This window comes from Uranotaenia lowii, chromosome 2, assembly GCF_029784155.1.
Source record: "Uranotaenia lowii strain MFRU-FL chromosome 2, ASM2978415v1, whole genome shotgun sequence".
Taxonomy (NCBI): Eukaryota; Metazoa; Arthropoda; class Insecta; order Diptera; family Culicidae; genus Uranotaenia; species Uranotaenia lowii.
Genome location: NC_073692.1, coordinates 229168396 through 229439438, shown reverse-complemented (window position 1 = coordinate 229439438; position 271043 = coordinate 229168396). Strand labels below are relative to the sequence as shown.

The 271043-nt window shown below is 36.3% G+C and overlaps 3 protein-coding genes across 4 annotated transcripts; 1 reads left to right on the top strand and 2 right to left on the bottom strand.

Moving 5' to 3' along the window:
* Positions 1-40515: 40515 nt before the first annotated feature.
* On the bottom strand, positions 40516-41388 carry LOC129742791 (uncharacterized). The gene is made up of 2 exons (XM_055734732.1): positions 41315-41388; positions 40516-41248 (listed from the first exon to the last, which is right to left on the bottom strand). Exons 1-2 carry the CDS (start codon positions 41319-41321, stop codon positions 40578-40580), a joined length of 678 nt encoding a protein of 225 aa, XP_055590707.1. The 5' UTR covers positions 41322-41388; the 3' UTR covers positions 40516-40577.
* A 28519-nt stretch (positions 41389-69907) lies between these two features.
* On the top strand, positions 69908-71441 carry LOC129748857 (uncharacterized). 2 transcript variants are annotated; one of them, XM_055743624.1, is made up of 4 exons: positions 69908-70329; positions 70387-70700; positions 70759-70877; positions 70945-71441. In XM_055743624.1, the coding sequence occupies exons 1-4, from the start codon at positions 70327-70329 to the stop codon at positions 71379-71381; spliced, it is 873 nt and encodes a 290-aa protein (XP_055599599.1). In that variant the 5' UTR covers positions 69908-70326; the 3' UTR covers positions 71382-71441. The 2 variants fall into 2 exon arrangements, with proteins under 2 accessions (XP_055599599.1, XP_055599598.1); XM_055743623.1 differs by having other exon boundaries at positions 69923-70329; positions 70939-71441.
* A 36917-nt stretch (positions 71442-108358) lies between these two features.
* Positions 108359-269076, bottom strand: LOC129749135 (gremlin-1-like). The gene is made up of 2 exons (XM_055744023.1): positions 267874-269076; positions 108359-109579 (listed from the first exon to the last, which is right to left on the bottom strand). Exon 2 carries the CDS (start codon positions 109577-109579, stop codon positions 108611-108613), a length of 969 nt encoding a protein of 322 aa, XP_055599998.1. The 5' UTR covers positions 267874-269076; the 3' UTR covers positions 108359-108610.
* Positions 269077-271043: the final 1967 nt, after the last annotated feature.

Sequence of the window (271043 nt, the reverse complement as noted above, 5' to 3'; positions counted from 1 at the left end):
ACTTTTTGTCAACATTAAGCACTAAAAGTTGAGCGGATGCCGCCATCTTGGATTTCAAGATGGCGTCTGATAACGAAATTCAACTTCTACTCGTTTAGCCCTTTCACCCGATACCCAATTTATTGGGGTTTCATGCGATTTCAAGTCATTTACACCATTTTAAAGTTCAGCGGAAGCCGCCATCTTGGATTTCAAGATGGCGTCAGACAACGAAATTTGACTTCAACTCATGATTTATTCCACGGGTTATTCAAAACCAATCCCTTTTCATTCAAAAGTCTGTCCTCATTTACTGTACTAATGATTAACAACTCAGAAATGAGGAACTCAACCTTAGCGTGTAATTGGTTGGCTTGCGAGAGAAACGTCAAATCGTAGCTTTTTTTAGGGTCATCATTAAACCATAATAAAACTATGAATTGACTCACGCCATGTTGGTTGCAAAATCGAAGGGCACAAAATGACGCCATGTTGATGGATTCACAATGCAAGCATTGGAAAATATTTTTTCAGGCCTTTTTCCATCAATTCCATCATGATTGACCATCAGATTTGACGAGGCGCATTTATTTTAAGATACTATTCCATATACATTTTACCTAAAATCTTGACTGGCAGTAGAAAAAAAGCTCAATATATGGTTAAAACATTGGTTTTTTTTAGCTATTAATTTTACCAGATCATATCTGAATAATGCAATCATCATTCATAAACCATTATGGTTGCTGGAAAAAATAAAACAAAAAAAACTCCGAGAACTGACAGAACCGAAAAAAAACAAAAATTTCTAACATGTTTAATAATAGCTTTTTAAAAGCTTTGGTGACCAACATTGATGACCAACAATTATATGTCTTGATGACGTTTCTAGGGTAGGGCCAAATAGCCTGAATTTGGCTTTATAAGAATCCAGGTGATGTTATAGAATGCGCTTTAGCTTTTTATGAAGATTAATGCGATAGTCCAAACGAAATTTAGCAGACCATAATAAAGCTAAAATTGTTACTTGGGCAGCCAAGGTTATTCTCGCTTCAGTTGCATAATTCGAGGCGTCTTCAGCACCTATATTTCGCCTTTAGTTATGTATGCAATCTAAGCAGAACTGCATTTTGTTTTCACCAATTTGGTGGTGTCCTGAAAAATCCTGATTTTTTCTTCGCGGTGTCCTGATTTTTGACAAAACGACCTGGCACCTCTGGGTGTAAGAAACAATGGCCCTTATTCTGCGCCGCGTGTGACGTGATGATAGTCGAGTCACCCAAGTCACTCTATTACAGTAGTCGGTTTAGGTGAGGATTGTCACTTCGGATGAACTTTGTGAGTTCTTACCTTATTCTCGTAGTTACCGTGGGTGAGAATCGTCGCATTCGGGTGACAATTGTCGAGATAAAAATTTAAAGGAAAATTTATGCAAAACGGAATAATTAGGCTCTAAACGTTTAATTACACTAAAGTATGATAGTTTAAGAATCAATCAAACAAAAATCACTTCATTTTTTTTTATTTTTTCAATCATTTGTGCAGCAAAAAAAAGTTTACTAGGTAGACGTTGGAAATAAATTCAAACATATAAAATTGAAAATGGTTATAGTTTCATTTTATACAACTTCATTTACATGCAACGAGATTTAAAAAAAAACACATTTTTTGCACTTCACTTCATCTTATCTAATTCCCGTCGCGGGGGGATTTTTCACTTTCACCCGGTAATGTTGTTTTCGAACAAGTTAATGTTACAGCTTTGAAGTCCTGTACTGAACCATTGTTTATCGACGTCGAGGTGTCGTATCCCATGTGTTGATCTGTATGCAAAGGACCAGTTTATTGGGGCAGCAGCCGTCGATTTCCGCTATTTTGTTGGATGTTTTTTTCCAAGCCGCTCCAGGAACCAAACATATAAGACCAAATTCTGTCCGATTCGCTTTATTCGCAGCTCAAAAAGTTATTCCAGCTGCTTGCTTAAACCTTGCAATCCGTTAGTGACCGTTTGCGTACCGAAATTTGTACATTTAGATTTTAAATTTAATATTAACATTTGGAATCGCGAACGAAATAAAAACAAACCGAGCAAACTTGACACATGAGTTCATTCGGTCGCTCACCTAGAATGAACCTTTGTCACTTTACCCGGATCGACTCCGGGAATAAGGTGACAAATCTCACAGTGACTCCAATATTTAATTCAGAAGATGCGCGACATTATGATGTGAAACTTTGCAGAAGAAAGTGTACAGCTATGATTTGTCGTGACTTTTTCACTCAGAAAAACATGAATAACTTTTTAACGACAAGTAATGGCAATACACTTTATTTTGCAAAGTTGCACATCATAACATTGCGCATCTTTTGAATTCAATGTTGATTGAAAATGTTAATCCAAAGTACACTTTTTTGTGGATTGTAATTTTTTTTTCACAAAAATTCATAGTATTGCGTAATTTAAAAAATCATACATACAAGTTGAGAGTACAAAACAGTCCTAATAAATTTTTAGTTTAAAACTTACATTATAAATAAAATTTAAAAAATATAAGGGACACATGTTTGATACTTTCTCAAGATATGAAAATGTTAATGGGACAAAATGGCGAAAAAATTGCCTTTTTCCAAATTGAACCAGTGCGACCTCTAAACATCATTTTTCTGAGTCGCCGCCATATAAAATATTGTTTCTTTCATCCTAAGCTATCATTTGAAGCTTGAGCTCCCAAAATCCCAAACATAGTACAATTTTGGCCCTCCATCAACAGGGAATCCGAACTGGGCCCTTTTGATTGAAACGCTGCTGCTGTTAAGTTCTCTCAAATTGTCAACTACATTATTGATCGCCATGTGCCGAAAAGCTCTGCATTCTCAAATCAAGCATCGCTCATCATGTCTACGTTTCCTTCTATATGTAAAAATCCTACATGTTACAGGTCTAAATTGAAGACGACAGGAGGAATGTCAACAACTATCGCAGCATTTCTGCCTTATGCGCAATTGTCAAACTATTTGAGCTAGTTGTTATAGACCCTATCTTCTCGTACTGCAAACCCTATTTCTCTTATGATCAACATAGTTTTATGCATAAGCGTTGTAGGATCACAAACCTGCTGCTGTTTACGTCTAAAGTGCAAGACAGTTATGCTTCAGGATTCCAAACAGATGCCATCTAAACCGACCTGTCAGCCGCTTCCGACTAAATGAGCCATGAAATAGCTATCGCCAAATTCGATCGCATTTGTTTTTGTGGGTGTCTACTGGAATGGTTTCGCAGCTACCTAGTAGGTCGGAAACTTATTATAAGAACGCCAGAATCCTTCACAGCAAAAAAAAATGTAACGATGGCCGATGTAATTTCTGTGACCGACAAGATTTTCGCTAAAATATTACATCAAAATGATGTACACAACGCGAACAAGTCATGTAGTGTAATATCTCAACCTTCTATGTAATACTGCATCAAGTAGTCAATGTTATTTTTAATTGACGTTTGAAATTTTATCAATATCAAAAACTGAGAAACGGATTACGGGGCTCAGGAGGATTTGTTCTGCTGGTAAGTACTATCAAATTTCATTAAAATTCTTAGCAAAACCACTGATTCTCATATTTTTATCGTTTTTAGGCTATTTGCCCAAACCACCAATCCCAAACAAATTCGAGGCTTTTAAACATCCGGATATGAAGATAAGTATTTTGTGTTGTTCATCCTCTCAGTAATTTTTCAATTAATTTCTAACAGAGATTATCAGTTCTAGCTTGCAAACACGAGAGCTTGGTCATCTAAAGGACGCGGATTGGAATTTTCTGATGTGTGAAACGCTGACCAAGAATACAATTGAATGTCTATTCGTTGTTCCATCATCGTTCAAGAGGCCGAATCTCAAGTTATGTTTTGAAAAGGAAGTAGATTATGTCAGAAGTTTTCAGAACTGAGGAAGTTGCAAAGCAGACGAAAAGAATTCGTGTTCTGGACGTGTCCTCCCTTTCAAAAGGTTAATCGATCGCTCCAAAAAAACATTTTTCCAGACAGCCCAAGAAGAACACTCCTATTTTTAGATTTAGATAATGTTGTCCAGATAATGTAAGTGATAGTTTTACTTTTATTGTTAGGCTCGAGGCTTCTCAAGAGACAAATAATGTATACAAAAATTAAACTTTAACACCAAGCTCATCTGATTAATGACAAATATTCAATTAAAAAATTATTGATGAGTGTAAGTACCTAATTCTGATTTACTTTTCAAATCCCTGAACTCCTAGAAACAAACCAAAGTCTGAACTCTGAGACTAATATTTGAATATTGACAAATTATCCTGAATCAATAAAAATTTATCCAAAAAAAAACTTATGCTAAATCTAAACGACTCGTATCGAAAGCCTTCTATTTTTTGTATGCTCGAATCCGTCTACTACGTTACAATCATTTCGTGTAATTTTGTACATTCTATGTGTGCAAAAGCTTGAACATCAAAATGATGTAATATTAGATACCATTTGAGACTCAAGTTATGTGCACGTTTTCGATGTAATATCACAATACTTTTTTTGCTGTGTTCTTCAACCAGTTTTTTGCCACCTCTGGCGTTCCTCGACGGAGCCATTTAGGACCAATACTATTCTTGATTTATTTCAACGACGTGCTGTTGCTCCTCGATGGACCAAAATTAGCTTACGAAGACGACCTGAAATTATTTAATCCTATTACCGGCCCCTATGATACCAAGTTTCTGTAGGACAAGTTCAACCTCTTTGCCTCCTGGTGCGATGTCAATTGTCTGCCTTTGAATCGTAGTAAATGCGCAGCAAATTCTTTTTTCCATAAGCGGCTTCCATTAAAACTACCAACGTGCTGAACAAAAATTAGATGTGATAATAATGCTTCTAAATAAATTCCTGTGGAGCACCCGAAACATGTTCACATTTTAAGTTTAAGTGGTTCTGTACAGTAACATAGAAACCACCACCATAGGAAACGAAATAATCGAGAGCATTTCAATACTTATCTATTAGACAGCATAATGCATGACTAGGAAACAATCATCCTCTGAGTTTCCTCTCTCTTATCAGTTTATATCGTTGTATTTGTGAAGCCCACTCGAAGGCTCATGCGCGGCAGCAGGCGCCAGGAAATCGTCGAAATTCCATCACCCACCCCAGCTCGGAAAACTTCCATCGACCACGCTCACAAAAAGGGTGGCAAAATCTCAGCCCGACTACAGCTGGCAACACAAGTATCAAGTATTTTCCCAACAATTTCCTGCTCACTCTCCAAAAATATTTCCCCGAGCAGTCAGCATCAGTTATGTACTGCAGCATTTTTCAGAGAATTCCTTCTCCTCGTCGAGCCAATCGTTGGCAGGCGAAGGTGGAGCCAGGCCGTAACCAGGGTACGATATGTACGAGCTATTTTGCCCCACATTGCCCGCTGCTGCCTGCTACCTGTGCTCACGTTGGCAAAACAGGTGGCCTTCTGTGGGGTTTTCACTTTGTATCCGTTTGCCATGGCTGCCGTCGTTTTCTTCATCGCTGACAGAACGTGCCTCGTTCTAGGCAGCGTGGAGAGGACATTTTGCTTCTATTCTATCTGGTGCGCTGCTGATGAATATTCTCTACTTCACAAAGCAATTGGAAAGGGATTTTAAAGTAGAATAAGTTATGTATAAAGGAATTTGGCCCGGATGGGGATGGGAGAGTAAATTAACTGAGGCGGATGAAATTCATATGCTTTGTGAGTATGCTTTAAATTTCAAACAGTTTTGCTAGGCGATCGTCAATGACGGAGAACATATATGCACTTTTATTAGTTTTAAATAAAAGAGTGTTTTTTTGTTGGAAAAATAAATCAAGAAGAAATATTTCGTTTGATAAAATATTGGTATCAGTAGACTAGCTTTTTCAAAGTTTTCCAGACATTTTCGGGGATGTAAATAGATTTTCCTCATACTTTAAACAGTGCGTAGAAGGTGAATAATTTGTAAGAACCAAGAAATGAGGATAGATAACACTGTTTTGCATTGCTTTACAATTACTTTCAAAATACAGGGCTCTTAACATTTTGACAACCCAAAGTGTTAGACCGTGTTTTTGCAAAATCGGAAGAGGTCTGTAATTCTGCTGAGCTTTGTTCTTTCAGTACTCGATAAGATAAAAATATTTGAAAATTTTCGTGTTTCTGTGCAATACAATCCGGTTGCGGATACGGGTGTGGAATTTACACACCGATAAGGAATTAACAAACTTTATCTAATTAGGTATATCAGTGGTATTCGGTAAGCGATCGGATAAAGCATCACATATTACATACCTAAATCAGAATCGGTGTTTTTTGTAAATTCTGTTGGTAATCCACCACCACTTTTATTACAGTTATATTCTTACAGACTGAAAAATAATGTTTTTTTAATAAAACTTTAAAAACGTAAAATCTATTAGAACAAAATAATAAAAACATAGAAAACACTCTCTTTTTCCTTTATAAATTAAAAAAGTGATTACAAAGGAGCGTATTTAAGTATTAACTTTCATTCCAAACATCAAACAGAACAGGAGCCTCCCAAAAAGAAATGTAATAATATTTGAACTTATATCAAACTTCAAAATAAAGTTTTAAAAAACTGAAAATAAAGGAAAAAGTAATCTGAAATAGAACATTCACATAATTAAAAATTATTGATGGGTTATTCCATACCAAATGAGCACGACCCTTTCCGGTTTGGCCCAAAACCAGTAGCACGACTTGTTGTAATGTAAATAAGAAAAATCTAAAATTCTGGGTGAATTGGACAACCTTATCCGAAAGGGAGCCCCACTATCCTTAAAAATGTCGTAAAATTGTTGTTTTAAATTGCACTGGAATTCATTCTCTTTTTGATAATGTCATTTCAGCAAGTGGTAACATTTTAAAAATGATCTGATGTTTCAATGGAGCGCGCTGAAATGAAATTGCATTCTTGAAATCTTGGATTGACGAGTTATCCATACTTTACGAAGATGTTATTCACTACACATCTGGTTGAAAATAATCTAATAACAAACGAAGAAAAAAACACAGAAACACAGATAGAATAAAGAAGGAAGTTTAAAAAAAACGATTTTGATTTGTTTTTTTCTCTTTTGGTCGTTGGACGAATATCTAAAAAATATAAAACATAAACTGTACTTGAATTGATGTCATGAACAATTAAGAAGATACGATAAACCGATTCTAGAGGGATGAATGCACTTCTCATCTTAGGAGTTGAATATCTACAGAACGGTGCAAATTTTGTTTGAGTGAGTGAGTGATTCTTACTTAAAATTTTGCGCTAAATAAATATTGCGACAATACGCAATTAAAATCGGAAAATTTGGTGGCATTTTGAGATAATTGCTATCAAAGTTTTAAAATTGGAAAAAAATATTAGGTCTGAATTGTACACAACATTTACCAATATCATTCCATTGACAAGAATTTAATTCTCAAAACGAGGGTCCTACCTCATCTGTAGCAGTAGCTTTCCTAAGATATTTTCAAAAGAAAAGTGCTGTTTTTGGAAAAATGCAGCATTAAAAAATAGGGGGGCTTCCTTTCGAAGGGGGGTGTTCCGATTCACCCAAAACTCTAGGTTTTTCTTAACTACATTACAATCAGTCATCCTACAGATCAAACCGGTGAGAGTCGTTGCATTTTCATGCTCCCTTGATATGGAATGACCAACATTTGACACATATCACATATCATTTGGCTTCAGACGCCTAATATGGAAATATGAAGAAAAAGGAGATTGAAATATTCAACTTTGGAAACGTCTTTCGGTGCGAAATCAGTGTCGAGGGCTCAGGGTTGTAGTGGGTGATTCCCAGACAATAATGATGCGGACACTATTTCCCAAATTTCGGGGAAGTTCTTTGGGTCACTTTTCTTAGTCCAATGATGACACAATTCGTATAAAATCGTACATTTTATTTTTGCACAATTACACTACACACATTATTTAAACTTTAAACGACTTTTAAGGACTATAGGGCAGAATGGGGATACTTCCCAGCTAACAATTATCATCGTTATAGAAATGATAATCCAAACGACTATTAAGACCTTTTCAATAACCATCGTAAACATTTTCTATCATTCATTTACGACAAGCTTTGACCAAAAAAAGTTGAATCGGATAGCAGTTTAGTCAACTCGTAAGTACAGTACCGTTCATAATTGTATAGAAATTGGAAGCACGCGCACTGTCACTTCGACTTTGAACTTCCATAACTTTTTACACTGATGATATTTTTTGATCAAATTTTCTGCGTTAGATAGATCATCTATCAAACTATTATATCACAAAATTTGAGCTTTCTGGAGTTTGTGTGGCCTGAGATACAATAATTCTACGAAAATCGGACTTTTTGGACTTTTCTCATTCATTCTGCAGTATCTCAGGAACTACACTACATTTTTTGTTGAAATTTTGCAGAGTGGTTGTTGAAATATAAAGTAAGCATGTCTGAAGTTTTTGGAAAGTTTTATTGATGAGATCAAAAGTTACGGGAGGTACAATTTTTCAGGCATGAACCTAAAAATGCAATTTCTATAGAATTTTGGACGATTCATGAGAACATAATCGTTTCCATCCACAAATCAGTCAAAAAATGTCTGGCAAAAGCAATGATGAAATGAAAAAATGAAATGAAAGATCTATTTGTGTTTTGAAATCAGAATCTCGCAATATTGTTTTGATTTTTTGGTTGAAATAGGTTTACTGGTTGTTAAACATAAAATAGGAGTTTCCTATGAAAACAATCGTCCAAAATTCTATAGAAATCGTACTTTTAGGTTCATGCCTTAAAAATTGTACCTCCCGTAACTTTTAATCCCATCGATAAAACTTTTCAAAAACTTCAGACACGATAGCTTTACATTTCAACAATCACTCTGCAAAATTTCAATAAAAAATGTAGCGTAGTTTCTGAGATATTACAGTTTGAATGAGAAAAGTCCAAACAGTCCGATTTTCGTAGAATGACTGTATCTCAGGCCACACAAACTCCAGAAAGCTCAAATTTTGTGATATAATAGTGTGATAGATGATCTATCTAACGCAGAAAATTTGATCAAAAAATATCATCAGAGTAAAAAGTTATGGAAGTTCAAAGTCGAAGTGACAGTGCGCGTGCTTCTAATTTCTATACAATTATGAACGGTACTGTATGTCTCCAAAAAGATGAAAATATATGCTTATTTGATATTAACGATTTGAGCTATCTAAAAGTGAACTGTTTTACGATAAATGGGATTATCAACGGATGAGTTGGCATCGTGGTAAGATGTCGGACAGCGAACTCGGAGGACTGTAGTTCAACTCTCGGTCGGGGAAGTTTTTTTTATTTTACTCAAATTCCTTAGAATCGTTTATTTTGCTTTTTGTGGGGAAACCGAATCGTTGGAATCTTGTCATTGTAGATTTTTTTTTCTTGTAGGGGAGAGCCCACTGGGGCCCGTTAGTTGATCTATTGTGGTAATTACCCCGCGTTACTGTATGCTATCAGGCTCACCTGCACTATGGGTTGAAGTGACAGTTGATTGCTGACTAAGCATTTTATCCCAATCGGGTATGATATCAAAGATGTATGATATAACCTTCTTAGGGCTGATATGCAACCATATGTCTTGTGCGCTTATTAACTTTGCCCCAAGAGCACGCTCTCTCCTATTTAGGAGGGCGCAGCAGTTGCATAGAAGATGCTCTGCAGTTTCTTTTTCGAACCCGCAGAACCGACAGTCGTCGTTTTGAATAATGTTCATCCGTTTGAGATGTTGTTTTGTTGGACAATGTCCGGTCAAGAGACCTGTGTAAGTACTTAACTCGTGCTTATTTAAGTTCAACATGTTTTTGGAGAGTCGTGCGCTTGGTTCTATGAATCTTTTCGCCTGAGCTGCTCCCTCTGCTGATCTCCAGTTGGAGCCAAAAGTGGTGCTTTCCCAGTTCTTGAGTTCCATATTTAAGGCACTCCTCGATACTCCGCAGAAGGGTTCTGGTCCAATTAACAGGCCCTGAGATCCTTCCCTAGCTAGCTGGTCTGCTTCTTCGTTCCCTAGGATTCCGCAGTGGCCTGGAACCCAGAATAAAAATACTCTGTTCCGTATGGCCAGGTTTCTTAGTGCAACAATACACTCCCATACTAGCTTGGAGTAACATGTGAACGTACTAAGTGCCCGGAGAGCGGCCTGGCTGTCAGAAAATATATAGATACTTGTGTACCTGTATCCTCTTTTCAAACAGGCTAAAGTGCATTCTAGAATTGCTTGAACTTCTGCTTGGAATACTGTTGGCCAGTTTCCCATAGGAATTGAGATCCTGAGTCTAGGTCCGAACACCCCTGCCCCAGTTCTATTATCCATTTTTGACCCATCAGTAAAGAATTTAATCGATCCGGGAGGAACCTCAGGACCACCTGACTCCCACACGTCCCTATCGTTGATAGTTACATTGTATGGTATGTCTAGATTGAAAACGGGCTCCATCCAGTCATCATTCTTTACAATAAGTGTGTTTATTTTAAATTTATTTAGGATTTTTAGATGTCCTGTAAGATCCCCCTCTTAGAGAGTTTTGATTTTTGAGAGTCTCAAGGCACTACGTTCTGCCTCTTACTCAATAAATTGATGTAGTGGCAGAATATTTAGTAGTGCATTCAGAGCCTCGCTTGATGTGCTTCGCATAGCGCCAGTTATAGATAGCATTGCTATTCTTTGAAGCTTCGCTAGTTTCTAGTCATTGTAGATATATCGCCTCCACTTTTGCAGCTATATGCTATTTCGGTAAGTTAAATACAATATTTTCATCTGGTATATTTGTTTGAACAATTCTGTTGCTCCTTCGATATACCTTATTAAATGTTTGCTGGGTTGATCCTTTTTTCATAATATCTTTATGGAAAAATTTTGCAACTCGCTGTCTTTTGCATTTTCTGACAGCGTGTAGTTTCAAGTTCATATGCTCCAACAGTTTGAACATGACCCCGTAGATGAACTAGAAGCATTTTCGTGAGACGAAAGAAATTGTGATATTTCTTAAGTTAAAGGAGACTCTTTAATTCAGGATATCCTGATCCAACGAAAAAAAATTGATAAAAATAACAAAAACTTAAATGATGTTTGATGGTTATCAAACTTGAGTTACTTTGAGATAAAGCATTAATTTGAATGTGAAGGCAAGTCGATTGTTTATAATTTTAATAAGGGAGAATGAGGATACTTGATCCCTGGCAATATCTCCAAACTGGAATGTCGTACAAAGATCAAATGTTCTAGAAAATGTGCCAAATGGAACAAAACCGCAATGGTTGAAGCTCAAAAATTTTTAACAAAATAAGTTTTTGGGCACAAATAACACACGACGTAGCACAGGACACGACACTTAACGTTTTTACTAACGGAAAAAGGTAAATTTAATTCCTTTTCCGTTAGTAAAAACGTTAAGTGTCGTGTCCTGTAATACGTCGTGTGTTATTTGTGTAGCATTAGTTTTTACGTTTAGCACAACCAGTAAAATGAGTGGAAGTTTTTGGGTTATTGAACTTTGTTTGAAAAATTTCACAAAATGTGACTTGGAGATCTTTTTTCATCATTTTAAAATGTGTCTAACATAGAAATATTATAACAAAAATATTTATTCCAATACATCAATCTGTCAAATGTAAAATGAATTTCAAAATACAATATTTTCAAAGCGATGGACTCCCAACTTTTTTCAGAAAAAGTTTTCTAAAATGTTGATTTTGGGTACAAATGATCCCGGTATATTCTTCTTCTCAAGGGATCGTGGTAATTTTCTGATTACGAGATTACTAATATTTATCCAACAGCTAATATTCATCCATCAATTATCTGAAGAAAAGGGCTAAAATAATAGATTTTCTCTTGTTTATAAAAAAATTGCGCCCGTAAGTATGCAATGTCATAATGGTTGAGAACAAGCTATAGAATTTTTTTTCTGACAATTAGGCCGGAACAAATTTCAAATCCTTCTTTTGTCACTCGGAGTTGGAACACCGCGAGGGGGGGGGACAATAAAAAATAATGCGAAAAACAAATAAAATAGAATAAATTGTAGGGGAGCTTGTATGCAAAAAAAATTGCATACTATATCGTTGCACAAAACTTGTAAATCAAGTAATTTTCACCAAATAATTCAATGAAATCAAGAAAACAAAAGGTGGAATAGTATCCATTTTCTTAAATTTGTTATCTGGTCTTTTAATCTTTCAGATATTGGAATTTTTAATCGAAATTTACATAAATTACTTCAAACTTTATTTATTTCCCCCTACGTGTTTTTTTTAAATTTCGAAGGGGGGGGGGGGGGGGGGGTGACAAAAGAAGAAATTGATATTTGTTCCAGCCTTATAGATTTGTGAAATGAGAACAAACATGACCAAAATAGTCAATTAACATTCTATCTTGGGGTTTTGTTTGATTTTTTCCATGGATTAGGGCTTCCTGAATAAAGGATCAAGTCTTCCCTTACTTCAAAAATATTGCAATTTTTTTACTCCCACGAAAATGCTTCTAGTTCATCTACGGGTTCAAGTATCGTTCTAATTTTTGGAGCATAGAAACTTGAAGTTACACGCTGTCAGAAAATGTAAAAGTGTACGAGTTTCTAAATGTTTCCAAAAAGATATGGTGAAAATAAGAAAAAGGGATCAAGTATCCTCACTCTCCCCTATGGTTTGGCAATGTATTGTAGTTAGTAGGTCCAATTAGCTTAATTTAGCTTAGCTTAGCTTGATTAACTACTCACATCCACCTGTATAATTGAACCCGAAATGCTGGATTTCCCACGTTGGGCGCCAAAATGTAACAGATTTGTCTTGCCCACAATGTCAGTAACTTGAATTAGGGCGTCACTTCCTGAAAGGAAGGTTACTGACACAAGTTTTAGAATGCCGGCCGAGACTCTTTAACAAGGCGGGTTGGGTTTTATGGCCCACATTAGACCAAACCCAAACAGGGAAAACTACAGTTAGAACAACCCTGGCACGATTTCCCAGGTAAAATAATTGTAGGAAGACTAACGATCTAGAGTCCCAATTTCTAATAAGAAAGTTACACTCAAAGTAGACTTGCATTCAAGTAGATTGCATACCTAACAGGCGCATTACGAATAGAACAGAAACCAACATAAGTTTTTATGGTAAGGTTCTCTCTATTATTGTTATCTTAGTGTTTCCTATCAGCTCCTATCTGGTTCCCTTTTCGATTCTAGCTAAATTTTACAAAGGATTACTTATTCCTATCAGCCGTCGTTCAGCAACAGGAGATTTGTTTTCATACATACCATAGTCGTTCGGAGGTTGGCGGCACGACTAAGAAGATGTCGATACGTACTGCGTGTGAGGCTTTACAACACCGGGGGCTCTCAAACCACAACCGTGTGTGTCACTGCTGGAAGTTACCTTTCGTTGCAGCTCGATGGCATAGGTGGGTAGTCGTTTTGGATGATGATGTAAACGACCAACTGATGCAACCGACGAAAACAGCCTGTGCAGGAAGGATTCTCAAGACCCGGGGATTTCTCATATCACAACCGAGACCTTCGATGAGCATTGGTATTGGCCGTGTCGGTAGCCCAGCCTCGTACCCACGTTGACGCGGGATTCCTGTCAACGGTTCGCATACACAATAGGGTAACGGACTAATTTTGGACCAGAGGACCAATTTTGGACCAACTTGTCTAGCTCTTTTATAAAATAAATGATCATTAAATTTTTTAGCACATATTGTTGAAGCACTTAATGTCGAGCACTTAATGTAATGCCCTTATTTTTTTCATTATTAGTTGCTTTATAAGAGAGCTAGACAAGGTGGTTCAAAATTGGTCCTCTGGTCCAAAATAAGTCCGTTACCCTATGTGTTAGAAAGGTGAAACAATTTAGATGTTCCTTGTATCTTACCGTTTACTACAACAACACTCGCTATTCTTAAGCGTGGATATTACGGTTCGTATGTATGAATGGCTAGTTTACCTGTATCACTGATAAGAATTAGGTTACACGTGGTTCTCAACCAAACACTCCGGTTTTCACTTACATTATTTGAAATCCGCGGGTTCAAAATACTTGGATTTTAGTTTTTTATAATTTTCATCGCGAAAAATTTCGTTGTCAAAAAACTACGTCCACTTTCGACGAGCACCGCCTACTCTTCCTGTATTGTATTAAGTAGGTCCAATTAAGGATATTTTACATTGACCTAGAGCTGTTGTTGAAAAACTACGTTGAAAGTGACTTGATTGATGAGTATTTTGCAATCGGTCTCCGATGGTGAAGCCGATATTTCGATTCGTTGCTGAATGCAAATTATCAAAAAACATTTTATTTTTTTATAACTAGCTGATCCCGTACGAACTTCGTTTCGTTACATGACTATCCGAAACTGTTTACCCACAATTCTCAATCAACAACTGTGCACAAATTTTCCTCATCGATTCTATGCATTAACTTTTAACTCAAAATTTGACGACACGGATCGATTCGCCACGCCATTCGAAACAACCCGTGGGCTAATTTTAATATCCATTTAATTTCCCGTCTCTTAAAATCCTGATGTGGAATTTTCAATCCCAATCGGATGCATAATAACGTCAATATCTGAAACCATAAACAGTTATTATAGACGACCCCTTTTGCAAATCCTTTATACCAAATTTGATACCTGAAATCGATTGCCCGTCCCTTAAACTTCTCGGGTGGCATTTTTTATCTAAGTTTAGTAAATAATATTGTCAAAATCGCAAAAATAGCGATTAGGTGATATGAACGACCCCTTCGACCGACTCGTTATACCAAATTTGATACCTGAATAAGGCTGCCCGTCTTTTAAAACCCACATGCGTGAATTTTCATTGAAATCCAATGAACAATAATGTCAGTATCACAAAACCACGTGAACATGTAATATGGACGTTCCCTTTAGCCGACCCCTGCCCCAAAGTTGTATAATTGGTGAAATCAATTGTCCGTTTCTAAAAATTCCAGTGTGCCGATTTTTCATCTTAATCCTGTGTATGATAACCTCAATATCGCAAAAAATAAAACAATGAATAGGTAAGTTGTGGAATAAATGGTCGATACGGTTCATTTTGAAACTCTGTAGAAATTGATGACCAAAAGTTAAAAATTCAACAAAATTACAAAAAAAAATGTTTTGTTTTTCCCCTAAAAATTTCATAAAAACCCTACAAATAATTATTTAGGTTTTTTCCAATTTTGTACGCTATTTTCTCATGGAAAAATCGGAAATTGAACATATGTGTGTATGTATGACTCGATCCTAAGTGGTACGAGCCATCCATTCGATAGAACTATTACAGCTTTTGTTTTACTTATTAGTTTTGAGGCTTTTGGATTATCCTAGATGGCTTTCCGCCACCTGCTTTTCATTTGAATAGAAGTCAAGAAGCTTCAGATGTAGCCCTTAACAATTGCAAAGTGTACCCGATCAGGAGAGCATAGCAAAATATGAACTTAATCATATCTCAATCAGATATTTATATCTTTTTCAGTTAGAATATTGTTCTCATAATTTTCGACTCTTAGTTTCTTGAATCTTTGTTATATCTTATTTTTATAGGCATTCTTGAATAGGATTGAACTCATTTTCAACGATAAAGAATTTGTTTCAAATTGTTATAATATATTATAACCGTATCTTATTTTGATATGCATATAACTTTCCTTGAAACACGGACATCGAAGTCAACGGCCCGAACCGTACTTTAATGAGTTTCGCTCAGCAGATTCGTAAAATTGAATTAAATTTTTGGGATACCAAAAATGGAGCATGATTTTAGCAAATAGTGTGGGTTACTGACATTCCACTAGAAATTTTTATCGAAGCATTCATATCTTGATAAGTTATAATTTTGATAGGATTTTTTCTGCCGAATATCAAACAATGCTATCTGAACCAGATATAATCTTGATAGGAGCATATCAAAAACTGATATAATATAGATATGATCGTATAGATTTTTTATATAATTTGAGATATTTAAACATCCTACGAGTGCTGAATTATAACTCATTTAGATAGAAAAAAAATAGTATCAAAATATCTCATCTTGATATAATTTTGTTTTTCCCTCCTGATCGGGTTGAGCTCATATTCAATGATCAAGATTTTTTTCGGATTGTCCTAAAATAAAATGATTATATCTTATTTTGATATACGTACAACTTTTTCTGAAACACGGACATCGAAGTCAACGGCTCAAACCTTACATTAACGAGTTTCGCTCAATAGATTCATAAAATTGATTCAAATTTTTGGGAAACCAAAAATGGGGCATGGTTTTATCAAATAATGTGGTTTTTTGACCTTCCACTAGAAAATTTTCTTAAAGCACTCATATCTTGATAAGTTATAATTTTGATATAATTTGTTCTGTCCAATATCAAACTATGCTATCTGAACGGGATATAATCTTGATAGGAGCATATCAAAAACTGATATAATTTAGCTATGATCGTATAGATTTTTTGATATAATTTGAGATATTTTAACATCCTACGAGTACTGAATTATAACTCATTAAGATAGAAAAAAATAAGTATCAAAATATCTCATTTTGATATAATTCTGTTTTTCCCTCCTGTATGTACCCGACAGGATTCTTAGTAAAAAAAAGGGAGAATTGGGAGCAAAAATTAACAACTATTATTAAACGTTTCTCAATCAGCTCAACCAGACCACCATTTTAATTAACGGCGTTGTGAAAAGAAGTGTCAGTTTAGTTCTATTGGCTCTACATAGTTCATTGGTGTCTAGCGTGTGGTATGGTGTCATTCCCACGTCCTTTTGAACGCTCATTTTCAACACCAATATTCATAAGTTCAACACAATATTTATGTATAAGTGAATAAATTACTTGTTGCGAAAGAAAAAACTTTTCGAATAATTCAAATTAGTACGAGTTTTCATCAAATCGTCACAGTAGAATTAGGGAATAAGGTCACCCCATTTTATGAAAAATCGTACCATTTACCTCTCAGACTTAATTTTCCACTTCATCATTGATATCCATCACATTGCCCGGTACTGCTCGAGAAAACTTGGCCACGCGTCTCGACGCCGTCAAGTGTTTACCAATTGCCACTCCACCGTGATGTAACTTTGCTGAATCTTCAATAAACGACTTCTTCTATCTAGCTTTTCCATCCACCCACAATTTCACATCCCAGATATGAACCGGAGCTAGGCATCGCCACCCACTACACCACCCACTTACATTTGGTACACCGGATTCCAATGGCGTACGTTCTGAGTCACTCAATGCCGCGTCGCCGCCGATGCCGTCACTTCCGTTTTACACTCTTACATTTATGAGGTTTGTTGCCCGGCAGCACCAGCAGCAGCAACAGTAGAATATCGTCGTCATCCTCGTTTCCCGGGGCAATTCCGATTCCAAGAAAATCGTCCTGTGTGGGTAGGTGTCCTTGACTTGTTGGACGAATTTGGCCAAACGTTTGTAGGCCTCGCTAGATAGCGCATTTGAACGTGTACGCTCAATATATCAGCAGTGGCTTGATTGTTATTTGTTATTAAACAAATTATTTGAATCTGACGAAAACGGACACAAATAACTAAAATGACAAAAATTGCAAAAATGACTAAAATAACAAACATGACAGAAATGACAAAAATGACAAAAATGACAAAAATGACAAAAATGAAAAAAATGACAAAAATGACAAAAATAACAAAAATGACAAAAATGACGAAAATAACAAAAATTACAAAAATTACAAAAATTACAAAAATTACAAAAATTACAAAAATTACAAAATTTACAAAAATTACAAAAATTACAAAAATTACAAAAATTCAATATTACAAAAATTACAAAAATTACAAAAATTACAAAAATTATAAAAATTACAAAAATTACAAAAATTACAAAAATTACAAAAATTACAAAAATTACAAAAATTACAAAAATTACAAAAATTACAAAAATTACAAAAATTGCAAAAAATACAAAAATTTCAAAAATTACAAAAATTACAAAAAATAAAAAAAATTACACATGTAACAAAAATTACAAAAATTACAAAAATTACAAAAATTACAAAAATTACAAAAATTACAAAAATTACAAAAATTACAAAAATTACAAAAATGTCAAAAATTACAAAAATTACAAAAATTACAAAAATTACATGTTTCGGCTGTGTGGACTGTATTTTGGGCTTAGATAAAATTCCAAACTTTCGGATTCGTAGAATGAATAAGAACACAAACTTTACTTAAACAATTCTGTATATTGCTCTTTACACGTCTTAAAGCGATAACATATACGCGCGGAATCTTAAATGCAACTCACTCGCCACGCTGTGCGAGGCTGTATTTATACGCGCATCGAACCTTCTGGAATATTCCAGGAACACGCAAGCTTATAATTAAACGGATGGTTCTGGAACCTTCTAACATTGTGAATTTTGTTGGAACCAAACAGAACTTCCAGAACATTCGAAAGCATCTAAGGATTACATATACTAGAACTTCTAGAATATTCTAGAAGTAGATAAATCTTCAAGCTTATGACAATTGGCTTGAACATTACAAAAATTACAAAAATTACAAAAATTACAAATATTAAAAAAATTACAAAAATTGCAAAAGTTACAAAAATTACAAAAATTACAAAAATTACAAAAATTACAAAAATTACAAAAATTACAAAAATTACAAATATTACAAAAATTACAAAAATTACAAATATTACAAAAATTACAGAGTGAACAGACACAACATAGGTTTCCCTTTAGTTCAGATGATATGACGATATGACTCAGGATTAAAAAAATAAACCAAAAAAACTATTATAAAACAAATTAACAGCATCTCTCAGAAGCATTCCACCACCGCCAGTTTGAAAAGTTAAGATATAGAAACCAATTACTTTCTTCACTAAAAATCTGATGTAGCAATTGAAAGCCAGGAGAAGTTTTTCTCTGGTGGTCTCAAAAGTTTTCCGTTTGCTTTGTTTCCAAACCTTAAATTTAATACGATAAAAACCTTTTTTTTTAATCGTCAAATGAAGTCTCACTGTTAAGATTATGAAGTTCAGTTTTCTTTTTCTAGTTAATTGTTTAGAAAATAAATTTAATATCGTTCTGATGAAATATGAACATTAAGATTTTAGTTTTGCTTTTTGCACTAAAATCTCTGTAAAATACTTCTTGCTGATTTTTTTCGATTACTAAATGCCATCATTTCATGTTTTTTTTTTCGAATCCATGAAAGCATTTCTCAAGTGTTCATAAATTCATGTTCATAGTTCTAACTTTGGACATGATTTCGGAATACACTGGCTCAAAATTTTCAAGTTTATTAAAAAAAAACTTTTGTAAACCGGGAGCTGAATACTGGATCTTATTTTTTAAAGATGGTGGCAAATGTTAGAGAATCATGAGAATCAATGAAGCAAAGAACATAAGCCGTATATATCATTGATTTTTCGGATGACATACAAGGGCTCGCCGACGGGAATTGAACACGCAATTTCCGCGGAAACTCTGTAGCTTGCTTTTAAGTTTAAGGAATCGATTCTTTTAAAATGAGATATAGTAAAGCCAGGTTAAATGTTAAGATATATTTTTGTACCGGAAGATCCGAGTTAGCGATCAAAACTTTTATTGGACCCCAAAACATTTATACATCATCGAATGGATAAATACTTGACGGTTCCAAAAATCCGCGAAACACTGGAATACAACAAAATTGTAAGAGTTATAAGTATTTGAAAAATAAAATAGTTTTTTCTTGACTTTTTTCATTTGGAACGAATTTCTGATAACCTGGTAGTATATATCGATATTTTTTTTTAAATACTGAGAAACTAGAATGAATTACCTTAACAACCTGAGCGAAAAATGAGAATTCATTCCCCAAATTATAACATATTGGTTTTAAGAAATTAAATGGATTAAATTCCAATAATATTGAATAAAGGAATTTGTGATTAGAAGTTTTAGAAACTTTTATAGAAGAAATAACAAAGATCCAAGATACATTTGAGACTCAGAGGACTTTATTTTTAAGATTATATTAAGATTAATTAGTATCCAGAAACAACAAATAAAGAATAAGGATTTTAAATTGATTGGAGAATTTATACTAAAATTTTCATGAACGAAATATATAATATAGGAAACCCTTTTTTTATTTTTACCAGCCGAATTGGAATTCATAATAGAGCTTTTAAAAAGATTTTTTTGTGAAATTTTTTTTAAAACCACATGATCAGATCACATCTCGCGATAAATCATGCAATTCTGTCAAAGTTTTACTATTTTGTTCAATCCTCAAAAAGATCATTTATGAATTAAAATTTGTTGCTTGATTTTTTCTAAGGATGGGAAAATATGTATCTATTTTAAATTAAAACAGTTTTATGCATGTAACAAACAAATGAACCTTTATGTCTTTTAACGGATGTTTTAAAGAAACTAGCCTGATATGTAAAATTTAAAATTACAATAGTGACAAAACCCCATTTTGGTTTATTTTTTATTAATGAACCTCTATGCATTTTTATAAAATCGTTTAGTTCTTCTTTTTTATATTTCAACAAAACACATCGAAATTCTATTTTATATCTGAGAATAAGCATTAGAAAAAAATTGCACTAAAGGTAAAATTGGTAGATTTCATCTGGGTTTATGATATAGCTCAGTTGGCAAGTCGGTTGCCTCTGAGCCGATGTCCGCTAGTTCGAGCCCAAGAGCAAACATCGAACACAGTTGTACCGAATAAGTTTGTCAATAACTGTTCTTCAACTGCAACGTTGATATAAAGTCGCGAATGCCATAAAAATGGTAAAACGACTATAACCGAAAAAAAGTAGATTTCATCAGGTCACAATCGCAATACGCCAAAATTTCAACTTTCTAAGCTACACTCGTTTTGAAAATTTATTGATTTAGAAAAAAGAAAATTGCTTCCGATTGCCAACAAAACATCCAAAATTTGTGATGATGGGAAAAAGGATAATAAAACTTTTTTTTAAATCACGGTGGTATGTGTCTTAGCGATTACCATTATTTGTAGTAAAGATAAAATGAAGTGCGGCTCTTTCAAAATTGTAAATTTCCATAATTTCTAATTTTTGGCTCTTTTATCTCAAAAGGTTGCCGATCGCTGGTATAGGATATTAGAACCAACATGAAGTTTGTTGGTGATATCATTAAGCCAATCCGTCATACTGAGTAAAGTTTTTACAGCATCGAAAAATGTTAAATTTTTTTTTTTTGCTCAAGGACCCTCCGCTCACCCCCTCCACCAAACAGCTCAATTGAGCTGCCTGGTGTGGGCTCCTTGGGGCAATAGACGAACTGGCAGCATATAATAATGATAATAGCAATAATAATTCAAGTTGTTAATTCAAATTCAAATAAATACTATTAATAACTAACTAAATGCCTATTGCCCATATAAAAAAGAAATTAAATAAAAAAAGAAAGTGAGCAAAAATATATACAAAAAGTGCTTCCCAGTGGATTCGACATCCTTTGAAGGGAAACATGATTTAATTGAATAGAAATTATGAACTAAATATTATTGAAACTAAGCTAAATTTAATCTAATTATATCTATGAGAAAAAAATAAGTAAATGTATTTGCAAGAGTTTATAAAATGTTGATATTTAAATACTAAATTATTCTAAATTTTGCTTTGTGGTGGAATTAAGTGTATATATATATTCGTTTACTTTGCTTTTCAGGTAATTTTTCGTTTTTGTTTTAAATGATGCTCTATTTTGGATTTCTTTTAAATTTGTTGGAAGTTTATTGAATTAATGAGAGCCGCAAACGGAAAATCTAGTTTTTCCTAGGTTTGTTAATGCTCGATTGAACTGCAGATTATTCCGATTTCGGGTATAATGTAAATGGTTTGGAATAACAACGGTAAGATTATGGTGAGATGAAGAGTTAAACAAAATATTATGTACAAAAATAACTGTTTGTAATTCACAAAGTGCTCTGAGTGGTAAAATACCATGATCATCCCGGGAATATAATGATGATGTGGGAGACAATATTGGTAGAGAGAAAACAATTTTGACACATCTATTTTGAAGCGATTGTAGTTTTTTTATTCTTGATTGACAAGCTCGTCCCCAGACAATTATCATGTATTGCAACAATGAATGCACGCATGCGTAATAAAATTGTAGCATACTCCTTCTCGTTACAAAATGCCTAACTCTTTTCATTACTTCACAAAATGTGGAAACTTTCCGTTCGAGATTGTTGATGTGATCACTCCAGGTGAGCTTTGAATCTATATAAGGTTAAACCTAAATATTTGAAACGTTCAACTTTTTCTATATCATGGTTATTAGACATTAAGCTCCTATGCTGTGGTATCTTTTTCTTGCTAGAATGAAAAATCATAAGTTTGGTTTTGTTTGGATTAAGCGAAAGGAGGTTCGACTGGTAATAGTTGTTAAGTAATATTAGATCGTTTTCCATCGAATTAATAATTGCATTAACATCAGCAAATGGGTAAAAAAGAGCAGTATCATCTGCGAATAACCTTGTGATTCCTTTCAACCGTATGTGTTCTATATCGTTAATGTAAATAAGGAACAACCCGTGGAAATGTTACGAAGCGAGCTCTGTTCACCATCAATGGATCGATGGAAAAAGTTAATTTTCCGCGTGGAGTCGCCATCAGCGCTCAGAGCTGTCAAACCTCGTGATCAAAGAAGCAGAGAAAACACAGAAAAATCAACAAAACATGGCACTGTGTTGTACTCATAGAACTCACGTGGACAAAAATCGGAAACAAGTTTCAATTAAATTTTTATTAGGAAGAAGGCACTTTGTTTCAAAAAAGCTCGTATTTTAGAACTCTTCCATTCTTAAGATATTTTAAAATGCGGAACAATTTCAAAGATATATATGTTTGATTAAAAAGTAACATGGCAAACTTAAGATCACTGATTACAAATCAACTTCTACGTACAATGCATTGATGTAAACGTGAGCCGCCGGTCGTGGCCTAGAGGATAGCGTTCCAGTCTTCTAAGCCAGAGTCCATGAGATCGAATCCCGATCACGGCACATATAGTACTCTTTCTGTGGTCTGGTGGTTTTAGCATTTGTAGGATGCTAGCCATAATATCCTTGAAAGATGTACGCCTTAGGGTTAAGTGAAAAATTAGATCTCTTCAAAGAAACATGAAGTTTCACTGAGATCCTATATGTGTGTGTTCGTTTTTTTTTTTTTTTTTTTAAATCTCCATGAAAATACAGTGTTGAGAAGCTTCAGAATCACTAATAAGAATATAAAGTTTGAGAAAATGAAGGAAATCAGAAAAAATGAAATAATTAAAGTTTTCAGACGAGATCATTTAGGTCCGGTTGTTTTTTTTTTCATGTTTTACGTGGATATTTAACAAGTTCTGAAAAGTTCAGTTCCGATCTCAAGATTTGAAGCTTTTTTAGAATTTCACCAGTCTCAGTTTTTTGGACCTATCCTCTATGAAAAGTAATTATGAAACGAACAGATCAGTTTTCCAGATTTCCAGGTCACCCGTCTTTGACTTTTAAACTAGGTATCCTAACGGGCTACCTATATTGTTCGAACTTTTCAAACGTGTTTTTTTTACAATTTAGAGCTGGCTAGAAGTGTTTAAAATATAAAAGGGCAGCCACTGAAAGGATAGGGGCCTGAGTTCCTCTCAAATACATGTATAATTTTTTCCCATTTTTCATTCAAAAAATTATTTAAATTTTATTATTTTATTTCCAAAATGTGATCGTGAAATATAACCTTTTGATCTTCCGATCGTAACCAAAAGAAATGACAGTCAAATTGTTGAAAACATTTCAATGCATGTTTGTATTTCGAAATTTTTCGGTGAACTTTAATATAATTCAAGCAAAAGCTACTCTTCGAGTAGCTCAAAACGTATATACAACTAGTAAATTTTGTTTGATTATCATTAAAACTCACCAGACGTCGTCGATAATTTCGAAGTACAAACAAAAGCGTTGATAAAACCAAAACTCCAATTAATATAAGTTTGTCCGCTTGCATGTATGACAATCTCTCATAGTGCGTTACCGTAGTTGCCATAGTTACCCCAAGAATTGTTTTATTTTCATAATAAACAAGAATGAGCGCCAAGGATAGGCATGAAGTAAACATGTAAAGTTAGGCTGGCAGATTTTATGAGGTTATAATTCCTATTGAAAAGAATTTATTTTTCAACAAAGTAAAAATAGATCAAGCGATTCTTTGTGCGTGCTTGTCTTAATGAATCAAGTGCGAGTGGTGCGAAAAACAATGGTATTTTATGTTAAGCTTTCCATAGCTTTTCAGCACGTTTTCGAACCTGGCAATTTTTTTTTTCAAAAACGGGTGAAATACCGTGCATTCCATTTGAAATTTTCAAATACAAATCCGGGTATTATCCGGTAGAGTCAGAGCAAAATTTTTCCATTATTCTAACAAAATCAGGAAAAGATAGAAGAAACTTGTACCTTTATTTTTTCGTCGAAGCACATCAAATGTGTTCAATGCTTGAAAAAAATTCTTATTAATTTTGATGAAAATAATTATGAAATATCCGATTTCGGATCAGAAATTAAAACAAATCATTACAAATTTTGATTTTTTTTGGTAAATTCAACAAATTATGTGAAGAAACATAGGTACAAAAATCGGACCATTGTAAGAAAATCGGAAATCCGGGCTGATTCGGACTCGCCTCGACATTTTACTTGAATATTAAGGCACGCCCGGATAAAACCGGGAAATCTAGAATGCTGTACATTCTAAAAACCGTCGATGTTAGAAAATTTTGAAATTGATTAAGAAATATATTTTATTGATTGATAAACACACGAAAAAATAGATTAATTAAATACTTATCATTGTTTTGAAGGGAAAGGTAAAAATGGACATTTCTTTTAAAAAACATTTCAATAGATTAATCTAGCTTAATTTCATATTAGCTGAATGTCAGTTGGAACATCTGAGAAGTTTTTAATGTTATTAAAAATAATTTTTTTCATTCCATTGAAGTAATTCAAAGGTTTTTGACAGTTTTCAACAGTTGAAGAATGAATATGTTATGGCCAGTCATTTGATCAATTTACTAGCATTCAATTTACAGTTGAATTGATCTAAAATCTAAATGATTTCATGTCACCCTAACCTAATTTGCTTCAGTACCGCCATCTGATAAAAATAAAAAGGTTTTTAATAAATACGACAGATGACAGATTTGTATCTCTCAAGCGGAAAACAACGCAGGAGGTGCTTAAAGAAATCCATTGATACAAACTGTTTTCTGCCAGAAAGATAGCTTTTTATTACTTGGTTTGCAATGCCTCTAGTACCATAATTTATCAAGGAGTATGTCATGATTTAACGTATCAAAAGCTTTTGCTAAATCAATAAACAGTCCTCCAACCATCTTTTTTGGTCGATATTCTCAACAATGTTGTCAATAATTTCGATAATTGCCGTACCCGTACCACAGCCCGGTCGAAAACCATATTGGTTTGGATAAAGTATTTTATGACGATCGAAAAAGCCTTGGATTCTTGTGACTAACATCTTTTCTTTGAGTTTGTTAAATACTGATAATGTGGATATCGGGCGATTTGTAATCTATTGCTCGATTTTTAAAATTTCCTGTGAAAATCAAAAACATACAAAAAAAACTAGCTCAAGATGCGAGAAACTACACACTACCAAAAAAATCTGTAAAATTACATCACATATGATGTAAATAATAAGAAGCATCATATATGACGGAATATTCAGTGCTAGTTGGAAATTACACGCCAGTAAAATTTTGCAACGTGTAAAATAAAAAATAATGTAAAATTTAGCAACGTGTAAAATAAAAATGATGTAAATTATAAAATCACTGAGTGTTGGAAGAAAAACTTTCCAATTGGAATTTGTTTTGTTTTATTTATTGTTAATATGATTCAATGCTGGAATTTTCACGTCTCTTAATAAAAATAAAACTCACCTATAATTAATATGATTCACTTCATTATGCGGCAAATTTTTTTAACACACATTATATTTTATTTTTAAATTTTTGGCTATTTTTCGGTCTTGGATTTCAATCAAACAACTTTTATTTGTGAAATGCCATTTGCATTTCACAAATAAAAGTTGTTTGATTGAAATCCAAGACCGAAAAATAGCCAAAAATTTAAAAATAAACATCAAAAACGGTCGATAACATAAACCTAACATTATATTTTATTTCTTTTATTTTTTACGCGAAGTACCGGATCCAATGTTGAACACCGTGGATCCGCTTCCAGAACCGCATCCCTGCTTTTCGGATATCTCCGGGAACCATCAACACCGATTAACTTACTCGCGCGCGGGGACAATACTTTGGCGCACGACTTGACTAACAGTTTTTGTCACATTTGTCTGGTCTTGTTCTTCACAGTTTATAATTTTACATGACATTATCACGTTCAGTGTATTGTAATATTTCATGTCGTGTAATTTTGAGAAATTTCCAATTCAGTGTTGTTGAGAATTTCGTGTGACCAAAAAAAAATTGCAAAATTACATCACATATGATGTAACGAAAAAGAAGCATCACATATGATGGAATTTTCAGTGCGAGTTGAACTACACGTCTGCAATCTTCAACAGACGTGCTAAATTTGAAAGACATGTAAAATATTAAGACGTGTAATATTTAATTCGCACTGAAAATTCCGTCGTATGTGATGCTTCTTTTTATTTGCATTTGCATGTAAATTTACATCAAATAATCGCGTTCCGTGTCAAGTAATAATTGTGTCATTAGAATTCAGTGCTGTTAAGAGGAGGAGTACACGGTAAATTTAGATTATTCAGAGACTGATTAATTTCGGTTCAGCGGTCGCACCATGTATGAAGATGAAAACAACTGAGTTGAAATCCATCAAAATTCTGAGTTGTTTTCATCTATTGACTTTCAAAGCCTGGAACTTAGCGAAGACGCATACGTTTTCGAACAAAGTAGATGAAAACAACTCAGAGTGTTCCAAAAACAATTGTTGATTGTTTGGATGCGATGGCCGGAAACAGTTGACGAAATAATCAAGGTGAGTTTTAATTACATTTTCTATTAGAAATTAAGTGGTGTCGAAAGGAAATAAAAAATTGAACAATTTTATCTTTTCTTCCAGCAATCTCTACGGAAGCCATCATTCACAACTGTAAGTATAATTTTCTCATAATTTTGAAGTGTAAATCATTTTCACCTATGGTGTTTTTTTTCTTGTCTTTTCAGATCAGCTCAAATTAGACAGAGTGTGCTGGTGGGTGAGCGTGCCCGAAGCTCCACCGGCTGGATGCGGTCAAATGACTCGGTGGCACTAACTTGTGGTAAAAATTAAACCAACCGTATAAAAATGCACGCATCCATCTTCTAAATACACCGTACAATCGTCTTTTTCTTTTTGCAATCAGAAATTCCATTCAAAACCGCTTTGAAATTTCATAAATTTTTGATTTTTTTTCATTCAGTCGATCCATGAACAAGCCTAAACCCCCCTGAACAAAAACAACTCAGAATTCGCGAAAACCCCTACAATTCATTTCTGAGTTTTACCGCTCTAATCAAAATTTGAGTTTTCCCAGTTTTGGCGCATTTTGAATTATTTTCCTTCAAATCTGAGTCAAGGAGAATTAGAGTGTAGGCGATGCCTTTTGCCAACCGCACGCATTTTTCTCTTCGTCCGCGAAAATTTCATAAAATCCTGAATTTAACATCGGAAAATGGAAATTAAATCGTTTGAAAGTGTATCAAAGTGAAGGCTGGGATAATGTGTAAAAGTTTTAATCGGAGAAATCCAGGGTGGAGTTTTGCATCAAGTTCCCGTCGCGCTTGGTTCATTTTTCCTTTTGCTCCCGCAACGCTGCGTATAAATTTCGAGTTGGAGATTTGAAATTGGAAGAAAATAAATTATATCTATCGGTGATATCAGTTTTTGTGACTATTTTTAAATTAAAAACTTAGGATCGTGAACAAATAGTGGCAAAAATAAATAAGTTAATAGGTTCAAGAGCTTCAAAGAAGTGAATTCCAGTGATGCAGTTCAAATTTCTGGTGCTGCGGAACCAAAAAGCGCTGGTGTTGAATGAATATATGTGATTTGATAGAAGAAAAAAAAGCGCAAATTTTACTTTTTGAGATTCAACACAGCAGGGGAAAAACGGCGGAAGAATATTGCATTCAGTGAAACAAAACCTCAGAGAGACCATAAATATTCCAAGCAGTTTCGAGCTTGAAAATTCAAAAATACCCAGCCTGCTGTGGTTTTACGTGTTGGTCGACAGCATAAAGAATTTGCGGAGGATGGATCGGTGCTGATTCTTAACTATCTACATTGATACATCAAAAAAGATAAGTACAATTTTCATGAAATTCTTCAGTGCAGAAATTTTAGAATTTTAGCTTTTGATATTTTGTGTTGAAATTTTGTAGGTAATCGACATTAAAAACCAAAATCGATATTTTGATATTAAACTCATTCATTTAAAGATAATTGTCAGAGTAGGCGTTATGAATTATTATCGACATATCGCTCGCACGTGTGCGGTCGTATAACAAGTGACAAGAAGTATTAATATCAAAAAGTCTGGTGTGTATGACACATGATAGAAGTACAGCGTTGCCATAAGTTGGCACTTTATAATTTTATTTTTTGTGAGAGATACGGTGTTATCTTACTTTGAGTAAAACTAGAAGCAATAAGAAATGTTTTAAGCACAGAATTAAAGTTTTCCTATTCTTTGTTGCAAAGACAACTTTTCAACTGTCTCTCCACAATTTCTGTTGTCTCTATGAATTTTTCGCCAATAACAACAACATATGTCAAAAACAATGCCGTTTGATTGATATTTTAAATAATTCTCTCAACATTGTAAAGCTATAATATATTATTAAAATTTCAAATTATTACGTTCCGCACAAAATCTGAAAATACAATTTAAAAAAAATCAAGAAACTTATGAAGCGTATCTAGCACAACAACATAGAGGTAGGAGGATATGTAGGGATAAATTTCATTTGCAAACTTGAAAATAATGTTTGTCCGGAAAATCAAAACACTGTACTTTGATCTTATATAGAAGCGAGCCCCGATTTTTTTTTTTTATTAAATATATTCAATGAGGTTTATGAGATTGGATTGAATTTTTACAGATTTCAACTTTTTACATACCTTCTGCATACACTCTTATCTTTCCATCCACACAAGCAAAATGGAATCAAAATCTATTAAAATATTACCACATAAATAATTTTCAAAATATATACTTGATGTTTCAAAACGCTCTATTATTATTAAAGGCTCATTTACTTTACACATAATTTATTATGAAATTTTCAAACTCAGTGAAAAACCGACAATACAATACAAATACAATACAAATCTTAAAATATTATTAGAGTAAACTTAAGAAGTCTCGGATATGTTTATAGCACAAATAGCAAAGTATGATTTAAAAGAGGGTTTTTTTTTATTTGGAATTAAGGGTGAGATAAATATTTCATTCGCAAACATAAACATGATGTCCACCTGAAGAATAATACAAATTTAATGCTATCACCAAATTTCCAAAGTCGATACTTAATCAATCCAAATTGTAATAAAGTATTGATAGAATTTTTTGAACTGTACAACGTATTCATTATTTTAAATTAAATCCTCATACATCAATCTAATCACATGAAACAATTAGGATATTCAGTTATATGAGGCCGAGTTTAGCTAGGGACAATAAAAAAATTATTAAACTAATAATGTATAATGTTAGGATTGCATATGATAAGTGGTTCTGAAATCACTCCGAAAAACCAATCCAAACATAATTAATACAAAAACAGGAGAATAACGACCCTTTAAACATACCGTACAGTTCACAACCTATTTAAATATCATTATATATTTCTTACGGCCTCTAGGCTTAATCAGGAGTTTCAATAGGAAACTTAGGCTGGTTAGGATATTAGGAGCTCAGGTTTCAAGTGGTTTTATCGCCTACCAAGGTGATTTCCCATACCATATTACCTTTTCCCCAAAACATTCAGCGTGGAGATTTGTGGAGGGATGGCGTACAGCCGGTCTCCGATAAACATATCTCCACATATGCTGCACTTCCCTTCCTCCTATCGACTACATGGACTTGGCCGGCGTCGTTATTGGTTCATTTAAAAGTAGGAGATCCTCAAAATTGTACAGTGAGATTGCGTTGCTTGTTCCCAGCACCTTTCATTTGGTTCATTGTGCAATGTTGATTATCTCGAACCAATCACGGAGTGCAACCATTATGCCATTGGCCTGCGGGGGCCGCAGGTGGACCGTAGTTGATAGCAAGCTCAAGCTCAAGCTCATTAGAATTCAGTGCTGTTAAGGATTCAACCATTTTTATTTTGTAAATTTACATAAATAAATCGCGTTCCATTTCATGTAATAATAAAGGTTTTCAATTTCAGTGTCATTAAGGATTCAGATTTTTTTTTCTGTGTATGTCATCATCATTTTGTTATAATTCAATGATACATCTATACTGCCTTTACTCGCATAAGGGGATTTTTTTTATTATCTGACGATTTGCGCCGGGGGTCTTCAGATTTCCCCAAAATTGAAAATTGGGTTCATTTTTGCGACTTAAAAACACATGAATTTTTTCAGATTTCTAACATTTTTATTTTTTGTGTTAGCTTCGGTTTAATTTTTTTGTAAATAAAAAATAACCATTTTTCAAAGTTACATAACTCTGTTATTTTTCAACGGAAATTATAAAATAGCACATCAAAATGCATTGAAATTTTATCAGCTTTTCAAATAAAATAATTGAAAAAAATTAAAAAATGACCTTCAACATGAAAAGTTGTAAATAAACTTTAAATGGCGTCTAAAAGTACCGTCTGCACCACCGAATATTTTGCAAAAAATACCATTGTATAGCTCGATTCATGATGCAACTTTCATTTGAAGACACCAAAGTGGGCCATTAACACCTTGAAGAGTTGTGAAAGAAATAATGACAATAAATCTCTTTTTTTGCATCGAAAACAAACAATGGTCGAACAACTGCACTCACATATGGAGGTAGCGCGCACTTCTTAAAACATGGAAACAAAAGAATTTATCAATTACTCGCATAACAGTCCCATATGAATTTTCGTCATTTTAGGTCAACATAAGGCTTCAAAATAAAACACTTTAAAAAGAGGTTTTGTTCTAGGAATTTCGAAAAAAAATATCAATTCGTGGCTGTCCTATATGAAATATACTTGAATAACAGTCCCATATGTGAAATACCACGAATTTGGTTACTTTTCAATGCTTCTTTCGGCGAAATAGTCTTTGGTTCATTGCTTTGAATCATTTAAACATTTTTTTAACTCACTTGATGTCGAATGATGCATAGTAGTTTTCGAAGGCAGGTCTGTTTTTCTTAGTAATGACTTCCTGAGCGAAAAACTATCGGATGCAATCAAAAATCGTAAAAAGATTCAACTTACAATGTGGAACTCACGATATTTTTCCAAGAGTATGTTTTTTTTCTGACAATTGCATTTAGAAGTTCAAACATGAACAAATTTAAGTCCTAGAAAGTAGCTTGGTGAAAAAAATATATTCTGTATGGGACCGTTATGCGAGTAGACTTGAAAAAGGTTTCAAATATGGTCGATTAATAGTCCCATAATGAATAAAAAATGGTGCTCTCGACCTTACCAATAAGCCAATTTCGAAAATTTCAGGTCTAACGATTTATTATGACAACCTAGAAACGATTTTCGTTTATGCTGAAAGTGGTGGTCACAATTTAAAAATATATTCCACAACAGAAAAATCTGATTTTCTCGCTTGCTTGTTTTTACATATGGGACTGTTATGAAAGTAGGGGCGGTAGAGTGTTGCAGCTAAACTGACTTCATGTCATATCCAAAAATCTAATAATGTATTCGTTTATATCCAATTTTGCACATGATCACAACAAGTTATGCACATTTTATTGTCATTTTTAGAAGTTTATGCGCTAAGTTTTGCATCCGTAATTCCTCAGATTTGATTTAAAATGGTCGGTGGAACACTGAAGATTCGTGTGTGAGCGATCGAGGTAGCAAAACACTGACGACGAATTATGTTCGTTCTAGTATGGTAAACCTCAAAACTGGGCGAATGTAGAAAATGAATACGGTAAAAGTACCATATTTTCATCATTTTACAACCTCGGCTGGCCATACTGAGCTCTTCGATTATTTCTACAACATTTGTGCCACTTTTTCATACTTTTTTGATCAATGGAAAAGGATTTTGGTGTCCAGTGCTTAGCTCCCGATATAAAAACTATGTAAAGTCCGTCTATGTTTCATTTTTTAATCACATTTTTGTGATCCCAAGCACCTTATAACCTTCTACTATTGGCATTGATTATGCTTCACAATGATCTTTGATCGAAAAGTTAATAAGTTATATAGTATATGACCAGATTGCAAAAGCAGCATTCCCATTATTAGTTATATCACATTAACAATACGATACTAAGAATTTTGGTTAAAATTTAAAGTCAGTTTTGCTGTAAACACTCTACAAAGCATGAAAAAATAGTGTTTTTTACCTGCTATAGTAAGTTCTTTTGTTTCCATTGTTCGATGCACACGGAAAAAAATCTGCACGAATATAGTGGCGCTATCTGGTCTTGGGGAAGCGAAGCAGTCCAGTGAATTTCCATCGTTTTTCCACTGGGGCATGCTGTCAGACCAGGGGGGTGACAGCCCTATCCTTTGTCATTGATTTTGACAACCATCAAAATTACGGGCTCACGATTTTGTGGGCCCATAACAAACGTGACATTTTGCTGTCAAGGAACCAGACTAGATGTCAAATCCTAGAGAATTATGAATGATTGCATACTAACACAATAATCATTCTAGTTCCTCATTGGTTGAAATTTTGACTTTTTCAACTCTGTACTGTTTTGAGAGGAAAACACCATAAACGTTTCTCCCGATGAATAGAAAAAAAGAAAAAGATTCTTGTTCGCAAGAAGAACCATATTGTCACCCCCCTGTGTCAGACCAAAGGCGTTAGCAGCAGTGGGCTGCGAGGAAAACGAAAAAAATTAATTTCCGCTCTTTTCATCAGGCCCACTATAAAAGGCCCTGTAGGAAAACGCGTGGCCTCTTTTTCCGAAAGTGGCGGCCGTGCAGTAAACATTGAACCAAAACAATCCAGCAGAGCAGTGATCGTCGACAAATTTAATTAAAAAGTTTTGTAATGTAGTAGCTTTGAAATTAGTAATAATTAAGAAAAGTAGAAATTAAATTAAATGTAGTGCTGTAAATAAATGTAATTAAAGAAAAATAGTGCAAAATATACTTACCGGTGCTGAAAGGGGAAAAAGAATACTTACCTGTGTACTTACCTGCAAGAACCTGAAAAGAAATTAACCGAGGAGGAAAACCATCAACAGCGAAATTAAAGGTACTTCCGTTCATCCATGTTGTTAGAAGTGCACGCTACCTCCATATGTGAGTGCAGTTGTTCGACCATTGTTTGTTTCCGATGCAAAAAAAGAGATTTGTTGTCATTATTTCTTTCATAACTCTTCAAGGAGTTGATGGCCCACTTTGGTGTCTTCAAATGAAAGTTGCATCATGAATCGAGCTATAATGGTATTTTTTGCAAAATATTCGGTGGTGCAGACGGTACTTTTAGACGCCATTTAAAGTTTATTTACAACTTTTCATATTGAAGGTCATTATTTAATTTTTTTCAACTATTTTATTTGAAAAGCTAATAAAATTTCAATGCATTTTGATGTGCTATTTTATAATTTCCGTTGAAAAATAACAGAGTTATGTAACTTTGAAAAATGGTTATTTTTTATTTACAAAAAAATTAAACCGAAGCTAACTCAAAAAATAAAAATGTTAGAAATCTGAAAAAATACATGTGTTTTTAAGTCGCAAAAATGAACCAAATTTTCAGGAGCTCGACTGGCACCCCTGACTCAAGCTGAAAGTGTTTTTTAAGTATCAGTTTTTATTAAGCCGATTTTCAGGTGTTAAATATGTGCTGCTGATAAATAATTTCATTTGGAGCGTTGCTGAAGTGTTTGTGCTACTGACGGTTATGGAGGTATAGGTAAAATTGTCGCAGATAACAGGTAATTTAAGAATTCTTATTTTTCGATTTTGCAATGGTTGTGTGATGACGCGTCAGTGCTTGGTGGTTCTAAAAAATTCCGCTAGTGACATACAGATGTCACTAGTAGAGTTTAAAAAGGGTTCGCGTACCTTGTGCTACCGACATCTGGTGAGTAATTTTTTTTTGTGCTAGCGCTATCTAGGGAATGATTTTTTAAAATGTCTGTTAGATATGTGATAGAAATGATAAAACTATTTGTTTTTCAAGATAAAGAGATTGAAACACATTTGTCATAAAACGCAAACAAAATTCGAAAATCCTTTATCCTGAATCAAGTTAACATAATTCTGCGCGCGCGTGTGTGTGTGTGTTAGCGTGGTGAAAATTGACGTGATTAGGTTCGTTCGGTCGTCGGTGTTAATAAACAAAGTGTATTAATGCTGCTGGAGCAAGAGAGCAACAATGGTGATTTCCTCCTCCGTTCAGTTGCTTGCGAAAAGTGTACATCAGGCAAGCGAGGCGCGATCGGATGCGTTTTTTCTTTCCTTTCTTTTCCTCTTTCTCTCCCCGTTTGCATAATGCGTTAGAACGTTTTTGCTCGTTAGGTCGTTCTTGCTCTTCTCGTTTTAAACGCGTGAAAAACTTCGGTGAGTTGCACCGGCGAAAAATACATTATACGTGTATGACAATGCCACGTTAGGACGTTTTGCTCTGCTCATATTAAGCGCGCGATAAAATTGTGCATTGTAAGTGTATGGCAATGCCACGTTAGGACGTTTTGCTCTCCTCGTCATAAACGCGCGGTAAAATTCGGTGAGTTGCACCGGTGCTAAGTACATTGTATGTGTATGACAATGCCACGTTAGGACGTATTTGCTCTAAATAAAAACGCGATGAACTCGATAGTGTGCGACGCGACGAACATTAAATATTTAACTTTGCTTTGATCACATCCCTTCCCAAAGGGAATCCAGATCTAATTTACCTTCCCGACTGACAAACCACCCTTCCTGTGACGACCGTGGAGATTTAGAGGTGTATTCGGTCTCTAGTAGCAACGGAAGTCGAACTAACAATCCTTCCCTTTCCCCGATGAACCGTAAGGACGTGGCCGGCGCCGTTATTGACCATATAAGATAAGGAACCTTCGAAACGTGTACACAGAAAATGGTAAGCTAATCCCAAGCCCCATTTATTTGGATCTATGTACAATTTTGATGGTTCTTGTCAATCACGGAGATGCAACTACTGAAATGTACGGTTTATCTAAGCTCAAGCTCAAGCTCAAGCAAAAATGAACCAAATTTTCAATTTTGGGGGAAATCTGAAGACCCCCGGCGCAAATTGTCAGATAATAAAAAAAATCCCCAATAACAGTCCCATATGAATATTTTCGTTTTTCATCTAACCTGACAGTTCGCCATTTTAAACATTGGACTTCAATATATATATATATATATATATATATATATATATATATATATATATATATATATATATATATATATATATATATATATATATATATATATATATATATATATATATATATATATATATATATATATATATATATATATATATATATATATATATATATATATATATATATATATTTTTTTTTTTAATATGTACGTCAATTTGTTTTTTAGTGCTTACACCCATAGAAGAGGTTGCAAAAATCCAATGCCTATTTAGCACATCTCTGTGCCGATAATGCGCTGAAATGTGCACTGTGCCGAAGATGATATGTTTGAAAAACCGTAACTGGCATAAGGACTCGGCTCCCAACTAAAATGATGCATGACCACTACATTCAAGCAAAACAAGAAACACATTTTATAGGATTTCGTTCCTATTGGATAATTCATCCCAGAAACAAGAAAATAAAAATATAAACCACAGAGCCCGTAGGGAGAATCGAACTCAAATCACTAACCATATGGCCTTGCCAGACCGACATCTTAACCAGTGTACTATTTGAGCTTCATGCAGGAAGAGGGATATTTGTCATAGGCATTCTGCCACCGATCAATCACAAAAGAAACACACGACAGTGGCTTCCCGGCGTTTGGTCTCCTTTCAAGGTATTCATTTGTCTTGCGTTGGAAACGGGAAAGGGAACGGGAGTGGAGGAAACGGGAAACCCATTGAATGAGAACTGTGCTTTGCTTACTGCCTGCTATTACATACACACGCTACATATACACAGCTGCTAAAGCCGGGCAGCTTGGCCGGTGCTTGTTTGCCGGTGAATTGAAGGAATATATTCTCGTTGCTTTTGCTACATACACACGCACAGCTTAGCCGTGGTTGTTTGCCGGCGAATTGAATTGAAGGAATGTTTTTTTCTTGTTGCTTTTACTGCATACACACGCACAGCTCGGCCGTGGTTGTTTGCCGGTGGATTGAAGGGATTGAATTAGAAGGATGTTTTTGTTGTTGCTTTTGCTACATTCACACGCACAGTGCTCGGTTCGCTGGCTGCCTGGTGTTGGCCGGTATTTATTTCCATCCTTCTTCGTCTTGTGATGCGATAGGGAGGGACGTGAAAGCGTTTTTATTTTGTTTCTTTCAGACATACGCAATTCGGTTAACTTGGGAGATTAATGCCGGTGGGAGCAAATCGAATCAGCACCGATCGCGTTATCTTCCTGTACCAATGATGCTATGTAATTGACTACACGCCATTGGCACAGAGGCTGAATTTTGGGTGTATAAAATTATGTACAAGAGATCAAATTTCAATTCTTAAGTTAAATTCTAATTCATTCACATTAACTACTCTGTTTGAACAACTTTCAATGTAATTGATGTAACTAGCAAGCAAGCGTAGAATGATTGTGCGAGTACTCCTATTCGTACCCTCCAGCGAAGGCCTTAACAAATCATCACTTGATAAGCACCGACCTCCAGCAGAGATGATAACTTGTTGTAGGCATCGAAAACTATCTTGAGCTCGTGCGCATGCAAAAAATTTGTGTTCCAACGTCTCTACCGAACCACAGTGCAGGCAAAGATCGTCGTCGGCGCGTCGCATTGTGTGTAATAATTGCTGATGGGCTAATTTGCCATTTACCCACACGTAAAGAAGGCTCCGTTGGTGGGGCAACAGCAAACGAGAAAAAATATTCTTCCAAATTCGTCTCCAGTTTTCACTTGGGTGATCTCGCTCGACTCTCGGCTGCTCCGTTTGCGAAATGAAAAAAACTCTGTACGTTTGCGGCAGTCATTAATTGTCTCAGCTGATCGGGAAGACTGGGGTAACTGGTGAGAATTTGTTTCAAGCAAGGAAGTGTTGTGGGGCTATTCGTTGATTGGCGATGAATGATGAAATCTTTATAAAAAGCAGTGTTCGGCATCGCTAACTGAAAAATTAGCGCCGCTAATTAGATCGCTAACGCATTCAAAGTTAGCTATCGCTAATTAAATTCGCTAAATGTTCCGAAAAAGTTATCGCTTTAAGCTCAAAGCGCTAATCGCTAACTGTTGACCAACATAAAGGCCGGAACAAATATCAGATTCTTCTTTTGTCACACCATTCCCTCCTTCGATTTTCCAACCCCCAAGGAGGAATGAATAAAGTTTCAAGTAAGTATTTTATTTAAAATTAGATAAATTGATCGAATTCTCAAACAATTAATTATATGAGCAAAACAAAAACTGTCAAAGATGGGAATTTTAACAAATCTCTGTGGTCTATTATTTAAAAAAATGAAATTTCGAACAATTACAAGAGCAATAGAACAGAATGTAGAAGATGGGAGCTGTATCTCATTTTTTATTTAAATTTTGGTTTAAAATTTACTCGATTCATCAGTTTTGTGCAAAGTAGATAGTATGCAATTTCGTTGTAAACAATCTTTTGTGCAATTCATTCCATTTTGTTGTTTTTGCATTATTTTAAACTATCATCATTGAAAATCTTTAAACTGTTCTCCCTTTTTCAAACTTGCAGGAGCATTGTCAAACGTAAACATTTAAACAATTTTTATTTGAACTTAAAACGAAGGCTACAATGGTGATTTTATATTATTTGTGATGAACTGATCTGTAAAATCTCTAAAAAAACTGTTAAGTAAATATCTCAACCATTTGAAAATAAATACTGATAAAGTTTGTTAAAAATAGTTTTATATTGTTGAACACTTTTTACTGTTATCTTCTTCTGAAAATGATGCGAAAAAAAAGTGTTAAAAGAGAGAAAAATACACTAAATACATCTTTTCTATCACTCGAATATGCATTCCTCCAACTAATCCAATTAAGCAATCAGAACGATGCCCAATGTCACCATAACTTGATTAAAGACAAAAAGTCTATTCTGTCACTTATAATTCTAGAGATTGATAAAAATATATGGGTGTTAGCGGTCCTGGATTAGCGGAACTAAAAAATAGCGGAACTTTTTAATTCGCTAGATCAATAAAAATTTATCGGCAAAATTAAACCGCTAACGAAAAGTTAGCGGACTAACTAGCGAAAAGCGGATTAGCGCTTTTGTGCCGAACACTGATAAAAAGGCATCGATTCAATTTCACTCAGATGACGGTTGATGAGTAGTGCTTTACATTTCATTGCAGGGATTTGTAATTTTAATCCACCGTGCTCAACGTTGCGGGCGAGTTGTTGAATTGGAACTCGGGCGCAGTAGCCGCGCCATAGGAATGTTCCAATTGTTGATGTTATTACCTATGCATGCAGAAAAAACCCAATATATGAGCGCTAATAATCATAGCAGCTTTGCCTACTAGCGACACGTCGCATACGTCGCGACGTTGAGAATCATAACGACGTATAGCGAGTTTCCTAGGAAACTTGAAGCATGCGATTGATGGCCTAAGGAAAATCAACAGAAAATAACGTAAACAATGTATGTGTACTGTATGGAAATCGCCTACTGGACTGCGAAAAGAATAACAAACCTTCGAATGACAGAAATTTCGCTAGTAAAAAGCGTCGCTAGTAAAACTGTCGCTATTCGGTTTGGTGCTTTACACATAATATTTTGGCTATATGTACGCTGTACGGCATAATTGTAGAGGATACGTACCATAGTTTGGAGGTGATGAAAGTGTTTAATAACGTAACCTTCTGATGGACAGTGAGCGTGCGAAGATTGTGAAGCCAGATCTGCCGACTAAAGTTTACAATTAGTTTTTCCCAATTTAACCTTATCATTTCTCGAATGCAGTTAGTAAATATCAAGCCCAGAATTTTGATTTCTTTTGCCGTTTTAAGCCATGATGCTGTTAAAGGGCTCCCAGTTATAAAACAATAAAAAACAAGATTTTGTTCTAGAAATTTGGAAACCAACTCGTTCTGTCCCATTTGATATATGTCCGCATAACAGCCCCATATGTGAAATACCACGAATGTAGTAACCTTACTTTGTTTCTTTCGGTGGAATATTTTTTTTATTTGTCACTTTAAGTAATTTAAAAAATATTCAACTCACTTGATGTCGAATTATGCACACTAGTTTTTGAAGGCAGACTAAAATAAAGAAAGGAATGTCTTGCTGTGAGGAAAACTATCAGAAACTACTTAAAATCATAAAAGGATTTAACTTACAATGTGGAATTAACGATATTTACCCACAAGTATGTTTCTATTTTTTAAAACTGCATTTAGAAGTTCATAAATAATCAAATGTAAGTCTTAGAAAGTAGCTTGGTGAGCAAAACATATTTTGTATGGGACTGTTATGCGAGTAGATTTGAAAATGGTCTCGAGTATGCTCGCATAACAGTCCCATAATACACGAAAAATGATGCTCCAGACCCTAACCAATTGCCCAATTTCGGAAATTTCAGGTCCTACAACCTTGACACATTCCATTAAACGATTTTTGTTTATACAGAAAGTTGTGGCCACAATTTAAAAATATATTCCAAAACAGAAAAAAGCTGGAATTCCCGCTTGCTTGTTTTGGCATATGGGACTATTATGAAAGTAGGGGCAGTACCTATAACATTATATTAACAAAGAAATTGAATAAGTACTGTGGTATACATATGCAGATGCTGTTGCATGATGCCCCGTTTGACAGTACGCTGGGAATTTCAACTAAATATTATGTATGATAGAGACATGTTTCGAGGGGCGCTTGTTTGTTATTTTTGAAGTTTGTGTTTATCTTTAAAAAAAACGAGATCATGAACTTTAAGATGATTATTTTTATTTGGTTGATCATTCTATATTGAGTGCAATGCCCTACATTTTCTGGTTTGAAACTGATAGCCACGTATTTTCTCTGCTTATGCTTTTCCTTATTTATAGTGCCAGTGCTTTATGCCCTCGACGTGCTCTATTGATAGCGATCTAAATAAAACTCTCATTAAACTATAAACTAATATTTATGGCTACCGAAAGTGGAACAAACTTCCTCTCACTCTATGCTGCCATCGATTTGAGCTGCTGGGCCAGCTGCCAAAGTTGGAACAAACCCACAGTATTATTTTCCCGTTGCGATTCCTCAATCCGACGTTTGGCTTCCGCCTGGAACTTTTCGATTTCGAACAAAATTTTGGCCAGATCCCGTTGAATCGTTTGATAGAGGGCTTGTAGTGGAGTGCAGATTTTTGGGGCTTCCGTTGTGATATCGTTGGAAGTTGAAGAAGTTCGCTGAATTGATTTCAAAGTAGCGCTTATAATTTTCGAAGAACTGGTGACAACCTGGATGGCTGGGCTTTTTGTTGTCGTAGTACTGGGACGAGCTGTGTAGGTGATTGGAGGTGGCGTAGGGTTACCAGTTTCATCTTCTAACTTTTCTGTCACATCCTCGGTTATTGTTGACGTTTCACTTAACTCAACCGTTATTGGTACATTTGTAGTTTGATCAGCTTCCGTAACACTTTGTTCAGTTGTCTGTAGTTGTGCTTCACTTTTGGTCCAATCGCTTATCAAAATTTCATCCAAAATATCGTCGCCCTCATCGTATTCCCCAATAACAGCATCACCCTCACCAGGAGGTCCTAAGACTATCTCTTCAATGACCTGCTCATCCTCGGAACGCACCACTTGAATTATCCCCAACAGAAGTAAAACACCGGTCAGTATAAAACCTAGGAAGTGGTGAAAGAAAAGAATCATCTTGATGCGAATGTCAATGTTTCATTTTATCACGTAACCTTTCATGGTGCAACGAGTTGTTCCTGCGTTTACTTTGTACTTAAAACACCGCACCGCAAGTTGAATAACTAAAGTTGTTACTAATCCGTAATAGACTAAACCGAGCGCGCAAACTAGAACACGTTTTTATAGCGCGCCAACGCGAAGGGACAGTTTGATGAATCTGTCTGAAGAAAGTCAGCGTTCTGCTCATCCCTGATGGACGTGTCCATTGAGCCGGAAGATGTTGCATTCTGCAGCTGTTGTTTCTGACAGCCAGACGAAGACACCGAATTTTGCTTCCCAGAAGCTGTTTTTGTTAGTACAACAGTTGTTATGAAAACATTCTACAATAACATTGATAGCTGGACATACTACCCAATTTTGTTTCTAGTTTGATTTACTGTTAAGTTCTCTGTGGGAGTAAGGAAATCAAGCTTTAGATATGAAAAGTATCTTCAACATTGTTTGCTACTTAGGAATACTCTACTTTAAATAAAAAAAAAACATTTAGTTCAACATCTCTTCCAGTTTAAGGGGCCTACAGTGTGCAATTGATTGTAATAAGAATCTTAAACTTCACTGAAATGTACATTTTCAAGGAAAACTTTAAACTAATTTTAAAATTTGCAAATTTGAGTAGGGAAAAGGCGAAATATTCACCATTTTTTCGAACTTCGATGGTCTATTTCATATAAAAATTACTCAATAAACCAACTTTTTTGTACCAATCTTGAACAGCAAAAATCTTTCTAGAATAACAAGTTTTAAATATGGAAAATTTTCAGCACATTCTTTAAATTATCAACGAAAAAAGCAAATTTCCTAATAAATTACAAGATTTTTCGAAATTGTAACGACACAGTCTGTACCAATAAATGGTATCCACGATCAGAGGTGCCAGGTGTCCTGATTTATCAAGATTTGTCCTGATTTTCGAGAGTCCGTCCTGATTTTTTTTAAAACTTTCGAGTTGTCCTGATTTTTGAAAATTTGTCCCAAAAATGTCCTGATTTGTCCTGACTTTCATAAAAACTTCTTAAATATGAGCGAATTTGTAGTAGTTCAACTATGAGAAAATCGAATAAATAGGTTAAAATAGTTGAACCCATTTGACAGATGGTTATCTTCGGTTCAGATGATATTTAAATTGTGTTTTTCGATATGAACTACCGGCCAGCTAACAAGCTGCGTACTTTTGTTGCATAAATCAAGGCGCTTAGATCACCTGTATTGCACCTTTATTTTTGCAATCTAAGCAGAAATCCTTATTGTTTTCATGAATCAAGAGGTGTCCTGAAAAATCCTGATTTTAAACTTCGCGTTGTCCTGATTATTGACGAAACCACCTGGCACCCCTGTCCACGATGAAGTTGCCACACTATGGAATTGCTTTAACTTTTTAACCGTTGAGTATAATTTAATGAAAATTTGGGTAAATTTAGTTCATAGTGCATTGTTTACATCCTGCAAGTTTTGAAGTCCTGTTATCAAAACTCGCGGAAATGGAGTCGAAAGAACAGCTCGTGCGTGATAAAATCTTGCGCATTCAACATGAGAACAAGGATCTCTCGCATCGTTCCATCGCTAAAACGTTGGGAATCGCGAGTTCGACGGTGTCGCGAGTGATAAAGCGGTTCGAGGAACGATTTACCACCGATCGGAAGCCCAGAAGTGAAGGAAAAAGTATTCCGTACAACACCAAAAATCACAACCGCGTAGTTAGGGCCTTCAACCGAAACCCGAACGTCTCCGTTCGGGTTGTGGACGAAAGTTGAATGCTGCATCATGGAAGACGAAACATATGTGAAGGCCGACTTCAAACAGATACCCGGAAACCTGTTTTTTAAGGCCAAGGATAAGTTCAGCGTTCCGGAGCATGTCCGCACTGAGAAGATGTCCAAATTTACAAATAAATTCCTGGTTTGTCAAGCCGTCTGCACATGCGGGAAGCTGAATGCACCTTTCGTGACCCAGGACACGATGAACGGACAGGTGAAAGAGTGCCTCCAGAAGCGGCTGCTTCCTCCTCCTGAAGGCCTACAACGTCCCAATAATGTTCGGCCCGGATTTGGCCTCACGCTACTGCTACAAGGACGTGATGAAGTGGTATGCGGACAATAAGGTCAATTTTGTGCCGAAAATGTTCAACCCTCCCAACACTCCGGACCTCCGCCCCATCGAGAAGTACTGGACTCTGTTGTGGTATGAGCCTACTTGGTTGAATGATTCAACTGAATCAAAGCAATCGAAAGATTCCTTTTAATTCAACCACGGTAAATGAAAAGTTCATATACCAGTATTTCGATAGCAACTTACTACCTTCTTCAGTGAACGTTTTCGATTGATGAATGTGTATCGTTTCCCTCCCTTATATTGTCCGGGTTAGGTAAGCTACTACTAGGTAGCAGAAACCTCCGAATGCTCGGCAGTTGTGCCGTTGTCTGTCTTTTGGGTCTACCTACCCTATTCTGGGTGTTTTCTGGTAGTGATAAATTATTTTCTACCCGCTTTTGGGCATTGTCAGGTAAATTATTGTATTTCTTTTTACCTAAGAATTTGAACAACCAAGTGTGTCCCGGTCCGGTGTCTCCGTTTAAGAGATGAACTGATTTTTCATTGAAGATTTCAATGCTTTCAGCAACATCCAATTTAAGCGAATTACTATTCAAAGACCGGATCAGCGAGACATTTCCTCGATCAATAGAGTGACCAGATTCGCATATGTGTAAAGCTACTGCAGATCTAGGATTCTGTGAAGGAAGAATTTTCTTCTTTGAGTCAGATCTAGCGATAGCCATGTGTTCCTCGAATCTATCAATCAACTTCCTTTTGGTTTGTCCAATGTACACCTTATCACAGTCGGAACAACTGATTTTGTACACACCAGATCTATGAAGGAGCTCCACTGGATCTTTTGTCGATCCTAAGATGGATTTCAGTTGATTTTTAGAGCTAGTGAACACTAGTTCAATATCGAACTTTGTCAACTTGTGTCGCAATTCGACTGCGTTGACACTGTTGAACTCCATGGACCTTCGTTGAAACTCCTTCTGAATAGGAGTTAAAGTAGTGAAAGATTTCCGTTGAAGCAATCTTTCTTTCTTCCTTATAATGGCTTGAATGGATCTACTTTGGTATCCATTTTTATTAGCCGTTTGGAAAATATATTGGAGTTCCTTTTCTCTTCCTTCAGTTGATAGGGGAATGGAGTTCATCCGATGGATCATATGGAGGAACGCCGCCATCTTATGCTGGAACGAGTGGTTCGAGGTGCTCGGTATTACCCTCATGGTGTTTGTCGGCTTTCTGTAGATTTCGAATTGGAATAGGCCATCATCTCTCCTTACCAGAACATCCAGGATGTTCCAGGAATGAAAAATCAGTTCATCTCTTAAACGGAGACACCGGACCGGGACACACTTGGTTGTTCAAATTCTTAGGTAAAAAGAAATACAATAATTTACCTGACAATGCCCAAAAGCGGGTAGAAAATAATTTATCACTACCAGAAAACACCCAGAATAGGGTAGGTAGACCCAAAAGACAGACAACGGCACAACTGCCGAGCATTCGGAGGTTTCTGCTACCTAGTAGTAGCTTACCTAACCCGGACAATATAAGGGAGGGAAACGATACACATTCATCAATCGAAAACGTTCACTGAAGAAGGTAGTAAGTTGCTATCGAAATACTGGTATATGAACTTTTCATTTACCGTGGTTGAATTAAAAGGAATCTTTCGATTGCTTTGATTCAAGTACTGGACGATTATGAAGCAGCACCTTCTTAAACAACCTAAGGCTGGGGTGAGCAACCCGCGGCCGCATGTGACCCGCGAGACCCTTTTGTGCGACCCGCGAAGCTTTTTTCTGTTTTTTTTTGCCTTAACTTTTTTTTTACAATGGATTGTTGGGAAAATTTATATGACTTGATCAAATATGCACTTATCTGCATTTGCCTCACAATCAGTCAGATTGTTAACTTTTTTCTGGCATTTCAAGCATTGATTATGTTCTGTTCAAAGCATAAATGTAATATTGTTCATTGGAATAACGTTATATTAAAATTTTTTTTTATTCAGCATACATTATTCCTTACTATTTACCACTTTGAAAAGCAAAATCCATCAAAGTAAATCGGAAAAACAGACAAAAATCGGAAGCTGCACATGATCAAAGGAATTGCGAAGTCTGTTACAGAAGTCATTATTTTCGTTTCAAGCTAAAATAGAGTAGTATGATAAAAAAAAATGCTCAGCGGATATTTGATCCAATTCGTCTTAAAGGCTTGTTCTGTTAGCATTCAAATACTAACAAAAAAATTAAAGGGTGATACGGTCAAAATTTGGTCAAGGGAAAACGCGTGTAAATCGGTGAAATCGTTATTTAAAAAATCAAATTAAATTTCTTTTTCAAGTTTAATTAGTATAAACTTCAGGAAAAATATTCAGTTAGGCTTCCGCTTTTCCAAATCCGAATTGCCGGGCCTTACGCTTAATCCCTGCCATCAGATTTTGTACAGCCACCTTGTCCGCCTTCTTCGCCGCAGAAAGCCAGTTTGCCTTGAACTGCTGCTCGTCCTTAGCCGTTTTTTTTTTGGTCTTCTTTAGGTTCCGCTTGACAATAGCCCAGTATTTCTCAATTGGGTGGAGCTCTGGCGGGTTCTTGTCCTTGGGAACCACCTTCACGTTGTTGGCGGCGTACCACTCAATGGCCTTTTTACCGTTATGGCAAGATGCCAAATCCGGCCAAAACAGTACGGAACAACCGTGTTTCTTCAGAAAAGGCAGCAGACGTTTATTCAAACACTCTTTTACGCAAATTTCTTGACTGACAGTCCCGGAAGCTATGAAAATGCTGCTTTTCAAGCCACAGGTACAGATGGCTTGCCAAACCAGATATTTCTTCGCGAACTTTGACAGTTTCATGTGCTTGAAAATATCTGCTACCTTTCCCCTTCATTTTGCCGTATAAAACTCCTGTCCCGGAAGCTGCTTGTAGTTGGCTTTGACGTAGGTTTCGTCGTCCATTACCATCGCGGTTTGGAGTCACTACCTTCTTGTAAGTCGATAGTCCGGCTCGTTTTTTGGCTCGATGCACGGTTGTAGACGATACACCCAGCTTATTTGCGGCATCTCGGAGAGAGAGGATAGGGTTTCGCTTGAAACTACCGGCAACTCTCTTTGTCGTCTCAGCGGCTTCCGGTTTTCGTTTTCCCCTCGATCCAGACTTCCCGGCTGTCGACGAACGTTCCCCAAACACTTTAATTACATTTGTAACGGTTGATTTGGCAACTTTTAGCGATTTTGCCAGCTTTGCGTGCGAGTAGCTCGGATTTTCGCGATGCGGGAGCAAAATTTTGATACGCTGCTCTTCTTCCTTAGATGGCATTTTGACAACTGGAGAGTGAATTCCAAAATCAAAATAAGAGCAACATTCTACACTCACACACCTTCAAAATGAGGGGTGTTCAGGTTTTTTAAATGCAAAATTGAAAGAAATACGTCAAGTTGATATTGACCAAATTTTGACCGTATCACCCTTTAAACCAAATCCTTGTGAAATATTTTTTTATACCTATCTGAATATTGACGAAAATTACGAAAGTTCAATAATAAAGCCTGGGTGAACGATTTTAGATTTTTTATCAACATGAATCAGCCGGCATCAAAGCTATCGACAAAATGTATAAGTTCTTGATGAAAACAAAAGATATATGAAATTATGTGATTTGATCCAAAAGGTCTTTGTGATTATATGTGATGCTTTTTTTCAGTAATTTGAAAGAAAATTTATAACAAACATCGATAAATTCAGTTATTTCACTTATAATTAACTCAATCCACATTATCAAAGTAGTAATAAATTTTTCGAAATCCTATCCAATTGATATCTTAGTAAGATTAAAAATTAAAAAAACCTGGATAAAAATTCCAGAATCAAGAATTTAGTTTTGAAGATAGTTGCTTAAAATATGTGAAATTGAACATTTTTCTGTGATTTCGACAATTTTTTTCAACATATCAATGGCATGATCCGATATAGAAGTTCAATTTAAAAACGGGGTTATTTATCGGTTTTAGAGAAAATATCTAGGCTTTGAAGGCAAGTTTTAATTGTGGAACTAAATCACAGAAAGTCAATTAGCGATTCAACTTCCAACGCTATAAAGACGGTGATTTCTTCATATATTAAATTTTTCATACGATAAGTTATCACTGTGGTAAGCTCCAGAATTTTTTTAAATGGAAGTGATGACAAATAGTACTATCGCTTTTAACTAGAATGTTGTAAGAACGAACGTTCGCCAAGAAGTATTATTAAAACCTTTTGAGAATTTTTTTTTAGATTCAGTGACACCTTTTAAATATGGGGTGAAAGTCGTGTTGAATTTCTGTTTTTAAACACGTGAATTCGTTCTATCTTTCCTATTTCAGATCAATTGGTCCTAAAATTTGTATTTCTAAAATATGACGTGAACGTATTTTAGGTGCGGCCCGCCAACAAAATTTCAAAATTGGCTTGTTGGTTCAAAAGGTTGTCCACCCCTGACCTAAGGTAGTGAAGACAATCGAGGAACTGAAGAAAGTAAGGGTTTACATGCAAAAAACGATTGATTCACTGGTTGTGCGTAATCTTATGGACTGGATTAAGGGCAAGGTGTGGGCATTTGCGAATGGACTGTAAATAAAATACGAGTAAAATGGTAAAATTAAGTTAAATATTTTTTTTCAATCCCTGTAAAATTTGATGGCGATCGGATGAAAACTCGAATTTAGCAATTTCATCGTGGACACCCTGGGCTGCCTTTGGCACTACCTTCTTTGAATATTCTTTGGTTGTTTTTTTTTACTTTTTTCACTTATTTTCTACAAAAAAAACTGTTATTATTATCATTCACATAATGCTATCAATTTTTGATAATTTTTAGTCATTTTTTATTTTTTCTCATCATGTTTTTGATGCATTTAGCACTTTTCTTATTTTGTTCATAATGCTTGTATTTTTGTCATATTCGCTTTATTTATCAATCTCCATAATTTTTTTATTTTTAGTCTTTTGTTTGAAATTTTTATCTTTTTTGTCATTTAAGAGTACTTTATTTTTGTTTTTGTTGTTGTTTTCTTTCAAAATTATAAACGTAAAAACGAATTCATGGAGTTAATAATTATAAATTATATTGGTCCTGTTATAGCAAAATTATAAGTAACTGATCCCATACGAACTCCGTTTCGCTTTCAACTTGGAATATATCATGAACAGTTTGTATGAAAGTCAATTGCCAAGCATTTTCCAGATTCATTGTTCAGTAATAATTGCAAAAATATTGGACGCGCACTTCGTCTGTCGTCTGCTACTAAATATGAAGTCAGGAATCAAAAACCACGTGTATAAATTTCGACTAAATCACTGCATAACAACGCAATTATTACCAAAAACTAAACCCCTTTCGGGGGCTCTTATATAAACTTTGATATCTGAAATCGATTGCCCTTCCCTCAAAACTCCCGTGTGCAAATTTTCAAAGCAATCCATTGTATAATAACGTCAATATTGCTAAAAATAGTGAAAAATTAATTAACATGGACAACCCCTTTCGTCGACCCCTGGCAAAATATTTGACATCTGAGATCGATTGTCCGTCCCTGAAAACTACTGTTTGGAAATTTTCATCCCAATCCGATGTATAATTATCTCGATATTTCAAAAATATTGAAAGGTTTATATGGACGACCCCCTTTGCCGGCCCCTTAAACTGAATTGAATACCTGAAATCCATTGCTCATCTCTCAAAACCCTCGAGTACCAATTTTCATCTGAATCCGATGTATAATAACGACAATATTGCATCAACAGTGAATAGTTAAAATGGACGACTCCTTTGGCCGACCCCTGATTTTAGTTTGGATAAGTGAAATCAGAAAATTTAATATGGACGACCCCTTTTGCCGGCCCTAAATTGGTTACCTCAAATCGATTGCACGTCACCAGGGCCGGATTAAGCATTCGGGGGGCCCGGGGCAATTTTTCTCGGGGGGCCCTATAATTCAATTGTTTTTTTCAAATGCTACCCAGAAAATACAAAACCTTTTAAACGTGTAAAAAACTGGAGATAAGTCAGTATACTATTTTCAAATAGCCATGTTGTCTGCGTAGAAAATAGTTTCTGGTATCTTCAAATAAAAATTGGTTATCAATCACGTGCAAACATTGCGGAAGAGTTTAGAAATTTCTTAGAAATGAAAACTCTGATTTAAGCTGTAAAATGCAAAATTTAATTCTCAGTTTTTAAAACCCTTATTACCAACTAAAATTATGAGTTTAAAAAAAATGACCGGATAGATATTTAAAATTTTAATTGATTTTCATATCATCATTGATCGTTGTGCTTATTCGAGAAATATTAACCTAGTGAAAATTATCATAAAGATTTGAAACATAGAAAACAAAATTTAAAAAAATAAACAAAATACTTAAATCAACTTCCCATATAGAGTGTCTGTCCCGGGATTTCCCGGGCGGGAATTCCCGGGAATTATAAAAATTCGGGAATTCCCGTTTCCCGGGAATCATATTTTCATTCCCGGGAATTCTCGACATGTATGAAATTATTTCTCTGGAAAAGCCTGAAAGACTCCGGAGTCATTCTTTTTGTTCTTTTTGAACAAAACTCATTGAGAATATTTCTATTCCTGTGGCAGTAGACATTTTGCTTTTTAAAAAGATTATATGTATTTCCACGTCGTATTCATTGAATGAAAACTAACAACAGATCGAAAAATATATGAAAAATTGCGTAGCAGGTAGACAGCTTGTGTTTTCTCGAAAGTAACATTCATGCACTTGTTTCCCTTTGGCTTTGAAAGCCAGATGAATTTCAAAACCTCAAAATTAAGAATGCAGCGTTTTTTTCATATGAACAGCAAATATGTAAAATGTTCAGAAAATCGGAAAATGGATGGAATGATCAAACAAATAAAAACATTTTTTATCAACCAATAATTGCGTGGATGAATTTTTCATTTGACTCATTCAGATTATTTTATAGTTTGTTAGAATGTTTTTAATTTTTCCTTGTTGAAAACAGTTATTTGATAAAAAAAATAAGTAAAAAATCATTATAAAGTGTACATTTTGAACAAATTATGAGCTTGTATGCACGAAAGGTTCGATAAGCTATGTATATTTGACTCGAAGTGCATATATTTTACATGTTTTTGAATATTTCCCGGGATCCCGGGAATTCCCGGGAAACAGGCCACCAGATTTCCCGATTCCCGGGAACGATAAAATGGCCGGGAAATGGACACTCTATTCCCATAGAGATACAAATATAAAAGTTTAAGAATTCAAAACTTTAAATCATGTTATATCCATAACCAAATTTCAGTGTCTCAAATCTAAATCATAATTTCAAACCAAGTTTTGAGGAACAAAATATGAATCAAATTTAAAAAGAGAGATACAAAGTTGCAATCAGAGCAAAAGCAGAAACTGCCCAAATGAGAATTTCAATCGAAAACGCTCACTGAAGAGTTACTGAGTTACTATCGAAATACCGGTATATGAACTTTTCATTTACCGTGGTTGAATTAAAAGGAATCTTTCGATTGCTTTGATTCAGTTGGATCATTCAACCAAGTAGGCTCACAACACAACAGAGAGAATTTCAATTTTATGTCTTTGAAACACAAAAAAAAATCTTTTCATGAGATGGTTTTGAATATGGTTCTCATCAGATAAATTTTTTTTATCAAATTGTTATTCAAAATGTGACCAAAGTTTAATCGATGCCCTCATAGCCAAAGGGGTATAAGTGCAAAAATGATCGGTTGGAAAAAAAATTGAGAATAAAGATTAAATGTTTTAAACACAGAATCAGTAATCATTGATAAAAATCAGATAAGGAATCCAAATGAGTTTAGTACCTTAAACAAAGATCCTGAATTTTCAAAATTCAGAAAAATTATGAAACTGAACTTCAGTGACTGAAGAAACAACACAAGACTTGAAAATCCCAATGAATTTTAGATCATAGAAATATTCATATTAAGAAAATCAATCAGTGATACTAAATAGCAACTCATTTATCAGATCGTTTTTATGATAAGTTGTGAATGATCATTTGGAAAATGCTATGCTGAATTCAGGATATTGACTTCAGTAGATGATAAAATTTTGTTTAAATCAGTTGAAAATGTTCTGCTATTTAGTGCAGTAAACCATAACTTGGAAACTTAACGTATTAACAAACATTAATGTTGTGCAAAAAGGTTGGAATGTAATGAAAATGAGGATATGTTTTTTCTTTATTTTAACCTGTTCTGTACAGAATATCGTTACTGATAAGTAATATAACTGATAAGTAATAAAAAATGAAAATTTGATGTGTTTTGCCTCATATTCTTCTTAATTTTTTTTCGAATTCGGTTTTGTCCAGAAGATTTTGATATTCTCACCTCGCAATGTGGGAGAGCTCCTTCACTGCTTACTCTAGGGGCCCCCTTAACTTTTTTAACACAAAAACTAATCTAGATATTATTTCGCGGGGGCCCTTAAGTTTTTATATTTCAAGTTTTTATTTCGATTTTCTAGTTTTGTTTTCTTTTCATGGATTTGTAGTAGTATGATTAAAGTAATATTAAAACTTTTTTCTCCTTCAGGGCAATTGCCCCTTTGCCCCCCCCCCCCCCCCCCCCCCCTTTAATCCGGCCTTGCACGTCACTCAAAACTATCTTGTACCAATTTTCATCTGAATACGATGTATTATAACGTCAATATCGCAAAAACAGCGAACAGTTAATATGGACGACCCCTTTGGCTGTTCTCTTACACAAAATTTAACACCTGAAATCGATAGCTCGTCTTTCAACACACTCATGTCCAAAATTTCAACACAATCCGACGAAAAATAACGTCAATATCGTGAAAACAATATTTGTCTTGTATGGACGACCCCCTTGAGAAGGGGTCATCCAAAAATCTGAAAACATTTTTCATCCTTCCTGGTCCTAATGAGTATCCATGCCAAATTTCAGCTCTCTAGCTCTTAAGACGGCTGAGTCTATAGAGGACAAACAAACAAACAAACATACAGAAATTGCTTTTATATATATATAGATGTCGCTTCAAAAAACCGATCGATTTTGACACATGTGTTAAAATCGGATGTTGGCAAAATCGAATGTTGCCAAAACGGGGTCTGTACTACAAAAAAGCAGATCTTTGGCTTCGTAAAACTAAACAGTTTGAGCCGTATCACATAAACGAAATAATATATAAAAAAACTCGTCAGCTTTGTTCGACATTGTAGAACAAGCAACAACGATAATAGGTACCTAAACGTAAAAAAATGAAACGCGCTCACCCAGTGTTGGTCTCAAGTAACGATAGTAAACAAAGAGACGAAATGTCACGATTGGAATTTTTGATTTTCTGTCAGTTTCATTCCAATCGAGCAAAACCAAATAGTCTTTTAAGGCATCCCTACAGCATGGTTGTAAGCTTATTATTTCAAAAGGGATCAGACTGTGCCTCTTTGTATGTAGTCTCTTTAGTTACAAGTACAAAAAGCCACCTAAACATTTTTCATCCAAAGATGTCCGTAAACTTCTCAATGTGAGAGACACTTTTCCACAAAAATCGATAACGCAAAATCACAAATCTTCTCTAAAGCAGTACTGTACTGCAACAACAAAAATCGAAACACTTTTATTTCCCTATGATTTAAACTATTTTAAAAACTTTCATTTTAAGAAAATTCTCGTGGATGGAAGAAAAAAACGCGAGCGGTTCGCAAAAGTCACCACTCCTCCTTTCTATCGGTTTTCTCCTCTTAAAAAAAGTGCTAGACTTAAAGTAGGTAATTGATTTTAAAGAAGATAAAACGAGTTATGTTGTTCAAAACTTAAAAGTATGCTTTCAAATAAAGCATTTTAAAAAACTTGCTTGCTTGAAACCATCCAATATAAACGCAATTTTATACGTTTTAAAACTTTTTCAGCGTTTTGCTCTAACTCAACTTTAGCTGCTGTACACAATCAAATGGGTTTGGACGGGAAAACATTTTTTTTTTCGTATGATATGGATAACACAATTGAGATCATTTATGGGTTTTATATATCATCTTATATGATATTTGAATATAAAAAAATCTATTCTGAGCTGCAAGGTTTCGTTGGGGTTTGGAAACCCCAAAAATCGATTTCTCCACGGTTGTTTATCTAAATATAAACTTAAAAACAAACCCTGTAAGGCTGAAAAAAACCCATTTCAAGCCGATGACTTACCAGTCAGTCAGCAGACACAAAACCTCCCACGCTTATGTACACATTTCGCTAACTGGAAGGTTTCCGTTCTTGCCGTCGGGAAATGTGGATACAGTATTGCATTTGCCCCCCCTTATCAAACTCACCCCCATTCAGTTGAAACCCGGTTTCGGTGGGGCAACAGTAGCTAGAACTCGTTTCTTTCTGAACCCGATGGGTGGCATTCGTTAGAAGGCGGAGTCTCAGCTTATGTAAACATTTTCCACCCACCACCCACCAAACCACCCACAATCACCCTCTGTAGCCAACCATATCACGAACGTCTCAGTTTTGGTTAGGTAAATATTGCATCACATTATGGGGCTACCGTTTTGCCCTTTCTCGCTCTCTGCCCTCGACTCGACCTGCACCACTCCGAGTCATTTTCATCCAACATCATCATTAGTTCCGTTAATTATTATTTATTTACTGATAAACTTTTCCCCGACATTGATAATTCGGCATCTGAAAGAATTCAATGATGCGTGAACCCGATCGATCGATAATTTCAATCGAAATGCGAATGAATCAATGCATTTTCGTTGATCATGTATTATATTACACTTACACAGTTTAGTCACAGATGAACAGATGCACAAGCTCGAACAAAAAATCTTCAGAAACTTGTGTAAAATTTCCAGTGCTCTATTTTAAAGAAGCCGTTAAAAAATGACGAAAAACAGTGCCATCTATTGCTAGATTTCTAACTTTTGAACGGCGCAATAGATGGCACTGTTTCTAGATAGCTCTTTTAAATGTAACAATTTTTCGAAAGGACGCAATGGTATTTGAATTCAAAAATGAATAAATTTAAATACAATAAGACGAATTATTCTATACAATTAGATTAACCACGAACAATTTTAAGCTGGGGAAAATAGCATTAGATATCATATTTTTTTCACTACAGAGACTGCCGAAATAACAAACAGATGTACAAGCTTGAATTATTATATTCCAGAAACCAGTACAAATTTTCGAATGCTATCATTTAAACAAGCCGATTAAACTTTTGAAGTACCTCATTCTTGGAAGAGCACAATCGTATATGATCTCAAAAATTGATAAATTAACATCGTAGTAATGGAACGGCTTCAATATATTCACAGCAAGGTAAATTTGCCTGTTTCATTTTATCTTCATTCTTTTTACTAAAAAAGACTAACTAAGAACTTCGGACAAGCCAGACGAACCAGTTATTTTATCCAGTTGAGTTTAAAAATAAAAATCTCATGAAACAATACCGATTCTAGGCTATTCTGAGCGAGCATTTTATCGTATCATATCTGTTTCTATTTAGTGCTTCATGATAGTTTGAAACAATTAGAAAAACAGCTTAAAGCTAAAAAAAATTCCATTACGCAAATCATAAATGTGTTGCGAATCTTCAAAACTCGTCAAATAGTAATTCGACATATTCATAACTGACTAATAGTTTGTTATTTTGTTTTGTTTACATTTCATTTTCTTCTTGACAGTTCTCTCTGGTGTCCTTGGAGACATCTGGTGGATCAACCAAAACACATAAAATTGATTGAAAACGGTCGTTGGAACTTTACACACGTTTCAAGGCTTAGCTTGTACATCAGTTCATCAGTGCTTTAGTAAAACTCCTCGATTTCACTCTATTACAAATTATGATAAACCGTCAACTGGGGCAACATGCATCACTTTCAAGTTGAAAATTTCAACTTCAATGGCTTCTTAAAACTTAATTTCCACAGAAAGTTTTAAGGTTGATGGGACATCTTATTGACGCAGTCAAAAAATAATTGGTTTCACCAGTTATTTTTAATTTTACAAAAACTTGCGACTTTCACCCTACTAAGAAAAAGGGGTAAGATGCAACAAATTTGGTTTATAATGAAAAATCAAATGAAAACATTTGAAAATTTATAGATTAGATATAATTGTGATGCCATAACGGATAAAGCACCAATTACAGTAATTTTTGGTTTTGTTTGAATTAAATTTTACATTTCTTCTGTCAAAAATGTATTTATAGAAAAAGCTTAAGGGTGTTGCATGCATTTAGGGGTAAAAACTACAACAAAAAATTCTACTAACTGAAATCTTAAAAATTTTTTTTTGGATAGGTGAAACTCGGAAGTTAACAAACACGTGATGCAGAACAACGATATTCCAGCATATGGAAACGAAATTTGAGTGAAACTCTGATTTACATTTTGATGCATTTTAGCCCAGACTGGTAACTGAATGAAATCACTTGTTGGGCGATAATGAACCTCATTTTCAAACCGATCCCATTTTTTAGCACATTAATCGAATTTAATGAAACTCGGCCAGTAACTAGATTATGGGTGGCCAAACCATGGCCCGCAACTGACTTTTTGTGGTCCACGTCTGACTTTTTGTGGCCCACGAAGCTTTACCCGAAATTACAATATTCTCAGAATTGTTTTTTTTTTCAACCATTCGGAAAAAATGTATCTAAAGCTACGTCAACAGTATTGGAAAAAAGGTATATCAAATCTCCTTGCTGTCACATAACGTTATTTAAAAAACTTTCCATCACATATTTTGCAATATTATCTAATTGCTTTTTGCTAACTTCATACCTACCATTTATTGGTATTAAAAGTGATTTCTACCATTGTGGAAGCGTTAAGAGTTCCAAGCGGATTTTTTCTTTTTAAGGAGTTTGGAAATCCTCAGAATGGTAATGAGATCATATCAAACTATTGACTAAATATAGATTTTTTAAATTATCGAACCAAATTCACAACATAATTGAAATTATATTTTTTACAGAAACTTAAACTAGTCGTAACTTCAATTCTGTGCCTGAATTCTGATAAAATTTGACAAATTTTTTTTTTAAAGAATCTCTGTCTGGAAATGTATTAAATTCATATATTTTGTTCAACTTTAATAGACAGGAATATAGTTATTAAAACTTTTAAAAAATAAAAAAAAATCCAGATTTCAACTAGAACCAATTAAGTACGGTAAATTTCTTCAGAAGGACAAATTATTAATGAATATATTTTTCCAAAGTAATTTGTTTAATTTAAAAAAAAAAGTCCAATAAATTAATCATTAAACTCGTTGCAAATTCCCATCCCCAATTTTCTTAGGTTTTTTTTTTCGTAAATTCTTTATTTGAAACGGGTTATACCTTCAGGCTTTAAGCAGACAAACTCATTTTTTTGTAACAGCTGTGTGCTTGTATCACACTAGATAGGGGGATATAAAAATAATAAGAATTATAGACGAAAATCAACAGTTTTAAGGAAAATGTCTATTCCACGACTGCAATCATTCACGTGTCAATCACCATTCCAACAGGAGATAACTTTTAATAACATAAGGACCCCTTAAAGCTCTCAATCAAATTTTTGTTTGGCACGCAATTAAACGTAAATCATGTACATGATTTGTTTAAAAATGCTCTGAATTTTTTTTCATGACCACTTGAAATGTGTTTTTTTTTTGTTTTCAACTTGTTTATGGGTAATAACTAAGAAATCTTAGTAAGGTTTGAAATAGAATATCTTTCTTGTAACTATTTTGTTTCTGTTCTTTATCTTCAGTTTTTGCTAGTATGAGTAGAAGTTAAGTTTTTTGTTAAAAATTGGGATAGTTTGATGGTAAAAAATCTGAATCTAAATAAAAGTAGCTATTAAACTTAAGTTTAGTTATTAGTGTTTTGAATATTTTTTAGTCAAGCCAAGTTTGTTAATCGCCTTTGGAAAGGCAGCCAAAAACGCTCAAAAGAGACAACATATTTTAGAAATTTTATTTTTGTACAAAATTGAATATTTTTCAAGGAGTCCAAATTTGGTCAAGGGTTTAAATAAAATTTAGTGCAAAAACAAATCAATAATTATCGCTTGATGTTAAATATTTTTGGACTTTCATTACATCTCTGCTCATTTTCGAATGAAAATGTTGTTTTCCCATACATTATTACAGCCTGTTATGCTAAATCTGGACTAAATGAATCGCTTTCCAAAATTTAAGCTATAAACAAATAAATGCAAATATTGGCTGAAAAAACAAGGGATTAGGGGAGGTTCAAAAAATATCTCCATACAAACTTCTTATATTCATTTTGCGTTTGAAATAAAATATTTCATTTGTTTTTGTGAACTTAATTAACTGTTGAACATACAGAATCTGGATCCGAATCAAACAACAAAAATTTCTTATTGAGATGAATGTATTTATACTTTAGGTATTCCAGGCGTATATTTTTTTTTTAATTTTTTTAAAATAAGTCCTAAAAATCTTACTTTTTGCTTTGATTGTTTATCAAAGATTTTTTTATATTGGCCTGCTAGCATTTTTTTTCTTTTTTTTTAAATTAGGCCCACCTGTTGAAAATCTTTGCCACCCATAATCTATATCAAACATTTTTACATCTTTTGAACAAATTTCAAGTATTTTCAATGGAAATTGTCAAAAATACAGCGAATTTTGTGAAAAAAAACTCGAATTTCCCTTTTTCACGAGAATAGCTAAATTTTCATTCAAGTCATAATATAGACGTCATATTCTTGGAGTAGTTGAATATTTGAACTAGATTTTTAAAGAATGTAATGGAAACAATATCAACCCAGGGATGGCAGCTGGTCAAAGTTGGTACCGTAATCCGGGATAGTATTGATCTTTTTTTTCAATATTTTTCGATTATTTTTTCTTTAAAGGGGAATGGGGCATGTTTCATATTTTTAAAATCAGTACTGGACTCCTATGAACGTAAACCATGGTTGCAGAAATTTATTAGACCACTTTATGCTTTGGGGTTACATTGATCAGTCTCTATTTTGACGGTTTTGTAGTGAATACAGATAGAGATTGATGAAAGTGAGTAAATCGATACAAAAGAACACGTACTACTCTAACATGAATAGAAACATTTGAACGTGTGGAATCTTGATGCTGTCAGTCTGAAAAAAATGGAAAGAAAGCGTATGATGAAAGGTTGCAGAAAAGAGAGAGCGGATAGGGAATTCTGTTAACGAATTTTGGAGAGCAAGGTCGCGTCTTTTAATTTGTGGAAATTTCATCGTAGGAAATTTCATAAAGTGTCCGAAAAAGTACGACAGGTTTCAACAAGGTTTTTATTATCATAAAGGTACAAAACACCTTCATAATATTTACAAATTCTAGTTTATCAATTTAACCTCGCTTTGTGACGTTTTCTTTTAAAAACATTAATATTCGAAAAAAGAACTAAAATGGTGCATACTTTTAGGGGCAAAAATTAAAATAATTGCTAAATAGTTGGAGTTACAGAATACAAATGAAATTTAACCTTCACACCGAATATTTTAATTTTCATTTTTTTTCCTCCGAAGTTAACCATTTGATAGGGTCCCTACTCTTTTGTCCAATGCGGGCTTTCTCTTGGAAAATGTCCTTATCTATTATAAATAAAAAAAAATTATCACTACATGACCATAAAAATAGCACTTTAACTATGCATATACAAAGGAAAAAAGTAGTTCTTTCTCATTCAACAACCCGTTTGCTTCTAAATGCTTTTTGTTTTCATCAGGCGAGCTGTTTGTTTGGGAGCTTTGGAAAAAATGCCAAGCGAAATGTTTGATGATGATGTGTTTCGATAGAAAAAAAACATTTTTTCTTGATTTTTATGAACAAAAAGTTTGCCTAGAAATTTGCTGAATTCTAGGATTTTGTTTTTCAATGTTATGCTCGGATTTGGCAAGGTTGTAAGTTTTAAGTTGAAAATTGATCGGATACTCATAGCCAGCACACTTGTTAAAACATATCTTTTAGGTTAGAATTATTCGAATTATTGTGGTTCCAAATTTGATTATTAGAAATAAACATTTAAGCCTGTGATCAATTTGGGGATTCTGTATCCAATTTATTGTACTTGATTTTCAGTTTGTATCATCTTTGGGACGAAATACTCGGTTTTGCATTTCAAACTAAAGTAAGGTGCATTTTCCACATTCAAAACTTATCATTTCGGAGTATAAATAGAAAATATTGAAAATTACAAACCATTTTGAAGATTGGTATATGAAATTTTTACTCTACACTCTTATGAAGGATTGAAACTTAAGAAAGTTTCCTTACTGGTGATCCTTTTAATTACGAATAAATAATTAAAAAAAAATATATGAAAAACTACAAATTCAGGATTCAAATACAGATCTTTGGTTGAGAATTTCAATACAAATTTTGCTTTTTGGTTCATAATTAATTGGAATTTTTAGTCAAAAATCGTTTCAACATTTGTAATCCAGATTTTGGATCCCGGTCCAAAATACAGAATTTAGATCCGGAGATTAAATTTAAAATTTTGATTCAAAATGTGTTACTCGAAGTAAAGTACTAAAATCAAGATTAGAATTATAATGTAAGAATTTCTTTAAGGATTTAAATTGCAGGAGATCGCAATTTCAAAATTTTCGTGTTTCAAAATTAATTTTTTTTAAAGAGTCAACGCAAACTTGGTGAGAATCACAAATATAAAATAAATTCTGGCTTCAGTTTTTTTCTTTAAAAAATCAAGATTTTTTTTATAATTTATTCAGAGGAATTTAATGTTAAAATAAATTATTAATGATAATTTTTCATCGATGAAAAAAATTGCAATTACTTCCTATTCAGCTGAAAATTCAGTTGAAAATATATTTTATTTCTTTGGTCTTTCACATTTTTGAACCTGTAATATGGTTCTTCAAAATCCTAGTTTAAAACTTATTGAGTTTGAGGATAAAAATAAATTTTATTTGGACCGCAAACTTAATCTCTTTTTTTTTATCCACCAACGTCTAGGTAAAAGGTTATGCTTTTGTTTAAAAAAGTGCCTTTTTTTGCTACATAATTGAAGTACATGCAAAAAATTATTCTTTTAAATTAATCCACACAAAATCTTTATTCATTAATTAAAAAAATTGGCATGCTCTAGGACTTATTCTCGAAAGCTATGATTTAAAATCTAATTCAATATTTAATATCTAATATTGTAAAATAACTTAGATATGAATAATTAGATACAACTAACATATTTTTTACTATTCGTTGTGTATGTATTGTTCAACCAAAAATGTTATGAGAAAAATTTTGTCTTCAAATCCTCCCTTTAAGACTCATACTCCACTCTCCAATAATGTCGAATGAATAATCAAACACATATTTTGCCTGGAATCGGGATCCCTTAGATATATTAGAGGCAACCAATTTTCTGAGCTAACACTAAAGTAACATAGAAATGAATATTTTTATTGAGAGTTTGTATTGTGTTTTGTCCAGTACTGTAAGAGATGATTTTTTAATTATGATTTCATAATCAGAACTCAGTATTCAAATTTCAGAATCCAATATTTGTACTCGCAATTCATAATACTTAATTCTAGATTCAAAGTTAAGCATTTGGAATTCGTAATTAGGCATTCAAAATTCAGAATTCACTCACTTTTCGAATTCTGGATACAGCTCATAGTTTTCAGTCAATATTTTTACAAACTGGTATAGTCTCTTATATTTCTTTACTATGTCATTAAGATTATTCCAGCTAAAAACAGCTTTCGTTCTTTAATGGCAATCGCAAATCATGCAACGCACTGTTTTCATTTTTCAGGCACAGCTTTACCATAAAAAAGCTACTTCATGAGCGTTACATTCCTCCATGCGTTACATGCTTTTACTCTTGATGCATTATCTACGATGCGCTTTATCCTGGACACACACTGCGGACTCAAGTCAACTGTGGTAATTATAGCCATTTCTCAAGGTGTCTTGGATTATTTATAGCGTTAAATTTTGTTCACGGAATTTCTTTCAGAATCAAAGAACGTTTGGATAAATAAAGCCTAGTCCACACAAGGCAACTTGGACTGCGATTTCGGTTGCTGAGACTTGTTTATGTTCACATTTGATGAGATTGCCGTCTCAAGTCTCCCAACAAGTATGGGAGACCTTCAGCAACTAAGATGAAAACTTAAACAAGTCTCAGCAACCGAAATCGCACTTCAAGTTGCCGAGTGGGGACTAGGCTTAATTAACAAAAACGATAATATTTGAATCTATTTCGGACAATTATCGATACCAATAATTGAAAAAGTACAAGTACAGATATGTAAGTGATACTTAAGTGATTATATCTACCAATTTCGAAGTTCTGAGTTATGTTTACGAAACGTGCTTTTGTAATTTCAATAATCAGATAACACTTCACATATGAAAAATTTCTAACAAAAAGCGATACATAGGAGAATAAGACTCATTTTGATGAAATGTTATACATAAACAACTAATTTTAACATTTTACATTCAGATTGACAACTTTCTTCTCATTTAAGAAATAAAAATGTTTTTACAATATATTTTAACGGTTTTTATCACTCGGCATAAAACTATGAGTTCAATTCATTAGCTAATTCAAAGGCATTTGCAAAGAAAATAAATATTTTGCTTCGGTAATATGTTCAGTTAATCACACTTAATTATCTCCAGATAAAAGTGGAAAATAAACAATAAACTTTTACAAACACATCAAAGTCGTATTTTTTTCGCAGCACTTTATACATTTCGAAACTTTTTATCACTCTCTTTGCCAATGTTAAGTTTTCAATGTCCATGCGACATCGTCGACGCTGCACTTGAAATACTTGAAAGTCACACTTTTCGAGGTCAAGATTGAAAGAAATCTCTGGTATGCCACCATTACAAGTTTGTTCTGGATAGTTTTCAAGGACTTTTTAAGTTTACCATTTCTTCCGTTCAATTGGTAGTGAAACCGATACCAATGCGCGAACAATCGGACAAAGGAGAAATCCCTTCTTGGCCAAACAGTTATGAGAAAGTGTTGCAGTGAATGATGATCCTTTTGGTTCCGGGCCAAGTTCAATAAGTTTCCATTACAATGATTCGGACAGATGTTGGTAATAAAGCTTACGGAAATTCGATGTCTTATTAAGGAGGTGAAATAATATGGTTCCAATTTTTGTATGCTGTTGAATGCTTCCAATTTCAGAATTTAATCACTTTGCTATTAAGAAATCAATTAAGATTTCAACATTAGAATATACAAATTCGTAAGGAATAACTCAAAGAAAATATCAAACACTGTAAAATGTTTTTTTTAAGCGATTTTAGCTCCACAGGAAGCATTCGTCCCTATTCTGTAAAATGATGTATTTAGAAACTGCATTTGAGACTATTTTTTAAAACCCTAAGTTCTATTTGAACAAGCGACTAAGCATGTGTTTGATTTATAGATTGGAACCCCCACAAAAAAAGATATCGTTACGTAAAAACAATGCATTTATTTAAAAGCTCATTCCTTTTTTTAACATAGAAATTAGAACAATTCAATAAATGCCAAAAATAACAGAATTAATATTTTTCTCGAAAATGCTGTTATTTTTGTTTTGATTTTTTGTTTTCATCGACTTTTTCGACGAGAATTAAAACGAAATTACTTGCCAGTTGTGCAAAGCGTTTCGAGCTGGTTTTGGCGTTTCGCTCCACCTCGGTGGACCTTAAAAATTTCATTGTTAAATTTTCCATTTCACAAGAACTAATTACCTTCTTTATCTAGCGATTATCGTACTGTCATTCACTGTTAGTTGTTTGTTTCAATGTTATGTTTACATTGACCTGTCAGTGTATTGATTTTTGGGGAAATGCAGTTGTTTGCTAATTTGAAATTAATTGAAACTTTCTGTTCGTTAACAACGTCGTTGTCACCCTTAATTTGAATGGGAAATATTTCTCCACAGATTTCGGTGTTGTACTTCAAGAGTTTTCCTTAAATTTAGTGTTCTTTTAATCAAATACATGACCATTCCGATACCACTGATCACACTGCCGATACTATGCTGTGCAAGTCCGGTTCCTCCTATTTTTTTTTTGTTTAACATCGTTTTTTTTACCTGTTCCAATCTTTTTTTTGTAAAAATTGACTCGTTTCTCCAAGGTAGAATTTTTTAAAATCCTCCTCATTTTATACTATAAACCACATTTGCTGCTTCATCTTTTGGTATTTTGTTATTAGTTTTTATGAAAGTTGTGTTCTTAACTTTGTTAAACAGAAGATTGAAAGGCTACATTAATATCGTCTTGTCTAAAATACCTCACCTCGACCTGCACAATATGGAATTATAATCAAATTTTTGGGCTGCTTATTTTTAGTTTCACTAAGACTGTTGTGCATTTTGTGGGTTTGTTTGGGTGGGTTCACCCCTTTGCCTCCAAGTTACTTATTCCCTTTTACCACCAACCAAAACGTGGTTTCTATAAAGAATTGTTTTTTTTTATTGGGCCAAAACATTTATTTAAAAAATCAATTGAACTTTAATTTGAAAGGCATATAATGTTGGGAAAATCACTATCATGAGTGAATTATCTGTTTACATTTAGACACAACTTTTGTGGACAAATACCACCACAATTTTGTTATTAATTTTGATTTGTTATTCTGTTCGAACCTTCAATGGATAGATCACAAATTCCTGATTTCTGACCATTAATACAGTGAGCAAAACAAGAATAGTACCACTATATGTTTAGCTAGTTAAAATATGAGTGGTTAAAAATCCAAAAAAAATTCTTCTACAACTTGTTTTAAATTGTTTTACAGATAAATCAAGCTAAAGTTTACTTTTTTTGGACGAAGCAATTGGCGTTGAGGACCTAAAATATGAAAAATAGCGTGAAATAAGAATAGTACTATTTATGTTTTTCTATAAAAATCTAGATCATTTCTCATTATTGGTGTGAAATGCAAAACCAAATAAACAGAGATTTCGAAGCAGCTTTTCATTTCTAATTTCCTAGGAATCCTAATCAGCTATTTTTCTGACCATAAATAGGCTATTAAGCATTGAATTGACTAACGCCATGTTGGTTGCAAAATCGAAGGGCACAAAATAACGCTATGTTGATGGATTCACAATGCAGGCATTGGATTTTCAGGCCTTATTTCCATGAATTCCATCATGATTGACCATCAGATTTGACGAGGCGCATTTATTTTAAGATACTATTTCATACACATTTTACCTAAAATCTTGATTGACAGTACAAATGATGTCCATAATATGGTTAAAACATTGGTGTTTTGGCTATTAATTTTACCAGATCATAACTCAATAATGCAATTATCATTAATCAACCATTATGGTTGCTGGAAAAAATGAAAAAAAAATTCCGAGAACTCACAGAATCGAAAAAAACTGCTGACATGTTTAATAATAGCTTTATAAAAGCTTTGGTGACCAACAGTGATATGTCATGAAGACGTTTTTAGGGTTGTGGCCCACGTTACCCCACTCTCCCCTACTTATTATGATTTATTTTGAAAAACTAGATTCGCTAATCGCTTGAAATTTATTTCATTTGTCAAATATATACATAAATCATTTTCTCACCTTATTTTGTACGATCTTGAATTATTTGTTTACTCGTATCAGCTATTTTACACATTTTACAGCTATGATTTTATGAAGGCAAATTATTGATTCGAATTACTAACAGCAACCAGAAATGAACCAACTTGCGGCTCAAAACCCCACAAAGAGACAAAACAAAATACCAAAAGTAAAATCCTTAATGGACTGTAAGGCAAACCACTCACGGCCACTCAATAAGCGGTTTTATCACCATTTCCTTACTAATTTTGAACCCGTTATTTCACAAGGAATTATTGAAAGTTTTCAACTCTTAACTGTTGAAATTAAAAGAAAAGATAACTGAGTGTTTTGGATATAAGTTTATCTTGCAAGTTTATATTCTCCATACATTTAGTTTGTGGGTATGGTCATAGGGTTGTTCAATGCGAAGGGTCCTAAGCCACGATCCGAGCCTTCTCGAATGACGTCGCAAACGCAGAGGTGGCTTAAAATAGCATTGTCCGGTGCTAGAGAATATTAAACATTTATTACTTACTTACCTACTTACTTACTTACTACTTGCTATTAATTAAATCTTCATTTCATCTAGAAAGGAAATCATAGTTCAAATGGAGAATCAACAAAACATCTTATGAATTATCTGAATTTGTCGAACGAAGCAAATTCCTGTGTTTCACTTATTGTTATCTTTTAATAGGCGATGGAAGCGAAAAGTTATTTTTTCTCTCCTAAAGAAAACCCGTAAGATCTGTCAAAAGTTGGGTGAAATTTTAGCTGCATCCCACTTGCACTAGTGGAAAACCATCACCCAAATTCGGCACCGCTTCTGTGCAGACCTGTCCGGACTGAAGCCCGGAAGTAGCACTGGTGGCCCACCGAATCACTTACAGCCGCGGGAATCGCACGCACTACTCGGCTGGCTCGCTTGCTTGCCGACTGACTGGCTGACTCGCGTGCACGCTCGTGTCGAATGACGAAATGTCAGTTTTATCCATTCACACATCCCCCTCCTATCCCAAACAAAATATGATTGAAAATATTAAAAAAAATACTATCTCATACATTTTAAGTGGTTTTTCCCAAATTTTATTCAAGACCGCAAACTCAAGGAATTGACAGAGTGTATGTAAGCAAGGTATTTGAATGTTGAGCTGCATTAAGAGTGATTATGCACAATAGGTTATCTCATCTCAACACTCTAGCAATTTCTTTAGAAAACTCTCTCAAACATTAAAAAGATTCACATTCAAAAATCTTTATGAGAGGTAAAAAAAAACCAACGAAAGACCTGACATCATTTGTTGCTCCATTGACAGATTTTTTAATGCTATTTAGGTTGCAATACGATAGTTTAAGGTAATTTCTTACTCACTTTGCAAGATAATCATCGGAAAATCTTACATTCGATGCAAGGTGCAATTTCTAACATCAATTGGTTCGTTCTCAAGACGTGTTCATCGAGGAATTCAAATATCAGTAAAGGAACTGTTTAATACATTTCCTGCAAGCTGTCCAGTGTATCCCCTCTACTGAGTTCAACCAAACAGTTAGCTTGATTCCTTTTTTTTTTCAAGAGACCTTCTATCCTCGTCTTTCAATTTCAAGCTGGCCAATAAATATGTTCTCACTTTTTTGTGTTCAATTGTATTGCAAATCTTTTTCATATCTCAAGCTTAAAGTCGTGACCTTGTGACGTATTTACTCGATCCGTTATCTCGACTCGCTAAGTATTGTATACTCCTATCTACTTTATCACCGATTTGTTCATTCAAATCAAATGAAATTTTAAAGAAATATTTTAGTATAAATCCCTATATACTATCGAGACGTTTTAAAATTCGTTCTTATCTCAAGCTGTCCTTCCAACTCACTTAGTTTCCAATGAGATGCAATACTTAAATTGTCATTTCAACATGCCTTTCAATTTCAAGCTGTCCTCTCAACATGCTTGAATTGGTTTATATCAATACGTTTAGGCTGCCCTCTCCACTCGCCTTTTAATTTCTACCTTTACTTGCAACACTCTCAAAATTTCTGACAATACTTAAAGACTGTCTTCTCAATTCGCGTTTCAAATCCCAAGCTGTTCTCTCCATCTCAATCGATTTTTTCAGGCTGTCCTCTCAACGCACCTTTCAATTTTAAGCTGTCATCTCAACTCGCTTAAATTTTTTATCGATTGTTCAGGCTGTCCTCTCAACTCGCCATTCAACTCAGCTCTTTGAAATTTCAATCAATTTATACAGGCTGTCCTCTCAACTCGCTTGAAACTAACGTCAATATGTTCAGGCTGTCCTCCCAACACACCTTCCAATTTCAAGCTGTCCTCTCAACTCGCTTGAAATTGTGAACATAATAAGCTGCCCTTCCGTATCGCTTTACATAACAGATTTATTATTTTTGCAAGCTCTTTTCTCAACGGACTTGAAAATTAATCTGAATTGTGATTTTCTTCCAGTCAAGTTCCGGCATTATTCCCGAATGGCACGTTGCCTTTCTTCCACTTTGACCGAAATAGCTTCCGAAATATGTAGCTTCCGAAAATCTTCCAACAGTGTTGCTTTTTCTTAAACAAGTTTTGAAATGTTAAGTAATGTAACTACTCATTTTTCCCGTTTTTTTGCAATGGGTAAATAATTAACTGTTTGGATTTCAACCCCGTTTGATGAAAATTAATTTAACGTGAATCGCATTTGTTGTTCTTTTTCGGTTCGCTTTTTTTTCTAATTTCTCGTTTTTTCTGTTTCGTTGTTGAAAAATTACCTGCCACGGTCGCCAAATGTGCAGACCTGTCCGGAGCTCTGAAGCCCGGAAGTAGCACTGGTGGCCCACCGAATCACTTACAGCCGCGGGAATCGCACGCACTACTCGGCTGGCTCGCTTGCCTGCCGACTGACTGGCTGACTCGCGTGCACGCTCGTGTCGAATGACGAAGTGTCGGTTTTATCCATTCACACAGCTTCCATTGCCTATTTAACGTCACTTGATTGCTTGATTTAAAAATTTGTCATTTCATTTGATATTTAAGAGACGTACACATATGACGGAGATAGAACATCAGTGAAATCGTAGAGCGAAATAAGAGATTGTTCTTACCGGGTTCGCCGACTGGTTCCAAATCACTCGTAAATCCGTTTAAATGACCAAGTTGATCACACGAACAAAATCCCTCCAAAACAGTTAACGTTTGGCATGCAATTATGGTGGGCTTAAGTCCTGGTCAATATTCGTCTATAGATTCATGCATGCAGGCTTGTGAGGTTTTTATAAACTTTCCGAATTCACACACGACGTATTTGCCGAACTTATTCCTGATCTTTATTTATTCTAAATGCAATTACACAAATTCTCTCAAACTGATTAACAACTGATATTTTATTCCAATTTCTCAGACGATTTTATTCTGTCGCGATAGACGATGGTTGATAGTTCGGAGGGCACTGAACTGCCGGTTTTATTTATGCCTTTTCTACTACTCTTCGTTATCTCGTTAACTTGAGCGCACTATTGTCTACTATATACTACTTCAACCTACACTACTAGAGGAGACGGTATGCTCAAAAATCTAAACTATTTTGTATAACAGTCTGAGACGTGAGATAAACGATAACAGAGATTGACGAAATTTTTGTGTACAAACTCTAGTGCGAGAATAAAATCGCAATATTATTTTTAAATACTATTTTATTATTCATTCTTAACCTTCCAAAGCCGTTCGCAAAATATCCGTTTCGGGTAAATTTGAGTTGTAGTTTGATTTCGTTCTCCTGGCTGCAAATGTTTACCGATTTTGATGATATTATATTCATTGTGTAGATAATTTATTCTTATTACTCAACGTTTCAAAACAATATATATTATATTATATAATATGTATTACCAGGTTATCAGAATCTGGTTCAGAAAGTAAATAGTCTGAAAAATCAATTTTTATTTTAAAATACTCATAACTTCTGACAGCGTTTCTGTATTTAGGGGAGATGAGGGCATAACGAGCACCCAGGGCATAATGAGCACTACTCTTTTCTACGAAAGAACGTATTTTCTTAAATAAATTTTCATGAGGATTTGTTTCGTACTTCCTATAGTATTAATTTTTCACAAAAAAAAGGAATCTCCTTATCATCTTTACAGAGATATTTAAAAAAAACTAGCTTGGTTCTCAACTTAAGAAAATATTATAATTTTTGAGCACCACGAAATAAGCTCTTATGATCTTAAAATAACCTTGATCTATAATGTACGCACTGCAACATGATGTACACATTGTTTCTCAATTTTTACCTTCATAAATTTTTTGATTTTTCACTTTTATCAATTTTAAAACACGTTTTTACTTAAATTTGTTGACTAGGGGCATATAGAGCACCATATAATCGAGGCATAATGAGCATTTTCTGCCATAGAATCTAGCAGCGAATTAAAATTGATTTATAGCGCCACACCTTGACTAGTTTTCATCCGACGATTTAGCCTATTAGTAAGGTGTCGGAGAGGTAATTAAAAGACTAGCGTTAGATTTCTGTTCGAGGTGATTTTTTTCCATTTACAATTCATGATCGATTTTTTTATTGTTACATTATACGGCTAGTAGCATCATCCTCCGAACAAAGCACTTAATGTATGAGCGTGCGTGAATTGTTTGTATTCTACAAACAGACCTAGATTATTTTGTTATTGCTTTGTTTGATGAATCTACGTCTCACCTGACTTAATTGAGTATAATTCGCTGCTAGATTCACCGGCAGAAAACTCTCATCGTGTCCTGATTAATGGTGCTTCTACTGCCCCAGTAGGGGTTCTCATTATGCCCCTACAGCTTTTGGCAAAAAGTTTTAAAATGCATTTTTTAACGTTTTCATCTAGTTTTTCAAATTTCAGCCCGTTAGGAAATAGGCTTTTCAAGTGTCTGAACACGAAACAATAATTTAACCTCCATATTATAGCTATTTTCTATGGTTAAATAAGCGTTTTCCCTAAGGTGGCCATTATGCCAAAAAATTGTATATCTAAGAATTTGGCCTACTAATACCAAATCTAAAAACCTCTGACTAGATATAGTGAAATTAGGCTCACTTACCCTACTACGGTCGTTTAAAAGAAATTTGTCAAAGCTCGCCGCATATCGAAAAATTGCATCATTTACTATAATGCACATGATTTGAAACATAAACATACTTAACTCAAAAGTATGGATGCTTGTTGCTGATCTTGACCTTGGACACAGTGAAAATTTTTCACAAAGTTTTTCGTTTGAGTGAAGTGCTCTGAAAAGATGTTTCGATAAATCCTAGCAGCTCATTCTCTGTTTGTCAATAATTTTCGTACCCATCAAATCTCGACATCCAAATTTTAGCCAAATTAAATGGTAGTCAAATATTCAATTTTTTATTGCACTCAATTAATTCAAATCTTTGAACTTCAGGACAACATCAGCGTGACGGATCTAAGGCATCGGTACTTCGGTCCAACGTTGGACGAAAGCATTCTGTATGGAGTCGAATGTTTGAGGGGTCTTTTCCGGTCATCAAATCAACAATCTAATAATAAGCTGAGTGATTTGCATCTGTACAAATCAACTTTGGATACTAGCATCGGTAGTGATCGCCGGTTGACTGAAAATTCCCTCATATCCGGCTCACGGAACAGTTCTAGACGAGGTTCAAGAGACTCTTCGAGACTTGTCTCTTCATCGGTTGACTCTAATCTAGTTCCGGAAAAGATGAACGGTAAGAAACGGTGAGTGCTGGTATTTTTTGATAGACTTTAATTTGATGAATTGAAACCTAACTTTTAGTGTCATAACTTCGACTCCACGACAAGAATACTGGAGAAAGCTGTCACAAAGTAGCAAAGCTCTAGTACCTGATCCCAAACCATCACAATCACCAAAATTATCCTCCGGGAGTATAAAAAGTATTAAAATCCATAATTTTGAAATCCATATGATGATTTCAAGTAAAAATTTTTCTCCAAGTTTTAGGACAAATGAAAAAAGAGCAATCGACTACCAGGAATGTAACGAACAACTCCAAAAACAAAAATTCTCTAGACATTAAAATCCCCCAAAAATTTCCCCCATCTCCACCGGAAGTTAAAATACCGAACCGCTCTAAAACATCACCGGAACCAATTGCTCTATCGGCCAATAAAAATCGTCCCAAGCTTTTGGACACACGGTGGGCCATCGTGCGGGTGCAGGAGTTTGCCGATTCGGCGAAAACCTACGAAATAATCAAGCCCTCGGACACGTTGCTGCCCAAGTCGCTGCTGGAGCTGAAAAAACCCTGCGGAATGCCTCCAGACTGCGCACCGGAAGTGATTTTCGCAACCCTTCCGGATGCCTCGGTGGCTGTTTATCATGGAGACATTTCTGAGAAGCGGAAATCTTTCAATATCACCAAACAGTCACAAAACTGAATCATTTTCCAAATTTAGAATAAGGTTAAAAATAGAAATGGTATTCTGAACGCCTTCGAAATTACAACGCAAAACCTTATGAATTCTCAGTTTGCTAATATTTTCTCAAAATCCCAACACTTAAGTTTGTAGAAATATCATCACATGGGAAACCAACAACATACTCCATGATTGATTGGCATTGCTCAGTCTGGAGCCACTGGAGACGGTCGATGACTAACTAATCTCCCTCCGGAGGCGCTAGACGCAATTCATCAAATTTTCTGCCTCATGGATCTTCCCATACGTTGTCTTGTCGTCTCCGGGAGTTTTTACGCTATAGGTAGTAGTTCTATAGCGTTTTTCTTATTGTTGTGATTATTTTTAGTAGTTTTATTACTATCATATTTGGAAACGATTCTGGCGGCTTACAGTCAGTCCCACGGCTTGTCGTATTGAGTAGAGTATTGTTTTTTATCGCACTGGAAAAATGAGAAAAAAACTCACTCAAGTTCAGGAAAAACAACGTTGATTAACATGCCGACAATAAATCAAAAGTGTCAGCAATCAGGATCGAGACTAGGAGCAAAAAGGACTTGTTTTTGTGAGTTCTGGCTCGATTGATGAGTGTCAAATGTATGGACACACGATATATTCCTTAACTTATAATTTATGTTTATGAACCGGACTTCTAAAATATTTTGAATGATTCATATACTAGTATTTTTTAAAATTTTTCAAGAATATAGAAGTCGCTTTGATTATGAGGATTATGTATCAGGATTCAGGATTAGGTTTTCGAAGTAGGCATATCGGTTTTAGAGGAAAAACCAATTTTGTTGTCATTTCTCGCTACAGTGCTTAGCTTGTTGGAGTACCTGTACCCGTGGTTCAAAAAGCCGGCTTAGACCCAAATTCCGACCAAACCAATCGCATCCATCATCATATCAGTTACAACTCAACTTTTTTAGAACCGATCAAAGGATTCATCCAAAAGTGATGAGATTTGGATACAAATTGACGCAGTTCTAAACCGTTTGACAGTTAATTGAACACGAGTGGGTTTGCCAGTTTTTTCACTGGAGTGGATCTACACTCGTTGATTCAATTCTATTAAAAATTAGACCCAAGAATAGACCACGAATACAGGTGCTCTTAGTTTATTCATGCTACTAGCAAGTGTATCCGTCTGTTCTATGCTTAGGTCTTATTTAAACAAGAACTGGACCAACGAAATAAGATCCAATCCGGTGAAAAATTGGCAACCCCACTCGTGTTCAATTAAACGGTTTAAAACTGCGTCAAATTTGGCTCAAATCTCAACAGTTTGCACCAATTCTTATACCAGTTCTAAAAAGAGTGGAGTTGAAACTTTTATTATGTACCACCACCGCCGTGCTTTGGTCAGATTATGGGTCTTAGCTTTCTAGATTGCCCGGTTTTATTCGGACTTGCCCAGATATACAATTTATGCTGATTTGTTTTTCCAAGACACACACTGGTTACCATGGCTAGATGCATGAATCTTGTTGCCTGAATTCTAAAGATGGCATAGTCAACATCGAAGGTTCATCTAGAAGAATGATTGTTCGTGCAAAGCCTTCTTCAATATCTTGAGGTTACGTTATCTTTGCTCATGGTTACTTGGGAAGAGCCTTACCCACAGTCCTCTTTATATTCTAGACTAAGCTTTCTAAGACTAAGTCGGGCAAATCGGGGCATTTTAACCCAAAAACCTAGCAACATTCTCAATTTTAAACTAAAAAACCGACCAATATTCGTGCAAATCCGACCAAAATCTAAGTATTGATAGGATTTTTTATTGAAAGGAAAAAAAAGGTGAAAAATAAACACATGATTTTTTTTTTGTTTACTAAGACACAACAGCCGCGTTAAAATCTGATCTTATTATTATCAATTACAAAAAAAAATATTTATACGAATTTATTCCGATAAAACAAGTAAAAAAAAAATTGTTGTTTGATGCTAAATTAATAAATTTTGTGAATCACACCGGAGATCACCGTACCAGACGCAATCACAGATCGACCACGCTTTGATTGACAGCCAGCACTTCGTGGACATCATCAACGTCAGATTTTTTCGAGACGTCAACATCGAGTCAGACCACTATCTGGTGATGTTGAAAATGCACCTTAAACTCTCTGTCGTGAACAACATACGCAACAAATGCCCGCCTCGGTTAAATACGGCCTGAGGTCGCAGCAGACTACGCGCAATCGCTCGAAGCAGCGCTGCCGGTAGAGGGCGAGCTTGACGAACCCCTCTACCTCGAAATGTGGAAAATTATCGACAACGGAAGAAGCAGCGAATATTCCAGGAAAAAGCGCCTGCTGTAGGAGGAGGAGCTCGAGGAGCTGGAGCAGCTGTATCGTTCCCCGGAAACACGAAAGTTCTATCAGAAGCTCAACGCATCCCGCAAAGGCTTCGTGCCGCAATCCGAAATGTGTCGGGATAAGGACGGAGGCATCCTAACCAGAAGACCAAGACGGTGGGGGAAGCTTCATTGCCGGCGTAGCCAACGATGTAGAGGAGCCACTCCCAACGATAAGTGAAGTTAAGGAAGTCATTCGCCAGCTAAATAGCAACAAATCGTCTGGGAAGGGTGGCATCACATCTGAACTCATCAAAATGGTCCCAGACAAGTTGGCCGATTGCCTACACCGATTGATGGTCCAGATCTGGGACACAGAACAGCTACCGGAGGAGTGGAAGGAGGAGGTAATATACCCCATCTACGAGAAGGGTGACAAATTGGACTGTGAGAACTAACGAGCGATCACTATCCTCTGTGCCGTCTACAAAGTATTGTCCCAACCGGAGTAGGTGGAGTGTTACTTGCTGTGAAATCTGAACTTCCATCTATGCTAATCGAAGACAACTCCTGTGAAGATTTGGAACTTTTATGGGCCCGCATCGATCTCAGTGACCGGAAACTTTACTTGTGCGTAGTGTACGTGCCTTCCGATCGTTCCGGAGACCAGGTGTTAGCTGAATCTTTCTCGCGCTGCCTCACCAAAGTTAGGTCTATGTGCTCTCCTGAAGATGACATACTCGTTATTGGTGATTTCAACTTGCCCGGTCTGAAATTCTGTTCTTCGCGTAGTGGCTTTCTGTTTCCGGATCCCATACGTTCTTCGTTTTCGGCACCCTCCAACATCTTCTTATATAGCTTAAGCACTGGCTTAAGTACAGCGACTCTGCGTCAAATCAACAATATCGAAAATGAAAGCGATCGCCATGTGCCAAAACGTAGCGTCGATGGTGATCTACTAACTTCCTGGGTTACTAGAGAACTGCGGTGACAGAAAACTGCTAAAAAGTGCGCTCTCCGAAACTACAATAAGCACAAGTGCCTCAACACGAAAAGGGAATACCGCAAACTGAACTCTGCTTATAAGAAAGCCAGCAAACGTTGCTACCTACCTAACATATCTGAACCGGTTACAGCGAAATTTCAAGAGCAGACCGAAGTCTTTCTGGAAGTATGTCAAAAACCAGCGAAAAGAATTCGGACTTCCGTCCCAAATGTGCCTGGACGGCGATATTGCTAGCACTGACCCTGGAATCTGTAATCTGTTCGCTGAGAAATTTTCGAGCATTTTTACAAGCGGATCCATCTCTGCAGAACAACTGACCAGGGCTGTAAGTATTGTCTCACCTGTAGGCTCTTCTCTAAATGGTATTCTCGTCGACGAAGCAGCAATCTTAAAAGCAACCGCTAAACTCAAAAACTCTACCTCTAAGGGCCCGGATGGAATACCAGCTAGTTTTTTGAAACGGGAGATAAGAATGATATTAACAATTACCGTGGTATCTCAGCTCTGTGTGCTATTGCAAAACTGTTTGAGCTGGTTGTGTTGGATCCCATTTTTATCATTCTGCAAACACCACTTTTCAAACGATCAGCACGGTTTCATGCCTAAACGATCAACTACCTCAAATTTACTGACGTTCACATCTTTTGTACAAGAAAGCTTGTACGTCTCGGTGGTCGAGTGGTTAGCGTGGTAAGACGGTATTTGCTGGTCCGCTGATGGCATGGGTTCGATTCCCATCTCGATACTGGGTGTTAAATGTTAATCTTAAGTTGTCCACGTCATTTATTCAGTCTGTAAAGCCTAAATCGGCTAAGACGATGTATGTCTTTTAAATTAAAGAAAACTATGCCAGGAAGACCCAAACCGATGCTATTTATACAGATCTGTCTGCCTCATTTGATAAAGTAAACCACGAGATTGCTCTCGCAAAGCTAGGTCGCTTGGGCTTCTGTGGATCTTTAATGGAGTGGTTACGGAGTTACTTAACGGGACGAAAGTTGTCCGTTCATGCTGAAATTCCTTCTCGAGACAGTTTCTTGGCTCTTCCGGAGTGCCGTAAGGAAGCCATTCAGGACCCACAATTTTTGTCATATATTTTAGTGATGTTCTGTCGCTTCTCGATGGCCCAAAACTCGCTTATGCCGATGATTTGAAACTTTATCACACCATCAATGGTAAAGACGACATCGATTTCCTGCAACGGTAGTTCAACATGGTGCGACAACAACTGCCTGCCGCTAAATCGCAGTCGCTCGATCATATCTTTTTCTCGCAAGCGACACCCTCTTTATGCTGAGTACATTCTTGGGGATGAAATAATCTCCCGGGTTGACCAAATCAATGATCTGGGTATTATTCTCGATCAACGGCTTGAGTTTAAGACTCACACGAACTACGTTGTAGACAAAGCCTCCAGAAATCTTGGTTTCTTGTTTCGCGTGGCTAAAGAATTTAAAGATGTCTACTGCTTCAAAACCTTTTATTGCAGCATAGTCCGTTCCTTTCTTGAGTATGCTTCCGCTGTCTGGTGCCCTTTCTACCAGAATGGAGTTGAACGAATCGAGGCTATCCAGCGGCGCTTCATGCGATATGCCCTTCGACGCCTGAACTGGCAAGATTATTTTCGTTTGCCCAGTTATGAGAATCGTTGCCGCCTGATAGACTTAGACACGCTTCAAGTCCGAAGAAACGCTACACGTGTTTTGGTCGTCGCGGATCTCCTTACATCGAGGATTGACTGTCCTTCGCTGCTCGAAGCTATTCATCTCAACGTGCGACCGCGAGTATTGAGAAACCAGAATCTGCAACTCTATGTTCCCGTTCGGCTGAATAACTATGGGGCTAACAGCGCTCTTATAGGCATCCCGAAAACCTTCAACCGTTTTTCGGAGTACTTTGACTTTGGCGTTCCCAGAAATGTTTTTCATAGAAAAATATTGGACAAGTCAAGAAAAACGTAGATTTATGTCAATTTTTATATATATATATATATATATATATATATATATATATATATATATATATATATATATATATATATATATATATATATATATATATATATATATATATATATATATATATATATATATATATATATATATATATACATATATATATATATATATATATATATATATATATATATATATATATATATATATATATATATATATATATATATATATATATATATATATATATATATATATATATATATATATATATATATATATATATATATATATATATATATATATATATATATATATATATATATATATATATATATATATATATATATATATATATAAATATATATATATATATATATATATATATATATATATATATATATATATATATATATATATATATATATATATATATATATATATATATATATATGTAACCTATAATTAAGTTAGCTGAAGCTGACCAGACTGATCAAAGCGACGATGGATGGAACGCAGTGCTGTGTGGGAATTTCGGGTGAATTGTCGAGTTTATTCGAATCACGTAGGAGTTCTGCGGGCCTTGCGAGCCTGTGACTACTAAAAAACATAAGCAACGAATAACGAACAACAAATTTCGGATGGAAATCGGCAAAGACCCACGCGACGAAAAGGGACTAGCGATTGGAAACTTGGAACATGGAACTGCCGATCTCTAAATTTTGTGGGCAGTACCCACGTGCTCTCCAACGAATTGAAGAGCCGCAAATTCGACATCGTAGCGCTGCAGGAGGTATGCTGGAAGGGCTCCACGGTACGAACGTATCCAGATGGTCGTGCCATCTACCAGAGCTGCGGCAACACACACGAGCTTGGAACAGCTTTTATAGTGATGGGAAAGATGCAAAAGCGCGTGATCGGGTGGTGGCCGATCAACTCACGAATGTGCCGGTTGAGAATCAAGGGCCGGTTCTTCAACATCAGCATCATCAACGTGCACAGCCCTCACCTCGGAAGTACCGGTGACGACAAAGACGAATTCTACGCGCAGCTGGAGCGTGAATACGACCGTTGCCCAAAACATGATATCAAGATCGTCATCGGGGATTTCAATGCTCAGCTCGGCCAGGAGGAGGAATTTAAACCGACAATTGGAAGGTTCAGCGCGCACCAGCTGACCAACGAAAACGGCCTCAGACTCATTGATTTCGCCGCCTCCAAACGAATGGCCGTACGTAGTACCTTTTTTCAGCACCGCCTCCTACACAAGTACACCTGGAGATCACCGTACCAAACTCAATCACAGATCGACCACGTTTTGATCGACAGCCGGCACTTTTCGGACATCATCGACGTCAGATCCTGTCGGGGCGCCAACATCGAGTCGGACCATTATCTGGTGATGGTGAAGATGCGCCCAAAACTCTCCGTAGTGAACAACAAGCGAAACCGGCGCCCGCCTCGGTTAAACATCGCGCGACTGAAGCAACCTGAGGTCGCGGCAGACTACGCGCAATCGGTCGAAGCAGCGCTGCCGGCAGAGGGCGAGCTTGACGAAGCCCCTCTCGAGGACTGTTGGGATACCATCAAAACAGCCATCAACAGTGCTGCGGAGAACGTCATCGGTTATGTGGAGCGATCTCGACGGAACGACTGGTTCGACGAGGAGTGTAGGAGGGTGATGGACGAAGAGAATGCCGCGCGGGCGGCAGTAGTGCAAAGAGGCACCCGTCGAAATGTGGAAAATCACCGACAGCGGAAGAGGCAGCGAGTCCGACTTTTCCAGGAGAAAAAGCGCCGCCTGGAGGAGGAGGAGCTCGAGGAGCTGGAGCAGCTGCATCGTTCCCAAGAAACACGAAAGTTCTATCAGAAACTCAACGCATCCCGCAAAGGCTTCGTGCCGCAAGCCGAAATGTGCCGGGATAAGGACGGGGGTATCCTGACGGACAATCGTGAGGTGATCAAAAGGTGGAAGCAGCACTTCGATGAACACCTGAACGGCGCACATGCAGGAGATCAAGACGGTGGGGGAAGGTACATCGCCGGCGTAGCCAACGACGAAGAGGAGCCACTCCCAACGATGAGTGAAGTTAAGGAAGCCATTCGCCAGCTGAATAGAAACAAGTCGGCTGGGAAGGATGGCATCGCAGCTGAACTCATCAAAATGGGCCCGGACAGGTTGGCCGACTGCCTACACCGGTTGATAGTCCGGATCTGGGACATAGAACAGCTACCGGAGGAGTGGAAGGAGGGGGTAATATGCCCCATATACAAGAAGGGCGACAAATTGGACTGTGAGAACTACCGAGCGATCACTGTCCTCAATGCCGCCTACAAAGTGTTGTCCCGAATCCTACTCCGCCGCCTCACGCCACAAGCAAACAGATTCGTGGGAAGTCATCAGGCCGGCTTCATGGAGGGACGGTCTACGACGGACCAGATATTCACATTACGGCAAATCCTCCAAAAATGCCGTGAACACCAAGTCCCTACGCATCATCTATTCATCGACTTCAAAGCCGCATACGACACGATCGACCGTAACGAGCCATGGAAAATCATGGACGAGAACGGCTTTTCCGGGAAGCTAATCAGACTGATCAAGGCGACGATGGATGGAACGCAGTGCTGTGTGCGGATTTCGGGTGAATTGTCGAGTTCATTCGAATCGCGCAGGGGGCTTCGACAAGGTGATGGTCTATCCTGCATGATGTTCAACGTGGCGCTAGAAGGTGTTATTCGACGAGCGGTGGGCGAAATGCGGGGCACGATTTTCAACAGATCCAGTCAACTTATCTGCTTTGCCGATGACATTGATATAGTCGGCAGATCATCTGCGGCGGTGGAGGAGATCTACCGCAAACTGAAACGCGAAGCAGGAAGGATTGGGTTGATGATTAATACGTCCAAGACGAAGTACATGCTGGCCTGCGGATCCGAGACCGACCGAACCCGCTTGTCCAGTAATAACAAGGTCATGATCGACGGCGACGAGCTGGAGATAGTCGAAGACTTTGTCTATCTCGGCTCACTGGTGACCGCAGACAATGACACCAGCCGTGAGATCCGGAGGCGAATTATCAGCGGAAGTCGTGCCTACTATGGACTCCACAAGCAACTGCGGTCGAGAAGACTTTGCCCTCGTACGAAGTGTAACCTGTATATGACGCTTATTAGACCGGTTGTTCTCTACGGGCACGAGACATGGATATTGCTCGAGGAGGACCTGCGTACACTCGGAGTATTCGAGCGACGAGTGTTAAGAACCATCTTTGGCGGCGTACAGGAGAACGGAGTGTGGAGGCGAAGGATGAACCACGAGCTCGCGCGACTCTACGGCGAACCCAGTATCCAGAAGGTGGTGAAAGCTGGCCGGATACGCTGGGCTGGACATGTTGCGAGAATGCCGGACGACTGTCCTGCAAAACAGGTGTTCGCTACGAATCCGGTAGGAACAAGACGAGCGGGGGCGCAACGAGCGAGGTGGTTAGACCAAGTGGAGCGTGATCTGGCGAACGTGGGGTGCCCGAGAAATTGGAGAACGGTTGCTATGAACCGAGTGAATTTTAGGAATTATGTTCGTCAAGTTATGTCGTGAGACGGAATACTATGTAAATAAAATAATAAGGAGTTCTTCGACAAGGCGATGGTCTTTCCTGTTCTGTTCTACGTGTTCTACGTGGCTCTAAGAGTGTTATTTGACGAGCGGTGAATTGCGGGGCACGATTTTTAACAGATCCAATCAACTTTTCTGACGACATTGATATAGTCGGCAGATCAACTGCAGCGGTGGAGGAGATCTACTGCAAACTGAAACGCGAAGCAGGAAGGATTAGGTTAATGATTAATACGTCCAAGACGAAGTATATACTGGCCTGCGGATCCGAGAATGACCGAGCACGCTTGTCCAGTAATAACCAACCAGAGATGTTAAAATCGCGAGTCTTCATACTCGCACTTTGCCCTTCTTTGCAGAACGATTTTATTTCGTTAACCTCAAACTGCAATGATGCTCAGAGATGCCAATGTGCCTGATTTTTCAGGCGTTGCCTGATTTTTTGAGGCTATGCCTGACAACCTGATAAGCCATTAAATTTCCCTGATTTTTCAAAGTATGCCTGATTTTGCCTGATTTTTGCGAATGTCAAGAAAAATGGGTAGTAAGGAACTGGAGTAGGTACCACAGCTGAAGTGATAAGTGAAAATGTGGCTGAATGAAAGCAATCGAAAGATTCTCGTTCATTCTTATTTAAAAAAAGAGATTTAATAAATGAAATCTTTCGATTGCTTGATGCAGTAGAATTCAACCAAGTACTCTCACAACACATATTCGAGTGAAAATGTGGAGCGATGACCAAAAAAAAAAAAAAAGGTCATCACTTTGAGCGAAATTTCCGTTACTTTAACGAGCTTTAACATTGCCTGATTTTGCCTGATTTTTATTTCGCCAGTTCCCTGATCTTTGAAAAAAAATGTTGGCAACCCTGATGATGCTATCTAAAGTTCAACTCGGAAAACATCAGGAAGTAACTTCGGGTAAACTCGGCAGGAGTAAACAGCAATCGGGGCAAACATCAGCGAAGCGAACGTACAGTTCTGCGAATTCAAAATTCAAATCGTTTTCGTTCGGCAGCCGAACACATCAATCGGACAACGCATGGGGGCGTGGCTAAAAGTGATAGATACAAGGGAACGGGAAACGAGCGAGAGAAGGGTGCGAGGAATGTTAACTCGGTCCGTCGGGCAACGATCGCTCGTGTGCATTCGTGTACGGTAAACATCGTTCTGTTGTTTCGTTGGTGTGATTTTATTCCTGCGAGGTATGGAAAACATCAATGCAGAACTGTTCTCTTCGTTTTGTGTGCAATTACGTAATGATTGAAACGAAGATAAAATCAATCTGCACACAACAAGTTAAACTCGGAAAAAATCAGCCGAATGATTCTTTCCGAAGCGATGTTTTTGTTTTTTGTTTTTTTTTGTTTTTCTGGGATTTTAACACTCTCGTGTTATTCATCCCCTCTCCTCCGTGTCAACTTTCCGAAGCGAGTTTACACACCGCTGGTAATAACTGAGGTCGCGATCGAAGTCGACGAGTCGAAAACTTTGTCTATCTCGGCTCACTGGTGACCGCAGACAATGACACCAGCCGTGAGATCCGGCGGCGAATGATCAGCGAAAGTCGTGCCTAATATGGACTCCATAAGCAACTGCGGGCGAAAAGACTTAGCCCTCGCACAAAGTGTAACCTGTACACAACGCTCATTAAACCGGTTGTCCTCTACGGGCACGAGACATGGATATTGCTTAAGGAGGACCTGCGAACACTCGGAGTATTCGAGCGACAAGTGTTAAGAACCAATTTTGGCAGCGTGCAGGAGAACCCAGTATTCAGAAGGTGGTGAAAGCTGGCCGAATACGCTGGGCGGGACATGTTGCGAGAATGCCGGACGACTGTCCTGCAGAACAGGTATTCGCTACGAATCCGGTAGGAACAAGACGAGCGGCGGCGCAACGAGCGAGGTGGTTAGACCAAATGGAGCTCAATCTGGCGTATGTGGGATGCCCGAGAAGTTGGGAAACGGGTGCCATGGACCGCGTGTATTGGAGGAATATTGTTCAACAGGTTATGTCGGGAGACGGAACGCCATTTGAATAAAATAAAAGAGGTTCAATTTATTGACATTTTCGTTTCGTGGTTTTCTAAATTTTGGAAACTCGAGATCTTCGTTGAAACTTCCAAACTCGTCTGATTATGCGTTTTGAAAATTTTATCTACATTCGGATTTAATGTTTCAAATTATTTTTTGTCATAGTAGAATAACTGTTTGACAAATTTTGCTGCTTCCTATATTTGATGTAAAATTTAAATATCGAATCACAATTCTAAAACAACATATGACATAAAAACGTTTTTAATCTGTTTATGAATATGGAATTGAAAAAAATATATATATTTTAAATTAAAAATTAAGTCATTCATTATTTGGCTCTGAGTGTAACTTTGTTTCTCAAGTTTGTATATGAATTCAATTTATAATTTGTTTTTCAAATATTGATTTAAAGATATTAGTTTAGTTTGTGACACTATACTTGAAAATTTCACTCGTGTATTTTGTTCGCAAATCTTCAGAAAAATAGTTGTTCTAGACCCCCCGATTAATTTTTTCCTGAGTATTGGGGAGTCTTCTTTATGATGTGACAAATTTTCAAAGATACCGTTTTTTTTTACATTTTTAAAATTCAAAAACAGACACCGTGAAGAGGAAATTATACGCGAAACGTACATTCACCAAAAATTACTTACCTTACATTGTGCCATCATCTGTTCAACCAAGCATAGGAAAATATCATGAGGAAAAAAAGGGTTTCGGATATGAGTAATAGAAGGAAAAATACCATTCCATTACTTTTTGCATCTGCTTTTTGTCAAGAGAGGCTTTTTTATTGGTTTTAATAAGACTTTTGCACTTCTTATTACTTCTGGCTTAACAATTCTTCTTTATGACTCTTGCGGTTTTGTTTTTTTTTTCATTGTTTGCATTTTATCAATACTTCATGTGGTACGCTCAATCATTTGAGTATTAAACTGGCCGAAATATCTTGAAAAGGGATCCAGATAAATTCTCTTCCAGAAAAATTAATCAACTTAATTAATAACACCTCCGTTTCTATTAGTTTCGGAATAACGTTTAACTACGAAGAGTAATTGATTATCATACACAGTAGCATTCATAATGACTTGTGGGGTGGAGGGGATTGTATACAAATGGTGGACAGGTTTTTGTAACATTTCACTGGTTTATTATTTGCCTATAGCTTGGAAAAGATATCATACTACACATTCTACTAAATACAATATACTGATTCAGGTGGTTTTCGAGGACAAGAAAAATGCCGGTGCTTGTGTACAAACATTATATAAAAAATAATGATTATTATAGTAGGTAATAATAATACAGAGCGCATTCGAATTGTTACATTCAACGAGCATCGCTTACGAACTAAAGTTTAATAGGAACATTTGTTTTAGAGCTTATCGGTGTTGTGTTGGTTTTTTTGTTCGATTTTTAGTTTGTTCTCAATAAATAACTGATTGGTTTAAGCTTGTTCGTTAGAAAAAAAAATTTTAAAAAGGAAGAATCAGTTCCTATTCTTCTATTAGTCAAATAGATCGATCGCTTACAAAATTAATATTAAAGCCATGGTTTGATTTTCTAATAATTGTTACAAATGCAGAAACCACCTAATGAATGTGTTAATCTCAGAATTTGTTATCTTTTATCATCATGTTGCTTACGTTCTAATATTATTTCGTTCGATGGTTTTTTTTGTTTGTTTGTTTTGTCCTGATTCATATGATTGTGTTTCTAGTAACCATATTATTGTTTTATTTTATAAATAGCTCTATACAAAAATAATTCCCATAGTATGCTCTCATATTATTTGGATCTACAAAATATCTATCTACTTTATGGGAGTTTCTATCCACAATGTTTACTACTATCAACAGCTTTTAGCAATTTTTTGCTATTAACGTTACTCTGACTTCAGGTGAATATATATCTTTAATTTAAAAATATGTTTGTCGCTATGTTCAGTGGGTACAATCAACAATATCGAGGGGCATTTCGAGAGGCTTAAATTGAAGCGATATTTGTCTACGCAACTAAAGAAGAATGAATGTTTACTTATTACAATAAGCTCAATTAAAGTCAAAGCTGCCAAGTGTTGAGAGATGAAATTGGATTTGGAATTCAAACAGTGCTTATAGATTTTGTTTTATCTTATTTATTTAGTGCTTATGGATTGAAACTTTAACCACTTCGCTTTATATTTCGATAAAAAAGAATAAACAAGTGGTAGGTTGTTCAGTTGAAATGTTTACTCAAGGTTGAGTTTGAAAGATTTGATCTGGTTGTTTTAAATTCTTATTTCTAAGATAGTCATATTTTCATTAGTTCTGCATTTTCAAATTAAAAACTTTCGAAGTGAGACAAAACTTGATAGTAAAAATGTCATATTTAATTAAAAAAAACAGAAATCTCTCATCAGCAAAACAAAGATTCCGAACCAAAACAAACCTGCCCCATTCTGGTCCTACCGGGGGAAACACTCCGATGATTCGAGAGGCAGATGATTCATCCGAAAACAAAATTGCCGATCTCATGAAATTTCAACTCGGAAGCCGCCAAATTGGTAATCACATAGAGGGAGAGGGGAGAATCATGGAGCTCCACACCTCTATCGTACTACTATAACGAAAAAAAAAATGGCAACATCGAGGACACACCTTCGATATCACCACCCCACCCCATAGGTGATCGTCTTCGGCTGGCTGTCAATGGATGATGATCCAATGCCTGGGCCTGTGAGTGAGCTCTCGACTAGTTAGATTGATAAATACCCCTCTCCGACTGTTGCTTCAGAAGAGACACACGCGTGCGATCACCAGGCCAGCATCCGCCACCAGTATACAAGGCGCCCATAACTCAGACTTTATCGGATGAGTGCCATCGAATGTCACATTGAAGATCGGCAACATTTGTTTGCATTCGCATCATTCGGTGACGGATAATCCGCAATAATCGTATTTAGATCAACGTTTTGCGGTTGATTGTTTTGCGTATGAGCGGCCGTTCAAAAGCGCTCGATTTCGTCTTATTATCATGCAAACAGGTGCGCTAATCTGGACCGAACAATCTGCACAGATCGCGAATCGAATGATGGATCCGCGTGAGTCTGCTGGATGAGTCACCCCGATCATCATCCGAGGCATCCCTCGGCAATCGATCGATTGGCTCGGCGGTGGTGCTGATTGCCGATTACCGTTTTCACACCGTCGTCGTCGATCGTCGAGCGTCGTCAACAGTTTTGTCGAGTGATGAGATAATAACCGTCTCTCCAACTCGGCTCATTAACGTCAACCGATCGTGTATGTGCCAAAAGTAACACCAAATCTGAATAAATTATCCCTATCGGATGTCCCCGACTGAAGCGGGATGGACGTTGAGCTTTGGACGCTGGACGGAGGGAACATGCCTGATGAACTTTCGGCGCAGGAAGATTCGATTGCAAAGTTTGTCAACAAAAACAAATTTTATCGATCACAGGCAGACACATTCGCGAGGCCAGGCCTCCCAGGGGGAATATGATGCCATCTAGGATGATGAGTTGCGCCTTCTGGTACGTGGGCAGGAGGTTTCCCCGATTGGCAGTGGTTGTTATTCTTTAAAAACCATACAAGATTTTGTTGAAACCATATCTAGGTCCAGAAAGTTTGATTTTTGAAACGTATGTATCGTTGATTTTATGTTATTTTCTGTTAAGCAGAATGAAAGGTTTGTTAAAAAACACTAGCTTTTTTAACATGTCCGAAGCTCTTCAAAGACGAACACCACACCAAAGGTCCGACGACCGCTGCTTTGAACTATCACCCGTATCTAAGAAAACAAACCAGCCTTTCAGAACAAAAAATCCATGTCGTTATTGCAGAACTGACTAACCTTACAAATTTCGCAGGTATTTCGGAAAAAAATTGTCTAAATACAGGTGAGGAGTAAATCAACCTCAATCCCCAGATCTAGGGTCCCATCGATTTTCCAATCGTTTCAATCAACTGGCATCGATTCTTCTTGAGACATTATCCTGCAAATCGAATTACGTGACTCGCTCAAATCCCCTTTTGACTGCAGTTAACACAACAATCAATAAGACAAGAATGCCACAAGGACTGTAAAGTGTCATTAATTTTTTTTTAATCAACAACAATCAATACATTTTAATCCACATGAGCATAGATTGGTTGCCGGAGTTCGTCCAAACCTTCCCTTCGTCGCTTCTGAAGCGCTTATCGGGATCAGAACAACGTGGTTAAATTAGGCGAGTCACGTCACTCGACTCCCCACGGATAAGGAAGAGACAAGGTAGCTTGTCGGGAGACCAAAGAGAACTGGCCTTTACGTTTCAAGTCCGACCATCTTATGTTATCCAACGATTGGTAATAATCCACGTGGACGGTAAAAGTTAACGCGAGTACCACCCCAAAAAGTGTTCCACCACCCGAAAAATTCAGGATCCCTGGTCTTCTAGCTCGTTTACAAACATAAGATTATTTGCTCAGCTTTTCTGTGATTTGTTGGTAAATAAACTCCATGAGTTCCGCAGTTGCATATAGCCTAAATAGAAAAAATGGCTGAATCGAGAATTTGATATTCGGTAACACCTCCAATATACACACACCTAGGAGAACCCTACTCGAGGCAAACATACTAAAATACACGAATGCCAATCACAGTTGGCGAGCATTTTTACCGCCAATCGCTTTTACAATCTTTGAAGAAAAAAGAAAAAGTTTACATCACTTTTAAAAAGATTGCATAAGAGTATAAAGAGTGCATTCGAAAAAATGCAACACTTTTTTTGTGAATAACTTGTAAATGCATGGATGGAAATTAATGAAATTTTCAATGGAGCAACGTTGCAGTAATTTAATGTATACGTGTAGAAAGTTCGGTAACAATCTGTCAAGTGGTTTTTAGGAGATTTTTTGGGCAGGATTGAAAAAATCCAGGAAAGCCACAGTAGCAGACCCCAAAACAGCTGAAAATCAACTATTAAACCAAAATTCACATAGACAATCGTTCAAGTAGTCCTAGAGGATCCAATAGTGAGCTAAAATTTGAATAAAAGTGAAGATTATTGATTCCATTAAGTTAAGAAAGGTAAGAGGTTTTTTCAAGCTCAGCCCGAAAATATCAATAGAGAAAGTAATAAAAAAGATAAATTTTCCTGACTGGTTTGTCTAGTTAACTAATAAACAAACCTGACTTCATTTCTACAAGGTAGAAAAGCTGCCTACCGGTCAAATAAACAAAATACGGTGGTCAAATCGTGCGCAAAATATTTGGACTGCTAGTGAGTAAATATTAAAGAAAATAGTAAAGGACAGCAAAACGAACTCTTTAGCGGTCACCTGGCAGGTTTCCAGCCAGATATTTTTTGTTGGCAAATTTTTCGTTGACCAGTCTCACCTGTATTCTGCGGAGATAAACAAGGAAAAATATTTGAAAAATTGGATGTCTAGTACTTGAAGAGGCTAACGATGTGGAAACTGCAAATCATTAAGTGTTTCATAACGATTTACACGATGAACGGATAAATATACAATGAAAAATTTGGAGTTTCAATAATGTATGGAAATTTGAATGGAAGAAAAAAATTTTAAACTTGTAATAATTTTTTTCTTTTATTATTGGTTTTGCCTATTCTTATGCTTCAATTTTCGCTAACATGGGAAGAAACTTAGTGTTGAATCCATTGACAAGTATTTAAAAATTAAGGGCTTTGCTTCCTAGAGCTTTCAATACATCATGAAATGGTGTTGCCAAGGTTATAAGGTTAATCCGGACAGATACAAACGTGTGTATTTTAAAACTATTCATTTGATCAAAAAACTTTCTATGGAGGAAATTAATGTTAATATGATATTTAATGTAAAAATATTAAAAAAATAATTTACCGTTGATTTTTAGAAATACTCTTACTTTAACATAAAATCTCATGTTTATCTTTGCACACTTTTTTCAGTCATGTATTGATCTATTATTTTTACCACAGATGCAAAACCTCGCAACTCGAAGACTTTGACCTCTTAAATTCGGTTTTAACATACATTTCTTTGTCCATCAGAGCACATCTGTCACATTTCGTAAAAATCGGTTGCACAGATTGCGATCCATGAAACTGCTCGTTTTTAGTTATTTTCTGTGTGTCTACATACTATACACGCAACACTTTTTGCCTGCCAGAAACGGATTTACTGCATAGTTGGTTTTGTGTCGTTTAGAGTCGACTTGAATGCTGATTTGAGAAGCAAAGCTCTGGCCACCGAGACCTGGCCTGTTGGAATTCGTTTAAGAGAATTTACCGGTAATGTATCTAGTGAGGTTTTTTAAGCTCCGAAGCACCCGCCGTTGCCGTTGAACACTACAGCTCAAACAACTCCATACATTACTCCGATCCAATAACACCTGATCCCATTGAATGCTCGATCCAAAATGCCGTTTCTCCGAATCCGAATAGTATTGGGTTAACTAATCCAGTTTCTTGTCGGGCTTTTTCTTTGTACTACCAGAACACTGGTGGTATGCGCACCAAGACAACCGCTTTTTGTAATCACTCTCTGCAAGCGACTATGACTGCATTCTAATTACAGAAACCTGGTTGAACGATCGAATCTGTAGCAGTGAACTGTCGTCAAATTACACGATTTATCGTTGTGACCGAAGTTCTGACACAAGTACAGTTTAACGTCGAGGGGGTGTCTTGATAGCCGTTAAGAATGAACTAAGTGCGACACCGTCATCGTTTTGGGTCATTATAATCTGCCACATCTTCACTGGACGCATGACCATGAAACAGATAGTTTCCTACCGACAAACCCCTCATCAGAAACAGAACTCAATCTTGCCGAAAGGTTATTTTCCGCCGGCTTGTACCAGGTCCTTAGCATACCGAACAACAGTTTACGCTTTTTAGACCTTGCGTTTTCAAATAATTCCTGTAACCTGGCCTTTTTCGAGCGAGCTGTCCCGATTCTGCCTACGGACCGTCATCATAAGGCATACATTAAATGCCTCGATATCAACCAACAGGATAGTCTTCATGATGAACCCGTTGGTGAACTTGATTTTGATTTTGGTAGATACGATTATAATTCAGTTGATGCTGCATTAGATTCGACAGATTGGGAATCCCTGCAGGCTGCTTAAAACGTGGAATCCGCTCTTGATTCCTTTTATGAGGAACTATATTCCGTTTTAAAATAAAAGATACCTTTAAAGCGTACACATCGTTCCAAAACAACAAAAAACGCATGGCGGAACTCCGATTTGAGGCGACTACGAAACCAGCTACGTAAAGTTCGCGAGATCCATCTTCATTTTATGAGCATTTTAAAACCAAAAAACGAAACGCCCCCGTACCCGTAGAGGTTAGCTCCAATGGTGTCACTGCCTCCAATCAGGCTGAGTCGGTAAATTTGTTCGCGGATTTTTTTCAAAATGTTTATTGTTCTGCTGGTATTGATACAGACTGCAATGTAAATTTGCCTTCACCGTGCTTCTCCGAACAGGATATTTATGAAAAGTTGTCCACAGTTGATGCTTCCAAGGGTTCTGGTCCAGATAGAATACCTCCCGCTCTTCTGAAACATTGTGCTGCATCTTTATCCGCTCCGATCTGCAGCATCCTTAACCGATCGGCATGGTTGGTCCGCACTTCTCAAATCCGACAGTGCGCTGTGTAATTTGCACCGTTATCTTCTACGATTTGCAGAGCACCACACTTCATTCCGAAATGCTCTACACTCGTTTCCGAGTACAGCCGAGGCCAAGTGCCGAGCAAAACCAGTGCCCCAATAGCAACACTACTGTGTGAGCAGGAGAAATCCCGAAACACATAACTGAAGTGCATTTTTTACCTTCTCTTCCTACCACAGTAGGCAAACAAACAGCACGAACCGATATGTTTATTCTTCTTCCTTTTCTTGTTGGGAAAGAACCAAGCCTACTGAGTTGCTTTAGCACTGCTTCCCTAAACTAAATGTGATGATTTTTTTTCTCTTGCTCTCACCCTGGCGAAGCGTTCTCTGCTCTTTGATTGGGTATACGCCCGGCGTCTTAACAGAGCAGGGTAAGTGTTTCAGAACGAAAAGTTCACTGAGTTGCATTTTTCAAGCCGCTCGGGGAGAAATGGACAACCATACCGATCGGTAACTGAGAGATTGTTTCCCAGTGCATGGAAAGTTGCGGCTCTCCAATACACAAATCAGGCAATACAGCGTGGAAAACTACCGGCCAATATCGATTTTAAATGCAATATCGAAGATTCTGATGCACGAGCGAGTGTATGTCGCTGTTAAACCTCTGATCTCGGAATATCAACATGGATTCGTCAAGAAAAGGTCAACAGTTACTAATTTGATGTGCTACGTAAGTTTGCTGAATAAAAGTATGGAGAAAGGTTGCCAGGTGGATTCAGTTTATATTGACTTTGCCAAAGCTTTCGACCGCGTACCGCACAAAATACTGGTTGCAAAGTTAAATCGACAAGGATTCCCGGTTTGGAAACTCGAGTGAATTGCCTCATAAATACGAAACATACGCTCACGAATGTTTGCCACACCGTCTGAAGTTCCTCAAGGGAACCATCTCGGACCCTTACTGTTTATAATTTTCGTGAATGATCTGTGCTCAACACTTCAGTCCGATACACTCCTCTACACCGATAAACTGAAGATTTTTCAAAAGATCCTGTCTGGCCCTTCAAGCTGACATCGTTAGACTAGATGAGTGGTAAAAAGTGTTAGATTATAAACTTTCTCGTGCAAGAAGAACGATCCATTTTGACTAGCAACTAACCGGAGTTAGGCTGGAGAATGTAAAGTCAATTCTCGACCTAGGAGTGAAGATCGATAACAGGCTCACATTTGCAGAACATGTCGCGCTTACTTCGGCAAAAGGATTTGCTGCTTTCGGATTCCTGCGTCGGAACACCAAGGATTTTGATTACGTTTATGCATTGAAAGCCGTATTCTGTGCCTCAGTACGTAGCATACTGGAGTACTGTACGGTACTAAACCAAAGGGGAAAATAAATAAATAAAAGCAATATTTAAGAGTTCTGCATTAAGTTATCCTCAATAACCATGAACTTTGTGAGCATCCTAGAGTGGCTTCTTATACTTCTTAACTATTTGGGCCAGAAGAAATCAGAAAAAATCAACATTTCATGAGTTTTCAAACCGATAATGAAGAATTTCCAAGGCGATTGTGCATAATTATTTTTTTCATGTCAAGTCATTTCATGTCATGCATATCTGAGCTGACGTAGCTATCACCGAAATAAAGTGCCCGGATACTGAATGATCATAGCTTTATAAATCAACAAATTCAATGACTTTGAAGAGCAGTTTTTTTGCGATTTTTTTAATTTCTTTGGTGATATTTAGTGAAAAATTTTGTTTCCCGTACAAATGTTCATTCCAAATTTAAATTCGGGAGTTGTAAAATTGTAAATTTCGCTGCCTCAAAGCAACCTTTGCTTTTGAGTTGAACGAGGTAAGGGTCATCAACTGATACTCACGCAAAAACAACCACTGCGCTGGTTTGACCTGATATACTGTAGCTGACTTTTCTGGATGTAGCTCTCATAGTTATCTATTATGCTGAAAATATCATAAGGGAAGACCAAATTATAGCCCAACTAACACTATTGCTAGCGTTCTGCGTTTTTATAGCCACTAACTACCACTTCAGCATACCTTCGCTTGCTATCTCGATGGCAGAGCTGCTGACGATCACTATATACACTGAGTTTTAGGGAAACTGAATTATTTAAGCTTCCGTTTCTTCCTAGCATGCCCTTGTGGTTTCAAGAACATCTTTTTATACACTTATCAGAACATGTATAGCTTTATTTCTCGCATCTAGCTTGTTCTGGTGTTATGTTCGGTGCGAGTGACTTGGGGAAGAATTCAAAATTGGATTTTAAGTTCATTTGAACTTTTCAACCTAAATTTTTTACATATACATGTAGAAAAAATATTCTCAAGGTCATTGGGCTTTGATCTCAAAGCGCTGAAAGCCTACGCAAGTCCCTTCAACGTGGATGCTGTTGAAAGTTCCGCTTTCGCTTCATCATCTCGATCAACTTGTGTTGTCGTATGGAGGTATTCGTCCGTGAACATAGACATGTATTATAAAACCTTCCTTCTTTAGGTGTTTACCAATAGTTTTTATGAAAAGACTCCGTTTCCATTTTTGAGGCTGCCTTTAAATAACAGTTAGGGTTACAGTATACAGTATAGTCTGAGAACCACTGATCCAAAACATTCACATGAGTCATCCAACACCTCTGAGTTCAGCGCCACCCGCAGCCTTCCGACCTTCCTCGGTTAAGAGAAAAAAATCCATGGGGGTCAACTTTTGGCCAGGACAGGTTATGGACCCAATTTCCATAATCGCGAGAGACAGACAACAAAAAATCAAAAAGATATAAAAATTATCAATAAAAATCATCGGTCTCTTTCGCGCGCGCTATCTTCCCTGCTCTTACGTCTCGGTGGAAGCAAACCTTCAACTTCCCGAAGCACTCAGGGAAACTTTCTGGTTTTGATTGTTCTATTCAATTCATTTTCAGGAAAATCGAGATTTGTCGTGAACGTTCTAGTTCTGTTAAAGACCAATCATCAATAAAATCAGTATATTTTGATAATTTCCCTGTTTAATTTTCAATTATTATTATTCAATTAAACGTAAATTTAAAATAATTTTTCAATGTGTCTACAAATCAAATCGTTTGGAATGAAAAAAAAAAATACAAGCAGACAAAAGATCGACGAATGATCACACGGCGAATTGTAGTGAGTGAATTAATTTTTGACCACACGAGACATTTTGGGAACATATGTTTATTTTTTTTTTGTCTCGTTTGAGATTTTGCTCCCCGCTCTTCCACATCACGCTGGATGTGGATGTGGAGGAACGTTTTTAGCAATTTGCGCTGGCGACTATATGACTACATTTTCCCGCATATAGAGGTGCGCAACTTTGGGGCCGAAAAGTTTTAGTAGAATCATTTGGTCAGCGAATTTTTTGGATCTATTGGGACGAAGTCCGAGAAACCCAGCGGAGAGGCAACGATGAGTCAACAAGCTTTGATGAAAAAGCGTGTCATCAGCCCCTTCTGCTGAACGTGCTGCAAGAGCCTCTTACCTCTTACAAGAAATATATGAATGTGATTGTCGTCTCTTGAAACTTCGAAATTTATGATGCAAAAAATAAACAAATTTTCGTCGGTATGATTGAATGATCGGCTTGATCGGGGCCGTCAAACTTCAGGTAATATTCAGGTAATTCTTTACTGTTATTTATTATGAAAATTTGATAACGTCATGGGAAGTGCGCGGCTTTTTGTTATTCGAGAATGATTGAATAGTGGCGCTGAGATCAGAGGACTCAAAACTGGCGTTCTTTGCAACATTGTCTGCTCAACCCGAGATTGAGTTAACTTATAGGTGGCTGCTAGAAATATGATTTTTTTTCTTCGAATCTGATATTTTAATCTGATATCTGAATTTAACATTTCATCTGTCATCTGGAACTTATATCAGTATCTGTTATCAGGATTGGATTTTTAAGTCTGGATAATTTACAGAAATTCAAAAATTTTGATTTTTTTTTTTTCAAACGAAGGCAATAGCCCAAATTGAGAATAACGCTAACAATACAGACACAGTGCAAACTTTAGCTTAACTTTCATCAACTTTTATTTTTATAAACCACTGTACTACACTGTCTTTCTATTTTTCTTATTTTTATTTGCTGTCTCTCTAAGCAACATCCGATTCAGAAGAGGCGTTAAATATGGATGCCGCCAAATTGTCACTCCCAACGCAGTCATTCGTAGTTACTTATATACGACGTACTAATGCTTCATGTACGAATGTAGGTACCAACTTACAGTTAGCACGTGATCACGTCACACCAATTGGCTCGCCCGAACCCTGTCAGGATCGGTTGAATTCTCGGCGCCTTTTCGAAATTCATGGAGCAAGTTTTTTGATTACGTTTCAAATTAATTAATAAAAGAAGTAAGAATAAAAAAAGTAAATAAAAATGAAGGGGAGAGTGATGAGACTTGATCCCTGGGGTGATTTGATTCCCCAGCCATATCTCGTAAGTGAAAAATCCTACAAAAATATTAAACGTTTTACATAAGTTCCAATTGAAGCCAGGCTACCTTGCTGTTACCTGAGGTAATCTAAGAAATGTGTATTTTGAGTTTTTTAACTTCGTTTTCTTCTTCTTTTACCAACATAGCCAAAACTTGTAAGCATCCTGGAAAATAAAAAACTTGCACCTTACATTTTTCTTTTCAACATAATATCTGTTACATAATACAATGCATTGCAGATATAACTACGGCCTGGCCAACCATGTGGTAAATACCACAAAAGATACTAGAACAAAGGAAGGAATAAAGCGTGGAGTTCCCTGTCAAACGCTTCATATTTATATGCATATGTACAGGATTTTGGAATTGGAACAAAAACTTATGACATATTGAATAATGTATTGTTTAAACAGTAAAATATGGTTGGATCTCACCAATAAATCATCATTGCCATCGACCGCAAACCTTTTCCTGCAGTCCGAATCCGTGAGCTAGGATTGACAGGGCAAAAGCTGGGGCTAATTTGATACTGAAACCAGTTGCAAACCAATTTTCTGAAACCCATTTGTTTTTCTTGCCTCACATTTTCCAGTATATGAGTTTTCGTGGTAATTTTTCAATTTTTCAAAGCATTTCCTACGATTGTATTCACCTTCGGGTTTATTATCACTTTAAATTTAATTTAAATTACACTTTTTCACTTAAACAACAAACAATTTTGTTTCACGGAGCGCAAATATTTGACGTCCTTTCAAGTCAACGCCTACTCGAACTCCGAACTTAAACTGAAGCAAACCCATGTAACTTATCGAAAATTCTTTCTATACGCTCAGTGCTGCTCCCTTCTGAGAAGGGGTATCATAACAGGCGACTAAAATAGCTTGTACACCCTTCATGGGGGTCAATGGTTTGAGTATTCAACAACTTCAACGTCAAATAACATACAAAATTATCAAAGCAACCGTTGTTCGTATTCGCACTGTTGGTATCAATTTCAACATACTTGTTTTTATGAACAAAAAGATTCCCAATTGAGCATTCAATAGATGATTTTCTTCTCGAACAGAGTAAAATTAGAAAAGCAGAGTTTCGGTTTAATTCAAATTCAAATAAATTTTTATCCGAATGGCAATGTATGGTTAATAATTCGTCCAAAAGGTCAACCAAACTATATTTTTACCATTTAAAGCATTGTAGATGGCTCTGAAGTACTCACTTCCAACAGATAAACTTTTAAAGCGGATTTGTTTTTCCAAGACACACATTGGTTACCATGGCTAGATGCATGAATCTTGTTGTCCGAACTCTTAAGGTGGCGTTGCGAACATCAAAAGTCCGTATAGAAGAATTAATGTTCGCGGCAAAGCCCACTTCTTTATCTTGAAGTGACGGTATCTTTGACTGAAGTATAATTTTTTATTAAAAATGTGAAATTATATCAATGACATTTATTCCAGTAAGACAAAATAATATGAGGTTTATAATTCCATTACTTGCTTGCTTGCTTGCAATGGTCAACCCTAATTTTTAACAAGTTTTCCAAAAAATTACCGTTAGATTCTTTTGATCTCTGCAGTTCAAAAATAATTTAACTCTAAATGGCTCGTAAACATTGTTGAGCATCATGCATCAAGCATCATACTTTTATTTATTCAAAACCTTATAATCATCAATAAAAACCCGGTAAAAAGGCTTAAAACGATGATTTTGTCTTGAAAAAATTTGAAATTTATCTTTTGTAGTATATTAAATCTAACATTCAAAATTATTGATTGTCTCGAGTAATAATGACATAAAACATTCACGTCTCAGTAGAACCAAATCATCCAGAAACCAGACGTTCTCACATTTCTGAAAACGTCGCCTTGTAGAATTTTTAGCTGAGTGGAAATCACAACACATTGCTGAACAGCACAAGTGTTAATTTCCACTCCAAACTAAATTTATTGCATACGTCTTATTCTCACAGAACAAAGAACGACGACCCCCGTCGTCGTCACCTAAAAGAATTTCCAAATTGCAAAGAGCGACGACTCATGTCGTCGTCAACTAAATCATTAAACTCGAGGTAATCTGATCCTTGCCTAGCCAGCTTACACGATTCCATCGTTGCCTCACAGGGCGCTAACCGCCAGCCAATATGGCTTGCACATGCATCAATATGCTCGATAGTTGTCAAGCGCATCGATTGGACAGGCGCGTCTCTCTCTCTTTCTTAGTTATGCCGCGTCGTTTTCTCTCACCAGAAATCGACTGCTGATTGGTTAATTGCAAAAGTTTGGCAACTCCAAGCGCCTCCTAGTTGAGTAGACTAAGAACGATGTTGTGTAGAGTTAAGGTGCCGTCGATTCTAAATTTATCAATAAACGACATTCTAGTAACAACACTCAATCGTAACACAAGTGTTCTTCACTCATCGTATCACCATACTTGTACTCAACCAGCAGCACATTTTATTACACTTTCATGCTATAAGCCATAGAGTTGTGAGCTCGCTTTAATTTTTTTTTTTAAACTTTTAAATTGAGACATGAAACGCATTATGCCCTTAAATAGTCAATTGACCTTTGAACTACCTATCTTTTAATTTCCTCCTCCTTAAATTTCTGCTACTTTTCTGTTCGATACTCATCTTATAGAAGAAACTGAGGGTTATTTAGTAGATACAGCTGTTTCGAAACAAACAAAACTTGATTATTTTTGAGCCAGTTAAAAGCGGAATGGAATTTCTGCTAAATCTGACAATAAAGAATTAAAACCATCATGATGTTTAACATAAAGTTGAATCGGTACTTAGATCGTTGGTTGCGAAGGGTATACGCAAGATGACTCTTTTTAGGCTTTTTTCTTAATAAAAGCGAAAACCAAAGTTTTCGTTTCGAAAATTGTTGTTTATTTTCCATAGGAGCAGAATCTTGGCAAATTATTATATTTTTTACAGAACAACCAGCAAATACACACTCTAATATGATAGGGACCTTGAAATTGTGTTTCGTTTTTGACAGGGTTTGCATATTTTTCCGCTACTCACACACAGTAGTTCTTCGGAAAATCAACTGTTTTGTCAGCTATCATTTTGATAATTATGGATTTTGAAGGAGAAAATTTTTTTTTCCCTATTCTCAATTTCTTCCGCGTAAATTTTAATTTTTTCATATAACTAGGTCGGATAGTACTTTTCACAGACAGTTTTGCTGTCAAAATTTTGAATGTCTGATAACTAGTAAAGTGTCCTATCTTTAAAAGAACTAAGCTTTACGCTAGCATAGAAAGGCGGAGATTTTTGTTTCTGCACAAATTCTCAGAAGATATTCGAAAATAACTTGTATTCAACAAGTGAAATAAACCATCGGGTACTTCTGTCCGAAACGCCCTTGCGAGGTAAAACGCCTACAAATATATTTTAATAGACTTTGAAGAATTGCGGAGTTTTAGTGAATTCTTCTTACACAAAACTGTTTCTCAAATCAATACCTTGTAATGTAAGTTAAAATAATAACCAGATATTCAATCAAACGCGAAAAACAATTAATTTAATTTTAAGTTGTAAAAAGTAAGCAAATGGATGCCAAGGTGATTGTTCAAAACATTCTCACCATTGATATTATTGATTGTTTAAAGAATATATTCAAATAATCAATTGTAGAAAATTTTCAGAAAAATGTTGCACTAAGTTACACTGAAAATTAATTCAACTTAAATATCCGATCAAACATGGAGAAAAAAGAAGATTTGTGTTTCAGTTATATCAGCTAGTTATATCAATCCTCAAAATGTATTTTATTTTAAGGTATTCAAATATAAATGTAATAGATTGAACAACAAACATAGCCTTACGTTAGGCAGTCAACTATCAATATAATAGATCCAACTATAATGGTATAATTGATTCAACTAAAGATATAATAGATCCAAATACAACTGTATAGTTGTATTTAAGCATTCAACTATAAATATAATAGATTCAACTACAAACTGCTGATTGACCTTACGCAACCAACTATCAATATGATAAATTCAATTTCAAAAGTGTAATTGATTCAACTATAGATATGATAGGATCAAATAAAATTATATAATTGATTTTAGACATTCAACTACAAATATAATAGATTCAACTGCAGACTGTTGATTGATCTTACGTTACTAACTATCGATATAACAGATTCAACTGTAAAATTATCATTGATTCAACTAGCTATGATAGGTCCAAAAACAATTGTATAATTGGTTTAAAGCTTTAAACTACAAATATAATAGAGAAAACTTTTGATTTTATCATATACATCTCTGTCTCTGTCTTTGTTAAAAAAAATATATAGAGGGTATTTGAAGCGTTTTACTGTAAACATATTTGGTTAAACTGACATCAATGTTTAGATTTTTCTCTTGTCGCCATTTTAGTGTTCATTCGCGAGACGTAACAATTTTTTTTTTTTTGGACTATTTAATAGTTTTTTGCCTAACGAGAAATAACTCTTGTAGATTCGCCATACGGGTGATAATATATAAGATTAAAATTTATTTTCAAAATCATCCAAATTGACGTAATTTCTGGCAGCATACGGGAACCAGACGGAAGAAATACTGAAGCGGCGAGAGGTTCACGACCGATTTCACCGGAACAAAATACAAATTATCGTGGCTACCATCACGTTCGGTATGGACATTGATAAGCCGGACGTGCGGCTGATCATCCACTATGGTTGCTTCAAGGATCTGAAAAGCGGACCGAGAATGCCAACCTTCTTGTTGTGTTGTGTTATGGAGGTTTAATTTTGTTTGAACATGAAAATGGAAAATCAATTTAAAAAAATACAATGCTCCTATTCTTCTGATAGCTTTCATTTCGGAACCTAAATTAAAGGTTCTGAGCCATCTGAAAAAGTAAAAACCTGTAAAACTTCCGAAACTACATTTTTTACAATTGTTTACATGTATTTTAAAAAAATAACTTTGAGTTCTATAATACACAATAATTGAATCAACTAAAAATATAATTGAATCAACTATTTTTGTATAATTTAATTCACCTTATATATCAAACATACAATCATAGATCTCTCATATTTATGGGAGAATGAAGAAATTCAATCACACATTGGTAGTTGAATCTATGATATTTATAGTTGAGTGCGCAAAATCAATCATATCGATATAGTTGAATCTATTAAATGTATTGTTGAATACACAAAAACAATCCGATTATCTATCCGATATATAGTTGAATGATTGATATTTATAGTTGGTCGAGAATCAATCAGAAATATGATTGAATATAAGTGGATTATTGTTAAAAAAATTACACTTCTTTCTTCGTGAAATGCCCTCGTGGATGAAAAAGTTTTTTCATAGTTTAGGCTTTAAGAAAGACCATTTTCTAAAGAAATCGGTCGAAGGGGACCAAAGTTACTCATGAAAAACTGGATTTTCATTTTCCTCCAGAACCAAATGTCTCAAAATCCCATACAAACTTCAGGCTCGTTGAGCGACCCCTTCTCGTGATCCGATCTGGTCCAAATTTGGCATGAGATCTTGTACTAGGCCTAAGATCAATGTAAGCCTGCAGCGCATAACTTTTTCAAATCGGGTCATTTGGGCCTCTCTAGTGTACAGTCCTTACTAATATTCGTAGACTTGCTTATTCAAAATCACCTTCGTTTGTTCCGTCTGAAATATTTTTTTAATCATCATTAAAATAATCATGGATTACCGTGATCTTTCTATGTGATTACCAATTCCACGATGATGTTGGTGTTCCTCGAAGAAGCCTTCTAACAGGTCCCATTTTATCCAATGTATACGCCTCAGATTCTCCTTCCATACAAGGACGTCATGTTATGTCTATAATCTTCACCTTTTTATCCCGACTCGGGACTGCTTTACCGGCTAGCTCCCATAAGGGTATCTTCTTTTCTAATAAAGTTTCTCGAATGCGTAGCCGTAGCGACGTCTGATCCCTAGAAAAATGAAATATGTGACCACATCGCTAAGTCTGGATCAAATAATCCTCGGAAAAACCATCGGGTTTTGTATACATCAAATATCAAATCAAAGAATTACTACTTGAAAAGACCTGAGTGACTCAAAGAAGCTTTCCAGTGTTATTAGTTCAAATCGAAGGCATCATACTACCAACTTAGTGGTTATTTAGTTGTTTTGTAAGTGATTGTGTTAAAATTACATGTGCATGTTACACTATCATTCATTACATTAGCGTGCGGTAGCGATCTCAAACATGGTCCTTCGAACAGGATTTGAACCGTTGATCGTCGAACCTACATTTCAATCCTAGCATCGCTCTAAAAATATGGGCTTACTATTCTGTTTCTTGCGGGCTCTGACCAAATTTCCTAAGGTTCAAATTATTTAAACGTAATAGATTAAATAACTTATCGATATTATTAAAGGCCCACAGCTGGTAGATAAAGGGCCTCCAGTCAACGAACTCTTGATCGGTACACCCGAAAGCAGTTTCAGTACTCATCAGGTATAGGCATATCAAGTGGAAGCACTCTTTAGCAAAGAAAGGCTACAAATAACGACACGAATCTGGAACCCAACTACCGTGTGTAACTAACTGGCAACGCGATACATTAAGAGAGTTGCACGATTCAAATGAAACAAAAACTGCGTGGGGCTCATCTTTCCGTTCATCTGAATCCGTTCGCTGCTGGCTGGTTTCGCCGCAAAATTGGGACGTGTGGGTCCAAAAGCTGTGGGTTCACCTCAGCACCTCAAGCACACGCACGGACGACGCCGTCAGTTTGTTAAAGTCCCAATAGGAAGCACAAATTAACATTAATTTACACTTCGGTACTACACAAACTGTACCGCGAAGAAGGGGGAACTCTGTATAAATGTACAAGGTACATACAATCATCATCATCATCACATCGTCGTTGTCGTCGTCACCTTACAACAGCCAGTCGGCATCAAGTGTCTTTAGACCAGATTCACCAGATTTGTTTCTGAAAACGGCGATAGAGGAAATGAGCACCGATTGTCGCGCGTCACGTGTGGGCAGGTCACGGTAATAAAAAAAAACGGGCGGTGGGTCAATCGAGAAAATAATTAGACAAAAATGCAGAGGAAGATTGTGCAAAATTGTGTCACATTTGGCAGATCTCAGTGTCTGGGTCTTAATTCTGATTTTGAATTGTGATTATGAATTCAGATTGGGATTTCTGATTCTGAGATCTGATTCTGAGATCTGATTTTGAATAAATAAAAGAAGATTAGCGGTTGGTTGGTTTTTTTTTAACAGAAGCTAGGACCTACATGCGAGTGAGTACAGTTTTAGGCAGAATCTCAATAAATCGCTCAGGAAACATCAGAACAGCTCCATACAAAGTTTTTACCAAAACTGTTTACCATTTTTCTGCAATTTGGTAGATATTTCATTAGATTTTTGGTAAACCTTTACTTTAATTCAATTTTTTACAGCATTCAACACGTATAACTACCATCTGAAAGTGATTTTAGCAAAATTATGGATCAAAAACACAATTCGCAAAAAAACGTTTTACAGTTTTGGCTCCATCTGCAAAACTACTTGACTGATTTTCATCACAAATACCAGTTTGAAATCGTCTTAATACAAAGCTTCTTTGTTTTTATCATGTTTGCATGCATCGTAAAATTCAAAATAAATTCGAAATGGTCCGATAATGATGATTGTTTTTAATAAAAATTCGATTTGCTGTAAAAATTACTTCTAGAGCTCTCTGCAGCTCGATTTGCATTCTTTGGTCAGTTGTAGGGTGGTCCAAATTTTTTAGATAGAGTTGGGCCTAATGCACGATTATACGAATATGGTGTTCAACCGAAATTAAATAAAAGTGACAAAAAATCATACATAGTTTAAAGTTTATTGTCTCAAGGTTTGAAAAGAATCAACTAGGTAATTTTTTACAGCGATTTAACTGTGATGCAATTTGATGACACCCTATAGTGAAGAAAGTAGATATTCCAGGAGATCAATGTCTTTTCTTTCGAAACTTGTTGACTTTAATTTAGGGTTGCCATCCATCCCGCACATGTCCCGCTATTTTTAAATGTCCCGCAGTCCCGCGTTTTTTTTCTCAAAATGTCCCGTTTTTTTCTAAGAAAATTATTTCAAAATTTCACTGATTTAATTGGTACAAATTAAAATCAGCTTCAATTTACACTGCCGGCCAAAAGTTTGGGATCACCCGCTAAAAAACATGCAAATTTTGATCGTTCATATCTCAGCCGTCTTAGGACATATTGCAAATCTTCTGATCTCATTTGAAAGATAATTAGCAATAGCTATTTCGGAGGCATTTTGCCCATAAATAACGTTCTAGTTTTGCACCTAAAACTTAACCTAAAGTTAGAACATTTTCAAAAAATCGCACTCAATATTCAAAGCCAATCATCTCGCGATAGGATGAACCAAATTTCAAAATTTGAGTTGCATTAGAATCCTTATTCTGTGCTTCTCAAAACACAATCAAAAAATTGTATGCAAAAATTTAAGAATGTACTTTTAATTCATGAAATAGACACTTAAGTTATCGTCCAAAAGTTTGGGATCACCCCTCAGCATGGTGTATCGGCCAAAAACATACAAATTTATCTCATTCATATCTTTCTCATCTAACATCGTATTGCAGATCTGAAGGGTGCATTTGAAAGCTTATGAATTGTTGTTTTTTCATAAATTCATACAAAAATTATATTTTAAAGTGATAACCATAAAAAATTTACCTGAAATTGATTGTTTTGTGAAAATTCACACTTATGATTGTGAATTTTTTATTGTTATGGATTTAAAATATAATTTTTTAATGAATTTATGAAAAAACAACAATTCCTAAGCTTTCAAATGCACTCTTCAGATCTGCAATACGATGTTAGATGAGAAAGATATGAATGAGATAAATTTGCATGTTTTTAAAAGAATGATCCCAAACTTTTGGTCGATACACCATACTAGGGGTGATCCCAAACTTTTGGACGATAACTTAGGTGTCTATTTTATTAATTTTTAGTACATTCTTAAATTTTGACACAAAATTATTTGATTGTGTTTAGAGAAGTAAACAATAAGAATTCTAATGCAACTCAAATTTTGAAATTTGGTTCACCCTTTCGCGAGATGATTGGCTTCGAATATTGAGTGCGATTTTTTGAAAATGTTCTAACTCAAGGTTAACTTTTAGGTGCAAAACTAAAGCATTATTTATGGGCAAAATACTTCCGAAATAGCTATTGCTCATTATCTTTCAAATGAGATCAGAAGATTTGCAATATGTCCTAAGACGGCTGAGATATGAACGATCAAAATTTGCATGTTTTTTAGCGGGTGATCCCAAACTTTTGGCCGGCAGTGTAAATTCAATACCAATTTAAAATCGTTGAAATACGTTGTTTTATGGCAATTTTCTCAAAATCATTTACATTTTTTCCAACGTTTATCTAACACGAGATTAGACTCTGTGTTAATCTTTGCATTTCATTTAGATCCTGGTTCAGTTAAACACTCTTTGAGCTCTTGAACAGATGCAAATTACCTTCGCTTGAAGAAATTATTCTTTAAATTGCTTCCAGATCATAAAAGTTCCATATTTTACGCCGGAATCCTAAAAGTTTCACATGATGACCGTCATCATTTTTATCCAACCACTTAATCAACCAATAAATTTTTGTCAAAATTAGAACTTAAAGGAAAGATCGATTGATTGTTTCGAGCATTAAAGCTGAATCTAATATTTAAAAAAAAATTGTTGTAATTAATTAGCAAGTTTTTGGAAACAAATATGTTTTTCAGATGTCATTCGTCCAAATTTCAATAAAAATCAAACCTGAAGTATTGTACTCAAGCCTTGAAATATTGTATTTCTCGTAACTTTTAATCGAGCCGATACAACTTTTCAAAAACTTTACAAATTTTGTTTTAATTTTTCAAAAATCATCACACAAAATTTTAATATTATGCTAGAAATGTTTCCTGAGATATTGTGGGTTGATTGGTAAAAGTCGGACACAAAGATTATAAGAGCTTCGAATTTCTTGTGATATTATCATATGATCGTTAATAGAAAAATTAAACTTAAAATATCATATTTGTATTTGGCTATTATGATAACAGTTTTTTCAAAGTCAAAGTCTCGTTTTTTTTTTTGAATGTATCTGACAAGCCTACTTTAATTCCTTTTTTCTGCGTGTATTTTCTAAAAGATTTTCCACAATTTGTCCACACATTTGTCCTCAAAGCCCCGATTTTTGTTCCTACAAACGATGAAATAACGAATTTTAGTTTGAAATTGCGTACAAGATCATTGCAGAGCCAGATTTTTAAGCGAATTTAGTATAAATTACTTTGATATAGATAACACTGGGATAGGAGTTCTTAATCTGATTTATGAAAGTTTTATGATTCTGATATTTAATGTGGATTTCTAATTTTCAAGTGAACTTACTCCATTTATCGATGTTTGTCATGATTTTTCTATGAAAGTATTGAAAATAGCTACAAATCACAGAATTCCAGCCCAGAATTTTTGACAGCATCTTTTAAGCAGGCCATGTCGATAAGAAGTCTTAAGTTAATTAAAATTTGCTCATTTCCGTCAACATTCAAGAACAAAAATATTTCACATACGTCTTTCGTTTTTACCGAATTTAATCAAATAATTTAATTGTAAAAAAAAAATCGCTGAGCAGATTGATCATAAACTGTAAAGGGTGATACGGTCAAAATTTGGTCAATATCAACTTGACGTATTTCTTTCAATTTTGCATTTGAAAAACCTGAACATCCCACATTTTGAAGGTGTGTATGTCTGTGTGTGTGTAGAATGTTGCTCCTATTTTGATTTTGGAATTCACTCTTCAGTTGTCAAAATGCCGTCCAAGGAAGAAGAGCAGCGTATCAAAATTTTACTCGCGCATCGCGAAAATTCGAGCTACTCGCACGCAAAGCTGGGAAAATCGCAAAAAGTTGCCAAATCAACCGTTACAAATGTAATCAAAGCGTTTGGGGAACGTTTGTCGACATCCAGGAAGTCTGGATCGGGGGGAAATCGAAAACCGGAAGCCGCTGAGACGACAAAGAAGTAGTTTCAAGCGAAACCCTAACCTCTCTCTCCGAGATGCCGCAAATAAGCTGGATGTATCGTCTACAACCGTGCATCGAGCCAAAAAACGAGCTGGACTATCGACTTACAAGAAGGTAGTAACTCCAAATCGCGATGATAAACAAAATACGACGGCCAAAGCGCGATCCCGGAGGCTGTAAACGACGATGCTGACGAAGTTTAACTGCGTGGTAATGGACGACGAAACCTACGTCAAAGCCGACTACAAGCAGCTTCCGGGACAGGAGTTTTATACGGCAAAAGGAAGGGGAAAGGTAGCAGATATTGTCAAGCACATGAAACTGTCATAGTTCGCGAAGAAATATCTGGTTTGGCAAGCCATCTGTACCTGTGGCTTGAAAAGCAGCATTTTCATAGCTTCCGGGACTGTCAACCATGAAATTTTCGCGAAAGAGTGTTTGAATAAACGTCTGCTGCCTTTCCTGAAGAAACACAGTTGTTTCGTACTGTTTTGGCCGGATTTGACATCTTGCCATTTCGGTAAAAAGGCCATGGAGTGGTACGCCGCCAACAACGTGCAGGTGGTTCCCAAGGACAAGAACCCTCCCAACACGGCAGAGCTCCGCCCAATTAAGAAATACTGGGTTATTGTCAAGCGGAAAATAAAGAAGACCAAAAAAACTGCTAAGGACGAGCAGCAGTTCAAGGCAAACTGGCTTTCTGCGGCGAAGAAGGTGGACAAGGTGGCTGTACAAAATCTGATGGCAGGGGTTAAGCGTAAGGCCCGGCAATTCGGATTTGGAAAAGCGGAAGCCTAACTGAATATTTTTCCTGAATTTTATACTAATTAAACTTGAAAGAGAAATTTAATTTGATTTTTTAAATAAACGATTTCACCGATTTACACGCGTTTTACCTTAACCAAATTTTGACCGTATCACCCTTTATCTTTGCTAGAACGATAAACTAATGTCTTCTCGCCAATGGGCTACGAAACACTTTAGAAATACAAGTTATCATCAGCTGTGGTCATCTTTAGCCTACCGATTTTCCGAATCAGTTTTATGGATTTGAGTCGATTACTGGTCTTTTTTGAACTTCTCAAATCCTGGGGTCTAAAAGCTTCGTTTGGTTCAAAACTCATCTATAATTTTTTGCAGAATTTATAAGTAACGTTTACATGAGTAAATTTGAACTTTTTCCCATACAAACCTAAAAGTTCAAATTTACTCATGTAAATGTTTCTAAAAAATTCTGCAAAAAAACATGGATGGGTTTTGAACCAAAACGAAGCTATTTGAACCCCAAGGTTTGAGAAATTTAAAAATGACCCCAAATCGGCTCAATCTGCTCCTAAGCTTGGAAATTTCGAATATCTCTTAATATAAGTATCTACTTTCCATTGAAAAAATAGAAAATAAAATATTGGTGACAATCATTTTTCCGGTTTTTGACCACCTGATCTCCCATGGTGGATCGGTAGCTAAAAAAAAATCTCTTGAGAATGTTTGGTATCTACAGAAAGATTATGCACTGCATTCTTTATTTAAGCGAGCTTATTTTACACGGTTTTATTTTAAACGATTTTCTCGAAATAAAACGATTTTCGAACAAGTCAAAAACATGTTCTAGACATTCCCGCTTTGTGCCAAACTATTCTTGGGTGCTAAATTGATTCGAACGATGCTTCCGAATGGGCCGGAATGGCCACTTAGAGACTCTGCGGAAGTTCCGGAACAACCGTGGTTGAAACCTAAAACAGATCAATCCAAAACAAGTCCTTGAGCTTCCCGATTTCACTTAAATCATCTCAGAATGGTCTACTTGGTTGGAAATGATCGATAAACAGTCCAAGTTGGCCACTTTACTCGAAATTAGCGATGAATTTTGCCCGGTTGTTTACTTTTTGAAACGATTTCTTTTTTTATTGCACGAACACAAATGTCGTTTAGAAATGGAATCCTTTTCTCACGAAATCCTCACGTTAAAATAAGCTGGAAATCAGCATCCATATCGTGGATCAAAGTAAGCGTTGGAGGTCGACGCACGTCGAAGTTTTTCTCTCTTTGTTGAATATTTAAAAACAATTCAAACAACTTAAGCACAAAACAGTGAAAATATGGAATGAAATCCAATCCAGCTGACCTGGAAAAGAAGCTTGAATTTTGATAGACTTTCAAGTCTTGAACGGAAATTTATCCACCAATTCACGGAATCGAAAGTATGGTGAGGCATATATAGTGAGATCCAACCTATTAAACTTTTTTTTTAACATTGAGTAAGACTAGTATGATTTCTATTAATCTGAATCATTTGTACAAATAATCCACATGCACCGTTTTGCAGGGAACTTCAAGCTTTATTCTTCCTCTTTTTCCAGTATCTTTTGAGGTATTTACCATATGGTTTGCCTGATCGTAGTAAAATCTGTAATTGATTTTAAAATTTTACAGAAATATGAGTTAATAAGAAAAATTCAAGATGCGAATCATTCTCTTTCCAAGATTCTTACAAGTTTTGGATATGATGGCAATATAAAAGAAAAAATAGTATAAGGCCATGATTGTCAGATGTCTTTCTGTAAGCTTAAGTTATTATTAAAATAGTTTAAAATTGATTTACCGCATTTTTAGGTTTGACTTCGTTGATTCAATTTTAAAATTGAACAAACTGAAAAAAAATCTTTTTACAACTTTGAGTTTTTATATAAGTTTTCGTAAATACTTGACGGATAATTAATCTCTCAACACTTTGCACTTTTTAGAGACATACACTGTACAGAAAAAAAGGTAACCTATCAAATGTACAACTAAAAATTCACATACAACTATGTTAAACTTACCGCAAAATGGCTAATCAACAGAAAAAAATAATTAAAAATAAAACATTGGTAAAGCCTATCCTCTTTATCCCGATTATCTGTGCACTGCACATCCCTGAGGGAAAGAAGATCTCACCCTTTTTCTTACTCTTTGCATCCACCCACGAACGGTTTGAAAAGTTTGCAAAACTGTAGGTCGGTTGGTAAAAATTAAAAAAAAAACTCTTACTAATTCGCACTCATCAACAACTCACGTACCCGCGCGCGATCAGCTCACCCAGAGTTAACAAACACTACGTTGACTGACTGACTGACTTTTTGTGTCTGACTTAGTTCAGCGGCTCGGCGATACATTTGCACTGCTTGATGCGCTGGATGCGTTTCCGCCTGAGCTGGGGCACCAGGGAGGGACACCGGAGCGTCACCGTGATCCAGGTGAACTTTTTCGGTTTGCAGAAGGCACAGGACCGGAACGCCGGCCCGGTCAGATCCTCGTCCTCGAAGTCCAGATCGACCTCTCGCGGGGGCAGGGCAGCACCGGCGGCGTTGCTATGGTGGTTGCCATGGTGACCATGGCGATTGCCGCCACGTCCCCGCCCTCCTTCCTGCCCGTGATGCCGCCTACGCTTCGGTGACTTTGGAATGTAGAACGAATTACACTGCCCGTAGCAAAAGCGATTGATGATCGTCCGACTGAGGCAGCCCTCCTCGCGAATTCGCTGCACCAGAGGTTCCGTCTTGCACCAGTCCTTCTTAAGGTATTCTTTCCGCGTCACGACCAGTGCGTTTTTGCTGGACTTTAGCAGCTTGTCGCCCCGGAATGCCTGCAGGTCCGCCAAAATATCCGCATTGGGGGCGGATCCGGCCGATTGGTACTGAAAGCCCGTTTCATTGTAGGCCCCTGACGCTGAAGCCGCCGAACCCGATGGGATCATTCCGATGCCGGACTGACGGCGGCCGTTGAAGTCAAAATCGATCGCCACTTCGGGCGTTTGGGCGTACAGTTGATCGTCGTCTGCTCCATCTCCACCATCAACTCCGCCTCCACCCCCGCCCCCCGCATCGTCCAGCAGATCGTTCTGCACTAGATAGCGCTTTTCGTCTCGTGCCGTCGACGACGAAGACGACGACCCAGACGCGTTCATCCGCCTCTCCGCCAGCACTCGCTCCACGTGGCGGGTGTTGATAAAGTCCAGAATCGAATCCGACAGCTGTATCCGGTGGCCGTCGGATGGCGAGCAATTGTGTATCAGCAGCAGCGAGAGCAGCAGCACCAGCAGCTTCATTGTCAGATTCATCTGCAAAAACAGAGGTAAAAGGAGAAAAAAAGTACCCGGTAAGTGATTGCATTCCCTTTGGCGTAACGCAAATAAATGATCGCTTGTAAAATTATGTACCCGGTACGGAAAGATTTGTGCGTGAGCGGATTGCACTCTTCCCAAACAACATTGTACATCCGTCCCAGACAAGTTAGACACTTTGAAACTCAACAGTTGCATTGCGTGGAGTGCTTCCAATAATGTATACAATCACCCAGCTGATGTCATGTTTGGACGGGTGAGAAACCAAAGACCAATCGACGGTTCCAATTTAAACCCCCTTGCTAATTTATCGAAATCCGACCTGGCAAAACTAACGGTAAACGACCCGGCTAAGCGCCACCATAATTGGTTCCGCCCTAAAATCACACCCTTACCATATACAATTTTGCTCATACAATAATCACCACCGATCAACGCAAACACAAATCTTCGGTCCCCTCCTCCCAGACCCAGTTCCAGACACCCAGCCGGGGCGGCCTGCCTTTGCCTTTGTGATCTTCAATTAACGTGTCGTTCATATTAGGCATAAAATCATTAAATCCTACCGAATACGACGACACCACGCCTGATCACGAAACCTACCGCCAGGCAGCCCAAAACAAACGCGACTAAAGCGCAGACCGATTAAAAGTCGTTTAGGTAACAAAAAAACGAAAACGAAATCAAGAATCTTACCGCAAAAGCTCCGAAGGTGCCAACCACCACACCGCAGCATAGTGAGCGAATATGAGGGAAATTGAATGAAAATCATCCATCTTTACTCAGCTTTTTCAAGTGAAACTTTAAAAAGTAAAAATGGGTCAATGACTAGCTGACGACCCATTTTTTCTTTGTGCACTATGTTGACCAAAAAGTACTCATCAAACACCGTCATCCTTTTAATCCTAATGCGCCCTTGATTGTCAATATGACACTATTGGAAATTTTGCGGCTTGTAATTTATTCGGGTTCATCAAATTTTAAAAAAAAATCTTCGGAGAACCTCAATGAATACATGGAGTTTTTAATTTTGCATCATTACTGTTTTATGGACGCATCCTGAAGGCCGAGGAAATAAAACCCCTAATCAGACCTTGAGTGTCAATTTGACACTACTCGCTTAAAATCGCAATATCTCTCTTGTTTCTCAACCTCAATTTTATAGTTTCGGAAATCTTGTTATTTAACTCAACTAAGTTCTTCATACATTATTCAGCTACACCATTTCAGTTTTTCGTTATTCAAAGTCTAAGAAAAAAAATCAAAAAAAAGCATGCTTCGGTACAAAGACTGTAGATCAACTTCAAAATGCTTTTAAAAAATTTCACTAAGTGTACAAGAAAGCTGAAATTAGAAACTATACGTTGAACATAAAGATATATATTTTTTGAAATTTTTTAAGATCATGACCACAAAAATGTAAAAAAAGTGGTGTAAAAACCGCACTTTTCAATCCATGAACCGTCAAAATTGATAAAGTCATACCAGTTAAATTTTGTAAAAATGATTGAAAAGTAGACGTAATTAGGCACAATTTTGCTTCCTTGGATTTTCAAAACACGAAACACAGGATTTTTGACGAATTTTCAAAAGTAGCTATTTTTTCCTGGATTTTAAGAGTCTACGGTTTATTCATCTCCTGTGTGGATATTTTTCAAACTTGTTGTCAATTTGCAATATCTCAGATTTTCTTGCACTTGAATTCAACTTTGCACTGAATTTGAAGCAAAATTTCACAATAAATTTAAATTCATCGGAAAGGTAATTTCATACAGAGTGAAGTAATTAAATTTTTAAAAAAAAATTCGAAGCGTTTTTTCTTAGACTTTGAAAAGCGGAAAACTGAAGTGTTATAGGCTATAACTTATAGCTGAATATTGTCTGAGGAATATATTTATTTTCTTCTTCATAGTTACATTACGAAGTTTCCAAAACTTTCCAAAATTTGAAAAAATAGGTTCAGAAACAAGAGTTAGTTGCCCTACTTTGAACCCTTTAAGCTGTGCTTTTTAATTTTTTTTTCTAATAAGTAAACGGACGGTTTATATTTTCCAGAAAATTTATTTACAGTTCATAATCTTATCTGCAAGTTTCAATGAGAATTTTCACTGCTATTGTTATTGTTATTTCATTTCGCCGTTATTGAATGATTTGCAAATATATGGATGATCAAAATTTCCAACATTGAACCTGCTGTTCCTATTTTAGTACTTTACTGGTTCCTTCCATTGGACCTAAAACTAAAATTCCTATAAAAAATATGATTTTTCGAAAATAAGTAAACAAATACATTATAAAAAATGTAATCTTCAATTAAATGTTATCACTACAAAGTGTTACAGCTCTTTAACGATTAAAAATAATTAAATTTCTGTTATGAATATGTCAAACACTTTCACTCCCGTCAGCTCATTAGCATAAACAATATTTAGATGAAACTTTTTTGTGTTTACCTTCATGTCGCTGATTTGCGTAAAACTATGAAAAAATGTTACAAACGTTCAAAATTGGTTCTAAATTAGCCCGGAACAAATTTCAATTCCTTCTTTTGTCACTTGGAGTTGGATCATCGCTAGGAGGGAGATTAAAAAAAAGCAAAAAAAAATGGAATAAATTGCATGATAGCATGCATGCAATAAAATTGCATACTATATCATTGCACAAACCCCATAATTCAAGTAGACTAAGCTCTTTTTTACGTGGTTTGATTTTGCTCAGTTTTTCTAACACGGCTTCTTTTTACGCGGTTTTTTGCCACGGATATTATTCTTCCACACGGCTTTCGCGAATCAACACATTTTTTGAGCGAAAATATTCCAAGTCCTATGTGTTAACGACGGAATTCATACCGCGTAAAAAAAAACCTTAGATTAATTTTTTATAGAAAAATTCAATAAAATCAAGCGTACAAAAGGTGATAAAACTCTCAACTTCCAAAATTTGATTTTTCCTCTTGTAATCTTTCGGATATTTGATACATTTTCCGAAATTTCCCTTAAATACTTCAAATTTTATTTATTTCCCCTTTCGGGTTTTTTGGAAACTTCGAAGGGGAGGTGACAAAAGAAGAAATTGATATTTTTCCGGCCTTATTCCCCAGTTAAAAATTCGCACTTTTGTTGATTTGTTGATATTACACAATGTTTTGGTGTAGCCAGGTCTAAAAATGGTATAAAGTCAAAAGTCTCTTATTTTTAAACCTTTTACTAATTTTGTGGGCTTTCCATTGCTTCTCTTATATTTTAGGAAAAATAGGTAGAATGGTTCCTTTTCTTCACAGCCTAAGTATTTTCCCTTAAAACTTTGGCTTGGAAAGTAAAAAATGTGATTTTTCCTAATTCACTCTAATTTCTCAAAACGCGCACCACAAATTGAGCTGTCTAATTAACCACTAATGAGAACAAGTTCACTCGTGTCGGGAAAAAGTGGTAGAAATTTTGACACTTGTAGCGAATTTTGAAAATGCTAAGAGCAAGTTCTCTGGTGTTGGGAAAAAGTGGTAGACATTTTGACACTTATGGCACATTTTGAAAATTTAACCATGCAAAAACATTTTCAAGATCTGTGGCCTTTTAGTTTTTTTACAACACGTGTTGTATTTTCGCATGCTGTGATGCAAAAATAGCAATATTTCTATCGCATACGACTGGAATAGGAACAGTGTTGTAAAAAAATACAACGCCCCAAGATCTTGAAAACATTTGGGCATGGTAAAATTTTCAAAATGTCAAAATTTCTATCACTTTTCCCAACACCAGTGAACATGCTAAAAAAATTCAAGATCTGCAGCCGTCAATTTTTTTTTACAACACTTGTTCTGTTTTCGCATGCTGTGATGCAAAAATAGTTGGATTTCTATCACATGCTGCTGAAATAGGAACAATGTTGTAAACAAAAATTTTACGGCCAAAGATCTTGGAAATATTCTCGCATGGTAAAATTTTCAAAATGTGCTACAAGTGTCAAAATTTCTATCACTGAGGAGACACATTTATAAAAACGTGGAAAATTTTATCAGAAAGACTTTTTATGGCAAAAAGCGGTATGGTAGGATTCAGAAAGAATAAGAGTTAATTCTATGCATAGGAGTATCATAATAACATGCAAGCAAAATGAATTATTTACAATTTCCGGCATTGTAAGACTAAAGTAGGTTCTAGTCCCAAAGTAGGAGCACATCCCTCCAGGGACGGGCATAAACTTCAATGAGGGTTAAAGTTGTGACTTGAATTTACTAGCTATTCGTATCCTTTCTTTACAGCCTTCAAATTTTTTGTACACTTTTAAAAGTGGAATCTTGTTATTCCGATTCGTTGTATCTTAAATTTTCAGTATCTTTTTATAACTTTTTCCTTATTTTGACTGGCACTTACATCATAGAGAATTGTTCTGTGCTTTCATAATAACATTTTGAGAATTAGTAAAATTAGTAAATTAAATAAATACATTGTTAACAATGTATTCACCAAAAATAAAAAATAAACAAAATATATCCAATAATTTCGATTTTTAAAATTATTGAATAATATAAATTACAATAAATTATTATGAACGAAATTAAGTTCGATTTGTAGAAATCCGATCTTCAGGAGGATCGAAACAGCTTTTAGATCAATTTTTTTGACGTGAATTTAATCATTCGCGCTGTTGTAACTCAGCAGGATCTCTAACTATTTCTATAAAATTTAGTGGTTCAAAATAGTCTCACCATTTTTAAAAGAAGATCTTTATTGTTTGTCTGCTAGAAAATTAAAAAGTTTCCTCGTAAAATTAGACGTTTCTTTGTCGTGTATTCACTTATTTGTGACTGTTTTGAACGCTTTTTAAAACAACTTCATTCAATATAAATTCTTTTATTTCTACAGAATTAAGCTGTATTTGTTGGCTTAAAAACGTATAATTCAAATTGCAATATAATAAAAAAAATTCAAATATTATTTAATAATTAATTTGTAAGAGTTGCCAAAATTTACACTTTTTCCATCAAAACATTAATATTCAAAACTATATAAGATTTTTCCTGTTGGTCTTTTTTTAATTTCAATTATCGAAATTATTGACGAATTGACGATTTTTAATTCAAGATCGGATTAAAATCACTTGTGAGCGGTACAAGCGTAATGTGCCCATAACTATTCGAATTTTTAAAAGTAGCTCTCATTTAAAAAGATTGTTCTTGATTTTGAAATTCCACTTAAAAACGATATAATTATATACAAGAATTTTCACCACAAATTTCTTCAATTCTATTAAGTGTAGTAAAGTACACCGGGTCAGCTATTATAATACATCACGATTCAAAAGGTAGCCGGGGAATTGAAAACCTATTTGATTCACTTGTGTTCGATGTTTACACTCGAGCTTGAACTGATGGAAATCGGTTTGAGAAATAATGTTTTGTCCTAAAGTTTCCATAATTTTAAATATAAGTTAAAAACTGGAATTTGCTATAAACTTAATTTTATCAATGACTTATTAAGAGCAATGTACATTGTACATTTCTTCTTGCAAAATAAATAATTTGAAGAATAATTTTGTATTACATGTTGATTTTCCCGTTATCTTCAAAAGTTTTCGCTTCACTATGACCCTAAATGCGCACATTCAAATTATCATTTAAATATACTTAAACACTGAGTTTAAGAAAAAAAATACTAAAATTTTAGTTATCTTTTAAAAATAAGGTACAACGAATCAAAGTGAAAATTGAATATCTGTTTTGAAGTAAGAAATAAATTTGTACGGAGATTTTGCAAACAACTTGGAAGGTTAAATATCTGTTATGTAATACATTATTTTTAAAATTGAAAATCCTCAAAGATAGCATATTATTGAAATTTTTACAGTTACACAAAAGCATCATCTGTATTCGTCAAGGTGCACAGAAGATTCAAAAAAGTGTCTTATGCCGTGCCCTTGAGGCCAAAGTGAAAGCTTATTCTGAGAAAACAAGCTTTTAAATTGTTGTGGTTGGCCACCTTCCATTTATTTTTCGAAAATTTTTATTTTTCCTTCGAAAGCAAAAGCAAGTGAATAATATTCCAAAAATTAAATTCAAACACCAAATACAATAACTGTATGAAAAATCCATTGCTATGCCATTTAGAACACTAAAGGGCGAACATGAAACTATTGCGACACATACAACAGGGCATAACTTTTTTTACCATTGGGTAAAAAACAACCAAATTTTGCACACTTTCTTTTTGATGTGTATTGTTTACATGCTGTCAAACTCGAAGCCGTGTTTTTCGATAATAACGTAAATGGAGGTGAACCAACGCGAGTCGAGGGAACAATTTCTTTCCAAACACGTGGAATTTCCTGACCTGTCGCACCTGTTGGGAAAAATGTTGAACATTCACGATTCAACCGTTTCCAGAGTGTTGAAGCGGTTCCAGAAGCTGTTGACAATGGACCACAGCAAAGGAGCTGGAAGAAAACCGGGACTGGAGAACAAAAAGACGGAGGGAGAGGTGAAGCGGATGATTAAAGCAAATCTCATCGTCTCAAGACTTTGGCTAAAGAGATCGGCATGTTGCAGAGATACGGCCAGAATGCAAAGAAGAGAGCTGCACTACGTACATATAAGGTACAGAACTTCCCAAACCGCGATGAGCCGCAACAAACGACGGCTAAAAATCGGGCATGGAAGCTTAACGAGAAGATGCTGACAAAATATGGCTGCTGTGTGATGGACGACGAAACGTATATAAAAGCCGATTTTAAGCAAATTCCGAGGTTAAAGTTTTTCATCGGCAAGAGCAAGTTCGATGTGGACGACAAATTTAAGAAGAAGAAAATGTCGAAGTTTTCCTCCAAATATCTCGTTTGGCAGGCCATCTGCTCGTGCGGACTGAGGAGTGAGCCTTTCGTGACAGAGGGCACAATAGAATGGCGAAATCTACAAATCTGAGTGCCTCGAGAAGCGTTTTTCCGTTCTTGCAGCAGCACGACGAAGCTCAGCTATTTTTGCCAGATTTGGCATCGTGCCACTATTCTAAAAGTGTGCTGGAGTGGTATGAGGCCAATTCTGTCCATTTTGTTCCAAAAGACATGAACCCGCCAAGCTGTCCGGAGCTGCGCCTGGTGGAGCAGTACTGGGCAATAATGAAGCGGAAACTTCGGAAGAGCAAGAAGACAGTCGAAGACGAGAAAGACATGTTATGAAAATGAAAAAAACTGAGAAAATGGTACTGGACAACACTTTGATGGAGGGCATCAAGTAAAAATGCGTTCAATTTTACACTCAAGGCTCCATAGATTAAATTTTCTTTTGATTTTTAAAGAAAATATATGTACAAAAGTCCCCTAAAATGTTGGTTTGATTTTAAACATTGTAAGAAAATTGGCATGCTATTTTCGGTGTTGCAATAATTTCGTGTTCGTCCTTTATTGCTAAAATGAGACTCTCGCTAGTTTCTCAACAACATTTCTTAGAACAATTTGTAATGAGATTTGAACCAGTAACAGATGCGCCAAGTAACAAGTTTCAATACAAAGGGAAAAATAGTCAGAAGAAATGAATTTAGGACATTTTACAAACTCACTGGTATCCGTGTCCGAAAAATAAGTAAGACGCTACCTGATATATTTTGGAATTATTTGTAAAATATACTCAAAATAAATCTAATGAGTTGAGTGTTCTGCTCATAAGGAATGAAAGAAGCAAAAACCTGGCCGGGTTTATTTATTAGGCAGAAATGTTTAAAAATATTCATTCAATCTTCATATTCCATGTACTTTCTATAAAAAAGTTATAATCAATGATTGAAACTTAAACTTTATCCGAAGTGACTTCTGCTATCTGACTTTCATCGTGACTACCAAAAATTGTACCATTGTGATTTTGGGTCCAGCGCGCCATCATCTTCGTCGTCGCCCATCATCGGGGGCAATTATTGTGCGCGGATCAGGCAGGGCCTCCGAAAGCTGGATGACGCCCTGGATGGCGCCCACTGACTCTGACCGACTGCCAACTGCCGACTGATCGACGGCGGCGGCGCGGCCACTTGGCGTATGGCTGGCGCGTCTCATACGTATGTAAGTCCGTCGTACGAATGTCTCAATAATTTACCTTTATGGGTCTTCGCTGACTGTATCTGCGGTTCGGCATCTTCCGTTTATGTTGTCTCCCTTATTGTTGTATTTATTATACAGGACCTTTAACTAAAAAGAATTGTTTCAAAACTTACTATGGAAAGTATCTCTTATTCCTCGATTCACCCAAACTTATCGAGAAAGTGAAAAGTTTTCTAGGTTTTCAAAATTAAAACTGAGAAGAAGCACAAAAATTTACCACTAATAAAACAATATCACGATCGAAAGATCTTTATAGACTGGCGCCTGTTTTGTTGTCGGAAATTTGAGTCTTCTTTAGACGAGTGCGGCGCCCAAGAGGCAGGACAAAAAAAAATCGAAACACTACCACAGACCCCATAAAAAGACCCGCACAAATGGTGATTTGCGGTTTCGCATACCAAAATCCAAAACAAAAACGCGCCTCTGGAACGCGCGTACGGCCGCTTAATTTCCTTGAAGAATCTCATCCCAACGTAAACCAAACCCGAGACGCTTATCGCTTTCCCCAAACTTGGTCGTCGCGAAATGAGCCTCGCGATTCGCGCAACATTAAGCGCAACCTTAATCCGGGTGTCATTTTACACCACAATCGAACGATCAAGAGACAACCAGATGAGTGAGTGTGGTGTGCGCATTAATTAGTTGTCACAATTTTGGGTGATCAGCTCGCGATCCGGAATTTGGATAAATGACTTTGCGTGGGCGGCGTTATCAAGTGTCAGGCATGTTCAGAGATATATTTTTTTAAGATTACCGGAGTCAGGGAGACGGAATCTTTAAATAAAAATGGCAAAAACAGACAAAAACTAACTGACTGGCTGACTGATTTATTATATCTCCCTTAAAAGTACTCATACATCGCTGTTAAAAGTGACCGTAGTACAAGGGGCACATTAATTTAAAAAAAATAGAAACAAGAAAGGTTCATAAGGGCTACATACAGATAAACTTCTGGATGATGAAATTTTGATAAATGTATTTCTGATATATTCAGTTCTAGTTGTTAAAAGAATTTGATTGAACTATTTTATCGATAAGATAAATATAGAATTAGACATTCATTTTTACGTTTGAAAGTTTGAAATCAGGAGTCAATTCCTCGTCCTGTAAAATTCTCGTGTTCGAATTTTTGCCTCTATATGATGCCTTATAACGTACCTAATAATCAAAACATTGGAAAATTATTATGAACGACCCCTTGTCAAAATTTGACAGCTGAAATCAAATACCTGGGCTGTAAAACTCCCATGTGCCAATTTTTATTGCAATCCTATGCATAATCAACACAATATTGCAAAATTAGTGAACTGATAATATGGGCGACCCCTTTTTCCGACCTCTAATCCAAAATTTGAAACCTGAAATCAAACACCCGGCTTTCAAAACTGCTATGTGGAAATTTTCATCTCAATCCAATTTATAATAACATCAATATCGCAAAAACAGTAAATGGACGACCTCTTTGTCTGACCTCTGACCAGAAATTCGATACCTGGAATCGATTTTCATTACAATCCGAATTATAACAGTGTCAATATCGCTAAAATAATATTTGTCTTGTATAGACGACCTCCTTCAAAAGGAGACATCCAAAAATCTGAAAAGATTGTTCATCATGCCTGATCCTAATAAAAATTCCTGCCAAACGTTTTGTAATTAGGAAAGAAATGTAAACTAAAAGAGAGGAGTAGGCGAGAGTTTGTTGGTATCGCACGTGTTTTTTTTTCGCTCCGTCGCGATAAAAATTAAATTTTGAAGTTCAAGTAGTTTCTTATTGTAAAAATGCGATTTTTTTTCTTCAAATAGTGGATAATGCATAGTGATCAGTGTAGGATACGGGTGAGACAAGAAAAAGAGAGAAAACCAACAGTTCATGATATCTCAAATATGCATCACTGACTGACGGACAAAGAATATGAGATAATTGCAAAAACGGACTAGGTACTTTGATTGTAGGCGGAACGCGTGGACATATTGCCTATAAAAAGAACAGCACTCGTGCTTTATGGCCATTCTATATTCGGATTTCGTAGTGAGAAGATCACGGAGCAGAGGAAAAGCAGCAACTTGAAGACGGCTAGGGAACGAGGACCAGCCCTAAGTTTACGACAATCAGTTATTGCATGTTTCATTGATTGTGCCCGACTCGATTCTCCGTTGACTTCGTCTACCTCCAGCAGATTGAATGATTGCTACAAGAGAAAACACACTTGCTTCTTCAACAATTGGTGAGTTCGTTTCATTATCCTTCTCATTTATTTATTCTGAAACTAATGTGGCAATCCGGGAGTTTCTAACTGAGAATTTTCAGGATAGGAGCTTACAAGATTTGAAAATTCCGAAATACCGTTTAACACTAGAAAGACCGCACCAGTCAAAATGACTGGTTGGACACTTTGTTTGTTGAATATCACGACGCAAAAAATACGACTTTTCATGAATTTTGAATCTCTACAAAACTGTGTATTTTTTATTTCACTAGCTCTTTTAATAAGCGAGAAAAATTTCGCCATGGACACTCGGACCGTGACCAGTCAAAATGACTGATAAAATTCACAACCTTATAACTCAAACAAGATAATTTTTTTTCGCTTGCTTTTGGTTTCAGTTGCAATCTACATTCAAGACAATTAATGAGCCTTAGTTGATTTATGGTGGGCAGGAGTGTGTCATTCGTAATGAAATCATTGATTTTCGATGCGAAGTCATGAAAATTTGTAGAAAAAGTTCTCGGATTGACCGCTGTGTGGCGCTTTAAACACTTGACTCCCAATTTTTTTAATCCGTTTTGTTGCTCAACTATAATCAAACTTTCTGTCAAAATTTGGCGAAATTTCGTCAAGATTTGTAAAAGTTATGTTTGTTTTAATACATGTCCATTCGAGAAATCGAGTAGTTTTAGGTGATAAATATGTTTTATACTATAAAAGAATGTGTAAAATAATTATGAATTGTGTACTCATTTATTCAAATTTTAAGACATCAGCTATGAAACTGAATAATTTAAATGATATTTCAACATGGGTGCACGGAATATTTTTATATGTTGGTTTTCCATCATGGGTGCACGGATACACCGCAGTTACTGCCCAAGTATGTATTCACATGCATTCTTAGATTAGGCCGGAACAAAAGTCAAATCCTTCTTTTGTCACTCGGAGTTGGAACATCGCGAGGGGGGGGGACAATAAAAAATAATGCGAAAAACAAATAAATTGGAATAAATTGCACGGAAGCTTGTATGCAAAAAAATGCATATTATATCGTTGCACAAAACTTGTAAATCAAGTAATTTTTTACCGAATAATTCAATCAAATCAAGAAAACAAAAGGGGAAAAACATTCATCTTCTTAAATTTGTTTTTTGGTCTTTTAATCTTTCAGATATTGGAATTCTTGATCGAAATTTACATAAATTACTTCAAACTTTATTTATTTCCCCCTTCGGGTTTTATGAAATTTCGAAGGGGGGGAGGTGGGTTGCCAAAAGAAGAAATTGATATTTGTTCCAGCCTTATTAGGTTCGACAAACATCCAATGGAAATTCACTTACAGGTATTCCGGCACCCGTGTATATACCTGACCAGCTGGCAACTGATTGAACATTCTTATTGAACATTCTTATTATAAGAGGAAACACATCTTACCTGTCGGCAACTTATGGGGTTTGAACCCAAGTGTTTTCTTGCCGATACCGGAAATCGAACCCAGTACGCCTGGCATACCTAGACCAGACTCGCGCCAGCCTATCTGATAGACCACATCGGCGCTAAGATATTTCAACATGGGTGTACGGATTAGCTGTAAATTCGCCGTTGTAAATTATATATAAAGAAATAGTTTTCAACTTGCTTCAGAGCACAAAATATATTTGAGATCTAACTCAGGTAGGTATTTGAAATGCAATATTAATCAATCGAAAAACTTTTAAGGAAAAACAAATTAAGGTGTACATTTGACAATGTTGATTCATTATTTTTATTTTCACTGTTTTCCGTCGCACGACATAACTTGATGCATATAATTCCTAAAATTCACTCGGTCCATGGTAACCGTTCTCCAATTTTTTGGATGTTGATCAGATCTTATCAGATAAATATACGATTGCAAAACCTGTTTTTTAATAATAAATAAATAAATTTATTATTTCTAGATATAATTAAAATATTTTTTCCAGGAATGAGAAAAACGTAACTTAAAATAACAAATGTTATTTAAATCATTATGTCTCAACATGAAAGACATGGTCTCGACTTTGGTATAGTTAAGATTTGTAAAAATGCTTTTTAAAAATTTGCAAAAAGTCAAATATTTGATAAAAACGCAGTGAATCCGTGCACCCATAGTGAAAACCCATGTATTTAACACAATTTTTCATTTGAATCTATAAAAGCCTTTATTCTTTACCTTTAGCATGCAAAAAAATTGATTTTGCGGTGATTGGCGGTGAATCCGTGCACCCATGGTGAATTGCTCTACTTATAGAAATACTATATATAGAAACTTATAAAAATATTATGATACAAAAAATTTTCCCTTCGCCAGTCATTTTGACTGGTCGCGGTCCGAATAGGTATATTCAATTTGCCGATAAGTAAGAAGAAGTAACACTGCGTGTCTTGTATAATTTTTGTCATTTTTAATGATCTATTTTTTAATGATATTGAATATCTAAAATCTTAATTATTCGTCTGTTGTTTCCGTGTTTTGCGTCTTCGTGTAAATTTGGTTTAAGTTTGTTCCGGAGACGGGACGAAGTGTGCTTATTTCGTTCTACAATTTTTGTGAAAAGCAGCAAATTTGTTTGTTTATTCATTCGCCTATCTTCGGATACTGATCGACAGAAGTGACATCTGGTGAATATAAAAACAACTGTATCGTCGCTTTCAAGTTCTCAGTGGATTTGTACCTTTTTGCAACTGAAGTGACATCTGGCGGAAATATTGGTAACTGTTGCTTTGATTTTGTATGGCGTGTTGCATACCCATCGGGCGATTAAATATGGCAAAGTCATGTGCTAGCTGTACCAATACGATCAATGGGATCGAGTATATGAGTTGTCGCGGCATTTGTGGGAGAGATTTTCATTTGACTTGTGTTGGCGTTACTAATGCTGCTGCTCGTGTTCTGAAAACTCTGCTAAAAAACGCTTTCTGGATGTGTGATGATTGTGCTGCCCTTTATGAGAATGCTCAATTTCGCAATCTTGCCTTTGGGCCACCACCTGAACAAACAGGAATAACTCAGCTGACAGAAGCTATTTCTGATCTTCGATCGGAAATTAAACAGCTCTGTTCAAATCCACCAGCTACGCCCATTCCAATTTTAACACCTGCCCGATCTGATTTTCGCCGACCACTAAAACGTTTACGAGCTCCCGACCCTGTCATAAGCGAGCCATGTAGGGTGGGTGCGAAACAATCGTCAACGGATGTTGTTTCGGTTCCTTTGTGTGGTAGCGAAAATGACAAACTATTCTGGTTGTACATTTCTCGTATTAAACCAGACGTAACTGAAAATAGCGTTCTGGCGATGGTGCAAGCGAATCTGGAAACTGATGCCGCTCAAGTCGTGAAGCTCGTGCCAAGGGGCACTGATGTCAGCACCATGCGTTTCGTCTCCTTCAAAGTGGGTATCGACCCTGAACTTAAGGAAAAGGCCCTGAATCCCGACACCTGGCCAAGTGGTTTAAGTTTCCGAGAGTTTATAAGTTACGATCGAAATACTCAGTTTCGTCGTTTCTAACGAGGAAGACATGCGGCTTGGATCTCCGGGACGCAACGAGCTTAGCACAATGGAGGCCCCCGAGCCCTTCGTCACAGTCGCGCAGATTCCAGCCAGCGTCAACAGTCGTCCCGGCCCTGTGTTCGAAAAAGGCAACGGGGCTCTCCAGCCTGTGCAGCCAGGCAAGTATTCTAGCTCAACTTTTGATTCGTCCAGTGACTGCCCTTCGCATTACAGATTTATTTCTTCCGATTGTTGGCTGAGAAGAAAATTTGACGATCGATTAATTACTGATTTCGACGAGTGCACGACTGAAAGACCAACAGCATTTCAACTTCTACTGGATGGAATCCCGGAACGCACCGAAATAAGCACAATGGAGGCCCCCGAGCCCTTCGTCACAGTCGCGCAGCTTCCAGCCAGCGTCAACAGTCGTTCCGGCCCTGTGTGCGAAGAAGGCAACGGGGCTCTCCAGCCTGTGCAGCCAGGCAAGTATTGTTATTCATCACCCGATTCGTCCAGTGACTGCCCTTCAACTTGCAGATCTCTTCATCACCATTGTCTCAATGCATATGATGTTCGTTCAACCGAGGTACCTGATCATTTGTCAATTGGATTTCCGGAACGCATCAATCTTAGCACAATGGAGGCCCCCGAGCCCTTCGTCACAGTCGCGCAGATTCCAGCCAGCGTCAACAGTCGTTCCGGCCCTGTGTGCGAAGGAGGCAACGGGGCTCTCCAGCCTGTGCAGTCAGGCAAGTACCCAGTTTTAATTTCCGATGCATTGAGTGATTGCCCCTCGCCTTCCAGAATCCGCCTCACCGGTCAACACATTTTCGATGCCACAAACCCTGCTGACGGTTTACGCATGTATTATCAGAACGTTCGTGGCCTGAAATCAAAAATCATCGAGTGCTTCGTCTCCACATCAGAGTTCTGCTACGACATCTATGCTTTCACCGAAACATGGCTCGATTCATCAGTACCATCTAGTCAACTATTTTGCTCGGACTACACCGTGTTTCGTTGCGATAGAAACAGATCTAATAGCAGTCGCAGTCGGGGTGGGGGAGTACTAATAGCTGTATCATGTAAGTTAAACTCATCCATCGTAAGTCAGGATAGCTCAGTGATAGGTATGCATGTTGAGGCGTTATCGGAAGCTAGGTTGCAACATCCTTCAAGTGGTATCATTTTTCTTGGTGATTTTAACCAACCGCAATTAACGTGGGTTCGTACTCATAGCAACAATCTGGTTGTTGATTCTGCCACAGTACTGAGTATGGCTAGCGCCTCATTTTTGGATGGGACTGTTTTGAATGGAATGCATCAACGAAATGGCATAAGAAACCTTCAAAATAGAACGCTGGATTTGGTATTTACGGACGACTCAATCTTGATCAGCACCATTTTCGAAGCCAGTGACACCGTTGTACCAATAGATGTTTACCATCCTCCGCTTGAGTTTGAGATTTCATTCCCAAGACCGGTTGCTTTTGTGGAAGCTTTCGACACATCTGCTCGCGACTTCCATCGTGCTGATTTTGATGTGATGAATCAAGTTTTAGCTGAAATTGACTGGACGATTCTCCAAAGATGCACCAGTGTAGATGTAATTGTAAACACATTCAGCGCAATTATGGATGACGTTTTTGATAAGTCTGTGCCTATGGCTCGTCCTCCTCTTCGACCTCCTTGGACTAATGCTCGTCTGAAACGGCTAAAACAGCTTCGTTCATTGCTGCGAAAATTTACTAACTCCAGGTGTCCTTTAACTAAACTGCAACTCAACAACGCTACCAGGCAATACCGGGTCTACAATCGACTATGCTACCGTCGCTATGTGGATCGTACTCAGAGTGAGCTTCGCCGCAATCCAAAGAAGTTTTGGAAATTCGTTAATACCAAACGGAAGGAATCTGGTCTGCCTGCGCAGCTGCATTTAGATGATAGAACTGCCGTATCACCTACTGAAAAATGTAATCTGTTTGCGGAGCACTTCTCCAGTGTATTCTCAAAACAATCGCCAACCGCAGATCAAATTAACGCAGCAATCAGACGATTGCCCATGGATGTGCTAAACCTTGACGTGTTTGTTATAAGCGAGGAAATGGTTTCAGAGTCTATTAGGAATCTTAAGTACTCTACTTCAGCTGGACAGGATGGAATACCAGCTTGCGTGTTAAAAAAGTGCCTCCCTCGACTGGTGAAGCCTCTAACCTATATTTTCAATCAGTCCATTGGATTGCAGCAATTTCCTGCCATGTGGAAAAAATCTTTTATGAGCCCAATCTTCAAAAAAGGTGATAAGCAAGAGGTGCGTAACTACCGAGGTGTCACATCGCTAGCTGCCTGCTCGAAGGTCTTAGAGAGAATTGTCAACGATGTCATGTTTTCAGCTTGTCGTAATTGGATCTCAGACAATCAGCACGGATTTTTTCCGAAACGCTCGGTAACATCAAACTTAGCAGTGTTCACATCATTTTGTATATCCAACATGGATGGTGGCAAGCAAGTTGACGCTATCTACACGGACATTACTGCTGCATTCGATTCAGTTAATCACGTAATTCTGCTTCAAAAGTTGCAACGTTTGGGATTCTCCGAAAGACTATGTGCATGGATCAGAAGCTACCTTACTAATCGTCGTCTAGCCGTTAAAATTGGATCATCAGAATCTGTAGATTTCATCCCAACTTCAGGGGTACCACAAGGTAGTAACTTGGGCCCGCTATTGTTCACACTATTCTGCAACGACATAAATTTGCTGCTTGTTGGATGCGGAGTACTCCTGTACGCAGACGATTTGCAAATTTTTCTGGTCATAAACAGTTTATCCGATTGTCATATATTACAGAAATTTATCGATACCGTAGTAAATTGGTGCGCTGGAAACCTACTAGTTTTGAGCATTTCTAAGTGCTGTATCATAACATTCGGACGGAAGAAAAATCCTTTCATGTACGACTATAACATACAAGGCGAAGTTTTAGAACGTGTAAATCAAATAAAGGACCTGGGCATTGTTTTGGATAGTCACCTGACTTTTAAGCGTCATTACTGTGTCACACTTGAAAAGGCCAACCGAATGCTGGGATTTATCATACGTTTGAGTAAAGAATTTACAGATCCTATCTGCTTACGAGCTCTGTATTGCTGTCTGGTGCGTTCAATTTTAGAATCTGCAAACCTGGTGTGGTGGCCTTATGAAGCTGTATGGGTAGCGCGTTTTGAAGCGATTCAACGTAAATTCGTCCGTTATGCTCTTCGTGAGCTGCCTTGGGAGAACCCTCTAAACCTGCCGCCGTATGCACAACGTTGTGCTCTGCTTGGGCTTCAGACGCTGTCAAATCGTCATACCATCGGTCAATCACTGTTCATGGCAAAGATTCTTCGCAATGAAATCGACTGTTCCTGGATATTATCTCGTTGCAATATATATGCACCAGAAAGAGCTCTCCGACATCGTGACTGGCTTTCACTGGAAACAAGAAGTACGCGCTATGGACACAACGACCCCTTACGTTCCGCAAAAATAAGCTTCTTACGCTACTACGCTCTGTTTGATTTTAATGTCTCAACTGCAACCTTTAAACGTCTGATTGAATGTAACCTTTGTGATCAAATGAGAAACAATCAATAGTAACTAAATGTACGATTTCTGTAAACTTAGTATTAAGATAATCATTAAGACAACTATGTCAGATGATTTAATTTTTATAAACAATAAACAATAAACAATAAACAATAATGTTAAAAATTTATGAAGACTCTCTTCATTGAAGACACGTGAGGTGATCCCCCAAAATCTGCGGGGAGTACAAATAAGGGGATTCTATCAATTATATTGTGCCTTAGAACCCCGACAGTTTGTTTACGTGCTCGATTTATAAATCATTTTCCAGGTTTGAAATTACCGATATTTACCAAAATTTGCTATGCTAGAGCTCAATTGGCGGTAAGTTATTGAATTATATAAATTTATTCGTAATGATGTATATCATAGACACATTGGAATTAGTCAGATACTGTGTCAGTCATGGATGTGCACTTTCACAATTATTCTGCAAAATCTTTTGAAAGAGTTAATTTCAAAGATTTTGTGGTGGTGAAGCTTGCTTCATTTAGAATTGGAGCCAACTTTTGTTCATATTGTGGCGCTCTTGGTGAACGGATTTGGAAGTTCTTGGTCTCATGTGACGTTGAGTACTAAAATGTGTGGCGCGTTATCACACGATAAGCAAACATCGGCGACGATTTGGATGCTTCAAGCCAATCGCCGGAGTGGAACTGTCGACCGGAAACTTCGTGGTAAGATTTTCAAGACGATTAAGAGCAATTCTAATCTGTCGGACCGTGATTTGGACAGAAAATTCGGTGCTGTCCATAGTAACGTAAGAAAAATTTTACTCCGGGAAGGAATCAAGTCGCATCGAGCAAGCAAACAATCAAATCGGAAAAATAGTGTGAAAACAGAATAGTGAAATTTATTATTTGCAGCTGTGTCAAAAAAACGAAAGTTTTCGTTACAAATAAGACAATGACTTTGGAACTTCATCAAAAAGAGTGTCTCCAGAAATGATTTTTCCCGTTCATTCGATTCCATGATCACCCCGTGATGTTTTGGCCCGATTTAGAAATCTATTATTACAGCAAAGATCTTCAAGAATGATATGCAGAGAAAAGGGTCTAGTTCGTCCCGAAAAACTTTAACCCACCCAGCTGTCCCCTGTACAGTTCTAATGAAAAATACTGGGCAATCATGAAGAGAAGACTGAAGTCAAAGGGAAAGGTTGCCAAAGATCCTGTATCCTACGAGAAACTTGTACTCTGAAGCCGACAACTTCATATTCCCAATCCAGGCTCTTAGAGAGCTTCAATCTATCTCAATAATCCACTCCCATCTAAATGATCAGCATGTACACCACAACATGGTAAATATATGAGCAACCCGACCACGTGTACGAGCTCAGAAATTCAGCCACCCTCTCCTTAACCAGGCCATACAGTGAAATGTCAAGGAAAGCATTTCCATACTATAGCAAGAATCTGTATAACGCAATACCAAGGATCCTCAGAGGAGAAAGAAATCCGCAAAAAATTAAAAAGATGCTAAATATGTACATCCGACATAAAATCGATTCTTACTTTCATTAAATCCTGATGTTAGAACATTCGATAGTTTACAACTGTGAGCTATAAACGTCAAGAGCTTCCTTAATAGAGATTCATTCATCTCGCTGGAAGCAAAATCAATTTTTACCTCCCTACATCCGAAAGTGGCACTCATCTGTTTAATAGATGTCTTGTCTTATTTATCTCATTTCCGCCAAATACCGCCGCCTCCAACCACCGCCTCCGACCACCGCCTCCAACAACCGTCACCACCGAATAAAATTTCAGCAATAACAAGTGATTTGAAAAATTCATGTATTCAAGTGAAAATATGAAAATATAGAGTGATAAGAAGGTTTTGCGCCCACTGGAGAAGGAACATGAAAAATAATTCACTCCCGCGGGCTTTTCCCTGCTCATGTATAAAAAAAGCCGTATTACAGGAAAAATTCGAGGATTCCTTCGGAACCGTGACGAATATTTTATCCGTATTTTTTCTTTACAGTATGGAGAAAAACCTACATTTGTATAAAAAAAGATCTTGAATTCTATATCAAATAACTGAAATATATGGCAATTGTTCTTGTTCCAATTCTATCTGAAGCTAGACTCAGTATTTTTTTCTCTGTGCCTTCAATATTTATTTTCAAGAGCGAGTAAAGACGCTACATCCAAGGTCGATGACCAGAGATGATACTGCACAATGATCTGAAACATGTAGTTTGATTAAACGTTCAGTAAAGTTATTAAAGAATTATAATTTACCAATTGATTCAATTTATACTGCATTAATGTTTTGGATTTCTTCTTCTTCTTCTTCTTCTTCTTCTTCTTCTTACATCAACATGGCCAAAAAATGTAGGCATCCTGGAAAATGGAAGACTTACATCTTTCATTTTTCTTTTCAGCGTATTATCTGTTACATATTACCATGCATTGCAGATTCTACTACGGCCAGGCCAACCATGTGATGAAAACCGCGAAAGATACAGGAACAAGGGAGGAATGAAGCGTGGAGATCCCTACCAAACGCTCCATATGATATTTCGCTAAAATTTAACACTATTGATTGATTGGGAAAAATCTGGGACGAATTAGGGTTAAAGGAGTAATTTTAAAAAGAAATGATCTCACCAAACTCCAAAGGTTCCTGCTGGTGCATCTCCCTATTTTTTCTGGTTCCGGTCATCTTCAAATTGGTTGCATTCACATGTTCTCAACATCACTGTTCCCTCAGTTTCAACAGCCTAACATCAACCACCAATTGATTGGTGGTCTGTCAAGTACTCAAAAAATCAAATACGAGCCGAAAATAAATGTTGTTCAGACCTCCAGTTTGTTTTTTCCGTTCTTCTACTCGGAGAAAACAACATGAGCATTTGACGAGAACAAAAATTTTGACGGAAATACACTCATCGATTGATGCACAATCACAAGATCATCAATATCCCTTCAACCGAAACTTAACTTATTTGATTTCAAGTATGAAAATCACGACGACCGGAAATAGAATTCATTTTTCTATAACCAACAATTGATATTTTCTTCACGCACGATTTGCCAAGCACAACAGAACACCAAATTTAGAAATGCAAAGCACCTATTTCAATTATTTGGATGCATTTAAATCACTTGTAATATGTATCTCTCTAAACAGAAATCCTAAAACACCTTAAAATTCACCAAAATTTATATTCGCGAAAATACAAACGAGAAAACGCGACGTTGGAAAAAACACTACCGTTCTCGAGCACGGCTTGCTGCGATCAACCAAAAAAAAAACGGAATTAAGAATCATAATCCCAGAATTAGAGAAGAAAATCGGACCACAAAATCTAAATCTGAATCAGAATTCAGAATCAGAATTCACAATCAGAATTCAAAATCAGAATTTAAACCCTAACACTGAGATCAACTTATTGTGACAAAATTCTGCACAATCGCCCTCCGCATTTTTTTCTGCATTATTGTTTTGGATTTCTGTGAAGAAAAACCTCATTTCCACCCATAGAAGGACGAAAGGCGCCCGCACAATAGCACGTCGGACGTCGCGTCGCGTCAGCTGTCAACGCTGTCGTTGAGTACTAAAACGCTGACGCGACGCACTGGAATTTATTTGCAGCACAATACAGCGTCCACTGACAAGGCTTTTTAGAATTTTTGAGACCAAACTTAAGGGCGCCAAACATCACAAAACACAGAAAAAATGACGATGATTTTATTTTTGAGTATATTTGTGTCGAATTTTAACAAAAAAGCTTAGAAAAGCAATATTCAAACGGTGCTGATGCACTGAAATTTTGATTTATTTCAAAACCAAAACGTCGACGCTGGAGAACGCTGCTGTTTAGAACAAGTTTAGCGTTTTAGTACAATGCTGTCACTGACGCGACGCACCATTGTGGTGGCTCAAACGGAAAATGGTATCCCCAAAGTGAAATGTCAACGCGACGCTGACGCGACGTGACGTCCAACGGGCTATGGTACGGGCGCCTGAACTCTCAAGGGTCTACATCAAGGAGCACAGTAAATTTTATCAAATGTGTTTCCAACGTGAATATTTCAAACACCTGGTTGAAAAAAAATGGAATATTATCCTGTTTTCTGTTGACCGAAGTAACAAATTTGAAGATTTTTTTTCCTGGAATCAATGGAGTGTTTGAGTTGATTATCTGTCAGTACAATAATCAGGTTAAAAAGGTTAAAAAAAAATAGATTTTTTTATTGATATTTTCAAGTATGGTATTCGATTTATAAAAATTCACTTCTGAAATGTCTGCTCTTATGTGAGAACTGTTTGTACATTTTGCATAAATTTTTATAAAAAGTTCAATGTTTTTCCGTTGGCGTGTCTAACAAGTACATTCTCAATACAAAATTATGCCCAATAATTTTTAAAAATAACACGAGGAGCTAATTCCCCTTTAATTATATGCCTGTTCTCAAAAGCTTCCCAAATGCTCCCAAACTCTACTATGGAGAATTTTGTGTTGCTACTGTTTGGTTATTATCTCCCATTGTGACCAATTATACGGGGAAATGAGTAAATTTTAGTTAAAATGAGAGATACCAATGATCAAAGAGAGAGAAAATGTGCGAATCTCGGCAAATTGTGAAGCTGTTGTGGAATAATGATCATTACCATCAGCGTTACCACATATACAGATTTTTTAGTAATCATACAGGTTTTTTGGAAATTTTCAAACACAGAATCTGAATATACAGATTACAGATAATTTTAAATTTATACAGATTTCATACAAATTTTCAAAAAATCTGAGATTTTCCAAGATATTACTTAAGGTATAAATAGATTACTTCTTCATAAAGAATCTAAAGTAAAATATAATTGACAGTTGAATAGTATAATATACTGAGTCGATTTGGGGTCATTTTTTAATTTCTCGAACCCGGGTCTAAAAAGCTTCGTATTGGTTTAAAACTCACCCATGAATTTTTGCAGAATTTTTGAGTAATACTGAAAAATCAACATCATTTTTGATTCTTCTATGGAACCAAGCCTGCTATTGGTTTTTGTGAAAATTTATAAATTCTAAAAAGTAAATTTTCCGCTAAACAACTTTGTCAAAGACCGTAACTTCGTATCTTATAAGGCAAAAAAGTTATTAGCTGTTTAACACGGGTGTGTCTTTTTGCATTGATAAACCATAAATTCAATTGACAACACTGCGGGCCTCGCAAATGTTTCATGCAAAGCAGTCATTCAATACATCGCTATTTATAGTTTTTCAATGTCAAAAGACATATCTTTATTAAACAACTAATAATTTTTTGATCCAATAAGAAACGAAGTTACGGTCTTCGACAGAGTTGTTTAGAGAAAATTTCCTTTGAAAAATTTATAAATTGGCACAAAAAGAAATTGCAGGCTCGGTTCCACAGAAGAATAAAAAATGATGTTCATTTTTTAGTATAAAATACCCAATTTTCCGATACAAATATAGAAATTCAAATTTACTCATGTAAACGTTACCTTAAAATTCTGCGCTAAATCATGAATGAGTTTTGAACCAAAACGAAGCTTTTCAGACTCCATGGTTTGAGAAATTCAAAAATTACCACAAATCGACTCAGTCTAATAGTATAAAGAGTTTTACATAGGTTTGGAAGCTATCCAAAAGAGTATTTTTATATTTATGTTTATCTCAATCGTTATTTTTTATTTAAAACACCACAATTTGCTTACAAAACTTAAAGGAGTTCAAATTGTTGCTCAAGTGGCCTCTGGATTTTAGCGTGAAAAATTTATACGATGAAAACATTTAACTCAAAAGCACTTGAAATTTGAATCACAGGACAAATCTATTCCAACCGCGAGAAATAAAAATCATTACCATGAGGAAGTGTATCTATCTACCTTGCCACTTTCCGTGGGGAAAATATTCCAGGAATGCCATTTCTGGCCCATTTCAAAATACCACCGCAAACACACTTTCCATATGGGATTTAACGCACAAATTGTTACTTACATACATCTATGGGGTGGGTGGGTGTTGCTGACGAATTCAAATACCGAACGCGATGTCTGGTATGTTTGTTGTCATTTCAACTGTCAAGATCGAGTCGGTATGGAACCGCGCCGTCTTTTGTCTAACCTTCCATCACTCACCCGATCGTCAACGTTGAAACGTCCAGACCAGACATCTTTCGGGCTAAACGAAAGTGTTACCTCTAAAACAAGTTTTCAACGGGACGTGTGTTTCGTATTTTACAACAAATCCTTTCAAGTAACATTTCGATTAACAATTTTACCATTACATGACTATAAGAATTTTTGGAATTCCTGCTATTTTTATGGTACTTTTTTGTATTTTTCTGCCCACTTCAAGTAAAGGTCTAGTTTTCGTTTTACCTTTTCGAAATGGCTATATACGCGCAAACAATTGTCGCGTAAATTGTGATTCCGGAGAGATAAACGACAAATTTACATACAGACTCAGCAGAACCATTCGAAGATCATTCCTTGCACTAACCACAGTCAGTAGAATTGCGAGGCTCTCCAGCAGACAATTTGCGTTTGTTTGCCATTGTTTCGGGGAGAGGTGCGGAGATGTAATTAAAATTCCACGGGAGATTATAATTGCGATAAGTTGTGTTAATTTGAAGTTTGCGGGAGATGCTATTTCGGAAAGGACGGGAGGAGAAATCGAAGGGCTTGAGGAAAGCCGTGGATATCTACTATTGTCTGTCTCACGAAACGATCTGGACCTAACCCTGCGCGGAGTCCTTCCGTGAGCGCAAACGACTGGTATTCTACATAAACACACACATGACACGAGATTATGTGAGAGTTTCGAGGTTTTATTACGAAGCCGGACCTTAATGGGTTGCTCAACGATCCCGGAGCAATTGTCAATATCGATTAGGATGTAGGTAGGTGAACATGTAGGTGACAAAGCTAATCAACCACATCGGATGATTGTATTGATGCCACTCAATCGATGGCGTCTCATGAATGCGACAAAATCAACCAACCTGTCTGGAAGCTTGCATTCGATCAGCTGTTAGAAAGACTGTTATGTTTCGATCTGGGAAAAAGTTCACTTGGGATCACATGGTCATAAATTAAATATTTCTTATACTTTTCTCGATAAACACCATCTAAAGTCTAATGAAAATTTAAAAAATTCATCGAAGATGTAGCATGTAAAAGTACCTTAACCACATTTTTCCTTTTTATATTTTAAACGCAATCTAATGCTTATAACCATACGTCCCTTACTGTATGCAACAATGTCATGGAAAATGCCACATTCCAAGAACATTACTTGGTGATTTGTGTTAATTTGATCACAGTTTAACTGCATGAATCCTGCCTAACATTAGGTACAAGAAACCCATTATTTATTGAAGTAAAACCGCACAGGAAAAAATTAGAAAACGTTAGGATACTCCATGAGATGACACTTCTTCTTCCATGGCGACCATAAAAAAAAACAAAAATTTCAAGGCGGATAGATATCATTTACTGAAACACTATACCACAAAGATGGATGTGATCCGTTTAGTTCTAGTTCTGACTTAAACTGAAATTGTAATAAGAAGAACATTTATGAACGAACCTAGTAACAACACAATTCCAACCCAACTGTAGGTCTCAAACTGGTCCCGAACTTTCTTAAGCGGCCTGGCTTCTTACTCTCATTTAAAAACTTATTAAGAATGTAACGACCAAAAGTGCTTAACCCTAAACGCTCTTGAGTGTCAATATGACACTATTGGAAGTTTGGCGGCTTCTAACAAATCGCAATGATAAACAAAATACGACGGCCAAAGCGCGATCCCGGAGGCTGTACACGACGATGCTGACGAAGTTTGACTGCGTGGTAATGGACGACGAAACCTACGGCAAAGCCGACTACAAGCAGCTTCCGGGACAGGAGTTTTATACGGCAAAAGGAAGGGGAAAGGTAGCAGATATTTTCAAGCACATGAAACTGTCAAATTTCGCGAAGAAATATCTGGTTTGGCAAGCCATCTGTACCTGTGGCTTGAAAAGCAGCATTTTCATAACTTCCGGGACTGTCAACCGAGAAATTTACGTGAAAGAGTGTTTAAATAAACCAGAAGTCGTATTTTATTTTACAGATTATATCGTATAGAATGTTATTTAAACTCATTTTCGTATATCTGCACCTACAATGTGCGGCCCATGCATATTCTTTATCGTATTTAGATGCATTGCATGATTTCATTACGACAAGAATAGATACTCGTATTTATGTACAGTAGTTTCTCGATTTTATCACTGTTCGATTTTATCAACACTCGCCAAATTCACGCACGATTTTATCACGGTTAGTGTTTCGATTTTATCACGCTTTTTAAGAAATCATTCAGAAACCATTTCCAGGACCTTAATTTTCGTTCAAAAGCGTAAAGCGTCTTTGTTCATGAATTTTTTTTATGGTTTATGTTGGTATATTATAGGTATTCAATGACATGAAAATGCCATCGAACTGCTTACTTTAGCTTAAGCTTGCCAGACAGAGTTCAAAATTTTCACAGTCAAAGCTCAATCTTCACTCAACTGACAGCATCCTCTCTGTCAAAGTCAAAGCTTTGAAAAAGCTTTCATATTTGTATCTTTCAAAGTAAAGGAGCTTTCTACCGTGTTCATTTCCTGTCAAAATACTTTCAAATTCATTTGAAAGCCGGCCCAGTCATATTCAATTGAAAATGATTGATGTTTTTGTTCATGAATATTTTTGTAGGTCCTTGATGAAAATTTTCGCTTCCTGGATATTTTTTTTTCTTTCATATTCAGAATGAATAGACACTACGAGATGTTTTATATGATAGCTGTAATCGAAATCGCGTAGTCCGTCGCCTACTGAAGACATAGTTTGAAGATAATTATTTTTCAAAACTAAAAACAACAAAAAAAAAATTTTAAAGTTTTTTTGTTTATATTTTGAATTTCTATGAAATATAACTCGAATTGGAAAGATAAACGTATGTGTATACCAAAACAATCCCTTATTCCGAGATAATCACTGAAAGCAAAACACATCAAAACAATCATGTGTGCAATCAAATTTGCATACACCGCATCATGTCCTTTACACCGCCGCACGCAGTAGTGTTTGTTGTTGTTGCTATATTAAAGCGTTCCTTGGCGCTCTTTCATTCCTTCATGACTGAAAAAGTCTGCCTTTCAAATGAATATGAATATGAATCCGGGTTTGTCCGGATATTTGATGCAAAATTTCGATAAAGCCTGGTCCGGCCCGGTTGCCTGGATATCGAGAAAAAAGTCCGGATTTTGCCCGGATTTTTTCACAATTTTCACAAAGAAACCAAAAAACAATCAAAGTTTTTGAGTAAGTTTCAGCAAAATCGATTAACGGTATGGAAATTTTCAACGGTTGTTTCAAATAATTTCGCTGATTTACTTTTATAAACCTTTAAATATTTAAGTGTTTCAAAAAGTTTTTGGAAGTCTGCAATTACATTAATAAAATATTAATTTAAATTTTTTCCATTTTTTATTTTGCTTTTATGTATAATTACACCTAAATTTTGCCCGGTTTTTGCCCGGTTTTTGGATTTGAAAAAATTGAAATCCATGCCCGGATTTTGCCAGGTTTTTTTGAAAAAATGCCCGGAATTGCTAGGCCCGGATGGGAGTGGAAAAAATTCTGGCAACCTTACTTTAGCTTTATAATGTTAAAAATCGCAATCTGGATTTTAAAACACTTGAAATAATCGATATAAGTATTTTAACGTCACGCTAATGCTAGTGTTGTTATTTGTGCTGGTTAGCCGCTCAAAAAAGTAAACTTTTTTGGTTATGCGAATCAATAAAAGATGTGGGTTAATTTAAACGTTTTTGAATAGAGATAAGTGTTTCTGATTTCTTTGTTTAATTTGTTTATTTGAAAGGGTGGCGTGCGCAATCCTGATTTGACAGCCTTTAGTATTGTCTGGATGGAAAATTTTGGGAAATCAAATTGAAATTCAGCTAGCTTTGGCTTAAAATATGTAGATACCTTGAAAGAACTAAGATTTCTACATATGCAAAATAAAGGATTTTCTGCCCTAAAGCAAATTTCGAGAAACACACTGTAAAAGTCTGAGTTGTGCAAATTTCAAAATATTTTTCGAAAATGTAAACTTTTAAGTTAATCAAGTGTGAATTTAGGAATTTAGGTGCGAAGATTAAAATATTGAAATTTAAAATTTGCAGAAGAAAATTTCTTGATGCAGTTTTCTTTGAACTCTTTTTCAAAAATCGACATAAGAGATAACGACTGTTAAACTTCCACAAAAAAAAACAAATAATTCACTTTATTTAGATATAGACTATCAAATTGATATCCTACATGGTTTTATTTCAAGAAAAAATCTTAAAATTGCTATAGAGAAGAATAATTTGAACTAAAATCAATGCTATGTGTTTAGTTATCTTCGATAATTACATCTTATAATCAAAATTTATTGATACAAAACGTTTCCACTAATGAAAACATAACATTATAAATCATTGATTAAAAACAGTAAAAATACTGTTTTCCAATTTTATTTTTAGTTTCGCCAGATTCACGGTTTCTCCATATTCACGGTTAATTTTTTTTTGATCGTGATAAAATCGAAAAACTACTGTACATATGAACTCGACCTTTGTGTATGACAATCCGCCAAAAATTCTCTGAAACGACCGATTTACCCCAGACAACCAGAAGACGTATTTTATTTTACAGATTATATCGTATGCAATGTAATTTAAACTCATTTTCGTAGATCTGCACCTACAATGTGCGGCCCATGCATATTCTTTATCGATTTTGAATACATTGCATGATTTTATTTCGACAATACAATTCAAATCAAGAAATTGTGTGCTAATGTACCTATATGGACTCCAAAATAATACGTTTCTACTGGTTTTGCTGCATTATATACGATATGTTTACACGTATATTTGTGTTGCAAATTCGAAATACCCACCAAATGGTTGTCTGGGACGACGATCAGCCATGATTGACAGATTTTGTCGTGTTATGCATAAAATTATTTGAAATTAAGATTTTTTTTAACATAATATACGATTTATATTATCATAACAACCAGGTGTTAGATCTTAGCAGACAGAAAATAAGCTCGCAACTTTGCTTGCCACTTGGAGCTATATGCTATAAAATCGTATATAACTGCATTGATTTGAAATAATGTGCATGCAATCGTATACCTATGCCAAATAATTCGCATGTCTGATTTTCGTAAAACGTAGTACAAATATGTCGATATATTTTAGTTTTTCCAACCCTGCATTAAGAGAGGTTTATATTTCATTTCTTTAACCTAAGGATCATTCTTTACTCAATAAATTAATCCTGAATGGTTGTTACTCTTAGATCTTACTGATTTTTCTTACTCATTTCTTACTAATTTATTACTATTTTTTATGAAGCTACCAAAATAATAATTTAAAAAAAAACTCAATCCCATTTCAGTTTTCTCAAGTTTTTTAAGTTTCTCTAAGCTTTGCCTTTTGTGAACTGCTTGTCAAACAGCTGCTATTAGTATGGATTTTGAGATTTATATGTTTTGAAACATTCTGCGCAACGAGTTAATTAAAATAATGATTGGCTTTTGATTTATGCCAATTAAAGTATAAACCCCGTCTAAAAGCGGGATTGGGTGTAAGAGGTTCAAATTGATGAAAACATGTTTTTTTTTGGTTCTTTGAACTTGCAAACTAGTTTTAAAAAGTTTATTCATAAATGTGAACATATTTGTAGAGGTGAAATCCATCACAGCTATGCAGAAAACCTTTTGAAAATTTACTCCAATGCCTTTGTCCATTTGAAACGGGCTTGATTCGGGCTGTGAAAAATCAAAACCTCATTTTCAATTGAGTATCCCTTATCAGCTTATTTAATTGGTATGTTAGATATGATTAGAATCATAGGAAGAAGCTTTGACTATATTTTCTAAAAAAAATCATGAAACTTGGTTTATGAGTAAAATATTGCAAAATAGGATGCAAGGTGGTCCAAAATATGTACCCGGTCAAAAATAAGTCCGTTACCCGTAAAGTACCTGTTTTGGACCGCATTGGGAAGTGGCGATTATATTCCTTGAAATAAAAAAGTATATGTTCAAATTTTCTACTGCTTTATCCATTCATTACGAAGATCAAGGCCTTTCCTATCGAAACATATCGTCGTTTTTGCTAAAGGGTGATACGGTCAAAATTCAACTTGACCTTGATGATGATTGGAATGATAGGAAGGAGCTTTAACTAGGTTTAAAAAATAAAATGATTAGCTTGATTTATGAGTGAAAATTTGGAAAAAGTTTCAAGGTGGTCCAAAATATGCACCCGGTAAAAATAAGTCCGTTACCCTATCAAAAGCCCCTTTCCTGACTGGAAGGTATAATTAGAGGCCCTTCCACCCAAAATGAATTTTTAAAGTCTTGATTTTTTTTTTATTAATGCCTTTGAACATATTTTTTTTTTTTTCAATAATTTTCTATTCGTTTACTTTTTCAAATCTTCTTACGCAAAATAGGATGTTTTTTCGACAAAGGGCCAAAATGTTATATGTTGAGAATACCATCAATATTTTTTTTTAATATTCAGGGTAGGAATTGTAAAGGCGTCTATCCGAAAATCACTCAATCCGATTGGCATCCTAAAACCAAACATCTCAATCAAATCGAATGGAAAATCGTTCCACCAGCAGCCGAAAACATGTGATCAATCAATCAATCAATCGATCGAATGGAGGGAAAATACCTGGCGCCGATTTGCACCGCTTACGCACTAAATTAGTCAGCTGCTAGCGCTGACAGACAAATATTTGCACAATGCCGGCAGCGAGCTATTTTTGTGTGGAGGATCGAATTTTTGGAATATTTTTATCGGAAGATTCTGACCGCTCCGTTTGTTGTTCCCTTGCGCTGAGGATCGGTTCTGATCGGTAGGTCGACGGCCATTTACACCTGGAGAAAACGTATGAGCATATAGGTCGCTGATTTATTGCCGCTGGTGGTTGATGTGTTTGACTGACAGGTACTTATGGAGAATATTTCGAGATGTGCTCTCCTGCCATTCATTATCTCTGCGGCTTATGACGTCGATCGAGAGGGGCAACCCACGCAAGTCGAGTTGAAACTGCACCATTCGAATGCGAAATTCTATACGCCTCTGAAAAGGTGCCCCAGCACGGATTGTGCCCGTTGCTAGAAAAGGCGTTTCGTCCAATTATGAAAGGCGACAAATTGGTTTCTCGACGAGCCTTCAGCCAGCGGAAACCGATCCACGGGAGATCGTCGTCCGAGAGACCGCAACACGGCTACAAAGTAAATATTGCCACAAATGGGTTGAGGGCGCCACCAAAACGCCACATGATCGCTTTCAGCTCCATGCATCAACATCATCGGACAAACTGTCGCAAGCTGCCTCCCCAAACTGTTACTGCGGGTCGTTATCTTCTCGTCACCTCGTCTCCCGACTTACTGAGCACTGTACTCGAAAAAATATCAACACTGTCTGGTGGATAAGTCTTGAGTGCATTGATGGAAATATATGCAATTTTCATTAGAATCACTAAGCAATACAATGTTTTAATGTGCAAAATTTGAAGGCATTCTGTCAAATGTTTTTGAGAACTCTTTCAATAAAAAAGTGTATTCCGAAGCAGTCTCAACACAGAAAAAAATGTTGACTATTACGTGTCACTGAAAACTGCAACCTTTGAAATAAATTACAGGACATTTGCGTAATTTTACAGGAAAAATTTTTAGCTGTGAATAAGCAGGAAAACGCAACTGAATTTTTTAAAATATGAAGAAAAACGAAATGATATACGTATGTAAAGTTAAATTTCATCTAGGGAAAAAAATAATTTGTGAATATTAAGTTCAAAAGTTTGTTCTTCACAGCTTAGTCTACCATTTGAAGGGTAAGCCCCCAGATTCCCAGACATTATGCAATTTTGGAACACCCTAGTATACATGTGTATACATAAGGAGGTCAAGGACAAGCTTTTAAAGGCTATAGCTTTTTTACAGAGGCAAACCACGGTATAAAGGACAAGGTAGGCTACTCCCAGGAGTGAACAACTCATTCGAATGTTAACATGTGACGTCATTAATATCTTAGAACAGCGTGTAATGCAAAACCTTGCGCGCGTAAGATTGTACTGCATAAACCTAGGCTCACTAGATGGATAGTAATGACGTCATTATCGGGAGTATATCACCTTGTGTTATTGTACCCTCTAAGGCGAATGTCAATCGCCCGAAACGGATCGATGGCTTCATTTAAACGTAATGAGTAATGAGCTCATCACACCGAGAAGCTCTAAGAGTGTAAAGAGGAAAAGAGGGTCGCCAGGAGATCCAAGACCTGGCACCCTAAACAAGAGGGCCCGAGACCCGATGGTTCGACAGGACCCTAGCCAGTTATAAGGCAACGACGACAAGCCCTCTGAGGGAATGCTCTCCGAATGGTAGACAGTGACGCATAAACACCGTAAGGAGAGAGTTACGGAAACAAACCCCACACCCAAGAAGCAGTGAAACTGCGTAAGGGATAAAGTGAACTCTGTTGTGGTATGAGCCTACTTGGTTGAATGATTCGACTGAATCAAAGCAATCGAAAGATTCCTTTTAATTCAACCACGGTAAATGAAAAGTTCATATACCAGTATTTCGATAGCAACTTACTACCTTCTTCAGTGAACGTTTTCATATTCGATAATCGAAAACGTTCACTGAAGAAGGTAGTAAGTTGCTATCGAAATACTGGTATATGAACTTTTCATTTACCGTGGTTGAATTAAAAGGAATCTTTCGATTGCTTTGATTCAGATAAAGTGAAGCTATCGTAGTTAATTCACCAGAGGGTACGTACACTGAGGTGCTTCGTCAGATGCGGACCAACGACAAGCTTGCTGAACTAGGCAAAAACGTGAGGAGAATCTGTCGTACTCGTTCCGGTGAGATGATCCTCGAGTTGAAACGAAGTTCAGCAACAAAGAGTGCATCCTTCAAGGTGCTAGCGGAGGAAGTTCTAGGCGAGAAGGCGGAGTTGCGTGCGCTATGTCACGAAGTAACCATCCGTATCGAAAACCTCGACGAAATTACGAAAGAAGATGAAGTCAGGACAGCGCTAGCTGACCAGTGTAAGATCGACAAAGATCAGATCTCGATCCGATTGAGACAGGGTCCTCCCCCGCCCCGACTGCAGGTGGCTAAAGGTGGGATTGTCAGTTTGTCAGATAAACATCTCCCAGCAGGCCAGCAACCAAAGGTATGCTTCCAATGCATGGAGTACAGCCACAAGTCGTTTGACTCCAAGGGAGTCAACAGACGAGGATTACACTGAGGGTGCGGAGCATCCGATCACATATCGGCTAGCTGCAGTAAGCCGGCGAAGCGTCTTGTTTGCACTGGTGACCATGTAACTGGCAACCCTAGGTGCCCTGCCTACCAAAAGGCGCTAGCAGAGATACCAAGGGCTTGGAAGTAATCCAAATCAACTTCAACCACTGTCACGAAGCACAACAGCTTCTGCGACAGATGGCGGTAGAAGAGAAGCTAGTAGTAGTTAGTAGCAGACCCCTATTATAGAGCCCTGAATGGCACAAATTGGGTGACCGGTAGTGCCATCAAGCCGCAATAGGGGTGACAGGAAAATTTCCCATACAAGAAGTGGTCACATCGAATGAGTTCGTGATAGCCAAAATCAAGTTGAGGTCTCGAATCTTTAGGAGGAGAGGTTTGTGTGGTCAACCCCGAGTCTTTACGATAAGAGGTCGGGCCTCGAGTCGTAAGAAGAGAGATCAGGCCTTTAATCAACAAAAGGAGGGGTATAAGTGGTCACTTCGAGTCATTACGAGGAGAGGTCAACCTCGAGTCGATGCGAGGAAGGGTCGGATCTCGAGTCGTTAAAGGAGAGATCAGGCCTCGAGTCGCGAAGAGAAGAGGCTTTTGTGAGAATCTCGAGTCATGGCCAGGAGATGTCGGTTCTCAATTCGTCAGAGGAGAGTTCAGACGTCGAGTCATAAGGATGAGAGGTTTTGCTGAAAGTGGTCTCGTTGATGAATATTGCTTGGAGCGCACTTGCGCGAATAGACCTCCCACTATTAATGCATTGTGTGGTGCACAGATGGGAACTAGGTCTGCGGCCCCAGGTGGAGTTTAGGGAGTAAGAGGTATACACGGAATATATCATGAGTCTTTCCATTGTGTTCTGGGCTGGTAGTTCCACCTCCTCGTGGTCCAGGGCGGAAACGTGTCTGCAAGTCCGGCGTATTGCAGATGTACGGCCAGGAGATCTATCACTAAACCCACTAGGGTCTGCCAAACCCGCGCGGAAGAAGTGGTGCACCCGGGTACTTAGGTACCAGTACTTGGGTGTGAGGGTGAGGGTCCAACACGCGTTCGGAGGGTCATGGCCCTGAAATGCGGACGTGACCGGAGGGAGATGCGCAAAGTGGTGGCCAATGGTGGACAAGTAATTGGAGGGTGAGCGTGAACTACACTTATATCAATCACTTTGCGATCTGCTATCGTGTGAGTAAGGGTGCACGCACAGTCAGGTAGAGGAGAGATAATGGTAGATGAAAGACGCTGGAGGACAAAACAATTCGATCGGAACGTTATTGTCGAGGTGTTGAAGTGGGAGCAAAACCTGCCCAGCTCGTCGGCGGAAAACCTGAGGAAAGTACTAGGCGAAACATGCAGTAAGCACGAACTCAAACGGAGAGAGACGAGCGCAGACCGCTTTTCAAAAATGCGAAAAGAAACCTCTGCAAGGCAATTAACGAAAGTAAGAAGGCATGTTTAGGGAAGCTTTGTCTTGATGCCAATAATCGACAATGGGGTGATGCCAACAGGATAGTTATGGCAAAAAAAAACAAAAGCAATAGCGCACCACCTGAAATGTACCCCAACAAACTGAGGGAAATAACGAGAGAGCTGTTCCCTCAACATAATCAGCTGGCCACAAACCCCGTACGACGAATACGAGTGAGGAGGAGTTAATATCGATGAAAGAACTGCGCGACATAGCAAAATCACTTCAGCTGGGAAATGCTCCGGGTCCAGATGGTATCTAGCACATTACGATTAAGGCTGCGATTATGGAATTTCCCGAAATGTGGGATCCCGAAATGAAAGGATGTTTCCAGAAGTTTGGGAAAGGCAGAAGCTGGTTCTGCTACCCAAACAAGGAAAGCCATTAGGAAACCCGTCGGCACACAGGCTAATGACACTGGACGTGAGCTACGCCTTCAATAGTTGTCAGCTGAACAGCGATTGCATCTTCGCTTATAAAAATGAGAATACCGAAAAATCTACTCAAATTAGTGGAAAGCTATTTCCAGAACCACTACACATAACGAGCAAAGGATTTCAGAAAATGGATGTTCCAGCTGGAGTACCGCATGGGTCGATACTGGGCCCGGTTCTGTGGAATAATACGTATGATGAGGTGCTGGCATTGAGCCTGCCAGCTGGAGCTGGATGAACTCAAAGAATTTGCAGTTGGCTCACCACAAAACCGAGATGGTCCTAATGTTAAACCTGATTTCACTGCAAACAGGCAGGATTATAGTTGGATAATTGGGTTGATGATTAATACATCCAAGACGAAGTACATGCTGGCCTGCGGATTCGAGACCGACCGAACCCGCTTGTCCAGTAATAACACGGTCACGATCGACGGCGACGAGCTGGAGATAGTCGAAGACTTTGTCTATCTCGGCTCATTGGTGACCGCAGACAATGACACCAGCCGTGAGATTCGGAGGCGAATTATGAGCGGAAGTCGTGCCTACTATGGACTCCACAAGCAACTGCGGTCGAGAAGCCTTAGCCCTCGCACGAAGTGTAACCTATATATGACGCTCATTAGACCGGTTGTTCTCTACGGGCACGAGACATGGATATTGCTCGAGGAGGACCTGCGTACACTCGGAGTATTCAAGCGACGAGTGTTAAGAACTATCTTTGGCGGCGTACAGGAGAACGGAATGTGGAGGCGAAGGATGAACCACGAGCTCGCGCGACTCTCCTGCAAAACTGGTGTTCGCTACTAATCCGGTAGGAACACGACGAGCGGGGGCGCAACGAGCGAGGTAGTTAGACCAAGTGGAGCGTGATCTGGCGAACGTGGGGTGCCCGAGGAATTGGAGAACGGTTGCCATGGACCGAGTGAATTTTAGGAATTATGTTCGTCAAGTTATGTCGTGAGACGGAATACTATGTAAATAAAGAATAAAATAAATAGTTGGATCATGCACTATCAGATTTAAAAACCACGTTGAGTATGTGTTCAAGAAGGCGGCACAATTTTCCCGTTTGTTTGGATAATGTGCCGCTATTAAGCCTAACCCTTTTCTGATGTGTGCAAGAAGGCGGCAACAGCAACGGCCTCACGGCACTCATGAGGATAATGTCGAACAACTTGGAGATCTGAAGTAGTCAGCAGAGGATAATTTCGAGTGTGGTTTCGTCAATCCTTCGATATTGAGAGGCGGCCTGGAAATCTAGCCTTAACATCCAGTGTAACCAGCAGAAGCCGAACAGCGTACCGCACCGTTTCGTCGGAAGCTGCATGCGTTGTAGCGAGAGTCATGCCCATGTCGGTTGGTGTTGGTGGAGGACTCCAATTGCTACGAAAATAGAGACACGCAAAACGTAAGAACACGAACCAGGGATATCTCCATATCCAACTGGCAGCACCACTCAGAAAGAGGAAAGTGGACTCATCGTTTGATCCCAAACATCAAGGAATGAGTGGAGAGAAAGCATGGCGAAGTGGATTTCTACGACGCAATTTCTGATTGGTCATGGATGTTTCATAAAGTATCACCACAGGTTCGGACATGTGGCCTTGCCAGTCTGTCTAACATGCGGTGACGTGGACGAGAGTATTCTATTATCCAAGATTTGAAGACAGTCGACAACATGTTGTAGAAGGTGTGCAGAAGAACACGTTTGCAGAAGAATTATGTGAGACACTCGGCTACAGTCTGCGATGGGCTTGGCCGGACTATCACTGCTCTGCAAAGACTGACGAAAATGCGAAAAAAAATTTTACAGTCTTTAATCTTGTTGGCCTGTTTAACTATTGCGTAAATAAACCAGGCAGAAAAATTGACCATCTTCACCATTTTTCCAATCGAAAACTTCGGTTTGCGCCCCTACCATCCTTGCTTCCTAATTTTAAACTCACAGTCAGATCTAGAACCAAAACCAAAAATTGGTTTCTAATTGTTTTGAAGTCTCCCAAAAGGTTTTTTTGGAATTTTTTTTACCGAGGCTATCTTTATTGTAGGCTATCTCAAAAATTCACTTGACATATGGACACAAAGCCAACAGTTGAAAATTTCATTAATTTCCATGCATGTTTTCATAAGTTGTTCACAAAAGACAATGTAGCATTTTTTTCGAGTACAGTAATTTTACGCGTCCCAAGTCGAGAAAGAAATGAATGAAACCGAACGGCGGACAAGATTACTATTCAAGAGTGATCTTACCATTGGCAAAAATATACCACGGAGACACGGCATTCGGTCGCGGATATCTACGGACTACGACGACGACGCGTGGATGTCGGGCTATGAGTTGTTGTAGGTATAAAGTTACCCACGACGATCAATGACGACGAGTACGCTGACGCGATGCCACGGTTAAACCGGGCTCGCTTTATGGTGGAGCAGCCGTTAACGCCATCGCGGCCCCCGCAAAGGAAACAAGAGAACCACGTTTTGATGGGTTCATTCAGAAATAAAAACCGGCTCTTAGGCGATGTCTGAGGCAACAGGTCAACCCATGATGGGCCAACCAGACCCCGCATAATCGCAAATCCCAGAGCCGGAACGAGCCTCTTCGCAAATGGGGCTCGAATCAAACAAACCCACGAGTTTTCTTTCATGCTTTCCCCCTAACTAAATAGAGAATGAAAGCAGCAACAGCAGAAAATACAAGAAAATAACGACGTTTACTCCAATTGATGACGTGTTTCGTTCCTGGAAGATCAAAGCGCGTAACTGATCTGAGTGGCCCAGACCCTTTAATCGGTTGCCGCAGGCCGGGATCACACACACCGCAACACTTTGTCACACCGTTCGGGGTAGACCTTCAATTATTTGCTCACTGTAAATCACAGTAATTAGACGTCGGTCGTGCATCATTTGTTTCTTCCCCATGGGATTTGTGAATCACTTCTTCTACTGACTGAGGCTGCTGTTGCAATCAATTTATTATGGATGGAAATTAACACTTCGTCAATAAGGCCGGTTAACGGCGGCTATGTAATTGATATTTGGGAGCAAATTGCTGAATGTTTCTAAATTCTTAGCACGTAAATTCGGAACGACGCAACATCTTGACGCATTACGAATCTCGAGGAGGAAATAGTATTTGCTTGAATCATATTTTTATTTTTTTTCCATGATGCGACTTAAACTACTTAAACGAGATAAACTTCAAACATCACTGTGCTATTTTATGCTATGTCAACGGTCATATATCAGTATCTCAATTGTGGCATTCACAGTACTCACGCTGTGGGTCGATGGTTTCAGTAATTGTAAGATCCTAACCATCACAGCCTCGAAAAATGTCTCAACACTAAGGTTAATGGTTCTCTTCAAGAAAACATAAAGTTTCATTGAGATCGTATATGTTCGTGTGTTCGTTAAACTTCTTGAAAAATACCACATTATAAAAAAATGTGAAATTTCTCTCAATGGTACCTATACTTTTTGTACTATTTAAATGCATAGAGAATCTGATACTGATAAGTAACATAACTACAATTAAAGCCACACCAACGAAGGATGTCCTCAAGGCGGGGTTCTATCACCGTTGCTGTGGTCCTTGATAGTGGACGACCTCCTAAACAAACTTGTATCCATGGGATTCGAAGTTATTGGCTTTGCAGACGACGTAGTTATTATAGTTCGGGGAAAACATTAGAATGTGCTGTCTAATAGAATTCAAACTGCACTCAACTACGCACTATTTTGGTGCAGGGAAGAGGGACTAAACATAAACCCTTCCAAAACTACTGTGATAGCCTTCACTAGGAGACGAAAAATTACACTAAAACCTCTAACATTAGATGGGGAAGTGTTAAACCTCGAATCACAAGTGAAATATTTAGGCACGGTACTAGACTCAAAGCTATCATGGAAACCACAGATAGAGCATGTAATCGCTAAGGCTACAACAGCTCTATGGGTCTGCCTCAAAGGAGTAGGGAAAAAATGGGGAGTACAGCCGAAAATTATCTACTGGATATTTGCAGCTATTATAAGACCCAAAATCTCTTATGCCTCCTTAGTATGGTGGACCAAAACTATGCAAATTACGGCCCAGAAAAAACTAGCGAAGCTCCAAAGACTAGCAACGCTAGGTATAACTGGCGCAAAGCGAAGCACACCGAATGAGGCTCTAAATGCACTACTAAATATTCTGCCTCTACATCAATTCATTGAGTTAGAAGCGGAACGTAGTGCCTTAAGACACTCCAAACACAAAACTCTCTATGAAGGAGATCTTACAGGACACCTCAAAATCCTAAAGAAATTTAAATTAAACTCACTTATTGTGAAAAATGATGACTGGATGGAGCCCATTTTCAACCTAGACATACCATACAATGTAACTATCAATGATAGGGACGTGTGGGAGTCAGGTGGACCTGCGGTTCCTTCCAGATCGATCCTATTCTTCACTGATGGGTCAAAAATGGATAAAAGAACTGAAGCAGGGGGTTTCGGACCTAGACTCAGGATCTCAATATCTATGGGAAACTGGCCAACAGTATTCCAAGCTGAAATTCAAGCAATTCTAGAATGCACTTTAGCCTGTTTGAAAAGGGGATACAGGTACACAAGTATCTGCATGTTCTCTGACAGCCAGGCTGCTCTCCGAGCACTAAGTACGTTCACATGTTACTCCAAACTAGTTTGGGAGTGTATAGTTGCACTAAGAAACCTGGCCATAAGGAACAGAGTATCTTTATTCTGGGTACCAGGCCACCGCGGTATCCTAGGGAACGAAGAAGCAGACCAACTAGCTAGGGAAGGATCTCAGGGATTGTTGATTGGACCTGATCCTTTCTGCGGAGTATCGAGAAGTGCCTTGACTATGGAGCTCAAGAACTGGGAAAGCACCACTATTGTTTCCAACTGGAAAACAGCGGAGGGAGCAACTCAGGCAAAAAGATTCATTGAACCAAGCGCACGACTCTCAAAAAACATGTTGAACTTAAGTAAGCACGAATTAAGTACTTACACAGGTCTCTTGACCGGACATTGTCCAACAAAACAGCATCTCAAAAGGATAAACATTATTCAAAACGACGACTGTCGGTTCTGCGGGTTCGAAAAAGAAACTGCAGAGCATCTTCTGTGCAACTGCTGCGCCCTCCTAAATAGGAGAGAGCGTGTACTTGGGGCAAAGTTAATAAGCGCACAAGACATATGGTTGCATATCAGCCCTAAGAAGGTTATATCATACATCTTTGATATCATACCCGATTGGGATAAAATGCTTAGTCAGCAATCAACTGTCACTCCAATCAATAGTGCAGGTGCCCCTGACAGCATACAGTAACGCGGGGTAAACACCACAATAGATCAACTACTGGTCGCAGTGGGCTCTCCCCTACAGGAAAAAAAACATAATTACATAACGCTCTTAAGGTGGGGGGAGAGAGAGCTCGATCGTTACGAATTGTTTCATAGGGGAAGGAGAGGTATGCTCAGCGTTACGTAACGATTCCTTTCCTTCGAAAAATGTTACCGTACGAGAAGTTTTGCCACTTTTTCATCATGTGAAGTCTATTTTACCAGATCCGAAATGATAAGCAAACCAAAGCCAGCTTCAACGCTACAAATTTCAACATCTTTGAACCTGGTTTATATACGTCCCTCTTCCAAAGATTCTGGGAGAGACTTCCTCACGATCTGTGAAGCATTTCAGTGAAATAATCGTTTGAAAGCCGAATATAACGAAGTATATTTTACATTCACCATTATAAAATAAACAAGGTAAACTAATGGTTAATAAGCGCATAGTAATTCACAACATGGCGATCAATAAGTCTAAACATAAAGTTATAATTAATCAGAACTAAGACGCAAACAGGACAGATGTGGACTCCGATAGAGAAGATCTGGAAATTTTGTGTTGTATAATTTAACTTTCAGTTACTTGTTGAGTATGTGAACATTTTTTAAAATCGCCATTTTTAACATTGATGAAATCCTTAAAAAACATTGGTTTGATATAATAAGAAGAAAGTTAAAAAAAATTATGTTATTTTTTTAGACCCTTCGAAATTTACAATTCTGAATAAGCCTCTGGCGAGGGAGGGAGTATTTTAAACGTTAGGGGCCGTTCAAATATTACGTAACGCAATTTTGAGTTACGTAATATTTGAATGGAACCTTACATAATTTTCATAGGAGGTACATCGCAGCGTTTCGGTTTGTGACATATTTACGGGAGGAAGAGGGTAAAAAAAATGCATTTTTTTTGCATTACGTAATTTGTGGATGCCGAATATGGTAAATTAATTTTTTCTTAATTCTATGAGAGACAGTCTTGAAGCCAACATTGAACACAAAAATATATTTGACCTGCAAAGAACAAAAAACGAATAGCTTTAACAGCACTTAAGACACGAACGACATGAAAGTGTTAAAGTGTCTCTAATCAAGCCAAAAAAAAAATTTAACAGCACAGTGACGCCCGAGTTCGATCTTCATGGTTGCTTCCAAACCAAACAATGGCTTGGTTTGTGTGAGAAGTTGTCTAAAATGTGATCATGTTTTCTTATACAGGCCCTGCTCGAGCATGAACATTAGGATGTTCCAAAGTTTCGTAATGTCTGGGAATCTGAAAGCTCAACTTCCAAATGTTATATTAAATAGGATGTGGAGAACAAACTTTTGCATGGGGCCAACTAAAAAAAATCATGTGGAGGTTCCGCAAACACGATCTTTGAAAAAAAAAATCTCTTTTCAAATATTTAATTTAAAAAAAATCAGAGTTTTATCATTTTGCAAAATATACATTTTTTTTAAATTTAAAAAAAAAATTAAAATTAAAATAGGATTGAAGACTATACGTTAAAAACAAAAAATGATTCAAATTTAAGTGAAAATTTCAATTTAGCAAGTTTTAAAAAAAGATATTTTTTGTCCAAATTTTTTTTATTTAACTGACCTAGATGTGTACCTTCCAATGCATGTTTTAATTCCAACGCCATAAAAAGATGCGAATTTTTTGCACTTAAATCTTGCTGAACAAATTTTTTGGTTTGTATCATCGTGCTAAGAGCTATTTACGATTCAATCCTTATTAATCATATTAATTTAGAACATTTTTTATAAAATTTATCTATTTCAAATAAATGAGTACCTAGGGAAGATAAGGGTATAACGAGCACCCGAGGCGATCTGGGCACCCCTCTTTTCTAAGGTAACACGTATTTTCTCAAATAAATTTTCACGAGGAATAGTTTTGTAGTTCCTATAGTATTAGTATTATTTTCAGCAAACAAGAAATTTCCTTGTCATCTTTGAAGAAATATTATAAAAAAACCAACTAGGTCCTCAAGAAATGAAAATATTATAAATAAGCCTGTAAGAAAATAGACTTTTTTGTATCTGAACACGAAACAAAATGTAACTCACATTTTATAGCTGTTTTCTATGGTTAAAATAGCGTCCTCTATATCTCGATATCTCCGGTTCCAATATTTTGTACCGATTTGACCACCGTATTTTGTTTATTTTTACGTTGGGCAGTTTTTTTCTTGCAGAAATGAAGTCAGGCGTGTTTATTAGCCAGTTAGATAAACTAGTAGGACAATATTTTTCTGTCACTTCCTAACTTTTTGATTTGCGCTTGGAAAAACCTCTAATACTCCCTTCCTGCATGGAATTCATCATCTTCGCTTCATGAATAGTGAAAATTAGAATGAATTAGCACACTTTTAGATAATCTTGGACTCCTTAAATGATTCACCATATAAAGTTCAGTCGAATAGTTGACTTCCAGTTATTTTTGAGTCTTCCCCTGGGACTTTCCTGATTTTTTCGTGATCCTGTTAAAAAAATTTACCCAATTACAATTGGGCGATATCTCAAAAACCGCTTGACAGAACGTCACAAAAATATGCACATATAATCATTACATTGGTAGGTAGCTTCACTGAATTTAATAACTGAATTTCATCAATTTTCATTCATACTTGCAGAAGTTATTAACAAAACAAAGTTTTGCATTTTTTTCGGATACACTCCTTATTGAAATTCCAAATGGTTGGTATTTATTTTTATGAAACAAGCAAAAAAATCGATATCAAAGATTCGTGTACGTGGGGTAAAAGTACGACCATTCAAAATTCCACAATTTTGTATGAAGTCAACAGGTGAATTATTTTGTATTAATCTCTGCTTACAGCAGCAGCTTCTTTGTTTGCTTCTGTTACAAATCCTATACATAGTCAAATAACCTGCACGAATTTGGAGTTCTCCGCTAACTGTCCATATTCAGCAGGTTTTCGAAATCCAGTTCTCATCGTTTTAGAGCATTTTTTCGCGCGAGCAAGTCTTGTAGAAACAAAAATATGCGCTGATGTTTCCAGAGCCTTTAAAAAAGAAGTTAAAATTTTCCGTTCAGATTTACTTCAGTAGGCCCTTCGTACTTTTGCCCCATTTGCAGTTCGTACTTTTGCCCCTTCAAGGTTTCTTATGATTCACAGCTTATTGTGCAGAACAGAGACATAGTAATTTAATTCTTTCTTCGGCATTTGATAGTGATTTAAAACAACTAAAAAGACACATTAAAACTTTCATTGAAAGCCAGACTTTTGAGTGCACAAACATGTTTGCCGCTATTTGAAATATTACATCATTCAAGCAAAAAAGCTACTTAATCTCATTTTTTGGAGTATTTTCAATTTCAACGAAAAAAATTATGGCTGGTTGTTGGCAGTCCAAATCACTATCCATCCGCGCCAGAGTTTTGAATTTTACTGTTCTTGGTTTGTGATAATCCCAAAACGTACTTTTACCCGAATCGTACTTTTACCCCACCTTACTCTAAACACATTTTAATAAGTCCTAAGTCGCGAATGCCATAAAGATGGTAAAACGACTATAATCGAAACAAAAAAAAAAAATAAGTCCTAAAATATTATAAGGGAAAACATACATTGGGGAGACAATTTAATCCACTTAAATCATTATATAGTACGCTCGTGCTCGTTCTTCAAACATTTTTCAGAAATTTGTAACTTTCGTTCGATCGGAGAAGTGTGAAGAAATGTTTTTTATAAATCTATTATTTCACCAAACCTAAATAGTTTGAAACACAAAAAACCATTATAAATTCAAAATTGACCATTTTTGCACTTTCACCCCTTTGGTTCTGAAAGCCTCATATTGGTTATGCAAACGGTAAAATAATAAAGTAACGTATCATAGCTTCAAACTTTCGACAAAGTTAATTTTTATGAGGCACTTGTAAAAAAAATCCTTTGATTTTGAATCAAAAAATCACTATTATTCACTTATTTTTTTAAATTCATGTACGGAGCTTAAGAGATTTAGAAAATCTGATTACAAATAACGAATAAGGTCTTTTAATTTTCCATTTTCAAATTCATACCGTCAAACGGGGCAACATGCAAAAGCAGGTTAGATGCAACATTTGTATACCACAACACTAATTCAATTTTTCTTTTCAATTCACTGTAATAAAGTTGTTATTGAATGATAACAAATTGATGATGACATAGTTTTTAACACCGTGAAAGAGTTTTTTAAAGTTTTTGATTTTCATAAAAAAAAATTAAAAAATCGAGCAATAGATGTACAAATTTTTACATTTTTCGATGCCGTAAAAAACTTTTCCTAGTATGACGGATTGGCTTAATGATATAACCTACAAACTTTATATTGCTTTCATTATCCTATATCAACACTGTTGGTGTATAAATATTTTTCTGACAATTCCCAATTTTTTTTAAAAAATATTTTTATAACTCAGTTAGCTGTCTGGAGCAAAATGCAACAAAATGCAAATCAGAACTAAATCTCATAAATCGCGTTCCATATCCTGGGATATGGTTGTTTTGCCTCATGCGTTTGTTAACATTAAAATTTCATCCATCCTAAGATTAATTTACATTATTTTGTAGTATTTTTTACCCCTAAATTTATGCAGCAGATTAAAACTTTTTTCTTCAAAAAATTTTTGGCAAAAAAAAATCTAAAATTTGATTCGAACAAAACCAAAAATTACTGCAATTGGTGCTTTATGCGTTATGACACCACAAATGTATCAAAAACTTTAAATTTTCAAACGTTTTCATTTGATTCTCATTAATTACAGAGTTTGTTGCAACTTACCCCTTTTCCTTAGTAGGGTGAAAATCGCATGTTTTTGAAAATTTAAAATTAACTGGTTTAACCAATAATTTTTCTGACTACGTCATTTTTGTGTGCCATCAACCTTAAAACTTTTGATGTACAAGAGGTATGATTATCTAAGGTTTTAGAAGCCACTGAAGTTGAAAAATGTTGCATGTTGCCCCAGTTGATGGTATCTGCAAACATTCGATTTGACATTCGGATTTGAAATACGGTTCTGCTTGTTTCCTCATTGACACAATCAATGATTTGATTGAATATTACAGTACTCATTGTTTTTCCTAAAGTTTGAGCCGTTTCTAATAAAAAAATGACAAAAAATGCTCTTTATGCAAACTATCCATTAATTTTCTAAAATGAGTTTTGATTTTAGTTTTTTAAATTGAAGACTGATTTTGAATTCTTTTCTGGTTGACTGAACCTAGCTCTGGCACTGAATCTTAATTTGAATCTCTTTACTGTTGAATTATGTTTTTTTACCCTTTAACTGAATTTGATTTTAATTCTAATATAGGAATCATGTTCTATACTCTAATGTTGATTTCGATCCATTAAAAATTCTTCATTGTTCTTTCAATTCCACATCCTTTTTGAATTTTTTGTTATGCATTATAATTTGAGATTTGAACTCTGAATTGTATTTTTGTAGTCCACAAGTGTATTTTTAAAGTAGAATTTTAGTTTTAATTTGGACTTCGACTTTTTCAACCGAAACTTTATTGTGAGGATTGTGAGTTTAATCAGGATTGATATTTCAAACGAACTGCAGTTTTATTTTGCATTTTATTGAGCAGAAGTATAGTTTGGTTTTTAGAATAAATAGAATAGAATAAACTAGATTATTCTATAAACTGCTAGAGATATATCGTTTATCAAAATGAAAAAAAAAGAATTGGGGCCTCTATAGAAAAATTGCCGGGCCCCCTGATGGCTTAATCCGGCCCTGATTCTAAGGCTAGAATTTTTGCGTTTGGAATAGTTTATAATCAACGAAGGTTTAGCCATAGAATAAGGTTGCCAGATTGCCCGGTTTTATCCTGTTCCGGGCCGGTTGCCCGGACTCATCGAAAAGGCCCGTTTTTTTCCCGGATTCATTCTCATTCACATTCTCAAATCAAACTTATAAAACGAAATGTGTTGTAACTTTTTTTTATATATATGCGTCCAAAACTAAATTTTTTGAGCAAGCTTTCATAAAAACAATCATGAACGGTTTTTGGAAGCATAAAAAACGATTTAAAATCTTTTAATGAATTTCAATGTAAAACAAATTTTTTTTTCTTAATTTTCGTTGAGTTATCCCTGGGTTTGATCAAAGAAGCCCGGATACTACCAGGATTTTTGTACGACAATTTTGAAATCAAATGCCCAGATTTTGCTTGGTTTTTAGATAAAATAACCGAATTTTTACAGCTCGGAAACATACTGAAAAGTATCTGGCAACCATATCAGCTTTGGACGTTGACTAAAAAGCAAAACATGACGTGTGCCACCTTTTCAATCCATTTTATCAATTTTTGACAGTTGCCATGAAAGGTTTTGCCTTGGAGTTTTCAAGAAGCCTACAAATAATAGTATAAGTGTTTAATGAATATCTCAGGTTTTGACGGTCGCCATGAACAGTCACTGCACATTACATATAAGCGTTTCTATTCGATCCTTGATTTCGTTTTCACCCACTGATATTTCTGGTATGAGTTTGATGATTTTATTTAGTAATTACAACAGCGAAATTTCCACAAAATATTAAAAAAAAATATGTGCGTACAAAAAAAAATTTGCCCTATAGTTATGTAAATGCATTTCAAAAGTTAATGATGGTTTGAATTGAATTAGTTATTAACACAGAAAAAGTTGGAAAAGTCAGATTAGTTTTTTTATCAGAACACACACAACATTTCTTACCTGAACTCTGATCTGAGATTTGATTTCCGAATTCCGTTTCTAAGTTTTGAAATAGCGAAAAAGGTTCAACAGATTTGCGTTCATCGGTAGGCAATTCTCGGAATCGATCGATACGCAACAGACAACAAGGCTACAAGCTTAAGTCACATTCCGGGAAGCAAACACCATTCACCATCAGAGCGGAAATGCATTTCGTTCATGTGACCCATACCATGGTAATCGACGGAAGAAGAACGCCGCCCGGCCAGGTTGCCCGGAAGAGCCACAAGGACAATGGAATTCCGAAGAGGATCAACGCCGGGCGGTCCTTTTGATTTGCGCTCACCAAGGCGCAACCTTTCTGTACCTTCTTACTTACTTTCTGCGTGTGAAGAATTCGTTTTAAACCAACGAATGCCGAGTGTTTTTTTTGCTGTCGCTTCCAATTTTCGCCCCTGTGAACCCAAAAGGGTACCTTCCGATCGAATCAGGTAAATCGAGCTAAATAGATTTATGAATGAATAAGAATGGCCTGTGCGCCCGTCGTATGAATGAAATGCTTTCGGTGTCGAGGCAGGAATTCCGAGAGGAAGAACCGAAAGAGACAAAAAAAAAGCGACTGCTCAAAGGTGTAAAAACAACTGGATGCGTGTTGTGTTTGTGGTGTCATTTTTGTCACCATTGGATTCCATTCATGTGTTTACTTTGAGTTTTGTTAAGCTGATTCTTCGATATCTGGCTCTGGTTCTTTTGCACTGGATAAGGCGGTCGATGCTGTTCTTTGCTGGAACCTTTTCGTTACTAAATAGGGCAACGTTAATGCTTCAATACTTTCAATTATCAGAACACGTAATTGAAAATCAAAACATCAATTTAAATGAGTGTTCTAAAGTGTTTATATAAAAATCGAAACTGTTCAAATGGTCACCCTATTCAGAGCGTTGATTTCTGGGCTTAAATTCTTATTTAAACTGCCGAAATTTGCTGTTTGGTTGTTTTTCAAAGATGATCAAGTTGATATTGTTGAGTAGAGAACTTTTTGTCTGTTTTTTTTTTTTCAATTGGCCCTAAGCTGGATCGTGCAACTAACAATCCCGGCCATTAGTAAGAGAAACAGAAGGTGTAAATCGGAACCCAGAAACCCTGTGTGGGCGTTCCCTTATTTTATCGGCATCGGTTTAATCTTGTTGGCATTTATGGTTGCTGAAGGTGTCGTCGTTGTCGTTACTTTCATTTATTTGTTATTGTTGTTGTTATTTCTCTTTTGGTATTGATTCACTGCTGGAAATCTTTTTTTTTTTTTGGGTGCAAGAATTCGCCTGGAAGCTGGGCTTGGTTGGAGAAAACGTGTTTTTCGGATTGTAATTTGGATTATTCGAAACCGTGAACCAGAGCACCAATGAACGATGATTCGGTTGATTTGGTACTTCCAGGAACGGAAGATTAATTTTGTTGTTCGGAAGCGGTCCGCTGACCATACCGGGCCGGGGCTTTATAAAAGATTAAGATTTATGCGTTTCCTCCAGGTGATCTCGCATAGTTATTCAAAATTTCCAACAATTTTTGTTTATTTATTTTAAATCAAGTTTTAATAGTTATTTTTAACTAAAAATTTGTTCATTCTTTTTTTTACTTAAACAGTCTACTTGATTATGTAAGGATATTAATCCCAGCAAACATTTTTGTAGGTACATTTCTCAACCAACTTTGCTATACGCTTCATATACATTATAAAATCATCTTATATAACTCGAAAAAACAGCATTTACGTACTAAAGTGGAGGCAATATACATGCATATTTTTAACTTCTGGCTTATGCGATAAGTGTTGTAAAAATTGGACGATATACAACACCTTTTACCGTACATCCTGACAGCATGCGAGAGAGCGCAAGTTTTGCTCTCAATGCATGCAAACCGTTGCCAGCTACAATATTTGCTGCTTCTCTCATTGGACAGTTTAACCAAACGGACCCTCTGATTTTTAGAAATCTGGTTGCACTGCTTATCTCAGAGAGAACAACAAGGTTGTTTTCTCACTTGAATCCCGCACGCGGGAGACAAATTTGCAAACATGGCGCAATTTTGTCATATACGAGTCGGTAGACTTTAACTAACCATTTTTACGATCATTTACTTGGTTTGGTAGGAATAACGATTCGCATTAACATTGTTAACGAGTTGAGCTGACATTTCTAATGCGATGTCATGTTTGCTGGGATGGAAATGAATGGAAGAAAAACAATTTCAGTTACCAGCTAGACAAACATCATACTTCGAAGGCCCATTCACTGCCAGAAAAAGACATGATCTCATAAAATCCCCGCTTATCGCTTCGAAACTAGATTATCGCATTGCCATTCCCGTTGCGATGTTTTGAGAAAAGAAAGCATTTGAATTACAAGCAAGCACCGGTACTCCGCGGCGATGTCATTGTGGATATATTTAAGGAATGGAAACCGTAAATGAGTCAGCCGCCCCAAGAACTTGTTTTATCTATCTCCTATTTGTCCGTTTCCAGCAGATACAATAATTGATATCGAGCAACAGTAGTACAATTTATTTGCCGAAGCTCCCCCGGGGCGATTCACAGCAGGCATCAGCAATCCGATTAATCCCGATTCCGTTTCGCGCTTTTGATTTTGCCGATTACAGGTATAGAACAGGACAGGTTGAACAACGATTGTTAAATCAGAACAATAAGTTCTGATTCAATACCAATGAATTTATCCTGAACACGATTTTTTTGGCTCTTCTCTCATGGAACGATGTGAAAGTTCTAAATTTTCATTTACAGTGTCAATTCTCATTCTTAATTTTCAATTTTCAGTTCTCAATTAGAAACTCTAAACTTTCAATTCGTAAATCAAAATTTCAGATATGAAGTCCACAATTCTCCATTTCGATTTCCCAATTCGTTATTCTCAAATTGGATTCCTAATATGAATTCCCAATTCGTAATAAAAGTTATCGGAATCCCATATTGGATTTGTCGATCTTAGATCGATCTTTGAAAGATCGATTTTTTTCAATTCAGATTTTCGATTTTTGTTCGATTCTTAAGCATAAAAAAAAATCGATGACATCAGTTTATTTTGGGAGATTGCAATAGAAAGATAATTCTTTGCATTTGAAATGATGATTCCAAAACTACTTCATAATTTGGAACAATAGGTCGATTCACGCACTGCCTGGCCTAACTGGTTTTGACATTTCGCGATTCCTGTTTTGATTCCTTATTTTCCAATTCTACACGCTGAGGAAGCAAAGCAAACATTTGGGTTTTCATTGAATTCTCATTCACACGTTTTTAGCAAAAGTTCTCAGCTCAATTTTGGGATAAAACATAATTTGAAAGAAAATGATATGTTTTAAGTATCAAATAATGAAAAATCAATCCATTTGTTTGTTAATCCAGCTGAAATCCAGCTGGAATAAATGGACTTGAACCTAAAAGTTAAACCACTGACCACACTGACTGGACACGCGATTTCGATTTTTGACGCTGCTCGAAAATCAACGAGAATGTCGATACCAGAAATTTTCATGTTCGAATTGCTGCCGCGCAATACCGACAATAGTAGGCTTCTAGCCAAAAACTGAGAGGAATTTGGTTCTAAGTCTCTTGTCAGTGTGATTAGTGGTTAAACTATCTGACTTTATTTTTATTCCTCGAAAATATCATATCGTCAAAATTTATAATAGTTCAGCCTTTTCTTTCGGAATGTTTTCCGGAGAATTTTCCTATATTGGATTCTTATGTCCCTGAATAGTGTTGTCGTACAAGTATGTGCATTTGTTTACAGTTTCCGGTCAAAATAACAGAAGAAATTTTCGTACAATCGATTCGGCACATTCAAATTCTTTAGAAGTTTCCACATTTGGACATTCGATGGGATTTTTTTGCAATGTAGACGCGCTTTCTCAGAATATTCAATACAAAGTGGGTTGGTCCAGAAGAAACGTGTTGAAGAAGGGTTTTGAAAACATGTTGAAACATTTTAATAAACAAACCTCCTTTTCGAAATTTTTACGAATTTTCAACTTTCTGTTCATTTCTTAAGAGATAAACATGAGAAACCAAAAAATGCACTAAATATAATTCACGAAATAGAACTTGGTTTTTTTGCTATCCTTCAACTGAGTTTTGAGTTAAATTTTTTGACCGTGCAGCTACACGAAAAATTTCGCCGCACCCCATTTCTCATTCGTAAAATTTTGTAAACAGGACGTGCGAACTGTCACCACCAGGGATGCCAGGTGTTGAGGATAAAAAATCTGGGCAATTTTGAAAAAAAGTCTGTGTGTGTCTGTGCACAAGGAAAATCACAAATTTTGTACTGAACCAGAATTTTGACAATGCGTGTGAGCGGGAGGGCGGGAGGGGGGTAGGGGGGGGGGGAGTGTTGTATTCGGGTTATATGAGTTAAGAACTATATAACTAACACTGTTTCCTACCACGTACCATGCCGATCTTATTTAAAAAAAAAATTGAATGAATGATTGGTCAATTATACATGAATACAAGCGAGAATTAAAGTCTAATATGGCACTTACGGATCAAATCCGATACATGTATATTCATTTCATCACTCAATTAAGAAAGTCTGTAAAATCTGGGCACTCTGAGCAAAAATCTGGGCAAAATCTGTGTCTGGCCAATATCTGGACGAAGGGTCAAAAGTCTTGGTTTTACAGACAAATCTGGGCACCTGGCAACCCAGGTCACCACAAAAGGGAGAATACGTCATCGTGAATCGACCCATTCGCAAATTTTCTCTGTTTCTCCCTGAGCACTGGTTTCCCTCATTTTAATTCTAATTTGCTCATTTTCCCGCTCAATTGGCCACAATTTACCCGGGGGGACTGAGATGAAGAGAGATCATACGTCATTGATCACACAAATTGTGCAGCCAATGATTGAAATTGTAGTAAATTATAGTGCGGAAAAATGAGTAGATTTGAGTTTGTGTTAATGAGGGGTATACTCAGAAAGAGAAGAAATGCACGAATTGTTGCAAATTGTTACAAATTTCAAAGCAGTTGTGGAATTTTAATGCAAAGAATTCTCTCTCGTGCTGAACAACAATGCTTTTTTACTGCTTGAAACTAAAAATTGAAACTGTTAAAACCAATTTAATAAACTTATTGCTTTTATATTATTTTTCAAAATTTATTTTGATTGATTATTTTTTTAAAATGGATATATCTTACAAGCATCCATGTGAATCGATCGCGGAGATCGATATTTTCCCAAAGATCGAACCATCCTACTAACTACACCATGTCCTCCATATAAGCCATATAAGAGTCTAGAGGTTTACTTGGCATCGCGAATAGAGTATACCATGCGCATGTCAAACAGCTGTCATCATCACAGAGTTTTATAACAATATCTTTGTTACCCTTTAGCGAAAAAAATGTAAAAATAACTATTCCTCGCGGTTTCATAACAATTTTAGTAAGGGTTAGGCACTACAGAATTAAGCAAGTTTTACATTATTGTCGGTTGGCTTTTATTTTTGCGGGATTAACAGATGTTAGAAAACCGCGAAAATTTTCATAAATCTTTCAAATTTGAGTTTAAAAGAATTTAACGAGGTCTAATAATATCTTCATGAAATTACTGGGTTTTCTTATTGTAATAAATTAAGTAGTTTTCAAGAAAATATTTTTAATATTTTTTTTTTCTTTTTATTTTTTAAACTGCGACCCAGGGATGGGTCTTGACTCAAACATTCAGTCAGCGAAACTTTTTTTTTTTTTTTTTGTAGAGAAATGAATCTAACTGTGTTAGATGAAATATCAGGGACTAGATAAGAGAAAATCGATGTTGAAAAACATGCGAAAAAAAAAATAGACCAAGAAAAATGATTATGATCACATGGGAGAACTATTCCCTTCATTCCGATACACATCGACACTCAACCAGTATAATATTCATACGCCAGGTTGGTCTCCTGTAGTAGAATGTTAATACATGGGCCCCAGAGAGGCGCAAGATGTGGGTTCAAGTCCTACCGGGAGACAAGGCGAATTTTTTTTGCATGCTTTTCAACATCGATTTTCTCTTATCTAGTCCCTAATATTTCATCTAACACAGTTGGATTCATTTCTCTACAAAAAATTTTAATATCTTTAAAGAACTTTGTGAAACTAGTGGTTGAAAGAAAGGCAGGTGTTTTTGGTTGGAGTAGTGATTTGGCAACAAAGCTGTGTCGCTTTTTAGTGCAATACTGAAGAACGATATCTATCAGGTAGCCCTAACGGGTTCTCATTCAGCACAGTCCATGACACTGAAATAATTAATGCGGTTTCTGAAATCCGTTCGGATGCTATTGGACTTGATAATATTCCCAATAAGTTAGTCAAAACTATATTGCCATATCTTTTACCAGTTTTATCACACCTTTTCAACACAATCATTGCAACGTCTAATTATCCGGACAAGTGGAAAAAAGTGAAAGTTATTCCAATTCCTAAAAAGAGTAACTCTACTGATATAACAAATCTTAGACCCATCAGCATTTTATGCGCAATTTCAAAAATTTTCGAAAAGCTTTTGAAACAACAGTTAATTAATTATTTAAATGAATTTAATTTTCTAACTAAATATCAATCCGGTTTTAGAGCATTTCATAGTACCGAGACTGCATTAATGAAAGTTCACAACGACATAGCAGAATCGATTGACAAAAAAGGTATAACTATTATGATGCTCATTGATTTTGCTAAGGCTTTTGATAGAGTATCTCACTCCAGACTCATAAACAAGCTTATAACACAGTTTAACTTCTCCAGATCAGCTGCTGTTTTATTGAGGTCTTATCTGCAAGAAAGATATCAAGCTGTGTCAATGGATAGTGATCTGTCATCGTTCATCCCAATTGAGTCTGGTGTGCCTCAAGGTTCTATTCTGGGTCCGATATTATTCTCACTTTTTATTAACGACTTACCTTTGGTGTTTGAATATTGCTCAGTACATTTGTTTGCAGATGACGTTCAAATATATTTAGGATCAGAAAGAAATTTTTCTGTGTCAGAACTTGGAAGAAAAATCAACTTTGATCTTGAAAGGATTTATCAATGGTCTACAGTTAATTTACTACCAATAAATCCATCTAAAACAAAAGCAATATTATTCAGCAAATTAAAGAAATCTATACCAAAACCTGTTTTATATTTTAACAATTCTGAGATATCTTTTTACGATCATGTAAATAATTTAGGCATCATTTTCGAAAGTAATCTTTCTTGAAATCGTTATATCTCAACTCAGTGTGGAAAAATCTACAGCTCTTTGAAGAAACTAAATTTAACCACCAAAAGTTTAGATATTCAAACTAAACTCAAACTGTTTAAGTGCTATATATATCCTCTGTTTATTTATGGTTCTTTTTTATATTCTAATGCTGCTTGTTATGATCTGAACAAACTTCGTGTTGCTCTAAACGCCTGCTGCAGATATGTTTTCAACCTAACTAGATATGATAGAGTGACACACTTCCAGAAAAGTTAAATTGGGTGCCTTTTCAACCGATTATACGAGAACAGAACGTGCTTATTCATCAATAGGTTACTTAAAATTAGTAAACCACTCTATCTACGATCCATTCTTACTTCTTTTAACAACCCACGTACCAATAGCCTTGTTGTTTCGGTGCATAACTCAGCTTATATGAACAATTCGTTTTTCGTTAGAGGTATTGTTCCCTGGAATTCTTTACCTGTAACAATAAAATTAGCTGCTTCGGAGTCAGAGTTCAAGAGGATGCTTTTAACAAGTTTCAAAAGTTAAGGTAAAATCAGCAATTAGAGTTAGTAAGTTTAGATTTTCTATCACACACTATAGAAACGTTAATTTATTCGCATATTACACCACATTGTAACAATACAAAAAGATATGTTATCTTAAGTTACAAGAACTAATAAACTATGAAATAAATTAAAAAAAATCACGAGCTCGCGCGACTCTACGGCGAACCCAGTATCCAGATGTTGGACATGTTGCGAGAATGCCGGACGACTGTCCTGCAAAACAGGTGTTCGCTACGAATCCGGTAGGAACACGACGAGCGGAAGGCGCAACGAGCGAGGTGGTTAGACCAAGTGAGCGTGATCTGGCGAACGTGGAGTGCCCGAGAAATTGGAGAACGTTTGCCATGGACCGAGTGAATTTTAGGAATTATGTTCGTCAAGTTATGTCGTGAGACGGAATACTATGTAAATAATAATAGGAGGTGAGGATAACAGGTTCAAATAGAAAGATCCATGCACTTGTCAAAAGTGTTTCCAGATTATATCTTTTTACCCAATATAGAAAAAAAAACTTTTTTTGCTAGAATGCAGAGGTGACCTCGGTCTTGTAGCGCAAGTTTATATCTTTCATCCCTTTCTATGTTTTTCTAACTATCTATTGACAACTAGGACGTGGCCGGCGCCGTTATTGTTGTTCAAAGAGAAAGCATTAGTTTTTTACATTGAGAATGAGCTTCTAATCCCTAGAACCATTCTTTTGACCCTTGTGCAAAATTGATGGCCTCGGTCAATCACGAATGTGGGATTTGTTCTACACCCAAAATTCAGCCTCTGTGCCAATGGCGTGTAGTCAATTTCATAGCATCATTGGTACAAGAAGATAACGCGACCGGCACTGATTCGATTTGCGCCCACCGGCATTAACCTCCCAGCGCAACCGAATTGCGTATGTCTGAATGAAACAAAATAAAAACCGTTTTCGCGTCCCTCTCCATCGCATCACAAGCCGAAGAAGGATGGAAATAAATACCGGCCAACACCAGGCAGCCAGCGAACCGAGCACTGTGCGTGTGAATGTAGCAAAAGCAACAACAAAAACATTCCTTCAATTCACCGGCAAACAACACCGGCCAAGCTGCCCGGCTTTAGCAGCTGTGTATATGTAGCGTGTGTATGTACCTAATAGCAGGCAGTAAGCAAAGCACAGTTCTCATTCAATGGGTTTCCCGTTCCTTCACTCCCGTTCCCTTTCCCGTTTCCATCTTAAGACAAAGGAATGCATTGAAAGGAGGCCAAACGCCGGGAAGCCGCCGTTGTACGTTTTTTTTTGTGATTGATCGGTAACAGAAAGCCTATGACAAATATACCTCATCCTGCATGAAGCTCGAATAATACACTGGTTAGAATGTCGGACTGGCAAGACGATTCAATTGGTGATTTGAGTTCGATTCTCACTACAGCGCTGTGGTTTTAATTTTTATTTTCTTGTTTCTGGGATGAATTATCCAATAGGAAGGAAATCCTATAAAATGTTTTTCTTGTTTCGCTTGAATGTAGTGGTCATCATCATGGTTGGGAGCCGAGTCCTTATGCCAGTTACGGTTTTTCAAACATACCGTCTTCGGCACAGTGCACATTTCAGCGCATTATCGGCACAGAGATTTGCTAAATACACACAAAACTTTCGGGGCTCCACTTAGCAAAAATTTACTGTTACTTCCCGTTAGCAAAAATATTGTTTTACTTTTGAATTAGCAAAAAGCTAAATTTGCTTGTTTTTAGTAAAAATGAAGACTACCTTGCCGCTTTTTTCAGACAGCAGCCGCCGGCTAAGAGAAAAAATAAACAAGTCGGCGCGTGCAAATCAGTGCGATTTTAAAATATGATTCTGGCGGTATTTGTGGACACGGTGATAACTATAGAAGGATAATGGAAAGGAAGCCAAACCAATACTGGGAGCGCAATGGTAAGAATCGATTTAACTATGGAAAATTCCGGCTTCTTATGTGCAAATTCTTTGTTTTTTTTTTTTCACTAGGCCCCAAGAAGAAAAGGAGCCAGCAGTGAAATTGAACACCCCAGCATTCAGAGCCTCCTTGGAACGAACAGATTATGGAGATCAGTTTTTACGAGCTAAATTTTAAGTGACTTGAAAAATGAAAAAAAATTTAAATAAATTAAGTGAAAGAATTTATGAGTTCTGTTTTTATAATCCGATGTTCCCCATGAATTTCAAATGAAATTTTTGTTTTGGTATTTCAATACCCCCGCGATCTTTTCCTCCGGTTTTTGCTAAAAAAAAATCAGTAAAAAATGCGGCGGCTAACTTTTTCTCACGTTTGCTAAAATTTTAGTTTCGAAAAATTGCTAATTTGATTGCTAAATTTTTAGCTGGTCAAATTTGAGCAAAATTTTGCTAAATTCCGACCTCAGAAATTTTGTGTGTAGGCATTGGATTTTTGCAACCTCTTCTATGGGTGTACTGAGCCACGCCTGCGATCATGGAATTCGATATTATTCAATCAATAGTAAGATTAGAAAAGCAAATATGAAAACTAAAATGAGTAAAATATTAACATGTATCAATGTTTCGTGCAATTTAGACAACATTTGAAAATAGTTTCGAGTTTAATGATTTGAGGTGGATGTGATAAGTCAATCAAGCTTAGCTAAGAAGAGAAAAATTTCGATGTCATAATTATAAATTGTTTGAAATTTCGATATGAAATTTAATGTTTAGTGGTATTGTAAGTGAAAGTAGTGTTGTTATTGGATTAAAAGGCCTGGAACCTGTTATGTTTCATACGGTCGATTTCCCGGAAGAATCTTCATTGAAGAAAATGGAAGCACGCAATTGAATTATGTGGTTTTGATGATGATCTAGATCAGGGGTGAGCAACGCGCGGCCCGCGGGCCGCTTGCGGCCCTCGAGACATGTTTGTGCGGCCCGCGAAGCAAGTTTTAAATTAATTTTTTTCTGTTTTTGTTAATTATCATTAAATAGCAGTAACAACTAACCAAAAAAAAAAAATAAAAAAAACAAAAACTCTAACTGCATTCGCCCCATAGTTATCCAGATTGTTGACTTTTTTGTAGGATTTAAGCTTTTCATTGAGTTCTTATGAAGGCATGGATGCAATATTATTTATTGGAAAAAACGTAATATTGGTTTAGTCTTTCAAGCAAAGTTAAAATTGTATGAAAATGTGAAATATTTTTGTTCTTGATTATTGACGGAAATAAGGAAAGTTTTATAATGAAGACTGGGTGAACGATGATAGATTTCTTATCGACTTGACTCAGAAATTCTGATTTCTCGACTACAATAATATCTGTAATTCTGTGATTCAACCAAAAAAGTTTGTAACAACTACACAGGAGGGCTGCATTTTTGGTGCCTATGATTCAATAACTGATTTTATAAGATTTTGAAGTCCTGAATTCAAAACTTTTAACAGATATTGTCTATCACTTGCGTGTGGAAGTTTTCAAATTGATCAGTTTTAAGTATAATCGATCTTTCATAAATCACAAACCAATAAACCTCCATAAAAATCAAAAGCTGACTTTCAATAATTTACTACCCTTCATTTAATCAAGGACTCAGATATTGCCCAGATATTCATGTATCCCAGATATAATGCTTTCAAAATTCTACTTAATTCTACTTACAATTTATAGAACGAATGTGAGACGGAATACTATGTAAATAAATAAAATTATTACAATCTATAGAAACTCAAAAAAATTAATTAAACTTCTTCTCACATCATTAAATAAGGTCATTGAATATTGGAAATTAAAATTTTAATTCATTCAACAACTTCTTTTTTTTTTCTCGAGGGATTTAAGCGTCTTTATGGCTTGTTCATCCCGAAGTTCGTTAAAGACTGCGAAATGATTTGATTTACGGTTTTAAAAATATCAAAGATTTAATTTAGTTTAGTTTTTCTATAAAACTACGTCAACATTCCTTTTTTTTGCAGGATTGAAAAAATAACAAAATGAAAACTTCCATAATTTTTTTCTCAAAATTCAAAATTACTCGCGGTCTCTGAGAAAGTTGATCATTGAGTAAATTAGTGTTTGTATTTTAAAGTTTAGTCAAAAGAGTACGCAAATTAAATAACTAATTTTTTAACCTAGTTTTTAAAGTTATCTCGAAATCTAGTGCTGACAAAAAAATGATATTTGAACTCAGCAACTCCAAATAAGTAAAAATCAGTTTTTAGATTCCTTGCACCTCGAGAAATGAGAATTTTGTTGTCTGGTGTAATGCTATATTCATAAATTTCATGGGCAAATCAAGCTTGATGAACATTGATTAAATTAATTTGATTGAATTGAGTCATTTTACTTCAAAATAAGCAATCCACATTACCAAGATTTTCATAGTTCAGCCTTAGAAAGCCCATACCATAGTTAACTGAATTAAATTAAGAAAATTTATGAAATTTGTAAAAAAAATTCTAGAATCAAAAATGTAAACTGTAACATTGAAAAATCTGGTTTAACATCTGTGAAATTATTAATTTTTCATGAACTTGGAACAATTATAAAAAACCGTTGAAAGGAAAAAGGAGGCTTTACGAAAAATATTGAATAAATTGTAGAGAAATTTTTTTCGAAAATGGGCACAGAAAAAATCGCTTTGGTCAAGCTCCATGAAACTTTTCAATGGAAGTGTTGACGAAAAATACCATCGCATCGGTTTGAACAAAAAACGGGTTTTTTCAGAAAACGGTTCAAATCTTTTTACGAATCTTCGAAAGACTTTCGAAAATTTTCGTTTTTTAACAAATTCGTCGCCACGTTCATTTTGACAGTTTTACTAGCCAGCCCCAAAAATTTTTCGGAGCAAGGAAGTAAAGAGGAAAAATTCCAAAATTAGAAATGTGTTGCTAAACTGAGCGACTAAAGCGTTTTTGCCTTTCTAACAGAAAGGTTTGGTTATCGGTCGATTTGAGAGATCATTAATTATGGGTCTTAGACATACCTTTATAGGTACCTATCGACTCAGCTCGACGAGTTCTGTTGATGTCCGTGGATTTGTATGTGCCATTTTAAAAATGTCTAGAACGTTTTTGCGAAACTGGGCTGCACAATTAAAATGATTTTAGTCTCAAAAGAATGCATTTTTTTTTCTACACAACCCTTTCAAAAACGGGAAAAAAACAAAATAGTTGAAACCGTTTTCTTTACCAAATACATATCATACTTATTATGGCATAAAAAAAAGTTGCTAGTGGCGCCTCGAAGCAGCAGCACCAGCAATCATTTATAAATTGAAGATAATCAAAATAAAAAAATAATATTTTTATTAACTCGAGAATTGAACCAAAACCCTTCAGATCCCAAGTTGCAAGCGCTATCCAATAAACCATCGGCACGCTTGATTGAAAGCGGCTCAAACTCAAATAGGTAAAAGGCATTACTAAGACGCACCGTGGTCTGGGCAGTTTCTCAGTCTGCTGGGGCAAATACGGCAACAGTGTTTATATCTTACACTTCTTGCTTTTCAATGCAGCAAATGGCGGATGGGCGTTTCCTTCAGAGTCCGCCATGCCTATAGACATTATAATTTCATTTATGAAATTATAGTGTCTAAAGCCATGCCGGGTGTCAACAAAATGCAGAGCCGTACAGGAAACTGCGTTGGGGGGGAATTTATATGAAGATCTTATGACCCTCGTTTTTTTTACTCGTGTTGAAGAATGAATTTATGTTTTTTTTTTCATTTCTACATACTCATACATAATTTAGATTCAATTTCAGATGCAGAATTCAGATTCAGTTTTCAAATTCAGGATACAGGTTTAGGAATCAGAATTCAGGATTCAAAATTCAGAATTCAAAATTCAGATTCAGAACTCATATTCAGATTCAGAATTTAGATTCAGAATTCAGATTCAGAATTCAGATTAAGAATTCAGATTCAGAATTCAGATTCAGAATTCAGATTCAGAATTCAGATTCAGAATTCAGATTCAGAATTCAGATTCAGAATTCAGATTCAGAATTCAGATTCAGAATTCAGATTCAGAATTCAGATTCAGAATTCAGATTCAGAATTCAGATTCAGAATTCAGATTCAGAATTCAGATTCAGAATTCAGATTCAGAATTCAGATTCAGAATTCAGATTCAGAATTCAGATTCAGAATTCAGATTCAGAATTCAGATTCAGAATTCAGATTCAGAATTCAGATTCAGAATTCAGATTCAGAATTCAGATTCAGAATTCAGATTCAGAATTCAGATTCAGAATTCAGATTCAGAATTCAGATTCAGAATTCAGATTCAGAATTCAGATTCAGAATTCAGATTCAGAATTCAGATTCAGAATTCAGATTCAGAATTCAGATTCAGAATTCAGATTCAGAATTCAGATTCAGAATTCAGATTCAGAATTCAGATTCAGATTCAGAATTCAGATTCAGAATTCAGATTCAGAATTCAGATTCAGAATTCAGATTCAGAATTCAGATTCAGAATTCAGATTCAGAATTCAGATTCAGAATTCAGATTCAGAATTCAGATTCAGAATTCAGATTCAGAATTCAGATTCAGAATTCAGATTCAGAATTCAGATTCAGAATTCAGAATCAGAATTCAGATTCAGAATTCAGATTCAGAATTCAGATTCAGAATTCAGAATCAGAATTCAGATTCAGAATTCAGATTCAGAATTTTTGTAAATTTATTTTCGGCATATCGGTGAAAAATTTAGATTCATGGAGAAAGAATATCAGAATTAAAAATTGATGAAGCTGGATGTTGCGAGGTAAAGTATGGTGTACGTTAATAAATTTTCCTTGCAAAAATGTTCTTTCGCTCTTTTCATCATCCGTAAAATTTCTCCTCACTTTATCAATTTTCAATTCTGGAATTGTTTCTCCAAGAATACCAATTTGCACAGTTTTTGATAAATTTGCGATGACTTAAAGATCATTACGCATGAAAACACGATTTTGTTTTGTGAAAACTTTTTTTCACAATTTTTCTGAAATTAAGTTTGCTGCATACTTTTAGGGGTAAAACCATACTATTAAAAGTTGTAAAATCCGAAATCATAAAAAAAAATTTGGATGAAAGAAATTTCAATGTTGAAAACCGTGTGATGCAAAACAATCAAAATGAGATTTACAAGATTAAGAATTCAGATTCAGAATTCAGATTCAGAATTCAGATTCAGAATTCAGATTCAGAATTCAGATTCAGAATTCAGATTCAGAATTCAGATTCAGAATTCAGATTCAGAATTCAGATTCAGAATTCAGATTCAGAATTCAGATTCAGAATTCAGATTCAGAATTCAGATTCAGAATTCAGATTCAGAATTCAGATCCAGAATTCAGATTCAGAATTCATATTCAGAATTCAGATTCAGAATTCAGATTCAGAATTCCGATTCAGAATTCAGATTCAGAATTCAGATTCAGAATTCAGATTCAGAATTCAGATTCAGAATTCAGATTCAGAATTCAGATTCAGAATTCAGATTCAGAATTCAGATTCAGAATTCAGATTCAGAATTCAGATTCAGAATTTAGATTCAGAATTCAGATTCAGAATTCAGATTCAGAATTCAGATTCAGAATTCAGATTCAGAATTCAGATTCAGAATTCAGATTCAGAATTAAGATTCAGAATTCAGATTCAGAATTCAGAATTCAGATTCAGAATTCAGATTCAGAATTCAGATTCAGAACTCAGATTCAGAATTCAGATTCAGAATTCAGATTCAGAATTCAGATTCAGAATTCAGATTCAGAATTCAGATTCAGAATACAGATTTAGAATTCAAATTCAGAGTTCAGATTCAGAATTCAGATTGAGAATTCAGATTTAGAATTCTGATTAAGAATTTGGATTAAAGATCAACCTGGAATTTGAAATTGGAACTTATATTCAAATATTAGACTAAGTGTTGTAACTCAAAATTCAAACTTTAGAATCAGAATAAGATTTCAGATTTAGTTTACAGAATGAGATTAATCATTTAATAGTCATATTACTTTCCCCTCCTTTTGTGGGAATTTTTCCTCTATGCATGGTTGAGCTCTAAAAAAGGTATCATGCTAGGGCACGCGTCACGGCTATCCATCAATATTGTAGTTGGTTTTACTTATTCAGTAAAAAAAAAGCATAAAAAAACAGTAAGATTCGAACCGTGACCAGCAACGTGAAAGTTCTGGTTGCTACCACGGCACCATTTCAGCGTGTTATAAATCTTGGAAATTCTACTGTTTAAATACCATTCTTTCCATACATAAAATGAGCTCCTTACATACCAGTTCGCTTTTCCCCAAAAAAACGTATCAGGCATCATTTTTTGCCTTTCTAACAGAAAGGTTTGGTTATCGGTCGATTTGAGAGATCATTAATTATGGGTCTTAGACATACCTTTATAGGTACCTATCGACTCAGCTCGACGAGTTCTGTTGATGTCCGTGGATTTGTATGTGCCATTTTAAAAATGTCTAGAACGTTTTTGCGAAACTGGGCTGCACAATTAAAATGATTTTAGTCTCAAAAGAATGCATTTTTTTTTCTACACAACCCTTTCAAAAACGGGAAAAAAACAAAATAGTTGAAACCGTTTTCTTTACCAAATACATATCATACTTATTATGGCATAAAAAAAAGTTGCTAGTGGCGCCTCGAAGCAGCAGCACCAGCAATCATTTATAAATTGAAGATAATCAAAATAAAAAAATAATATTTTTATTAACTCGAGAATTGAACCAAAGCCCTTCAGATCCCAAGTTGCAAGCGCTATCCAATAAACCATCGGCACGCTTGATTGAAAGCGGCTCAAACTCAAATAGGTAAAAGGCATTACTAAGACGCACCGTGGTCTGGGCAGTTTCTCAGTCTGCTGGGGCAAATACGGCAACAGTGTTTATATCTTACACTTCTTGCTTTTCAATGCAGCAAATGGCGGATGGGCGTTTCCTTCAGAGTCCGCCATGCCTATAGACATTATAATTTCATTTATGAAATTATAGTGTCTAAAGCCATGCCGGGTGTCAACAAAATGCAGAGCCGTACAGGAAACTGCGTTGGGGGGGAATTTATATGAAGATCTTATGACCCTCGTTTTTTTTACTCGTGTTGAAGAATGAATTTATGTTTTTTTTTTTCATTTCTACATACTCATACATAATTTAGATTCAATTTCAGATGCAGAATTCAGATTCAGTTTTCAAATTCAGGATACAGGTTTAGGAATCAGAATTCAGGATTCAAAATTCAGAATTCAAAATTCAGATTCAGAACTCATATTCAGATTCAGAATTTAGATTCAGAATTCAGATTCAGAATTCAGATTAAGAATTCAGATTCAGAATTCAGATTCAGAATTCAGATTCAGAATTCAGATTCAGAATTCAGATTCAGAATTCAGATTCAGAATTCAGATTCAGAATTCAGATTCAGAATTCAGATTCAGAATTCAGATTCAGAATTCAGATTCAGAATTCAGATTCAGAATTCAGATTCAGAATTCAGATTCAGAATTCAGATTCAGAATTCAGATTCAGAATTCAGATTCAGAATTCAGATTCAGAATTCAGATTCAGAATTCAGATTCAGAATTCAGATTCAGAATTCAGATTCAGAATTCAGATTCAGAATTCAGATTCAGAATTCAGATTCAGAATTCAGATTCAGAATTCAGATTCAGAATTCAGATTCAGAATTCAGATTCAGAATTCAGATTCAGAATTCAGATTCAGAATTCAGATTCAGAATTCAGATTCAGAATTCAGATTCAGAATTCAGATTCAGATTCAGAATTCAGATTCAGAATTCAGATTCAGAATTCAGATTCAGAATTCAGATTCAGAATTCAGATTCAGAATTCAGATTCAGAATTCAGATTCAGAATTCAGATTCAGAATTCAGATTCAGAATTCAGATTCAGAATTCAGATTCAGAATTCAGAATCAGAATTCAGATTCAGAATTCAGATTCAGAATTCAGATTCAGAATTCAGAATCAGAATTCAGATTCAGAATTCAGATTCAGAATTTTTGTAAATTTATTTTCGGCATATCGGTGAAAAATTTAGATTCATGGAGAAAGAATATCAGAATTAAAAATTGATGAAGCTGGATGTTGCGAGGTAAAGTATGGTGTACGTTAATAAATTTTCCTTGCAAAAATGTTCTTTCGCTCTTTTCATCATCCGTAAAATTTCTCCTCACTTTATCAATTTTCAATTCTGGAATTGTTTCTCCAAGAATACCAATTTGCACAGTTTTTGATAAATTTGCGATGACTTAAAGATCATTACGCATGAAAACACGATTTTGTTTTGTGAAAACTTTTTTTCACAATTTTTCTGAAATTAAGTTTGCTGCATACTTTTAGGGGTAAAACCATACTATTAAAAGTTGTAAAATCCGAAATCATAAAAAAAAATTTGGATGAAAGAAATTTCAATGTTGAAAACCGTGTGATGCAAAACAATCAAAATGAGATTTACAAGATTAAGAATTCAGATTCAGAATTCAGATTCAGAATTCAGATTCAGAATTCAGATTCAGAATTCAGATTCAGAATTCAGATTCAGAATTCAGATTCAGAATTCAGATTCAGAATTCAGATTCAGAATTCAGATTCAGAATTCAGATTCAGAATTCAGATTCAGAATTCAGATTCAGAATTCAGATTCAGAATTCAGATTCAGAATTCAGATTCAGAATTCAGATTCAGAATTCAGATTCAGAATTCAGATCCAGAATTCAGATTCAGAATTCATATTCAGAATTCAGATTCAGAATTCAGATTCAGAATTCCGATTCAGAATTCAGATTCAGAATTCAGATTCAGAATTCAGATTCAGAATTCAGATTCAGAATTCAGATTCAGAATTCAGATTCAGAATTCAGATTCAGAATTCAGATTCAGAATTCAGATTCAGAATTCAGATTCAGAATTCAGATTCAGAATTTAGATTCAGAATTCAGATTCAGAATTCAGATTCAGAATTCAGATTCAGAATTCAGATTCAGAATTCAGATTCAGAATTCAGATTCAGAATTAAGATTCAGAATTCAGATTCAGAATTCAGAATTCAGATTCAGAATTCAGATTCAGAATTCAGATTCAGAACTCAGATTCAGAATTCAGATTCAGAATTCAGATTCAGAATTCAGATTCAGAATTCAGATTCAGAATTCAGATTCAGAATACAGATTTAGAATTCAAATTCAGAGTTCAGATTCAGAATTCAGATTGAGAATTCAGATTTAGAATTCTGATTAAGAATTTGGATTAAAGATCAACCTGGAATTTGAAATTGGAACTTATATTCAAATATTAGACTAAGTGTTGTAACTCAAAATTCAAACTTTAGAATCAGAATAAGATTTCAGATTTAGTTTACAGAATGAGATTAATCATTTAATAGTCATATTACTTTCCCCTCCTTTTGTGGGAATTTTTCCTCTATGCATGGTTGAGCTCTAAAAAAGGTATCATGCTAGGGCACGCGTCACGGCTATCCATCAATATTGTAGTTGGTTTTACTTATTCAGTAAAAAAAAAGCATAAAAAAACAGTAAGATTCGAACCGTGACCAGCAACGTGAAAGTTCTGGTTGCTACCACGGCACCATTTCAGCGTGTTATAAATCTTGGAAATTCTACTGTTTAAATACCATTCTTTCCATACATAAAATGAGCTCCTTACATACCAGTTCGCTTTTCCCCAAAAAAACGTATCAGGCATCATTTTTTTATATTGAGATTGGAATTTTTCGTGTTTGAATATCTGAAATCATACTTATATGATTCAGAGGGAAGGAATCTATCATGTATATTCTATATTATTTTATATATTTCCAAATATAATTTAAACTCTGTTAGAAAGGCTCCAATCCACTGTTAAGTGTATTAAATCGGGTTTTAATAAAAGAAATGGAAGCAAATGATGTTTGCTTTTTGTAAAAATAGAATCTTCGCTAAACATTTCAAATCTTTTAAAACATTCAAATTATTGAAAAATGATCCGGTTTTAGTGATGAAACTAAAAAATACGTTTAATCCTACCAAATATTATTAACTAAATTTTATTTTTAATGCGGCCCGCTGAAAGAATTTAATATTAAAAGCAGTGATTGAAATCCTCACCAATTTTCTCATCAGAGGCATTCAAAATACACACTTTGAGGCCTCGCATAGCTATACAGGAGACGATACATATACATTCATTCAAACCTCCCCCCATGAGGAGGATCTGCTCTGTTAGGGATGAATCATCCTACAGGATGAAAATCCCAGAAAAAAAAAAAAAAAAAAAAAAAAAAAAAAAAAAAAAAAAAAAAAAAAAGATCTGCTCTGAGAGACACTATCCGTTTGCTGCCCCGAACGAACTCTCTCAACGTTCGGTTGCTACATGATGCATGAAGAAGACGAGGCACACATACTCATTTACGTTGTTGAATTTGAATAACTCGAGCCGACCGCAAAGGTTGAGGCAACAACAAAAACAACCGAACTTATTGCGTTGCACGGCCCGCAACGTATGGTGAAAGAGGGGGGAAGAAAAAGAAATGAAAAAACTAGCTGCCTGCGTGCGGTTGCTGTGCAATAATAGCAATAGCAGAAAAACCTCACGCATTCGATCCAGGCACAAACGAGGAGACTCGGGTTTGCTCTGCCTTTTGAATTCGGTTCCCTCAAGGTTGAGACAGGAGATGAGTGAGAGCCATTCGTTTGGTTTTTTGGATTCGCTGCCTCGAATGTATATTGCTTCATGAAGGCGGCCATGTTGAGAGCGTATACATCATCGGTTTTGTCGTTTTCGCTGCCTCAAAGCAACCTTTGCTTCCGAGTAAAGCGTTGAGCGAGAGATGGTTGATCAACTCATGCTCAGCAAAATTTAATCACTGATTAAAAGTGGCCCGTTGCTTCAAAAGGTTGCTTCCCCGAATGATTTTTAATTTCAATATTACGTCAGTATTTAAACGAAATATGCTATTAATAATTTTTGTGGCAAAAAGACTGAATTAAAAAAGAAAAAAAATATCGTTCAAACGTCAAACTGCTCTCACCAATCTACCGACCAGTGCGAAGTTTCAAATTTTCCTTCCTTATAAAATAATGTTCAAAAACTGATTAATTCCTAAAAGCACCAGTTTGGCCTATAACAAATATTCGATTAGGTTTTGATTTGTCCTGGTAAATTCTTGCAGGTTCATGCGTGTGAATTCGCTCAAATTTCGTTGAAATTTTTGAGCCCGATGAATAATAATTGTTCTAAAAATAGTCAGAGTAACAGAACAAGATTTTTGATAGTTCCCATGGACCGAACAACATTTTTATATAGTTCAAAATTTTATATTTACAACAGAGTTGGCAGACTGGCATTGAATAACCTAGCTAATGTTATCGATTTCGATGTTTACTTTGAAATCTGCTGGAATCAACTCAGGATACTTAAATTTAGCGCTTAAACAACTGAGTTACATGACTTACTATACGAAATTTATCATCGAATGTTTTAATTCAAACGATTACAAATCTTTTTGAAAACTGCTGACTATTTGTCGAACAGTAAAACGATACAAAACGACACAAAAACGATACACCGAATTTCAGTTTTCCTCCCCTAGGTTTCAAGCAGTAGGGGAGAGTGGGGATACTTGATCCCCTTTTCTTATTTTCACCATATCTTTTTGGAAAAATTTAGCAACTCGCCGTCTTTGACATTTTCTGACAGCTTGTGACTTCAAGTTTCTATGCTTCAAAAATTAGAACGATACTTGAACCCGTTGATGAACTAGAAGCATTTTCGTGGGAGTAAAAAAATTGCGATTTTTCTGAAGTTAGGGGAGACTTAATCCCCTATTGAAGGAGACTTGATCTTTTATTCAGGAAGCCCTAATCCTTGTATAAAAATCTAACAAAACCCCATGATAGAATGTTAATTGACTATTTTGGTCATGTTTGTTCTCATTTCACAATTTATAGCAGACATAAGAAGAAAATTCTATAACTTTGTCTCAACGCTAATAACATTGCATACTTAAAGGCGCTATTTTATATAATTAAGAGAAAATTATTTATTTTTGTTCTTTTCTTCAGACAATTGTTCGATAAATATTAGTTTTTGGATAAATATTAGTAATTTCGTAATCAGCAATCATAACGATCAATTCAGAAGAAGAATATGCCGTTTGAAAGGGGGATCAATTGTACCCAACTCTAGGGGATCAATTGTACCCATAATCAACATTTTAGAAAACTTTTTCTGAAAAAAAGTTGAGAGTTTTCCATTGCCTTGAAAATATGGCATTATGAAGTTCATTTTACGCTCGAGCGATTGATACATTGGAATAAATAATTTTTTCATAATTTTCCCAAGTAAGGAACATTTTAAAGTGATGAAAAAAGATCTTCAAGTTACATTTTGTGAAATTTTTCAAACAAAGTTAAATAACTCAAACAATTATTTTGTTAAAAAATTTTAAACTACAAACATTGATATTTTGCTCATCTCGGCACATTTTCTAGAACATTTGATCTTTGTAAGACATTCCAGTTTCGAGATATAGCTAAGGAATCAAGTATCCCCAGGGATCAAGTATCCTCATTCTCCCATATTTCAAAGTTTTTGTATAAGGTTCTTACAGCAGTCTCGAAGGGCAATTATATGAGGACCTCAGAGTGGTATAAGTGCAAATATATTTTTTTTTTAATATACACTTGTTTGAAATGAAAAAACTCAACAATTTAGCAGCGTGTTTTTCGAAATAAGCTTTTATGCACTTATACTTTTTTGGCTCCAGGGACCTCAAAAATGATTTTTACGTTACTTTAGCGTCAGTAATCATTTTATAAAACACTATCGTTCGGTAACATAGCCGTTTAGAATTTGAAATGGTGATTGGTGAACCCATTCATGAATATGAATGTTTTTTTATTCTGTTTAAAACCGCACCATAAACACCTCTATAATGCTTCCCCTAAATTCCAACTGAGATTTAAAGCTCGTTTTGATACTCCAAATAGATAGGATAAAGCAATTACCTATACCGAGCAGCCGCCCGTCTCCTTCCTAGATTAGCTCCTCGCTCTGACGCTCTTGTCCCTGCTGGTGGACTTCAGTCTTGTATTTATCAAGGCGGGGGCGCGTCACTAAAACCCAATAATATTCCTGCTCCGGGGGTTAGTTACTAAGTCGTGCCCGGGCATGTCCCCGTCATCAGGAAGTTCTCCGAACCTTAAAACCCAAACCATGTCCCGCATGCGCACTTCAGCTCCCAGAAATAGAAAAAAACAAATTCACGGCACCCAATTCAACTTCTCCAATCGCAGTCGCGAGGCGGCTTCTTACTTGCCTATATGACAGCAATTTGCACACCATTTGATTTGTACCTTTGTAGGTACCTACATTTCTCGGTAGATTTTTGTCTCGTGTTTTGTGCCACTCGGACAGTGATTTATTGGCAATTTGAATATTTCGAATCACGACCCATTGACTTAAGTGGGGATAGATTAAGATTGTCGTCGTCGTCGCCGTCGTCACCGTTCTAGAAACGGCCTGGCTGACCCGCGGGACCAGGTTCCAGGTTGTTAGATTTGATAATAACTGCAGTGGGAGAAACGCATTCGTCACAGATAAGTCACTGTTGCCTGGCTAGAGGATTTGACTCCAACTATTCGTAGGAACTAATTCAGTATTGGAACACCGAATCCGTGTCGAACTTTGATCCTGTTGTGATTATCTGGCCGTGGAGCCCTCGGTTGAAGATGGCGGGGTGAGATATGAAAATTCTTCATGCCTCAGCTATCAACATGGAATGAGTTTGGGATTGGTTGTCCCAGTTTTGACCCCCTTGATCTCGGTTGTCTGTCGCCATTAAAATCTTACAACAGATTGAAAATTTATTTCACTTGTCGCAACTGTCATGTGAAATTTAATGAAGTAAACAATATAAAATTCAATTATCAGTATCGGATTCCCCAAGTCTCATCAGCACTCTAAGGGTGCTAAATCGTGTCTCACTCTATCAGTTCAAAACCATGATGTTCTCAACTCGCCGAGAGACAAGATTATGATTGAATCTAATTGAATATCAACATGGTCAACAGATAAGTGAGCTGTCGCAAAACGTGCACCCGAGCCAAACCGGGCGAAGCGCATGTCTAAGCGCAGTTTGTCAACACAACACCAGCCGTTGAAGGAAGTGTTAGGTTATCCCTTTTCCAAGCATTCTCGCCTGCAGATGCAGCATGACGATCCGTCGATTTCCATATCGGTGCAGATAAGGCCGAGATCGTAAATTCTCACCGAATTACTTACTTACCGGCAGGGAGATTTGCAAGTGGTGTGGATGCATTAGGGTTACCCGAAGATTTTCAGTTTATCCAGAAGCGAGAATACTAAATTTAACACCCACTTTTAGCGTATTATGGTGTCACTCGAAATCCAACGTCTCGGATTGATTTTGCGCAAGTACCTGGACCTAAACTCTTTCATAGGGACATGGACATGCACACTCGATCTTTTTTCCTGTGATCGAAACGATTTTTTCCTATATTTTCAACAGCTAAAATTACAGAAAATCAAAATAGCCTCGGAAAATTACATTCAAATGTCCTGTTTGTTTGAAACCGATTTCTCCTGTAGCTCGCTGGGAATTTTGTATTCATCCTGTGTGCTCGAAACGGTTTTATCCTGTGATTTGTAATTTACTCTGATACCCTTTTCCTTGGTTCTTATGTCCAATCATTTTTTAAATCGTTTCCAATGCACTGATTAAAAAACATACAATTGATGTTTAAACAGGTAATTTCAAGTATTTTGTGAAATGTTATGCGCTGCAGGCTGATTCTAGGACTAATACAAGAACTCTTGCCAAATTTGGGCCAGATTGGATCACAGGAAGAGGTCGCTCAACGAGCCTAAAGTTTGTATGGGATTTTGAAACATTATGTTCGGGAGGAACATGAAAATGAAATGAGTTTAGATAAAATGGTTATAAGGCTTCAAAAATGGGTATTCATCATCGTCAGAGAGGCGTCAAAATTAACTGCATGCAATTTCTTCAAAATGCAAAATGCATTACGAAAAAATACAAATACTGACAAAAACTAGTCTTTCCATTAAAAATGTTTGTAGCCTAGACAACATATTCTATATGTGAAATACAAATTCTAAAGTTATTTTGATAACTTTTGCAGCAGTTTTCTGTGAATTCTTAAGGTATTATATACGACGCAACGAAAGTTCACGCGAGAAATAATGACCGATGTCAACCATTTTTTTTTGCGCTAGATTGCAAAATCTTAATTATTTTCAATTATGAGTTCGGAGCGTAGTTCAAGCCAAACTGTAGGTGAGAGTTCAATTTCTTGATTCCATTTTCATGTGTTCCACATATCTTTTAGAGAAAGTTATCCTTTTTAAACCCCATTTTTTCGCTGCAAAATTCACAGAAGCTAAGTTTTATGATTTTTAACAACTGTCTAATCGGGATATGTAAATCCAGTTGTATGTAGCGCATGCAATTTTCCTTGGAATCTGTTCTACTTACATACTATTGATCTGGTTGAGATGGATACAACACTTTGAAAAGTTTTGAAAACGGATAAAAAATATGATTGAATTGATTTTTGGGTTATTTATAAAATCATCCACTTCACCAGAAAATCAACGTCACAAAAAACTTCATCAGTCGAGTTGATTGACTATCTCCGAAAGTAGATGAGAAAACCAAAATCGAACTTAGGCATTCTCATCTCAAACTAAACAATTATCCTGTTTCTCTGCGACATAGGCTAATAAACAATCGAAAATGTAAAAAGACAGCGGATTTGACTGAAACTGGGCAATACAAATACAAACCCATCTCGTACATTCCTGGATTAACCGCCAAAATCCGAAAATTTCTAAAAACAGCCTTCTCTTCGATAAAGTTAGCTACAAAAACGATTTCTTAAATAAAGCTGATTTTTACGAAAGTTTAATATCCGGTACACAAGGACGATTTTTTGAACGCCGTTTACTCCATACATGACAACAAAAACACTTAAGGAGAGAATTGGCGGAAATAAATCGAACAAAAAGGCATTAGAGAAATTGCGAAACAAAGGAGTGGAAAAAGATGACCCGCGAATGGAAAATTTGAAAGGACAAACTACATTACTTCATCACAGAATCAAACACGATCACTCCTTTGATTCGAACAGCACGAGAATAATTGATCGTCATAATTTCAATTCCAGTCTACAAACATTCGAAATGTGTCACATTGCGAGGAATGGCAATACGCTCAATAAGAAGACTGATACTGAAGAGCGCAGTATCATCCATGCCGGAATATTTAACTCCATCAAAAACAAACAACAACATACCAATACATATAATGATGCATCAAACACACAAAATACCAAGTGGAAAACAAAATCTCAAGTAGTGTAAATCATATTTTATATCCGTTATCATTGTCAAAACATTTCAAAGTGTTATATCTTTCTCAACCAGAGTAAGTAGAACAGATTCCAAGGAAGATTGCATGCACGAAGAAAGCTCAAATTTAAAAAACAAAACTATGAATATACACCACAGAAAACTGGACTTAAATATCCAGATTAGACAGTTTTGCAAATTCAAAAAACATTTTGGACAGTAAAAACGGGAAATTTCAATAAGTACACCCAATACTGTAACATCATTATTAAACACATTATTTAATTATCATTTTAAATAATAGACTCCTTGATAAAGGCAGAATAAATGCCGAAACGTAGGATGAAGAAATGAAAATCGTTTTAACATTTTTCGTGACTGAAATTGCTGAAAACCAATTTATTCCTTACCCAACCAGTCGATAGATTTTTACTATTCATTTTTTATTTTTTGTTTGAAAATAACGAACTAAACTATGTTCGATTTGTAAAAATCCGAACATCTGAAGGGTCAAAACAGCTTTCGAGACCAATTTCCCTTGTAAAATTTTTCAAAAAAACAAATTTTGTGACTTGAATTAACTCATTCGCGCTTTTGTAACTCAGCTGTATTCAAAACAATTTGTATAAAATTTAATGTTTCAGAATCGTCTCATTATTTTTGAAGAAGATCTTTTCTTTTTTTGTTAGAAAATGTCAAAGCTTTCTCCTAAAATTAAAAAGTTTCTTATTTTTGTGACGTGAATTCACTCATTTGCGACTGTTTTTGTTCGCTGTTTAAAACAACAACCCCATTGGACACTGTGTAGAACACAATAGGATGTATGGGTAAACGACACATTCTTCCAGAGCTTTCGTATCATCCACATCAGTCACGACGCAACAGCCTGCCAGGCCAGTCGGTGGTGTTCGCCCTGCACACGAGCAGATCTTGGCAACGATACAGGATTTGTCTATGTATCGTGAGGCCAACATCTTTTAACTAAGTGTTGGTGAATCTCGTTTTTAAGCTTTTTTCCTCAGATTTAAGCTTTTTTTTGCCTTGAGAGCAAAGAAGATGAAAGCTCAAATCATAGAAAAAAAGCTTAAATCTGAGGAAAAAAGCTTAAATCTGAGAGATGTGCTCCACACGGATTGTATATCGTTGCCGGGATCTGCGCACGGGTCTAGCGCGGTGGGTGATCTCAGCGAGAAGCTGGGTTGCATATTTGGCAGGATTTTATTTTTATGTTTGAAAGCACATTTCGGAAAGGAAAAAGTGTACGAATTTTGTATGTGTTATTTTCGGTTTATATCATAACAAAGAATCTGCTACAGAGATCACCCTCCAGAAGCGTTGAGAGCGATAAAGACCAGTGATGCTAGAATCACATGGTTGTAAGTATCTATCATATCTGAGATGAAAAAGTAAAATACATTTGAACTACTTAAAAAGGCGAGTTGAGAGGACAGCCTTATGTTTGCGTGTTGGGAGGACGGCTTGTAAAGGAAAAGGCGAGTTGAGAGGACAGCCTTATAAATGGGTATTGAGGGGACCGCAAAGGAAAAAGTACAGCGTTTCGAGAGGACAGCTGATAAAGAAAAAGGCGAGTTGATAGGACAGCTTTATATACGCGTGTTGGAAGGACTGCATATGTAAACTAACACAGCGTGTCGAGAGGTAAGTTGTTGAAGAAAAATATTAGTTGAGAGGACAGGAGGTAATGTGTGTTGGGAGGACCGCATATGAAAAAAGGGCGAGTTGAGGGGACTGTAGTATCCAAGAGCTGGATCAATCTCTTAAAATAAGTAATGTTTATTTTAAAGAATAAGGAGTTAGGGATGAGTGTGTAAAATAAAAGTTTCAAGGCGAGTGATAGCTCATAGCGAAATGTTTGCTACATCTCTCTCGTACACTTGAGGAATCATACCTCAACCATACCTTGAGGAATCTGTGCGTGAACTTATCATCAATGGGATTAGAATTTATGATGATGTGAGAACGAGATGATTGTCGATGACGTCGTATTCGTTAGCAATGAATGCAAAGGTGTAAACGAAAAGGCATGTTGTTGGGAATATTCACTTGAACTATCTATAATTTATGATAATATTTAATTATTAATTTATATTCATCAGAAAGGAAATTTCATTCCGATTCTAGTGGTGTGATCACACGCGATACGGCTGCAATACTTTACACAAATATGTTAAATAAAAATGTGACATACTTCCTGAACATTCACAAGTCAGCGCAAACTTCTAACTTTAGCTTCCTTGGGCACTAAGTGAAATTTGTTTTGAGCATTTCGTAGCTGATCTACAGTCTATTTCCGAAGCATGTTTTTTCGGATTTTTTTTCTTAGACTTTGAAGAACGGAAAACTGAAGTGTTGTAGGCTTGTAGGTGAATATTTTCTGGGAAACATATTTGAGTTTCATTACAAAGTTTCCAATACTATAAACTATTTAAAATCGGTAAAAGAGATATATTTGGTTTTAGTCAGGAGTGTCAAATTGACACTCCAGGAAGTGTAACGGGTAGAAATTTCAGGGACGGATGAGGGTTTATGATAACCGGATAACCCTTTTACTCACAACTAGTAAGGGCTGATGGTATGTGAAGTTTGGATATAGGTCGTCCGTATGTCTTGATGCCAAGAGATCCGATAAGTGTGTACGTTGGGGAGCATCTGGTCATATTTTGACAGATCCCGGCAACGATACAGGCAAGGTTGCCGAAAAAAAATCTGTGTTTTTTGAAAAAAAAAATTTGACTTTCTGTGATTTAACCCAAAAATTCTGTGATGGTTTTCTGTGATGCTTTTCCTTTAATTTCATTGAAAATTTTGGATAAATTGAGTCTTTTTTACATTTAAGTTGGGTGCTCAAATCTTAGATCCCCGTGCGTAACGGATAGCATAGAAAGCCCAGGCTTTCGCAACTAGTATATTTTAAGGAAGCAACAACTTCCACACTTTGCCAAGGTTCGATAATGTTAAAAATGTTTGGATAGATAAAACTCGAAAAACTGCTGGTAACCCTAACGACCCAAGCAAGTGCCAATTGTCCCATAAACGGCCTGGGTCGCACTTATTTTATTAAGAAAAAAAAGCACCAACCCGACCGGATAAGCACGATCAGCGCGCGGATCAAATGAATGAATGATGGGTGTGAAATGACATGTAATTTTACATATTTATCTTCAATATAAACAGCGTCCGATTGGTTAATGGACGTACAATAATAAAGCTGTATGTTTGAAAAGTATGGACTTCGTCATAGGTACGGACTTGATGTGCCCATGCAGCGCCAATAATCAACAGTGAGTCAGATTTGGTTGCGGTATCGAGCAAAAGTTAAACCTTTGGTTCGGGCCAGATATTGGCCGTTCAATCGATCATCATCGGCCGCGGCTAATTTAATTGAGTCATATTGTGCTGTTTTGATGTAGCGAAGAAATCAAATAAATTGCTATTTCGGTGTTTGTTGTTGTTTTGCTACTCGAGAAGACGGGTCAAGATTTTCTTTCTCCTTCCATTTCGGACCAAGCGCGTGATCTCGGCCAAAGAAATGAACTTTTTTCCCCTTTATTTTAGTTTGACGTCTACGGCCGGGATCGATTCCAGATTTTCTAGAGCACGCGTTTGACGCGATAGTACTCAACTTCGACGGCCAAGTTCAGATCGATGTTAGTGTGCTACCTTATTTAAAAATATGGTCCAAATTTACGCTGCAACATTTGTTTTGACAGTGATTACGCAGACTTTTGTGAAGAATTTGGATCAACTCAGATGTTTTGTACACACACTTTCTAGTATGCATGCGAAATTTGTTAAAGCTAAAAGGATTTGTTTATTTTTTTCCAGTTATCCATGGTTTATGCCGACTTGAAAGGTGGTCAAACATGTTTCGGTGTACCGTGAGACAATTTCCGCAATGATCCTTGATTTGAACTTTCTCCTCAAGTTGGCCAGGAAATTTCCATCCAAAAGTCTAGTGGATCAAGGTTCAACGGAAAGAGATATCGGTACTTCCAACTACAGACAATCGAACTGTACGTATTCGGTGTAATCAACGGATCTTGAAGATCAAACTGGCTGACAAAGGCAAAGCACCTTCCTCGATCTGTGGTTTTCATCGAAATTTTATCGCTAAATTAATTGCCGTTTGATGGTTTGGTTTTGATATATACCCGCGGGTCGAGACAGATTTACGTTCGAATCGAAACGTTTGCGTGTAATCGTATAATTATTATTGCCCATTCAAACCGCAAACACAGGGCAGGGCACACATAAATCGGTGTCTGGTTACTGGAATAATCGTAATTTTCAACACCGACCGATTCGATGGTGGCGCCGCCTGTAACCTGGAATGGACTTGGTTCCTAAACCTTTCTTGCTGTCGTTGGATAAATTATTGTGTTTCGCTGAATCTGTACTTATTGTTTTCAAAACAAACGAATTCAAAAATGAAACTGATTCACCTACTTATTTAGCTACCTTCTTTTAGTGTTTTTTAGTCCCGACTTCAAATGGATTTGAGAGAGTGCACTTTCAGCGATTTATTGCTAATAAAATTTCAAGATCAAATGCGGAAAATGCATTTGGCTCTACATGAGTAAAACAAACGGACAACGTGTTTAAGAAAATAGGCTCCTTTAATAAATTTATGTTGTTTCACAGAGAACAGATGTACAAGCTCGAAATTTCAATTTCAATTTCAATTTCAAATGCTGGCATCTAAAAAATACGTTAAAAATTGACTTGAAACAGTGCCATCTATTGCGCCGTTCAAAAGTTACAAATCAAATTTTCAAGTGGCCAGTTTTCGAAAAGGCGTAATCGTATATGAACTCATCAATAGTTAAACTATTGCCGCTCTTAAATAGACGGGTTCAATTTATTGCTAGATAAATGCAAGAAGAGCTCCTTTAGACTCGACAGAATTTAACTTCCTTTATTTATACGGTTTATACTAATTGTTTTTTCGGTAAGTGAAACAATTTTTCGTTATATTAACGTTAAGTTTTGGGTAACTTTTCTTCACCCATCGTTATGTAAATAAAAAAAAGTTGTTTCATTCAACGAAAAAAGTCAATAACTAAAAACGTTTAAAAGTACTGGTGGTAAACTTGTATTCACTCTTTTATTTACGCACTACTGAGGCAGTCAAAATAACGAACAGTTATGGAAAAAGTTTATGCACTTCTTGAACGGTCAGAGGACGAATCGGCTTTATCCAGTCAATTAGGAACATTATTGACGATCAGTCTCACCTACCAGAACTAATTCTAGACATCTCAAAGCGAGTTACTTCCAAGTATCACTTTTGCATCCCATTGTCCAGAATTTAGCATTTCTAGCTTGAAGGAAATAACGATTAACTTTTAAGATATTTTTCCATTATGCAACTGGACGAAAGGGTTACGAAACTTTAACACCAATTTTCTTGAAACATGCCAAAGAGTTCATACGACCTATCCAAAACTGACCAAATTTTTGTTTTTTTCAGTTTGGTTTTGACAGTTCTCTTTCGTGTGTTTGGAGACATCTGGTGGCCCAGCCAAAAAACAAAAAAATGGTTCGAAACTATCGTTGGAAATTTTACACAAGTTTCGTGGGCTAGCTTGTACGTATGTTCTCTGTGGTTGTTTGTAAATTACGAGTGTTCATTAATAGTAGATTATCACAGTGGCGACGGATAGTGTTTCTGAAATAAAAATCGAAACGGGAACCATTTTTGAGTAAGCGATTTTTTTCAAGTTAAAAAAAAAGAAAAATAAAACGATTCTAAAACCGCTGCACTGTGGTCCAAAAGGGCTAAAAGTGGAACTTTTTTCGTAGCGCCTCTGTCTTTTATCTTATCTCTTAAGTGTCTTCAGAGCATTTGCTTCTTCAAACATGCTTCATAACTTGAAAGCATCAAAAGTTAGTCAAAGTGCACTATAAAAAAGTTGAAAATTCTAACTTTTTTATTTCAAGTTTTGCCCGATTTTATCATAGAAATTGCGTGTTTTATATTCAAAGTTGGGTGGCATTTCCTAACTGGGATAGCATTTCTTCAAATCGATCGATGCGCACTCTGGAATCGACATTGCGTACTGTTGGAAAAATTATCCAGAAAACGAAATCGAGTGTCCAGTCAGTATGATCAGTGCTACTACGGCCAGGCCAACCATGAGATGTAAAAGTCAAAAGATACAGGAACAAGGGAGGTATGAAACGTTGGATTTGATAATGTTCAATTTGTACATTTGAAATCATAATGAAAAACAAAAATGGATTGATCTCACCCAAAACTTCCGGAAGTTGACGTTAATACCACAGGTAACCAAAACTTTCAGCAGACTGCAGGATTTGTATGTTTTTTTTCTTGCAGACATTTTGTTTATCACAAAAGATATGACTGATGAACCTTCCGGGTTTTCTCACTTCCACTGAACCTCTTGTTCCTTCAAACTATGATTTTGATTTTTTCTTCCTAAATTTCATAAAGATTTTGAAAATTTTCGGGAGCGGCTGTGAAACACATCTTCAAGCAACGATGCTTACTTAGATCTCTCCTAAAGGAGTTTTCATCGATGTCAAGAAAGAAATTCCAGCTTCGCTTTTTACGAGAAGCCCAAGAAATTCGACGAAGAGATTCTTCAGCTCAACAAGGTACAACTGACCAAAGGAAAAGAAAATAAGGAGAAAAACGCATAAATAATGGATGTTAAGGAGCAGCCGACCAAATCAACACCAAACGCCAGGCTCGGGAACGACTAACGTCGATTCATCGGTGATTTTCAGTAGACGCTCGAAGGCTTGTCGGGCAACAACTGTTCTGGGAATCATCAGGTCTCTACCAAAAGTTTAGCGCAAACGCGTTGATCGGACTTGTAATACGTAAAGCTGGCCATAGACTACACAACATGTGTGCAGATTCGATGAAATATATAATAATATAGAATACGATTTGCATCCAGTTTGAATGATCGCGCAAACGGTTTGAGTAAAATCGGTCAGGATGGTGTATGGTGCTGTTTGCACAAAAATCAGGCCATTAGCTCAGCCCCAGCCAGGGTGGTTTTTGAGGTTAATGTTGCTGTTTTTGCCGGCTCTTGTTTGAATTTGCGTGAAATATGTTTGTAACGTGTGTGGGCGAGCATAGAATCAAACAATCGTCGTGGATTATATCTTATGAATAAATTTTTATTATCTAGTTAACTATAGGGCTCTAAACAGTTCATTATTGAGCTGAATACCTAATTGAATGTAATAATGTAATATAAATATAATGATGAATTGATACAAATAAAGACATATTTAAAAAAAATCATCGTGGAATCATCGAATTTGCACAAGCCATTTGTATAGTCTATGGCCCGCTTAAGGCTATGATTTGAGTTTTCTTAGTTTTCAGTCTTTTGTGAAAATTCTCATCTTATATGGAATTGGGAATTTAAATTAATTTGTTGTAGATTGAAGATAAGAGCTGATGATACCCAGACATAGATGATTAAAAAAAACAATAAAACCGCATTATGGCTTGTAGCAGAAGCTATTATTTATAACATGTTTAGTTATAAAAACCCTAGTTCATACGTATTTGAAAAACATAAAAGAGAATTCCGATAGAACAACAGAGAATAATGCAAACAAAATTTCAGCACATTTATAAATGTATGTTAGAGAGGATGGAATTGTAAAGAAACAAGAGAATAATTTTGAACAGTGTAGGGTAGGTATACCTCCTCCGTCGTATCCCTCTTATTCGTCTTAATTCATGAATGCATGTTTTAGAGCCGAAAAATCACTTTCCACTTTAATAGGCCACTTCACATGATAAACTTACGCCTGTGAATTTATTTTCTATCACAAATTTGTCACTTTTAAAACTATTTTTTGAGATATTTGATTTTGAAATCTCGAAGTGAAATTAATTATTGGCACACTCCGCCATATTGAAAGACGAACTTAGTGATCCCCCCAACGTGTTTCTTTGTTTTATCGCTTCCTGTCAATGCATATAACGATCAAAATCATCAAATTCAACAGAAAAGTGTTGAAATAAAATTAGAAAAATGATTTCAAACTAATCTGAACAATATAAATTTGTCAATATTCGATTGAAATCGAATCGCTCGGCCCCCATAATTCGTCGTAATTTTGCGACAGGAATAGGAAATCGTTTTGCAAGAATTGGAATTAGACCGGTTCATTTTTACTATTTTTGGCTGACCACAGTCGGACTCATAGAGAATGAACATAATTGATTTCTAAGTAATCACAACACAATAAAGTAATTTTGAAGCTAGGAACTAGATGCGCTGGGAGATAAGTGTAAAAAGTCTTTTTATATTGATAAATTACTTGAATGTATTCAGCATTGCTTATAATGCATGGCTTTTAATGAACATAGAATTGATGGCTTTTTTAAGCTAAGTGGTTGGTGTTTTACAAATTATTTACTTCCAGCCTACCGTGCATAATTTAATAGACGCTTGAGTGCGCGCAAGAATATCTCCAACTTTATACATTTCTAACGTTCAACTCCAATGACATTGTTTCTTCATAATTTTATATTTTAAGATTTGATTATTTTTGGTTCGATTATCTGATGACACTAAACCTCTCTCAAGTATTTGAAACATTATACATCAATTACATCAATTATATGAAAATTAGACTTTTTCAACTTCTCTCATTCAAACTGCAATATCTTACATACGACCAAACGCTTTGCTCTACAGAATGTTCACTGAGAGATCCTTGAAAACTAAAATATAAACTTCTCCAGTTTTCAGAAATTCTCTAAATGGGAATCAATAACTACTCGAGGAAAAAAAATCAATTCCTAGACCGATAACCTCGATTTCTATTGAATTTTGACGATGCATGGAAAATCGATGCAAAAAACTCCGGTTGAAGTTCAAAATGACAAGAGAATTTAGATAAATGAATAATAAACTTTGAAACAAGAGTTCACGAGTCTCTGGTTTGGATCTCAATACAAGTTTGGATAAAAAAATCGGAAGATATGATTTTTTGTACATAAAGTCGTTCAAAATAAAACAAAATCGAACCCCTCTTTTTATGCTTATTCCTACCATATAAGTTTTAAAACTTGACTCATGTTTGCTTCATATTTTATAAATTCTCAGTGAATTTTCAACAAAAGATGTTTTGTCATTTTTGACATATTGCAGTTTGGATGAAAAAGTCGAAAAGTTTTATCGCTCGTAAAAAAACTCGAATAGATTAGCTGAACCAGTCTAATGCGCATTACACGCATCAACGTGGAGTTGCTTTGTTTCGATATCCTTCGCCAGGGTACCCACATGTATAAGAATACACATGTTGACAAAACGCAAATGTGATTCTGCCTCTCTTCAAATGTCTTACTATTCAGTCTCATTACGTAGAAAAACATATAGTTCTATAAAAATGTTGATGTTCTTCAAATATGGTTAGTTTCTGTGTAAATTTGTGCATTGTAATTTGTGTTAAATGTCTGTATGAATGTTATAAAATTTTATCTTACAGACAAATCCTGGATCATGGCAGCCCTGTCCGTTGGAGAGTGTGTTGGTAGAAAATACATTTGCAGGGTGGATTCAATTTGTAAGGTCTAATATTGTGCTGCCTGCAATTGCCTTAGCCAAGCAATGGTACCTAGCTACAATAACGCTACCTTGAGATTTCTTGGCAAGACGATTTTATTGCGAATTAGAGCTCATTCGAACTTTGCCGTTATCCTGCGCGGTTGATCCGTGCGAAGTAAATAATAGCATTTGCATGAACCGCAACCGCAAAATTTCAAATCTATACCTCATGAGGGAGGAATAGTTTGAGACAATTTCGGTTTAACTGCATAGAAGGTATAATATTTTGCTGCCTGCAGATGCATTAGCCAAGCAATTTTAGACCTGTTTACAATAAAGCTATCCTAGTTTCATGGCTTATTGCGACTGGTTACTTGAAAGAACTTCTGCTGTTATCCTGTGCGGTTGATCCGTTCGATGTAAGCTTATGCCAATTGCATGAACCGCAACCGCAAAATTTTAAATGTATTTCTGAAGAGGGTGGAATAAATTGAGACAATTTCGGTCTCCTTGTACGACGGAATTAGGAACCTGGTACGACAATGAAGGAACTTGAATGAGTAAAATAAATCATAAATTGAGTAAAAAGTACATAATGGATTGATCTATTTCCTTCATAGTTTCATAAAACAGTATTAGAAATATAGTTCAATTACTAAATATCAGTTTTAAAACAACGTGGAAGGCAATTCTATTGAAATAATGAAAAAAGCTTCCTTAAGCCGTTGTCTTAGGGTCCTTTACCCTAATTTAGTTTAAGATGCACGATAAATAAAGACATTTTCGACTTGAAAAAACGCAGCCGGCAAGACGGGTAAGAAAATGGTGACAATAAATTTTAAGTCCCTGCTACTTTAGAACCAACCGCCATCGACATGGGAGAAGTGGAGGAAACTTCTATTGTAGACAGAGAGTTTCCAGCTGTCAGGAACCTTGTATGGGTTTGGAAACATAAAAAACCCGATTTAATACACTTAACAGAGGATTGGAGGCTTTCTACAGAGTGTAAATTATCTTTGGAAACATATGACACAATAATGGATTTCTTTTTCCTGATTTATATATGATTAATCTATAAAAAAAGATTATGATTAAAGGAAATCGAAAGCAAAAATTACCAAACTCTATATAAAAAAATGGCCTTTACGTTTTTTGGGGGATAAGCGAACTGATATTTAACGAGTTCATTTACTATCAAAATATTTCAAACTGTTTAAGTTTGAGAGCCCCGTTTCTCGACGCTCACTAGTGGTCAAGGGGTTAGCCTCCTAAACTTTCATGATAGATGGCGTGGGATCGAATCTCGGCTGTTTGATGAACTTTTTGTCAAATTTTCGATCGCCTTCGTAATTAATTTAGCGACTGCTGGCTACTGCTGCTGAGCAAATGGCTACCTTTTTTGGAGCCGACATAAGCTTGATATGTTCCATGGAATAGAACAATTTTAAACAATTTTGTTTTTTTTTTGTTTTTAGAATGTTACCTACAGGAAAAAAATCCAATGTTTTGAAACTAAATTCATCAAAATCGCAAAACCCAGAATAGGAGAAAGGGCGGTAAGAACATTTCAATGGAACACACAAATCCACGGACATCTTCGTAACTTGTCGAGCTGAGTCGATTATTGTATATAAAGTGGGGTCTTGGACTCTTAATTAATGATAGCCCCAACTGACCGTTCGCTATGCCTTTCTGTAAGAAAGCCAATAATTCAGAAAAAAAAAGCCGCGATAATTTTGACACCATAAGAAAAACTTTACTACTATATTTACTACTAATTCTAAAAATCCTTCTTTTAGCTTCACCTATTTTAATATTAGACCTTACATCAACCCAGTTCGCCCATTTTTGTTACAGTAGTCATAGTGTTTATCTCATCCAAACCGATCCGAAAATAGCCACCTAAAATTTAGCTCCATCCATTCCAATCAATCAAGAGCGCTAGTTTGCTTGCACTAAAATAACCAAAAGACACACCCACGCATTCCTGGTCTATTTCCGTTCCGGCCCAACGCGCGTTCATGAAAAAGGGGAAGCCAGCTAGTAGTTCAGAATGGGGGTAGGCTTAATAGCGGCACGTTATCCAAACATACGGGAAAATTGTGCCTAGCCTGCCACTGATTCTAAATTTGCTTTGCAGGTTTGATCGTCCTTTAGAGACAAGAAAGATCGAGTAGTGACAGCATTTGGAAAAATGCTTCTTGATCTAATTCAACATTTTTTAATTGTCCACTGAAGACACATAACATATCACATTTTTGAAACAGCAATGTTCCTCTAGAAAAGGATAAAGTCTTCGGAATGGTTTAAATGAGAGTTAGTTTGGAAATCCGGCATTCCAGCAGTTCATTAACGAGTGCGAGAGCATATACAAACAACAGTTCCCCCTGGAACAAAATATCCGAAGAATGATAGGAATTTACCTCAAATGATCAAATGTGAAATTTCTGAGTTTGACTGATGTGTGGTTTAAACGAAAACAATTTTTTCAAAAAAAAAAAAAACAAAACAAAGGAAAATTTTATGGGAAATTGAACTTTCAAGTAAGATTTTCATTCAAAGAATTAGTACAATGATTAAGACTTGAATCTTGAATGAATCATCTTAGAAAAACGAGAGAACCAAAACGGTCCTAATCCCTTTTGATTCCGAGCTTCTTGAGATCATTCTTTAGAATCTAATTGTAAACAGACCCCGGAGAGCTCATGATCGTTCAATGTTATAAACAAAACTATCTGAAAAGGTGTGGGAAACGTTCTACGTGGATCTACAGAATCATCCGCTCAGCACTTCTCTGGCCGGTTGCAATCAGCTGTGAAAATTGTAACCATCTGTTACCTTTGCGTACTTTGGCCGACGAAGTTCATTCATAACTTACCACACGATAGAGGAATTCGTTTGCAATACCTGAAAGAAAAAGCAAAATAAAAATAGGTCCATTAGAATGCAAACCAAATAAAATCAGAATTGTTTTGATTAGGGTGTGAAATGATGAATGAAAATGGGAATTCAAATGCAAAAACAAACTCGTTTTGAGAAGCTCGATTGAGATCGTTCAGGACAACAAAAGATCGAGAATATCTCTGAAAATGAATTCGGATTCAAATGATCGTTCAACAGATTCGACAAATCAAACCTTCTGATTTTATAACTTCTTACTCCTGACTTCTGACATCTCACTTTTGGTTTCTAAATTCTGACTTCTGACTTAGGACTACAGGCTTCTGACTTCTGAATTTCGACTTTTGAATTTGATTTCTGACTTCTGACTTCTAACATCTATTTTCTAACTTCTGTCTTCTGAATTCTGACTTCTGACTTCTTACTACTGACTTTTGACTTCTGACTTCTGACTTCTGACATCTTACTTGTGACTTCTAATTTCTGACATCAGATTTCTGACCTCTGATATCTGTTTTCGGGCTTCAGATTTCTGACCTCTGTTTTCTGACTTTTGCCTTCTGACTTCTGACTTCAAACATCTTACTTCTGCTCTCTGGTTTCTAATTCTGATATTAGAATTCTGAGTTCTGACTTCTAATTTCTGACTTCTGACTTCTGCTCTCTGACTTCTGATATTTGAACTCCGGCTTCTGATTTCTGACTTTTGACTTTCTACTTCTGATTTCAGACTCCTGACTTCTGACTTCTGACTTTTGTCTTCTGCTGACTTCTGACTTCCGACTTCTGACTTCCGACTTCTGACTTCTGACTTCTGACTCCTGACCTCTGACTTCTGACTTCTGACTTCTAACTTCTGTCTTCTGACTTCTGATTTCTAACTTTTGACTTCTGACTTCAGACTTCTGACTTCTGACTTCAGACTCCTGACTACTGACTTCTGACTTCTGACTTCTGACTTCTGACTTCTGACTTCTTACTACTGACTTTTGACTTTTGACTTCAGACTTCCGACTTCTGACTTGTGACTACTATTTTCTAACTTCAGATCTCTGACCTCTGACTTCTGACTTTTGCGTTCTGACTTCTGCTCTCTGACTTCTGATTTTTTAATTCTAACTTCTGATTTCTGACTTCTGGCTTTCGACTTCTGATTTTTGACTTCTGACATCTGACTTTTAATTTCTGACTTCAGATTGCTGACTTCTGACTTCTGGCTTTTGCATTCTGACTTCTTACTTCTGCTCTCTGACTTCTGACTTCTGATTTTTGAATTCTGAATTCTGACTTTCGACTTCTGAATTCTGTCTTCTGACTTCTGACTTGTGACTTCTGACTTTTAATTTCTGACTTCTGCTCTCTGACTTCTGACTTCTGATTTTTAATTCTGGCTTCTGACTTGTGACTTCTGATTTCTGACTTCTGGCTTTCGACTTCTGGCTTTTGACTTCTGACTTCTGACTTCTGACATCTGACTTTTAATTACTGACTTCAGATTTCTGACATCTGACTTCTGACTTTCGCATTCTGACTTCTTACTTCTGCTCTCTGACTTCTGACTTCTGATTTTTGAATTCTGACTTCTGACTTCTGGCTTCTGATTTTTGAATTCTGACTTCTGACTTCTGACTTTTGACTTCTGACTTCTGACTTATAATTTCTGACTTCAGATTTTTGACCCCTGACTTCTAACTGTTGCGTTCTACCTTCTGACTTCTTACTTCTGCTCTTTGACTTCTGACTTCTGATTTTTGAATTCTGACTTCCGACTCTAGATTTCCGACCTTTGACTTCTGACTGCTTACTCCTGCTCTCTGACTTCTTACTTGTGATTCTTGAATTCTGGCTTCTGACTTCTGACTTTTGACTTTCGATTTCTAAATGGCTGACTCCTGACTTCTGATTTCTGACTTATTGTCCTCTGACTTCTCTGATTTCTGACTTCTGACTTTATAACTTCTGATTTATCTTTGGTTTTCAACTTCTGACATTCTAATCTCAATTTTTGAATCAAATATCAAGTTTAAATTTCCGTTTACTACTTTTAATATTCGAATCATGACTTTTGACTTTAAAATTCAGCCTTTAACTTATGAATTTCAATTTTTCAATTTTCAAGCTAAGATGTTTTGATTTTCTCGTTCCAGAGTAAATTTTTCTTACCTTCGAGTTGCCGTGACTATTACGGCCTCATTTCCTACTGACCTAGTAAAATGTTAAGCTTGTAGAAAATTTTTAAAGTAAAAGGCCTAATGCAACTAGTTGCTAATAACATTAAATAAAAGATTTGATTTAACAATTTTTCCTTTCGAGTTTCCAATATCGACTTTTAGTTGTCGACTTTAAAGCAGAAATTCAGCAGTCGAAATTCAACAGTCAAAACTCGATTGTCGAATTTCTTCAGTTTAAAGTCGACAGATGATGTTCGAAAGTGAAAAGTCGAATATCGAAAGTCGAAAATCGGAAGTCGATAGTCGGCAGTCGAAAGTTTAGAATTTAAACTTTCGATTTTCCAATATCGACTTTTAGCTGTCGACTTCAAAGTGACGACTTTCGATTGTCTATTGTCGACATTGGACTTTTGACGGTCGACTTTCAACTTTCGAGTGTAAGTTTTCAACAGTCGACTTTCGAGTTTCTAATGTTGGTTTTCGGCTGTTAACTTTAGCTGTCGACTTTTAACTGTCAATTTTCGACTTTCGATTGTCTACTTTCGACTATTGACTATCGACTGCAGAATTTCGAATATCGAAAGTGAAAATTCAGAATTTTAAATCCGATTCTCTAACATCGACTTTTAATTGTCTACTTTCGACACTCGACTTTTGACTGTCGACTTCCAACTTTCGAACGTGAGTTTTCAAAGGTCGACTTTCGATTTTCTAACGTTGATTTTCGAGTGTCAAATTTTCTAGTCAGCTGTTAACTTCAACTATCGCTTTCATTTGCCAATTTTCGACTTTCGATTGCTCACTTTCGAATATCGACTGCCGAATTTCGACAATTGAATTTTCACTAGACAGAAATTCGATAGTTGGAATTCGAAAGTCGAAATTCAGCAGCAAAATTCAACAGTCAAAACTCGACTGTCGAAACTCGACAGTTGGAAATCGACTGTTGACATTTGAAAGTCGCAATGCAAATGTCAAAAGTCGACAATCGAAAATCGAAAGTCGAAAGTCGAAAGTCGAAAGTCGAAAGTCGAAAGTCGAAAGTCGAAAGTCGAAAGTCGAAACTCGAAAGTCGCAAGTCGAAACTCGAAAGTCGCAAGTCGAAACTCGAAAGTCGAAATTCGAAAGTCGAAAGTCGAAAGTCGAAAGTCCAAAGTTCAAAGTCCAAAGTCGAAAATCGAAAGTCGGAAGTCGAAAGTCGAAAGTCGAAAGTCGAAAGTCGAAAGTCGAAAGTCGAAAGTCGAAAGTCGAAAGTCAAAAGTCGAAAGTCGAAAGTCGAAAGTCCAAAGTCCAAAGTCGAAAGTCGAAAGTCGAAAATCGAAAGTCGAAAGTCGAAAATCGAAAGTCGAATGTCGGAAGTCGAAAGTCGAAAGTCAAAAGTCAAAAATCGAATGTCGTAAGTCGGAAGTCAAATGTCGAAAGTCGAAAGTCGAAAGTCGTAAATCGAAAGTCGAAAGTCGAAAGTTGAAAGTTGAAAGTCACAAGTCGAAAGTCCAAAGTCCAAAGTCGAAAGTCGAAAGTCAAATGTCGAATTCGATAGTCGAAAGTTGAAAGCCGAAAGTTGTAAGTCGAAAATCGAAAGTCGAAAGTCGGAAGTCGAAAGTCGAATATAGAAAACCGAAAGCCGAAAATCGGAAATCGAAAGTCGAAGGTCGAAAGTCGAAAGTCAACAGTCTAAAATCAACGGTTGAATGTCAACAGTTGAAAATTAAAAAGTCGAATTCCAACTTTCAATGTTTGACCGTTGATAATAAACTGTCGACTTTTAATTGTCAACTTTGGAGTGTCTTTTTCGGAATGTCAGCTCTTGATTTTCGACCGTCGGCTTTCAACTTTCGATTATTCACTTCACTTATTTCTTTCGACGTTGGTTTAGACCTTCAATTTCGACTTCCGAAATTAGACCTTCAACTCTCGATTCTTGACTTACGACTTCCGAATTTCAAAACTTGTGCTTTGCAGATTTAATTTAAAGAATTTTGATTTCAGTTTTTGGTTCTTAAATTCCAAATTTTGATTAATTATTTTTTACAACCTGCCTTCCTAGTGAAAACACTTCCAATTCGACAGAATTCCCGGTTTAAAATCCGATTATTTTTTAATACATCCTACTTTCCAGTTTTCCAAATTTTTCTTCCAAATTCCTACATCCAAATCCAGCTGGCTACCCAACATGCATTTTCAATATTTTATTTTTTTATTTATGCATTAACTTTGTTTCACAACAAGGTTGCCATTGATTTGGTAAGCCATAAAAATTTCCTGCACACCCATTTTGCAGTTTTTCTTTCATTGCTCTCGAAAATGCGTATGAGTAAAATGCTGCAATAATCTTCTCAGTAGAATTAGTGGTATGAATAAGGTTTAGCAATTGCTTCGATAGCTTTTACTTAGCTCGAAATCAATCAAAGCAAAAGTCCAAAGCATTTGCTTAGTTTGGTATGAATAAACATTTGCTTAGCGGATGTGTACTAAAGTCTTAGAACATAGCTTTTGCTTCGAAAAATAGAGCTATCCAACCAACAGAATCTGAAGTTTTCTAAAGTAAAATGAAAGAAGACGATCAGAAAATTGAAAAGTACGGCTAAAGTAGCCTTGAATTCGACGAAGCAGGTCGTGGGTGTAAGAACGACTCGAATTTTTTGTTAATGCGTGCTCATATGTTGATGTTTAAAGAAAAATGAATACATATTCGAATATTGTCAAACAAAAAATGGCCTAACTTTAATATTTATCATAAGCTCTCCCACATGTATTCGGATCGGGATAATCCGATGTATAAAAAAATAGGCAATAGGCGCGCATTTTAATTAAGATTTTTTTTTTTTAATCTTAGGACTATAAAAAATTATATAAAAATGAGAGATTTGTATAATGCTTTAAATTATTACAATTTATTTCTTACTTTGAGCCAATTGGGACTTCTTCCACTATAGCCGGATTTTTTATAATTTGAAATATTTACTGATTGATTTGTTTATTGTCATCTTAGACGAATGATTTTATACAACGACAAGAATATGAAAAAAGTTGGGTTATCACTTCGACTTTTCTTTATCCATGTTGATAATACCTTTTTGAATTGTTTTGAAGTGAAATATTGCTAATTTGATAAGTTCATGACGTTATTGAAGAATTTTTTATTGGAAAAGTCTGCTACCGAGCATGCTTAGAAAATAAAGCAATTGCTATGAGATTTGTCGAGCAATTGCTTCAGATTTGAGCTTTATTCATACCAAACTAGCTTGTTCTAAAAGTAAAAGATCCTGACTGAGAAAACAGCTGCCAAAAAAACTTTATTCATAACAACCGAAGTAATTGCTTTAAGCGACTGCTCGACTGCTCGATTCAGTTTAGCAAAAGCAATTACTATGTTTTTTTCATATCACCCAATGTTTCTAACAGCATGTTAATTCGTCTGAAATGTTCAATAATTCAAGGGCTTGTCAGTCAAGGGCTGAGCCCAGAGTATTTAAATATAAATTTTGACAAGAGCAATAACAGAAACAGTATCTCATTTTTGTCAGTTTAAGTCGTTCTAATATTGTGCTAATAGTTTATCATTAATCTTTTACCCCCTTTCAGTAGATAATCCAATATGCAAAATTGTCATATCAGATCCAACACGCCGAAACTGCAAATTGCCGTAAATCTATTTGGCGCCAGCCGGCAAAGCACTGTGGATCAAAATCTACCCAGATCGGTAACCATTAATCAACAGGAACGCTACTGCAGGAAAAAAAAATGTTTCAAACTACCAATATTACCCAAAGAAAACGAGAACAATATTCCCTTCCAAGCGCAGTGAACAGCAACAACAACAACAACAACAACAACAAGAACACGACAAAGATACTTTAAAATAAAAGCCGAATCGAGACGGAGAGAAACCTATTTAAGAAGACAGATCATTTCAAAGTTCACGGGCAGCTGTGTGTTTGCCAATTTAATCCGTTCTAAATTTATATTACTACCAGAATGATGTTTGGAGAACTTGCGCCTGGAAACAGAGAAGCGAAGAGATAGCATAGAAACAAACACAAACAAACGCAGGCCGTTCTGGACAATTTGGAACCACTGTCTCGAAACGAATGGTTCCGGGGAGCCGAAAAACGTGCCGGGAAGACAACAACAGAAAATAAAACATCCACCGGGAAATCAAACGAAACAAAATCAAAACAATGCCCGGATTATCTCTTTCTCTCGGGTACCGATCGTGTCCTTCGTTCCTGATGCTCCAAGCCGAAAAAAAACATCTGCGCCAATACGCGTACGAACGATGGCAGAAGAATGTGATTCCGAAAGTTCCGAAACTGTTGCGCAGGTCATCATTTACTTCGTTTGAGCCCCGTGTCCCGTCTTACAACTCGAAAAGTGGAGCCGTTGCAATGGAAAGTGCATCAACAACAAACACTTGAGGAGGGGACCCTCGGGAATAACTATAGCCAGAGTCCGCCAGCCGGCGGCCAATCACTCAACTTGAACCGTCAGCATGGCCATTATCGTCTAACGTCGGTCGGGGTGATGGCGCTCTCTGTCCAGCCGCGAGAATTGCGAGCCTGACTACTTCATCGCTGGATGGAGGTGCCAGCCAGCATCCGACCTCCAAGCGGCCGTCAGTCAGCCTTTACCAATCTCTACTGGAGACTTGGGCAGACGCCTTCATGGAGCCGCCCTCAACGATCCTCCAAAAAGTTAGAACGAGAAAAAATCAAATCACACCAACGAAACAGCGGTTGAAGATCGTATACGTCTCCTTCGCTGGCTGGACTGATTTTCCAAAATGTCGCTTCCACAGTATGAAAAACAGGAAACAAACAGAAATCGTGACTGCAGTAGAATTAGTTTCCTCTCGTCGACTTGAAAACGTGCGCTAGATTTTGTCGACGAAATAAGTATGGGTATCGAAATGAGGAATTAATTTCCGTGATATCATACTCATAAATACGCGATGGAGACGAACCGTTCAATTGTTTCCCACAACGGTTTCCACCCTTCGGGATACCCGGAACGAGACTGAAGGTTGAGCCTACCTCAAAGATGCAACGGGCAAAACTAGCTTCCATCCTGTTTGCAAGTTATTTCAAGAAACTCCAAAAAGCGAGGGAATCTTTCAACCAATAATCGACAACTTTACCATGCTTACATACATCCTATATTTTTACACACGTTTTCGCCCAGACAACTCTTGCTCTTGTGTGGTGTTTTTATCGAGGAGACGATCCCAACGACGCCGTCTGTCGCCGTCAAACTGTTATGAGCAATACAAGTCACGCTGCGTTAGAACTAGCGCCATGATTTCTATAGATGTACTCCTAAAACTGCAGTTTTTAACAAGAACTATAGCGTGTTATTTAAAGTAAAATAGTTTAGTTAAAAATCTTCTAACTATTTTTCTAGTATTAAGTGGAATTATGAAATCAATATTTAATGAACAAAATAAAATAAGGAAACAATCCAAGATTCTTTGAATCATGCAGGCAATACTGCGTAGGCATGCTTACTAAATGAATCTAATATTGAAAATGTTTCATTCATATTGAGAAAACGCCTTAAATACCCTAGACCTCCCTAACTCCAGCTTGAAAATCCTACCTACCTATCTCATCTATCATAATTGAGCATTGAATGATATGCCATCGTCTTCGTTTCATATGACAAAAAGTTGACGACGACCATTCTTGGTCTGGTGGAGAGTTGCTTATCTAAGAGCAAGTTCACTCGTGTTGAGAAAAAGTGGTAGAAATTTTGACACTTGTAGCATATTTTTTAAATTTTACCATGCAAAGTTCAGTCTATGGAATAACTAATTACTTCATAATAACCATACATTCTATACACTATCAATGCCTGAGACTATTGTGGTGATGTCGGCAGTACTACGTTTTATGCTTTACTTCCTGTTTTACTACCATCTTCGTGACATTCCTCACTCTTCAATTGCTAACTCGAATCATTTCCTGCCATATTGCAACGAAAATTTTGAATTTTGATTTTTTTTTTTTGTCAGAAAATTCATGTCGAAACTCAAAGTCTGGAAATGTCTGGAAGAAATGACAAAAGTCTGGAAGTTTGGAAACCTAAAAAAATGTCTGGCAAAAGTCCAAAAAGTCTGGAAGATCCAGAGAATATCTGGAAGGCTGACATCACTGAGGTACCTTTCGCTTCTTGTATGTCTTCATGGAATACCTGGCCTTGATTCTCCAAATAATCCAAAACTTTAGAACTTTGGATTTGAATTCTTAGGTTTTGAACTTTTAAGCCAGATCACACGTTGATACCGATTGGTTACGTTTGATATGAGTGACTACTTTAGCATGACTTCCGGATCTATGCAGATTCTTCAAACACGACTCGTTGCCATATTTGTCGATGATATTGCGGTTACTGGGAAAATTTCTAATCGCGCGACGGTAGCCTTCCGTGCGGTAGGCTAGCCGGAGCAGTAAACACAGTTAAAAAATTCACTCTTACTCACTAATTTCATTGAAAAGTTAAGAAGTAAATTCTTGAATCAATCTTCAAGTCATTATTTTGCAAGAGAGGACAAAACATGAAGTCATCGGAATGAAATATTATTATTCTTAGTATTCATTGAGATTGAATTAATTATGTTCGAGCCCAAGAGTAAACATCGAACGCAGTTGTACCGGATAAGTTTTTCAATAACGATCCGCCAACTGCAACGTTGATAAGGTCGCGAATGCCATAAAGATGGTAAAACGACTATAATCGAAAAAAAAAATAAATAATAATAATAATAATTTCGAGTGTTAAAATCCCAGACAAAACAAAAAACAATCTACATTATTGAAAACACATTTTTCCATAGCCTGAGAATTAACGAATTTGGCATGACGAAGATTTTTGATGCGATAGATGCCTCTTTGATACTTTATATGCTGGTCGAATTCAATTATGTTGTCGTTAAAATGTAACAAATCGTATATGAGAAGTTAACAAAAGGAGTTGTGGACGGTGAATAATCTATTATAGGAAATAATACAATTCGCATCGCAAAAAATTGGACTGCGCACTCATAACTGCGAAATTTGTGCGATCTGTCAAATCAGTATAAAATCTGACGGTTTTCTACACGCTAACCGCTTTTCAGTTAAACTTTATACGGATAACTCCGACTGTAAAACATAGCACGAAATCCAACATTCAATGAATGATCGCCACCGTGTCGTCGAACTCTAAACTTATTTAAACAACTACAGGTTTTCATTTTTTTTTTTCGTGAATTTGTCCGCTGATTGACCCCATCGCAAACAGGTTTTTTTATTATTCATTTTTCCGTGATTTTGACCGCTGATTGACCAAACTCAAGGCAAACACAATTTTTTGTTTTATAAACAATAGATAATCCGATAATAATATTTGGTATACATGTTTGTTTGACAACTTTTTATTAAATCATCTTTCAATGTTTTCCGCTTGTTCATCCGATTTAATTTCAGTCGATAAATAATCCTTATGTAGAACAATGCTCATTTTTTTCTTGAATACTGTAATTTTTTTTACAGTGGTACCCTACGGGAACCCAAATCAACTATCGCAGAAATAGAAAAAAAGAGTGGATCAGCAATATTTTTCACGCTTGTGTGGTGTACTTTGAACCGTTTTGCGATTTGGTTGTAGGCAACGAATTTTCTTTCTAGTTTCAAGATCAATACGAACCAAAGCGGAGATTCAAACAAACTAATCCGAACAAATTGAATACACAGCACTTTTTGGGCATGTTAACAAACTTTTGCTTGCATACACACAGAAAAAAGTTCACCCATTTTTGAGTAAACTAGTTTTAAAAGTTGCTAATGACTTTACGATACAGTTTTTATTTACTTAGAAGTTTTTTTCGTTGTTTTTCTTTGCATAATGGAAAATATTTTGAAAAGTGACTGACGGAAGTTGCCGAAGTGGTTTATGGTGTACTTCAGAATGCTATTGCCCGGTTGGGGGAAGTGATGGGCGATCAAACATTCTGAAAATAATGTTGATGGTTTGGGAAGGGAATTTGTTTTCTCTCTTGGCTGGTTATACGGATAATTAGGTGAAAGATATATCGCATTCTATCAAGCAGATTAGTGAAACATTCTTGCAGTACATTCGGGATTTTCGAAAATAAGAAAATTTTAATTGTGCGCAATGTGAAATAAACGGGTGGATGCAGTCATCAAAATGAAGAAAAACAGTGAATATATTGGGAATAAATTATTGAATGGATGGAATTTCCAGAATTTTTTTCAGTTTTGGTTCAGTCAGTGGTTTTTAATGGGAGAAAATGTGCACACATGCTTCGAAACAAGTGATGTTCTGGAAGATTATTGGGTTGTTAAAAAGTGTGTAGTATTGGAAAGATAACCGAGTAATTATTCTAAGGACATCTCATGGATTTGTTTTTATCTCAATTGCGTAAAAATATCGAAAAAATGTGAACATGGTTTCCTGCATAGTTCTTTTTTGTACCGGTTTTTTCCGGCTGATTTAGCCTGGATTTTGGGTGTAAAAACTGATAACATTTCTAAGTGCACGAGGTATAGAAAGAACTGGTAAGGGTCCCTAAAATCAGTGACAGAAAAATTGATTACAGAGTGCGTAACCCACGTTCCTATATTTTCACACCTGATGTGATTCCTGTCCCTGTCGACATAATTGGTGAGCCCGTTCTATTTATACCTACTTTATGTATAAGACGATTGCATTAAAATGTTTATATTTCCGATATTTATAAGGCTTGGTGAGTACATTTCCAGGATTTTTTCTATTTTTTGTGCATTTTTCTTACCGAATGAATGTGAGGAGGGAGTAATTTTTATGAAAAAATCTTTCCGAGTTCTAAACAGACTTGGAAAGGTTTCATGGTCTACTGATATTTCCGTTTCTCTTTTTTTATTTTCAAGAGCGAGTAAAGGCGCTTTATCCTTGGTCGATGACCAGAAATGATTGAACACTGAAATCCTCAACAGTTTAACGATGAAAATAAAACTTTATACTTAGGAATCCTTTCATTAAAACATCAAATTCTTGAAAATTCTTTTATTCTGAGGTTAGGATTTCTGTGTACAAAATAAATCATTTTTAGCCCTTCTAGAATGGTCCTAGTGATTGGCAGAATTTCTTTACCTCACGCATGGTTACTTCATCAAGGAGCATTTTTCTTAGCATGCTTCCAACGATAACCCCCCATTTGAAACGTATGGTACTGGTGGTCCACGTTTCTTCCTGTTCCTGTGTTCCAGATGTCTCTGCGTTCTCTGCTCCATGGTAGGCCCAACCACTTTGTGTTTTTGATCATTTTAATGTTTTTATGTTAAAATAATTAAAGACATGAACAAAGACAAGAAGAATAATTAAACACTTTTATTATTCTTTGGGACTCAGACATAAGTTCTGGCTATGGAAGTACGATTAGTGATTAGTGATTAGTTTTTTTCGTTGTTTTTCTTTTAATTTTTTCTATTTAATCAGAAGATTTCTAAGGACCCCCAAAGCGCTATGGATGGATAAAGTCATCGAGGAGCTCACACGTGGAGGCCCCGTTGTCATCGGCAGGGATAACGCGTGGCCGTAGAATGGGGTAGTCGCCTTAAAATCTCCAGAGGTCAGTTCCTACTGGAAAAGCTGGCAACGATAAACTTAGCGTTGGGGAATGTAGGAAATACAAGAATTCACCACAGGAATGGGAGCGAATGGGACGGGTTACTAAAAGATGGATTGTACGAGTAACTGGAAGGTGAGCGAGTCATTCACAGATAGGGACCACTTTGTTGTCCGTTTTCGTGTGGGTGCAAGAACGCAGACAGCTTGAAGTGCAAAGACGACAAGCGCAGGCTTCTCGAAGACAACACAGTTCGACCAGAGCATCTTCGACGAAGTGATGAAATGAAGCGGAACTTGGAAAACGTGTCCGCGGAAAATCTAACGAGGATACTTCAACACTCGGCAACCCGTATAATGTTGAATGGCGGAAATCGCGTATTAGCTGCCTACTGGCTTGATCAATAAGCAGAGTGGGGGTTCACCACCTGAAATGTGTCCGAACAAACTACGCGAGATTACACAAGAGCTGTTCACGTAGCACGAGATAACCAGCTGGCAACGGGTCGCGATCATGGAACACCCTGAAATGCTCCGGTAGTCAATGCTAAAAAAATGTGAATGAAATGGTCTTCCCACATATGTGGAAGAGGCTGAAACTAGTGCCAGGAAGGCACTGGTAGACGCATTAGTATATGAAAAAGGTGATCCAAAGAAGGACCCATCTATACACTGAGAGTGAAAATTGTCTCTCCGACAAACAATTTGGTATTTGGAAAGACCGCAGTATGGTGGATGCTTTTCCGTCCGTCATCTGAGTAGCAGACAAATCCGGTCTGACGAAAACTGCGCTGTCGCTCATCCGAATGAACTATAACTGCCAGCTGCAATATATGGTCAGCAAGAGAGTTAAAACAGCGGGTGTCTCAGCAGAGGTTCCACTAGGGTCGTTATTGGGCCCAGTATTGTGGATCATTTTCCACGGCAAACTGTTGAGGTTGAGTCTCCTCCACAGATAAAATTCTGCTACTAGCTACGGTACCAATCGAGAAAGTGGAAAGCTGAACGCACTTCAGGACTCTGGATTTGGCATATTTTGGCAATAACAGGTACGACTGAAGTTGGACCGGGTCAAACCGTGTCCAAGCGCACAATCGAAAATCTGGACACGATGATTGACGAACGGCTGAGCTTGACGAGCCCCTTCAAGTATGCGTGCAAAAAAGCGGCGATGGCCACGGCTACCCCCATACGCATTAGCATTATGTCACCTGAACATGTCGGACCGTTCCGGACAGTCTTCTCGATAGTGACTTGCGTAGTGGCGGAGGTCATGTCCATTTCGGTTTTGTTGGAGGAAGATGTCTACTGATGAGATACAGGTCCGTGATCAATGTAAGGAAACACGCTAGAGAGGCCTCGATGACCCACTGGCAGCAGCTTCAGGACAATTCGGAAAGCAGCCGACGGACCCACCCCTTGATCCAAATGAAGGCTTTTGGACGGAGGGGTGGATGGTGAGGTGGATTTCTACCTGGCGTAATTCCTAACTAGTCTCCGCCACTCTGCCCAACCTGTGTCACCAGTCGAGATGCAGGAGCACGGTGTGTTTAGCTATCCAAGGTTCGAAGGAGTGAGTACGCACGAATAATCTTGCCACCTGTGGACTCAACACGACAGCCAACAACATCGTCCATGGGTTATGCGGGGATGGTAATACTTGGTGGTCAGCGATGGGATCATGACTGCCATTTAGAAGATTTGCAACCAGCACTAGTTCGCGACTGGTGTAGGATGACTCCATCTTTGGGGTGTATCTGAGTCGAATACGTCCGGACCTAGCAGTAAAGCATACAAAGATAAGGCTTAACATTCTGTGTCTGCCGAGCTACTTACGTTGGGTAGGACACTCCCAGCGTCGGGAAATATTTGAGTAGAACGCGCCGCCTGCGGTGAAGGCGCTGTATAACACAAGCAAGTTATTTTTCAAATTACGTTATACTACTTACTTGCCGTGAACATCGAGGTCAATGTTCGGAAAATCGCTCAAGAAAGACATTCAGCGTGGAGGTATTTTTCGAATGGATTCAGTAGAAATTATGATTCATTTTTAACTTTGAAAGTACGATAGATAATATTTACACGTGTCCTTTGAGATTTTTTTCTCCACTAATAAATATTATCCCAATCGATAAACCGATTTACCGATAGAGAATTCATAAACCTTTGCTTGCGTGCCTGGAAGCGAAACAATATAAACCTAATGTTCCTTTATTTATGTTGTTTCAAAGGTTGTTCTAAGTAAGAAGGAGCTAGTTGATCTTCTAGGTATAGGTATTGTTGGATTGAGAAATCGATTCGATCGTCTATAAATGGTTGAATCTGAATTATGCTTCAGGTGACTTGCTGAGAGCGAAGAATGTTTTCAGTTCATTGGACCCTTCTTGCGAGACGTATCCTTAAGACTAACTGATTAATCGATCTTAATGGTAGTCACATAAGTAATTGTGTCTTAATGTTGATTGACTATTGACTGCGACTCGGAATTGTAATGCTGATTGCAGGACACTGAACGCAAGATAATCATTATAATTTTCAAAAAGCTAATGATTTAAGATTCAAAACTATTCTCAACTTTATGTTTCTCTGAGCCCCCGTTTACCGCGTACGCCTATGTCGTCCACTTGCATTTCCCGGATCTCCCCGAAAAGTTGCATGTCTGTCTGTCTGTTTGCCACCACGACGAGGAGCCCGAAAGGCAGACTGTTGCTGCAGCAGCAGTCAGCAGGGGCCTGTCATCATTGGATCGGATCAGATTGGTTATTCGAAGGCCCTTGCCTGCCTGCCTGTATCTGTATGGGGCCAAGAAGGAGAAAAAGACGAAAAGGAAACCACGATCGTTCCCTCGCCCGTTGATTCCCTTTCGGGTTAAACCACCGCCCCAAATGCCCTTCCAATTAGTGTGCAACCAAACCACCAAGTCCGGTGGCGCTTAACAAGTTGTTTTCAACTAGCAGCAGCAGCAGTTGTTTTATTCTTGGCGCAATTCCCAATTCGTAAACCCCGGCAGCATCAGTCGCCATACGTCCGACGACAGGCCGGCCGGCGCTACGAAGACGCCGACCCCTTGCTGCCGCTGCCTCGCTTCCAAGAGTTTCAAGTACCCCGTGCCGTCGCGAGTTGATGATGGTTGATCTTTATTTTTGTTGATTTTTCTTTCTGTCTCCCCGTGGTTGTGGTCGGTTTCCTCGCTCTGGATATCTTTTTCTTCTGTGGTTTTTCGTTCTGTTTTCGTTGAACTTTTAATCACTGGCGCTGCACGACACGTTCCCTGGCTGCCGATTTGTTGTGGCTGACACCCGCGGCCTCTGCTGACTGGACGGATTCGGCGATCCTGCCAGCAGCGCCAACAATGACCGCGCGTATCACCGTCCGTCGTCGCGTCAGACAAAGTCGTAATTGCCTTGGATGGGAAAATTGGCATCCCCCCCTTTCCTCGAAAATCGAAGATAAACTTTGTAGATAACCTCGGGGATCGCACGCACTCCCTCTGGAAGGGTCAGTCAGGCTCCGAAACTTTTCGCCCTTCTCGTTCGCAGGGCTTGTATCTACAGATGTTCAAACTCGATCGATTTGTCAACTTTTCAGTGTTTTTTTCTGCTCCCTATATGCAGTTATCTGATACAGAAACCCATTCATTATAGTGAGAGATCATTTTCCGGTGCTCAGATTACTTTGCACTGGGATTTTTGCAATTTTGATACCGTATGTTTACGTTTCGCTTTGTTCGACATTCGAAATAAACACGCATGATGTGTTTTTATTCAGTTGAGCTTTGATGGAATTAAAAATAATTCAAAGAGGAATCTCGAGAAGTCTAGAATATGGGATTTGTTCGATGTGGACAGTTTTCTTAGAATGTTTAGAACTGAATAAGGAAATTTGTTGAATTAAAATATGATGTTGAAACTAACAGATGTTAAATAGTTTCAAAATCTTATGAAAAATACTCTTCTTACTATTATTCATAATCAGAAAATCCTTATTTTATTAATGCGCGTTTTGTGGATAAGCCTAATCACCTACTTTTTATAACAGATCATTTGGTATTCCATGACAATAACATTCATTCAATCGTCATTGATGTTCCACATGAATCTGTTATCATGTGAGGTTTATTGTACAAAATATATCTTGCTTCACCTTTTAAGAGACCAAGGCAAGATTTATGGCTATTTCTTAAAAAGTGATCTTATGAATCTTTATGAATATTCACATTCCATTGATTCTTCCATACCAATGATATTTGACTCCACATTTTGTTCAGGTAGCAGCAATTTCTAGGTTAAGTCAGCTTTCATGTCAGATTGATTACACAAGACAACAAAATTGACATCTCCGAGGTGCAAAGAATCTCATAACTTATTTTGATTGATTGTGTAATTTGGGAAAACCGTAGAAGATTACAAATACTTTCTAAATCAAAGTATTTTCTCAATGATCAACTTTCCCTAAGACAGCAGGTACGAAGAGAAGACACGCATCGGTCAAATGGCAGAAGGCCAATACAGTGCGCTTTTCGATAATTGGCGGTGGCAGAAGGACTTTGATAATAAACTTTCGTTTGCTAAATAACCGACTCAGATGGTGCACTGGGTAAGATATCGGGCTGCCAAGCCGAGATAAGATATTGCAGTGAGTTCGATTCTCACTATGTTTTTTTTGGGATGAATTATCCAATAGGATGAAAATTCCATAAAATGTTATTCTTGTTTTGCTTGAATGTAGTGGTCATATGCATCATTTAGATGGTAACACAGTGTTAAGAACCATCTTTGGCGGCGTACAGGAGAACGGAATGTGGAGGCGAAGGATGAACCACGAGCTCGCGCGACTCTACGGCTAACCCAGTATCCAGAAGGTGGTGAAGGCTGGCCGGATACGCTGGGCAGGACATGTTGCGAGAATGCCGGACGACTGTCCTGCAAAACAGGTGTTCGCTACGAATCCGGTAGGAACAAGACGAGCGGGGGCGCAACGAGCGAGGTGGTTAGACCAAGTGGAGCGTGATCTGGCGAACGTGGGGTGCCCGAGAAATTGGAGAACGGTTGCTATGAACCGAGTGAATTTTAGGAATTATGTTCGTCAAGTTATGACGTGAGACGGAATACTATGTAAATAAAATAAAATAAATAAATTAGATGGTAACACGTGCGATTTCGCGCGTGAGGATTCAGCCTCTCCCATACAACTTCCGCTTTCATCAAACGAGTGATTTACGCGCCACCTCATATGAGGACCACTCGTCGAGGTTGATTGCCCGGCTAGACTCCCGACCTCAGGGCGGGTTGTCCAAATGGATCCGAAAAAGGACACGGAATGATCGGGGGAATGGGGATGTCAGGAAAAAAGACCAGCAGTTGTACCGTTGTGCCAAAAGGATAGCTGGGACGCAAACCCTTGTTCTATCCGCTCGAAAAGCACTCTCTTGCGCATCTCGTCATGGGTGGAACTCACTCTAACAAGTTTTTCCTTCCCGTGATAGAGGCGTAAGCGAGGGAACTGTTTTCCCAAGCAGTTCAACCCGGAGTAAAGTAAAGAAAATGAACTAAACAACAAGAAAACTCTAGAAACTAAGCGGACAAAACACGTGAAATACCTTTTCGAACCAGACGCAATTGGTACCGGCTTCTTGGCTCGATGCCGATAAAGCAGAGCTGGTCTGGCTCATTGTCTAGGTGGCTTACTGTTGTTGTTGGAGCTGCGGGACCCTACATGGTGGAGATGATTCGGTAAATCAGGTGGCGAATGTTAATGTGCTGGATGTTTGGCGTACCGGCTGACGAAAACCGTATGTTGACGGACGGTTTCGCTTCCGACGTGGCCTCGTCGGGCAATCTTTGAAGCCTCCCGTGGCTGGATTAACGAGGTCCGGTTCGGGTTAGCAATCGCTAGACCGGTTGTGGTGCTGACTCCCTATATAGGAAAACGTCGGACGAATTTCGACAAGTATTAACACACACAGTTCACACACACAGATTTCATAAGAATTTTTACCTTTTTGAAGGTTAACGTTCGCACAACGGAATTCAACACGCACAACTATTTCCTCCTAGCTTTTTGGTTTAGCTCTAAATGGAAAAGGGAACAAGAACAATTACATTCAATTCTAAAGACACTTCACGTGGACTTTACTTGAGGACTTAATTCGCGAATCAATAGAAAAAGGAAACCTCGCTACGCCTAAACCACGGTCTGGATCAAAGTGATCGAGCTTCGTTCCGTGAATCCTCAGTTAGGTCGCAAGTAGGAAAATCCTTTGACCTTTGGAGGGGAAATCCGATGACCTACGAATCCGGTCAACGAACTTTCGAACCTGAGTTCGGGTACACCAGCTATGCTCTCGGCATGACATTGGAAATCTCCTTGTGTCTTCCACAACAAGCTATCTGCCCCTTTCATTACCGAACCTATTCGGATCTCTGAGAAGAATCTCGAGAGGTGACACTCGATCACTTGAGTCATGAAAGCGTTGTATGCGAAAGCAGAATAAAAGCTTGCATGCAATCTTGTACAACAGATGTTACGGCATTAGCAAAATGTCGTAAATCATGTCGACTGATCGTTTCATTAGAACGGCACAATATTGATAAACAATAACAATAAATAATTAACGTAAACTTATCTAATAATATGTACAGAAATGTCTTATTTTCGATTTTAATATTCGATTATTCGAATATTCGATTCGATTTATATATACAGAAATGTAACCACGTTACAAGATTGAGAGCTCGAAACTTTATGCCAATAGTGCTTTTCCAATCATATCATCTTTGGTACAGTATACTTTTCAGCGCATTTTCGGCACAGAAATTTGCTAAATAGGCATTGGACTTTTGCAACCTCTTCTATGGGTGTAGTTATTCCCCCGGAGATCAAATTACCCCTGACATTTTTGCCGCAAAAACTCTCTTGTTTCTCAACCGATTTTTACAAAACTCATAGTTTTGGAAACCTTGTAACATAACTCAAATATACTATTTTCGCAATATTCAGCTACAATCAATAATTTTAAAGTTTATTAAAGTCGAAGAAGTATTTTTTTTTAAAAACGTGCTTCTGGAAAAAATCACTTAGTTCCTGAGAAAGCTGAACATGGGAATTTTTTTTTAAATTTCTTAAGATCATGGCCACAAAAATGTTAAAAAGTGGTGTTAAAACCGTACTTTTGAATGGATCTACCGCCAAAGCTGTTCCAGTCACAGTAAGAAAAAAATGTTGAAAAGTGAAAATTGCCGTAATTTGTGACATTTTGGTATTTTAAGATTTATAAAACACGAAACACAGAATTTTTGACGACTATCGAATCAACTGTGAAGAATCCAAACATCTAACAACATTTGGCTACAGAAAAAATTTGGCCCTGGTAACAATATAACTTAAAATTCAATACCATGTGTTACTCAAAATGTAAAAACTCCTACCGAAATATTTGGGAAAATAATCCTTTTAGATAAATTAACTACCAAATCTCATGCTCAGAGGAAATATAAATATCAATCTAATGAATCATGCTGAAAATGGTCACCTTCTCTCTGGTATACAAACATGGAGGAATCCGAACCAGACAACCATATTTATTGCTGAATCGACGCGTATTTTGACTGATGTATTTTCCTGTGTGTAGGCACTTCATAAAATATATAAAATAAAAGACCCAAATACATACACACATCTTAAACAAGTACATAAAAATAAAACATTGCAAATTGTAGGAATATCGATCAAACACTTTGTATGAAGGTCAAAATATTTAGATTAATTACAGCTCATACAATTGTTTGATGGATTTCCAACACTTGCTTGTACTTCTTCTGAACACGATAAAGTAAAATAATGAAAAACTTACTAAATAGTAAACAAACATGAGGACCTTAATTCTTTTAGTTCCCAGTTGTTTTCGGAGTTTTGATATGTATGTAAACAATTCACTAATATCTTGAAACATAATGTTTTATATGTAGATTGATAAAATCCACAAAAAAATCATCAAGTTTTCTTGTCTACAGTGTGTAACACAATTACTACCGTCAAACGCAGGGTTAGACGCAACATTTAATGATAACAAAATGTTTATGGCATGATTAAGTTTCTCACATCGTGAGAAAGTGTTTTAAAGTTTTTGATTATCTTAGAAAATTTAAAAAATCAAGTACCGTCAACTGGGGCAACATGCAACACTTTTCATCTTCAATGGCTTCTAAAATCTTTATGCTCACAGATAATCATACCTCTTCTACATCAAAAGTTTTAAGGTTGATGGGACACCAAACTGACGTAGTCAGAAAAATTATTGGTTTTACCAGTTATTTTAATATGCGATTTTCACTGTACTAAGAAAAAGGGGCAAGTTGCAACAAACTCTGTAATTAATGAAAAATCAAATGAAAACGTTTGAAAATTTATAGTTTTTGATACATTTGTGATGTCATAACGCATAAAGCACCAATTGCAGTAATTTTTGGTTTTGTTCGAATTAAATTTTAAATTTTTTCTGTCAAACATGCTTTTAAGAAAAAGGTGTAAATCTGCTGCATACATTTAGGGGTAAGAAATACTACAAAATATTCTATTAGCTTAAATCATGAAAATAAACTCAGGATGGATGAAATTTTAATGTTAACAAACGCATAATGCAAAACAATCATATCCCAGCATATGGAAACGCGATTTATGAGATTTGGTTCTGATTTGCATTTTGTTGCATTTTTCCCCAGACAGCTAACTGAATTATAAAAATATTTGTCTAAAAAACATTTAGTGATTGCTCGAAAAATATTTATACACCAACAGTGTTGGTATAGGATAATGAAAGCAATATAAAGTTTGTAGGTGATATCATCAAGTCAATCCGTCGTACTGGGTAAAGTTTTTTATGGCATCGAAAAATGTGAAAATGTGTACATCTATTTCTCGATTTTTTAAATTTTTTATGGGAATCAAAAACTTTTAAAAACTCTTTCACGATGTTGAAAACTATGTCTTCATCAATTTGCTATCATTAAATGATAACTTTATTACAGTATATTGAAATAAAAATTGAATGAGTGTTGTGGTATACAAATGTTGCATCTAAACCTGCTTTTGCATGTTGCCCCGTTTGACGGTAATAGATGTACAAATTTTAACTTTTTTCCATGCCGTGAAAAACTTTATCCAGTATGACGGATTGGCTTAGTGATATCACTTACCAACTTAATATTTCTTTTACTATCCTATACCAACACTGGTGGTGTAAAAATATTTTCGGACAATCATAAGATTTTTTTCATTTTTATTTTTATGATTCAGTTACTGATTCAGTTCAGTCTGAGCTAAAATGCACCAAAATGCAAATCCAAGATTCACCTTTTCAATCCCCTTTCCATACGCTGGAATATGATGGTTTTGCATCACGCGTTTGTTAATTTCAAAACTTATTCCATCCAAACATGAAATTTTATGATTTCATTTAGAAGAATTTTTTAAAATACTTTTTACCCCTAAATGTATGCAGCACTATTACGCTTTTTCTTTTAAAACATTTTCTACAGAAAAATACAGAAAACCAAAAATTACTGTAATTGGTACTTTATGCGTTATAATATCAGAAACATATAAAAAATTGTAAATTTTCAAACGTTTTGTTTTGATTTTTTTTTTGCAGTTTACCCCTTTTTCTTAGTAGTGTGAAAATAGCATGTTTTGTAAATTTTAAAATAGCTGGTGAAACCAAAAATTTTTCTGACCACATTAATTTGATGTACAATTGTATGATTATCTGTGGATATTAAGTTTTTAGAAGTCATTGAAGTTGAAACGTTTGCATGATGCTCCAGTTGACGGTATTTCCAAATACTCTAATGAACGTTTCTAATTTGACAAAAACTTATAAATTTACTCCATTGGCCAGACCCGAGTGTCCATTTCCCGACCTTTTTAGCGTACCCGGAATCGGGAAATCTGACGATCCTTTTCCCGAGAATTCCCGGGATCCCGGGAAAATTGAAAATGTAGATTTCAACATAAAGTTCTTAACCGTCTACTGCGTATGAATCCTTATCGATATGGTATTTTTAAAGTTTAGGTAGTAGTATTGTAAAACATTTCAAACTTTTGTAATGTTTCAAAAATTTAATAAGTAAACCCATGGCTTAAAAACAAAGCTTTTAAACCGACAAACTCGTCTGATTCTAGCTGCAAAAATTTGAAATAATTGAGAAATATTTTTCACTATCGATAGAAGTTAGTTAGCTAGACTTCCGGTTTTTCATCAAATATGGAAAATTTTCAGATATCTTTACATTTGTTCCACAATATGTCATTTCTTTGCTGATTTACTGTCAACAGTATCCGGAACAGAAATTCTGAATGATGAGTGTTGCAAAATACATCGTTCAGATTCTATCCGCAGCGTTTCATTATTGGGATTGTTTGGTTTTATAGATTCTTTATCGATCGAAAGAACATTTTTTATCAAATTCAATGTATTAACCAGATAACTAATATTTTAGACTAAGCCATCAAGTTAGAACTATCATTTTCCTTGCTCAATCTCATTCATCCAATTTAGATCGTGAAAACTTTTAATTATTTTAGCACTTTTAATTGGCTTCGGGAATTCCCGGGATTTTTTAAGCGTTTCCCGGGATTAGGGGATTTCCGGATTATTTTAATTCCCGGGAATTCCCGACCGGGAAATCTCGGGTAGAACACTCTAAGACCCAGATGTCAATTGTGATTAACTAAGCAGCTTTTTTGGAAAAGCCCTTTCGAAGTTCGAAAGTTCTATAACATACTTATAACATGTTCTTAAGAATCTTGTTTTATTCTTGTTAGTTTCCTTTTCAAGTTTTAAAGGGAATTTGAAAAATTGTATTATTTCGATCTTCTAATTAAAAGAAAAAAAATAGGAGGTAAATTTTATTTGGTCCATACAGCACGTACATTAACATCAAAATATTTTTATCAAGTTATTTTTTCAATCAATAGAGAAACTATAAAATCTTCATCGATTGTTGAAAAAATTTCCCTGATCACTAGACCGCAATAAAAAAAACCTGAAATTAAAAAAAAATATATATTTTGAAAAACAAATGGCAATCATCGATCATCTTTTTAAGGGTACATGTTAGGTTTGTGGTTTTTTAACATGGAATTTACCGTAAGAACTAAGGAGCATTGAAAATCCGAAGTTTTATTTATTTGAACATTCAGTACATCTCGAGTGATTTTTGAATGAAAAATTTTGGTTTTTCCTAACGAATATCCGTACAAGATCAAAACTCGTTGCGCTGGACTGGACTGAATGAAGCGCTTCAATTTTTTTATTGTTTTCTTTTCGGCAGAAAAAACAACTGATAAAAGTTATGGGAAGTGTAAAAAAATTGATAATTTAAAAATTCTACACAACTCTCGCAGCGGTTTATTGATCACTTCACTCTTAAATCACAAGCTGAATTTTTCAATGAAAAAAAAATTGGGTTCTAGAAGGTTCAACCTGATCTTACGATATGTGATTTTTTCGATTTCTTTTCAAATCGCTATCAAATTTTCTGGGATCTTTCCCAAGTTTTGAACATTGTTGCCGAATTGCAGCTGATCTGAACAATTTTCTGATAAACTATTAGGGCTGTCCCAACGGTAGATGCAAAACACGGTTTTCGACCACGCTAAAACAATCCGGCTGGCACCGGTGGCGTAAATTGCTGTTTTAGCACAGTTATCGATTTCAAAATTCCCAACAGTTATACGCCTTTGTTCCAAATTCATGCAAATTTGGAACAGGATTTCAAATTATACGACAGACCGATTTTGACGTTTGGGGTTCACTGTGAGAAAACTTTAGCCAGTGATGATTATTTTCACACATGTTTGGGTAGCATAGGGTGTAATAATTGTTTCTGTTTGAGAAATTATTTGAATGTTTTTTCCCGCCAAAACCAGTCAATACGTAACATAAATTGAGAAAACATGTTAACAAAAACCGTATCAAGTGAAAAAATGTATGTCACACTATTCTTGACTTTATTTTTTAATAAATAGCTTTTGGCCTCAATGAATTAGTGAGCCCAGTCAGCGTTTCTCGAGTTCAAACGTTATATGAATAAGAAAAAGAAAATAACAGAAGCATCCTAATGAAATTAACGCAAAATAACAATAAACTTTGAAAAAAATAAAAAAAATTGGATATCATTGTAATGACCGATTTTTGTCAAAAGTTTTTAACAATATTTAAAATCTACACGAACAATATATCATATTTCACGGTTTTAATATAAAAACCGTGGAATATGATATATTGTTCGATAACATAAAAAGCCGTCTGTTACATTACAAACTATGAAAATTTTACTTAAGAGTACATAAAAGGAGCATTGTTTGCCAATCTGTTTAGTTTGCCCAAACAAAAGCACAAATATGTTTAATGAATTTTTACCTATTTTCAAAAGGTATCTCGAAAACAAGAACTGATAAACTAAGTTAATGTTTGGAATCAGCACCCCAAAATGAGTCAATTTTTGAAGGAAAAATGTTTTTTTTTGTTCCAATTAAGCTTTTCTTCTCGCTGCGTATAGTCATTTGGGCTTTTAAAGCTTAATTATTCAATCAATGATAAAAATCAGTTTCATCTGGTGCCAACTGGTAGTTGTTCAATGGCAGGCAGCCAATGTTTTGGTCGAAACTAGTCAGGTCGTTGTCAATGAAGCAAGTTGAAACTAGTCAAAATAGTCAAAACCGATCCAGCTCGACAGGGGGTTTCGTTACGGCCTGGAAGAAATCGGTCGAAGTCAATTGGAAAAAGAAAAACATTCAATCATCAATCCATTCTACTTGTTTCTAACAAATTTCATTGAAAATACTTTAAGTTAATGAAATCCTGGTAGAATAATGACGGTGTAAAACTCAAAACTTAGTAATTTTTCAATTTAAATGAGTTTTTTCCTCTCAATTATTGAGTCTCTGCAATAAAAGTGTACCCGTTTTAAATTTGCTATCATACCGGTGGGGAGCGCGTGTTTAAGCCGATTCCAAAATTTAAAATTTTGCTAAAACTGGTATACCTAAAACCAATATTTAGACCTGAACCGTTGCAGGTGCTCTTATCAGATTATCCTAACAAAAGATCTGGCAAAGCTTTGCAAAACTTTATGTTCCTGGAATTGAAGCCAGTAAATCTTTTTCTGACAGATGATCACATTATGTTTTCTGACAGAAACATTGTTCCAGTCTAGTCATTGCACCATACTGAACTCTCCGTGAAAATGCCACCTGTCAGATTAGTCTGGCGCTTCTTGTTGTTGTAACCGCAAGCGTCAGCAGAATAAGAAAAGGAGGAAAACAACGCTCCCAAAAAGACAGCTCTCTGTAATAACTCTTCGGAGAACTCGCGCCAAAGTTGTTCTGTTCGAATCCAAATGATCGAAGTTCCTCCGCAGAAAGAATCGTAAAGATTCTGGGCGCAAATTTGAAGCAAAATCAAATTCATTGGTAGAGTTTCGAAGTCACCTCTCGGGATGTCTTCATAGCGATATGATGCCGGTGCCATCTCACCGGCTGAGACGACGATGCTCAACTGTGCTCAATATATCTACATATTTGTAGGTTCGATCCAGCATCATCCCAGCCAGCCCATAGTTCAGCCAGCATCAGAATTAATGATCTCATGACAGGCCATCCCGCAACTTTGAGACTCAAAAGTCGATGCGCGACCGTCTCGTTGTCGTCGTCGTGTAGTGATCCCTTTTTCTTTGACTTTATTAGCGCATAGATTGGATACGCTCTCTGGCGCCACCTTCCAGAGGAATTTGGACGACTGAGGCGGGCGTCTACTCGCAAATGTGCAGACACGTTAATCCAATTTGCGTAACATCATCGGTTCTAAAAATCCTACAAGGTAACATTGGCAGACAGTTGAGGCAGTCGGTTTAAGAATCCAAGCTCTCCCAAGTTTTTTTTTTCGTTCCCACTCAGACCCAAATCCTCCATAAATCCTATTGAAAACGTGAATATGATTGAAATGGATTTTACAGTAATAAACTCCAAATCCCATTCATTACAAATTTGCTGCCCAAATAGAGCTGTGGCCAGCTGACCATTTCGCTGGAAAAACCGGCTTCGGCACTACCCAATACAATTAATTCAACTCTTAGACCCTGGCCGTCGTCGTTCGTCGGACCTCCCGATCTCGCTTTGAAGCTCCTTAAAGCCAGCTCAAGAACCGTCCTACTTAACTCAATAAATGGCTAAACTCTTCCCCAACTGGTCACGGCAAAGTCAGGCAAATAGGGGACTGGGAGACGAAAAAAAAGAATCGTTCAAAGAACTCCACGCTCGCGCATACGCAGCACTTGAGCAAAGACCTAGCGTGTGTCAATAAACCGAATATGAATGAAGCAAAAAGTTTTCGAATGGGGCGAAAAAAAGTACGCCAACAATCATTACAACCATGTGGTAAAATCTAGTGGGATGACAATCATTAATGACGACGACGACGTTTCGACTTCCCCTTACCCATATTCCAGAGTAAAGTTGGAGTGTTACTACTAAAATTGCATTTACTACTCATATTGCCTACTCGTCGCGGGGGTTTCCCTCGAGGGGACTCCTCGGTGGCTCTCAACTTTTTAACTTCGAAAACTTACCAATGAACAGATTTTTACATTTAAAAAGTTTATAATTTAGCGAAAAAATTTTAAGGTGATCAGCAAAATCCAGAATACCATAGTTTTTTTAGGTTAACATATTTCATAACTTATACGGCTTTTTCAAAAACATCAAAAAGCCAGAAAATAATAAGTTTTATTCTGAAATTGTATGATTTAGCTTATTGGCCAGCGGATTTGGCGTAGTAGTTAGAGTTCAAGTCACCTACGCCAATGTTCGAGAGAGATCAAATCCCGGTCTGACATACATAGTATCCTTTCTGGGAAATTGATGGTTTAAGCATTTGTAAGATTCTGACCATCATATTCTCGAAATATGCACGCTTATTTGTGTTGCAAGCACTTTTTGACCATCGTGCGGGACAAGCGGAAAACAGAATGAGATAAAGGGAACGCTAGAAAAACATTGTATCAGCTGTTTGCGATTTTTATATTCATGGGCGCTGACATGTTTAGAAAGGTTGTTTTTGAGAGAATGGCGAATGTAGTGCAAGCTAGTGCAAGAATTCCATTGTGACTGTAAAAGTTGTGTAAGTGAGACGTGTAAGGACATTTTAATATATTTTAAATGTGCATTCGAATGAAATTGGTATTTTGGTGATCAACTGTATTTGTTTCAGCGACTTTTAATCATTCACACTATCTGAAATCAAATGCCCGGTTTTTGCCAGGTTTTGGGATAAAATTTCTCGGATTTTTGCGGCCCAGATAAACGCTGAAAAAGTTCTTGCAACTTTAAGCTAGAGTATCTACCGAAAACATACAAACATATGAATATAAAGGGCGAAGCCTAACTTTTTTACCATTCTGTAAAAATCAACCAAATTTTGCACATTTTCTGATTGTATGTATTGTTTACATGCTGTCAAACTCGAAGTCGTGTTTTTCGATTCAACGAAAATGGAGATGAACCAACGCAAGTAGAGAAAACAAATTCTCTGACCTGAATTTTCTGACCTGTCGCACCGGCAGTTGGGAAAAATATTGAACATTCACCATTCAACCGTCTCCAGAGTGTTGAAGCGGTTCCAGAAGCAGTTGACGTTTAACCACGGCAAAGGAGCTGGAAGAAAACCGGGACCGGAGACCAAAAAGACGGAGGGAAAGGTGAAGCGGATGATTAAAGCAAATCCTAACGTCTCAAGCCTGGCTAAAAAGATCGGCATGTCACAGAGCTACGTCCAGAATGCAAAGAAGACAGCTGAACTACATATATACAAGGTAGAGAACTTCGCAAATCGCGATGCGCGGCAACAATCGACGGCTAAAACTCGGGCACGGCAGCTCTACGAGAAGATGCTGACAATATATGGCTGCTGTGTGATGGACGACGAAATGTATATATCTACATAAAAGCCGATTTTAAGCAAATGCCGGGGTTGAAGTTTTTCACCGGCAAGAGCAAGTTCGATATGGACGACAAATTTAAGAAAATGAAAATGTCGAAGTTAGCCTCCAAATATCTCATTTGGCAGGCCATTTGTCTTGCGGACTGATGAGTGAGCCTTTCGTGACAAAGGGCACAGTATATGGCGAGATCTACAAATCTGAGTGCCTCGAGAAGCGTTTTTTCCGTTCTTGCAGCAGCAAGACGAAGCTCCGCTATTTTGACCATATTTGGCATCATGCCACTATTCTAAAATTATCCTGAAGTGGTATAAAGCCAATTCTGTCCATTTTGTTCCAAAGGACATGAACCTGTCAAACCGTCCGGAACTGTGCCCGGATGAGCAGTACTGGGCAATAATATAGCGGGCACTTCGGATGAGCAAGAAGACATTCAAAGACGAGAAGAACATGTTAAGTAAATGGAAAAATAAACTGAAAAACTGGAACCGGATGACACTGTGAAGACTTTGATGGAGGACATCGAGCGAAAATGCGTTCAATTTTGCACTCAAGGCTCCATCGACTAATTTTTTTTTTTATTTTTGAAGTCAGCCAAACACCGCCGACGATATGGTTTGTTGTGATGACTGTAAGTTATGGGCGCATTGCAGTTGTTCCGGGTTAACCGACGAAATAAAAAACACCCTTGAAGTTGTGTAAAGTGCCGTCATAAGCTAAAGCCTAAGTAGAAGAACATAACCAGAGAAAATAGCTCCAAAAAAGGCGATAGTGGTTCGGTTCGTAGTGCTAGTGGCACTCTGGAACGGGACTTCTACGCTCGGCATCTCCAACAGGATAAGGTAATGTACCAACGATATAAGGATATGTCAGATTGTTGGCCCAGATCATGCAGTATTTCGTTGCGATCGTAGTCCCCTTAACAGCAAAAAAATCTACTGGTGGTGGAGTGCTCCTTGCCGTTCGATCTAAGCTCTCGGTTTTACCTATCGAAGACGTTTCTTGGGATGATCTGTAGTTTCTTCGGACCCACATTGACCTTGGTAATCGGAAACTCTATCTAGGCGTAGTGGACGTGCCTCCTGATCGTTTTGACGACCTGGTTTTAGCAGAGTGCTTTTCTCGTTACCTGTCAGCTCTATTTGTTCTACTGAGGAGGCCATAGTCGTCATCGGCGACTTCAACATGCCCGGCCTAAAATGATGCTCCTCCCGAAGTGGCTTTCTGTTTCCAGACCCTGTGCGTTCTTCGTTCTCGGCATCTTCTTGTGTATGCTTAGACTCCCTGAGTACAGTGACTTTACGTCAGATAAATAATATCTAAAATGAAAACGGACGTATGCTCGACCTCTGTTTCGTTAACGAAGGTTTCAGAATTCAGACGATTGATTTAGCTCCCGCTCCCCTTGTCAAAGTTGTTCTACATCACCCAGCCCAATAATGGTCTCTCTCGATGCCGCAAGGATTTATGTTCCCGCGAACAGAACGGCATCCTTCCATCAAGATTTAAAGAACGTGGATTTTGAAGCTAGCTCTATCGTGCTTGAATCCATCAAATGGGATGTTAAACTTGATTTTTCAGATGCAAACGCAGCTGCTGAGACATTTTCGAACATTCTCAACTACATCATCGGTCGCCATGTTCCGAAACGTAGGGTGGCTACAAATCTGGGTCACTAAAGAACTGCGGCGACTGAAGACGGCCAAGAAGCGTGTGCTCCGAAACTACAACAAACGCTAATCCCCTTACACTAAGGAAGAATACCGCAAACTAAACTCTGCTCATAAAAAAAGTCAGTAGACGTAGCTACCTAAATTATCTAAACCGCTTACAAAGGAATTTCAAGACCAGTCCTAAATCTTTTTGGAAGCACGTTTAAAATCAACGGAAAGAACCAGAGCTTCCGTCCTACATGTTTCTTGACAGCGACACAGCGAATTCTGATCCAGAAATTTGTAAACTTTTTGTCGAGAAATTTTCTAGTAATATTTTCACAACTGGGGAAATTTCTTTGGAGCAACTGGCTAGGGCTGTCGGAAATACATCACCCCTAGGGTCATCTTTGAATGGTATTCTAGTCGACGATGCAGCCATCCTAAAAGAGACAGCAAAGCTAAATAAAATCATATTCTACGGGCCCGGACGGTATACCAGCTACTTTTTTGAAGCATTTTATTTTAGTTTCACTTCGTTCGTGCAGAACAGCTTTGCCGAGAAAACTCAAACAGACACCATTTACAAAGACCTCTCTGCGGCGTTCGATAAAGGGTGTCCATGATGAAATTGCCACACTATGAAATTGCTCTAACTTTTTAACCGTTAGGTAGAATTTAATGAAAATTTGGGTGGATTTAGTTCATAGTGCATTGTTTACATCCTTTGATCAAAACTCACGGACTGGGGGAGGAAGACTGAAATTTGCTGTATCGTTTTCTGTATCGTTTTTTTACTGTTCGGCAAAAAGCCAGCAATTGTTGAATAGATTTGTAATCGTTCAAATTTAAACATAAGATGATCAGTTTCGTGTTGCGAGTCATGTAACTCAGTTGGTTGAGTGCTTAATTTAGATTTAGCTATATTTTTAGAACAACCATCAATCAAACAATTTTTATTTATCAGCTTCCAAACTTTGACGAAATTTGAGCGACTCAATACGCCTGATCATGCAAGAATTTGCCAGAGCAAAACAAAACCTAATTAAATCATTGTTTGATGCAAAACAAGTGCTTTTCAGCATCAAACAATTTTTAATAAAAATAACTAAATAAGAAAGTAAAATTTTTAACCTTCGCACTGGTCGGTAGATTGATGAGAGAAATTTGACGTTTGAAAGATTTTTTTCTTTTTTTATTCAGTCTTCCTCCCCCAGCTCACGGAAATGGAGTCGAAAAAACAGCTCGTACGTGATAAAACCTTGCGCATTCATCACGAGAACAAGGATCTCTCGCATTGTTCCTTCGCTAAAACGTTGGGAATCGCAAATTCCACGGTGTCACGAGTGATTAAGCGGTTCGAGGAACAATTGACCACTGATCGGAAGCCCAGAAGTGAAGGAAAAAGTATTCCTTACAACATCAAAAATCACAAACGCATAGTTGGGGCCTTCAACCGAAACCCGAACGCCTCCGTTCGGGATGTGAAGAAACTGTACTTAAGCCGAATTTTTGTCCAGAAGGCCAAAACTAAGGCTGGGCTTCAAACGTTCAAGGTACAAAAGGCCCCCAATTCGCGACGAGAAGCAGAACAAGTCCACCAAAACCCGTGCCAGGAAGTTGTACCTCAACATGCTGACGAAAGTTGAATGCCGCATCATGGACGACGAAACATATGTGAAGGCCGACCGCAAACGGATCCCCGGTAACCTAGTTTTTACGGCCAAGGATAAGTACAGCGTTCCGGAACATGTCCGCACTCAGAAGATGTCCAAATTTGCGAATAAATTCCGGGTTTGGCAAGCTACTGCACGTGCGGGAAGCGGAGTGTACCTTTCGTGACACAGGACACGATGAACGGACAGGTGTACATGAAAGAGTGCCTCCAGAAGCGGCTGCTTCCTCTCCTGAAGGCCCACATCGTCCTAACAATCTTCTGACGATTGGATTTGGCCTCATGCACTACTCCAAGGACGTGCTGAAGGGGTATGCAGGCAATAAGGTATATTTCGTTCCGAAAATGTTCAACACTCCGGAGCTTCGCCCCATCGAGAAGTACTTGGCGATATGAAGCAGCACCTTCTAAAACGACCTAAGGTAGTGAAGACAGTCGAGGAAATGAAGTTATGGGTTAAGTCTTAGGTGCGGGCATTTGCGTATGGACTGTAAATAAAATGCAATTGTTAAAAAGTTACGCCAAACAACGCCTAATAGTGATGGGTCGTCATCTTTGCAGAAAGATAGAGAATTAACAAAACAACAAATCATAGCCCTACAAGGTACGTCCCAAAATCTGCCCATATTCAAAGGGAAGCCTATCTTTACAAGCAGCTTTGAAAACACTACGGATCTGGCTTTTCGGATCTGGAGCTCCTCAAACGTCTTCAACATTGTCCTAGGAGAGATGCTTTAGAAGCAGTAAGAAGAATTCTCGTGCTTCCTGAATCCGTACCAGATGTCATTAATGATCTTCAATGATTCTTCTGGTAGACCAGAAAAGCTACTCCGGTCTCTCGTTACTAAGGTACGAAAGGCGCCATCACCAGGATTGGATAGGACGAAATCTGGAATATCCACAGTCAAGCAAATATGTGATCATCTACAGGCAACTGGCCTTAATGAACACCTCCAGAACCCCATGTTGGTAAAAGAGCTTTCGTGAAACTACCACTTAATTACCAAATACAATGGGTTTGATATAAGCGGGAAAATGCAGACGTACCATCTTATTCTCCATTACGTATCTTAACAAATTTCATGAATTCGATAGTAGTGGAAGTATGCGTAGTAACAGATTCAGCTTAAATGGACTACGGAGACCGAATTCGAAGTGTTAGAAGAAAAAGAAAAGAAGCCTCACATATGCATAGTTTAACTCTAGATTCATCCAAGCTCTGTATCCTTTGTAACCACACCGATCACAAACTTCGGTTTTGTGATAACTTCAAGCGTTTATCTTTATATACTGAACGAATCAATTCGGTAACCAAGTTCAAGCTTTTCGGAGTATACCTAAACGCTGATGATAAAACCTTTAGAGTGCGATGTGAAGCCAGTGGCCTTGCCTTGAAGGTTAGAGCGTATGTCTTCTAGACCAGAGGCCATGAGATCGAATCTCGGTCATAGCAAACATACATAGTACTTCTTCTGGAGGCTGGGGGTTTTGGCATTTCAAGCATGCTAGCTGCCACTTCTGGAAGTTTGTACGCTTGAGTACATAGATATGGATGAATCTCTCAAGGGAACATACGTTGCACTTAGGATCTCTTGGGGGCTTGAGATATAGCTCAGTTGGCAAGTCAGTTGCTTCCTGAGCAGATGTCCGTGAGTTCGAGCCCAAGAGTAAACATCGAACACAGTTGTACCGGATAAGTTTTTCAATAACTTTCCGCCAACTGTAACGTTGATAAAAGTCGCGAATGCCACAAAGATGGTTAAACGACTATAATCGAAACAAAAAAAAACAAAATAAATAAACTTAGGATCTCTTGTGTCAATTAACGTAACGTAAGGGGTTGCACTTAGTATCTAACATAATTTCATCAAATGCTCAACCAGTGTTCACCTGGAAGATCTATAAAGCTATAAAGCTGATCTTCAAAAGGTTGAGAAACACTTGCCCCACATGAGCTGTAATCTCCTCACACCGGATGGACTCTTCGCCAAAGCAAAGATAGGTAGTTACGCCCTCCTAATGTGCCACACTTCACTAGTGCCTCAAATTGGCGAACAAAAATATTGCAATCGAAAAGTTGAAATAAGTTTTTACGACGACCTACCTTCCTTACAAATCGGAGTTTGAGTTGAGTGCCAGCAGCAGAGGAGCAGAAGGAAAAACTTGCAAATATCCTCTAGCTCTCAATCGAAAAAAAGAGAGAGCGAAAAAGCGTGGGTGCAGACGATTTTTTTTTTCGTTTCTCCATAAGTACACCATCATGATCATCATCATTTTGCCTGGTGCCGGTACTATCGTCATCGTGTCATGATCGTCATTGCGATACAAAGTCGTCGCTGAGGGCAATAGTAGCATACTCAGCATAAGTTTTATGAATGAACTACGGTTGTTTACTTTTTTCTAGAGTTGTTGTTACTCGGTGGGAATTTCGAGTAAACCGTTATACTGAAAGTAAACTGTAAAGGAGACTGGGTTTCAAATTTCAGCGTTGCAGGTTGGTTACAAGAAACCTTTTGGGTCTCCTGATTAATCATTCAATGTACATTTCAACTGGAGCCCAAGCTTTTTTTTTGAATTTTAAAAACTGTTGAATATAATTTATTTTGCTCTATTTTTGGAAAAAGAGAAAAAAATAAAAGCGATTTTCACAATATCGAATGTCCTAAGAAGGCATTCCAATAATATCGTCATCGTCTCCGGGACAAATTCCACCGGGCGGCGGAGAGTTCAGTGATATTTTGGCGCCTCCGCCTCGAGGATCGCCAAAGGGCGGTCGTATTTCATTGCCGCATAAAAGGCGCGTCGCTCTTTGGCCGCCGCCGTCGTCGTCGTCGTCTTGGTCCAAGTTATCTGCGCCTCCAGCCGCCTGGCCACGCGTTTTTTGGCGCCACTCGCTTACTTACTCGCAGCTCGTGGGGAGTCAAGTTAACTTATTGCTGATCTTACTCTACTAGAACTCAAGTACCTTCCTTCACGCGGCGATCAATCATTTCCAATATAGCCAAAGGACGGTCAGTTGGAAGTATGGATGGAGTCTACGGGAAACTCCATTTCGGAACGGTAGATTGACTCCGGAGCAGTTTGTTGCCATTTGGTGTAGTGACAAGTTTATGAATGCTTGCATAATTAGCTTAAATCACTTTCCGTTGAGCAATTCTCTAGCCGTTCGGTGCTTGGGGCTATGACAAATGTCATCGCGGTATATTACTGAACAGTAGCTAACGGTTATGGGATAATGATTTATTGCCGCGATTGTGATGATGTTTTGGAATATGATACATGCAAATGTAAACAAACACTGTAGTTCTGTCTTTTTCGTTCATGTGGAATTATCTCCCAGAAGTGATAAAAATTACACTTATTCAAAGTGATCAACGTTGGAAAAATCAAATCAAAACTCCAGATGGGATTGACGGCACTTTGCTTATTGGCTTCCAACAAAATCAACATGAAATACAATACAAATATTCAAACATCGTTCAATTATTAAACTGGACATTTGACCAAACAGGGGTCTTGAGCTCAGAAATTATTTTGATAAAAGTTACTGATCAACTCAAATTTTTCACACCGGAGAGGGAATGCTTCCATATAAAATCAACACCAAAAACTAGACAACACCAAAATCGCTAGGGATGAATCATCCGAAAGATTGAAAATCCCAGAAAAAAAATACACAACTCCAACAGCGTTTAACCAATCAACATGAAATTTGACACAATTGGTTCATGGACCTGAAGATTACATTAGGGTAGGATTTAAATGGATTCCCAAGACTCAATCTTCAAATGGTAGGGTGTAAGAAACAAATGTTCATATGACGGGGAGACTTTAGAGGTTGGAGGAGTGTTTAGAGGTTGCACAGATTAGACTTTGTGGAAAAAAACATTTTTATTGACATATTTTAATCTAAAACTTTCAGACTCGAAAAGTGTATGAAACAGGCATCTTTATTTTATTTAGAACAGCGGTAAAAAAATTGTTTTTTTTTCTTAAAACCATTGACAAATGCATATCTAACCATTTTAAAAACAATTCAATAATATTCTTCGTTTTTGATGAATCAAATTTACATGACTTAAAAACATTTTGCGTAGAATTAAGTGGTGCTCCTTTTTTCGCACACCACTGTACAGCATACTTTTGAGCGCCGATGTTGTCTAGTGGATAGGCTGGCGCGAGTCTGGCGTTGGTAGGCCAGGCGTACTGGGTTCGATTCCCGGTATCGGCAAGAAAACTTTTGGGTTCGAATCCCATAAGTCACCGACAGGTAAGATGTGTTTCCTCTTATAATTGACTATATAATAAGAATGTTCAATCAGTTGCCAGCTGGCCAGGTATATACACGGATGCCGGAATACCTGTAAGTAAACTAGCCCACCTGATTGACTCGTTCTTCCAAAATGAAACCCACATCAACACATTCATCCATATCAGTTCATACGAAGCCATGGGGTCCGGGTATGGTGTACGCGTTGCATTGGAGATTTGTCGAACTTAATAATCTAAAGAATGCATATGAGCACATACTTACACCCAAAATTCAGCCTCTGTGCCAATGGCGTGTAGTCAATTTCATAGCATCATTGGTACAAGAAGATAACGCGACCGGCACTGATTCGATTTGCGCCCACCGGCATTAACCTCCCAGCGCAACCGAATTGCGTATGTCTGAATGAAACAAAATAAAAACGTTTTCGCGTCCCTCCCCAGCGCATCACAAGCCGAAGAAGGATGGAAATAAATACCGGCCAACACCAGGCAGCCAGCGAACCGAGCACTGTGCGTGTGAATGTAGCAAAAGCAACAACAAAAACATCCTTCTAATTCAATCAACCGGCAAACACGGCTAAGCTGTGCGTGTGTATGTAGCAAAAGCAACAACAAAAACATTCCTTCAATTCACAGGCAAACAACACCGGCCAAGCTGCCCGGATTTAGCAGCTGTGTATATGTAGCGTGTGTATGTAATAGCAGGCAGTAAGCAAAGCACAGTTCTCATTCAATGGGTTTCCCGTTCCTTCACTCCCGTTCCCTTTCCCGTTTCCATCTTAAGGCAAAGGAATGCATTGAAAGGAGGCCAAACGCCGGGAAGCCGCTGTTGTACGTTTTTTGTGATTGATCGGTAACAGAAACCCTATGACAAATATAACTCGTACTGCATGAAGCTCGAATAGTACACTGGTTAGAATGTCGGACTGGCAAGACGATACAATTGATGATGTGAGTTCGATTCTCACTACAGCGCTGTGGTTTTAATTTTTATTTTCTTGTTTCTGGGATGAATTATCCAATAGGAAGGAAATCCCATAAAATGTTTTTCTTGTTTCGCTTGAATGTAGTGGTCATCATTTTGGTTGGGAGCCGAGTCCTTATGCCAGTTACGGTTTTTCAAACATACCGTCTTCGGCACAGTGCACATTTCAGAGCATTATCGGCACAGAGATTTGCTAAAAAGGCATTGGATTTTTGCAACCTCTTCTATGGGTGTAGGCAGAAACTGCGGTTAATCCGTGCACCCATGGTGGATAACCAACAAACAAACAAAACCACTGTTGAGCATACTTGACCAAATTTTTACCGTATCACCCTTTAACCGGTTCGTTACAAATCGTTTGATTTTTGTTTTAATTTTGTAGTTTTGTATATTTAGCTCTAGAAAATTCATGTTCCTTGTCCAGTCTCACAACAAGATAGCACCACAGTAGGCTACATTTTACTGCTGGCTGCTGTCAATTCACAGAGGAGGAAAAGGAGAAAAGAAAAGAGAAAATGGAAGGCGAATCTATATTAGGCGTCCGTGTGTAAAGTCATAGTCCTGTAACGTGCATGTGAACGTCCACGAAATTCACCCGAATACCGGTGTGTCTTCGACATGGGTCCTCCTTTTGTGTCCAGACCCTTTGTGGTCTCGCGCCTAAAACGTAAAGGATCAGCATCTACGTCCTCGGGTTCTGCGGATCCCCAATTATCAAGAAGGCCTGTCTGGATACGGGGCACTCTCGTGGGCAGGCCGATTAAAAGCCACAGAAGGAAAACGCCAGCAACGGTCGAGTCCAGCAACGCCTGCTGGCGCAGACGTTTTCGGCACCCCGTCGCTACGCCATTACATCGGCGGCCCTCCTGCTTCCGGAACGGGGTTTCCGTAACAACGATGTCGCGACGCAACAGCAACTGCAGCACAACCACGGTTAGTGAACCAAATACACGCCACAAATTACACAGAACATTGTTTTATAAACACAGACAACACGCCACATAAAAACATTAATTTAAAAAAAAACATAGAATCATGAAATTTTCGGGTTCTTGTACTTTATCCGTAAAGTCCTAGTAGCAAGCCGACTCCGAGGTTTCGTACTTTGAGAGTACCTTGCCTTGGCTGGTCTAGTCGCTGCTTTTCTATACGTAACAGAGATCGATTCACACAATCCAGTTCCACTATCCAACTAACGTTCTACAAAATTTGAAGTCTTTACAATGACTGGAAACAAAGACACAGCAGTTCGCACTTTTGGCGATTCGTTTTTCTCGATTTTCTCAAAACTGATCTAGATTTCATGAAAGCATTTGAAAGCTCATAGGAAAATACACAAAATAGCTTCAAAAAGTCAAAATCGATAAAAATCGATATGCTTCACTTCGTCATATCACGGCAGTAGTGCGCTCTTGGCTAGAATTCTCTTTTTCCCACTCAGATGCGAGAGCTCTCATACTTGTCGTCCAAGTTGCTTACACAACAGGTCGTGGGCCTCGTGTGAACTCGGATAACGAGTGGAGCACGATCAGCTAAAGAGGATGACAGTGGGAAGCCGAACCGAAATCAGTGTTGTTTTCTTCCGGCTCTTTGTTGTTTGGGAGGAGCCGACCAACTATGTAGACATGATTGTGCTAAGATAACACAAGGCAACAAAATTTCCATTTTTCCGAGATGCAACTGATTTAAAGCCTTATTTTAACTCATTTGGGGGCGCTGATTCCAAATATGTCATTAAGCGGGCCACAGACTACACAACATTTGTACAACTGCGATAAAATTCGATGAAATTTTGTCGCTGTGAACATGATTTGCATCGTGTATGGCACTGCTTGAATGAGTGCCCAAACGGTTGGAGTAAAATCGGACGGGATCGAAATATTTTGTACAAACCATCCTCCCAGCCGGGGTGGAGATACTTTTTTTGTTGCTGTTGCTGTTTCGCCAGCAATCGTTTGTGTTCGCGTGAAATATGCTTGTATAGTGTGTGGGCGAGCAAGAATCAAACAATCGTCGTGTAATCATCGAATTTGTACAGGCCATTTCTGTAGTCTATGGCCCGCTTTAGATTTTTTTTCTAGCAGCTCTGGTTGTCGCAATAATTTTCGAAAGTAGGTTAAAGTTCATTTAATCAATTTGTGCATTTTTTTTTTGGCAAAACTGTGTAACATAACAAAGATATTAAAAGTTTTTATTCAATGATTAACTTTCCCATAGACAACGAGTCATTTTGACTTTTGAGAAAAAAGTTACAGACATTTTCTTTTTGTTTATTTTCTCCAATTCTGCAAAAAACGGGAATTTTTACGAAATTTTTAAAGGGTGGTATAAAATTGAATCTTAGATATTTCTTAAAGCAAAAGTCAAATCGTTGTGCAGTCTTCAACGAAGTTCTTAAGCGAACTAAAAACTTTAATATAAAATATTCAAGACTTCATTCGGAGATATCAGAAATAATTGTTATTTTATCTATTCAAAATTTAAGAACTTTTTTAAAGCGTTGTATCTTTGAAACTATAATATCTTGACAAAATCTGAACCCTTCATTGAATGAAGGATAATCAATCAATTCAAAATCAGCTTTGGTTGTTAATGTAGATTTGTTGGTTCATCAATTATCAATGATCAATGCAATGAAACGGTCAATTTTAAAATTTTCACACTTCATATCATCAAAAAAAGAGCTGATAGACGAATGACAAAGAAATTAAATGAAAAACAATGTTTCTAGAAAAAATTGCAACTAAAAACTACTTAAACTGGTATTAAAATTCTAGGTAGGTTTTGAAAGAAAAATAATAAAAAAAGTGTTCCTGAAAACATGATAGGATCCCAATTTTCAGAAAGTTATAAGCTGTTGAAAAAGGTATGTCTTTTGGCCCTGAAATACAATCAATCTAACTAAAATCACTGCTGGTGCCTAGCTCAGTATAATTTTTTTTTCAAGCCAATGTAGTCAATTTTACCATACAAACCTAAAAGTTGAAAATTCAATCGTGTAAATGTTACTGCGAAAACTCATAGATAAGTTTTGAACCAGAATGAAGCTTTTAGAGAAGGGTTTGAAAAATTTAAAAATGATCCCAATTCGAGTCAGTTTAATTGGTCAGGTTTATTCCAGGAAAAGGATGGTATGATCGTAAAAAAAACCGCTTCGATGCTGTCAACCACTCATCAACTTTCTTTACATCCATTTTGAAGCTGCAAACACTACCCACTTCACCAAGAACTTCAACAACGGTAGATCTGCTTATATTCGCCTCGCTTGAAGGAAACTAACTGCCTCAAAACGGAAGCTTCCAATGATAGGACGATAACTACAGACATCATAGAGTAGATCTACCTTGGTTTGGATCATCCAAACGGCCACGCTGGAAAACCAAGCGCGGTTTACCAGATAGTAAAGAAGCGTAATTCAATCAAACTTGCCTTTTCCGGACCACGTGGAGGAGGTGAGTTCCGCGAGAGTAGAACGCGATCGTAAAAAGTATTACCTCATCGAGATACCTGCCTGCACGCTTGCCAGTAAATATGGAACGTAAACTACTCACCAGGTCCGGTAGGTGATCGTGTCGTCACCTTTTCGAGTGAGGTAACTTCAAAGTGATGGTCTTCTGGCTTCTCGAAATCTACAATTTTGTAGATTGCAAGACGAACAGAAGTGTGAGAATATAGAATTTTGATTTAAATTTATCAAAAAACGATCGACCTCTCAAAAACATTCATAAAAATTCCTATATCATGCTGATATTGAAACAGCTATACTAGAATTACATTCGCACGGTACGCATAGACTTCTACATTCATTGACGAGCAATCTAGACGAAACTATGGCTCATTCCCAAAAATATACCCTTTCACTTCCAGGAACAGAAATAAAATCGGCCAATAGGAATGATCCGTCGCTTGAATCACAAACAACAATACCAATAAGCTCCAACAATCCAAAGTACCGATCGAATTTTAACAGCCAGTCAGTCGTCCAACTAGCAGCTCGAAGAAGAAAAAAACAACACTAAATCCTAGTCAAATCCGGTAGCTAGAAAAATATGCGTGGCTTAAAGTTATGCCGATTCGACAATTTCGATAAGCTTCCAGCGAAAAAGCAGCACCAATCTAACACCTTTCTGATGGCAAGAAGTATTTTTCCTATCACGTTTTGGGTTATTTTACATTGGGGACTTATGGACTTGCGCCGAAATATGAATGGATTTTTTTCAAACCGGCATTTGGTGTGAATTCGTTCCACGGTTAAAATGAAGACATTTTTTCGGGTTTATACAAAATTTAGCTTCAATTGTTTTATTGGTTTTTTTTGGAAAATTTGAACTTTCGAATTTTTTATTATTTGAAACCCCCAAGAAACAGATTAAAAAAAATGTTTCGCATGTGTGGTTGCGTCCCAATTCCATTATCAGAGACAGAAATACGTATACTTTGATACCCAACATAGTTTGACATTTATACTAACACATCATCAATGAGTTATGAATACATAGTTACTTAGCATAACGCATAGGACGCATAAAACCAGTTTCGGCGAATTAGGCGGGCGGCGTTAAAAATAAACAAATAAACAAACAGATTAGGGTAAGTGAGCCTTAACTTGGCATGCTCCTAATCTTGGCATGCCAAAATGCATTTTGGTGATTTTCATGTCAAACATACGCCTAAAAATGAAAAAAAAATAAATATAAAAGGAAATCGCATATGGAAACATTCTGCATAGCATTTGTCCACAATTGAATCCAAATGACTGCGTAATATTTTTTTTGCGCATGACAAATTGCAAATAAAATGAGAATCTTCGTAAAAAATCTTAAATGAACCTACCTTGCTAGTGCATCTGCCATCTTCGGATTGATTTTAAAAACACACTTCCGTATGGAAAAATCACTAAAAATTTCCGTTGTTTGCAGCAAAACATGGCAAAAAATCTAAAATTATAACTGACTCCAAACAACGTACATTTTCTATCTAGAATTCAAGAAAATATAAACATATTTTTTGCCTAATCTTGGCATTCAATTCCACAAATAGAAGTATGCATGTATGTGTGAAAACGACATCAGCAGGCAGTCTGCAGCCGGCGGCCGTTCGTCGGCCGACGGTGCACAATGGTCTGGAAATTGAAAAGCCGGCCGCAAGTAAAATGAATGATTGAAATAAATTAAAAATATCATGAATGTATTTTGAACTATAATCAATTTATTTATCTCTCAAGCCGACTCAAGCGTATTTGGCATCTTATTGGAATTATAATGCTACAATTTGAGCTGTTCTTTTATGGTAAATTTCGAGAACTTTTCTTCTCAATCAAATTTACCTCTCAATAAATTAATTTACCGGAATCGAATCCGAATTGATATCTTGGATCTCAATGTTGAAGTTACCATATCCATACCCCAAAAAAAAACCATTTGGAAATGAGGTTTAACGTTTTTTGATTTTATTTGATTTGTATTGGAGATGAACATTTGCTGCATACTGTTTTTGTTATGATACTCTAAATATTATGTTTATTTAAAAAAAAAATAATTGCACTGCAATGTGAAAATACTAAGTTGTAACGAACTTGAATTTTTATTGTTTGCAATTTCATGTGAAATCAAAAATAATATTTTGACCAAGATTGTTTTTTATTATACATCACTGTGCATCAGCAGGATGATTAATGAACATATTTATGGTAACCAATGCAATAGTTTGGAACTTATAATAGAAATTATAAACACACAATACCTGAAATAAACAAGTAAAGCTTTTTTACGTAAGATTATAATTCTACATGCAGATATCGATTATAAAAAATTATTGACATTTCGTACTTTCGACTTTTTGAAAACAATACAGAACATCGATGTGCTTCCTTTCGGGATATTTTCAATGAATTCGTGGGGGCTGTTGTTGTGTTAGTGAGGCAAGTTTTTCCTAGAGTTGGCCAATTTAAGGAACTCATAAAAGGCCAAAATTCGGCGCGGGGGCTACAATAAGGAGCATTTCAATCAAAAGTTTGATCAGGTTTATCTCAAATTATCAACCGCTTTCAAGCAAAGACATATTTTTACTGCATTTCAGGCTAGTAAGCAATCATATTTGTCGAAGGACTTTTGAAGGTACACATTACAGGAAGACTACAATCATGGGAAATCTAGTCAACCATGCCTTAGGGGCCAAGATTGGGTACATTTACCCTATCACTGCGAATATCCGTTATACGTTAAAGTATAGATGTTGAAAAGGCAACGGTGGCTTGTTTACTGCATATAAAAGTTTTGAACATGTTTATGACAACTGTTGAATTAGAAACAAAACACGGGAACACATTTGAGAAACTAGATGAGTTGTCATTCTTTGAGTTGAGTTTTTTTTCCTAAACTGAACTCGTAAAACTTAAGTCTTTAAAAAAAATTCAACAAAATGAGGATTCGATGATAGAATTTACTATCTGAACGCACTGTTTACTTTGATACAAGCGCTTCTATAGTGGTCAGATTAATAATGTATTGACAGAATGTGTCACGTGCTACGGGTAACGCGCCGACTTGGATGACGAAATGTACATGGTCCTCATTTGGGTTTAAATTATTTATATTGTAAAATAAGTTCGAGCATTCAGCAAACTAAATCAAGGTTATCAGTGATTGAAATCGTAAAATTAAAATGTGGCCCGCTTATCTTTAGGAGTTTCGTATACCTGGTTTAAATTGAGTCATCTAGTAGAACCATGAAAGAGTAAGTGTGCCTAATTTAACTTTCTTTGTAATGGTTATTGGTTATTTTAGCTTCTTAACAATTTGAATTAGTTATTCCTTATCAGCTTAACTATACGAAAAACAACATGATTTTAGAAGTGCGTCAGTTTATCTAAATTGCACTATATTTTGACAATTTTGCCTATGGTGAAATGGTTAAAATCGAAACATAGGGGAAAGTGTTCTTAGTGAAAACTTATCAAATCAATGCATTTTGAGGGTGACATGCTTTGAACATAAGGCAAGAAAGAATTGTATGAATTTACAAACTCCAAAAATATACAAAATAAATTTAAAGGCTTTGATATCTTTGGACGTAATATTTTGACTTTTAAAAATTATACGGTTGAGAAGCTCAAAACAAAAACTTAGGAGGTTTTGTTTCATATTCAAATGAACTTAAAAAGTAAAACAAATTTAAGCTTTTATTTATAAAGATTCCATAATGGTTGGGAATAGAGAGTGTTTTTGTATGCACCCATCATGTTTGTAAAATGCCTCTATCCTAAAATCACAGGTTAAATAGAATAAATATATGACTTTCATTATAAAAACTTCGAATAAAAGGTCTAATTAACATATTAAGAGAGAATTGAAGATCTTAGAAAAGATTTGATAAAGTTTTTCTTATGGATGTACTGTCTCAATAATATGGCAACACTATCTTTTGTTTTATTCCATAAAATGATAAAAGACATAAATCTTTATTAAACTTCAGCTTTGTCATTTAAATCATGGTGGTTAGTTTTAGATCTATCTATCATTGGGTGTTTTAGATCGAAACCCCATGGGCCAAGGATTTCTGACGCTACCAAGATAATAATTTATAGAACCATTTCCAGTTTTCTCATGTTTTTCTTTTCGGACACGAATGCCAAAAGTTGGTAAAATGTCCTTAATTAAATAAATAATAATACACCCAAAATAATTTTCACTTAAAAAATAAGTGACTGCGGATAGTGCGACTTCTAAATCTTTCCTGCTGCAAACCAGAAAATCTGTCCCGTTCAACCCATAAGCTGAAACATGATAACACCTTTAAATAACTTTTTCTAACATCACGTTTAACACAAATTACCGCCAAAATCGCCTATCAAAGAATTGGGAAAATCCAAATCCAGTATAAGCTTTAAACCCTGCTCTTAAAAATTTGCCATTTTGAACTCTGAAAATAAACACAATTACAACCTGACATTCACTTGAAATTCAAGTGATGGGGAAGTGAATATTTTTTCTCACTTCAAATTCAAGTGACGACAGAAGTGAATGTGGATGAATTCACTTGAAATTTAAGTGCAATGTATATGTCGCACTTGAATGGAAGAAAATCACTGGATCCTTGTTTTTAAGTGAAAAATCATGTATATTTTAAGAGTGAATTTGGGTTCAGTGTAATAATCATGTATTCTTAGATGTAGGTTTTGAAAAATTCTAAAACAATTAAACAGTGGCCATTAGTATGAATAGTTAAATTTAGCCGAGAGTGGGGTATCATGAGTCATTTTTTTTATCCATAACTACTTCATTACAAACAACAAAATGAAAAACATAAATGGTTTGATTTTCTACATTTCTAATGTATAAGATGTACTTTTTTTAATTTTTAGTTAATTATATTACCGAGTAATGATTGTTAAAAAAAAGTAACTGTTATTTAATTATTCATGCTGTTATTTTAAAGAAATTTTATACCAAACAGCTACCTTTGAAAATTCGTCAAAAATCCTGTGTTTTGCATTTTCACAATCTAAAATTGCAAAAATGTGCCAAATTTCGTCAACTTTTCAATCCTATTTTCAAAATTTATCTGATGTGACTTCAATAATTTTGACGGTTCATTGATTGAAAAGTACGGGTTTTACACCACTTTTTTTTAAATTGTAGTCATGATCTTTAAAAATTAAAAAAAAAAACATATACTTTTGAGCAACGTAGAGCGTCAAAAATCGAATATTTTACCAGATTTTGGTGCTATGGCTAGTAAAATTTCAAAATTTTACCAAATTTTACTTAAATCAGTCATTCATTACGGATTAACTAATAACGGATAACTAATAACCTACACAAGAAATAAAAACTGATTTTAAATCTTTTGATTATCTGTTATTTCGTGAAGGATACAGATTTCTTCTAGATTTTCTAGTTTTAGAGAAACTTTCTTAGTCTATTTTGAAATGTTAGCCTTGAATCTCTGAAACGAGAGCCGAGATAATGAAATTAAATGAATATTTGGATTCATTTTTTTTTCTTTTTATCTAAGGGATTTTGCTGCATTTTAAGATTATTTATTTACACAAGGCATCAAAACTCAATTTTTTTCGATTCGCAAAGAACATAAGGATTAATTAAAAAAAATGTGGTGTGCTGATTCCAAATATTTTTTTAGCTTTCTTCTATCAGCTCTTGTTTTAAGGGTGAAATACTTTTGAAAAGGGATAAATTCATTCAATGAATTTACATACCTTTCTTGTAAAATTGTAGAACATCACAAATATTTTGAAAAAAAAAATCTTGACTCAATACTCAACTTTTCTGAAAACCAAGAGTGATTTTAATTTTAGAAAAAAAAATTATTGAAGTTTTTTTCTAGTTACAATTTTAGATACAATCTTATAAAACACTGCAATTGGGTTTTAACTGGGATTTTTTTTTTATCTTATATGTTTTAAACGCTAAGTCAAATATTTTCACAGTTTTCAACCAAGTTGTTGAATAAATAAAAGTCATCAATATCAAATACTCAAAGTCTTTCTTAAATGATGTCAGTAAAAGTTGTAACCTTATCTAATTGAATTTTAAAAAATTGCAGTATTTATTTATTTATTTTTATTTTAAAACGTATCTCTGGCACAAAATTATCTCTACATATCTGAATCCTTGATTGAATAAAGGATAATAAGTTGACTTAAAACAGCTTTCAGTTTTCATGTAGGATTCAAAAGATGATCCATTTTACCCGAAACTGACTTTTTTTAAAACTTTTACTTGAGGGTGATAACCAAAATATTAAGTTTTTTAAGTTTAGGCACAAAAAATGCTGTTCCACTTAAGAAACCCCCCCCCCCCCTGGGGCAGAATAAGCACCATTAATTGGGGCACGATGAGCGTTTTTTGCCGGGGAATCTAACAGTGAATTCAACAAGATGAAGTCAACGGAATAATAAAGCTACAACTTGACTTGTTTCATCTGACGATTTGGCCTAGAGGCGATGGGCGCGCTTGCTGTCCCGGTATACGATTTCTCATGTGTTAAACCGAGAAAGTAATAGCCTTCACTCCGATTAGCTGTCATTCTTATGGAAATCTATGTAAGAATAAAGAGCAAGCTTTATTCTTTTTAGCAGGTCCAAGCCCAATTTGAAGGTGTCGGAGAGATTATCAGAGGCCCAATCGTCAGATGTAAACTAGTCAAGCTGTAGCTCTACAATTCAGTTGACCACATCGAATTGAATTCGCTGCTAGATTATAAGCTCATCGTGCCCCGATTGGTAGTGCTCTATTCGACCCGAGCTAACAAATTCAGGTAAAAAAAGCGTTTTAAAATTGATTAAAATGGAAAAACCCAAAATTTAATGATGGTGAAAATTGAGAAACATTGTGTACATAATGTTGCAGTGCGTACATTATAAAGCAAGATTTTTTTAATGTCATATTTCGTGGTGCTCATAAATTATGATATTTTCGTCACTTGAGAACCTAGCTGGTTTTTTCTAAATATTTTTGTAAAGATGATAAGAAGTACCGTGAAACGGGGTAACTTTGATCACCGGGGTAAATTTGATCAACAATAAACTTTTCCGCATTATCATCAATTACTCAGTCTTTAGTTTGAATTTGTGAAAACTGTTTTCTACGTTTGAAAGTCTATTAGTTGAGTATCAAATAGGCAAAATTTGGTTTGAATCTGAAATTTTTTTTCAGTTAGTAAAAATCTTATTTCAAAATCTTAAAATATTTATTTTTTCCAAGGCTCGCAAAAAACAGCTCTCCTGATGATACCAAAAAGCATTTAGAAGCAAACGGATTGTTTAATGTGTAAGAACAACATTTTTTCTTTATATATGTACAGTTTTGGTGCTATTTTGATAGTCATTTAATGATAAATTTTTGATATTTCAAAAATAAGGACATTTTCGAAGAAAAACCCTTTATTGGACAAATGGATAGGAACCCTATCAAATCGTTAACTTTGAAGAAAAAATGAAAATGGAAATAGTGGAAGGGTCAAGGGGAATGTGTGGAGGTAAAATTTCATTTGTTATTTGAAGCTAAGACTATTTAGCAATTATTATAATTTTTGCCCTTAAATGTAGGCAGCATATTGTTTATTTTTTCGATAATAAATGTTTTTGAAATAAAACGTTAAAAATCAAGGTGAAATTGATAAATTAGCCTATGTAGATATTATGAAGGTGTTTTGTATCCTTTATGATCAAGAAACTTTGTTAAAACCTTCAGAATAGAGACTGATCAATGTCACCCCAAAGCATCAAATTCTGAACAGAGACGAAAACGATTTTTAAATCAAATTTAAAGTAGTATAATAAATTTCTGCATCCATGTTTTACGTTCATAGGAGTCCAGTACTGGTTTTAAAAATATAAAACAGAAAAAATAATCGAGATATATTGCAAAAAGTGATCAATCTTACCCCGGATTACGGTACGAAACAAATCCTCGTGAAAATTTATTTAAGAAACTACGTACTTTTGTAGACAGGAGGTGTGGTTATTATGCCTTGGGTGCTCGCTATGCCCTTAGCTCCCCTATGTCTTTTGGAATTGATAGAAGGAGTCCTCGGCTTGGAAAGTAGCTTCGATAACGCCAGTTAACAAATCTGGTAATGTTGTAAACGCTGAGAACTATAGAGGAATTTCCATTCTGAGTTGCATTCCTAAAGTTTTCGAACGGTTGATACACGATGCAGTTTATCCTTCAATCCACAATTTGATCTCTCCTTGTCAACACGGTTTTATACGCAAAAAATCTTATTTGACTTATTTGACAACTTGCAACAACAAAATCAAACTGATGCCATTTACATCGACTTCAGTAAAGATTTCTACAAAGTTCCACATGTTCTGGCCGTCAAAAAATTTAAAAGAATGGGATTTCCCCTTGGCTGTATCAATGGGTTCTCTCTTACCTAACAGACCGTATTGCCTTCGTGAAAATTGGAACTACGTAATCGAACAGATTTGAGATTTCTTCAGGTGTTCCCCAAGGTAGTTTTCTTGGACCAATGCTGTTCATATTGTTTGTGAACGTCCTTGACACCGTTATTCAATCCCCCAAATCGTTTTTCGCGGATGATCTCAAAATCTTCAGGACTGTTGAAGATCGAGCAGACTGCTTAGCGCTTCTCTACGACATTGATGCGGTTTCATCATGGTGTCGAAAAAACGGAATGGAGGTAAACACGAATAAAAGTTATTCAATTTCCTTTACCAGCAAAAAATCACCTGTATACTTCGAATGCACATTTGGCGAGAAGGCAATTACAAGAGTTTTTACTGTGAAGGACTTTGGAATCACCTTAGACACCAGATTGACATTCGACAAACACATCTCTACCTCAATAAGCAAAGCCTACATGACTCTCGGTTTTATACGACGGAATACGCAGAACTTCGAAGATATCTATTGCTTGAGAACTCTGTTCTGTACACATGTGAAGAGCACACTGGAGTACGGAATCCAAGTGTGGGCACCGTTCTACGCAGTTCACAAAAAACGCGATTTCTCAGATATGAACTCCGACGACTACCGTGGAACGATTCTGTTTTGCTTCCTCGATACGAACATCGTTGTAAATTGGTTGACCTACCAACTCTAGAGCAACCAAGAACTCTACTGCAACGTCTGTTCGTATTTCATCTGCTAGCAAACAACATTGACTGTAATGAACTGCTGAATCGTCTACCATTTAACGCTCCTACGCGGACTTTGCGCCATCTACTGATGTTTTGGTTACCACTAACCCGTACCTACTGTCTATTCTTTCAATAGTCCATTCCATTGTTGCAGACGTTTTAACGAAATCAGTGATCACTTTGATTTTGACATCACAAAAGATACATTCAGAATTAGAATTAGTAGGTCATGAGGAAAAGTATGTGCGAATATGCATAGTTCGAAGACCAGTTAATAAATAAACGAAAAATAATAATAATAAACAATAAATTCAATTGACACCACTGCTTGTACCCAGCGAAGTATTACATGAAATGTAAACATTTACTCACGTAAACGTTATTTGAAAATCCTGCAAAAATACATGGGTGAGTTTTGATCCAAAACAAAGCTTTTTAGACCCCAGGGTTTGAAAAATTCAAAAATGACCCCAAATTGACACGATCTAGAGCACAAGCCAGTTTTGCTAGGATAAAATGATTAATGGTAAAGGGTGATACGGTCAAAATTTGGTAAATTTCAACTTGACGTATTTCTATCAATTTTGCATTTAAAAAACCTGAACACCCCTCATTTTGAATGTGTGTGTGTGTGTGTGTGTAGAATGTTGCTCCTATTTTGATTTTAAAATTCACTCTACAGTTGTCAAAATGCCGTCCAAGGAAGAAAAGCAGCGTATCAAAATTTTGCTCGCGCATCCCGAAAATCCGAGCTACTCGCACGCAAAGCAGGCAAAATCGCTAAAAGTTGCCAAATCAACCGTTGCAGATGTAATTAAAGTATTTGGGGAACGTTTGTCGACAGCCAGGAAGTCTGGATCGGGGGGAAATCGAAAACCGGTAGCCGCTGAGACGACAAAGAGAGTTGCCGGTAGTTTCAAGCGAAACCCTAACCTCTCTCTCCGAGATGCCGCAAATAAGCTGGGTGTATCGTCTACAACCGTGCATCGAGCCAAATAACGAGCCGGACTATCGACTTACAAGAAGGTAGTGACTCCAAATCGTGATGATAAACAAAATACGATGGCCAAAGCACGATCCCGGAGGCTGTACACGACGATGCTGACGAAGTTTGACTGCGTGGTAATGGACGACGAAACCTACGTCAAAGCCGACTATAAGCAGCTTCCGGGACAGGAGTTTAATATGGCAAAAGGAAGGGGAAGGGTAGCAGATATTTCCAAGCACATGAAACTGTCAAAGTTTTTCAAGTTATCTGGTTTGGCAAGCCATCTGTACTTGTGGCTTCCGTTCAAGGCAAACTGGCTTTCTGCGGTGAAGAAGGTGGACAAGGTGGCTGTACAAAATCTGATGGCAGGGGTTAAACGTGAGGCCCGGTAATTCGGATTTTGAAAAGCGGAAGCCTAACTGAATATTTTTCCTGAATTTTATACTAATTAAACTTGAAAAAGAAATTTAATTTTTATTTTTTAAATAAACGATTTCACTGATTTACACGCGTTTTCCCTTGACCAAATTTTGACCGTATCACCCTTTAAACTAGGATTTTGTTTTTAATCTGATATGTTTAGAACGACGAGTCAAATAATTTCCCGTTTTCAACCAAGTTGATCAATAAATAAAAATCTACAATATCAAATTCATAAATTCATTCTTAAATTATATCAGAAAAAGTTGTAAACTTATATAATTATATTTTAAAAAATTGCAGTATTTATTTATTTATTTTTATTTTAAAGCGTTGTAGCTCTGGCACAAAATTATCTCTACAAAACTGAATCCTTGATTGAATAATTGATTTAAATTGATTTAAAAACAGCTTTCAGTTTTCATATAGGATTCAAAAGATGATCCATTTTACCCAAAACTGACTTTATTGAAAACTTATACTTGAGGCCTTGAGAGTGATAAACAAAAAAAAAATTTTTTGTTTCGATTATAGTCGTTTTATCATCTTTATGGCATTCGCGACTTTATCAACGTTGCAGTTGGCGGATCGTTATTGAAAAACTATCCGGTACAACTGTGTTCGATATTTACTCTTGGGCTCGAACTCGCGGACATCGGCTCAGGAGACAACGGACTTGCCAAATGAGCTATATTACAAGCCCGAAACAAAATATTAAGTTTTTTAAGTTTAGGCACAAAAAATGCTGTTCCACTTTTTTATTATCTCTAAATCGTTTATTAAACAAAAAAAATCTACTTTATTCATACACTCTTTGTTGCAAATTCGAAACGAAGGGTTAAAATGTCATTTAATTCGTTTCATTTTAAAAAACAAAAAAGTTCAAATCCCAGAACGAGAGCTTGAAACTCAAGAGTTAATCAATGAGTTAAAGTTTCAAAGCTCCCGAGTTCAGAATCATATTTCATTTTTCTTTATTTCAGAATTAATTTTAAATTAAGAAATGAAATTTTTCGGCGACAATTTACAACGAGAAGTAATTGCAGAGTTAATGAAAACAACACTATATTCCTGAATCACTATTCATAAAAGTGTACCAGAACAAAAACAAATCAGAGTTTTAAAATCAAGAATTTTTATCAAAAACGTATATCAAATATTCGATTTTTCTAACGTATGTATACTTCGTGATTAGTTACAAAATTAAATCATTAAAATTTTGTTGTGGTAACCTTGCGCTGATATGAAGATGATCTGCAAAAATAGATAATTGAAACATTTCTTTAAATTTTCTGCTATTCAAAAACAAGAACCTTATTATCATTTAATGATAACAGGTTGATTCGATTTTTTTTACTTCTTGGTATAATAAATACGAAAATCATCGGTTTATCAACATTTTTCGCATGGAAAATTATAAATTCGTAGGTTGACGTTGGATCAGAGAATATCGAAATAAGTTTATATAGAAAATAGGTAATTATTTTTCAATTTGTTTTTAATATTGATTGGTTCAATTGGAGCAAAAGAGCGGTGTGCAGTACCCTCCTCACTCTTTTAAAATGAACGGTTTATTAGATATTAAAGTTTCTTTTATTGGTCGATTTTTGAAAATTTGTAAAACTTGTGTGTACCCCAAAAATAATGAAAATCCTTGTTCTGTGTTCGAACTGTGTCATATTTTTATATGATTTTGTATTGAGCTTTTGTTAGAAGTGGAAGGGGTTTAAATGCACTATAAATCATTTCATTATATAAAAACTTGCATATTTCCTGAAAACATTTCATGAAAATCACCAGAAAACTTTAAACCAGGTGTCAAAATTTACATTAATTCCGTATGGGAACATTCCATTTGAAAAGTGGTAGGATATCTTATTTGAGAACCTCTCTTATAAAACTTGGGAGACGGAGAAAAAAGACCACAGTTGTTCTAATTGTTTTAAGCTGGTTATACCGATCATCAAAGCGTAGATTTTTTCGCATCCAACTATAAATATAATAGACTCAACTACTTACTGATGATTGACTTGACGCAATCAACTATGAGTATAATGGATTCAACTGTAATGGTATAATTGATTCAACTGTAAATATGATAGATTCAACTGCAAATGTATGATTCATTTAAGGCATTCAACTATAAATATAATAAATTCAACTATACATTCCTTATTGACCTCTCCCATTTAACTATAAATATGATAGATTCAATTGTAATGGTATATTTGATTCAACTCTAAATATGATTAACTTAACTATAATTGTATGATTGCTTTTAGGTATTTAATTATAAGTATAGTAAATTCAACTATATTTTTATGATTGATTATGTGATACTTGGATACTATAGTGTTTATCCGTGTTCATCAGAGAAAATTTTAAAAAATCGTAAATGTACGTGTTCCCTGCAGCGATCGTTGTGCTGTTTTTAGGACTCAGCCGGCAGTTCCTGACATCGGTGGCAAAGCACAAGCGCTCTCCGGCAATGGGGAACATTTTCCTCCACTAGTTCCTGACAGCGGTCTTGTAGTAGGCCGACAGTTCTTGGAATTGGGACAGGTACACCTACTCTGGCTGCCCGCTAAACCGACGTGGTTCTCGACGTTGCTCTCCGTGACCATGGCAGAATCCCGCAGAAAAATTCTATTTGTAATTCAGAAAGGTCGGTTAAACGGAAGATGTCATGATATTGAGTGAATTTTCCCCCACAAGGTCAATCTTCGCCGGGTGCAGAAGCACCGACTTCTAAGGACGTCTTCGGGGACCGATTAGTTGAGACGTACAATTTGCTAGGCAACCATGCAACAAGATGCAAAAAGAATAACAGCGGATGAACCAGGACGTGGATATCGGGATTTCCGGTTAGCTTTTCTAGCAATGTTTCGGCTAAAACGAACTACCTAGATGCAAAATTTTAAAAAAAATAAAACGTAGCCATAAAATTATTCTGAAGAAAAATATCATAATTATGATATGATGAGATATGATAACTTCCAATATAAACAGGATTTAAATTTACAATATTTATAGTTGAACTCATTGAATCAGTCATAGAAATATAATTGATTCCATCATTTTTATAACTAAATCAATCATACTATCATGGTTAAATCTACCATATTTACAATTAGATCGATCATATTATTATAATTGAATCTATCATATTTGCAATGAAATCAATCATATTATTTTAGTTGGATGTACTTTAACTATTGTTGAATGTATGACATCAACCGTACACTTTAGCTGCATGTATTATTTTTATAGTTGAATGCACAAAATCAATCTTACAACCATAGTTGAATGTATTATATATATTGTTGAATGGACGAAATCAATCAGTCAGTTATATGTATTGATGAAATTGTGATAATTATAGTTGGTCGAGAATCAATCAGATATATGAACACACACATATAGGATCTCAGTGAAACTTCATGTTTCTTTGAAGAGATCTAATTTTCTTAAATCTAAGGCGTACATCTTTCTAGGATGAGATGGCTAGCATCTTACAAATGGTAAAACCACCGACCCACAGAAAGTGCACAATGTGTGCTGTGCCGTGACCGGGATTCGATCTCATGACCTCTGGCTTGGAACACTTGAACGCTATCCTCTAGGCCACGGTCGGTGGCGATTTATATGATTGAATAAATTGGATTATTATTGGAAATAGAATACTTTTTCTCCGTAGTGATATTGCTTGGTGCACAAGGGGCTTCTGATATAGCTCATTTGGCAAGTCTGTTGTCTCCTGAGCCAATGTCCGCGAGTTCGAGCTCAAGAGTAAACATCGAAGACAGTTGTACCGGATAAGTTTTTCAATAACGATCCGCCAACTGCAACGTTGATAAAGTCGCGAATGCCATAAAGATGGTAAAATGACTATAATCGAAAAAAAAATTGGTGCACAAGCCAATTTTGCAAGGATTTAATGATAAACGGTGTTATTGACCATTTCATCCTAGCAAAACTGAGGATGCAAACCACATGAAAACTATTCAAAATATGACAAAGTTAGATTAACTTATATGGGATCCTCTCTCATAAATAAAACCATCATCGAACATAAACAAGCTCAGGTGCTGAATTAGACGACAATCATTCGACTCATTTTTAAGCGAAGCTGTGACAAAGACAGATGATCTCCTATGGCATTCAGAATTGAGTCTTACTCTTTCTTCCGTATTTCAATCTGAAGATTCGCCAGCCCAAGCTCATATTTTCTTCTGCCTACATTAAAATCGATGAACCCAATCGAGAAGAGAAATCAAAATCAATACACATGTCGGACGATAAAATTCAAAACCAATAAGTAGTCTCCGATCGAACTACAGTCATAATAATCGTAACTACAGCTCTGCCAACGTCTCCTCGGTAGGTACTTGATACAATGTAGGGGAGATGAGGGCATAACGAGCACCCGAGGCATAATGAGAAGTCCATTTTTCTACATAAGTACGTATTTTCTTAAACAAATTTTCATGAGGACTTGTTTCGTACTACCTATAGTATTAATTTTTCACCAAAAAAGAAATATCCTTTTCATATTTACAGAAATATTAAATAATAACCAGCTAGGTTCTCAAGTGACGAAAATATTATAATTTTTGAGCACCACCAAATAAGCTTTAATGACCTTTAAATCATCTTGATCTGAAATGTATGCACTGCAACATGATCTACACATTGTTTCTAAATTTTCAGCATCACAAAATTTTTGATTTTTCACTTTAATCAATTTTAAAACGCGTTTTTACTTTAATTTGTTCACTAGAGGCGAACAGAGCACTTTCAATGAAGGCATATTGAGCATTTTCTGCCGGAGAATCTAGCAGCGAATTCAACTCGATGAAGTCAACTGAATAATAGAGCTACAGCTTAACTTGTATCGTCTGACGATTTGGCCTATTGGTTAGATGTCGGAGAGGTAATCAGTAGACTCGAGTTCGATTCCTGTCCGAGGGGATTTTTTTTTGCACATACCATTCATGATTGATTTTTTTTATTGTTACATTATACGGCTAATAGCATCAAAGCATCATCCGTCAAACAAAACACTAGAAACATAATGTACATGTGTTAATTCTTTGAATTCTACAAACAGACCTAGATTATTTTGTTTTTGCTTTGTTTGATGAATCTACGCCTCACCGTTTAGTGCAATCATGATCATAAATGATAAATGAAGAAAAAAAATCACCTCCACCAGGAATCGAACTCGAGCCTACTGATTATCTCTCCGACATCTAACCAATAGGCCTAATCGTCAGACGATACAAGTTGAGCTGTAGCTCTATTACTCAATTGACTTCATCGAGACGAATTCGCTGCTAGTTTCCCCGGCAGAAAACGCTCATTATGCCTTCATTAATGGTGCTCATACTGCCTCGGGGGGTTTCTCATTATGCCTCTACAGTAACTGGTTTTCAGCTTTCGGCAAAATTTTTTAGAATGCATTTTTAAACGTTTTTATCTACTTTTTCAAGTTTCATCCAATTAGACAATAGACTATTTGAGTGTCGGAACACGAAACAATGATGTAATTCACATATTACAGCTGTTCTCTATGGTTAAATAAGCATTTTCCTTAAGGTGCCCATTATGCCCTCATCTCCCCTATCGTAGACAAATCTCGGTCGGTCGGTCGGGCGGCATCCGGTAAATATCTTGCTTGTTTGTCTCCGCGAAGTTTTCATTCCGGACAGCAGCTTTGGCATAGCTCATCATAATTTTGGTTTCGATTCTCTGGCTGCTTAATCCAGCTTGGTGTTTCCTACCACAAAAACCACGGTTTCTTGTTTTTGATGAATAATGATGAAGACATCTAGAAAAAATCATGGAATTGAGAACCATATTTTGTGTATTGAAAATGATTGACGCCCGTTTTTGGCAATAGTTCACTTTTTCAAAATAAACCATTGCCGCCACTAGACTGGGTCGATCAGAAATCTAAAATTTTTAAAATTGAAACTCGAATATGTTACAATTGAGAAAGATGACGCTGTAGAATATTTCCTTAATTTGAATCATCTTGATGCTTTCAATCGATATTACATAAATTATTCTAAGTACCAAGTTAACCTTCATGCATAAATTTATCATCTGCTTTGACAACTAGCTACTAGAGCCATCTTTTTTTAGTTTAGAAACCTAGCTTACGTTTCAAATAAATCTCGTTTTTAGAAAACAGACATTTATCAAAAGATGACCCAATCTTGCGCAATATGGTATATGGCTTTTTATTGAATACGGGTTACTACTACCGCCTTTCGGGGTTTACTCGGTCGGTATTGGGGGGATAAAAAAACACCGGTCCGGCGTCTATTTCCTCCCGCCAAAACTAGCTAGCTTGCTAAGGAGAAGAAAAATCCCGGTGTCACGACGCAAAGTCGACAGTTTTGTATGGCGAATCCGGGCGTGTGGCAGGAATGATGTCCCGTGGGTCGCCGTTGTTGTTGTTGTTGCCATTTTTTTTTTGTTTTGTTTCTCCCCTCCCCCACCCTCTCATTACCCATAAACAGTATTGCTAGCTCTAGCTTTACCCCAGTCTGGATCGGTGATGCTGATGATGATGATGCGATACCGACTGTAACCGTGTGACAGCTCAAAAGATCGCTTTTTACGCGAAGACGACGACAACGGCGGATCTGCCGGCGTCTGGAGATGGTAATCTGTCTTTTATTCGGAAACGGGTAAAAACTTCATGCGATTTCGATGGACCTATTCTATTGTACTGACATTGATGTAGGAATATTTGACTATACATTAATATGGACACTAAGCTAAAAAAAATTCTATCATTTAGAGATAAGTTTGTATCGTTTTTATGACAAGTCTGGGAGACATGATGTGTTTGTAAGAAAAAATGACCGAAGCATTTTTTAATATGGTTACAATATTTTTATAAGCTATTATGAATGATTCACAGAATCCTATTAACCAAGGGAGTTTTATTAAACTTTTGGTTATTATCATGAGGGTTTACCTGAAAATTGTAAACATTGTAGAGATTCTATTAATTGCATTTCGCTAGTTTCTGTTTTTGTTTATAAATTTTTCAAAAATGTATTTTAACATAATTCAATCATAACAAGGATTGAATTATGTTAAAATGTTCTCATCTTTATCTAGTTAAGTTTATCCCGAGACAGTTCAATAACTTTTATAAAGCCAGATGTAGCAGTAAATACCGTAAGGTCGATACAACCAGAATGCAACCATTTTTCCTACAATCGAATGCATTGTTTAAGTAAGGTAGTGTGAAAGTGCTTAAAGTGTTTGGCTGCAGTTTTTTTTTCGCCGAATTGTGATTCATTAGTGAATGGAGCATATCGGAGTTTTTTTGTCTGTGATTCACGACAATTGACACTTGTTTGCAATACTACACAACGAACATAAATCGAAAGGTTCTGTAAACATAAACAAGCTGAGTTCGTTGATCCGTTCGATAATTTCCATGACCTAAAAAACTTTAATATAAAAAATGACGGCAATTTTCCATTTACAAAAAAAAAACTTGATATTTTCTCGAAGAGAATCCCTTAACTTAACCATTAAGACGAACATCTTTCGTGGATATGATGGCTAGCAACTTAAAAATGCTAACAACAGCAACCCACAAGAATTGAACTGCTTTGATCGGAATTCGATCTCATGACCGTTGACCATTTACGAAATGAAGTAGCACTACCAATATTTGAAAATCGTAATAGAATTCTTTTCGTTAATGTAATTGAGAACAAATGACATCATTTAGCATCAAAATGTTATTTTAAGAAGCCATCATGTAAGGTTGATTCAACAATGCAAGATTCCTTAGCTGTCTTTTGCTTAAATAGAAAAAAAAATCAAGGTTGATTTGGAACCTTCTTTTTTTTAGTTTCTCTTTCGCTTAATTATTTCTGAGAAATATTTCTATTGCCTTTTTTTCTTATGAGCACATATCCAAAAACGTAAGAATAACACTTCAATTACAAGTATCCAACCCAAGATGTTTAATTATTTTATAAACGGAAATCCGTTCTTTTTACAAAACATTTTATGTATCTCCGAACGAAGTTTTGTTGTGCGATGGTGAATATGAAACTAGAAAAACCATTTTGAACTAATCAGCTAGCTGAACCTGAACTGGACCATCCTTATTTCTAGTTGAAAAGCAAGGTTAAATTACTCACGGTTGAAATTGTTGAAGCCAAATTCCAAGAGGATACACAACAACGTGTAATTCACACAATCATATTTTTTTTATGAGAAGATGCATAGTTTGACAGTAGTTGCAATATGATTATCTTCTTAAAAACTTTTGTTCTGTAATATTTGTTATTTCACTGTTATCTTAAGCCGAATTTCGCTGTTATCTTAAGCCGCCTACTTTGGACCCTTTAGGCGGAGGTTTTTGAACAATCATGTTTTTCTCATACACGGGTGAGAAGTTTATACCTTGTAGGAAATTTATTTAGATATAGCTCATGACCTTATCTACAAGTTTCAGTGACCATTTTCAAATTAGGTTTAGCTGTTATTGAAAGATTTGCAAAGATATGGATGATCAAAATTTCCATGTTTGAACCTTCCTGTTCCTATTTTGGTACTGAATTGGTGCCTTTCATTGGACGTAGAAGTGAAATTCCTATAAAAATAATGATTTTTTCGAAAATAAGTTTACAAATTCATTAAATATGTATTCTTCAATCAAATATTACCATTATATAGTAAATATTACAGCTTTTTAACGAAAAAACACTTCTATTATGAATATCTCAAAAAGTTTCACTCCCTTCCAGCTCTATCAGCAGAACAATAGCTGAATCTTTTTTGTGTTTACTTATTTGTAGTATAAATTTGCGTAAAGCTGACGAAAAATCTAAGAAATAAATGTTCAATATTGGTTGGTTTTCAATTATGCCCCAATAAAAAAATTCGCACCTTTGTTGATTGGAATGAATTAAAGTTTTGGTGATGTCAGGTCTAAAAATAGAACATCAAATTCGAAGGTCTCCTATAATTGGACTTCTTACAAATTTTCCGGGTTTTCCATTTATTTTAGAAAAAAAAATAGGTAGTATTCATATTCTTACAGTGAAAGTAATTTGCATTTTTGAAACCGTTGACAATATTATCAGAAAGACTTTTTATGGCAAAAAGCTTTATGGTAGGATTCAGCAAGAATAAGAGTTCATTGTGTGCATAGGAGTATCTTTATGCTATGCTAGCATTGTAACCGGTTGGTTACAAATCGTTTGATTTTTGTTTTCATTTTGTAGTTTTGTATATTTAGCTCTAGAAAATTCATGTTCCTTGTCCACCCGAGCAGACTTTGATGCCTAAATCGATAGCAAACTGATAGCAATATGAGGTTTCAACGGCAAAATGATAGCATAATTTGCTATTCTTTTTTCGCTATAGCAAAACTAGGCATCATTTAGCTTTCAACAAGTTTAATTCAACAGCAAGCTGAGACCAAAATGAGGTACTCACAACAAAACGATAGCTTCATTTTTTATGAGAGCAAAAAAAGCATAATTATAATCTCATTTTGTTTTTCATTATAAGAGTTCGACAACATTAGATTGAATGATAGAATCATTAAGTGTAAAAATTTAATCAATAACAAAATAAAGCATTATTGAGTTTTTTTTCAATGTTCGTCACATTGAATAGTTGCGCCTTAATTTAAAGCGTAATTATTTTTAGCTAACTTACGCAAAACAAACTTTCTCAAATAGAATTTTACTAATCACAAGAACAGATTTTGTTATTATGTTTATATTTAAACGCCTTAGTGTAGATTGATAAGAACAAGAACCTACCTAAAATTATGACGTTGTCTATGCAAAGGCGCTAAGTTTTTGCTCTTGTTCAAGAAAAAAATGTTGGTCTATTCCGAAGAAGTGGTTCAAAATTACTCAATTTTGAGAACCGTAGAAAACACAATTACTTTTCGAAGGCTATCGACAAATATTGAATACGAGATTAAAGATTCTATCGAAGATAGAATACCACAAATGCTTCCAACGTTTTAAGCATATAGGTACGATTAAATTGAAAAGATTAATAGAAGAAACACAATGTTCTTTAACTTAATTATGATATTTTGGCCGATTTTAGTTATGATCTTGGTAAATTTAACTTCTTGCTAGATTGTTTATTTAAAATGTCACTAGTCATGACACTAGTAGTCAGTAGAAAGAACTAGCAGCGGTGTAGATGCGCAAATTTTTCAAAATTTTCAGGGATTTGGGGCCTTAGGGAAGAAAAGACACTTTAAAATCTCGGCAGTATGCCTTATGCCAGACTTCACAAATACTGAATTTTATTAAATTAGTTTTGCTATGGAGGCACTAATACCGGTTCGAATTTTAATTTTTACTACAACCCATCGATTCCACATTTTGAGTAACTGAAAATTATGTTTTAGTTGCATGACTTCCTACATAACTAAATTTGAGCTGAATTTTATTACCGTGTAAAAATGTCAGTGTTATTGTTTTGATCATCAACCGCAGAAATATTTTTCAATTGTGCTATGCGACGATGGTTTCGGCATCTCCGGTTGTTTCGCTTTCGTCGTTATCAACCGGGTTATTATCAGCAAGCAGGATGGGACAAACAGCAGCGAATGGAGTTTACGGATTGGGAATTAGTTCCGGAGTAGGAAGAAAGCACCCTGAAAAAGGCCAACAAGAATTATTTTCGAAATACCTGAATGGCAAGCGGTAGCTGAATGGTTCAGAAGAATATCGAGAAAACCCAAAGGTATTAATCATTCGAAATATAGCTGTGATGACTTCCTAATTGACATTCTCCGTTTCCTGTATCCAGTATTCCAGTATCGGCATTATGTAAGTATGTTACCAAATTTGACGCACAGTTATTAGGTATCGCTTTTGTTTATTTCAGCGTCTAGCCATGACCACATTAGTCAGATCAGAAGTGCCGCAGAGACATTGTCCAGTATTGCAAATCACCAGAAACAACAGTGAACTGGAAAAGTTTGTAAAGCGAATATTATGTTGCATAGTATGGACACAGCTGAATACCCCGAAGTGATCTAAGGAGGATAAACTGATTTAATGACACTTTAGGTAAACAATAGGTGACTAGTACGCAATGTTGATCATTGCATTTGCAGCAAGTTTCAGGTCTCCCATATTCGCTGGGAGCACCCGAGCCTAGTGTAAATTAGACTTTGTGTTGAAATTTACGATTTTCAAAACTATTCCAAAAGCATTTAAGCAAGCATTCAAACATAACTTCGACCTTTAATCATCTCATTAGAGCACACATATTGGCATCGCTCTTTGTAACCTTTCGGGTTATTCATAGCCGATTGAATTTATCTATTTATTTCGCCAAACATTGTAGGCTCTTTCATTATTATTTCAATCTTAAAACGCATTTTATTTATTCATCATCAGTGTTGTTTTTTGCTATTCAGATGCGTTACTTATTTTGAAGCTAAAAAACGTGATGAATAACTATCTTCGTCTTTTTGTGTTGAAAAAAAAAATTACCACGATATCAAAATTCCAGAAAAAAATCGGCCTTTCTTATGCAATCATTTTTACTTCTATATTTTTCATGTACGAATTCTAGTTACACCTAATCATCACTCTAAAAATATATTGTAGCTCATTACAGTACATTTTTAATTTATAGAATTATTCAATTTATAAAAATATGATAAATTTAGATATATTGAGTATTTCCTTAACAATAATTTAAAAACTTACTCTGATGAATTAACTGTTAAAAAGTAGCTTAATGGGTTTAAAAAAAAAGGCTCAATACTTTGGAGAAGTCAATCAAATTATGATGTCTATTCAAAACTGTTAATCGTAGATACCACGATTGTCTTAATTGCGAATTTTTTTTAGAAACTTAAATTTAGGCATTCAGCTCCACAGAATAGTACCTGATAGTGTAAAATAATAATCGTTACAAACGTTAAGTTCTCATAATTTGTGCTATAAACATTGCATAACTAAAGGCGATTTTATTGAACGATTTATAGGGGGAACTTGATTACTACCGGACACTTAAGGTTTTTAGAAATAACTACAAAAATATATTTTTTTGTAAATATCGGTTCCGCCACTGATTTGAAGAGTATCAATATTCTGATCACAAAACTATGTTAGACCTTAGAACAAAGTTAAACTAAAACATATTCATGTGGTAAGAGAAATCAGTTTTGAATTATTTCCAAAAGTGTTGTCTATGGCTGGATACTACGAATTACTTCACCATTGTGGTCATCAATATTCAATGGCACAAAGACGAAGCATGACTCAAATCACTTGCACAGGTCTTGTGAGTACGGGTTTTTGAATATTGAACATTCTATGAAGCCTTTCAGAAAAGTGTTTTTCGCTACCAGAATAAAACATTTGTTTAAAAAAACTAGAACAAAATTGTCTATGACCGGACAGCAAAATTCAAAGTTTCTCAGAGGATCAAAATATTTTCATTTTAGAATCCTTATCTTTTGCTAGAAGTAAAAATGAAAGTTTCAAGTTGAAATCATTTTTAACTATGGATATATTCTTGTACGGTCATAGACAATTTTTTTTAATTTGAACTTCAATTTGGTTATCTTATATCTACTGTAGTCGAAATAAAACAACCAACCATAACGTTCATGTGCAATTCACATGTTACAAGCTGACCACAATGCTAAGTATAGGCGATCCAATCCGTACTACAAGCTACACGGCAAAAGCTTTCGATGCTTATCATTGGTTTAGATTCGATTACCGTATTTCAAACGCCATATCTGTCTGCTATTTACTTCATTTCCATGGTGTTAAAAAAATTTCACGGTAACGCGTTTCTGAAAAATCAATCTTGTCCGGCCATAGACAAGTTCCCCCTATTTATCTCGTTTTAGTGAAACGTGCATAAACACAGACGATTTTAGTAATTCTTTTTTTTTTTTCATATATTTATTCGATTATTGAGATTTTAATATCTATGGGGTCATTCATCCCCCAGGTAGTATTTCTTTGAAATGTATCTCACTAAAAAAATAATAAAGTAATCCAAAACAAACCTCAATTGTTAAATTGAATTACATGTTAGGCGTAAAAGCCAAACATTCTCTAACTTTTTCGTATTGAGAAAGCATATTTATTGCAATTTTTGGTTTCCTAAAAATCCTCGACGCGAGCATATTTTTACGCAAAATTGCTATCACGCCAAGAGAGAGAAATTTGTTTTCATTCTGCTTGACAGATGTCGTATGTTTTTATCCGCCGTTTCTTTTCCTAACCGGTTATTTCGAATGTAAGGATTGTTTCAATGTAGAGTTTGTTTCCAGCTAGTTTACAAGAAATTTGCAATTGAAAAAGGTGCACATCAACTCGACATCAAAGTTAAAAATAGAAAATTAATATAAAATTGCTTTAAACATCTGTTGTTGTCCGAAACGTCTACAGTTATTGGATAGATTACAAGTAAATTTAACATTCTGACTTTAAAGGTTAGAAAAAATTAGTGCCCAGTATTGTTTAATTTGCCATCGTCCGCACTTACCCCGGTGTACCTTATATATTTCCATATACAGTATGCTAAAACGTTGCATACATGTAGGCGTTTCTGGTTACTCGAGCAACTGGGAGCAAAAATTTATAGCAAAAACTCAGCCAAATACTGCTATCACGCCTTGATAGCCTAATTTGCTGTTTTTTGAGTTGACTTGTGATACATAGCAAATATAAGAACAAAATTTTAATACATGAATTGCTTAGAACTTCCATGTTACGCTTTTATCGAAACCTTAACTATATCTCGTTTTGCTGTCGTATTCTTGAAAATTTTGAAATCACGATGATGCTTCATTTTGCTGTCAGTAAAAAATATGTGATGTCTTATATTGGTATCATTTTGCTCTCCAAGCTCTCGAAAATTGAGGTGTAGTTATGGTCTCAGTTTTAGCAAAATTTGGTTTCACTTTGCTAACCATGTATGAAAATTTTTGCTCTCATTTTTGCTGTGTACCACCTTATGTCAAGCAAAATGAGAGCATATTAAACTCTCAGGGCGTGATAGCAAAATTTGCTATAATTTTGCCATAAAAGTCTGCTCGGGCAGTCTCACCACAGTAGGCTACATTTTACTGCTGGCTGCTGTCAATTAACAGAGGAGGCAGAGGAGGAGAGAAAAAGAGAACATGTAAGGCGAAAAGGAAGCTTGCTTCCCGAAAATTCGCTCTCTTCTATAACAGGCGTCCGTGTGTGAAGTCTAGTCCTCGTTTAGTGTTGTGAAGTTCCAAGGAATTCGCCCGGAAACGCCGGTTGGCTTCCCCACGGCTCGGTCCACAGATCCTTGTGATCTCGCGCCTAATCGTATTAGGATCATCATCTTCGTCCTCGGGTTCTGCGGATCCCTAATTATCAAGGAGGACTTCCCTTCTCGGCCTGTCCGGATACGGGGCACTCTCGTGGGAAGGCCGATTAAAAGCCAAAGAAGGAAGACGCCTGCAACGACCGATTCCAGCAACACCCGCTGGCGACGACGGTTTCGGCACCCCGTCAATACGCCAATACATTGACGGCCCTCCTGCTTCCGGAACTGGATTTCCGGAACTGCGACGTCGTGATAGAACAGCAACAGCAGCAGCAAACCCATGGTTAGTGAGAGTTTACACGCCACACAAGACACAGAACATTGTTTATACACACAGACAACACGCCACATAAAAAACATCAATAAAATCACAATTAACATGAAATTTCCGGTTTCTTGTATCCTATCCGTAACTGTCCTTGGTTACCCAGTAGCCAGCCGGCCCTGAGGTTCCGTACTCTTAGAGTACCTTGCCTTGGCGGGTCTAGCCGCTGCTCATCTATCCGTAACAGCATAAGGTTGCCAGATTGCCTGGTATTATCTGGGTTCGCCCGGATATTTTTACAAAATTTGGGAACAGTCCAGCCCGGCCCGGTTGCCCGGATTTCATTGAAAATGCCCGGATTTTGCCCGGATTTTACCCGGATCTTGCCCGGAAATAAAGTGAATAAATTTGGCACATCATACAAAAAAAACAACAAACGCCTCCAAAACGAAACTTTTTGATCGAGTTTTTTTCTAAATAATCATGAAAGTTTTTTTGGAATCCTAAAATGCGATTCAAAATCCATCGATGAGTTTTAATGAATTATTTTTCAATTTTTTTTATTGATTTTTGTTGAGTACTTTCAACGTTTCGAGAAAATTTGCCTGGATATTGCCCGGATTTATGGTCATCAGTTTTGAAATCAAATGGATGGATTTGCCAGATTTTGCCAGGTTTTAATAAAAAAAAAAATGCCCGGTTTGTCCGGCCCAGATACGTGCTGATAAAATTCTGGCAACCTTATGCTAGCAAAATGAATTATTTACAATTTTAGGCATTTTAGGACAAAAGGATACATTTACTAATATGGATGAATATGAGAAGTCACATTTGATTCCTCATTTGATGTTTTTAAAACATATCTGATTTGTGTTACAACAACAAGGAAAAGTTCCAAAAGAGCTTCAAAAGGCATTATTAGCTGTACATGAGAAGGTTATTATAAAATTTTCTTATAACTTTAGAAAAGCAATCGCTCCTCCCACTCTTTTGTTTCCAAAAAAAATACAGATTCCTACTTTTCTAGGTAATATTGGCAGCACTCCATTTGTAGAGTATGGTCAGCTTAATAAAGATTGATTTTGATACGATATGTTATATTTATAATCATTTTATTAACTCGGTAAAATAGTTTAAGAATATGCAGGTGAGTCAAATTTAATTTAACTAAGAGTAAAAAAATATTTAAAGTTTGTTAAAAGTTAACATTCCTTGTATGAAAGTTATCGAGAATATTCGGTTCCATTAATGCTTTAAGTAAGATATTTAGGTATTGCGAAAAGTTATCGTCTATAAGTATAAAAATGAATGTATTTTTATACATATAAAAATGAATGTGAGTGTACAAAATCAGCATAAAACATGACCTATTTCGAAACATTCTAAGATGATCATAATATAAATTGGTACAAAGCATATCTAGATATTCAAACAATATTTCTTTTAATGAATGACCCTTCCTTCTTTTTAAACGAGGGTACCATAAATAATCAGTTAAGAAAAAAAAATGCAATTTTCATGATATTGAAGAAATTTGATATGCAGGCAAGTTTGGCCATGAAAATATTATTTTAAGTAAAAAAAAACTTTTACAACTTTCAAAATGGAACGCTCCAATACCGTCAACTGGGGCAACATGCCACAATTGTCAATTTCAATGGCTTCTAAAAAACTTATGTTCACAGTTAATCCTACCCCTTGAGCATCAAAAGTTTTAAGCGAAATTGGCGTAGTTAGAAAAATTATTGGTTTCTTTATGTTACTTTTAATTTTCTAAAAACATGCGATTTTCACCCTACTTAGAAAATGGGGTAACTTGCAACAAACCTTGTTTTTAATGAAAAATCTTATGAAAACATGTGAAAATTTATAGTTGTTTGACTAATTGTATTAAAAAACTCTACTGTTGGCGTGGGTCAGTAAAAACAGAGGATTGGGTCGAGTTTCGACAGTATATTTGTACTATTACAATGAAGAATACTTCAAGACTAAAAATAGGATACATAATCATTAGAATGAGGTTATGGAAATGAATAAGCTAGACTTATGTACATTTAGTCGACCTCCCCAAGCCAAACAAAACCTAGCAACTTTATAATTTTCGCCGTTGGCCTAACCTGTTTTATGGTTTAGAATTAATTTATAATGCTTTACAGAGTTATTCAAATATTTCGTACTCACCGCAACGCTAAATGTTCACAACAACAATAATGGCTTTACACCTCGCTCAAAGGCAAATCTAAATTTGTCCTGGCTACGAATCTGTGCGAACAATCAAAATAAATAAAGGAAAGAGTTCTAATTTACATCTAGACAACTTACTTGTCCCTCCAGCTGATACAATAAAGGTTCACAAATCTTCGAACTTTAAAACAACCGAAAACCTCTTGCGCGTGGTACTTTTTCTCAAACTAACATAACGGTACATTCTCAACAAAGATAAATTTTCACTCTGCCCGCGCTCCAACGGTCAATGTTGCTAGATCGAAATGTCAATCTGATGACAGCTACAGGCAGCACTCGGTTTTCTCCACTCTTGCCGCAACACTCTACAATATAAAATTTAAGGATTCTAAAGGACAATCTGTTGTAAACGGATGATTCGAATGACGTTATTTTTGGTATTTGAATGTTTGTCTAAAGTGAAGGTCGTAAAGTATTTGAAAGTCCCTCCTGTATACTTGAGGGAAGGGGAGCTCAAATTCAAAATCAGGTTCATGGAACACTAAGGTCTTTTTTACGCGGTTTGATTTTGCTCAGTTTTTCTAACACGGCTTCTTTTTACGCGGTTTTTTGCCAAAAAAATTTTGTACTGATTTTTTCAATTGCCAAACTATCAAGATTTTTCACAGCAAGATTAGAAATTTTAAAGAAATACCTTTTCATTAATGGAGTGCGAGAGGGTGTCTCTAACAAAATTAACATAAAGTTCGCCACAACTACAGCATTTTTTAGGTATTGGGAATCTCATATAAAATGAATTTAAAATTCGACACGACTGAAGCAATTTTAAGCCATTTGCATCGAATTCAGAATTCAAACAAGTTGTACCTAACGATACGATACAAATCGAACAATTTCTTTAGCATTTTTTTTATTTATATTTAGTATTCAACGAACTTTCACTCCAAGAGACTGAAGAGCAAGGTTGTCGAAAAAAAATCTGTGTTTCGACTAAAAAAACTTCCAAAATTTTAATAATTCTATGAAATCTGTGATTTTTTTTCTAAAATTCTATGTTTGCTTAAAATTTTGTAAAATTATAGATTTTTCTGTGATTTCGGCAACCTTGCTGAGGGGTATAAATCTATTTGCCAAAAAGGACACAACTGAAATATCGCTTCAATGTTTTGCAATGACTGACTTTTTCTTATTCAAAACAAGAAGATCACATAGAAACTTAATGTAATAAGACACTGTACAAACAAAGAAATCAATGTTGTAAAATTCATGAAACTTAGTAATTTTACGGATAAGTTGTAGATGGATTATTTTTTAACAGTAACAGACATGAATGCCATAAAAATGGTGAAGTGTCTTTAATAAAAATAATAATAAGACATTAATTGCTGTTTATTTGAAGGGAAGAGAAGTTTTGTTCAAACTCAGTAAAAAAAAACATAGCTGGAATAATTAATAAGCTATTTTTACCAAATTTGAAACACAAACAAGTTTTGATACCTTTTTTGAAGATTATTAATTATACTGAAAGACTTATTTAAAAAAATTAAGAAAGAACGGAGAATGAGTGCTATATCCAAAAACTAAATCGGAAATGACACATTTTAAACAATTTTGAAGTGATTTTTAAATTCGGTTGAGTTATGGCATGACTAGATAACTAATTGTCATAAATAAAACAGTTTCTTTTGAAAAACAAGGGAGTTCCTATAGAAAATCAATGTAAAAAACAACAAAACTTGAAAGTGATTTTATTCTAATACGTCTACAAGAACGACTAAGATCAATCATGTTCATGCAATTTTCAAGAAACTGTTCGATTTTAGCAACACAAAATGTTTGATAGCGTTGCCAAAATCGAACAGGGTCTGTACTTATTAATGTATGGAACTTTTGAACCACTTTTAAAAAAGGATTTCAGAGTTTTAAGAAAGATTTGCAGAAAGATTGTTGAAACTCATAAGAGTTGGAGACACTATCTTACACTCAGGCGAAAAAAGAACCTTAAATTAACCTGTATTTTTATGTAGCGTGTACTTCTTACGTGAATTTTAACTTGATTTATGTGAAACACCTAGAAGCTAATAAAAATCACTCGTGGAAAGTTTATTTCATTAAGAAATGGGACAGTTATGCATGCAGTCGTGTGTCTTGAAAACCATTCGATTGTCGAAAAACTGTCTGAGAAGGAATTGAAGGTAATATTATAATATAACCATTCATGGAAAAATATGAAAAACAATTATTTAACGTTTATTGTAAGAAAAATAATATTTTATTCTTGGTATCTCCCATAGAACGACGCAAACTTTTTTCAGTTATGTTATTGATAAGTTTTCATCACAAATTCTTCGACTGATCTGTAATTCAGGTGACTGAATCCTGTTTCTTCAATTTCCGCTACTTTTTTGGCCAATATTTTTATTTAGTTGAACAAGATTAATTATTTTTGTGCCACTAATGATTTTTCGTAAAATTAACATTTTATTTTGTATATATTATGCACAGCTTTTACTATTTTGCAAGAATTTGGAATTGGGCCAGCTGATATGGCAAGATGATTGCTGTATACAACTTTGCTAAAAGCTTCAATTTGTTGAATTTTTTATTTCAAGATAAATAAGAAAGAAAAACCATTGACATTTTTGTTTACAGATTCGGTACGCACGACAATTAAAGTTCTATATATTTTAACAAAACTGACAAATATCTTGTTTGAATTTTTCAATTTTTTTGACATTAGTTAACAATTATATTTTTTCATGCCATGAGATTTTGAGTATAACCCTCAAACTGCACTGATTAGATATTTAGAATCTCCAGCCATATCGTCAATCGGCATATTACCCAATATGCGCATTCTGGAACACTTCCCCCTTCGCTTCAAGTAGAAGAAGAATTCGCGCAGAAATCATATGTATGTTACATAAATTCTGTACTCCCATATTTTTTTCCGAAAATGTTTGCACATGTTTGAGCTTTTTTTGCGTATATGAGAAAGGGCTTAATTTTTCCTAGAAAACGTTTTTATTCTTTAAATAACGAACACAAACACAAACAGGATCACAATGAAACTTGATGTTTCCTCGAAGAGGTTCCTTTTTACTTAACTCTAAGCGAACAACTTTCGAGGATATGATGGCTAGCATCTTACAAATGCTAAAAACACCAACCCACAGAAAGTGTAATGTATGCCGTGACCGGGATTCGATCTCATGACCGTTGGCTTAGAAGACTTGATGGCTATGCTCTACGCCACGGGCTGCGGCTTATACACATTTCAATTTCCGAATCCAAGTAAAACAAGTGAAAAAATGGCACTGTTTGCTCGAGAGCGATTGAAATAGATACCTAAATAAATTGTTATTGTTCTATGAACAATCAAGCTTATGAGCTATGCAGAAATTTTTTTGCGATTTTTTGTATTCATCCTGTGATTTACCAGCTTTAAAAAGCAGTCAGAAACGTTAAAAATTAAAAATAAATAGGGTAAGTGAACCTAATTTCGCTATATTTTGTCAGAGGTTTTAAGATTTTATATTACTACGCCGAATCTTTAATACTTAGATATATATTTTTTTGGTAACTAAGTTCCAAATTTTTTTTCTGAACTCTTTTATGGTTTGAAATAATCATTTCAAGCCTTAATTTATGAAAAATATCATGTTTTATAAAGGGTGTCGATGTTCCTAATTTGGCACCAGTTGTTCCTAATGTTAACATAAGGGTGTTTCTAATGTTAACATATGAGGAAAAATGTATCTGCGTACCCAATATTACACTTTTTGTTCCTGATTTTGCATATGGGTCTGTTTTTTTAATACTTTGATGAGAAAAATCTCAAAACTCACCTTTTTATATACTTTACAACGTTTTTGGAATATGAATAGAGAAATAAGGACTATTTAAATCCTACACAATATTCCTTTACGCTAGTTTTGAAGAAATTCATAGAAATTTTGATAAATCGAAATTTTTACATTTTTTGATGCCGTAAAATACTTTACACAATGTGACGGATTGGCTTAATGATATTACCTACAAACTTTTATATTGATTTTATTATCCTATATCAACACTGTTGGTGTATGAATAAATTTCGGACAATCATTTAATATTTTAAAATAAATACTTTTAAAATTCCGTTACCAGTCTGGGCTAAAATGCATTGACATGCAAATCAATGATTCACAGTTAAAATCTTGTTTCCATATGCCAGAATATGATGTAAGTTTTTTTGTTGTATTTTTTATCCCTAAATGTAAATATTTTTTCAACATTTTTAGCTTTGAGATACACTGAAGTAAAAAAAATCATGTTTTATTAGCTCAAAACACTTTAATTTAACAGTTCGTTGAAAATTAAGTTACATAGTAAACGAAAATTACCGAGTTCGGTAATTTTTTTACCGAAATCCTAACATGTGGAGTTCGTTAAACTGTTCGGTAATTTTTTCGGTAAAAAATAAACGAACATCGGTAAATGAAGAATCGATTTACATACTTATTACTCAAATCATGATAAAAAACAATCCGATGAAAAATTTCAAAAAAATCGGTTGACAAATTCAGCTTTTACCTTCCATTTCTAAACAGGTGTTTTTTAAGAGATTCGCTAACAATTCCATTGAATTTGGATAAACTTTGAAACAATTCGGATTTTTCGAAAAATCCTGTGAGTTAGAAAACTTATTTGTTTGTTAAATGAAAGTTCACATGATCCGTTACATTATCATTTTTTTTTATAATTGTGATAAGTGAAAAATAACGTCAAAACAGTCAAAATCGAACGGTATGTTAATATTAGGTACACATGCCAAATTAGGAACACCTACCCTATATATTGATTTTTTCCTATAACATCGAATATGTTTTTGGGGTAGAAGGTTTATGATTTGTTGAAATAAGTAAAATGTTATGGCAAGAAGTATTGATCATTCTAAATAATACTTTTTGGGACTTTTAGTAAATCTTTAATGATTTTTGAATTAAAAATTTAGTTCTCCTATAAACATGATCGTGGCGCTAAATCAGGACTGAAGGAATCGCTTCCAAAATTTTCCGAGATTTTATGGCTTTAAAAACGACCGATAAAAATATGGAAGGTGTTTAAATTTTTAAATAAAATAAATTTTTTAATCAAAGCTTTTTTTCTTTGATTCACTTTGTAATCAACATAACGGTGATTTTCTGCATTGGAACTTAACTTATTCACATATCAAACTACTGCCAATTTTTAATTCGTGACATAAAATAAGGTATTGCTATGAAGTGAATTCGGGAGTAAATTTTTATTTTGTAAGCTTGAAAATATAAGCCCATTTTGGCAAAAAAAAAACAGGTTTACAGGTTACATGATGAAAATATTTTTAAATTTATTTAAAACACTTCTGAATTCAAAAACAATATTATTATCCAATCCGATCCTTGATTTTGTTTATTGAAAAGATTGTGACATTGGGAAAGCTTCGAACTTCTTATCAAACCCTTAAAAGGACTTGAACTGCTTCAAACTGAACAGAACTCAAACGACGAACCTGCGTTAGATTCCTCGAAAAATTAGTTCATAAATTTTAGAGTTACATATGTTTGTGTCCCAGTCCCAAGTACACTTTAATCTTAAAATGTGTCATTTCTACTATTCAATAATGGTAGTTTCAACATCCGACGGCACTTCGTCGTCGGTGCCGCTGCAACTCAACAAACTTACCTTGATTTGTAATCTGATGGGAACGAAATTGTCACCCGGATGCTGCCCGATTGTTTTCTGCTCTTCCGTAGATTGCTCGCACTTATTTTTAGTAGTTTAGTTTTGCTACAATTTTTGTTCTTCTCAAGTATAGATCACCCAAATGGAAACTAGAAACCCACTCACTAGAACAGATCGTTATCTATCAATGCATTCGTTTCGAATTAGCAGTTCGTATATGACGTTCGTTTAGCTCAACATTACAAATCGTGATTTATCGCATACAGTGTATGTATTTTTTGCTTACCAACCTTCAATAAGGCTAATTGAGCCAATGTTTATTCCTCTCTTGATCTCAAACGTTTTTCACGAAAAAGATGCAAAGCTACAAAGTTTGAAGCTCGTGAATGATTCAGCGCGTGGGGAAAGTCGCCGGGAAATTTAGTAAGTTTGTGTATGGCATCTTTTGAAGAGTTCTCAGCATGGATCAGTTTCTATTGAGCTATAGCTTCAGGACAGGAAATCAATTGAAGATTTTGCGTTTTTTTTTTTCCTTAAATTTCCCAGCACATTAACACTGCACACTGACGGGACCATCTATACATTTACACATAATATTTCGTACCGGCCGCGCCGGAAGATGTTGGCTAGCGGACAGTTTACTGTTTGGATCACTCGGCACTGAAAGCATGTAAACACGCTCACCAAATTCAAACGGGACGTTAATTAGGCTAAAATTTCCTTTCGGGAAGGCAATTTTACATTTGCAAACTCGGGGGGATTTTATATTTTTTCTTCCCGTCCCCTCCTGCTTCGAAGATGAAAACACGCGCGCACTCACAGTTTTCCTTATTTATTTTGATTCAATTTGCCGGTTTTTTCGGGAGCTTCCGTTCTGGTCTTTTTTATTTTCACTATCCGTCACACACTTGGTACTTTTCCACACACAAACCGTCCAATGTTTGGCGTAGTCTGGTTGATCGGTTTCGAAATTTAGTCTATAAACCGACCTGGCGCCTGGCGAAATTATCTGTTTATTTCGCACTTGATAATTTAGCGGTTTAATATTTACTCCAATCATCAAATTATGCTTCGGGAAACAAATAACACAACCCGATAGCTGACGGAAACCGGCACCCTTTAGCCTTTGATCTTGATCGTCCCGAAAAACTTAGCTCTGTTACACTCTAAGCTAGAGCACCAGCGATCGCCCAAAAGGAAGAAGGAAGCGTACAAATTGGCAAGATCGCTAAGCTCGGACCCCACCACAGTAAGAAGCTTAATCTCATCAGCAGCAAAGAAATCACGATGCTCACGGTTCCAACGTTAGAAGACAAATGATTCAAAGGCATCGACGACGACGGTGATTCTGGTTTTCCATTCAATTCGGTTTCATCATCTTTGCCACCTTCTCCATCCATCCGGCCGGCTTCAATTCATTGCTTCGTGATCCCTCGCTCACATCCACATCGCATCGCATCTACCTCATCTCATTTTCATTCTCATTCTTCTACATTTGTCTGTTGCTGATGTAGAGTGAGACGGTGAGTCGGTGAGTAAAATTGCTCTCATCCTGTTCAAGTTCTCTCTTGGGGGTTTTCCTCTCCGAGATCGTCCGCCTTAATATCAACAATGTCCCCCCAATTTGTTGGGGCCTCCACTACCGGCAGAAGGTGGTTTTGTAGTCGTTTTTGGTGGGACGCTCCCGCTCTCATTCGAATGACCCAGCGAACAACCCAACCGGTGGCTATCGCAAATAAACCGGTGGAAAATGAGAATCCTTTTGCGTGATATAGATCCACACAGACAACGGGCGCATGGTGGTTTCCGAGATAGAATAAGTGGTAAAAAGTATGATAATAAATTGATTTAATATAAATTAATATCTTCTCAATAAATGTATCTGGCGTTGTTTCTCATTCTTAAAATTTCTATTTAAAAAAAGGTTTAGGAGGGATAAGCCATGAATTTTGGGCAAAGCACGCCCTTATTTTTTTCGTCAATCAAAATTTTGAATTGAATAAAAATTCAACGAAAAATTTTAGATTTTAACACTGGAAAGTGATTGAATAAGTGTCCGGTGAAAGTTCCCGGAGTGGTTTGAACTATGTTTCAGAATGCTGAAACCTATTTGGGGAATTGGAGAAGGAATCTAAAGTCTGTTTCACATAGAATCTGGTAGGATAAAATAGATATTTTCTCCGCAATGAAATAACGTACAACAAAAGTAAAAATGTCATTCTGTAGGGTTTTTATTGCACTTTAAGGAAAAAATACATAGAAATCATTGGTCAGCTTTTCGGATGAATTGTCGAACTTTTTTTGTGATACCACCCATCATTTTCTGCACAGTACTGCTGATAAACTCATTCGCCATCTTGTTCCACTACTTTTCCATTTGAGCGGGTTTTTTCATGGTTCTGCCACATTTCTTCAGTTTGCCCTTAAGTATTTCCCAATATTTCTCGATGGGACGAAAATCCGGACAGTTTGGTGGATTGATAATTTTTTCAACAAAATCGATCTTGTTCTCCTTATACCACTTAACGACATCCCGGCTGTAGTGACAGCTTTCCAGGTCCGACCAGAAGTTCACCGGACCTTTGTGGGACCGAATGAATGGCAAAACCCTCTTCTGGAGACATTCTTCTTTGTAAACATTTCCATTCATTGTGTCCCCAGTGATGAAAATCTTAGTCTTCTTCCCACAACTACAGATCCCTTGCCAAATCATCAACTTACGAGCAAATTTATCTGCGAAAACAAACTTGAATCTACCCGCAACATTCCTTTTACGCTTCGCAAGGTAAAATTTGTTACCAGGTATTTGTCCAAAATCCATTTTGACGTATGTTAGTTTCATCGTCCATCAAAATGCATCCGTTGTACTCGTACAACTTCCTTGCCCTGGTTTTGGCAACCAGATTTTGTTTCAGCGTCCTGTTGGGGTGTTTGCTTGCATGATACGACCGCAAGCCTTCTCGCAAACAAATTCGTCGAGCTGTACTGTGGTTCGTCTTGAACTTTTTCGCCGAATCACGCAAGGAGATTCCAGGATTATTGTGAACTGTTCGAATTACCTTTAATCGCAGCTTCCGGTCATATGTTCCACTTTTACGCCTGGTTTGTTCTGCTCGATCCACCGTAAGGGTCTCCCGGTAACGTTGCAGCACCGAATTTACAGTCGATTT

Excerpts from the sequence above, each read along its gene's own strand:
- LOC129748857 (XM_055743623.1), top strand. Across the intron at positions 70,701-70,758 it reads AAGATGAACGGTAAGAAACG|TGTCATAACTTCGACTCCAC; the intron begins GTGAGTGCTGGT and ends CCTAACTTTTAG. Across the intron at positions 70,878-70,938 it reads ATCCTCCGGGAGTATAAAAA|TTTTAGGACAAATGAAAAAA; the intron begins GTATTAAAATCC and ends TTTTTCTCCAAG.
- LOC129749135 (XM_055744023.1), bottom strand. The coding sequence starts at position 109,579 with ATGAATCTGACAATGAAGCTGCTGGTGCTGCTGCTCTCGCTGCTGCTG.